The 288,358-nt window shown below is 37.7% G+C and overlaps 1 protein-coding gene and 1 long non-coding RNA gene across 2 annotated transcripts; one reads left to right on the top strand and one right to left on the bottom strand.

The window, feature by feature from the left end:
- Window positions 1-46,160: 46,160 nt before the first annotated feature.
- On the top strand, window positions 46,161-282,712 carry Nyap2 (neuronal tyrosine-phosphorylated phosphoinositide-3-kinase adaptor 2). Its single transcript, XM_042679277.1, is given in 7 exon segments — window positions 46,161-46,381; window positions 145,193-145,465; window positions 145,467-145,492; window positions 183,093-184,310; window positions 217,825-218,034; window positions 241,538-241,641; window positions 282,485-282,712. Coding segments are annotated over 7 exon segments (2,280 nt in total).
- LOC122107510 lies at window positions 179,284-182,619 on the bottom strand. Its single transcript, XR_006147363.1, has 3 exons — window positions 182,446-182,619; window positions 182,020-182,145; window positions 179,284-179,516 (listed from the first exon to the last, which is right to left on the bottom strand). It is a non-coding gene; the product is annotated as an uncharacterized LOC122107510 (long non-coding RNA).
- Window positions 282,713-288,358: the final 5,646 nt, after the last annotated feature.

Raw genomic sequence — 288,358 nt, 5'->3', positions numbered from 1 at the left:
GGAAAGTTGGACATGACTGGCAGAGAGAGAGCAAAGAGAGCCTGAAAGTAAACAGACTTCTGACCATTTACCATTGCAGTGGCAAAAACTGTCTACATCTGAGAGTGGCATAAAAATGAGGCACTCTGGCTTTCCAGGGAGCGCAGAAGCATTTCAAAGGGGTTTCACGGCTCGGGCGTGATTCGCAGTACCCCATTAAATCTCTCGGAGAGTCAGTCTGGTGAGTGAAGGAGAGCTGACCAGGCAGAAGCGGCGTCCCGACTTCCCCCAGAGCCCTCTAGAGAGAAATGGCCAAGCCCCCAAAGCCAAGCGTCCTCGGCTTCAGAGGTGACCGGCCTTTCAGTTAAAGGCCGTAGGAGCTCTCTGGCATGGTGCCACGTCTGGACAGAGACTGAGCAACAGAGAACCATAGAGAGTAGTTTCACTCACCAGAGTAAAGAAGTGGTGTGGACGTGGATGTGAAGGCCAGCAATGGTATCAATGCGCTGTGTCCTCAGCAGACAGACCGGTTTGCAAAAGGCCGTCAGAACTGTGGTATTCCTCAGAGCAAAAAGGGAAGAACAAACAAAAAAAGAAAAAAGAGGAAAAAAACCAGAGAGGAATCCCACCTATCCTGACTTTAAACCCTTTATCCGAGTCACGGCACCATTTATGTTAGGTTTTTAAAAAGAGGTAGCTGAGGAAGAATAGCACCACGCACATGGTATTCAGGTAAGGGCTAGGTTTATACAGTAGACCTGCTGGGACCAGGCCAGGTTGGCCCTCCACGCGGCTGGAAAGGCCTGGGAAAGAGCTGGGAAAGAGAGCTGGGAAATAGAGAGAGCTGGGAAAGAGCTAGAAAAGAGCTAGAAAAAAGGTAGAAAAGAGAGCATCTGGGAAAGGTGGGAAAGAGTTGAGAAAGAGTTAGAAAAGAGCAGAGAGAGAGAGTCTGAGCCTGGGGTAGGCCTTATCTAGGGTATGGGCAGAGAAAGGTGTGGCCACATCAAATTCAGATGTGACCTCAGCGGATGCAGATGTGACCTCTTCCAGGTGTCCCAGTTGCCTAGGTAACTCAGGTACTGGGTGGAGACTTCACTGTGAGGAGGGTGGAGTCTGCTAGCCATCCAGGAGTTTTCTGCTCAGACTGAGATAATAATTTCAAGCTCAGTCTCTTAAGTAGCTATGATTACTGCTGCAATCCACTAGTGATTTATGTTGCCAAAGCTTGAGTGTATTTGCAAAGGAAGCCAACTTCTTTAAACAAACTAACAAAAAAAACAAACCAAAGTTGATGCACATCTAGAATTTAGATTTGCAAGATGTGCTTTTAATCAATTTACACTACAAATGTGAATTTCATTAATCTTCAGAATCTAGTGGAAACTTGATATATAGGCCTATCCTTGAAAAGTTACTGTCAGTAATAGAATTATTATTATAACCCTAGTTAGTTAAGGGTAACAACATAGCTTGCCTTTTTATATTTAATTTCAACCATGTCAAGATAATTTTGTACTGAATGGCAAAGTGCACTAATTTCACAGAGTTGCATGGAATTTTTAGCTTTACGATATTGTCGTAAATCCAAAATAAAGCTAGAATGAAATGATGGGAAATATGTTGCCTGTTTCAGCTAACATTTGAAAGAGTATATTTGCTAATAAACAATGCCTCAGACAGAGAATTACTCATTGTTTTACTTTCTCTCTGTTTCTTCTTATCAGCGTAACCATTACTGTAGTTATTTTTATTATTAGTCTTTAAAATTTACTGCTTTAGTCTAGTAGGAAAATGATAGATAATATAAAAACATATATTTGTGAGTAATTGTAAGTGTGAGTGTAAATACAGTAAGCTTTAATTATGAAGTCTATTGCCCTTAGTGAAAAGCAAATGATTTTGAACTATAAGAGATCGAGGTATTTAGCTAGTGACTCATCATTTGGTTGATCCATTTTTATTATCTAGGAAGATGTGTGTCACATATTGTCATCTCTTTGCTATTCCCAGGGAGAGGTTGTTTCTATCATGAATTTGGAATTTTTCCTATAAATAAGGTTGTCAGATTGCACCTAATCTGATGTCGGTGGCCCCAATCCATGCTAAATCAATGAGAGTTGTGATTGCCTAAGCTTTTTTGGGAAATTGATGGTTTGGATGCCCAGGACAATGTCTGTGGCCCTGAGTTGTTATTTTGGAACTCAGAAAATATGGTTTACTGTCCATTTCACACTGAACACTAAGACTTTGGTGTGAAGGAACCTGGCCCTGTTAACTCTGTAGAAATTGACATAAATCAGGTGGCACTTGCCTGCTGATTCAATAAAACATGGCCTCATATTAAAATTCACACCACTAAAATATTAATGTATATGACATTCTATATTTACCGTATACTGAAACACATTCTTTAACAATTTGGAAGCTTACAATAAAATTATATTTAAAAAAACAATTGGGGGTGTTGGAGATGTGACTCAGGTGATAGAGTACTCGCCAATAAACAAAAGTGTCAGATACTGAGTCCCAGTCCTCATCTCCGAGCTAAAAAACAATTAGAAACATAAAATCTTTTACTTTTAGATAGCAAATAATGTAATAAACAAAAGCAACCAGTTAAGTCTCTAAATGGAGCTTTCCAACATTTCCAAGACTTGTAATTACTTCAAATTAGACCAACCTTTGCCTCATCGTAGTTTACTTCTGTATTTTAAATAGTTCAGTAAAAAAATACAAATTTATTTGTAAGTATATATAAAAAAAATTTTTGATGTTTTTTTCAATCATTTATCCCATTGTTTGGCCCACATAGATATTATTAGCACAACCAAAGATAACAAAATCATACAATATTGCTGATTTTCAAAGAGGTACCAGACTCTGCTAAAGAATTTGAGTGAGGGCTGGGAAGGTGGCTCAGTGGTAGAGTGCTTGCCTTGCATGCTCAAGGCCCTGGGTTTGATTTCTCAGCACCACATAAGCAAAAAGAAAAAAGCCGGAAGTGGCGCTGTGGCTCAAGTGGTAGAGCGCTAGCCTTGAGCTGAAGAGCTGAGGGACAGCACCCAGGCCCAGAGTTCAGGCCCCACGACCGGACCCAAAAAAAAAAAGAATTTGAGTGAACTTGCTCTTGTTAATGTAAAGCAAATATTAAAGAAAATGCTACATTCAAATGGAGATTTTCTGAGTGATGCAATTAGAAAGGAATACAGAACCTATAGTAAGAGAGATTAGCATTTCTTTAGTTTTTATTGTTATTATAAAGGTGATGTACGGAGAGGCTAATGTGACATGAGTCCGGTAAGTACATTTCTTTTTGGACAATGTCGCTCCTTCCGTTCCTCACTTTCTCCCAGTTTTTCCCTCCCATTCCCACCCACAAGTTGTATAGTTCATTTTCAACATAGTGTCCAGTGAGTACCACTGCTGCATTTGCTCACCCTTTGTCTCTCAATTTCTGTGCCTCTCCTTATACTCCCAAAGTTATACTCCCCCAAAAAAGGTCTGTTTAGAACAAAAAGAAAGGAAAAAAACAGATAAAAAGAAAAAACTCATTTCCATTTCCTGGAGTTCATTTTTATAACTATTATTTGGTATAATCATATGCACATAGCTATTGTTCCTTTGCATTCCTTTCCAAAGAGTATCCTTTGGTCTCATTGTGTGTGAGTGCCTAGAGACCTGTGTAATTTATTGTGTCTTGGTGTATTTTAGAACTAGCTTCTTCACAGAAGGAAACACGTGCAATGTTGTCTCTCTGAGCTTGGCTTATTTTACCTAACATGATTTGTTCTAAGTCCATCCATTTTCCTACAAATGACATTAGGGAAGGGGAACAATAAAATGATGATATGAAGGACAAAGGGTGAACCAACGTAACAGTGATACTCACAAGACAATAAGCTGGAAATGAACTTTTCAGCTTGGGGGAACATTGAAATGGAGGAAAAGTGAGAGAAAATGAGGGAGAAGATAGTAATGTTTGACAAGAGAGTACTCAGTACTACCTTACATATCTAACTGTAACCCCTCTGTACATCACCTCGACAATAAAATTAAATTTAAAAAACCAATAAGACTTTTAACCATGTGAATCCATTTCCCTTAAACCTCACCTTAATTTAATGCATTCAGTACCATCTGCAAAAGAGAAAAACCCATTTGGAGAGATTTTGGTGAGTACCATCAGAAAGAAGAGAGGAAAGAAATTTGACAGGTACATTGTTCTATGAGAAAAGGGAAATAATGAGACAACCCTCCTGAATAGGCCGCCCTAATAGGCGAGTAATAGTAGATTAGAGCTGGGAGAACGGTGGTGTCATGATGAGCGTATGTGACAAATGATGCGTGGGAGGTTCATGAACATGTCAATTGGTGGACTGGCACTTGTTTCCTTGCTCTCATTTAGTGACTTGTGATACAGACACAGCAATGGGGAAGCAATTGCATAAAAGAATATACCAAAGGCAGACATTGAACCACAATATCTTCATATTGAAGCTGGAGCATAATAAAAGCAAGTCACACTTGACACATGATTCATTTTGGTATTCCAGTGTATTATCCTCTCTCTTCTACTAGGAAAATCAATCCATTTTTGCAGATTCCTGCAGAGTCTGGACAATAGAATATTGTATACCCCGCACTCCATACCATATAACTGGAAATAGTCTACACTGTCCCAAAGCCTGGCTCACATTGAATTCAGCAGGCCAATAGGGAAAAGGAGACTTTCATCTCACGAGGACTTGTGGATCAGTGACATGTCATCTTGGAGCTGGAAAGTCTTCACACAGATGATGTTTCTAGAACAGATCCTGTGTAGAATATGCAGCTAAGAGCTGGTTGGACTCCTGTCACTCATTTAGATCCACTATACCCATGCTTCTACTCCTAGCTTATCATGCACAAGAGCTAAGATCACCTTCAGACGCTCATTCCACTTTGAGTTAGATTTTTGTTCTTTGTAAACAATGTTATCTGATCAACACAGAGACAGCAAAAAGTAGAAGAGGTTTCTGATATCCATATAGGCATTTCATGTCTTCTACTCAGAATATAATTATTCACTGAGTGAACAATTGATTTGCATAGGTACTCTTTCTCTTTGTCATCCATTTCTTATTCTTTTTTTCTTTTATTCAGTCATTAATTTATTCTTTTTCAAAGTATTATATGTGTGTCATTGTTTGAGGATCTGAAACATAAGATTTAATGAGACCCATACATGCTTCTTGCCTTTCAGAATTTGCAGAGTGGTGTACGAATATTTAGCTGGGAAAAGATAAAGGAAAATGGACCATAAGAATGTAGAAGGGTGGGTGTCTGATTGCCTACAAGAGACTGACAAGTCTATGTAGAAGTACACATTAAGAGTTGTTGAGAAGGGAGTAAGAACTTGTAAGGAATTTTCAGAGTGTTATACAGAGAACAAATGCAAAAGATTAGGAGAGAAATGAGAACGTAAGACTGATGTGCTAAAGAATAAGAAAGAATTCAGATCTGACTGAAGCAGTTTATATATTCTAGAATCTATACCTTCCTCATTCCCAACTCCAGACACACAGCTCTTTTAAACCATCTCAGTTGCCAATAGAATAAAAATGCCATTTGAATAGCTCAGTGCCATAAAAAGGAACATTCTATGATTATTCAATCATATGTTGTGCTTTGATGTTATCTAGGGTTTTAGCCACAAACTACTGAACTTTTGAAATGTGCTAGTATAACCAAGGGACAGAGTTTTAACTATTGGTTAATTTAAAAATTTCTAAAGTGATTGGAAATAGCCTTATCTAGCGAGTGTCTGCTATATTAAAGACAGTTTTATGATGTTGATTATTCTATTAGTGGTGTAATGAGTGATATAAATTCCAAAGTGGCCTACTATGTAACTGACACTCTTTGAATATTCATGTATAGGCACTACATAAAGCTTTCATAGAAGTATATTTTATTAATTATAGTGTACACACATAGACAATATTTATGCACACACACATATGCACATATGTGTTCATGTGTGTTCTTTTTCTTTCTGATAAGGAATTGCTCAGACGATTATAGAGGCTAAAAAGATTCAAGTACTTCACTTGACAGTTGGCTAGCTAGAGACCTGGAGGAGCTTATGTTTAAGTTATGGCTTGAGTCCAAAGTCCCGAAAACCGGGAGAGACCATCGTGTAAGTACCAGTGCAAAAACCAATTGGCTGGAAAACCACAAAGAGCTGATGTTTCAATCTCAATCTGAAGGCTGAGAAAGATCAAAGTCTTCATTCAAATAGCTAGATATGAAGAGATCCCTCTTACCCAACCTTCTGATTCTACTCAAATCTTTAATTGATCAGATGGGACCCACATTATTAAGGGAGATCTGCTTTAATCAGTATAACAATTCAATTTTTACTCTCACATAGAGACAACTTCACTGATACACACAGAATAATGAGTGATCAACCATCTGGACAGAGGACTTAAGTCATGTTGGCAGATAAGCCATTACAAAACACTTGCACTTTAGTTTTACAGAAGCAGATTATTGTGGGAAATTTAGGCTACAGGCAACACAAAAAGACAAAATGTGTCTGCAACTTTTCTGTTCTGTAAATAGGAAGGCAAATGATGTATGTGCTGGTCAAAGTAATGTTTCCAAAGTACAAGAATGAAAAACAGGTTCTGTTTGTAGGTAGCATGTGGGCGGGTGAAATAATAAGGTGAAGAAGGCAAATATGGTTGAAGTACTTTGCACACATATGTGCAATCAGTACAAGAAAACTGGTTGGAACTGTTTTAGGAAGCAGGGGAGGGACATGAGGAGGAGTGATAGAAGATGTAAATTTGGTGAGGGTACATTGTATGCATGTACAGAAATATCACAATGAAACTCCTTTATGCAACTAATATATGCTAATTAAAAATTGCAAGAGAAAAGAAATGAGATGAAATTGTATATATGTCTACTCTGGAAAAGTTGTTCAATAAACGTTATTTCCATTCTAACATAATAATAACCAAAGGACTTTGGTCTTTTTATTTTCTAATTCCTTAACCCCTTCCTATGCACCCCCATTTTGTTGACCTAGACAATTTAGCTAAATCTTCAAATGTACATTTATTCTAGTTGTAAGCAAATTATTTGCCTTGCTATTTTATTAATCACTATGGCATATTTTTGAAACATTTATTTTTCCATGTCTTTACAAATGGGGTGGTGTCACTCTCTCTGATGGAAGCATAGAATTCCATACACACACACACACACACACACACACACACACACACACACACACACACAATATTTTCTTCATCCATTCATCTACTGGGAGTGGGGAAGTAGGAGAAAAATGAGAGAAGGGGTAACAAGTTTAACAAGAAATGTACTTATTACCATATTATATAACTTATTCCTCTGTACATCCCCTTGTGAATTAAAAAAATCACACTCTAAAAAGAAATACTTATTTTTAAACATTTCCTCTGTATTTCAACAAGTGATCAATTACATATCATTTTTAACCTTCCATAAATCTCCCCCTGTGGGATGGGATATAAAAATTCAAAAACCTAATATACCAATATTGAAAACAAGATCAATTCATATTTAGTGTTCAAAGGCACTGCTGTAGAAAAGGGTCATAGACTTAGTCTTAATCCGTCCCATTTTTATCCCAATTAAAGCAAAGGATAGTATTCCTGCTCAGAAGAATCTCTGTCTTCTCCATTCCCAAACTGGCACCACTCAGAAAGTCAACCAGCCAAGTTCACACTTCTTTGTCTCTCTCTCTCTGAGTTTCACATGATTTGTTAGAAAGAGTATGTGGCTTTCTCTAGCACTGTTGCTAGCTAATGAGCTATTTCTCTACTTTTTTTTTAAATGTATGCAGCAGACTTATTTTATTTATTTTTTAAATAATTTTTTATTGTGAAAATACTGTACTGAGGAGTTACAATCACATGAGCAAGGTAAAGAGTACATTTCTTATCAAGTGTTGTTGCCTCCTCCTTTCCCCTACCATCCCTTCCCTCCTATCTCCACAACTACACCCCCTCCCACCACCTATATTGTAAAGTTCATTTTTCAACATAGCATCTTGCACATCTCATCGTTGCAATGGGTCCACTTGTATCCTTAGGGTTTCCTTCTGGCCACATCCCCTCCAGCATCTGTTGTTATTAGAGTTCTTGATTATAGCCATTCTAACTGGGGTGAGGTGGTATCTCAATGTTGTTGTTGTTTTTTGAATAATTTTTTTATTGTGAAAATACCATATAGAGGGGTTACAATTACATGGGCAAGATAATGAGTACATTTCTTATCAAGCATTGTTGCCTCCTCCTTTGTTTCCCCTTCCCATCCCTTCCCATCTCCCACCCCCGCCCCCGTTTTGATTTGCATTTCTTTTATGGCTATAGAGGTTGAGCATTTCTTCGTGTGTCTATTGGCTATTCTTATTTTCTCTACTGTTTTCATTTTTGTTTATGAATGAACCAGAAATGGCCAACTCAGGGATAGTGAAGCAGTTCTCTTCTGGGGTACCTTTTTAGTTCTCACCTTAAAATTATACAGAAATGCATCATCTCTTATTTTGGGTAGGCACTTTGCTTATTTTGTCGATTCTTCTGGAACTTCTATAGCCACCTTACCACCATACTTAGGCTAAAGCCAACACACCACAGCAAGACATAACAAGAATAATCATAGAGAAGTAGTTAGAGGACCTGGAAAATTTGAATCTACTCTAATTTTACTCTTCTTTTATGACAGTCTCAGGACCTGGGATATACCGGAAACTTAACCTGTCTTAAATTGAGATGGGAATGAAATCTCTGAGTAAATAGCAAATGGTTATTTAATTCTTAAGCCCATTACCAGTTGCCAGTTCATTGACATTTGCACCACTTCCCTGAGCCCTTAGTTCCTGAAGGTTGATATGAAGAGGACCATGTGATTCAGGCTCTCACCGTTGTTTGGATTACAGAGCAAGCAATGTCTTAGCTTGAGAAACCCAAATTTTATGAAGGATAGTAATTATTCTTATTCTTTGCTTACAGGGACATGTTTTTATTTTTCTGTGCACTAAATAGCCTGTTCTTTTTTAAAATTGTATTCTCAAGGTGATATACAGAGGGATTACAGTTACATAAGTAAGATAGTGAGTACATTTCTTGTTGAACTTGGAGGAGAACATCCTATCTTCAAACAGGGCCTCATGATAGGGCTTAAGAGTTTACTTTTAGCTCTTGTAACTCCATTTTGCTTTTGTGACTCGATCTTAAAGAATGGAGTGCACCCCCACCCATGAGACTAGTTCCTTATTGTCCGACATTTAAAGACACATGTATCTATTGCCCACTGTTTCATTTCTGATCTCTAGGTAGCAATCATAGAGATAATCATAGAAACAGGTCATGTTGCCCTCGCTCCATGCTTGCTTACAGCCTTGTCTAAGCACTTGCTTCCACCTACATGAAAGAACTGTTAGGGACTTTCCACCCCAAGCAAATGAGGTGGGTTTTCGGCTTTTAAAAGGACCATTAGGTCAGGCTTGGCATTGCACTTTTGGACACACGAGAGCCCAGTGTAGTTCTGGCCAGTACTGAAGACTTTCTACTGGCTATACTCTACGTCTGTGTGGTCCCTTCAGACTACTATGAAAATCATGCTTGAAAGTGCTTGCCTCTGCTCATGGAGGCAGTCAATATAGAAGAACAGGAGAACCAGTGAGGGTACGGTGGTATACCAAGACCAGATGTTGTCAAAACGGATTCAGGTTGATGTTTTCTGTCACTTGCCATTACGATTATCTTGCTGATAGAGAAAAGCTACATAAATCAATTTGGTAGGGACAAGTATATCTTTGAGGGACACCCACATTTGTAGAGTGCTATGCCAACCAGGACTGTGTGACTATACTCTCTCGCCCCATGCAGTTAGGTATAAGCTCATTTTATTCACCCACTTTGAATTTTCTAATGGCTGGAATTTAGTATTTCTTTTTTACAACTCAGGTTTTGGGCTAATATGTGCAAGAAGAATGAAGAAGGAATTTGAAAGGAGTTTTGATTTCCTTCATTCCTCCAGGGGGTCTGTAATCTTTGGAGCTTAAGGGATGGAGATAGAAATGAAAGGCTCAGAGGAGACTTTGATAGACTGTATTTTCAACTTAGTCACTGATATGAATGTTTGTCTCCCAAAATGTCTGAATAGTCTATTTTTTCCTTTTAATGGCCACAAAGTTGCCTTTTCAATCTGCTCTTCCCCACAGACTTTTTATATTTCCATCAGAAATTAAACAATGCTTTCAACCCAAACCAACCTAATTCCTGTGTAAAAATTAAGTCAGTACGTAGATTGTGAAGTGATTGAAGGGACAAATTAATGTCAAATGCTTAGGCTAAGAAAATATTTTAGGAAAATTACAGGTGCATTTTTTATTTTATTTTTTTTTCTTTTGGTTAAGAAAGAGGGACCTTGTAAGTTTGGTTACTGAAAATGGATTATTTGTTTTTCATGAATAAAAACTGTTAAGTATGATGGACATGTTAATTTTTAATGAGACTCACACCCGTGTTTAACAAAAACAATGTGAGGATTTGAATAACAAGGAGATAGAGGCATTTATGTACTGTTTTACATTTCCCTAATAATGTGTAGAGTTTGAATTTGCCTAGGTTAAATTTTGAAATTAAAACAAAAAACACCCACAAAAGTAATGTCCAGGCTTTTATATTTAAGCTGTCTCTGTTTCTTTTATAGCTAAATCAAAATGAAATGGGAAAAAAATCTTTTGACATTCATGTTACTTTACTTGACTAATACTTTAAATTATTTTTTAGTTCATGATACTGTTTCACTATAGTGAGTAAAATGAAGTCCCTGTTCTCACAGAATTTACATTCTGTAGATAATCACTCAGGAGTTCAGACCCAAACTGTCAGTCAAATTTATTCTCTGGTTTGATTCACTTCAAAGGAAAGTTGGAGTTATGCAAAACATGGTAACAATGTCAAATATAGTATGCTAGTTCTTTCCTCTATTTCTCTAACCACCTGCTGTACAAAACAACTGGGAACACTACATTCTGTATTAATTTACTATACATATGTTTTCTACATTCTAAGTTTTACATTCTTGAACCTGACTCCCCAGATTAATTCTTGAAGAGAATGAGACTTGAAATTTTGGTATTATCCCTGAGAATCTCCCAGAAATGGCCCAATCTTGATCTTCCTTGTTGAAATTTCTTGTCTGGACAACGAAGAAGGAAATTATTAGAGTAAATGTGGGAGAATTCCTTGGTGGAAAATTTGAGCTGAGAAATTCATCAGGAGTTCCATTCTTTTTTAATATACATTTTTTATTGTGAAAATACCATACAGAGGAGTTACAATTACATGAGCAAGGTAATGAGTATATTTCTTACCAAGCATTGTTGGCTCCTCCTTTGTTTCCCCTTACCAGTCCTTCTCATCTTTCCCTTCCCCGTCTATTCTTATAGTTAAAAAGAATTATTCATATCTTAGCTATGGTGAATAATGCTGCAATAAACATAGTTGTGCTGGTAACATTAGTATGGCCTTGTTTGTGATCATTTGGGTAAATGCCCAGAAGTGAGATTGCTGGGTCATAGGAGAGCTCTATGCTTAGTCTTTTGAGGAACCTCCATACTGCTTTTCAGAGTGATTGAACAAGTTTACACTCTCACCAACAGTGCAGTAGGGTTCCCCTTTTTGCCCACATCCCCTCCAGCATCTGTTGTTAGATTTCCTGATTGTAGCCATTCTAACTTGGATGAGGTGGCCCTTAGTACATGAACGGACCAAGAAAATGTGACACATGTGTGTGTGTGTGTGTGTGTATGTGTGTGTGAATTCTATGCTTCCATTAGAAAGAAAGAATGCACTGCCCCATTTGTAAAAATGGAAAGACTTAGAAAAAAATCATATTAAGTGAAGTCAGACCCAAAGAAACATAGGTCCCATGGTTTTTCTTATCTGCAATAATTAGTATATGTCTAAGATAATCTCAGCAGATGAGCAGAATAGCTATATATATATGACCATATAAGATGATGGTAAGTGATGTGAACTCCAAGACATGAACACAAAAGATCTTTCTTTGTTATTGTTGTTTTTAATGTACTATGTTATTTCTTTGTGTGTGTGTGTGTGTGTGTGTGTGTGTGTGTGTGTTCTTTTTCCTGTGGTTTGTGCCCTGTTGTCACTATATTTGATTTTGATACCCCGGTATTGCATATACATATATATGAATTAGGGAAGGGAAGGGGAACAACAGAATGGTAAGAGAAAGGAAAGGTGGGAACCAATGCAACAGTGATATTCACAAAACAATATGTTGGAAATGATCTATACAACTTGGTGGGAGGATGGGGAGGAGGGAAAGAGAGAAAAATGAGGGAAGGGGTAACAAGTTTGACAAGAAATATGCTTATTACCTTGCTTATATAACTGTAACCCCTCTGTATAACACCTTGAAAATAAAAATAAAAAATAAGAGAATGAGGAACATGGGATACGAAAAAATAGAGATCTAAAGCAAATTAAACTTCATCTGCATGGTGAGGGAAAAAAGAATTATCTTTAAGTAGTTGTACAAAGGAGGTGACATTTAATAAAGCAGTTTATGAGTATAATGCCTCTGGATCATTGTTACCACAGTCAACATTTTCACCCCCTTTGGGCCACCACTTCCCTTACTTGTCTTAGTTTTGTGGTAAACACAATGAATGCTTAACTGCATTTTTCTTCCTCCCTGGAGTCACTAGTCTACCCTTCTCCTATTGGCCCCATCCCCTTTGCATGTACTAATTTCCTGATGGTTATTTTGTTGGGCTTTGACTTAGCCTTTCTAAAAAATGTATGCTATTTGAGTTCTCAATAGTCTATTATGTTTCAGTTAATTTGTAACCACTTGCATATTACCCAACAAAATTACATTCCAGCTATCTCAAATGAGGGAAACCAAGCACCATTGTTTCTCTGGGTCTGGTTTCTTTCACTTAATATAATTTTTCCTAATCTTTCCATTTCTTTATGAATAGTACAATATCATTCTTTATAATACATGAATAAAATTCCACATACAATTTTTCTTGATCTATTCATCCATTAAGGAGCATCTGAATTGATTCCTTATCTTGGATATGGTGCATAGTGATGCAATGAATGTGGTTGTGCTGGTGGCTTTACTGTGATGTTATTTGTGATCTATGAGAAGATTCAGACTCTGAAGTATTCACATTTTCTTTTCCTCTAGAAGAAAGTGTACAGATATTTTACAGGAATGTTTTATGGCTTTTTAATCCTCCCCAAAAAGTCAGTTAAAGGGAGTTCCTGGAACATTTTATCCAGTAGTTATAGAGCAAACATGCAGACCCCCATATTAGATATATAACAATAACCCAGACCTTCACAGTGCAATGCAGTGTAGATGCTTATTTAGCACCTGGAGACTATCTAATCTATCAACTATAGAAGTAAAGTTACCAAAACCAGAGAGCCAGTAAGAAGATCTGAATATCTAAACCATCTAGCATTCAAGACTAGAGACATGAGGCTTTGAGACAGTAAACTGAGGTAATTGTATGGAATCAAATCTGAACCCTGCCCATGCTGATATGCTGATAATCACATACACAGACTGTCCAGTCTCTCTTTTACCTACTAAGTGAGGAGCTCACACAAGTTATGTTAAATTTGAAGGAAACAGAAACAAGAAGAGAAAGCTTGTCAATAGAAATAAATTTACAAAGTGGAAATTTTGTACAGGCTAGAGACAAAAATAAAAATTTGACATCACAAATGGCTTGATCAAATAGAGTTTGTGATCGTCACCTAGAATAAATTCTCAGAGGTACTGGGAAATAAGATATGGTGTTACTCACATCAATTCCTTTTCACAAACCAAAGCACAATGCAAGAACATGCACCTGCTCAGTCATTAATATAGGAATCATCATGAAAGGGGATACTTTAGAAATCTGTGTAACATCCAGACATGTTTAGATTCATTCTTTCCTGAAAAGAAGCAGTGATTATAGGCATAATCTTTCCTTATGGCCATCCAAGAATTTCATGAAAACAAGCCACACTTCACAGGGACAAAGTCTCTGCTTACAACATATTTGCTGCCTAAAGACCAATTCAAGTTTCCTGGCTAAACCCAAGGTTATTGGAATAGGGTAGTATTCTACCTCAAAATAAGAGTAAAGGATTGAATATTGAATGAACAGTAATTCTACTCTACTCATGATGGGCAGATTCACACAGAACCAATACAAAATACTTAATTCTTAGAGCAATTTTTATTTATTATATTTCATATTTCCTTGAGACAGCTTTATACCTACTTTACATGTCATATGCCTCGATATTTATAAGAATATTCTGATCCATAGCTTATTTCAGTCTTTAGTTTAGGATTTTTCTGTATGATGGAATGTAAGTACCATGTTATTTAATCATAATTATGAAGAACGTTAGCAGCATTTGGAAAACAAGCTAGTGAAAATTCTGGTAGGCCTTTAACACTGCTGATAAGTGTTATAATAAAGTTTTTTTTTTTAATTTTTCTTTTCCTAATTTTAAAGATCACTTAGTATTGCACGTCTTGGCCAAGGCTGTGACAGTTTTAGATTTGTATGGACATACAAACAACATCAAAGATGACTCAAAAATCTGTTGCTTCCTAACATTTTATGTAAATGGTAACCAAAACGTGAAAATGCATATGATACCATTTAGGGCTTGGGTTCTTCTGCATCGATCAAAGAATTAAAAGGCAGGAAAAATAGGAGTAGAGACAAGGTTGAAATTAAGAAAAAGACATCAATGGAAACAGAGAAAAATCCTCCTAACTATGGGCATGTTGATGTAATTCCCCAGCCTAGACCCCTGACCAGAAAGACTACCTTTTCTTTTTTTTTTCCAGATACCAACTTATTATTATTATTATTGTGAAACTACTGTACAGAGAGAGGGGTTACAATTACGTGAGCAAGGTAATGAGTGCATTTCTTATCAAGCATTATTGCCTCCTCCTTTGTTTCCCCTTCTCAACCCTTCCCATCTCTCCCCAACCCCCACTCCAAAGTTGTAAAGTTTGTTTTTCGACATAATGTCTTGTATATCTCATTGTTGCAATGGGTCCACCTGTATCCCTCTTTAAATGATTTGTTTTTTTCCTTCCCCTCCACAAATTATACCAACATCAAATACAGTGAAAACAGGACTTATACTGTGGGGGGAGGGACATACAAAGCAACAAAGAAATCATCTTATAAATATGTTAGAAACAATCGCAAGAAAGAAAAAACATTTGAGTCCTTTTCTTGGGGTTCATTTTGCCTAACATCAACTTGTCTGACCGTTTCTGCTTGTCTCAGACATATACTAGATATTGCAAATAAGGGAAACCATGGGACCTATGTTTCTTTGGGCCTGGCTTACTTCACTTAATAGAATTTTTCCAAGTCTTTCCATTTCCTAACAAATGGGGCAATGTCATTCTTTCTGATGGAAGCATAGAATTCCATTGTGTGTATATACCACATTTTCTTGATCCATTCATCTACTGAGAGGCATCTGGATTGGTTCCATATCTTAGCTATGGTAAATAATGCTGCAATAAACATAGTTGTGCTGGTAGCTTTAGTATGGTCTTGTTTGTGATCATTTGGGTAAATGCCCAAAAGTGGGATTGCTGGGTCATAGGAGAGCTCTATGTGGAGTCTTTTGAGGAACCTCCATACTGCTTTCCAAAGTGGTTGAACAAGTTTACACTCCCACCAACAATGCCACATCCCCTCCAGCATCTGTTGTTATTAGAGTTCTTGATTATAGCCATTCTAACTGGGGTGAGGCGGTATCTCAGTGTTGTTTTGATTTGCATTTCTTTTATGGCTAGGGAGCTTGAGCTTTTCTTCATGTGTCTATTGTTCATCCTTCTTTCCTCTTCAGAGAAGTTTCTCTTTAAGTCTTTAGCTCACTTATTTATTGGGCAGTTGTTTCTTTGACGATTTGTTGTTGGGGGGTTTAATTTTTTGAGTTCCAAGTATATTCTAGATATCAGACCCTTGTTCATTGTATGGCTAGTGAAGATCTTCTCCCAACCTGTGGACTTTCTATTGATCTTGCTAGCTATGTCCTTTGCCATGCAGAAGGTCTGCAATTACATGCAATCCCATTTGTCCAACCTTTCTTTGATTTGTTGTGTTTCTGGGTCTCTATTAAGAAAATTTCGGACCCTATTACACTGCTGGTGGGAATGTACACTTATACAACCACTTTGGAAAGCAGTCTGGAGGGTCCTTAGAAAGCTAAAGATTGACCTCCCTTATGACCCAGTCATACCACTTCTAGGCATCTACCCTGAACAACAGGAACCAATATACAAGGACACGTGCACCTCCATGTTTATTGCAGCACTGTTCGCAATAGCTAGGATATGGAAACAACCTAGATGCCCCACCACAGATGAATGGATCCAAAAATTGTGGTATCTATACACAATGGAATATTATGCAGCCATTAGAAATGACAAAATAATGGCATTTGCAGGGAAATGGATGGAGCTAGAAGGAATCATGTTGAGCGAGGTAAGCCAAGAACGAAGAGACAAACGGTACATGGTCTCCCTGATAAGTGGATGCTAAATCCAAAATGTTAGGTGATACGACAAAACTAACAGGACTTAAGAAACAAAGAACTCCCACTCATCTGGTTGAACCACTACTAAATATCCCCATGCTGCTGATCACAAATATGGTATATAACATGTGAACACTGTTATATATTACAGACTGTGATAGACAATTTGCTCCAGGAAAGTTAGAATGAACTTGTGACTTTGAAATTATGTAATCACTTAATCACAATCAAAAAAAAAAAAAAAAAAAGAACCTCAGGGCAGGGAGGGAGGGAGGGGATGGTAGGGGGAAAACAATGGAGGGGGTAACAATGTTCAAGAGGAAGTGTACTCATTACCTCACTCATGTAACTGTAACCCTCGGTATAGTATCTTTACAATAAAAAAAAAAAAAAAAAAAGAAAGAAAATTTCGGCCTGAGCCAAGGAGACCTAGGGTTTCTCCTATTCTGTCCTGTAATGTTTTCATGGTGTGTGCCTTGACTCAGAGGTCTTTGATCCATTTTGAGTTGATTCTGGCGCAAGGTGTTATAGAAGGATCTAGCTTTAGTTTTCTACAGGTGATTAACCAATTTTGCCAGCACCATTTACTGAAGAGACTGTGTTTCTTCCATTCTAATTTTTTTAGCTTCCTTATCGAAGATTAGATGGCTATAGGTCTGTAGGTTCGTTTCTGGTTTTCAGTTCTATTCCATTGGTCCTGAGGTCTGTTCTTGTGACAGTACCAAGCTGTTTTGATTACTATGGCTTTGTAGTAGAGTCTGAAATTTGGTATTGATATTCCTCCAGAATTGTTCTTTCTGTTCCAGATCGTTTTTGCTATTCAGGGTCTTTTATTGTTTCATATGAATTTTTGGATTGCTTCTTCTATTTCCTTGAAGAATGAGGTTGGAATACTTTTTTCTACATGAGTTCTTATCCACCTGCTTCCAAGGTAGGGAGGACGAGGAGGAGAGTACAGATTTCTCAGGGTAAGAGAGTAAGAATCAGATCCTGGAATTCAGAAGCTCTGTGTAGGTTCATGCAGTCCCCCTTGTACAGTTGTTTTGCTGACTCTTGACCTTCCTGTCATCTGGTTAGCCCATCACCCACCTCACCCCTACCTTCTACAGAACAGCCAAGTCTTTGCTTTCTCAAAGCCATATTTCAACTTTACAAGAGCAGGGACTATAAGCACCAATGAGCACCTTCTGGAAGAGGAGGAGGGACAGGCTCCATGTATTGTCTCCATTTTCCCTGTGTCCCCTGGAAGAGGAGGGATTGTCACCTGCACCCAGTCCTTGTCTCTCCCTAACTCTCCCTCACAGGTAGTTTATTTGTTATTTGCTATCATTCGAATATTGAATCTCCTTTACGGGATCACGTGATGAATAGTTGGTCCTCAGCGGTGGCATTGTGTAGGAAGGTGATGGGAATTGTGGAAGATGCGGGAAGTAGACAACAAGGGGTGTGACATTGGAAGCATGCTAACAACCTCATCTGTCCCAAGCTCCCAAGATTCTTCTGTTCTACCTTACCACAGGCCCAACATCACTGGAGACAAGACTATGAACTGAAACCACGGTAGCCATGAGCTATAAACCATATTTTCCACCTTAAATTGTTGGTTTTCCCCCCAGTTTCTCGGTTCTCATGATGCAAATACAATAGATACAGCTGTTCTATTTCTTTCCTTTTTATGTGAAACTATTGCTGTCCTTACAATCTGAAGGGCTTGACTTGAGGAAATGCAGATTAGAACAGCTTGCTAATTATAATTTCATCACACAGAAGAGGCCAGGAATCCATTCCCATCTAAGTTTAGTGAAGTATTTCAGAGTTCAAGTGTCTAAAACCTCAATGAAGACTGTATTGAAATGAAGAATTCTTAATCACAGCCACTGTTGTGAGATGGATTGTAGAGAACTTCAGGAAAACATAAAGAAGCCAGCTTGCCTTCTCTTTCATCCAATGGTGCTGGCTACTGAGAAAGGCATCCAAACTATTGCTTCAAAAAAGAATCAATGTTTCAAAGATGCTGGGTCTGGTGACACATGCCTGTTATTCAGGTATGTGCGAGGTGGAAGTAGGAAGACTTTGGTTTCAGGAGAGCTTAGGTAGTTAGCATGTACTTCCAGAAAACACCTGGAAGTATGTGTCTAGCAATCACAAAGCTTTGGGTTCAATTCATACTAGTGGGGGGAAGAAAGGAAAAGAAAATCAATGCTCCATTGAGATCTTAGCACCGAAATCTCTTGCTACCATGTTTAAAACGGGAGCACAAAATTTGTGGGAAATTGCCTTATTGTTGATTGTTTAAGCAAGAGAAGTCTTGTCTAAGGTCATGAGCTTTTGTTTAACCACATTTCTTTTTTGCTAGTCCTGAGGCTTGAACTCTAGGCTTGGGTGCTATCCCCTAAACATTTTGCTCAAGGTGAGCACACTATCATTTGAGCCACAGCACCACTTCTGGATTTTTTGAGTTGTTTATTGGAGTAAGAGTCTCACAAACTTTCCTGTCAAGACTGGCTTCGAACCTTGATCCTACCAGATCTCAGCCTCCTGAGTAGCTAGGATTACAGGTGTAAGCCACTGGCGCCCAGCTCATACTTCTTTATTTAGCCAATATATAACAATGTGATGAGCTACAATTCAGATCCTTGTCTGTGAAACTGAGACTGCTAATATCTACTCTTCAGAAATGTTTTAGAGTTGAGCAGATGCATGCAAAATATTTCACACAGGTCTCAGTGCATTATAAATGCTCAATATATTATAAGCATTATCAGTATATGACCATTTCCCCATTAATTTGGTAATAAATCTTCTCCAAACCCAGGTCCATTAGCATTGCAATTGTAAGATCAGGCACGTGGGGATTTTGATGGGCATGGTTGGTGAAAATGCATCATTAAGCATTTTTATGATATGTTTGAATTGTAACAGAGCCAATTCTACCCTTGAGTAGAGACAACCTTGTCTCCCCTTGAAGCAGAGTTTGGCATACATATTTATTTCAGCTCCACCCTGTCTGCTGGGCTCTGCTTATTTTTTTCTTTTGGACAGAATTTGTAACTGAAGTCACATGGGCTTCTGTTCAACACTAAATAGGAGCATCTCAGGTTGCAAACTCATTATTATGCCTATTATTTCTGCAGGTTATTTGAAAGCCTGGTCTATAAATTATCAGCATGGAAACACTGGGATTAAAAGTCCAGTCATCTCTTCTCCACCTTCCAATAAAGGCCAAATAGGCCAAGTTAGATTTTGGGTGTTTTTAAAAACCCAAACGAGGTTAATTTGCAGTGGACTGAGGGAAAGTTATTACTTGAAGCAAGTGAGAAGGTAAAAGAACTCTATGATATACCTTTCGTTTTTAGTGTTATCTTACTAAGGGGCTTCAACATGTCAGCTTTCTCCTGCCTAGATGAGCGTTATTTCTGGGAAATAGAAACTCAGGAGCCAAAGGCTCATTGTTGTCTCTGTGTTATGTAGAAAATATTCACAAAGCATTTATAATGCTAAATTTGTTCTGGAATTTAGGAGAGCTTCTCAAACTGTCACAAGACCCATTTGTTAAGATTCATCTTGCGGCTCATTTAGTAAAATTGGGGCTCTTGCTACCAAAGGAATGGAATGGAACAATATCACTTTCAGATGAATAAGTTAGACATAGAAGTACAAGGGTCAGATGTTCTCTCTCATGCATGGAAACTTAAAAACCCTGACGTTAAAGTTGAATAGTGATTTTAAGGCAAGGGACTGTCAAGGGCAAAAGAAGAGTGGATAGATATAATCAAAGCACACTGTATACATATATGGAAATATCACTGTGGAGATTGTCATGCACAATTAAGATGATTTCAATTTTGTCTGCTGCTGGAGGATGTATTTTATGAAGAGTCCGTGTGGTGATAGCTTGATACTTCTTTATCTCCAGCTTTAGATATTCTATAAAGCTTTTCATGATTGGGAAAAAGGTTGTGGTGCTGTACGTCATGTGATATACATGCTCTAAAAGTCAACAGGAAACATACTTACAAACTTTATTGTCCTTAGTTCTCCCTGAAGCTTTCTGAGCTAATATTCATTCTGGATTTCCAGTTCCAGACTCAGTAGTGAGCACAAAGTTTGTGTTCATGAAAAGAATACAATTAATCAGTCATGTGAGATGAACACATTTTTCCCCTTACTTTAGTCATTGGAGAGAAGTGACCATGAAGGAACTTCTGAATCAGGAGATCCCTGTTCGGTACCTGCCCTCCCCTCTTCTAGCTGACCCCTTAAACAAGTTAGTAAATTTGAAAGCCTAGTTTCCTTTTCTTAAAAGCTGATTAATTAAAGTCCCTATCCTGATAAGATTTTTCTAAAGATAACATAGCGCACCTCTTGGAAATGGCTTAATGTCTTGGCTCCCAAACTATGCTGAAGTATTCCAGAGTATTGTCGAAAATTCCTAAGAGGAACATTTTGAGTGAACGCTAGGTATTGGCACAAATTTTTGTTACTGGGATATCTTAGAATAATAAATAAAAATACTTTGTTCCGATACGTGTGTATCATTTTTCCCCCTAATGGCAACCAAGCTGTTAAAATAGAGTTACTTAGGTGTTGGAGCCCATTATTTGATCAAGAAGACTGTAGCATACTTCTCTTGGCTCTCAGGCACCTGAAAAATTAATGAGGGCTCCAAGAACTAAGGAAGTTTGAGTGCTTTTGCTTAGTGCAGCAAATGTTGTGACAACTTGGTGAATATTACCCACATTTGTGGGGACAATATAATGAGAGGTTAATTTGGGGTTTGTGCTTTCTGTCTTTTTTTTTATTCTACTTCATTCTCTTCCCAAACATTTATCCTGGCACCTTCTGTTTTATTTCTATAGGAAAGATTTTTGCATGGAAGAGCACAAAGTCTTATACAGACAGCTTCTCAGGATAGACAGTATGTCAGCTGTTTCAGTAAAGAGGATTGAGTTGTATGGGGGCAGGGTTATGCACATTACTGGACAAAGTTGATATTCTCTAGCTCCCTTAAATAGTCTACACTGCCCCCTGCATGCTCCAAAAAAAGTAGGTACCATAGGAACATTGTAGAACCTCTTAAAAGCCAACTAGTATGTCTTAGGCTAATGAACTCCCAGAATGAATGGCTCAGAAAGCAGGAATGAATGAAGGTTTCCCTAACAGGATCAAGTTCTCTGAATACCTGAATACTCCATTCACTTCACTGAGACCTCTGCAAACTATAAATACTATATACTGAGCTCATCTTTTATGCAAGGCATTTAAGTTCTGCACCTTCATGGTTCTATGCAACACGAACAATACTGAGTAAGAGTACCATTAATATGCTCACTTTGTCTTTTGGAAGAACTAGATTTGAACTCAGGCTTCATATTTGTGGAGACAAGTGCTTTACCATTCAAGTCATGCCATTATAGATTTTTGGATCTGGCTACTTTTGAGATATTACCCTTCACCTCTCCCCCGAAATGGCCTGTATAGCATTCTTCCTATTTCATATTTTCTGGCACTCCTGGCACAAACCAATCATACCCAGATTTTTACTGATGAGATCAGATTTCACACAAATCTTTTTGCCTGAATGGGACTGAAACTTCAATAATCCCAGTCTCAGCCTCCTGCATGCCTCTACATCTGGCTATTTTCTGAGATCCCTACCAAATGCTCCAGAACATTTTGCCTGCACTAGCCTCAAACTATGATCTTCCCGATCTCTGCCTCCTGAGTAGCTAGCATTGTAGGCATGAATCAACAACACCTGGATATACTGTCTTCCTTCCCCCCTCCCTACCCCCCCCCCACCCTGCGCTGGTCATGGGCTTGAACTCTGGGCCTGAGCATTGTCCCTCAGCTGAAGAGCTGGGACAGCATTTTACCACTTGAGCTACAGGGCCACTTCCAGTTTTCTAGTGATTTATTGGAGATAAGAGTTTCATGGCCTTTCCTGCCTTGGCTGGCTTTGAACTGTGATCCTCCGATCTTAGCCTTCTGAGTAGGTAGGATTACAGGCGTGACCCACCAGTGCCCAGCATGATGCTTATTTTTTAAATCAAAAACTATAGCATCTAGACAGTATGTAACTTGCTCAAAATTACATAGCTATCTACAGTCAGAAAATACGTATACATTCTACAGCCCAAACTCAGCCTACAACTTAGTAGTGAGGTTTCTCATTGCGTACTAAAGAGAAACTTAGTCCACACTAGTTTTAAATCAAAAGACAAAGTCTTTAAGAATGTTTGAAGATGACATTTTTATCCTAGTAGACTCAATGCTCAATAGGAAATGTACTCATTATCTTACTCATGTAACTGTAACCCCTCAATACAGCATCTATACTAACCCCCCCAAAAAGAGTCCAGGTGATGTAGGTGGTAGTCTGTCATCTCCATCTGTCGCTCTGCATTCTAGGACATTCCTCTACTGGTTTCTCTCTGCTGTGTTCAAAGGAGCAAAGGTGACCACCACACTTGTCTGCTCAGCCATCAACAGTGTAAACCAGCCCCACCGAACCAAAGCTCCTTGTTCCACAATGTATCAGATGCCCGGAACCCATGTCATTATACAGCTTTGTCATGTGTTCAACCAGGAACCCATTTCATGTTACCCCGGAAAAGAAGTTCGTTGAGGTGGATTGCTTGCCTTTTTGTGTGGTAGAATGGATTCAGTCTTGCAAACACTTAGATCAGTGGAGGAAAGAGTAGTTCTCCTAGGGTAAGTTGTTATTAATTCTAAATGGTGAGCTGACAGGCTACAATGTAATAATCTTCCCCCCAAATCCACTTATATTTTGTTTCTGTTTGTTAACTAGAGAAACCCTTGAAAGACTGAGTTGATGTTAGGGATTGGTAGATTGCATTTACATTTCTAGAAACATCTGGATTTGGCACAAGCTGTAGCTGTGGATGTTTCTCTGTTGCTGACACTTTACAACATGTGCCTCCCCCCCTCCCTTTTTTTTACACAATGGAAAAATGGCTAGGAATCTGTCGAGCAAAGCATCCTAACTGGTATTCTGATTTGGCAACAAGGAAGCAAAACTGCACCTTCCTTTCAATGCCTTTACCAGAGAAAATGTTCTTGGGCAACAGGTGAGTGTTTACCTGCTTGTGGTCTGGGCACTCTTTCCCTGGCCTGTTTTGAAGGTCTCATAATAACTCCTCTGCTTGGTAACTAACTCCACTAGGATTCAGTTGCCATGCAACTGCATGGTATTCTCCATAAGTACTGCCTTTCCTATGATTGCAGCGTGAGGAGCTTTTACAGTCATAATAATACCTTCCATGCATGCCAGGCCTTTTACATAAGAAAAATCCCAATAGGGTAGATAGAGTTGCTCTTTATGTAAGTCTTTTCACCAAACACTAAAAATACCCAGGCTTCTAATTTCACTGTGTAGCAACCATCCTCTCCCAGTAAAATATACAATAGGAAGTGAAATAGAGGATTAGTCATCAGATTTTACATGTGAAAGGTATTTAGGCAGACAAAATAAAAACATCTCTGTTAGTAAACATTGTGGCCACATGAGGGATGTTCCCATACTGATGAATATTTTTGAGATGCCTTAGATTCAAATTCATATATATGTAGTACAGAGTATCAGCATAAGCAAACACAATCATTGAAGGTAAGGAAAGGTAAAATACTGATTTTAGAAGGATTGAAACAAAGAGGAAAGAAAATAAGTGTTTTCTAAAGTACACTATATATATATATATACACACACATATAATCTTTAAGTAGTTTTATAAAAAAGCTTCAATTCAACATAACTGTCTGACCTTGGGAAGAAGAGCCATCAATCTTCCTAATACGTTGTTAGTGGAAATATAAGTTGTTACAACCAATATGAAAGGCAGTTTGCAGATACCTCAAAAAACTAAACACAGAACTACCCTATGATCCTGCAATATATTCTTGGACATGTCTTCAAAAGATGATACCTGAAGATACAGTAAGAACTCTTACACATCCATGTACATTGCTGCACTATTTGCTACGGTCAAGTTATGAACTCAGATGCCCTTCAGTGGACAAATGGATCAAGAAAATCTGTTATACATGAATATAATGGAATTTTACTTATCCATTAGGAAGAATGATATCCTTTGAAGGGAAATGGATGAACCTGAAAAAAGATGTTAAATTAAATTTTCTTGGTTTTAATTAGTTAAATATGTTATAAAATACTTTGAAAGGAAAGCCTTATTTTCAATATCAAAATGGTTTTTCTTTGAAAAATGTTTTCTAAAATCTGTGGCTTTTGGAAAACACTCATTTTGCTACTTCTTTGTTTCTATCCTTCTAAAAGTAGTGGTTCACCTTTCCTTACCTCCAATGGTTGTGTTTGCTTGTGCTGATATTCTACTAAGGTTGCTATTCTCTCAAATTTTAGGGCAACTGTGATCTTAGCTGAGAAAGTAGCTGATTTGCTTTCATCTTGGGCTTTTCTCTAAAGCTAGTTTATTTCATTTCCTAAGACAAGGCTTTCTCTATATTCTTTGATCCCTTTGACATTCTATTCCATATTAATTCCTCTCTGGCATAAAGGAAAGGAAAAAATAAAACCTTTCAAAAACAGAGATATTTTGGACATGTTTACAGAAATCAAAGTCGGAGTTGTTTACAAGTTAGAGGGTGAGATCATACCTCATTTCCCAGCAAACCGTGATGTCTTAAATAAAGTTGAGGTCTGATACAAGACTCTCCTAGGGTGGAATATGGACTTATCAAAGGCAAGGACATTTGAAGAACTACCTGTAACTGCAGGTAGTGCTTGCAGATTCGTTGAAGATGACCTTCGGACTCCAGTGAAATGAATTGGTGTAGTTCAACCCAGAGAGTCTATAATTCAACTCTTTTAAGGATGACCAGGGATATGAGAAACACTCTTAGCAGGGAAGGAAGAGACTTAGTCAAACATTCCTTTATGTCCTACAAGTTCCAGGATAAAGACATGGGGTGAGTTTGAAGACTGGCAGTGATTTCCAAGCTATTAGGTGGATGGCTGTATTGGAGATAGACTTGGGCTTATTCTAGTGCTACCTTCTCACCTGACATAATGGCCTAATCATCTGTTGCTCCTGCTGTTCATTGTGCCACATTTCCCTTCAATGTTTAGTAGCAGGTAAACTCCCTGTTGTTTGAAATCTAAGAGTCTCCACCAGTAGGTTATTTTCAATGTGTATTTCTTAGTTTCACCCCTATTATATAGCAAGAACAATGCAGTCATGCACAAGCATTCTATATTCTAATCGTTCTTTCATTGTGACCTTTTTTGTTAGAAAAAAAATGATGGCAGGATGGGCTTTGTAAACTTCCATACTTCTATGGATTTTGTCTTACTAAACTGTTATTTTCTGGGAGAGCATTACAAAACTGAGCTCTGGCAGTGAGAGACATGTGTCAAAATGGGTCCCTTAGTTTGTACAGCACATACTTTGCTCTACAAATTATGTAATATGCAATATGTTTAAAGAGAAAAGATGTTTCCCCCAAACAACAACCTTAATGTTAAAAACAAACATATCATTAAAAGATCTATTATAGCTGGGCGCCATTTTCTCACACCTATAATCCTAGACACTCAAGAGGCTGAGTTCTGAGGATCATGGTTCAAAGCCAGTCCAAGCAGGAAAGTCTGTGAGACTCTTATCTCCAATAAACTAAACTACTTAGAAAAAGCCAGAAATGGTTCTGTAGCTCAAGTAATAGAGTGCTAACCTTGTGCCAAAGAAGTTCCAGGACAGTATCCAGACCCAGGTTTCAAACCACAGGACTGGATAAAAAAAATCTATTGTAGTACTTAATGGATACTTTTCTTTAGTTTCAGACATAAACTTTTCTAAAATATAAATTTAATGGGTTTATATTTCAACATATTGCCAGCATACCCACAAAATCATATTCAAGTGACTAATGAACCCAAATTTTTGAACATGATTTTGACCATGCTTTCATTATTCCTTTCTTAGAAAAGGATTATTGTTTTGATTGGTAGTCTAAACATGCTGTGTTTCAATTAGTTACCATTTAAATTTATTTGATTATTACACCAAAGGCTGATTTAAAAGGACCAAATATATCTAGTAAAAAAAATAAAAATCAGAAAAGGAGTCTTTCATATAGATAAAATAATAAATCATTCTCCTTCCATGTCTCATTCCTATCATTTTGTTGGTGTGGCTGTGGAGATACTTACAAAGTACAAAAGTTGGGAGTTATAAACACACTTTTACTTTGGTTGTGAGAGATTGACTTATGGTGCAAAACCCATCCATCTATGAAGTTGCTTGATAAGTTAAAGTCAGAATCCACTTGTATATTAACACAAATAGTTGGCGTGGGCATTTAGTAGTATTCTGATATAGCCAGAAGTTAAGTGAGGAATGAAATAAGGAACAGAACTTCAGAAATGAAGGTAATTCTGAAGGCATAATCCCTTGAGGGAAGACATTTCCAGTTTCACAGGTCACCCATGCAGTGTGCCTGCCTGGCAATAGAAATCTATGGACCCCTCCATGATCCACTGCACTGGGGCCTGGCATTCCTTTTCCAAAAATAAAGCTTAATTCAGTGGTTAGAAATAAGGTTGAGTTTGCAGAAGCCTCACCACCCACCAAAATTTCCCATAAAAAGAAAATAACTATGGTTACTTTTGTATTTCCTGAGGGCCTTCTGTTTGCCGAAGAAACCTTCTGGATACTTGGAATTATAAACTAGACAACAAAAAAAAAATCAAGTTTTCTTCTCTCTCAGAATTTTATTGTAACAGCAAAGGCTAACAATACATTCACAACTAAATGCATTATTAATGTAATAATTCATAATTAAAATACATGAAAGATAATAAAACAGGGCAATAGGAGCTAAGGATTTGCACTTTGCAAATATTAATTCATTCAATTATCACAACATGAAAAGAGAGACACTATTACAATTGTCCCAGAGAGTATTCTGAACCTCAAAGAAGGCAATAATTGTTGAAGTTCACACAACTAATAACTAAAGATGAGATGCTAGTCTAAGTGAATCTCCATCCACTGCCAACTGGGCAGAATGAAAGTGACAGCAGGATGGACACATAGGTGAGAGGTTATAGGAGTACAAGCAATTGAAACTCTACCTAAACATACTTTAAGTTTCAATTCATAATCCATTTAGAATTAGAAGAACCTCAGGAGGAGAGGCAGTGAGAACCATAATCATGAGTTTATTATTATTTTTTTGGGGGGGTCCGGTTGTGGGGCTTGAACTCTGGGCCTGGGTGCTGTCCCTCAGCTCTTCAGCTTAAGGCTAGCACTCTACCATTTGAGCCACAGCACCACTTCCGGCTTTTTTCTTTCTGCTTATGTGGTGCTGAGGAATTGAACCCAGGGCCTCATGCATGCAAGGCAAGAGCTCTACCACTGAGCCACCTTCCCAGCCCCATAGTTTATTATTTTTTCTCATTTGTCTTGTTTAAAAAGTATGTGGAATGAACCCTTAGATGTGTATTTTAATGTTTTTTTCTTTCATGCATGTGTTTCTAACACATTTATAAGATTATCTCTTTGTTGCTTTGTATGTCCCTCCCCCACAGTATAACCCCTGCTTTCACTATATTTGATGTCAGTATAACTTGTGGAGGAGATGGGGAAAAACCAGTTGTTTAAGGATACAGGTGGACCTGTTGCAACAATGAGAAGTACAAGTTGTCATGTCCAAAATGAGCTTTACAACGTTGGTGCGGGGGGGGGGGGGGGGGGGGGGCGGGGAGGAGAAGGATTGGGATTGGGAGGGAGGGGGGAGGCTGGGAAGGGATGTGAAGGGTAAACAAAGGAGGAGGCTGCAATGCTTGGTAAGAAATGTACGCATTATCCTGCCCATGGAACTGTAACTCCTCTGTACAGTATGTTCACAAATAAAATTAAATTAAATTAAAAAAATAAAATAAAATAAAAAGTATGTGGAAATCTCTTGTTTTAAGGGATTAGTTTCCCATTCCTTCCTTCTTTTCTCCATAGCTAAACTTGGATTTCCTAAATTAGGTTAGAAAAATAGTCTGGGAGGAACATATATTGTAGGCTGCAGCCTTTATTTGTTTCTTCCACTATTTTCTCTAATTACTGCTGGTTATTTTCAAATATTTTTAACTCTCTGTGAAAGTAGCTAAGACTATCTTGTCCCATTCAGTTGACACATACTGTAGCATTTGAGCATTTAGAAGTTCAGAGTGGGCAAAACATAGTTCAGTATCCAGTAAATGACACAGAAAATGAAGAATTCCACAAGCAATATGAACAACAAAATAGACAGGCAACAGAATATGAAAAAATGAATATCTAATGATTTTATTTATTATTTATTAGCTGTTTCCTAACACATAGAACCAGCACTCTCTTTTCACTGTAGCAAATCAATAAGAAAAGCTTTGAGGTTTAAAACTTGAGGAAGGTATTATCCATTCGTAGAATGGATCTGGTTGGGTGGAGTGGGGCTGTCTGATTCATTCAATGTGCAGGTCTCTCTTCAGTAGAATTTACAAACTTCTTTTGAGTATTGAGATAGTAATATTTCAGAAATCATCACAAGTCAATATTTCTGGACAAAACAAATGAGGAATGTTTGAGTCTTTTAGTAGGTTTCTTGTCATTCATTGTTCATTTTACCTCTAATACTGCAAAGGTCAATTTGTATGTCTAATTAGTCCATAAATCCATTTCGTGGTCACTGAGAACTCTGGATCTTAAAGCACCTATATCGCCATCTGCTGTTGCACAACCAATAAGTCCTCTGTGTACCTCTGATCACATCTATGTTGTTGTAGACATAACCATGAGGCACATAGGGCTCTCATTGTACCAAGATTTTTATCTCATGCTGTTGCCAGAAGGTTTAGCCATCCTGATTGGATAAGAAACAGATCAGATTTTTCCCTAGTGACATAATTTCATTAAAACAGGAGTTACCTCCATATAAATGTGAATAATAGAAAGATTACAGATCACTACAAATCTTTTTAAAAACCTAGAAAATCTTTGCTTTAAATTATGGAATGACTTTAGAGATTACTTCTTGCTGAATTTGCATAAATGCTTTGAAATTTAGGTAACTAGATGCACCTTGTTAAGTCTTTTCTCATTTATATAAATTTTATACCAAAAGTACCCCCCCCCCATAGATTTATAGTCCAAGAATCACTTCAAGGGCTTTGCATCTCCTCTCTAATTTGATACAATAGACCTGTTTAACCCCTCTCCCTAAGACATCAATTCCTTTCATCGGTAGAGCAGAAAAAGGCACACTTACTTTGACTTAATAGACATATATCAGCCAGGCAGCCTCCCAACGGCTTGTTTCCTATAGAGAAACATTTGTACTTTATGATGACACGCAAGCAATAAGCCAGCATCAGAAGTATGATTTGAATTGTTGCTTTGTTATTATAACTTGACTCTCAATATAAGGATTTCCAAATTTAATTTTGCTCAATGTAGTTTTCTTCAGATACTACTGAAATGAATAGGTATGGGCTCTGCATTTGCTTCTAAGATTATTGAGAAAAGCCTTCTATTTTACTTTGTAGAACCTGAAGAAACATTCCTCAGCCTCAGGCCCCATGGGTGTCATACAATACTACACATTATACCCCCAGAAAAGAAATTAACCAATTAGCAGGCAATGAGGCCCGGGATGAAGACATTATGGTTCCTACACCTTGTACTGTGATATGAAGGAAGATAGGGAGAGGAGCAGGTAGAAGAGGGGAGAAAGAAGGAAATTGGGAAGGCAAGATGAAGAAAGGCAGGAAATAGGAAGGTAAGTCACAGATGGAGAGAGGACAGTGAGGTGCGAGGCAAGGAGTAAAATGACTATATATATATATATATATATATATATATATATACACACAAATACATACATATATATATTCCTTAAAGCAGAGAATAGAGCATTTATATAAATATTACTATATAAATATTCTTTAGGAATAAAAAATATCTTTTAGTTTTGGAGTTTTTGTGGTAAAACTCACCAAGTCTTTTTCACACTTGACAACTCTGTGTCCGCCTCTCCTCACTTTGAGTTATTCTAGTACACAAAGTCAAGGTTACCAACAAGTCATGGTGTGAGCCACATGTGGGACTTGTAGCTCACACAGTGATCTTGGTTCCTAACCCTAATGAGCTACTGTGTGTTAGGCCAGAAACAAGTCATTTTCTTTATCTGCATTTTATTTTCCCTGTTTGCAGAAATAGGTTACTTCCTTATTTATTCAAAGCTTACTATAGCTCAAAATATAATCACTTTAACCCCATGAAAAATCAGTCCTGATGTAATACTTCTACTTCCTAAAATGTCTCTCCTATGGCTCTCTCATAGACAATATTTTCAACCCTTCATCAAAGGACAGAAGATAACAATACTGAGAACCTCACTGATAAAAACCGACAGCTGAATATGGTAGCTCAAGCCTATAATCCAAGCCTCTTAGGAGGTGGACATTTGAGGCTATGGTTAAAGGCATAAGATGTTCATGACTTTTTATCTCACATAATAGTCAGGCTCAGTCAGTAGAGTGTACCTGGAGTTGCAGTCCAATAAGCCTGGGTATAAAGTGACACCCTACCTGGAAAATAACCAAGACCAAAAGAGACTGAGAGTATGGCTCAAGCATTAGAGTATTTCCTTGTGAGCATAAGGCCCTGAGTTCAAGGAAGCCCTGAGTTCAATTCCTACTACTGTAAAAATAAAAATAAAAATGATGCATTAGTGAAGCTCTCAATCACAGTCTAGTGGCTGTTGCTAAATTGTAGGTGTTATCTGAAGAAGAATCTTTTTGCCATGAGGTAAACTTTTTAAGAAAGAAGAAAAAGAAAACAAAGGAGGGGGAGGAGAATAAATGTAAAAGAGACTCTTCCTCAGTTATATTTTCCTTCCTTCTTTGTTTCTACCTAATCTTCCAGACTATTTTATAACATTAAGCAAAACTTCCACTTCAACTGTTGAATATTAGGTACAGGAAGATTAGGGAATAAGCAATGAGCATTAGAAACACACTTCAGAGCCTGTCAAACCTTAGAGTAATGTAATGTGTTGATTTTTGTCTTCCCCAAGAGACTTACAAGTTAAAGAAACAAATTTGACAAAAGTCACAGCACAATCCCAGATGGTATTTAAGAGTTAGGAACATAAACTTAAGGTTCCTATTTTTATGGTCTGTTTATGCACAAAAATGTACTTTATATACAGAACATTTTTTTTCTCAGAAATTAGTTATGCATCTGGAAGTTTAATTCTTAGGAGAATCAGCTTGCCAAGCAAGGGGCATTTAAAATAAGAGTTGCTGGGGGGAAAATGAAGTGAAGAAATCTCTCAGAATTTCCTTCTCAGAATTGATATGTTAGCCCAAATTACGCAGGGAACTATTGTTAATTGCTTCTCCTATGACTGTGCAAATTTGGGATGTTTAAAAATCAATATTTTACTCTTTCTTCTGTGGAAAAACAGGCTTGATTAAAATTTAGAAATTGATAGCTATATATACACACATATGCACACATATATGCACACATTTTAATGCACGCATGAACACGCATGTCCACACACATATCTGTAAATTGTGATAACACATGGGCCAAGGGGATATATTTAGCACAGCTCTAAGGACAGAATGAGGAGAGTCTTTAAGAAAAGCAGAAAATAGAAGGACTTTAAATAATTTCAGCAGTGGGTTTGTAGGAGTTAAGGGCACATATGGCATAATTTTTTTTACATTTATTTTAGTTTAAAAAAACCCCCAACAACCCAGACACTCCGAGTGAGACCTTTGTTCCATATACGCGTACACTGTGCTTGTTCTTTGCAAGTGGACTAGTTTTATTCTCATGCCACAGGAGCAGGTGGCGCGAAGCCGTTTTGACGAGGTTAAAAGGCTCCTCCCCTCCTTCCCCAAGCAGCAGCCTGAAGTACGTCAGCAGTAATTGTGTGCATGGCTGGGCTGTGTGGGGGGGCGGGGGGGGGGGACCAAAACTGATATCAAATAAGGCTCTCCAACTGAGATCCGGATGTTCCATTTAAGTTGTTGCTCATTTTTATTAGCCCCACCAGGGGTTAACAGCCCACAACTTGAACATCCTTGGTGGTAAGAGCAGAGATTTTTGATGGATTTGTATTTTGCTTCTCCACAAAGACAGAATTAGTGCTATTTAGCAGATGTAAGAGAGAGAGAAAAAAAGGTGGGGGTGCGAGGTTCGTCACTCTTTTATCATCTTTATTATTCCCAGTCGGACGTCAGCTCAGTTAGATAAAGGAGAGGTTCTGTTGGCCAGAATGTGAGGCCCTCGTGAGAATGGGAGTCCCCCTTCCCCACCCCCAGCCCAAATTCCAAGTAGGCAGATGCTGTTTTCGGGTTTCTTGTCATTTCTTCAGTCGCTTCTTCTCCCGGTTCCAATGGGCCCAGGGAGCAGGAGCTCTCCAAGGTGCTAGGAAGCTGGCATCTTTGCCATTCAAAAGCAGACGGATGGCAGAAGCAGAGGAGAGGGATTACTGCTTATTTCCGAAGGTAGGTTCTTTGTTTCAGAATCCCTGATTAATCATCAGCGGCATCAACAGACTAAGGCAGCTGGAGAGGAGAGAGAGAAGCAGGAAGGGAGGGAGTCGGGAGCAGGGAGGAGGGAGGAGAGAGAGAGAGAGAGAGAGAGAGAGAGAGAGAGAGAGAGAGAGAGAGAGAGAGAGCTGGTTGTCACGGAGGGACGATGCCACACACAAGCTAGGCTGCTCCAAACCTCCTGTGTATAAGTGGCAACGAGAAAGAGCATCTTTTTTGGCCAAAAAGCGACATTTAGAGGGGATGTTTCTGATTTTTTGTATTCATTCATTTCTGTCTACACAGAATATAATCAAATGAGGCACCCTAGTCAGCCTGGTGATTGCTTCGGGTCTTGTAATCATCTGTATAGCAAAGTAGGTAACATCATTCAATTTCTTCCCCGCTGGACCTGGAAGGAGAGGGGCTGTGTGCGCATCCCCACCCATTAGCGATGCCCTCTTTCCTCCGAATGTCGCTGTAAGGAAGCAAGCACCTGTCTTCTGCTCCTGCATCCTCCTAGCAAACTTTAAAGGCCATTTTATCTGATAGGAAGAACATCAAGAATGCTCTGATCTCTAATGATGAAGAATCTGGGATTCGACACGTTCCCCATCCAGATACAATGCACTTTAACTGAAGAAACCCTGAGCTGAACTACAAGTCTGTTTCTTATGGTGCTGGATTGCTCCTCCGGAGCTGCCCTGCGGTCAGCCGAGAGAGAGGGCTCTGACTGACACAAGTCACCTTCTCATTTATTGCACTTAGCTCTCTCTGGGGACTTACATTTTTGGTATGTATTTCTTTTTTTTCCAGATATTCTAAGCATGCTCATTGAATCCAGCACAAAGTAGATCGAGCAATCTGGCTGTGACATGGAATGAATTTTAGTTAAAGATACTTAATGCTGAAGTTTGCATGTTTTATTAGGTGGAGCAGAATTAAAGCCACACGGATGGCATTCTGGGCTAGAGGAAGCCTCGGGCTATTTTTACTCCCTTACCCATTTAGTTCCATTACCATGGAAATGGTTAAATTAGATTTTTTCATTAGTAAAATAAGCCATGTTGAATTATTAAAAACCCTGGAAATATTTTCCAGGGTATTAATTGGCATTCATGTTGTGCAACCTAGCTATTTATCCACAATTCCATACGATAAATATTTTACAACTATCTCATGGCACATCGGTGTTAACAGCGAGAGCCCAATTTTGCACTAAGAAAAAATAAACCCCAGACATACTACCACAAAAATGCCAAATTACCAGTGATCCCCCAAAGCTGAAACCACTTCTTTCTGACTAATCAGACATAAAACTATTTGAAAAAAATATATTTTAATATCTATCAATTGCAGGAAGCTTTCCTTACTGTCATCCGAATGACTATCTCCTGCAGAACTTTAGGTGAACTTGTTTTACTTGGGACATGTCCTGTCCTGTTGAAGTATCTGCTTTCTATTTTCCCCAGCTACATTGCAATATTTCACATACTAGCAATGTAGATATTTTGCACCCAGATGAGCTGTTACCTTAAACAATATGATGGATTCTTATTTCTCTCATTGAGAACTCCTAAAGTTGTTTGGCACTGTATATTTTCTAAATATACTAAACAATAAAGGCATCCAATTGAAAAAGGTACATGTTTTAGTTTTGCTCATCTTTAAATTGCAAAAAGTTTCTAATTAAGTATTATGGAATAATAAATAGTGAGCAAGTATGAAAATTAACCCCCTCCTAATGTTTCACATTTTAGACAATACTCCAAGTGATGTTATTAATTTTATATATTTCCAATTGCATAAGTGAATGAGAAAACCAAGCTAGCCCCTTATGTAGAAATTAAGTAGTTTTATGGGAATAAAACATATGTTACACAACTCATCAAAGAAGGGAACTCTGTGAAGGACAGGAACAATTCATGCAATTAGTGGAGACAAACCTGAGAAAACACTACAATCTTCATAAGGTGCTAAAGGGAGGCCCAACAATTTGAAATAAGCATGCAGTTTAGAGGGAGAAGAAGAGAAAAGAAAGAAAGAAAGAAAGAAAGAAAGAAAGAAAGAAAGAAAGAAAGAAAGAAAGAAAGAAAGAAAGAAAGAAAGAAAGAAAGAAAGAAAGAAGGAAGGAAGGAAGGAAGCAAGGAAGGAAGGAAGAAAGAAAGAAAGGAAAGAAAGAAAGAAAGAAAGAAGGAAGGAAGGAAGGAAGGAAGGAAGAAAGAAAGAAAAAAAGAAAGAAAGAAAGAAAGAAAGAGAGCGAAGGTCAGTTATTGTTTGGAAAAGCACTCAATTCCATTAGATGTTTTCTATTGTAACTATGGTCAGCAATTTGTTAAACTGAGCATACTTTGAAAATACTGCCTTGCAAGCACCTGAAACCAATTGGTTCAAGGCTCCACTGGCACTTTGCATGAGCTTCTAATGTGAGTTGGAATGTGCAATCTCTTCAGACCACAGGCAAAGAGCACATGACTCGACAAAGTTGAGGAAAATACTTCATTTGCAGTGCTACTACATTTACATGATCTATATCAATTTTAGCCATTTGGGAAAAGAGAGATAGTGCAGAAAAACTAACTGCAAAGTAATCTTTCCAAAGAAAAAGCAATCAGTGTCTTTGTAGTTTTCCAGAAAGCTGTCTTGCTTATAGCTTCAAAATTTCCCATTTTGGGCAGCACATCTGCATTGGGATCACACAGAGAATGAAAGAAGTGAACACAACCATTTGTGAGGTTGGGATAGGATTTTGAACATATTCAAAGTGAAATTATAGGACTAATGTTTAATAGATTGTAAGCTTTTGCTTTATCAGAAACATAATTCAACTTACATGGGATATGGGTTATAACCACATGAATTAATCTGTTGATTTGGTCCTACTACAGGAAATTAGAAAATTTTAAATACCAATTTTTATATATAAGTTATAAGTGCATATGTGTGTGTGTGTGTGTGTGTGTGTGTGTGTGTGTATGAATCCTGCTTGAAGCACATTTTCAGACACAAGGTGTTTTTAAATTGACCTAAATGCATGTAAATAATGTGAAAGGTTTATAACGTTTTTACACATTTAAAAATAGTCAAAATTGTCTTGGAAAAATGTATTGAATCAATACTACTAGGATCTCTATATCAGGCAAGATGTAATGACTAGATTATGAGGGAAATCAAAATTATAGTAACTCAAATTCTCATAATGTCTTTACTATGTTAATACAGGTGTCATGTGTAAACTTCAAAAACATATAAATGGTAGAAACTCAAAAGCTTTACCATTAACAAATGAAGTGCAAGAAAATAACTGTGGAGTAACAGTCAAATATCCAGACATTCTCCAGGAAAGCAATTCCCATTTTTGTAATATGATCTCCCTGATTATCACAAATAGCATTATAAGAAATGACACAAAAATAAATCTTACTTATAGGGTTTTCTTGCAAGGACCACTGTGATCTAAAACTTAGAAAGTTTCCCAGGAAACTTGGAATACTGAGGAGCAATTCTCTCCCCAAACAGAGCTATTTCTGCTATATTATTCAGAATTCTGGTTAATGAAGTGGTCACAACTTTCTATATTGAAAATGCAAAGTAAGTGGAGAATGATTTTATTCCAGAAATTTTCCATAAGGACCTTAGAATTACAAAGCAATGAATACTCCTGAGGTTTGTGGAATACTTTACTCAGATATGAATAGGACTTGTAGAACTTGGTTTTAAGTGAATGAAGATGCAAGGTCATTGTAGGCTCTGCTTGACAGGTCAGTATCAGATTCTTCTCAGCCACTCCTGGGACGCTAGAGTGGTTTAGTAGCATAATATATGAAATTATTCTACAGAAGGAGCTTGTTCTGAATTTTAAGCAAATGAAAATAAAAATACTTACACATATCCTGAAGAGAAGTAGGCATTCTGAATATCCATCTGACTTATTTGTGCCCACCTTAAAAAACCCTCTGTAACCTGATATCTTAACAGACAATAGAAATAATCCACAGAAATATCTGACCTTCATTTTTTTTACATACAACTATTTCTGAAAAATTCTACCTAGCTTTTTTTTTTTTTAACATTAAGGAGTCTCTTAACTGCTTGAGACCCTTGGACAAAGAAGCTACTAAAAGGAAAAACAGAAAAAACAACACTTACTTTATGTGTCTATGGATTCCACTTGGACATACTTAATTTATGTTCCAAATATGTATGGAAACAGTGTTATTTCTGTAGGAGAAATTATAGGAAAAACTAATATTGCTTTCAGCTCTAGTTTCAGCATTGGTAAGGAATGATAAGAGTTTTGCAAAAAGGAAAGAATAAAATGTTAATAAATGCAATATGAAGTTAAGTGTATAGTAATTTCAGCATGATAAATACTTCCCCAGTTTAAATTGTTGCCTCTTTGCTAATAGAAAGAACTTAAAAAATTTGAGACATGGCACTACATTATACCAAGTACTTTTATAAAGGGTGTAGCCAACAGGATATAAGTAACAAAAGAACAGAGCTTAAAAGAAAAAGCTGACTAATTAGTCATCCAGTTATATTTAGCTAACATAGGTGCCTTTCATAGAAATGATCATGATTCTAGACACAGTAATCTAAAATGTAGACAAAAGGAGTCACTGGTGAATACAGGATACCGCAGTGGGAAAAAAGGTATTAAATGGGGAACATACCAATATCTGTTGATTGCCTGGCAATTCTGATTCTGTTGTCTGATACTTTCCCAAAAGAATTCCTCACCTGAATTTTGAGTGTTGTACATAAATTCCAAGAAACTCGCCTACCTATGATATTCCATTGTGTGTCTTAGTACCATGCATTTAATTGAAAATGTATTTATTTGCCTTTCAAATAATGACCATAGATACCAACTTTCAAGCAAAGTTTCTGGATAGTAGGTAATAGATATGTAAGGCTAGAATATCATTCTCATTCTCCCTCTCCCTCCCTTCCTCCCCCCCCCCCTTCCTCAGTGTCCCTTATAAAAATGGCTATAGTTTTATATTAGTTCAGTAAAAGGACTTCCCATAGCAAAGCAGAAGTTCCCCTTCAAATCACCAACTCTGGAGTCACTCTCACATAAACTGATTAGAGGTCACAAAGTAGAATATTATAGAGTTATGTGGAAAGGTGTTACATGAAAGAAATGCCTTTCTTTTCCTCTCAATCTCTAAGGTGCCAACTGAAGAATGAGGTACTGAAGACAAGTTATTCAACATGCAGCTTAGTCGCAGATGTGCATTTCTGAAAGACAAAGAAATTCATGATTTGACTTCACTGTGTATTCTCCTTGCATCAAATGTATGCAGCAGTTGTACTGCAGTAGATAATGAACAAAGTTCTCTTTTCTTCAGTGAGGCCATGGATGTGTTTCCTGTGTGTTTGAACTATGGTCCAGTTGCCTGTGAAATGTTCTTTAGCTTATTGTGAGGGCTTTAAGTCCCAGATGCAGACAATGGGGAAAATAGATAAGGACTCCTCGTAATCATTTTTAGTTAGCGGAAAAAGGTGTGGACACCTAACTTGGCCTGTGTTTACATATCTATTGTTGAAGAAGTTGAACTGTCTCAAAGATTACACTTATCTGTTCCAAAGTAAAGTAATATTTGCCAAGAAGTTATTTTAGCTGGGTATTCTGTGGTGACTCATGCTTGTAATCCCAGCTACTTAGGAGGCCAAGATGTGAGGTTCAAGGCTTGAAGCCAGCCCAGGCAGACAAATCTGAGAGACACTTATCTCCAGCTATCCAGAAAAAAGCTCAAGTCACAGAGTGCTATCCTTGAGTAAAAATATATTCTGGCACACAAAAGGTGTTATAATCTTGTTAAATATTACTTTTTTTACATTGAAAAATTGGAGAATTATTAATAGTTAATATTATGATTAATGGATATATTAATAGTATTAACTACAAATATTTTGGGGGTTTAGTTTTTTTTGGGGGGGGTTGTTGGTCATGAGGCTTGAACTCTGGGCCTGAGTGTTGTCTCTGAGCTCTTCAGCTCAAAGCAAGTGCTCTACAATAAGAGCCACAGCACCACTTCTGGTTTTCTGGTGGTTAATTGGAGATAAGAGTTTCACAGATTTCCTGCTGGGGCTAGCTTTGAACCGCGATCCTCAGATCCCAGCCTCCTGAGTATAAATATAAATTTAAAACATTAATATCTTAATTCTGATAATATTAATGTGTTCAGTAATCATTATCATCTGATTTGTTAACCATGCATATTTTTTTTCTGAGTCCATATGACATGTCTATTCCAAACACTTTTTGAAAACTGTGAAAACTGAGGCTTAAAGATGCTATTTAACTTACACAAGTGATTGAGCCAGAAGCTGCTTAGTTGGGACTTGTTAGCCAAACTGCAATATTTCTTACCTGTGCCCTCACAAGATGGTCTCCGAGCTTCTCCTACATTATAAATGTTCTTCTGTAATGGAGAAGTAAGCAAAATAGTGTGACAGGGCAACATTGACAAGTCCCTATTTCCTGTTCTCTAGTTTTGAAGATTTACATAATTATTAATTTTTTTTAGTCAAACAAGGATGAAAAAGAAGGGTACATGCCAAATGTGATATAATCAGGACTCTAATCATAGACTATGAAATTGTTTTACTTATTAGCTCTTCCAATGTGGGATGGAACCTAGGCCACAATTTAATCTTTATTATTACCTGGCTCCTAACAGGTGTTCAATAACTACTAATAAAGTTAAGCATATTTCTAAAACCAGGGAATGTGCACAAGTACCCTGAGGACATGCACAAGCACCCAGGGGGATGTGCACAAGTACCCAGGGAATGTGCACAAGTACCCAGGGACCTGCACAAGTACCCAGGGAACGTGCACAAGTACCCAGGGACCTGCACAAGTACCCAGGGAACATGCACAAATACCCAAGGGGACGTGCACAAGTACCCAGGGAATGTGCACAAGTACCCAGGGACGTGCACAAGTACCCAGGGAATGTGCACAAGTACCCAGGGACGTGCACAAGTACCCTGGAGGCATGCACAAGCACCCAGGGGGACGTGCACAAGTACCCAGGGAATGTGCAGAAGTACCCAGGGAACATGCACAAGTACCCAGGGAACGTGCATAAGCACCCAGGGGGACGTGCACAAGTACCCAGGGAATGTGAACAAGTACCCTGGGGGCATGCACAAGCACCTAGGTGGACGTGCACAAGTACCCAGGGAACGTGCACAAGTACCCAGGGAATGTGCACAAGTACCCAGGGAACATGCACAAGTACCCAGGGAACGTGCACAAGTACCCAGGGACCTGCACAAGTACTCAGGGAACGTGCACAAGTACCCAAGCATTTGCCCATGCTCATCCCATGAAACTTTCACTACATTTGATGCTTGATTCACCTAAAATATTTCTTCTCAGCTAAAACAAAGTGTGACTCAACAGATAACTAAACAAAACAAACACCAGAACTAAGACTGTAAAGGTAAAGGTTAATGAGAAGGGGTGAATGAATGAAAAAAGGTGCCGTGGACAAATACAAGAATACTGTGTGTGTGTGTGTGTGTGTGTGTGTGTGTGTGTGTGTGTGTGTGTAAATGTGAAAAGAGTTTGTGGGGAAGGAACAGTTGGGATGGGGGAGAACGAAGGAAGAAGTGACTCTGATCCAGACACACTGGACACTTAGATGAACAAAAGCGAAACTTTTCTTTTTCTTTTCTTTTTTTTTTTGGTTGGTTGTGGGGCCTGAACTGTGGGCCCAGGCACTGTCCCCCAGCTCTTCAACTCAAGACTAGTGCTCTACCACTTGAGCCACAATCCGCTTCAGGTTTTCTGGTGGTTTATTGAAGCTAAGAGTCTCACAGACTTTGCTTCCCAGGCTGGCTTTGAACCATGATCCTCAGATCTCAGCCTCCTGAGTTGCTAGGATTACAGGAGTGAGCCACTGGTGCCAGGCGATGAAACTTTTCTTTTCTTTTTATTTTTTTTATTGTGAAAATACTGTACAGAGGTGTTAACAATTACATGGGCAAGATAATGAGTACATTTCTTGTCAAGCATTTTAGCCTCCTCCTTTGTTTCCCCTTCCCATCCTCCCCCCGCCCCCCCACCCAACCCTTCTCTCCCTCCACCCCCCTCCCCGCGGACCCCCGCCCCACACCAAAGTTGTAAAGTTCATTTTCGACATAACGACTTGTACATCTCATTGTTGCAATAGGTCCTTCTGTATCCCTATTTCAATGATTTGTTTTTCCCCTTCCCCTCCACAAACTCCCCCACAGTATAACCCCTGAAACTTTTCTTTAAAAGCAAAACTTTCCACAGCCTAAATACGACACCATAATACTATTGACTGTTTTCTTAGAATAGGAAGATTTTAAAATCTGGGCATTTTGAAAAGTGATTCAAAATTAATTAATATCCAAAGATTAAAAAAAAACTTGTTGACAAATAGCTGTAAAAACTTTATGCTAATCATTAAAGACCATTTGAATTGTATTTCCAAATTAAAACACTTCAAGGAGAATTGGCAAGGCTTTGGATTACAATGCCTTATGTCACTTGGAAATATGGAGTTATGCTAGAGGACAGAGTGAGTGTAATAATTTCCTGCCTGAAGCGTGATCTCTAGCATCCTTGATTATTGACTTGGCTAGTCTACTTTGGGCAACATTAATTGCCATAAAGTTTTTAACCCAATCACATCTAATGCTAAAGTCCTCCATGGAAGGAGGTTTGTGGTAATAATTTAATTATGGTTCTTTCATCCTTTTCCCCCTAAATAGAGATCATTTGTAGCAATAATTTCCTATCCCTCTGCGGATCTACCACTGAAGAATCTAATCAGATGGACCAATATTAAAATACAATTCAATTACATTAGGTAGCTAGAATGAAAAGACCCATTTAATCTCAAACCCACTAGAGCTTAAAATCAAAGCATGATAAAAAATTTAACATACCAAAACTTCCTATCAACAAATAACCCTTTCTAAGCCTCCAGTTTCAAAGATTTGTTGGATTGTAGCGATTCTTCACTGAGTTTCAATCATGGACTGACTGCTGCAATGCCAATAAACTCTACCATGTGGTAAAATTCCCATACCTGTAGCTCAGATCATGATTATTCTTATAAAAGCCAGAATGGTAATGATTTATAATTGAAAAGAATGAAAGGCTAGAACTTTTACGTTCAACAGTTTATTATTTTCATAATATTTATCTGAGCTTTGGAAGAAAGTATAAGGTGGTGCATGATAATTTAGATCTTTTGGTTTTGTTTTGTTTGTATTAAGAGAGATTAGATTTTCCATGATAAACAGGGGTGTGTGAATCTCCAGAGCTAGCTCAGACTGGCTTTGAGCTCCTTGTCAGAGATGTGAGCCACCATGCCCAACAATATATATTTTTATATGAATTTCATTAGTCCTAGCAGGGGGAGTTTTATAACTTTAAATACTATTTTTCCCTAATGTTAATTGCTTTTGCTTTCCCTTTTTCTTTCTGGCTCAATTATTACAATTTTCTTTTTTTCTATTATATATTTTTTATTGTAAAGATACTGTACGGAGGGTTTACAATTACATGAGTAAGGTAATGAAGACATTTCCTATCAAGCATTGTTACCCCTTCCTTTGTTTGTCCCCTACCATTCCTTCCCTCTCAACCTCCCCAACTCCTCCCTCCCCCACCCCGAAGTTGTAAAGTTCATTTTCAACATAGTGTCTTGTACATCTCATTGTTACAATGGGCCAAACAGTATATTTCAACATTTTGTTATTTCCCTTCCCCTCCCAAATTAGAAAAATGTATATACAAGATGCAGGGCACCAGAATCAAATATAGTGAAAGCAAGGATTGTACCATGGGGGAAGAACATACAAAAGAAACAAAACAAATCACATAGTACATTATAAATACATTAAAAACAACAGCAAGAAAGATAAAACCTCCTGTGTCCCTAACTTAGGGTTCATTTCACTTAGCATCATCTTTTGTGATCATATGTACATAACTTTTGAACTTTTCTGCTTATTGTAGACATATACTAGTTATTGAAAATAAGGGAAACTATGGGATCTATGTTTCTTTGGGCCTGGCTTACTTCACTTAATATAATTTTTCCAAGTCTTTCCATTTCCTAACAAATTGGGCGGTGTCTTTCTTTCTGAAGGAGGCATAGAATTCCAGTGTGTGTGTGTGTGTGTGTGTGTGTGTGTGTGTGTGTGTGTGTGTGTGTGTGTGTGTGTGTATTACATTTGCTTGATCCATTCATCTACCGAGGGGCATCTGAGTTGGTTCTTCAAAGAAACAACCACCAGATTAATAAGTGGGCTAAAGACTTAAAGAGAGACTTCTCTGAAGAGGAAATAAGAATGGCCAATAGGCACATGAAGAAATGCTCAACTTCTCTGGCCATAAAAGAAATGTCAATCAAAACAACATTGAGATTCCACCTCCCCCAGTTAGAATGGCTGTAATCAAGAACTTTAATAACAACAGATGCTGAAGGGGATGTGGCCAAAAGAGATCCCTACTGCATTGTTGGTGGGAGTGTAAACTTGTTCACCTACTTTGGAAGAGTATGGAGGTTCCTCAAAAGACTCTACATAGAGCTCTCCTATAACCCAGAAATCCCACTTTGGGGCATTTACTCAAATGATCACAAACAAGGCCATACTAAAGCTAACTAAAGCTACAATTTTCTTTCTGATAGAGAATGTGCAATTGAAAACAGAAAGCTTTTTTAAGTTGGAAGAGAAATATACCTGTCTTTTCTGCAATCAGTTTTACTTTTTTTTAATTTTCATTTTTTTAATTTTTTTAATTATGAAAATATCATACAGAGGGGTTACAATTACATGAACAAGGTAATGAGTACATTTTTTATCAAGCACTGTTGCCTCCTCCTATGTTTTCCCTCCCCATTCCTTTCCATCTCCCATCCCCCTCCCCATCCCACCCTCCCACCCTCCCCCACGACAAAGTTGTAAAGTTTGTTTTTCGACATAACATCTTGTACATCTCATTGTTGCAATGGGTCCACCTGTATCCCTATTTAAACAATTTGTTTTTTCCCTTCCCCTCCACAAATTATACCAACATCAAATACAGTGAAAACAGGACTTATACCGTGGGGGAGGGACATACAAAGCAACAAAGAAATCATCTGAGTCCTTATCTTGGGGTTCATTTCACCTAACATAAACTTGTCTGACCTATTCTGCTTGTCTCAGACATATTATTGAAAATTTATTGCATAGTTATTGCAAATAAGGGAAACCATGGGACCTATGTTTCTTTGGGCCTGGCTTACTTCACTTAATAGAATTTTTTCCAAGCCTTTCCATTTCCTAACAAATGGGGCAATGTCATTCTTTCTGATGGAGGCATAGAATTCCATTGTGTATATATACCATATTTTCTTGATCCATTCATCTACTGAGGGGCATCTGGGTTGATTCCATATCTTAGCTATGGTAAGTAATGCTGCAATAAACATAGTTGTGCTGGTAGCTTTAGTATGGTCTTGTTTGTGATCATTTGGGTAAATGCCCAAAAGTAGGATTGTAAAGCATAATTTCTTTAAGCCCTGTATTAAAAAATTTGGAAACCTGTACTTCAAGGAATAATGAGTTTCATGGCCTATTTGTCCATCCATTCATTCATCCATCCATTCATCCATCCATCCACTCATCCATCCATGTATTCATCCAACCATCCATCCATTCACCCATCCAACCACTTGCATCCACTCACCATTACTACTCTTGCCCATCTTCTTATCTCATTTCTATTGGATATTAGTTACCTCTATGGGTATTCAAGTTTTGAACTGTATTCAAACTCCTGTAGATTGGCACCCTTTTTCAATTGTCCCATCAGTAGGATGGAGGAGTAGGTACTGACTCTAATTTACAGTTGAGAGTAAGATATACTCTCATGTGTATAAATTTTGTTTCATCTTGTTTTAACTTGGTTTTTATTTCTCAATAATTACTTCTCTGGCTTGAATTTTTAAATCTCCCATGTTGCAATGAAATAACAATTTCTCACTGCTGGAACTACCAATCTGCTCAGGATTTATGTTGTCCTGATAATTTATAATATTTGTGTTACTGCAAGGTATAGTATGAAGCCATTACAGAGTACCATTATCGAAAATAATGGGGTTTGCAAAGATTCCGTTTTATGCAAATTTTATTAGAAGTGTCTCTCCTCAATTGGTGTTATATTTTTATGAGTACTTCAGATGAATAAATTTTCATTTAAATTTTTAAGGAGAATACAGACAATACAAATGAGTTTAAAAATAATTTCATCACTCATTTTTAGATGTACAGAAGAATCTTCATGACAATGAAAAATAGATGAGACTTGGATCTGCTCAATCTGGATAAAAGAGCACATTTTTGTGAAACAAACTCATGATTAATTATTTAAGCCTGATAGTTTTCCACATGCACTTCTATTGTACTTTCATATTATTTTTCACAACAGGACTTTTGTCTTTTGTCTTTCTAATATTTTTGCTGTTTTGAGGGAGTTTGATGTTCAGGTAATACCCGTTTAATATTTCCTTAAGTACTGTGGGGGCCTGTAATATCTAATGAGACTTTTCCCCAATTGGAGAATCTAAATTAAAATGTATAAATCTTAGCCCAGTCATGCACAGTTCAGCAGCCACCCAGGAAAAACTCATTTCTAATAAAATCTTGAATAAAACACAATCCCCTTTGATTATTATTTTCCATAATGATCTTCAGTAAATGGCTTTCTTTCTATTGCTTACTAGAACACAAATATCGTAACTCAGCAGGACCAAATACATCCTAACCACACTACTAACTCTCTGGAGATTTCAACCGACACAGTATTAAAGATAACAGCTGTCACCTTGCTGTGATCCTTCACCTTAGGTAAAGGTATACAATGTGTTTTCGCTCTGCAGGACGCGACCCTCTACATGATACCCTCCAAGATGATGAATGCCAACCCTGAGCAAGACCCGTTGGAGGGCTTTCTCCAGTACGTTGAAGACATGGGGATGAAGGCCTATGATGGCCTGGTGATTCAGAATGCATCTGACATTGCTCGTGAGAATGATCGCTTGCGAAATGAAACAAACATGGCCTATCTGAAGGAGAAGAACGAAAAGCGCCGAAGACAAGAGGAAGCAATAAAGCGGTGAGTATAATAAATTAAAACACTGAGCCTTTTGTACTTTCAGAAATCCATGAATGGGACTGAGGCCGTGATGTGATCACCTGGCCAACCAGGGTCTTGTCGGATTCCTTTAGACTTGATAAGGAGAAGGGTATGGGATTACCAATGGGCTGGGGACAGGATTTAATTTCCTGCAAATAAAGGCTCATGCTCAACAAAGTCTTGGTTAAAGCACAGAGGAATATATAGACTTCAATAGGCAAAGTCTGATGACTCACCAATGGCTGTGGCTTCTAGTTCTTACCTTAAATAAAGTTCATCATCTTCCTAGGATCTGACCTAGATTCATCAATAATCACAGGCATGTGAGGCTATAGGCAGGTGGAATTGTGGTGTTTGCTCTCGGTGCAGAGTTGTATGGTTATTAAGTCTTTTGTTTGGCACCAAATGCTCCAGGTTTGTTCAAAGGAAATTACTTTTATGATGCAAAACCTAAACCAGCTGCAAGCTAATCAGCTCTAGATTGCAGCCCTCCAAATGGAGGTTAAATTTATTGGAGCATGAACACCTAAAAAGGGTAAACGTCACATGGTTTTTCAAAAGAAGCGTTGCAGTGTTTTCAGTGTGTGTGTGTGTGCGCACACACACACGTGTTTTCTAGTGATACAGGTGGAAACATGTTGGGTTGGATGAAGTCCTGCTTTTACATTGTAATCTATTTTTAACGGTCTAAAAACATGGGAAATGGTTTCATATCAATTTGCTGGATAACTGGACATTTTGACAGCTCATTATAGATTTTTCATCTGTTTTGTACTGTTGCTTATTATCTGTAAATGTTGTGATATTAAGGAACAGAAAGTATTCTTATGAACTATTCAGGCTTATTAAGAAACCAAGTAATGTCACCCTATGCAACAATTCAAAGGAAAGTAATTTTGTGTGTGAGAAAGATAAACAAAACCAGAAAACAATAGTTGAGAACACTGATTTGAGAGTGCATGCTTTTCTTTGGGACTATTAAAATAGAAATGTATAGTTGGTAAATATTTTCACACTTATATATGTTACTATAATGTTGTAAGATTCCTTTCTATTATATATTAATAATTTTCTGTGGAATTCTTCTGATTGACTTCAGCTTGTGGTGAGCACTTGAACTCTGAGTCTGTGTTTTTTAAATTCAGTAATGCCAGGTAGTCATTCAGATGATAACAATGAAAATTACCAAGTGTATATATTGGTGACAATCATTTGTGGGATCTACTGAACATGGAGAAAAGGTCAATCACACCTTAAACAACATTGTATCCTTGTCTCTTGTGCTGGTACTTTCAACAGTTCCTCTCTTTCCCTCCCCTCCCCCACCATTTTCTAGACAGTTAATTCCCAGCGTGTAGATACCTAGAATAGCAATGGAGCTTCCAATATTGTTGCAACTTCCCTAATACGTTCTTTTCTGAAAATATGACAGTAGAGATGTCTCTAGATATTGTCAAGGGAGGAGGGGGGAAATAGAAAAGTGTAAAACCAAACAAGTGATCACTAGACCAGAGGAAATGAAAGCACTCCCTCGATGCACTGTGGCAGATGACCAGTGGGTACCATCTCAAGAGATCCTGTCTTGGCACCAAATGTCCAAATGCGGAGTTATTATTGGAGGCAGGGGTTAAATGCACATTCATGTGCTGGTACTGGGACTTTAACTCAGTGCCCTGAGTGCTTACTTGGCTTTCTCACTCAAGGCTGATGTTCTACCATGTAAGCCACATCTTTATTTCAGCTTTTTGCTGGTTAATTGGAGGTAAGAGTCTCACTGACTTTTTTTTCTTTGTCAAGTTGACTTCACACTGTGATCCTCAGATTTCATCCTCCTGAGTAGCTAGGATTATAAGCATAAGCCGCTAACATCCAGCCAAATACAGTTTTATTTTTTTCATATGATGTCCAGTGCACAGGGGTTCTGACAATTTATAGATATTAATAGGCTTACACTCTCTCCTCAGAGCACAATTTTGGAGGGAATTGCTTTAACTTTCCTGATAAGAAATATGTTTCTTTAGTATTTTAAGAAAACCCATAACAAAATTCGAATCCTGCGTGTGTTTGGTGGGGAGGGGGTCCCGGGATGGTGACAGAGAATAGCCACATCTAACTTTAACCCACATTCCAATATTTTTTTTTTATCATGCAATGTATGTCTAGTAGAAAAAATTCACAAGGGCATTAATGAACACAGGCTAATTAAAATTACTAAATGTGTGTGATGATTGCCTGTTTAACTATATACTGTGATTTAATATATAGGATATAAATATTGAAGCTCTTAACATAAAGTGTGTTTGACCTTGGAAAGGCATTGATGGTAATTCTCTATGAAATATGCCAGTTGCAATTTCAGAAATGTGCAGGCTGCCAAAGATTGCTTAAAAAATGGAAATAGGATTTCATATGATTGACCTTCTGGATCACATATGTGCTGCTGAAATGCCTTTTGTGCTAAAGCCTGGAAAGCTTAAAACACTGAGCTCTTAGCAAAGGAATAGTCTCCTGACTTTCTCAGTCATTCACGGCACTTAGGCTTTCTGAGCCCAATTCCTTATTTTTAAAGCAACTTGAGGCCTCCTGTCACTGTTCACTCTCATGTTCGTTCACATCCATTTCTCACCTGGGATTTTCCTTTAAAGGTTTGTGGGGTGGAAACATACTAAATAAATGAAAAGGGATGCTGTTAGTGTTTTCCTTAACTGCTTCCAGAACATTCGGTGAGAGGAAAAGAGAGGAAAAAAAAATCTAAATAAGAAAAAGTAATGAAGAAGGAAAGAATTCTTCCAGTGGCTCCTCTCCTCTGCTATTTTAAATTCTAATGGTTTTGTGCAGGTGTCGTTAAATGAGATTTTCTTTTCTTTTATTAAAATGGCTATGGGAAAACAAGCATGCAAAACCTATAGCTTCTGACAAGTGAATTCGGCCTGGATAGGTTGCAAAATCCTAATATGTCATACGAAAAAGGGAAAAGGTAGAGAGTCAGTGTATTAAACCACTGATCCTCCAATAAGAAGGCAGTAAGGGATCACCAGTAATACATTCTGTAAGGCAGAAACTGCTGGTACCTCTGATCTTTAACTTTCCTTAGAGATTCACTATTTATAGGCAATCCCTTTGTTAGGCCATCAAGTATGGAGACTCAGAAAACAGGAGCAATCAAAGTATTTCCCTAAGGGCTGGGAGTGTGGCTTAGTGGTATAGAGTATTTGCCTAGCATGCATGAAGCCTTGAGTTCAATCCCTTAGTACCACATAAGCAAAAAATAATAATAAAATAAATTCAAAGAATACTATCCTATATTCCAATCCCTATCAGGTTACAATTGGGCTCCAGGATTCCCTTTAAGCAAATGTCTCTTTCTTATTTTGCTAAGAGTCATAACATTTTACAAAACAATGTAAGATATATTTTCTAAATTAAAAAGCATCAAGAAAATTTATTCCCAGTTCATGTTTTTCTGAGCATAATTTCTACTATAGGATGGGGCTTTTCTTAATCCTAATGAAACAGATGCAATGTTAGTGAAATTTCCCTAAACATTGTGAGTCTGGAAGACAACTCTGAATTTTAGCAAAGTGGTTCTGACACAAAGGACTACTTAGGCTGATTAGCAATGTCTCTATTCCCTGTGGATGCCCTCAAGGGATCTATATGAGGTTATATTTCCTCTTTTAAAATGACAGTCAGAAATGGAATTAGATTACTTACAGCTCTGTAAAAAAAAAACTTGCAATTGCATATTAGTATGTGCACTTGAAAGCTATTTATACTTCAGGGTTTCAGAATTTCCATAATCCAAATAGAACCAAAAAAAAAAAAACACACCAAAGTTTATGGAAGGGAAATAAAAATATAAATGCAAATTGCTTTTTTTTCTACCATTTTGTTGTCCCCCCAAACAAATGCTTATGCTAGCAAGGTATGAGTTGGTTAATATTCTGAATGATTACCAAAAATACATAATTACACAGGGAGTTATTAATAGAGAATATTAACAGCTGTATGAATTCTCTTTGTGTAACTATGACATCTAGTATCATACACACAGTTTGTGACAGAAGACTTTATCATACTAAGAACATGTATTGATATGATTTCATTTATTATTACTATTTTTTTAGTGGCAGTCCTGGAACTTGAACTCAGGACCTGAGCACTTTCTTAGCTTCTTTGCTCAAGACTAGTTCTCTACCTCTAGAGCCATAGCTCCACTCCCAGAGTTTTCTGGTGCTTAAATGGAGATAAGAGTTTCACAGACTTTCCTGCCTGGGCTGGCTTTGAACGGTGATCCTCAGATCTCAGCCTCTTGAGTAGCTAGGATGATGTGCATTTTAGTAAATGATACACTAACCCAACACAGTGTGAATAACTACTTTGGTCACAAGCAACTCATCTCACTGGATTTGTTTTCACTGGAGGAATGAACAAAAAGGAACAACCCTATTTGTATATCAAAGTGTGCTGAAGCATCATCATACAAGTGAAGCAAGACAGGTAAATGAACAAAGGTTCAGAAAAATGAACAGTTGACAGATAGCCTGGGAGTATAGACAAATGATCTGCAGGTAGCATAGAAATCTCCTTTGTTAGCCATAGCGCCTGTGCTATGGAGAAGCACAGGACAAAGGCCCTCAGCCATAGCCTGTAGAAGCGATCTCAAAGCAGCCGTGTGTGGGAGTCTGACGGCTGGGAATCTGCTGATCTGATCTGCTGTGAGTTTCTGACCTAGTTTTGCTGTAGGAGTTAGTGCTCAGGCAGAGAAAACAAGGTTAATGTGTTGATAAGGGGAGAGATTAAACAGTATCTTAATAACCCTCACGAATTTTGGCTTCCTCTTGTGTTTGTGATTAATTCCAATCACTTTCCAGAGGAAGACAAGCTGCTTTCCTTGTTTCTATATTAAAACTGGCCATTCAGATTGATTTTTTTTAAGCTAAACAAGATATTCAGACATGGCAGTAATTTTGGTTAGAATATCAAACTCATGGGTAGTGGTTTTTTTTTTTTTTTAATTTATAGAAGTGTAAGACTAGGAGAGAAAAATTCAGAAACTTGCCTTGGTCATCCCTCAACTCCTTTTACAGCTTGGCTCTAAGTCAATTAAATTAGTAAAGGTGCTCTATCTATTCTTTTGATGCTTGTGTAGAAAGTTAATGTTGTTCAGTGTATATCTAAGGGCAATTCTTTGTGAGTCAAATGGCATTGGTTCTTCTGGTTCATTGTTTTCAGGAGTCACCTGCTGTCCTAAGATGATTAGTATGAACTTCAGAAAGCATCAGTTTACAATTTGCATTACATTCATATTTGTATCAGCCATGACCGAGGGCTTCTCTGTCACCCGCTAACCCAGATTAGAGACTACAATAAGGGTCCTTCCAAGGGCCACGTTAAAGTTAAGCATCCCCAAGAATCTCCTCATGTAGCTTTCTCAGAGTGACTTATATATTTTAGTTATTTTGCTGTAATTATATACTGGATCTAGCACTGGCTTTATGGGTTAAGAAGCTCAATGGCTGACCTATATCTGAAATAAACAGACAGATGTTAGCAGGAGAAAGGGATTTTTCAGGACAGAGTGGCATATGGGCAGTCAGTCAGCATGCGATCCGAGTTCTCCAGTGCAGGAGAAATCACAGCAAGGAATGGATCTTCCTAAGACCCAGCCCCGAGACAACTGAATAACTCTCAAGAACTCCAGTGGAAAAGTGAAGGTATTGTTTACTTTCAAAAGAGTGTCAGATCTGAAGAGATGTTTATGGATATTTGAGGTATGATGTTTTGTCTAAGGATATTGTTTCATGCTGCTTAGATTGCTGGTGGGTTTTCTCAGTCTTGTAACTAAGGTGGCCATTCTGAAATTTTGAAAACAAAACAAAACATACTAGTGCTGAGACTTAATGTTGTTAATGAATATCTGTGCTGAGACTTAATGTTGTTAATGAATATCTAAATATGCCTTTTTCTAATTGTTATAGAGCAAAGAATATATGATGATATATAGATAGATATGGATATAGATATCAGAGAGATCATGTCCAAATGAAACCACTGGAGTAGAACTTGAGTATGCTAATAAAATTGCTCCAAGGTTTCTAACTCTGAGGTTGCTTAAATAAAACATTTTCATTATAAATGTATGAGTTATTTTCAAATTAATTTTAATCACAAATTGATAGAAGGCAAATCAGTACCCCCTCCCTGAAATGAGTCCCTTCTTGAAACACATGACTCTAGTTAAAAGTTACTCTCAACAAAGCTCATGTGAGGAAATACACACAGAGTACTCTTACATGATAAATAGCACATATGAGTGTTGCTCACTCACCAGGATGCAGAAAAATTAATAAAAGGATACTTCATTTTCTTTGTCTTGAAAGAAAATCACTTTCAGTTGGATGTCCAACTTTTTTTTTAAATGAAACACCAGCATTTAAAATCCATTATTTTAATTAGTAAATTGCACTTAGTCTCTGATTTAGGGCTAAGTACACCACTCAGCATATTTCTGATGTTGGAATAAGAAATGAAGTGGTTCTGCACTGAATGGAGAGCATTACTAAGGAGATTTAATTTTCTGTTAGGCTGAGGTTTATGTGTTGGGCATTGCTATTTTATTCCTATATGAAGTTTCTCCTTAAGCACATATTGAGTCTATATTATGACAGGCATTTTTCCAGGTGCCTAGAATAAAGCAGTGACAAAACAGTAAAATAGTAAATAGTAAAACAGAGGTATGGGAACAGAGGTATGGGAAGACAGACTTAAAGATGTGAGTACAGACTAAGTTAAAATGTACAAAGTTATATGAAGAAAATTGACTAGGGACAATGAATGCTAGGGACATGAAGATGGTGCGATTCAAAGTCCATTGCTTAATTAGTCAGGTCCAGGTGTAGTTATTTGTCTTTTACTATTCATTGAGTTTACTTTGCAGGCTTATAGGCACATTCTAATTATGACAACTGAGGGAAAGCATGCAGCTTATTAAGAACAAAGGAGGGTTTTCTTAGGTGAGGATTGCAAGGGCTCGGTAGCTACGTGTCCATAATCATATAAAATGAGGCTTATCCAAACGAACTCCAAGAAATGGAAGTAAGAGGTTTTTTTTTTTTATTGCACTGTTTGTGGGTATTTTTCTTTTCTTCAGTCTTTTTTTCCCTTTGGTTTATTCCCTCTGCCACTGTTTTTTATTTCTGTACCCTGTGTTTTGCATATAAGTTTGTCTGATTTGAGGAGGGGAAAAGGAAACACAGAAACAGTGGGACAAAGGGTGAAGCAATTCAGCAGCAAAAGCCACTGGATACTATGTTGGAAACGAACTATACCACAGGGGAGGGGAGGGATGTAGGGAGATGAAAAACAGAGCGAATATAGGAGGGGATGACACTGCTCAAAAGGAAATGTACCCATTACCTGATTTGTGTAATGCTTCTGTATATCACCTTTAAAATTAAAAAAAAAAAGTCAATTGTTAAAGGGATCTCAGGAATAATGTCACACTGGAGTTACAACCTGACACAAATTAGGGAGGCAGTCCTGTATTCTGAGATAACAGACTTCCAGGAAATAGGAAAACTAACAAGAGAGCTGTGAATGGCACATGGGAAGAACATCAAGACCCACTGTGTGACTAGAACAGAGCAGGAGTGTGAGGTGTAGATAAGATGACACATTAGAGGAAATGGTGGCCAATCCTGTAGGGCCAGGGAAGTTACCCACAGGGCCTCGATTTTAAAGGTGAAATTGGGATGAGTTAAGAGGCCATTGAAGTGTATGAGGAGAAGAATAGCATAATCTAATTTCTATAATTTGAAGAGTGATCTTTCTGGTTGTTCTGTGAGATAAAAAGTGCATAAATACTCACATGAATCCAGAGGCTGTAGAAACATCGAAGGTGAGGGAAGACTGTGTCTTGGATCCCAATAACAAGGCGACAGGTGTGGGATCTTGTAGAATTAGAGGTCATTTTAACGGTAAAATTGACAGAATTTGGTAATAGATTGAATATGGACTGTGAGAGAAATGTTTAAGAGCAGTATTTCTATTAACTGATATGAGGAAAGCAGCATAATTAGTTTGGGAGAAACATGAAGTCTGAGGTGTCTATTAGAGGTATGAAGATTTCACAATATTTGTTAGAGTTTTGTGGTTCATTTGGAACGATTTTTAAGCATGAAATTGAAAAACTATGGAGAAATTTCAAATACTCTCATAAAACGATATTACATGCAGACACGTATACACATTTGAGGAGAGCTTTCGCTCTCTTAAAAACAATAAACGCACGATCTACCCTCTTAACAACTTGTAAATGAATAACCCAATGTGTTCAGCAGATGTCTAGAACTTCCTCTGTTTGGATCATTGAAACTTCTGAATAGCAAATGGAGGGGAAGCACGTATATTCATCAGAGCCAATGAACAATTGCCTGGAGGATAAAACCTTTGTGCAGCTAGCAGATCTGTGAGAGATCTTGATTCTAATACCTTTATGATCTACACACTAGGGGACTTCCAGTGTAGCTCAGAACTAACAGTCCCAGACCTGAAACTTAAGAAGCAAAATAAAAGAGAGATGTGGATCTACACATGCTTGACATGTGCACTGGTGAAAATCTCTGATCACAGTAGATTCAATTACTGGCAATATTTACTTATGGTAAATATTGGAAATGATGGGGACATACCTAATTAGTGAATTAATACATATAGGATGCTTTTCCTATTTTAAGCTATTTTGATAAACCAGTAGATTGCTATTGCATTGTAAGAACTTTGGAGTGCTTCTATGGCTGTGAGTGGTGAAGAACAGAGACTGGCAGTAGAGAAATCTTATTACTGAATACAAGCTGGAATTGTTTGCTTCTTTTGCTAGTGTTAGTGAAACTTCCTTAACTCTTAAATTCATTTTGTTCAGTTTTGTACAAGCTTAATATTCATTTGTTCAATTGTTAAAAGAAAGAATAACACCACACATGTGACACATTGGCCAATAGCATTGACGACATATGGGTTTGAGTTGGTTAAGTGATAATACTATTAGCATTGCTACTATTTCTGCCTATACTGCCACTGTTGCAATGTTTCTCTTCATTATGAGACATGGTACCATAATGACCGATGGTTCCATGTTCAAAAGGTTCTAATTTAGCTAGGGTAGAAACCTGTATAAGAAAAGAAAAGGAGCTCAGCACTGGTAGCTCATGACTGTTTTACTAGCTACTCAGAAAGTTTAAGAACTGAGGATCAAATTTCAAAACTAGCCCAGGCAGACAAACCTGTGAGAACCTATCTCTAATTAAGCAGCAAAGGGTCCAGCTGGAGAAGTAACTCCAGTGGTAGAATGCCAGCCATGAGCAAAAAGGCTGAGCAAGAGCAACAGGCCCGCAGAACCATCAAACACAAATGCACAGGCACACATGCTAAAGACACACACACACACACACACACATACACACACATACATATACTTACACATTCACAGAGAGGAGGGAGAGAGAGAAAGAGAGAGGGAGAGAGAGAGAGAGAGAGAGAGAGAGAGAGAGAGAGAGAGAGAGAGATTGCTGTGAGTATCTGCAAATGACACACATACCTAGCCTCCATCTGAGGGTATTTCATCACTGTATTTCATTTTCTCAAACACGTATTTCATTCTTTGTGTTGAAATAATTAAAACTATACGATAAAATTTTGAATATAAATAGATTCCAAAAGAGTAGGAGAAAATGAGGGAATGTGAAACAAGTTTGACAGGAAATGTACTTACTACCTTACTTATGGAACTGTAACCCCGCTGGACATAACCTTGACAATAGAAAAGGTAATAAAAATATAATTATTGGTAGTTTGGGCTTTTAACCATTAAACTGGCTTCTAAGTGCAAAGTTACTTTCTCTTCTGAAGAGTAGGTTTTCAAACACTTGTCAAACCAAATTGCAGTTACCTCATTCAGTATCATGAGCATGGTTTTGCCAAAGGAACAGTTTAATAAACTGTTAGAGCAGGTGACATTTATAGTATAATTGACTAACAGACTTGTAGATATTTAAAAGGAAATACCTTGAAAGTGTTCCATTCTGACACATCTAATTTTAAAATTTTCTTTCTATGAAACTTACCCATTAAATTACTGTCACTTTTTTTGGCCAAAGAGAATTAAAAATAATGAAACATGGAGATAAAATGACTCTATCTTCTGTCTACATGAGTTAAAAATCCAACATTTTTTGGATTCTTTGTAGTTTGATTTCTGTGCTAGAGAACGATTCATGTTTAGCATCATGCTGTAAATTCCTTTGTATGGCTTTGGGGGACTCTGGGGAGGCTGGGCGGATGGACTCCAGCTGCCCTTTGCCTGGGAAAGACCTCTTCCTGTCTCAATCACCACGATGCAGTAATTATAACTCAAGCATGTCCAGCTCTTTTACAAAGGGAGCCAGGCTTCCATGGGGAAACTTGAGCTCTTAGCAATTTTCCTGGAGGAAAGCTTAACTTATGGGGATGCTTGTTGTCATTTCACATATGATTAAAAACATGTTTGTCTGTCTGTTTATAATACAAAACTGTAACCCTGTGTTTAAATGAGTGACAAAATGGGGTTGGATATCACTTGCCAATCAAATTGTTTTTGAGGTCATCATTAGGAGAACATTGTTGTTGGTTTTTTCAGCAGCTAGTGCTTTCTGTAGAAGAAGAATAATGTTTTGTGATTTACAATAAATGAACAATACTAGAGAAATTAAAAAGACAAATGGTAGGGAAGTACCGATAGTGAGTACATGGAGAAGGGAAAGTATTTCCTTTTGATTCTCTCTCACACTCAATCTGACATTTTATAGTAGGGGATACTTGTTCAGGATGAAGCTAGTACCTTAAATAACTCTTCTGTATATTTCCTTTCAACTAATTGAGAAGAAGACCGTAATCAATGAATTATGTTTCATCAATGGACCAATGAGCAATGAAACAAAAGACTAAGAGACATATAGTTTATGACTTTTCTCATAAATTTGGTTGTGCCCTGATTGAACTCCATGCAACTCCAATCAAATTAGCGAAAATAGCATATTTAAGTCTGGAAGAAACCTCACATGATGCTTTATAACTTGTTAGTACAAACACATTCTTTCCAGAACTAGTTCTTTCAAATGTCATTTTTTATTGTTGGATTACTTTTTTCCTTCCTGTGTAATTTTTACTTGGTAATCATTTTCAAGGATTTTATTTTCTGGCTTTGCATATTTTGTTGTCCATTTCAATTCTGTTTATGTTTTAATATTGTGTTGATTTATTTCAGTTAGCCCACATTCATTTAAAGTCAAAACAGAAAAGACACACACATGTTCAAAACATGGTACAAAATCTAAGAGATTAAATGGGATAAAGTGATGGGGAAGTGGGGAATGACTGGCCAGTAAAACCTTGTTAGCAAATCATACTGAATCTCATTAATAAAGAATAGGTCCACTAAAGCTGAGCAATCAATCAATCTGCCATGTATATTAGTGATGTCTATTCCAATTCAGGTAGATAAATTGTCCTCTAAGTGTTAGTCGGCTGCCACTCAGATAAAAATACAAGCAATACTTGCTATGCTACATTTCCCCTGACTCACGTAAAGTTTTTCCACAAATTTAGAATGGACTACACAGGTATAGGAGAAGAGTGATTATGTCTGTCTGAATGAACATCTCCGACAACAGCAAAATAATAAAATAGCAGGGTAGATAACTAGAGAGAGAAGCAACAGACAAGGTGCTGTGATCCAGTCTACCAAAAATAAACTGGCAGAGAATAATCCAACTAAACATCATGGCCAAGTGTGTCAGCTAAAAATAAAATCGGAGAAGCGTAGTTGGTAGAGCGCAGGAATGCTCAGCTGTAGTGCATTGTTGCAGGGCAGAGATAATATCCATTACTTGGAAAAGCCAGAGACTAACAAAAGGACAATACAAGGGAAGGGTAAGCACAACAACCAGATACTTCCATGAATATTTTAATTACAGTGTCTTACTCTGTTTTATAACCACAAACAATTCTACTTAATGATAGGTACCATGATGATATCATTCCCAATGACAAGCTGACAGAAGCGTTCCTTATGATAAACAGACTCTTTGTAAAGACTTGAGATAATATGCCTTTGTGAGGCTCTGGTTGAGATTGACACCTCATGATTTTTCTAAAGATTTCCATCAGTTTCACATATGACCTGAAAATAAAAGGACCTGCTTTTGAACCCGTAGTCAAAGGGTGCGTATGTGGTCACTTCTTATAAGATTAGAAGTCTCCAAGGAGATCGTGTACATGTAACAGAGCATTTTGAAATGAGGTGGAAACACTAAGCCTGGGCAGTTATATTATTGCATTAAAGTAGAAGAATGAAAGATTAGTTTGATATTGGGTTTTAAGAAGGAATGCCGCTTGTGGATTTGTCATTAATGCAGGGAGCCTATCACTCCAAGTCTTTCCATTTCAATGCGACTTAGAATCCTACAGAAAAGTCAGCTTAAAGGTATCAACATAGTCCCCTGTGTGCGTTGCCTTTAACAAAGAACCTCTATCTTTAATTCAGCACAATTGGCAATATGGATTTGAAACAGACTGTGGTTTAGTTAACATGAAGACAGCATGACCTCTGTCACCCCGGAGTTGAATGAAAAGTTCACTTCAGGCTGGATGGCATATATGAACTATTGTAGGAGAGATAACCTGGAGGAAAAAAATTAAAATGGTCTCATTGAGCATGAGGAGGAATGAATGAGTCCTTCCTATTGCCTCTTGATGCTCTCCCAAGCAAGTGCATGAATGTATTTATTTTTAATCATGACTTTCAATAATGGATGCATGCTTTGTTACCTCAGTCACACAGATCAAACTCTGATTCACTGAACAGGTGACAGTGAACCTGACAGAACAGGGCTATCCCTATGGACAACCAGCTTCTCCTGTGAGTTTCTGACAAGACTGTATTGAATTTTAATAGATGAGGAATAATATGGAATGGACACATTTACAAGTTGTAACTCCTTGAGCAATTTGGTGAATAAAACATTCATCATTCTGCTACATGAATTCTGAAGGCATTATCGTTATAATCGTCACACATGCTAAGTGAGTGCTCTGCCACTTGAGCCACACCCTTTTTGTACAAAGCTCTCCAAGGAGAAGATGAGGAGATGATCTATTCATCATGGGCATAACCTAGTTCTTGGTAACTTGATGAAACATGATATCTTGCATTTAAGATCAAGTACAAACTTTATTTAAGTTATATGTATACATAACTGAACTTTGGAAAGAAGAGAGTATTACCCTTCATCACTTTCATGTTCATTAAGATGGAGTGAAAAAGAAAAACTGAACCAAGCAAATTTAACATTTAAAATGTTAACAGGGCAATGAACTAATTATAATTAAAGTTTTGTATCAAATTATATTTCTTCTCCTGTATAAGTAATTCAAGTTAATCAAATACCTAATTTACAAACCTTTTAAAATATTCTACAGTCTTGATTTATATTATTCAAACCCTAATTGTCATATTTAGGCAGTCAATTACCACACGAATAGCATGAGACATCGCTTAAATGCATCAAAAAAAAGCCTTCCACTTTTTGCAGCTTAAAAATTAATAGACAATTTTCGAACATTTGCTTTTGAAATACGGAGTGCAAGTTATGTTCTATTATTTTATCAAATCTTTATATTTAATCATCTTCACTATAAATACTATACATAGATGAACAATTTAATCACTTCTTCTCAGTTTTTTAAAGTATAAAAGTAAAAAACAAAGTGGTCAAATTAAGGGTTTAGAAATGCTTCAAATTATAATTTTCTCTTTTGTATTAACCTTTCTGCCATCCTGAGTGCCTCAGGCCTCACAAAACCAAAACATTGAGTGGAAATAAATTAAACTGAAAATTCAGATTAAGATACATAAGGAGGAAGGCTTAGACTATTTTAGTCAGCTTACCATAAAACCACACTGTATCCACTTCTTTAGTCTTTGAATGTGCATGTTTGCAAAACGCTTCTAAGGAGTAAATATGAGAAGAAACCCTTGACATTTTACAAAGTAAAAAATAACACAAAACCTTTTGACTCTATTTCCCTTATAGTAAAAGTTTTCCAAAAAAGTCACCCATTAATCACAATGTGATGTAGCTTTTCTACAAGCCAAATGTTTGGCACTGAGAACCATTAACACTGATATTTTATTTTATTTTTAACAGTCCTGGAGCTTGAACTCAGGGCCTGGGCACTGCCCCTGAGCTTCTCTTTGCTCAAGGCCAGCACTCTACCACTTGAGCCACAGCCCACTCTGGTTTTTTCTGTTGATGTGGTACTGAGGAATCAAACCCAGGGCTTCATGGATGCTAGGCAAGCACTGTACCACTAAGCCACCTTCCCAGGCTAGGCTGTCTCCCAGACATTCAGATTCTTGCATTTGCTGCCTTAGTTCATATACCTGGGACACCTAAACCAGCTAGGCCTCACTCCTCATCAGTGTAGTTGTTGTTGAGAATGCACCACTCTGTTCAAGGCGTGCTTGGCCCAGGGCTCCATCCTGAGGAAGAGGCTGGAGGTGCCCAAGGACCTCATGAATGAGGCCTGCTGGGACATCAGTTCTGGAGGCGTGAATCTCCAGAGCATGGACTTGTTGCTTGTCTCCTTGGTGCAGCTCACCTGTGCTCCAAAAGCTTCCACACGTTTTGCTGTGACTGCAACCTGGTCATAGGCATGAGCATCACCACCATGTCTAAAATATTAAAATATGCTGGCAATTAAGACTGAAGATAATGCAGAAATTGATGTTTTAAAAGACAATGTCTATAAAGGAAGACAGGTACATAGCAGGGTGTCTGGCCATCTCATGGAGCACAGTCCTGTGCGCTCCCTTAACTTCATCACAGTGACACACTTAACACAGCTATGAAGAAGGAAATAGGTGCATTCACACAAAGATACAGTCATCTACTAGACAAGTTTGCTTGAAATTTTTCATCTTGGCATAGCGGAGCTTTTGTTTTTATGTGTGTGTGTGTGTGTGTGTGTAATCTATTAATGTTTTGATGGATTACACACAGAGCATTTCTCACCAGGAATTCATCCAACAAGTAAGGGCACTTTGGTTATTAAATTGAGGTCTCATGTTAGAAGCCATTAAGCAAATTATTTAGTGCATATTGCTTTGGAAGGCAAGGGCACAGGGACAGTATTTTATAACTGGTTAATTTCATGCTACAATTAAATTCTTGGCACAGCCTTGGAATGGCAAATCTGAAGAGGTCTTTCTCTTCACAAGTTTCAGAATGAAAATGGACATCCCTAGGGCTTGTGCATCCTCTCCTTAAGATATTAATGCTCGGTGATAGGATGGAAAGTAGCTGTTCTGTAGAGCATAATCAACAGAAATGGATGTTTTGCTCGAGATTTAGATTTTATACAACCAGCAGGCATCTTAGTGAAGATAATTTCAAAGGCAAACTATTTGTTTTGAACAATGAAATTGTACTATTGGCCTAATTTCCATTTGTTGAACAGATTAGGAGAAAGAAAAAAAGTATGTGGGGTGTGTGTGTGTGTGTGTGTGCGTGTGTGTGTGTGTGTGTGTGTGTGTGCATGTACTTATTGACAGATGCATATAAAAAGAGAGACGATAGCTTAGACTGAGGTATAAAGTATCAAGAGGACTGTAACGAGACTACTCAAGAGGCAGAGGTAAGAGCATCATGGTCCAAGGCCATTCCAAGCAATAGTACAAGATCCTATCCAATAAACAACCTAAAAGTAAAATGACTGAACTGTGGCTGAAATGGTAGAGTGTTTGCCTTACAAGCATAAGTTCCTGCTTTCAATCCCTAGTTCCTCCAAAAAGCAGGAAAAAAAAGTGAAATGGAAAGAGCTGCCATGAACTGAAACCTACTCCCTGTTTCATACATTTTCTCAGATTTGGATTAATATGAAATGTTATCCAGTTAGGAAAAGTGATTCCCTTAGGTCATGTAAAAGATCACTGATAAAATTTAAAAGGTAAGATTGGTTCCCTGGTATTACTGACTTAAATTAGCCTTTAAAAATTTTTGTAGGAGACAGAAATAAGTCAGACAATCATATCTGAAATCTTGTGAGTAAAAGAAAAAAGTGTAAAAGTTTTATAAAAGTCATTGAACAGAAAAACTTTCCTTTCTAAGATTCTTTCTATGCCAACTTCAAAATGGTTAATAACAGCTGGGCCCTGGTGGCACTGTGGCTCAAGTAGTAGAGAGCGAGCCTTGAGCTGAAGAGCTCAGGGATAGTGCCTAGACCCAGAGTTCAAGACCCATGACTACCACCACCAACAACAAAATGGATGATAGCAGTTCCCAAATGGCTAGATTGGCCTGAATGTTCAATGTTACCAAGATAATCACCATTCAGTTGACAACACTTAGGAAATTGTTGACCACAAGGTCAACTTGTGCAAGTGATAATAAGATACAAATAATGGTATTCCATCAAGTTCTTTTAATTGCATTAATTTCTTCAGGGGGTATCTCATGTCTCTTCATCTATAAAAAAAGATATTGGTGCAAAGTGAGTAGAGTGTCCGTGTTGCTAGATGAGATGTCAGCAATCCATTCAAAGGGGATATAGAGTTACCCCCATAGGGTCGTAGATCATTTCTGACTTGTGACCACTCACCACCCATGTCTTGGACAGGTTTTACTGGTTGCTATAAGATTCAGCCAAAGCATAATCTCTCTGAAACCATCTCTGCTTTTCATATCCACCACGATTTGTCTTTTCTTTGTTCCATAGTACTCTCTGCATAACTCAATTCTTTATTATAATGTGCCTCTTGTCATTATTTCTGGTCCTAATTAAAACTGGACCACAGCCTGGCATAGAATCCCATTCAAACAAATCAAAGTCAATGACCTAAAATATTTGTGAAGTGAGTCAGATGTTTGCTGGCATCTGTTGAGGAATTGTCCTTAGGAGCATTTCGCTCTGAAGACCCAGCACAATAACTCAACCACTGACAAAGTGTTGATAATCCACACTTCAGGACACTCTCTCCACAAGCTACCTTCACTCCCCTCTCTCTAGCTAGGCTTTGATTCTGTAAATCAAAGTTACTTTTTTGGACTTAGTGTGTCTGCTGTAGATGCAAGGGATGTTGATTTTCTTTCTTCTTCAGTGTCTGAAGTTCCAAAGCTCTGCGTGGATAACCTAGCAAGAAAACCTTTCTTCTTCCTCTGGAAATGAAGGAGAGACGTACACGATTTTAAAATCTCCATTTTTGGTCCAGTCATTTTGGACTCTTCCTCATTTTTCAATGTTAGATTGTCGTTTGTCTTGATCATCAAGATGAACCCTAGAAAGATTTTAATACTTGGGTTGTGAATGTATTCAGCTGCCCTTCTCTTTTAAGAATGTTCTTTGGGCCTGGCGTACTTCACTTAAGAAACAGGTCCCATGGTTTCCCTTATTTGCAATAACTAGTATATGTCTGAGACAAGCAGAAATAGTCAGATAAGTTGATGTTAGGCGAAATGAACCCAAGATAAGGACTCAAATTGTTTTTCTTTCTTGCTATTCTTTCTAACATATTTATAAGATGATTTCTTTGTTGCTTTGTATGTCCCTCCCCCATAGTATAACCCCTGTTTTCACTGTATTTGATGTTGGTATAATTTGTGGAGAGGAAGGGAAAAAACAAATTGTTTAAATAGGGATACAGGTGGACCCATTGCAACAATGAGATATACAAGACGTTATGTCAAGAAACGAACTTTACAACTTTGGTGGTGGGGGATGAGGGGCGGGGTGGAGATGGAAGGGCAGAGATGGTAAGGAGAAACAAAGGAGGAGGCAACAATGCTCATGTAATTGTAACCCCTCTGTATGGTATTTTCACAACAAAAAAGCTTATTAATTAAAAAAACCTCCAAACTGAAAAAAAAAAAGAATCTTCTTGCTGCATTTTCTTACTCAGGTAACACACAATTTAAGACAAAGTGATTGCTTTAGGATTTGTATTCCATAAGGTTTCTGTTATAGCTACTTATATTCTGTTTTGGAGCCCACATCTAGTGTAGAGTTCAGGTGTACCTGACTCCAAAGAATAGGTATTTTGTTGTTTGTTTGTTTCCAGTCCTGGGGCTTGAATTCAGGGCCTGGGCATTGTCCCTGAGCCTCTTTGTGCTCAAAGCTAATGCTCTAACACTTGAGCCACACTTCACACCATGATCCTTGATTTCAGCTTCCTCTGTAGCTGAGATTATAAGCATGAACCACCATGGCTAGGTCGAGGGATAGTTTTGAGAAAGAAATGCTATTAAGAAATAGAGAGGGGGGCTGGGAAGGTGGCTCAGTGGTAGAGCGCTTGCCTTGCATGCCTGAGGCCCTGGGTTTGATTCCCCAGCACCACATAAGCAAAAAGAAAAAAGCCGGAAGTGGCGCTATGGCTCAAGTGGTAGAGCGCTAGCCTTGAGCTGAAGAGCTGAGGGACATCGCCCAGGCCCAGAGTTCAGGCCCCACGACCAGACCCAAAAAAAAAAAAAAATTAAAAAAAAAAAAAAAGAAATAGAGAGGGATGTGAAGGGAAACAAAGGAGGAGGCTGCAATGCTTGATAAGAAATGTACTCATTATCTTGTCCATGTAATTGTAACCCCTCTGTACAGTATGTTCACAACAAAAAAAAAATAAAAAAAAGAAATAGAACACATTGTTTCAAGGGTGGCTCAAGCCTATAATCCTAGCTATTTGGAAGGTTGACATAATTATGAATAAAATATACTCATGAGATAGTCATCTCAACAGAAAATGCTTAGTATTGTTGCATTGTGCTTGTCCTCACAGCTATGGTGGGAAGAGTAAATAGGTGAATCTAGGCTAGGCTGGATAAAAGGGAGACCCTATCTTCAAAAGAAATTACCAGAGTATAAAGGGATTGGAGTCATGTCTCAGAGGGTAGAGTGCTTATTTAGCAAGCATGAAGCACTGAGTTCAAATTCAGTGCTGAAAAAAAATCTGCTTTTGTAGTATGAAATCACCCCCAAGAACACCTAAATGAATGAATATGTGGATCTATTCCAATAAGACATTACTTTAAAAACAGGTGGCCAGGCCAGCCTATGAGTGACAGTTTTCTGACACCTGGTAGTCACATCATTCGTTTTAGTGACCTAATTATCACTACTCAGGTGAATGCTTCAGAAGGGTTTCACATGTTTTGCTTTTCACATATGTGATATTTGAGAATGCACTAGGAAATTGGGCTGTCGAATTATACTAGATGCTGCAGTCTCTTGTTGGATGGCTGGTACAGATGCACAATAATAAGTCAAGAACACATGAAAGCCTTTCTTTTTCGTATATATTTTTTATTGTAAAAATACTGTATAGAGAGGCTACAGTTACATGAGTAAGATAATGAATGTATTTCCTATCAAACATAGTTACCTCCTCTGTTTTTCCCCTACCATCCCTTCCCTCCCCACCTCCCTATCTCCCCTTCCCTTGCCCCCTTACCACTCCCCCCCGCCAAGTTATAAAGTTTGTTTTCTTTTTTATTATTGTGAAAACACCGTACAGAGGGGTTACAATTACATGGGCAAGGTAATGAGTACATTTCTTATTGAACATTGTTGCCTCCTCCTTTGGGGGTGGAGGGGAGATGGGAAGTAAAGTTTGTTTTCAACATAGTGTCTTATACATCTCATTGTTACAATGGGTCAACCTGTATCCTTATTTCAGCATTTTGTTGTTTCCCTTCCCCTCCCCGAATTTGAAAAACGTGTTTACAAGATGCAGGGCACTGGAATCAAATACAGTTATATCATGGGAGAAAAACATACAAAAGAAACAAAAAATATTTGGTACATCATAAATACATTAAAAACAACAGCAAGAAAAAAACAGTTGTTTCTATCTTGGGGTTCATTTTGCTTACCATTATCTTATATGGTCATATGTATATAGCTTTTGACCTTTTCTGTTTGTTTTAGACATATACTAGCTATTGCAACTAAGGGAAACCATGGGACCTATGTTTCTTTGGGCCTGGCTTACTTTTTGAGGTTATAGTATAGCTAGCTTCTAAGATGTTGCATAAAGAAGAAAAGATAGAACCAACAGGGCATCTGACTTTGATTTGGTGCTTATTATAATCCATAGCATGAAATATGTCACAGATTATAGTTACATAATCCAGACAATATTTTCTTGAGGTAGATATCCTTTGCTTTATGTTGAGCTAAGACTTAGTGAGTACAAGAAATTTGCCAAATCACAGGGTTAGTGAGTGGCAGGGTTTGGGGTATTGCTCCAGTATATCTGAGTCCAAAGAATAGTTTTGAGAAAGAACAGAGATAAAAAATAGTGTGGAAGAATGAATTATTTCAGGGGAAACATTTTGGTATATGCAACAACCTACATATTCAGTTGCTTCTACTTTAGTCAAAGCCAGATTAAAGCAGATCACAAATGAAACTTCAGTGAGATTCTAGGTTTATTATCTAAATAGAATACTTCTCTTTAATTTTGTGACACTGTGGCTAGCCAGTGCATCCAGAGAGCCAAACCAAAGTGAAGTAAGCCACGCTTACTTCTACTTACAAAGAAACATAGGTCCTATGGTTTCCCTTATTTGCAATAACTAGTATATGTCTAAAACAAACAGGAAAGGTCAAAAGCTATGTACATTTGACCATATAAGATGATGTTAAGTGAAATGAACCCCAAGATAGGGACACAACTGTTTTTTTCTTTCTGGCTTGTTATTGTTTTTAACGTATTTAAAATGTACTGTGTGATATTTTTTGTTTCATTTGTATGTTCTTCCCCCATGGTATAGCCCCTGTTGTCACTGTATTTAATTCTGGTGCCCTGCATCTTGTATATACATTTTTTTTAATTTGGGGAGGGGAAGGGAAATTACAAAATGCTGAAATAAGGATACAGGTTGACCCATTGAAACAATGAAATGCAAGACACTATTTTGAAAATGAACTTTACAACTTGGGATGTGAGAGGGAAGAGTTGGGGAAGTGGAGAGAGAAGAGATGGTAGGGGGAAAACAAAGGAAGAGGTAACAATGTTCTATAGGAAATGTACTCACTTACCTTACTCATGTAACTGTAACCACTCTGTAAAATAAAAACATATAAAAAAAGATCTTGCCTATAGGGAAGGTTTTAGGTCAAGTGTATAATGTTGTGTTCAGATTTTCAAAAAAAAAAAAAGAACAAAACTCAGTCCTAGAATGTCTTGAATCTCTGGGAAATTTATTCCTCTTTTGAGGAATAATTAAAAACCTATCTTCTAATACTCAGAGTCCTAAAAAATGATATTGCCGTAAGATTTAATCCAACAAGAGGAAAGAATGAGTCTTTGGTTTATATATGTCTGTTTACAATCCAGTGATTGTTTATGGTAAACTAATATATAGATATAATGTATTTGTTTACAGAATTTTGCTACAATGATTCCATGCATAAGTGCTGAATGTTAAGCAAAGTCTCATAAAGCTTGCTAATGCAGTGGAATCCTTTCAGTATTATTTTGAATTCAGGTGCATTAATGACAGAGGAGTATATCAGAAAAAAAGGAATCAGTTACACACTATCTATTTGCCATGGCAACCTCAGCATCACATGGCACACAAGGTAGTCTGGAGCCAGAGAGACCCATGGGCTCTTAAGAACACACACACACACACACACACACACACACTCTCACTCACTCACTCATATACCTGGTCACATGATCCTGTCTGTAATCAGTAGTCTTTGCCAGGAAAATGTGTCAGTGTAAACTGATATGCTGGGTTAGTATGACTCCTGTGATTTTTTTTTCTGATCTGTTCTTTATTTGGTGGGGGGAGGCTCTTTCATTCCCTCTCCTCTCTCCCTCTTTCTGATTTTTATTCTTTATTTAGAGAGAGATTGCAATAGATGAAAGCTACTTACCATGTTATATTTTTCTCCAAATTATTCTTTTTATTAGATTCTCCACAATGAGAAATTGAGTGTTTTTGCAACATTCAGGACATTTTGTTTTTTGTTTCATCATCACTGTTTGGTACATAAGTCTCATGAAACATTTGCAGAGATGGAGGAAAAAAAGCCAGAAAATTCATAAATCTTTGAGATCTATGCAAGATTTGTAGATATTTCTCTTCAAATTCATAGATATTTTTATTTAATCATTATTTTGACAGCATCGAGCTTATTTGATAAGTGAATAAAAACAATTAATCAAATGTTCATTCTTGCTACTTGCTTCTTTAAGAAGCTTCTGTTATGATGGCTTATTAGCATCACACTGTACAATGTGAGGTGCAACTGTTAGCTCAGACATCAACATAATAGGAAATACTTGTAGTTACTACCACCATCTCTATCCTATCCAGATATACAGAAACCAAAGTATAGGATTTTACTTCATAAACAACACCTCAGGAATGTGAACTTAAAGTTGTTACCTAAAACCAGGATACTAATCCTTTGAAACCAAAACAAATGTAAATAAAGTACAAATTAAGTTAAACAAATGTATTGTAACTCTGTGATGAAAAAAATAATTTCTATCTCTTGGACCTGATGACACATTTTTAAAGGCTATTTAAAAACAATGTGGATTAAAAGTGGTTTAGCTCACCTGAATTAAACATATCACACTTACATGATCTCCATATGCTGCTGAGATAAAGGAATCAGAATCCCCCAACATTCTTTCAGTTGTTCTGTTTACATATTGGTTTAATTAACAAAATTCCACTTTCCACTCCTTGCTGGGATTCAGCTTTTCAAGTTTAGCTTCAAGAACCTAACAGCAGAAGATTTTACAAACAAGCAACTCCCATGATCCTGTGTGGTGTAATTAATGATTCTTGTGATTTCTGGTAAAGCTTTGAACTTCAAGGAGCCCATTTTCAATTTTTGATGTCAATCAATCAGACTCCAGTGATTTTTCCTAGCTAATCACATTTATGTGCAAATGATTTTAGTTACCAGTCATTGAATAATTGTCTGACTCTATATTAACTCCATATCTCTGTCTTCTCTCTGTGTGTGTCTCTGTCTCTCTGTCTCTCTCTCTGTCTCTCTGTCTGTGTCTCTTTATCAGTCTCTGGCTCTCTCTGGCTCTCTCTCTCTCTCTCTCTCTGTCTCTCTCTCTCTCTCAAATGAGCTTGTTTACTTGCAACCATTTTGGAAATGATCCAGAACCAAATGTCATTAGTATGTTCCAGGAACTCATTTGCAAATGCATTTGTGCGTTAAGAAGCCCACATTCAAGGCAAACCATGTTGCATCCACTAAGAAAAGGAAGTCTTGAGGAGTCAGACATCCTAAGTATTCACCACAAAATGTTTCTATCACTTAGCCAACCCAATAGATTTTTTTAAACCCAATGGATTTACACACAATGTGTGATAATAAATAATATCTCCAACATGTATTATGTGTATGTGTGGCTATATCACTTATAATGATAATACCTTTTACAAGTTTTGGCTCTTGGGACTATTCAATGATTTTTATGTGAATTTATACTATGTAATACATACATTTCAGACTTGTTTAAACGGTAATATAAACACCAAAATATAAATCAATGTATGTATATTAAGCACATACATTTGTGTACATACATACAAATACATATATGTATATATTACATATAAGTATATATGATTTTATATTGTATACATATGTGAATATGTGTATATATATTATACACATACATATTAGACATATGCATGTAATATGCATACACATATGTTATTGCATACATATTCACATATGCACATATGTGTAACATGCATTATATTAAACATGCCATATATATGTATGGTGTGTTATGTGTAATATAATACTATATAATAAATATATATGTAATATGTTATAATCATGCATATATAAAGTATGTGAAATATATGATATTTACATAGTATATAATACAAAAGTACATATTGTATTATATACATATAGTATGTATACATATAACATATTAAGATATGTTTATATAACATATTATATTATGTGTTATATTTACATATGTTAAATATAATATACAATTTATATAATACAATTCTGGGTTTTGTTGGGGGTGGGTAGTGTTGGCTGGTCCTGGGGCTTGAGCTGAGAAATGCTGTCCCTGAGCCACTTTGTACTCAAGGCTGGCACTCTACCACTTAAGCTACAACGCCACTTCTGGCTTTTCTGGAGTAGTTATTAGACATAAGAGTCTCCAAGACTTTCCTACCTAGGCTGGTTCCTGAGTCACTAGGATAACAGGCATGACCACTGGCTCCCACAATAATACAACTCTTATAGCTTACAAACTATTACTTGATATACCAGTTTAATTGCAGCAAAGGGAAAAACAACTTTGACTTAAATGGTTATAAGACTCCTTCCTTTATCACAGATGTGATAGTTGAAACATGAACAGTCCAGGATGGCATTTTATCATGTTTGCCTTCAGACTTCCTCATGTTCTTGTACAGCCTTTCCTCAACACATGAGCTTCAAGGAAAGCTGCAAAAAGGAAAGTTGAGCTGGACATGAAAATAGTTACTGATTGAGCATTTAAAGTTGCTTCTACAGCTATTGTTAAGTGTAGGAAAAAATGTCCAGTGCTGAGGGTATCTCTATGCCTAAAAGAATATTTTTTAGCAATATATATCTGTAAAATAAAACTTAATGAAGAGGAGAATATGGGGGAATGTAGTTAATAATTTAATATATATCCTACAAAATTAAGAAGAGTAAGAGAAGGAGAGGATAAGAGAGGGATGGCTGAGAATCTTAAAAAGATGACATTGATTAACTTACCCATGTATTCATAAACTGTTTTATTAAATGCCAACCCTGTAGTACAACCACTTAGAGATAATAAATAAGTAAAACTTTAACAAATATCTAATAGCATCCATGATGAGTAATCATTTATTGTCATAAAAGTGAATCATTTAATCTCATAAAAAGTCATTTCTTCTGAAAACTATGTTAACTTTGGACATTTTACTGTCATCAAATCTATTGAACATGAATATCTACTGAAAACCTATGATCCATGGTAAATTAAACATAAAAAGTCAAATATTTTCAGAGACAATTTTCACATATTTTAAAATTATCTAGAACACTATCGTATTAACAGCAATGTTTATTATAATATTTTAGCTTGCTTGGTGTGAGTAAAATAAGAAAGTTCCATAAGTAAGTGCATAGAGGTCTTTCTGTGTCTTTAAATTGTCTTAAATAAATGATTCAAAAATTGTTACTGTCAGCAGCTGATGTGTTAAGGCATCAGCCATTTTATTAGGCTGGGTTTCCGGGATGTGCTCTTGACCATGTAGAGAATAAATGAGGATCACATATATCATTGTAATTAGCAAACCACAGACAAATGCATGACCTAGGATCATCATAACAGCTTGTGAGTTTCTCCTACTAGTGATCAGGAAAGGATTTTGTGAGTGTTTTTAATGCTGTATAAAAGTAGTTCCTACATTACCGTCAGAGCAGTCAAGGAAGACGATGGGCAAGGTCTGCTAGGGTGTAACTGGTGTTGCTTGAAACCATGAAGGACTAGAAGCAGAGCTGATGTAAGGCTTGGGGTGGGAGCTGCTGACCAGCATCAAGGACAGCTTTGTCTGACAGCCACTCTGACCTCAGCCATAATAGAATCTTAGGGAGCTTGACACCTGCTTAGAATTTTCCATCTGTCAATTTCTATTAGTGTTTATATATAAATTGAAGGAATAAACCTTCTTTGTGGAATTTAGCTTAAATCTGAGCATTTGGAAGCAAAGCATGGCTGTTCTTAGAATTCAAGAAGCAAGGACAATTGCGGGGGGTGGAAACTAATTCTTTGGGTTTTCAGAATGGGAGACATCACTTATTTTTTCTTTTTGCAAATGCACACACATTCCACCAATATCAATTGCTATTTTGTGCCAGAATTACTGGTAGACAGTGGGGTATATAAAATGATAACATGAAATTGGATGTGCTATAATGTACCAGCTAATATTTTGTGATACTTCAAAACTTTGTAAACTTCTCTCCTGTAAACTATACACTATTATTTCATAATAGAGCTATATGTGATGCCATTGTGCGGATGATTCAAGGCTATATGCACACACATGTGCCCTCAATATGGGAAACGGATACAGCAACTTGAGACACTTCAGATATAACACTTCAGATATGACACTTTTCTATCTGCACCAGACTTTAGCAGGACGCTATTGTTCTTGAAAGCTGTTGTATGATTTGCTGGGTATGTACACTGGGACTCTCATGAACTATGTCCTGGGAGAGGCAAAGTTATTTTACATCACCATACTACTCTGTCTGTATCTTGACTCAAAGTTAGTCATAATTTATGATTTGTTCTCTAGCCCAGGTCTTTGATTTCACGACATTTCTTCTAATTTACTACCCAGAGAGTTGTCATTCGCCCTCAAAGATCTCCAATAATCAAATAAGCACTGAAAGTAAACCAAACCAAGGCACTGCTCACTAAGTACCAGTGTTCTTGAACTTTCTTCAGTTCATAAGGAAGAAAAGATTAGCTAACATAAAATGACCCATGTACAGAAGGCATAGATCTCCCCAAATTCATCTGTTTAGAATACAAGTGAGACTGAGTTGAAATGATACTTTTTTGTCAGTCAAATGATGCTTTAAATATCAGTTTGTTTTCAAAACAAGTAGTCAGAATGAATGGATTTAATTTTAAAACTGAGTTACTTAAGTGGATTTCATTTTTTAAGTTTGCACTTGATTGCTCAAAGATCCAAATATTTCCTTATACCTGTAGCTATGGCCTACTTAGTGGATTTCATTTTAGGTAAGGAAAATAAATTGTATATAATTTCTACTTTCTTAAATACTTCTTGGTGTTTCTTTACTCATGAATTTCTCTGTGCAGTATCCACTTCAGTATCATAGAATGATGGCTTCATTTGATAGCAGTAACCCTTCTTGTCCTTATTCCTCACTTACGCATATTCACACAAATGCAGACCCAATCATTCAATTCATTCAGGTAAACAGGTATTAACTATAAGAAAATATTGGATAGTGGTAAATAATATAAAGCCTTTAAAACAGAGGAAACAAGATTTAATTTGTGCCTTCAGTGCTGGCCATTTTGGTTTATCAGCTTGCTTGATTATAGAAAAGAAATATAATTTCCCTTAAGGAGCAGTTGCAAGACATAATCATCCAGATATGAAATGTCCGTAAATGTAAGATGCAATTGTCTATGGATTGGATAGTAGCTACTATGATTTATACTATAAGGTATACAGCTTACTGAACTTCCTTTCTCTAGACCCTTTGTCTTATATTACGTCAATTCAACACTTGACAGCTAAACCTGCTGGTTTGTTAACATCTCTGATGTATTCTCTCTTTTTGCCAAAAAACAAAGGTCAAGCAATACTTAACTCCAACCTCAAATGTAGTTTCAAAGGATGCCATAACATAGTGCCATAATCCATGACTTGATCCCTGGAAATGTATTGGCTCACCATTCTGGAGGATAAAATTAAACAATCGAAGTAGTGATAGTGTTACCTCTTCCTGAGGACTGAGGAACAATCTGTCTTCTTTCTCCTCCCTGGCTAAAAGTGCTTTGCTGGAGACCCCTGGTATCCCATGTTTGTTCAAGTATCACTCTGATATCTTTGCACACTGTGCTTCTTGTGTGTCTGTCTAAATCTCTCATCAGGACATCAGTTATATTGGCTTAGGGGCATAACCTTTTCTATCACCGCATCTTAACCAATTACACCTTCAAAAATCCTATATCTAAATAAAGTCATATTTGGAAGTACCAAGAGTTATGACTTTAACACATGAACTTAGGGGTGGCATAATTCAATTCATAATAACCTATTACTTAACTCACTTCCAACATGAATTCCTTGATTCAGGAAGTTTCATGTGGAATACTCAACACAATTAAAAGTCACAATCTGGTCCCTGTCTCAACAACTCTGTAACCTCATTATAGTTTCCTGCCTCTCCATCTTTTGTAAAGAAAAAAGAAGTTAGAGTGCTCTTCGGTATTTATAGTTCTAATACCAATTCTTTCTGCATTGTATCCTCTTAATTCTCTTTCTTCTGAACTTCTGCTAAATCAGAAAGTCAATCTACCTATTGTCAAATGGAATGAGGTATGCCAAAGAAAAATGAGCTGACCCAAGGAATAGTAGACATTAGAAGTCTTGTTATTATGCATCTAGTTTCCCAGAATAAGGGCAGGAGATTCTGACAAAGCTGGTATGGCAAGACCATCTCAAGATCTTCATGGCAGTATGGGGACAGTCTAGGAGGACTCAGTATGTGAAAGGGTAAAAGAGAGATCGTTTCTGTGTGTTAAAATCTGAAGAGAAGTAATGGGAACCATCAGCATGAACCAGGTGATTGCCAGGCTGTCCGTCTACAAATGAAATCCTTCACAGCTGGCTCTAGCATGGGGGGATTTTGTGGTTACCGTCTCTGCTCTCAGAGAACAGCTTACTGATTATGTTGTTCCTTGTCTGCCTGCTAAACAGAGTAAAAATCATACCAGATGGTAATTTTTGAATTCCTTTAAGAAAGAAAAGGATACTTAGCTCACCACGCCAAATAAATGGAGATCAATGTATCTGCAACACTGAATAAGATCTTTCACTTGCCTTGATGATTGGGATACATGGTTTTTCAGGTTTTGTTTTTAATGCTTCTGTGATTCTTTCAGATGAAGAAGCTGAGGTTTAACGAATAAGTAGGGTGCCCTATGCCAACCAACTAATTTCAGCCATAGAATCAAATCTAATTCTATTGGACTCCAGAGCCCTTTCTAACTCCTGCATTATTTTAGCTCTTCATCTTGAAACAAATCAAGGCTAGAGATTTCAGTTCAAATGCTCATGGACTAGTTGATGGCAAGATGTCTCTATTTACGCTGACTCATAATGATCTCTCTATCTCCTGCTCCCTGAACTGCATAACTTATACTATTGAATTATTGTGGCTTAGAGCTTGAATGTTTACTTGCTATTTTATGCTGTAAGTTTCCATTTTGAAGTATCTCCTAATATCAAGTCACATATCTGATCTTGGTATATGTTTTCTGTATACTTCACCACCATTCCTACCCCAGTACTGTGTATATTGTAGTCAAAACTCTTACTGGTTACATCTGAATGTTTAATTTCATTGTGTGTAGATGAATTTCACCTGAAAAATCACCACATTAAGAACTCATTAATAAACCTAGGTACATTTATAATGCTATTGCAATGGTCTGAAGAGACTGTCACAAACTGAAAATTCTGATAAATGCCTTAGCTTTATCACAGATAGACACATCCTCCCATGCTTCACGCCACATTGCCTCTTCTATAGCACCACAGTGGCAGCTCGTCTTCCATGCTCTTGACTGGGATTGAAAAGCTCTCTTTGGCAAGTAGTATAACAATTATTAACAAATGGCTGGCACTTTTCTATGGGACCTTGTATTGATTTAATTTGTGGAGACACAAAGATCAGAATATTTCTGTAGCTAGTAACTTACATAATATCTCAATTTTTAAATGAAATAATTAAGAAATAAAGATGGAATGTATACTTCAACTAATACCCTCAGAAGTACAAAGATGAGACAAGAATACAATCTAAATGATTTAGTCATCCATCTATTAATAATTCACTCAGCCAATTGTGCCTTCACATCAAACATTATTTTTTGCACCCTGGAATCATGGTGAAATGGACATGTTTTGAAAGGACGTGGCTTGTACATCCAGAACGGAAAGTTTTCTCAGAGAAGCAATATGTAAATCACAACCTATATGATCACTTCAAGTTACACAGCATAAAATTGGGATAAGAATATAGTCTAGATTAAAGGGATAAGCATACTTAGTGGTCCCCAAACATAGTATACTTAAGACTCAAAAAAGTTGAAGAATGTATGAGATTACTGAGGTGTGCTGAAGAAAGCAATGGTCATGTGATGCACACAGTTGTATGTCAATATTAAAAGATATTGGAAGCTGGGTGCTGGTAGCTCTCACCTGTAATCCTAGCTACTTAGAAGGATGAGATCTGAGGATCATGGTTCAAAGCCAGCCTGAAAGGCCATAAGAGTCTTCTCTCTAACTAACCACCAGAAAAGCTGTAAGTGGTCCTGTGGCTCAAAGTGGTAGAAAGCTAGCCTTGAGCAAAAGAGCTCAGGGAACAGTGTCCAGGCTCCCAAGTTCAAGACTGATAACTGATCCCCCCACCCAAAAAGAAGACACTGGAGTGTGGGAAGGTGATATCTGATGTGTTGAGGATGGTGGAGAAAATTTGATTTTGCTGGTATATAGAATGTGAGAATTATTTAACAGTGAAAATGAGCCTTGACATTACTGAGGACTGAGATCAGACTTGGAATCCTGAATACATTATCTTGATAAATTGTCTCTGAATTGATGGGCTTTCTAGCAATGAATAGGATTTCTTGGGTTAGGCTAATAGAAGACTCTTACAAATAAATGTTTGAGTTTGGTTCAAGAACAGTAGATTAGAAGGTAGGTGTACTTGGTGAAAGAAAGATAACCATCCAAAAAAATAGAGTAGCTGAAAACAGAGATTATGGAACTTAAGCCAAAGGAAGAAAGGAATTAACTCAGTAATGATCTCTTTACAAGGGAGACTTTAGAAAGATAGCCTACAATTAGGTTCACTGAGATTAAAGAACAAGGTAGTAGAACACAAGAGAAAGATTAAAAGAACTAACAGGACACAGAATTATGAATAACAGAATAAGGTGCATAAAGTTATCATCTAGGTGCTGGAGATCACTACAGATTAGGGGCTTGGGCTATCGAGGTAGGTCACAGAATATAAAGAAAAGAAGGTATTGCTGGGAAATGAGTACAGTAAGATCAGATGCAAGAATATTGTATGAAACAGGATCCATTAGACACTGACAATACACAGAATGATGGCAAGATTCAGAGTGAAAGGGTCCCACTTACTTTATATTCCATTAATGGTGAAGTATGAAAATAAGGAAAGCTAAGCTAGTATTGTAAAGCTCTAGGGATCAGCATTGCTTTCTGTGAAGCTGGGGTACTAAGTACCTAGCCATAGCGTTATGCAGGCGTAAAAATTGGATTCCACTTCCAGAAGAGAGTACCCGTTGGGTAGATTAAGAAAAGAGGTTCCATTTGAGGCTGAAGGAATACAAATGAAAGGTTGACACAACGAAATATTTGCAGATGATTTCAAACAAGGCTGGCTAAATGATGTGGAATGAAACATGCAGACTCTGGAATATAATGGTTTGAGTTAAAATCTCAGCAGAATGACAAAACAAAATGGCTGCCGCCCAGAAGATCTGTGGCCATTGAAGGTTGAGGAGCATTCATCAGTCTTCAGTAAAGCATTAGAGTATGCAGGAGACGATTATGATTATCACGATTAATGAGTACAGAAGAGAATGAATTCAGAGTCAAAGTGATGATGTAAAGTCGGGGCCAGGTCAAGGAGGAAAGAGAACAAATTTTGAAATGCACGATGCAAGGCAAAGACTTGTAGAATGACAGAACATTTGGACATGAGGACATTATTTTGGAGTGGCAGAGTTATATCTAGGGCAGTAGCTGGGGGAAACAAGCAAGATGGAATTGAGTGATTTGACTTGATAGTAGATGAAACACTCCTTCTATGAGAGATATCAAGTAAGATCTGGCTGACTGAGAGTGGAGACTCCCTGGCCTGAACTTCTGGAAAGTGGTGAGCAGGAACATTGATAGGCAGTGTTGCCTTCTCTGAGTCATGTACATCATACTGCTCTGCCATGAATCAGTCATCACACATATGTGTGCATTCATATAGATGTATATATATATATATATGTATATGCATTCATATATATACAGATCTATGAATGATATCTTCTCACTACATCCCTTTTGTGATACAAATGTGTCACAACCATATCCCATGTGGGTGATCGTCATTCTAAGCCCAAGCATCAGGTTAGTGAGAACGGCTGTAAACCGGGGAGAAGTCTTACGTGTCTACACCGGCAAATATGAAGATCTGCAAATCAGCGACCTTTCCTACAGACTTAGGCCTAGTCAACTGTCTCTATCTCCATAGTGCAACATCTCACAAACAAAACTAAGACAATGATAGAATAAATGCTTATAATACAATAAACAAACTCTAATCCTTAATGAGGAAAAGACACAATGGGAATTTTGGCTTATCTTTTTTAAGACACAATAGAGTTTAACTAGAATAACATGTTGCTTCCACAGTATGATAGTCTTGGTTTAGCAACCAACTGTATAACAGCATAATAAGATAATCATAGACCATTTTGTTAACCTAAATTTCCATTTATTATTAATTGTAAAAGCTATGAATACCATGCCATCTATACCTATGTAACTCACTGGCTAGTATTTAGTAATTTCTTTCTTTTTTGGGGGGGGTCCAGTTGTGGGGCCTGAACTCTGGGCCTGGGTGCTATCCCTCAGCTCTTCAGCTCAAGGCTAGCACTCTACCACTTGAGCCACAGTGCCACTACCGGCTTTTTTCTTTTTGCTTATGTGGTGCTGAGGAATCGAACCCAGGGCCTCAGGCATGCAAGTCAAGCACTCTACCACTGAGCCACCTTCCCAGCCCGTATTTAGTAATTTCTGTAGGCTATTATCACCACCATCATTATCAATAAAGTAACCACCATTTTTATCAATAAAGTAACCAGAAAGCATTTGAAGCCAAGACTATAGGCATAAGAAGATAAAGGTTTTGTCGGACAATGTTTTAAAGTCAACATTCAACTGTTCAGAGCTGAGAAATTCTCATAAAGTATCAAATAGCCTTAAATTGATTGAAATAATTCACATTTGTTCCAAAACAGAGGACTATGGTGATAAGAATAGTTGATTAGCTATTTAAGTAAGGAACACTTAGAGCACAGAGGAAAATGTTGATATCACCCATTGAAATATTATCAAAATCTGAGGTCAGCAAAGAGTGAAAACCAATCTCCAAATTGCTTATATTGCTACTTAGATTTCTATTCTATTCTTTACAGGAAAATAAAGATTATTTCACTTCTGAGTTTCTAAAAATTTTATTGATTGTGGTACATGATTTCACTGTTATGGTAGGTTCAATCAGTGAAAGATGGTTGAATCATGAGAGCTCTGACCAATCAAGAAATTAATCTACAGATGATTTTGTAATTTGATGGCATTAGATAGACATGGTAGAAATTAGTGGAGATGGCACCTAGGCCGCATGTGTAGGGAGGAGGCGGGTATTTGGTGTATCTTCTATTTGGCCCCTTCTCTCTCAACTTCCTGGTCATAATGGGGTGGAAAGCTGTACTCCACCATATCCTTCCTCCACAATGTTCTGTCTTACCACAGTCCAGACACCTTTTAAACAATGGACAAGGGATCCCTATTGTCACTATTTTTTATATTGGTACCCTGTGTCTTGTTTATATGATTTGTGGAAGGGAATGGGAATAACAAAATGGTGAGTCAAAGGTTAAAGGGGGAACCAAACAGCAGCGACAGTCACAAGACACTATGTTGGAAATGAACTTTACAACTTGCAAGGAGGGGGAGGGGAGGGAAGAGGTAAAGGAAAATGGGGGGAAATGAGGGAGGGGATAACAGTGTTCAACAAGAAATGTACTCATTACCTGACTTATGTAACTGTAACCCCTCTGTATATTACCTTTACAATAAAGTACAATATTTTTAAAAAGATGAAGAAAAGTACATCATCTTTTTCTGTTAATTTGACTTTCTCAGTTACTTGGTCAAAGTGATGGAAAACTAACTCTTCATTCCAGTGGCAATTTGTATCCCATCTGGTGATGGCTTAGTGTGGGAGTAGAAAGCAGTTCTCTTCTTTGGCAGTTCTAGTTTTTACTGTAAAGGTGTGTGTAGGATTTTTGTTTTGGTTTGTGGGGAGGATGGGTCATAAAGATGTTTGCTTTATTTTATACATCAGTCTATGGGACAAATTTACTCCTGTGTATGAATATATTAGGATCTGAAAGTTCTATAAGGAGGACAAGATCCTTCACCAGAGGCCTGGAATATACCTGTGTTGAAGGAAGGCTTTGAATCCCAACTACAGCTTTGAGTATCACTTGTAGCCTAAGTTTCCCACTGAAAATATGGGTTTGCTTCTAGGAGAGAAATCATATAAAAGAGATTCTTGCCCTTTACTGGGTTGAATTCACCAAGCCTTCCCAGGCCACCTTATGAGGATGTATCTGGCTAAGCATCAAGCCTGTCTGAGATAGTGACCTTCTGGATTTCTATATGTTCCTTAAGAAATTTCTAGTACAACTCTACAACTTGGATGTGTATGAGCTCTCAATTATGTCCCAGGTTTGTCCTGTGATTTTTTGTTTAGATTATATATGTAAGCAGTTCATGTTTATGTCTTGATCCAGTGTTACGATTCCTTCCCAAATGTCCTTTTGGCTCATGACTCACTTGCATCTCTCTTCAAACTGGCATGTAGGGGCTGGGAAGGTGGCTCAGTGGTAGAGTGCTTGCCTTGTATGCATGAGGCCCTAGGTTTGATTCCCCTGCACCACTTAGGCAGAAAAAGCCAGAAGTGGCACTGTGGCTCAAATGGTAGGGTGTTCATCTTGAGCTGAAGAGCTAAGGGACAGCATTAGGCCCAGAGTTCAGGCCCCACGACCAAAAAAAATAAACAACAAACAAACAAACAACAAACAAACAAAAAATCCTCAACTAATCTCCAGCAACAGGTCCATCCACCATATTTTTGCAAAGAATATTGATTTGATTCTGTTTCCACATTAAAGAACTGCATTAAAAAAACTGGCATGTAAATGAGTTGCTCCTGCCAAGAAAGTTTTTTTTAAAGAGAACATCAGTATATTTGAGTGGACATTAGTATATATTGAGTGGACTTCAGCTAATGTCAGTTCAGAAAAGGTGATGGCATATTTAGTCAGACCCTGGCCCAGCATTTGTAGCTAAAAGACAGTTCCTATACAAGTTTCTCAATTCTTCTTTAGGAGTAGATGTGTATCTCCACAGATGGCACAGATGCTTTCCATAATTCTGTATGGAATTGTGGCATTGAGAAGTAACTGACTTTTCTCAGACAAGGTACTTTATAAAGCAGCTACAGTTTTTAATCATACATACATTCTTTTTAAAAAAAAAAACTAAACAGCCAGTTTAGTGATAAAATATTACTCTCTAATAAAAGTATTTCAATTAGTGAAAAATACCAAAAAACACAGGCATGATATTTGCATTAGAATCCTGTGATACAATGATTTGGAGACACAGGGCAAGAAGATAGGATCACATAGAATCTAAGGCTAGAGGATGAATGAGGGATGGGCAATTAGCAAGACCCTATCAAGAATGCAGTCAGTGTCTGGCTAAAGGTTAGAGAAAGAGAACTCAGCACCTTAAGTCAAAAGATGATGATGGATTAAAGGTAGGGAAGAACCCCAAAGGCATAATTATTGAATGCTACTGAGAAAATGTTTTGAAAAACAACCAGGAACCAGAAATACAACAGGAACAAAGGTCAGCATGAAAAAACAGGACTTGAATGTCATTGCATCAGGTGAAACTATGACTGAGACTTTAATGAGAAAAGATAGATAGCTTCATTACATGTCTACAATAATCCAATGATTATTTGATCAGGGATCAAAGGGTGACATTGATCAAGATGCACTGTATTCATAAACTGCTTTGTTAAATGACAACCCCTTTGCACAAGTACTTGAAGATAATAATAATTTAAAGAAAGACTTGCTAACTCTTGTCTACCCTGACTCCCAACCAAGATAGGGTATGCATGAACTCAGATCCCATAAAGGAAAGGAACAAGCTTGCATCCTTATACAAGCTGGCATCCAGGCAAGAAAAGCAGAGATGAGTAGCAGGTACAGGTAATAATAACCTAGTTTGTACGGTTTCAACAGTTGTATAAGCCTAATCTGATTAGTATAGTTTCTTGCTCATAACAAAATAACCTCAGAGTCCACATAGGTTTAATTGGGGGGATTCATCTGGTTGTTGCTACAAGACAAAAAAAATGGCATTTTTCCCAATGTGTTCTGTGGAGTACTAGTTTTTCAGGAATAGTCCATATTTATAAAGTCTACCTGCTTTTCATGTGTGGAGAATGTACCAAATACTATCTCATCTTTGCTATTCATGATGCATAGGCCACCACCAGGACTTTTGAGAAGCCATGTATGAGATAACCATTTTTATCCTGTATTAAGATAGTCTCTCAACTTAATCATTGTTGATCAACCAGCATTCTAACAATATTGCTGTTTGGAAAATGCTTCCTCCAAGGAGAAAACCTTGGGCTTGTCTGCCACATCTACTAACTGTTTCTGGAGACCACTCTGACAGTTGTAGCAAGGTTTAAATGAGACGATGAAAGGCCAAAGTATAGTGAAATATTTATAAATACAAGTTTTTATCCTTCCTGTATTCTTGAAGTAACATTGGGATCATTTAAAAAAAAAACAAAAACAAACTAATGATACATCCCTAGAAATAAAAGGTTCAAAGGAAAAGGATACTTTGCTGGTGATATAAATGGAGATTTCTTGGTATATCAATAATTATTTTTTCTTTCTTTCTTTTTTTATTGTGAAAATACTGTACAGAGGGGTTACAATTACATGGGCAAGGTAATGAGCACATTTCTTTATCAAGCCTCCTCCTTTGTTTCCCCTTCCGATCCCTTCCCATATCCCCCTCCCCCCGACCTCCTCTAGGCCAAAGTTGGAAAGTTTGTTTTTCGACATAATGATTTGTACTTCTCATTGTTGCAATGGATCTACCTGTATCCCTATTTCTTTTTTTTTATTGTGAAAATACCGTACAGAGGAGTTACAATTACATGGGCAAGATAACGAGTACATTTCCTATCAAGCATTGTTGCCTCCTCTTTGTTTCCCCTTCCCATCCCTTCCCATACTCTCCCCACCCCTCCCCACCCGATCCTCCACGCTCCCCACCACAAAGTTGTTAAGTTCGTTTTTCGACATAACGACTTGTACATCTCATTGTTGCAATGGGTCCACCTGTATCCCTAGTTAAACGATTTGTTTTTTTCCTTTCCCTCCACAAATTATACCAATACCAAATACAGTGGAAACAGGGGTTATATCATGGGGGCGGGACATACAAAGCAACAAAAATATCATCTTATAAATGTGTTAGAGACGATCGCAAGAAAGAAAAAAAATTTGAATATTATCTTGGGGTTCATTTCACTTAACATCAACTTATCTGACCATTTCTGCTTGACTCAGACATATACTAGTTATTGCAAATAAGGGAAACCATGGGACCTATGTTTCTTTGTGCGGTACATCAGTAATTCTTGCTGGAGCAGAACCAAAAGCAATCCACTGGTCTGGACTCTCTCTCTCTCTCTCTCTCTCTCTCTCTCTCTCTCTCTCTCTCTCTCTCTCTCTCTCTCTCTCTTCTGTCTATACCATCTATCACTATTTCTATGTCCATATCTATCTATAGCTATACATTGCTAATTAGATATCTATATCTAGATAGATAGATATCTCCAAAGGATTGAAAGAAATAGACTATGGTCAACCAACTTAAAATACCTGAAAAATAATAAACCTCTGTTAATCACCTAACCAATTATTTTATATCTTGGAATTACAAACTGTGAGGCAGAGAATGTTGAAGTTATTTGTTTTTTTTTCCTTTGTTTTTTTTTGAGAAACAACTTTTGGCATATTGTTCCATATGGTTGTTTCCCTTTGCTTTTGTTCTATTAAAGTTTACAAGATGATTGCTCAGCCTCAAAAAGCAAGGGTGACTGACCACAGGCTCAAATAAATTCTCAAATATTTGCAGAGATGTAATTCATGGCTAACATGAAGCTTTTCATGTTCCTTTGTGTGGTCTTGTGTCAAGCTAATAACCTCTAGTACATTTCTGGACATTTCTATACTGAAGGAATTAACTATGTAGTAATAATTACCCGCAGATGCTGCAGTGTTTTTCAGGTAATCTTGGGATTATTTTTAAAGGTCGAAATGGTATATCTTCATATACCAGCACATAAGAACGAATTGCTATAGAAGCCATTGATTTCCCACAGAGCTTTGTTTCTTCTCCTCATTATGGCACTGGCATTTCCTATAGATGCTCAGCATGTGGGCTAACACTTCCTATACCAACACAGGCAAAAACAATGCAAGTTAAATTATAAGCTGCTCAGTAGAGACTATGTTCATTCTGAGTTTGTGTTTTTTTCTTTTCTTTTCACACATGCCATCTGTATCTGAACTGATTGCAGTGGGAATGCAAAGTTAGATATGACAGGAATATATTAAGATGTAAAATCTTTCCATAGAGACTTGCAGAGAAGCCTATATATTCCTGCGATATGTGATTTATTAAAGTTTTTTTAGTACATCCTGGCAATTTAAAAGCTAAGGATCAAAATTAAAACAACCATGTGTGTTCATTCATTTGCCCGGAGAGAATGTCCTGTGTGATATGGTTCTCTTTTTGGCAATGAAAGTTTTGGAGAATCTATTTATCTGTAAATATAGATAGATATAAATATATTTATACCTATAGATAGATATATAAATATTATTATAAAGGTAATATATAGTTCTCTCTGAACAATGTCACTTCTTCCCTTGTTTTTTCACAGTGTTTTCCTTCTGATTCCCTTCCCCCACAAGTTGTATAGTTTATTTTCAACATAGTGTCTAGTGAGCATCACTGCAACATTGTTATTTATGTTATGGTGAGAAGGGGGAATTGTATTTCTGAGCTCATTCAGGGGTAACTGGGGCAATCTAACCTCCCAAACTACTTGTTCGCTATTTTATATAATTGTTAAAACAACAAAGTACCTGAGAAACTCAAATATTTCTCTATTCCACTTTGGAAATGTTAAAAATGTTAATAATAATGTCAGTAGATGCCACTTGTTTTTGTTATGGATCAGTGTCTCACCTAAAGTTAAAGGAAGACACGCTGAAAACCTGGGACCATTTCATTTGCTCTTTCCCTATCAGCATAAATGATGTTGAATGAAAACATCTATATTCTCATTACTAACCTAGCTAGGAATAGGTTACTGATTAATTACTCTCATCTAACTTACCCACAAAAATGAATCTGAATTGCTTAAATAAACAATCCACTCTGGTGTCAATTATTTCATTGGGTATAAGGCAACAATGCTTGATATGAAATGCACTCATTACCTTGCCCATGTAATTGTAACCATATAATTGTACGGTGTTTTCACAATAAAAAAAGGATGCAAGAAACTATCACTATTTCCATTCAGTTAAAAAGGTGATTTAAAAAAGATACATTGTTCAAGGTAATGTCATACAGAGACACGTAGGATGTACACCCACCAAAGAAAGTCAAAACAGGAAGCCCCTCTACTGTAGTACCTACAAATGGTAATCTGTTTTGGTTAACTTAAAATTCATTGTAAAATCCAATTATGCACTACTAATTTATTAAAAACATTATATATTTCAAGGCAGTTGAAATTTCCCTGGTAAGTGGCAAAACCATCTGAACATGGCAGTTAGGTGATTAACAGGGCCATGAGGATTAATTTTGCAGCTGTTCAATTTCCTATTGAGGAGAGAAATGAGCCTCACTGGGTTCAGACAGTTTGCTATTCACAATGACAACAAAAGCAAGATTGCAGTGGTGTTAGCTCTCTGGGTCCTCCCAGTGCATCTCCAAAGAGCTCAAGTGAGCGAGCGCGCAGTATCTTCTCCATTGAGAAGCCAGCACTTAAATCAAGCCATTTTATAGACTCACAAGAATCCTGTATCTATAGCTTCAGGGAGTGGGAGAATCCAGGTTGATTATATTCTACCTTATGATGCCGTATCAAGAGATGGCTGAACTCTCTCTGATCTAGCAGAAATTTCAGGGTGTCAAGACTCCAAAGAATTGTGATCCACTTCTGTTTTTATAGCTTATGTGAAATCAGTCATTCAGCCTCCTCCCCTGTACCCCATTATTCTTTGGTTCCTGGAACAGTCATTTCTCCTCTCAAGTTTCTTTACTGTCCCTTTACTGTAATGTAATATCTATCAATCATTAGAATTATGTAATAGGTTATTATAAACATTGAAATATACTTGATACTAACCCAAAGTATAGAACAGCTCTGTCACATATATCTAGTGAGTTATATATTAAAGCATTAGGCATTGTGTATGAACCAAATAATTTGAATTATAAACCCTAACTGTAATACAGGGCAGTAGCAATGATAAGGACATATAAATAAAGAAAATGTAATCAATTATAATGTCAAGTACATGTGAAACTTAGTGGTTAGAACTTCAAATCTATGGTCAAATGCTTTAAATTAGTATAGGATGGATGAAAGTATCAGATGATTAGATAAAAAGGCAGAAAGATCAACTGTTGTAAATCTATGGTACTCAAAGCACTAACGTGCAAGAACTTGGAAATGGCTGGGGAATGGTAAAATCAATGTCCTCAACATTTCACTGGCTCATTTATGCTTAATTTAATAATGCAAGCAATTTGAACTTATAACTCTCTGACCAAATATCATAGTAGATGATCCTGAACAGAGCTATAGCATTTCCAAAGAGCTCTTCAAACAAATACATTTTTTTTGTGAATGTTCCTCATGTTCTTGGGTCTGATCTTTAGTTTAAAAAGAACTCAGGTGGGGATTCTATTTGGAGTGGAATTTAAGAAGATTGTACTTGTGATCGAAAAGCAAATGAACCTAGAAGCTCTCTCAGTGTGTTGCCACCTGAGATTGGCCTTCCTAGCTCTGCTGGCAAAAACACAAGCCCAGGGCTAAGGCTGGTAAGAGAGTCAGCTTAAGGGAATCAGAGTCAAGAAAGCCTGTGTGCAGGAAGACAAAGAGAAAGGCAGAAGAGCAAGTGGAGGACGCGGAACCTTGTCTTCCAATTGTCACATCACCTTCTTCTTTTGAAGTCAAGAGCTAAAATTCAATGATAGATATCAATAACCATTACAGATTGAGAGAAAGGGACATGGTTATGATTGGGGAATTTGGGGCTTAAAGAAGACTAGAGGAAGACTAGATAACAGAGAGATTTACTTAAATAGAAATAATAAGTGGGTATATACAATATTTTCTTGACTATTTGTCTATTGAGGGACATATGATTCCATATCGTGGCTATAATAATTAATACCACAGTAAATATGTAAGGTATACAGAAGACAACATGTTGGAAGTAAACTTTACAACTTGGGGGGGGGGGTGCATTGTGGGAAGGAAAAGTGGGAGATGAATGAGGGAAAGGGTAACAATGCTTGACAAGAAATGTACTCACTCCCTTATATATGTAACTATAACCCCTCTGTACACCACCTTCACAATAAAATTAAAATTTAAAAATGAGAGTTATACACACACACACACACACACACACACACACACACACACACACACACAATGGAATTTTACTCATCCATCAGAAATAATGGTATTGTACCATTATTAAGGAATGGAAAGAATTGGAAAAATTATATTCAGAGAAGTAAGCTAGACCCACAGAAACATAGCTTGCATGGTTTCCCTCATTTGTGAGAGCTAGAATGTGCCTACAGATCTATAAGTAAACACACTGGGTGGTGCCCAAGTGGTTATAAATTAACTGAACTATAATAGTCTCTATTCAGAGAGAAAACGATATAATTCTTGAGAAAGACTAGGTCAAAGCCCAACAAAACAAGTACCAGGAAATGGGTATTTGCAAAGGTGGGCAGCAATGGGCAAAGGGTAGAAGGGTGGATAGAGGAAATAAGTAAAATGCAATCAAGAATGCATCGTGTGTGCCACAGAACTGAGAAAAATAAGGAAAGGGGTGGGTCAAAGAGGGAGTGAAGATATTGAAGAGATGACCCAGATCAAGATGTACTATATACATTCATCTCTTTTTGAAATGGCAAAAAATTCAATACATAATTTAAAAATAAAGAAAAGTGAGGGAGAGGGTAGGGTAGGAGGGATGGGTGAGAATGTTAAAAGGGGTGAGACATCAATCCAGAGGCAATGTATTCATAAACTGCTCCATTTGATGGAAACTACTTTATACAACTATGTAAAGAAAATGAAAAAATATATTAAGAAATAGTAAGTGAGTGGATGGAGAAAGACTTCACGGTATTTAATGAAATATATGATATACTTATTCTTTACATGTTGATTGAAAAAGAACTATGGAGATCAATGAGTCTTCAATCAATGATACTAAGGTATGAATGATTGATTTTTGGAACCACACTAGTGTGGCGTTTACCCCTCCTGTAGATGGGCACACAACACATCCAGGTTTAAGTATCACCATTAACACTCTGTCAGAGCGTGAACAGTTTAAGCAGCAGCTTTCAAAAGTTTCAAATTATCATTGCTATTTAGAAGCACTGAATGGTGGCACACTATCGTTTTTGCTATGCTCCACAATCAGTATGAGCCAGCGGGGATTCAGTGAGTGAGTTCTAAGTTTAGGTTGTTAATTTTCAAATCAGTTTGCAAACTGTGGGCTGCGTTTCTGTCCATTACCCTCGTGGTTGGTGTACATGGAGAACTGCACCCACTCTGGTGGGTGAAAAGTGTCCCGTGAACTCCTAGGGGCCACAAAACCATCTCTTCATCTTAACATCCCCATGGCACTTTGAGTTATTCTACACAAATGAATGCTCATGTTGTTAACGAGTAGGAAATGCAAGAGTCAAAGAAATATGTGTTTCTGAGTACCTACTCACTGGCATTCCCAGGACCATGAAATAAAACCATAGAAACATGTGACGCTCATGTATCCATATGGAAACACTGCATTGAAATGTTTAGATGGTCACTCAGTAACAGTTACTTATCTTTGATGCTAACTTTCCTTCACCATGTACTATGCAAATATGAAGACTTCATAAGCATTAGTGATATGAGATCCTGTCTCCCAGGAAAGCTTTACTAAGTACTTTGAGATCTTGATATAGCAAAAACAATTATGTAATGTGAACAATATTATGAGATCGGTAATATCTAAACATAAAGCAAAACAAAATCTAGACAAGTCTTTTACAAGTGCATTTTCATTGTAAAATATGATTCCTCTTCTGCCTTGCATCCAAGGAAAGGAAATCTTTTTCATTCACAGCACTTAAGCTATATACATGATTTTTCCCCCCTAAGGATTATGAAGTAATTTTGGTTATCTGACACCTAGAAAATACTTATCAGGCATCGTTTCATAGTTGGGAGAATCTGCAGAATAAAAAAAAAAGATAATCCATGGCCTTAATCCCTCTATTAAGGGCATATATTTAATGTAGGTAAAAGATGACAAATAGACAGAATTCTACATTGTCAAGCAAGAATGTTACTTGACCTAGCTTGGAAGAGTGTAGGTCAGGGGGCACTCGTAGCTGGAATGGATAAGAATGCCCTCAGGCTTAAAATGTGGCTTTGGGAGAAAATTCTCAACTGCAAAACATAACTTATTAGAAGATTTGTAAAGGCAGTAAATATGAAGAGAGACACATAAAATACACTTTGGGTGGTGGTGTTATGGTGGTTTTTTTTTTGTTTTTTGTCCATCCTGGTGTTTGAATTCAGGGCTGGGCACTGTCCCCGAGGTCTTTGCTCAAGGTGAGCACTCTACCACTTTGAGCTGCAGCTCCACCACTTCTGGTTTTCTGGTGATTAGTTGGAGATAAGAGACTCACAGACTTTCCTGCCTGGGTTGGCTTCAAACTGCAATCCTCAGAGCTCAACCTCTTGAGTAGCTAGGATTACAGACATGAGCCATGGGTGCCTGGCTTATCTTTTTCTTTTCTTTTCTTTTCTTTCTTTCTTTCTTTCTTTTCTTTTCTTTTCTTTCTTTCTCTCTCTCTCTCTCTCTCTCTCTCTCTCTCTCTCTCTCTCCTTCCTTCCTTCCTTCTTTCTTTCTTTTCTTTCTTTTTCTTCCTTTCTTTTTCTTTTTGGTACCTGGCTTGAATTCTGAGTCCCCGCCACTGCTGCTTTCTTGCTCACAGCCTGGCACTCTACCATGTGAGTCTTGCTCAGCTGGTATTTTTCTGGTTATTTGGGAGATGGAATTTTGCAGATTTTTTTTCCACTGAGACTGGCTTTGAACTACAATCCTCTGGACCTCAGTCTCCTGAGTACTAGGCTCCTCAGATCTCAGCTTCCTTAGTAGTAAGGATTATAGGCATGAGTCATCAGCACCTATCCAGCAGAACTGGTTTCATCCTTAGAACTTAATTTTTTTTCAGCTCAAATGAAAGTCACAGCATAAGAACTGGCTTCAGACTCAAATGATTGCTCCTGAAGAGGCAACAGGAAAGATCACTGATAATACATTTCTGGGAGTTACACCTCAGGTTCACACCACAACTCTGCTACTTTGTGACTGTTGTAACTGCGTGTCCTTGATCATTCCTTAACATTGTAGGCCTCCATTTCCTTAGTTTTTTTAAATGGAAGTAGGAGCGTGAAGACTAACAGATCAGTATTTACATGCATATAGTGCATACAAAACTGCCAGCCCATGGCACTTCACAGTGTTCTCTCTGATTCCCAGGACTCTGTTTTTCTCTAGATCTGGTACTTCTTCCCACCTCTCAGGGACCAATGAGTGTCTAAAGCCTCCTAGTTTGAGGGCTAAGAGGAAAGGATGTCTTGCTTTGGGTCACACCTCTGTCTGGCCTTCCTTAAATTAACTGCTATGACTAGAATATGCCCTAATCAAAATAAGCACAGATGCTCTTATGAGAATACTCATGACTGGGTGCTGATGGCTCATGTCTGTAAGTCTAACTACTCAAGAGGCAGAGATCTGAGGACTTTGGATCAAAACCAGCCAAGGCAGGAAAGTCCATGAGACTCCTCTAATAAACCTGCAAAAAAGCCATAAATAGAGCTGTGGCTCAAGTGATAAAGCCCTATACTTGAGCACAAATAAACTCTCAGGGATAGTGCCCAGGCCCTGAATTCAAGCCCCAGAATTCTCTCCCCTCTCCCCCCTCCACCAAAGAGCATAGATGAGAAAACATCTTTTAGGTTCAAGGAGGGGAGATTTGCAAAAGAAAAAAAAAATGTAGCAAACCCAAAAACAAAAAAAAAAAAAAAAAGAAATTTTGTTACTTCAGGCTGTAACAAGAATGAGAGAAATGAGCAGGTAAAAGTGAAAGGGAAGAGGGAGAAAGGGTCTGGGAGAGATCCCATCCACAGCAACACAGGAGACAAGTGAACAAAATATAGAAAGCTTTCGGCACAAGACCCAGTGTAGCTGCCAGGTGCCACAAGGATAAGAAACTGCTCCCCAGTTTATACCTGTGATATCTGACAAAAACTTCTATTTCCTTCTCCAGGTGCTTGACGTTTCAAAATTTATATGTTCCTTGTCTTAGAAAATATATATGGAGGAGCAGAAACACACCTTTTTATAGGGAAAATTATTATTATTATTATTATTATTATTATTGTAGCTAGAGGAGCAGTAGGATTTTCTTTCTTTTTTATGACACTGTGATGATTTAGATCTGGCACAATGCAAACACCATCATTACCTGTAAGAATAATTTAGATGGGGAAATTATTGCTCTGCTTTCTTGAAAACCATATGCATATAATACAGGATGAATGCGTTTTCCAGACCCAGCAGATGATCTATATTCCTTACAGAAACCATTACTGAAATTGTAATTTAAAGTAACAGGTGGACCACTTTATAACTGCTAAAAGTTGCTGGCTAATTCTACTTCAAACTACATAACACCTCCCTTTGTTACTCATTTTACTCTGTGGCATTGGATATATCAAAAGAAAAGTTAGCTAACATTATGGAACACCTTTACAAAAAAATTAAATTAAATTTAAAAAATGGACAAGAAAATGCCTTTCTTAGTTTCCAAACTCTGTTACCAAGTGATAGTAAAAAAAAAAAAAAAAAAAAAAAGCCATTCTATTGAGAGTGCTAACTCCTTACATTCTCCTCTAACTGTCAACAAATATATTCCCAACCTGTGATCACTAAATATTAAATGACTTGGAAGGCTCATAAAGAATGATCCTTTCTTTAAAATGAAAGTAATATTAGGTTACTTAGCACTAATTACCAGGAAGCATTGAGCAGTTGAGAAGGAGATGAGAGTGAAAATCTGATCATAACTCTAGGATCATTTTTGGATACAAATTCCACTTTTGTCACACATCACTTGCATAAAACATGCTGTGTTTTAAATGGAGAAAAGAGGAACCCCTATCTTAATGGGTTAGGAAATAAGGAGAGGTATTAAAGATTGAAGTAGTACTGTGCAGACACACAGGAGGTACTAGATCAAGGTTGTCTTGCTGAAGGAATGTTCTTTGCATTGCTCATTTCAAATGCTTACTCTGTCTAGAGCTAAACACCAAATAAAGACAGATGATGTTTCTTTGGTTCCCAAAGCAGCCCTTTTTATCTTTATGTAGTTTTTTAATGGCCAGAAGATTAGTTCTTGGGAAAAAATAAAATTATTTCTCCATAGCTATTTTACATAGGTATCAGTTTGTCTCCCGAGGGCTTCATTGTATACCCATCATTCTGCTTGCCTTTGACAATGCTTCAAATAGTTAAATATAACCAGCAACTTTTGTTTGTTCTAAGCTAAGCAACCAAAGAGAGCCTAGAATGCAATGTTAATTGTTTATTTGGATTTGTTTTCTTTCCAACTTAATGTTAAAAGGCAGTAACATCACTCTTACACACATACTCACACTCACTTGAATGTCTAAAATCTACTTGTTAGCTTTGGCTTTCTTTATTCTTGGCCTTGACAGGTAGAGTAGCAAAATTCCTATTTAGGGACTCCTAAATTTATACATAATCAACCTTACAAAATTTTTAGACTTTCATATTCAATAAGCATGCTTAGTTCAGTAATTAAACAAGACAAACCTTATGGCTACATCTGAATATTCATTTTCAAATGCAAACAAATTCTAGATGTAACTCAGGATATAAAGCTTCTTCTGGCTTCAGAGATTAAAATTCTACCAGTGATTTGATATATAAATGTTTATTCATCATTGCACAAATAAAACTTTGATTATGAAAGCTGTTAATTTCATGCACCACAACATTAGTGAAGGCCTTTCAAATAGTTAAACAAACAGGGTAACATATTGACAGCTAATACAAATCTTTATTTTAAGTAAGGGACTGATTTGTTTGTTTTGTTCTTTGTATCATTGCTTCTCTGAATGTACTCTGCTAAGATATTGGCTAGGGATATTGTAAATATCCCGATTTAGTGGGATTGACCTCCAAATTCTGTTGTCTTTTGTTAGCTGCCAAGTGATGCCTTCTTGAACAATATGAAATCCTTCCCACATAGAAAGGCAGAACTATAGTTCAAATCTGTTAAGTCTCTATCAAGTTTTAGAGACCGATTGTTGTCCTTGTGTTATGATGTAAAACTTTAAAGATGTGATTATTATATTTTATCAATAAATCTCCATGAGAAGCTTTTTTTGGGCAAAAATGATAAATGTTTTCTAATGTTAGAGGAAATGTTAGAGGAATTCAATTTTGATGGTGATAATAACTCGGTAGACTGACGAATGACTCACCAAATATGTTCACATCATAATCTTCACACTTGTGACTGTGCTGTGGTACAGAATATGGGGAAGCTGAGATTGCAGAGGGAATTAAGCTTTCTAATTAGCTGACTGCAAAATGTGGCGATTATCCTGGGTTGGTGGGTATTCTTGAAGTCACTTAATGGAGAAGAGGAGAGCAGATTGCTGATTTTGAAGATGAAGGAAGGGGCCAGGAACCAGAGTGTAGGCAGCCTTACTGGAGAAGGTGAGTAAACAGATTTTCCTGAGCCTCCAGGAAAAAAAATCTGCTAATTGCCTTAGCTTTAGAGATGTCCAGTTTTAGACCATACTCCAGAACTGTAAGACGCTATATTTCTGTTTAAGCTGTTAAGCTGGTGGCCATTTGTCACAGCAGCAACAGGAAACTAGTACACTTGTCCCTTGCTGAATAACTATTTGAACTCTGTCTATCTGTCACACGTTCCGAATTGTTCAACTCTAATGTATATTCATCTTAATACTCATGTCCTCACCCTAGACATTGCCCTCTATGTTTAAGATAACTCAATATTAAACAACGTGAGAAACAGTGAATGGAAAACCTTGTCTGTGCATTATCTATGAAGATTGCCTCATAATTAATCATATAACTGTTGGCATTTGGCCAGATGATTTGTTCAGAAACTGAAGAATCTGAAGAATCTTTATGACCTTATACTCAAGAAGTCAAGAGTACATAAAGTGAGCATTTACCTATTTTATTTCCTATGTTGCTGCTGCTACTGCTGATTCAGTTTTTGTGGGGGTCCTGGGACTTGAACTCAGGGCCTGGTGTGCTGTCCCTAAGCTTTTTGTGCTCAAAGCTAGCATTCTACCCCTCAAAACAGGCCTTCACTTCTGGTTAATTGCTAGTTAATCAAGATAAGAATCTAGAGGACTTTCCTGATCAAAGTTTGAATTACTATCCTCAGATTTCAGCCAATGAATAGGTAGGATGACAAGTGGGAGCCAGTGGCACCTGGCTTATTTTTATATATTTTATATATTTACTTTTATATACTTACTTTTATATATTTAAGGAGAGTTTATATAAAGAAGATGCAACAGGAATGAGAATTTTAAGAAGAAACAGAAAACATTGATGAGTTGGAAGCTTTTCTCATGCTACTATTTCCTTTTTGAAAAACATACTGACCCCTTTCTGTAGTTCTAATGCTATGGGGTAGAAATATTGGAGATTCTAATTGCTAATTACTTTGACAGAAGTTTGAACAGTCACTCAGCTTTTAAAAAATATTGAAAAGCCCTTCAAATCTTAGTGCTGGTTAACATAACCCTATCATTAGGAAATTAGTTTTAGAGTATTGTGATGGGCCGTTTTTGTCATCAGAAACCACATGAATAGTTCAGGATTGCTAGAACACTGTAATGCAATATCCATTCACTATCCTGGTTGGTCTTCAAATATAACCAGATAAGAATTATTCACAAGAGTTTTTGTTTGTAAAAAGTCCTCAGATCAACGAAAGTTGTCACAAATATATTTGCATATGAGTCCACCAAGCAATTAAAATTGTTTTATCATATTCTTTTAAAAATGCTTGTAACCAATGAGAAATGACCCAATGAATGAATCTTAGTCATTCAATCATTCTTGCTCAGATTTTTCTACATGTGATGAGGCATGTCTCACTAGTACTTTTTCAGATTGTCTCCATGCTAATTTGATATTTGTCCTGACTAGTGACCAGGTTCTACTCTGAGACCCACAATATGAATTTGTCTTTGATTCCTGTGTCACCTTTTGCCTTTCATTATTTAGTTGCTCCCCTTATTGACTCAATATGAATTTACAAATCTCTATTATATGCTAGGAACTAGTCAAATGTTATTCTAGAATAAATGAATATATACCCTTTGCTTTCCTACACTATCCTTGAAACTATCACAGGAAAATACTTTAACAAAGGTCAATATTTTTTGAAAGAGCCACCAAGTTTATTACTTGAAGGTTTAGAAATGTTTATTGGCAAAACATACACAATTTTACCAGAATATTTTGTGGAAATGAAATGTTCTCTTGCTTGTAAAAGAAAAACAAAAATCACTTTGGAATCATCCCATAATTTCAAATGTGATTATTTTTGAGAATCAAATGCTAGAACTATAGAAGCCACTAATATACATGTCATTACTTAAAAAAGGGAAATCTGAATGTAATTAAACCTAAAACATGAAACAGTGAAACATCTTAACCCTGAGTCCAGAAAACAAGAAACATGTGTCAATTTTCACCAGGCTGGATGTGTTTAGCTAATAATAATTACGATTGAACAGATGACCCAATTATGCCATATGCCATTTTATTGGCCTCAAGAGGTTAGTTGTGAATATGTGGAGATAAATGCAATTCATTATTATGTTAATCAAAACCAAAGGTCATATAGTAGAGAGGTAGGAAAAGATAGTGCTTTAATGAAACATTTGCTTTACTAAATTAAACATCACAAGGGGAAAACAACAACCTTCCTTCCCCCTCAAAGGCAGACAGTGGGAAAAATGCTCATAAGTAAGGTAATGTTTTCTACCACAAAAATGTTTGATCAGGCAAAAATAATTTGGACTCATTCCTAAGATAATATTTGTGGAAGCTAATTTGTTGGTCTTTAGTTCTCTCTATTTTTTCTTTAGTTACTTAGTTATGTGTAAGCAGTCTTGTTTTCATTCACACTTAAGGAAAAAATATAATAGCCAAGGTAACAAGGTGATCCAGCTAAAGGATCATCTAAGAATATATATAGAGATATATAATTGGGCGCTGATGGGTCGTCACTCTCAAACTACTCAGGAGGCTGACATCCAGAGGTTCTAAGCCTACTGTGGGAAGAAATGTCTAAAAAACTCCACATCCAAAAATAATTAGATAGAAGCTGAGCTGGAGCCATGACTCAAATGGGACAGTGCCAGCTGAATAATCAAGCAAAGAGTGTGTGAGACCCAGAGTCATCATATAGTACCACCAAGTAAATGTAGTTTAAGAAATTCTTCTTAGCTTTGTTTAATATTTATAAATAAATGCCGATCAGACTCTATATACACGATTTATTAGATTACCTTTTAAACAAATCAATGTTAGTTTAACTTTAATCCTTTAGAAGTAAAGACAATTGTCTTTTCATGCAAATGTAATGGTGAAAATAGGGTTGGAGTTATGCTGATAGTCAACGTGCTTAAGTTTGTTCCTCCAACTATCTAACATAGTAACTTTTCCACCTGACATGGTCTCAGTATGTTTTTCTTTAAAAACACTAAGTATCTGATAAGTAACAAAATAATAGCTTCCTCTACCAGTCTTCAGGTTAGCATAAACTTCCATCTAATTATTTCTGGCTTTGTAATTTAAATTAAATGACCATGCACACCTACATTAAGATGTTACGAACACCTACTTTACTTAGGAGAGACGGGTAAATTCTCCTTTCATATTTCTGCTTTGGTAAGGCTGTTGTAGTAGATGGTTGCAATTGGGAAGTAATAACAATTTAAATGGGTGAAAAGATTCAGGATGACAATGTCTACTCTTCAACATTTTTCAGGTATAAAGTTGACTCTAACCAATCAGTTAGCTAACCAAAGAGCTGACAATATTTTTGTATATGAATATTTATCATCTATATATAAGCCCTTAAGATATTAAAAAAGGGAAACAATTATCCTTACAGAAAATCAATAATCAATAATACAGACATATTTCTTGATTAATTAATATATTTTAGGTGATTGTCTATAGCATTGGTAAATTGAAGATTACTTTAATGGACTTACTTCAATAAAAATATTCATGTACCATTGTACTTACAATCTATCAATTTTCTTCACACACTCATATATACATATACATCTATATATATATATACATACATATATTTCATTTCATTGAAAGACACATGCAGTAAAGTCACATTTCATATATGTTTATAGTGTTTTACTGAGAAGTTGAGTTAATTCTTTTTTAATCTCAGTATCTGTAGGCTCTCTAATTTTTTTCCAACTGGGAAGGATGATCTAAGTTTATTTATTTCAGTTCTGTCTGATTTTCTTTCTGAAGTAAGATTGCCAGAGGTGAAAGATGTTTTTCTACAGTAGACCACCTCTTTGGAACTGAAAATTGACAATTACAAAGAAGATGAAAATGTAGCTTTGGTGTCATGGATTCACTGTGTTTAGTGCTAAGAGACACAAATCTATTCAGGTAACTCATAAAGAGATTAGTTCATTTGCAAAAAGAGTAAGATTGTTTATAAAAGAAACCATCAATGACCATTTGCACACCAGCATGGTAGAAGTTGTTCCATTGTCTGCCTCATACAAATGGTCTGCTTAAAGTTAAAGGGTAGTGTCCGCTGTATAAATACCTGATATACTCTGCCCATCCATGTATTCTGCAGGTAGAATTCCCTACCTGAGCAATCTTAGGTTCTGGTCCACATACACCTGTGTTGAACACTCTCAGGGAATGGGGAACATATTTTTCCTTAAGTGTACAGCACCAACAATTTTATTCAGACTACAATGCACAGTCCTGGACATACATCTTGTCTCCTTATGCAATCACTTCCCATAAAGTGGCATTCTAACACTGGACAAAATATGAGAAGTACATTTTAGAGACGAGAATTAACTGCCAAATACAGAATCTGTACAGAGAAGTCCGTATTAAAATAAGCTTAGAGGAATGGAGGACTGAGTGGATTTGGAAGATAAATTAGTCTCGTTCCATGCCACCTTCATTTGTCCTCTTTTGGTCCAGATGTCTCTGCTTTGCATCTTGCTTTTTAGTTTCAATAGTATTTTTATTTGAGGGACAATGATAGGGCAAAAAAAAAAAAAAAAGAGAATCCAATGATTCTTTAGCTTACCACGTTACTCCCACAATTGCACTATTCTATATAGATTGAAGATTGGAAAAGGCTCATGGATAAAGGCAAAACTTCATGGTTTTAGTAAATAATTAATACCAAGTAGACATATTAGACAAAGATTTCCTAGGCTATGGAATATTGATAATAGCAGCAATTTTTATAGGTTAAAAGTTATTAACATAAAAGTTACACAATGAGACAATATATGCTTTGGTTTTAGTATTTATTTGTATGAAACCACAGGGTTTCTTCTGCCACAGATTGAAGTATAATTAAATATGGGTATTTCAACATCAACACTAATTAATTAGAAATGCAAATTTCAGAAATGCTTGAGTCTAATTATACAGATTCCTCCCTGAAATTTGTATGCATCATGTTAACTATATATCTACTTAAGTAAACTTGAACTTATAAAGGAATATTGTGTGTATATTTCTATGTATATTTTCATGAGGTATATTTACTAAGTTTAATTCTTTAGATTCTCTAGTCTATGTATATTTCTAAGTAAATAACATGTCATGTTTATGGCTACAAAACACAGGAAGAAAAAGTTCAATGTTCAAGCTGTACAAATAATGAAATTTGTATTTAAGGAATGGAATGGAAGGAGATAATTGTCTCTTCCCTTCTCATTCTTAACACATTTTTCCTATGCATTTTCTTTAGGCCTCTCCCTTCTTCCCATCATCCCAAGACCTGAGCTCGTCCTTCTTCTGTGTCTTGATAATTTTTACCTGTTTCCTGACTAAGCACATCCACCCAGACTAAGTGACTCTGATTTCCAATTCTTCCATTCCAGTGAGTGGCTTTGTAGCATGGATGATGTTATGTATGGGTCAGAGAAGAAGCAGGTCCACTATTCATCTTCTTGATCTTATTAGATCATACATTTCCAGGCCAGTGCCAAAGAAATGTGATCCCCATAACCACACTAAAACCCCTGACTCTACAAATGAGAATGGACTGAACAAAGTATAATAAGCATGTCAGACACAGCGGTATTTTCAGTAATTCTGAGTTCTGGTTAGATCAGACTATCATTAAAACCCCCATTAAGAGCATCATTGGTACATTTTACAAAAATGACCCATCGTCTTCCGGTAACATGAGAGTATACCATAAGAATATTGGAAACTACTGATTTGGATTGCTTCATCCAGCCCGTCTTACTAATTTATATATTTTGATGTGGTTATCATTATCAGACTCCTATTTGCTCATGATTGGCAACAGGACAGTCAAAGTCAGGCAACCCATGAGAACTTGCGTGAACAACCAGGCAAGAGGGAAGTAAGCAGGATATGTAGAGGGAGGTGGTTACAGGAGAATGACCTCCTTCAATCTTTCAGTTGACTCTCCACTATTATAATATATGTGTTAGTCAGTTTTCTGTCCTTGTGACAAAATACCCAAGAAATCACCTCAAAGAAGAAAATACTTGCTGTGGCTCATGTTTTCAGATGTGTCAGTCAAGATGGACAGGCTCCAGGGCTCTGGGGTGAGCTAAGGCAGGACATCATGGCTGACAGTGACAGTGTATGACAGAGGAAGCTAGACCCCTCATCAAGCAAAAAGAGAGCAAGTGGAAGGGTCAGGAGCAATGCATATACTTCAGGGACATATCCTCAGTTACTACTTGCCCCAATAGGATACACCTCCTCAAAGCCCTTAAACTATGAACTCTTCAATGGAGGAAGCACCCTAATGATACAATCATCTCCCAATAGTGTCATAAGCTTGACATCAAACGTTCAAGATCTGAGTCTTTGCAGTCATCTTAGACATCTTTTTTTTCTTTTTTTTGGTCTGGTCGTGGGGCCTGAACTCTGGGCCTGGGTGCTGTCCCTCAGCTCTTCAGCTCAAGGCAAGCACTCTACCACGAGCCACAGTGCCACTTCCGGCTTTTTTTTCTTATGTGGTGCTGAGGAATCGAACCCAGGGCCTTAAGCATGCAAGGCAAGTGCTCTACCACTGAGCCACCTTCCCAGCCCAACATCTTAGACATCTTATACATGTTATCTGTATAATATTTCTTGACATGTGAACTACAAACGAGCATTGCTAAGGGGAAGATATGAACCAATCAGCACACCTGGGACTTGAGTTTAGACATCATCTTAAGGTAAAAGCCGTATGTTAGGGTTGAGATTCAATCAAGCCCATTCCTGTGTCAGGCAGTTGGAATTCTTTGCAGCAGATTATTTCATGGTACACAAATGCACAGAAATAATTTTATCAAATCGAATAACTCACCCATCCTTCAATCATATACTTTTATCTGTTTCTAACATTGATGGGTTCTGGGTGACTGCTTTGTAAGTCATCTGATCTGTTATTCAAGTGATCCTTAAACACATACACACACACACACACACACACACACACACACACACACACACATCATCTTATTCCGCTTATGTTTATAGCAGTAAACACTTTATGACCTGGGAACCAGCTCCCAATGTTCTCTAAAGTTACCAACCACAAATGCTGGGCTTATTTTCTTGTTAATCCTATGTTAACCAATGTTGGACTTGTATTGTTTGGACAAATTGTTCTGTATGGACAAAATGTTTTCAGTGCAGTCATTTGTAGTCATTTTCTTCCACACCATCCCATTTGTTCCCCTGTCCAGGTTTATTTCAGGACAAGTAGAATGCATTCAGAGGATGTAGAGAACAGCAGGAACGCAGGGCAACTTATTTGCTTTGTATCATGATCAGGGTGCCTCATTGGGACTCCTGGGGGTGGGGCTGCTTGTAGGTACTGACAGCTGGAACCCTCCCAGTGACTCTGTACCTGCAGAAGTCTGAGGTCCTTAAAACACGCGCACCAAAACCAGCTAGTGAGCTGCAAAGAACAGCCTTGCCAAAGATCTTATCAGATGAGAAGATTTCAGGAAAAAAGGCAAAGCAAAGTGGTTTTAAAAAGTGGCGCTCACAGAGATTTTCTGCCTAAAGCTCCTTTAGAAAAAAAATGTCTTTTCTTCTCAATAGTTGGGCTTATTGATTACTATGGACATTCCAACATGTAGGGATTGATTGAGGCCAAGATCTCTAGATCAAAGAATTTCCTTGAAGGGCCAGGAAGAAAGAAGGAATGATATAAGAGTCTACAAATGCCAATAGTGAAAGGTACCAACTTCATGGATCTGGATAACTTGTGGTCCCAGTCACAGGCCACAAAGCTCCAGTCTTACTGTGGCAGAAGTTTCAGCATCCATTGCTGCCCAAAAATTTTGATTACAAGCTAAACAACTATTCATAGATGTTTCTTATTCTTCTTTAAAAATAATTGTATTGTAAAGATGATGTACAAAGGGGTTGCAGTTACATAAACCAGGTAATAAGTACATTTCCTTTTGAACAGTGTCACCTCTTCCCTTGTGTTCTCCCAGTTTTCCTTCCTGACCTTCCTCCCCAACCCCCACAAGTTGCTAGAGTTCATTTTCAACATATGGTCTAGTATCAATCACGGCTGCATTTGTTCACCATTGCTGTGCTTCCTCTCACCCTCCCCAAATCAGATAAGCTTACATACAAGACAAAACATACACAAATTAAAAACCAGTGTCCTAAAAGGGGAAAAAACACAGAAAGTAAAATAAAAAAGCTCTTGTTTCCATTTCCTTGAGTTCATTTCTATAAGCATCATTTTATGTGATCATATACACATAGCTACTGAGCACTTGTGGTCCTCTCCTAAGAATATCCTCCTTTGTTCTCATGTTGTGAATGTTTAGTCCTGTTTAATTTATCATGTCCAACCAGGCCACTTCAAAAGCTACCAGCACAACTGTGTTCATTGCAGCCTTTTTAACCATGGCCAAGATATGGAATCAACTCAGATGGATCAAGAAAATGTGGTATATATACACAATGAAATTCTATACTTCAATTAGAAAGAATGATATTGACCCATTAATAAATAAATGGACATTTGTAATTCTTATAAAATATATAGAAGGAGAGAGGTTAACATTAGTTATCTGTTTTAGATTTAAAAATGTTTCCTTAGCCAGGCGCTGGTGGCTCACACTTGTAATCCTAGCTATTCAGGAGGCTGAGATCTGAGGATCTCGCTTCAAAGCCAGCCTGGGCAGGAATGTCTGTGAAACTTTTATTTCAATAAACCACCAGGAAACCTGAAGTGGCACTCTAGCTCAAGTGGTAGAGTGCTAGCCTTGAGCTGAAGAGCTGAGGGACAGTGCCCAGGCCCAGAGTTCAAGCCCCATGACTGACCAAAAAAAAAAAAAGTTTCCTGGTTTACAAAGGAAAGTAACTATGGGCCATGTGACATATATATCCCTCATTTTATAAAGGAAAGAGTCCATAGGGAATCAGGCAACTTGATCCTTAGCTTTCAGTATTGTTATTCTCTCTCTTTACTGCTTGCTTGGAATGGAATTGGTGCAGCAATCTCAGTAGAAGTTGAGGTTTTTTGTTTTGTTGGTTTGGTTTTACTTTTGCTTATGTTTGTGGGGCAGGGCCTTGCTAAAGTAGCCCAGGCTGGCCCAGAAGTCATGCTCTTTCTGCTTTAGTCTCCCAAATGCTGGGAGTACAGGCATGTGCAGCCATGTCTAGCTCAAGAGGTGTCATTTAATTTATCAAAAATTAGGAGTATTTCCATCTCATTTTGGAATAATAGAATGGAAAGATGTAATTTTGATGACGTCAAAGTGGAAAACAACTATTTCCAATAGCAAGTGGGTAGGAAGCAGAGGGAGTAAAGTTACCCCTTGGATCTAATTTTCTTCAATGGCTGACTCCATGGGATTACTATTTAAAATCCTGTTTTAGTTTTAGCTTTGAGGGCAAACTCATGAATGAATTTCTGTCCCTACCCAGTGATAGTGTTATGCACATTCCAAAACAATTCTGTGTAGTTGCAGGTATTGCTGAAAACTGTGTCTGATGTTCCATGAATGCATTTCAGAAGACAAAAAGCTAAATTCGTTTTTCAACAATCATCAGTGTATTTTCTCTTCCATACTCAATACGTTCTGTCTTCTGTGTAGCTCTTCCCAATGTTGTCTTTTCTCTAGGATTCATCCATTTCTTATGCATAGAATAACCTCACTCTGAAGAAGTAATCAGCAGGCTTATTAAAGCTTACCTACAATTGATGGCACCATGTGGTTTCCTTAATTTGCAATGCAAAAGTTGTCCTGGTGGTCCTAACTAGCCACTTTAAGGGCTTGAGTGCTTTATAACCTTTGGGAGGAGCTAGCTCTCTTTGTGTGATATCAAAGTACAACAAATTGAACAAAGTGGCCTACATATAATGATTGCCATCTCTGCAAAATATACCACTTCCCCAAAAATGTATTTCCTCAAGTACTTGAAGAAGATTTATACCTTTTTGTCAGAGCCTGCTTTGCTTTGCAGGATATCTATATATCTATATATAATATAGATATATATAATATAGATATATATCTATATATAATATAGATATATATAATATAGATATATATCTATATATAATATAGATATATAATATATAGATATACACACATATACATACATATACACATGCATACATATGTATATGTACACTTATATATAATATATATCACATTTTCTCGATCCATTCATCCATTGAAGGGCATCTGAGCTGTTTCCATATTTTGGCTATGGTAAAAAATGTTGCAATAAACATGGTTGTGGCGGTAGCTTTAGTGTATCCTTGTTTGTGATCAAGTGTCTAACATATTTACAAGATATTTCTTTTTTGGTTTGTATGTTCCTCCCCCATGGTATAATCCCTGTTTTCACTGTATTTGATGTTGGTTTAATTTGTGGAAGGGAAGGGAAAAAACAAATTGTTTAAATAGGGATACAGGTGGACTCATTGCAACAATGAGATGTGCAAGATATTATGTTGAAAATGAACTTTATAACTTTGCAATGGGGGGAGGAGAGGGTGGGATGGAGATGGGAAGGGATGGGAAGGGGAAACAAAGGAGGAGGCAACAATGCTTGATAAGAAATGCACTCAACCTTGCCCATGTAATTTTAACCCCTCTGTATGGTATTTTCAGATTTTTTTTAAAAAAAGAGGCACTGTTAAAGAAATAAAAATAAATATACTTGAAAAAGAGAAACAAAAAGTTGTTTCTCATACTCAGATATACTTATTTTAGCTGGTATTCATCTTTTTTATGTCATCTATTTACAGTCTTTCTTTATTGAAAGTAATAATTTGGTAAATGTATAACCACAAATACCCTTGAGATTTTTACAGTAAAGGTTATTATTTATATTTCTTAAAAAAGAAAATGAGCATTTGTGGACTACTTGGAGGATAAAGGACTAAATAGCTGTACATATTAATAGAAAGAAATGCTTTAATTCTTCCATTTCAAACGTTTGTGTCATATTTAAAACCCCAGGTGTGAGCCTTGTTCTGCTCCCCATGGTGAAACTGATTAGGAGTTATGCCAAGTGAGGACGGAGGCTGCCGCCTTGTTCTGAGCATCTTCCTGTTTCAAATGTGCCTTCGCAGTTCATATACACTTAAATGTAGAACTGGAAGGAGCTGCCTACTTTCAAAAAATACCAAAACTTGAAGTTTAAAGATATTTCTAGATAGTAATGTAAACAATTCTGGTCAGCCAGCTATCTGGAGTCTTTTATAATATTTAGAGATATTGTGTTTGATGTAAGCACAACATTAATCACCCAATCTACTTGCCATTACTTTAATCTCCAAAGACCCATTCCTTGCCTGAAATAGCCATTCAGCTTTCTTGGTTTGTTTTACAATATTTCTGATAAACTATCAACGGAGACTACTGCCTTTCAATCTCACTTTTCTAGGCCAATGAATTAGCACATAATTTTTTCAGATAACCATTTATGTAAAACTTCCACACTTGTCTATGAGTCTGTCATGAAACAGGTAAACTAGGGTCCTTCACAACTGTTTTAGAGAAGTAATTCACCTTTGAAAAGAAATTAGCATATTACCATTGTGTATAAAAATCAAATTATATAGTATAAATTCAATCACTTGAGTACAATTGCTTATTTAACACGTTCTTATTAAGTTCCTCCAACATGTTAACCACTATACCATGTCACTATAGATATTCAAAATCAACTGAGATGGAAAACTGAGAATATGTTTCCTGGTAGAGTTTGGACAGAATACTGAGCCCACAGAGATGAGTATATTAATCATTTTAAAAGGGACAATCTTGTCCTACGAAAAGATATGTTAAAGTAACCTTAGTGCCTATAATATATTATTAGAAAAAGAGTGTTTACAGATATGATCAAGTTGATATAAGATCACCATAAATTAGGTGAGCCATAATCTGACTAATTTCCTTATAATAGGAAATGAGACATGGAGGACACACAGCCATATAGACTCAGAGACCAGACTGATGTGTCTACAAGAATTGCCAGTACACAGGAAGTAAAGTATGCAATCAAGTATGTATGTAATATAGGGCTTCAGGGAGAGTATTTTACTGTTGACCCCATAATGACAAATTTCTAGCCTCTAGAACTGTCAGAGAACAAAGCCCAGTCATTTTAAGCTACCCATTGGTGATATTTTCTATACCAGCCATAGGAAACTAATATGGAATCAAAGTCAGCCCAGTAAGAAAGGAGAAACCGGAAACAACAGAAACAGCAAGAAGAGAGAGCAAAAGATCGTTCAAATTGCTGGTACCCTTGAAATAGGCCATATATTCTAGAAGGAATTGGCATTCAGATTAAGGTTACAAATGGATGATAGATGATGAGGTGGAGATCTAGACAACAGAAAATCATTGAGGAAAAGAGATTGGATAAAAGAGGCCTGTATGAGATTAAACTAGCAGTGACACACCAATCCAATTATTCTCACAGACTGGAGAACAAATACCTGAGTGATGGGAGAGAAATGGGACAAAATGGAAGTTGAGAGAGAAAGAGAGAGAGAAAGAGAAATGACTGAAGAACAAAGGACAAATAGAGTTCTTTCCTTCTTGCTGTAATACTATTTCTGTGTGATCTGTGAACTTCAGAGTTCAGACTGTGTATTTGAATTCTTGCCTTTCTGCTATGGATTTCTCCATCAGTTGAAGAAGTGGTAGCATCAAAATGGATTCTAGTAGGCTAGCACAAAGAAAACAGTGTTAAGTAGCAGCTAATTTCTAGCAATGCTGTTCTGACAGTTCATAATAAAATAGATTGAGGTTGTCGTATCTGTTAGGCCCCATATAAAAAGGTAAATAATTGCCTTCTGCATTTTCCAATTAGAATGTACACAAAGTTTGGAAAACTGGATGCTTTCTTAAGCTTGTAACCTATTTAGGTATGGTGTGTGTGTGTGTGTGTGTGTGTGTGTGTGTGTGTGTGTGTGTATACCTGAAGTAATAGATGTGGTACTAAACTGGCCTTGAAAGATTACTATATAAAAATTGCCTTTTCCTATTTTCTTCCCTCCTGCTCATTCTTATAGTATATGCAATCCTATATGCACACACTCTCCTAGTTACTAAAAATAATAGTAAATTCAAATGAGATATCACATTGACCTATTCATTGGAACAATTTGGAGACCCAAATTTCAGGAGAGAATAAATTCTGTGTGTATGAAACAGGCTTTTTTGAATTTCTGTTGGTCTTTCTAAAATTGTGTCACGCTTGAGAAATAGTTTGCTCAGTATTTCTGGTGAGTGGAAAGCAAATGGAGGCAACACATCCCAGGAGGGCTCAGCATATGTCTACTGAGAAATTCCCCTTGCCCACAAAACACATTCAGCCTGATTTGCTTTATAAAATATTAGTAACCAACTCTCAGGGCTGTGGTTATAAAAAATAAAAGCCAAAGTGGAAAATATAAAATAGCTGTGGCCTGAAATTCAGGACTATAAAAATTATTATGTAAGATGTTACATATGCATAACCTTGCATGAATTTTTCATGAAATATTTCTTTTTAGATGATAATGCTAAAAATGACACTGAGTTGCTATTAACATGTGCCTCAAGTTTTGAAAATTTGCTCACAATTTAAGTGAAAGCAACACTTAGGCTTGACCTTCAGTGTAAGGAAGAGAGATTTAAACAAACTTCTATTGTTGTGAAAATCAAATAGACATCAACCAATGGTGCCTATTTAAAATGTCTAACAGAATCATGTCTGCCTCACTGGGTGTCCTATACACCCAATTGGCCCTCAACAATGAAACTGTCAGTTTTAAAATTAAGTCTGAGCAGCTTTACATATCTATGTGTATGTGTATAAACACATATACAAGTAAATATGTGTAATATATATATATATATATATATATATATATATATATATATAAATGCACAAGAACCAGGGCAGTTTAGATAATTTTTTAATTTTCTGGCTGCTTAGTAATCCCATGTATTTTGTGAATTTGATTGACCTTAATCCTTGCTTATATTATTCTGATCATGGACTAAGCATATACATTTATCTAATTTGGGGAGGAGAAGGGGAATAACAAAATGCTGAAACAAGGACACAGGATGACCCATTGCAACAATGATACTCACAAGACACTATGTTGTATTCTTGGGTAGCCAGACTTAATATAATGAAAATGGCCATATTGCCAAAATTGATACACAAGTTCAACACAATTCCCATTAAAATCCTAATGATGTTCATTACTGAAATACAGAAAACAGTCCAAAAATTCATATGGAACAACAAAAGACCAAGAATAGCCAAAACAATTCTAGGCCAAATGGACAACACAGGAGGGATCTCAATGCCGGACTTCAAACTCTATATAGATCCATAATAACAAAGACAGCTTGGTACAGGCACAAAAACAGACCCGAAGACCAATGGAATAGATTAGAAGATACAGAACTAAAACCACACACTTATAGTCAGCTGACATTTGACAAAGGAGCGAAAGACATACAGTGGAAGAAGCACAGCCTCTTTAACTACTGGTGCTAGGAAAACTGGGCGGCCACATGCAAAAGACTAAAAGTGGACGCCAGCCTGTCACCATGCACTAACATCAATTCAAAATGGATTAAAGACCTTAACATCAAATCTGAAACTCTGAAACTATTGCAGGACAGAGTAGGAGAGACACTCGAACTTATAGGCACAGGCAGGAACTTCCTGAACAGAGTTCCAGGGTCACAACAAATTGGAGAGAGACTCGACAAATGGGACTACTTTAAAATAAAAAGTTTCTGCACAGCTAAAGACATAGCAACCAAACTAGAAAGACAACCAACTAACTGGGAAAATAATATTTACCAGCAATATATCAGACAAGGGACTAATATCCAATATATACAGGGACCTCAAGAAACTAATCCCTCCCAAACCTAACAAACCAATTACTAAATGGGCAAGGGAACTAAAGAGAGTTGTCTCAAAAGAAGAGATAAAAATGGCAAATAAACACATGAGGAAATGTTCACCATCCTTGGTTGTAAAGGAAATGCAAATAAAAACAACCCTGAGATACCACCCTACCCCAGTCAGAATGGTCCACATCCTAAATTCAGCCAAAGTCAAATGCTGGAGGGGATGCAGAGAAAGAGAAACCCTACTGCATTGCTGGTAGGAATGGACACTAATACAACCACTTTGGAAGGTGGAGGAAAGCTAAATATAGACCTCCCCTATGACCCAGCCATAGCTAGTCATCTACCCTGAGCAACAAAAACCAGGATACAAGGATACATGCACCTCCATGTTCATTGCAGCACTGTTCACAATAGCTAAGATATGGAAACAACCCAGATGCCCCACTGCAGATGAATGGATCCAAAAATTGTGGCACCTATATACAATGGAATATTATGCAGCCATTAGAAAGGACAAAATAATAGCATTCACAGGGAAATGGATGAAACTAAAAAAAAGAAATCATTTTGAGTGAGGTAAGCCAGGAGCAAAGCGACAAACGGCACATGGTCTCACTGATATGCAGATGTTAAATCCAAAACATAAAGAGATATGACAAAATACATAAGACTCGAGAAACAAAGGACCTCCACTCATCCGGTCATATCATTACTAAACGATCCCATGCTGTTCACCACATATATGGTATATATGTGCGCATCAGAGGGAAACTAAGAGGAGGACACAGAAACAGATGGAAACAGAAAAAGATAAAATAGTAGGACCCATCAGCTGCACTGGACATCGATCAAAACGAACTAAGCAACTCAATGGCAGTGATGGGAGGGAGGGAATGAGTGGGAAAGAGGGAACAGCTGACACTAAGCAAAAGGAAAGAGATGTACATATCACCCAATGTGGAAGAAATAACTGTATTGTCAAAGCTCATAGAATTCACAAACTTTGTAGACCACGATAAAGACAATTTGCCCCATGAAGGTTAGAATGTGTTTGTGACATTAAGTATCACTATCTCACAGTACTGTGATATTTGTGAAATTTATGCACAATTAAAAAACGCTATAAAAAAGACACTTTGTTGGAAATGATCTTTACAACTTCAGGAGGGGGTGGTGGGGAGGTAGGAAGGGAAGGGATAGTAGGAAAAAAACAAAGAAGAGGGTAACAACGCTTGACAAAGAATGTACTCATTACCTTACTCATGTAACCCCTCTGTACAGCATCTTTACAATAAAACACAAAAATAAAGAAATACAGTAATCTTCACAATAAAGAAGATCAACACTTTGAAAAAGAGTTTCTATTTAATACTTTTTTATCTTCTGCAAAGAGGAAAGAAATGGAGATATGGTTTTGGAGTAATTTAGCTTAATCTAGTATGGGGGAAAGGCCACAAAACTGAATGTGTATTACGGTATTAATTGAATTCGCTTGGGTGGAAACTCCATACATACATCGCAGGGCGATGTTGGTGTAGGCACATATTTGAAGTGCATTTTTTTGCAGGGTTTCTGTCTTGGGTGAAATGTTTCCTATAGGCATTATCATATATAACATTCATAGGACCCATTAGAAAGTTGCTTTACTTTATTTTACACAGAGAATGCATGCTGAAAAAGGATACGTTTCTCACAAGTAGAAACATGAATTGACAAGGCCGCAAGTGGCCCTGGTTCTGTTTACCTAAAAGCCACCTTCAACTTCCTCTCTGCAACAGCTAGATTGCCCCATGAAGCCCACTCTACTACTGTGCCACAGCACTGCATCTGCCCCAGCATTGCCTAGTGTTCATTTTAGCATACAAAATTTAAATACAGGTCAAAATGAATGCCAACGCCTTTCCCTGGACCAGTGTGTTCCATTCTCTGCAGAGGGTGTGTGGGGTCACCTCACTAGTCCCCCTCACACTCTCACAAGTGATATTAGTGTTCTTTTTAACATTTTTTCTTATCCTTACATAGTTTTACAAGGGAGTTGCCATTTAACAGAGCAGATTGTGAATACATTATGTTTTGATCAATGTCACCCCTTTCAACATTCTTACCCTCTTTTTTGGGGGGGGGGTCCGGTCGTGGGGCCTGAACTCTGGGCCTGGGCGCTGTCCCTCAGCTCTTCAGCTCAAGGCTAGCGCTCTACCACTTGAGCCACAGCGCCACTTCTGGCTTTTTTCTTTTTGCTTATGTGGTGCTGGGGAATCGAACCCAGGGCCTCATGCATGCAAAGCAAGCGCTCTACCACTGAGCCACCTTCCCAGTCCTCCCAACTCTCTTCTTCACTAGTCCACCCTTTTCCCCCTGACCCCACCACACTCCTTCTGAGTACCTGCCTCCTGGTATTTTATTTTGCTGAACTTTAACTTGGCCTTTGTAAGGAATTACAGTATCTGAGATCTTCCTTGAGTCTATTGTATTTCAGTTAATACCTTTGTGTTTACTTGCATACCACTCAACATATTTACATATGAATTTATAAGCTAAACCTAGCTTGCACATATAAGGGGAACTATGTATCCCTCTATCAATGCATGAAGGATTAAGGACAGGAAATGACTGATCTGCCACTTGTCTATGGAATTTAAACCTATTGTAGCCAGCAACAAAGATCCCTGCTCTCTCCTCAATAGAAGAAATTATTTTTTTTTTAAAATAGCCAAATTTGATGTCTGCACTTTGAGAATTATGCATGCCTCTCAAGCTTTCACTTGGCGGATTCCTCACTTCTCTGTGGAAACAATATCACCTTTTCCTTGGCTTGTTTAAATGGAAGCAAATATGATTCTAACAATTACAGGGTGAGAGATGGGGCAAGGGAGTAGAGGCCCTATGGTCTCTAGAAGAAAGTAATTGGAATTGGCTGGCGGCTGAGAATACAGTGGTACCCTGTGACCAGATGTGTAGAGGCAAGAAGCATTCAACATTAAATAATCCCAAAAGACATCAGTGTATTTTCAAACATGATACAATGTCTGTGCTCTTAATTACAGCCCTGAATAACCAAAGGAGGAACCTGTGATTGGACTATGTTCACTAAGGGCTATTAAAAAACAACAACAAAAACTACCCAAGTAAGTTTGTCAGTTTGAGATGCATTTATATTTGAATAGAAATTATATTTTTAAATTTTGGCTCACATGGAAACACTCATGGAAAGAAATAAAATGGACTATCTCTTTAAAAATACACCATTACTCATTTGTTTTTCAAAACATCACCTGTTTCAGAAGTTTCTTATTTTCTGAATATATGTATGAGTGTGGGAGTCTGTACAACTGTTGAATTCCCCCTCACATCAGCTGTAATCTCTGGCATGCTACTCCATTTTCGGATAGCTCAGTACCCCATTGTTTAGGAGAAACCTTTATTGACATTTTTTTCTAAATACTCAATATATACATGCTTATGAACAAAACATTTTTTGTTTTGTTTGGGGCCGTATTGTGCGGAGTTAACACAAACTCCTATGCTTGCTAGGCAAGCACTCTGTCACTGAATTCATGCCCCTACTCCTTGTGCTGCTTCATTTTTCAGGGAAGGTATCACATTTTCGCCAGTGTTAGAGCCTCAGACTCTGATCCTCCTTCTTGTAGCTTCCCCCACTGCTGGAATCATAATGTGTATCACAACCCCTAGCTTGAGTGAGAAAGAGAAGATGTCTTTAACTTTGGGCCAGCCTGCCCTCAAACCATGATCCTCCTACTCTTTGCTTCTAGAGTAGAGGAGATGGCATATGCGAGCCACCTTACCTAGCTTCTGTGGCAGGAACCTTTGAAAAGTATAGCTAGAGCATAAGGAGAACGAATTAGAAATGAGTAGAAGAAGTAAATACGTTCACTATTTGGAGGTATCTCATTATGATAAATGTACTTATCCAAGCTGGCAGTATTTCACCTTTTTGTTTTGTTACGGACCAAATTCAAAGCCAAACTGAGTTCAATGGCCCACAGTGCACTGGTGAGCTGCATTCTGTCTCTAAGGACACCTCCATTGCTTCACCCTGTGATGACACTTAGTTCTTCCTATAATGTTAACATCAGCACAAAAGCCAGGAACATAAGTGGAACTGACTTGCCTTTGTTTTAACCATGATGAGTAAAAATTCACAGTCACATTGGGAAAAAACAAAACACAATTCTGCCTACGTCTGAAAATTAATAATAATATTTTGGCATGTTTCTGTGTGTCTACCCTTGTCACAAACCAAGACTGAAAATTTAGTCATTTAGATGTGAGACTTACTACTTGAATAAATGAATTACCTGGGAGATCAATGAAGCTTTTTAGATATATTTAGCTATCCTGCCATTGACTACATACAAGTAGAGGGTAAACCAGCACTTTTTTTTCAAAATGAAGTTCCCTCCTCCAGCTTTGGGGTGTATGCTTGTGAATCTGAAGAGCTTTCCCAATGGCAACCTGAAGGACAGCTGTTTCTGTCTCAAGAATCTACATTCTCCTCAGATAATAGTTCCGAAGAGCATCAAACATTCCAGGATATAAATTCTTCATTTTATAGCAAAACACTAGAATCCTGGAGAGCTTCCAGGTTCAGAGAAATTAGGTAATTTCCAATAAATGCAGAAGGTCTCAACCCATTAATGGAATAACATAATTTGTTGGTGCTAGAAAAGATGAACTGAAATGCCAAGAAAACTCTGAGTACAGGGTAAAGGATTTTAAGTAAAGTTTTTAAAGAAGATAAGTTTCATTACTTGTCTGGGCATTTTTCAACATGAAGATTACACTAGGTCTCTCTGCTCATTGTGTGGATATTCCATGTTTTTGTTTTTGTTTTTCCTTTCCTAGCAGCATACTGGTAAATGTTTTTAACAGGCCTTAAAACAGACTTATATTCAAGTATATACTTTGTGACCTACTTTAAGTTTAATCTGTGTTATTATTTTCACCATAATCTTCCTAAATCAAACCTCAATGTATAGACTTTATGGATTTCCTTGGTGTGAATATGATTTTGATGATTCTATTGCAATAAAGAGTGTTCCCAAACATGTCATGGAAAAAATAGATCTATGTAGCATTGTATAGCATTACACACACTAAGAGCTAACAAAATGCAAGCAACAGAAAAATGAGTATTAAAATCATGTGATTAAGTTCACGTTTGTTATCATTTTTCTGATACCATTTATTGAATCCTCAATTTATATAGTTTAATGTTTAAGAATGGTTACGGTTGGATTTTTTTTTGTCCATTGTGGGGCCTGAACTCTGGGTCTAGGCGCTGTCCCTCAGCTCTTCAGCTCAAGGGTAGTGCTCTACTACTTGTGCCACAGCACCATTTCTGGCTTTTTCTGCTTATGTAGTGTTGAGGAATCGGACCCAAGGCCTCATGCATGCGAGGAAAGCACTCTACCACTGAGCCACCTTCCCAACCCCATGGTTGGAATTTTAGTAAGTGGTGTTTACTAACCTGTTTGAATCAGCTTTGGTACACTTCTGCGTATATGTTTGAAGAACCATATTTTTAAACACATCATCTATCATATAGTTCACATCCTGTTCAGCACTTTGATTTGTATGCAATATATGTATAAAATGATTCTGAAACTATAAGAATTTGAATCATTTAGGCATCCACCTTTTACACTTATGGCTGGGACTCTACCACATGAGCCATGCCTTCAGTCCAGGTCTTTTGCTGGTTAATTAGGGATAGAGTTTCACGGACTTTTCTACATAAGCTTGTTTTGAAGTTAGATCCTCAAATCTCAGCTTCCTGAGAAAACAGGATTATAGGCATGAGCCACCAGAGCTTAGTATCAGCCTGGAACACTTTAATTCTATAGGCAATTACAGGACATAAGCCATTAGTACAAATGTATACTTACACTTATGTATTTAAGTTATATATAAATATATACTAATTCAACTATATATGAAATATTTTACACATGTATTATGAGCTGATAGATAGGTATCTAAGAAATTCAATCTTGTGCTATCAGATTGAATTTGGATAATACCAGATTGAATTTAATGGTTGTTTGTCCTAAACTAGGGACAAGTGGTAAAAGCTTATCTAGAACAAAAAGTTAAAAGAGGAACATGAATACCCTGATCCACAAGAGATGATGAATTACATATAAAAATGATATTTAAAGGCATTTTAAAATATTGATAAACATCCTCCAAAGTTTCCGCCCCATTGAACTTGAATTATTCTAAAATTTCAAAGGAGTAGCATGAAATTACTTAATGGAAAAATGGAAGAAAGGACATAAAATTCCGTACAAGCTATTATAAAAATGCACGATGGTTGTTTACTCAAAATTTAAGCATTAATATGGAAACTTGACGTCTGGCAAATGTCAGTAAGCTAAGAACAGCAACTCTTTGTAAAACAACTTGTTTAAACTTGAAAACTTAACTGCATAGAAAAAACAAATTATTCTCTTGTTTTAATCATAGGAAACAATTTTTCAATCATCTTCACAAACATTGATCTCTCTATACTTCTCTTGGTTAAATATTCTCAATGTTGCATTTTGCCATTTTTTAAAGTGTCACCATCTTCCTTGGTTTACACTCAGGCTCATGACACACCTTCTGTGCCAGTCATACAAAGTCCCTTGTCCTTTCACATCTGAATCCTTATTCCTCAACATTCCTTCACAGTGTTTCCCTTCTTCTGAAGAGACTTTACCTATCCTATTAAGAATACACATTCTTTCCATGCCCTTTCATCTACAAAATATTCTCTAAGGTCCCTTTGGTCTCCATCTCTGATCCTTCTGTGTGCACCGTGTGCTTCCACTTATGGGAAGAACATTTACTTTATCTATCTGTTAAAAAGTTAGTACATTTATTTTACTCCAGAGTTTCCATACCTCACTCCCTATTGCACATTTATTCTCGTCTGATGATCTTCTCTTGATTTATAGAGTTTCTCTATATACATTCATCATTAAAATATTTGTATTTTCTGCTGAAATCTTTAGAAAACAGTTTAATTAATAATTTAGAATGTCTTAGACTGTTAGAAATCATTTTCCAGGCTAAGATTATAAATCTTTGAAAGAGTTCCTTATAAAGTAATTTATACTTTGAGTGCTTTATTTTTTACCAAAGTTACATAGGCTGGTGAAATCCAAAGCTTGTCAGTAGGCAAGCTAAAGAACTAACATTTCTTAATTTATATTCTTTTTCCTTTGAGATTGACTAGAAATGGAAGAGAGGAAAAATGGAAGTGGAATCATATTTTTGCATTCTGAAACATACTTTGTAGCAAACAGGATAGGGAAAGAAATTACATTGGGGAAAATTTGATGAAATTACATATTCTAAAAAAAAAATGAGATGCTTTCCATATGCTAACTACCTAGCTAAATTTAACCTCTGAATCTTCTGAAACTTACCCTTAAGGAAATCCTTATGATACTAAAATACATACAAGGTGACTGTGAAAGAAAACTATCTTTGGTAATTTCTGTTGAATTTTGAAAAAAAGGAAAAATTTGTACTTTGGAATTCTAAGCATTCTTTTATTGCATTGGAATAGATTCAGAAAAGCTATTATAGGTTATTACTTTGGCTGGATTTTGAGTACCCACAGAAATGTGTTGTTGGTGTTTGGTTGTTTGTTTGTTTTTGGCATGATACACTGTTTTATTAAGGGACTTCCGATACGCATAAAGAGCAAAGTCTTTTAACTATCCCAGTGGGTCATTTAGTGTGGTTCCAATTGTCTGAATTTTTTCATTAAGTCTTCTCTCTAAGGTCATTTACTAAGCATATCATGTTGGCATACTTGAATAAACTGAGCCATACTAGTTGAGGACAATTCATATTTTCAAGGAAGTATAACCTGTTTTAGTAAAATAAAAATTTTCATTCCCATGCAAATTATATCAGATTCACAATGATGGTAAATTTAGCTGGGTTTTGTTTCCTCTATACTTATAATTGTAACTTGTTAAGTTTGGTTTGAGCTATTTGTCTTGTGGTCAGAAGCTAAAGGAAAAGCATGGACAGATTTTGCTAGCTTGCAAAGCTTTATTTATGACTGTGAGTCTTCCTAATGATTGCATTTTAAAGTCAGCCACGTGTTGTGCCTTTAAATCAGTTTGACTTTGAAAAAAATAGATTAATAAATATATTAACCTGTATGAATATGCCTGAGAGAGACAAAGGGAGACTAAAATCACTTACTTGTACACTGAAAGCATGATGAGAATATTCTTCCTATTATGTTCTTTCCCTTAACAATAAAATTCTATCAGTGATTTTTCTAAGTTAAGTCCTTTAAAGCTTCTCCAACCAGAAATTTTAGGGGAAAATATTCCATAAACAGTCAAACATCTATCTGCTTCTGATTACAAAACTTTAGACTGTTTTTGTTGGTCTATCCTTAAGCGCTATGATGATAAATGTCTGTGAAAACTGATCCTAAACTACTAAGAACTGAAAATAGAGTTCTGATGTTAGTATGATATATGTATATTGTCTTATCTCAATTTCTTTCTTGTTCTTTTGCAGTTTCTCTTATTCTCACCTTGGTTTGTCAACATTATATATCATACAATTTAACCTATATCATCTGCTTTATTATTTGAACAAACTTTAATCACTATAAAAAAGCATAGCTATTAATGATGGACACACGAGTAATTTTAGTGGAAAGAAAGCATGGAGAATTCTCAATAGTTCTGTAATACACTTGGGTAGCCTTTTTTTTTTATTCCCCCTTTTTTTCCCTGAAGCAGAACAGGAGAATTTCCAGAATGTTCCATTATGTTCTTGCTGCTTCACTGCCTGTTCTTACCATTGCCACCTCCTTCCTCATCTGGCTCTTCAGATTCTCTCCTCCAGGTCCCTTAGCAGGATTCCCTAGGTGGCTCTTCTCCCCAGACAGCCTTGTCCTAGCAAATGACTTAGGTAAACAAGTGTACAGTCTTCCTCCAAATGGGCAAAACAACAGAAGGGAAGAAATGGAGAAAATACGAACTAGAGGAAGGGTGAAACCTGTGGATCCATTGTCTCAGGGATTGTTCAGGACTTCTTCAGACAGCTGGTAAATATCTTATTCCCTTCTGAGAGCCTGTGCCTTGTGCCTTTCTAACAAACAGGTTGCTATAGTGCACCTGTGTGGATTTTCTGCACTGGTAATTTAAATGTCGATGATGAATGTGGTGAAAGCTGTCTTATATTAAACTATTTAAAGAATTAAGTAACAGCATAATATCTACAACTAACAATGCTCGATCAACACTGAAAAACTTGCTAAGAGGGTAGATCTTAGGTCAGTATTCTTATCAAAACAATTGTAATGATAATAAATAAGAGCTGTGGAGGGGTACTACTTAATGTCTTTACATCCTGTGGCATACATGTTCAGCATTTTGAATGTCAAAAGATAATTTTTTATTGACTTTTTTATTTTATTATATATATTTTTTAATTTTTATTTTTTATTGTGAAAATACTGTACAGAGGGGTTACAATTACATGGGAAAGCATTGTAGCCTCCTCCTTTGTTTCCCCTTCCCATCCCTTCCATCCTCTCCCCACCCCCCACCTAATCCTCCCCGCCCCCTCCCCCCACCAAAGTTGTGGACTTCTCATTGTTGCAATGGGTCCTCCTGTATCCTTATTTAAATGACTTTTTTCTCCCCTTCCCCTCCACAAATTATACTGACATCAAATACAGTGAAAGCAGGGGTTATACTGTGGGGGAGGGACATACAAAGCAACAAAGAAATAATCTTATAAATGCGTTAGAAACAATCGCATGAAAGAAAAAAACATTTGAATACATATCTTAGGGTTCATTTCCCTAACATCACCTTATCTGACCTTTTCTGCTTGACTCAGACATATACTAGATATTGCAAATAAGGGAAACCATGGGACCTATGTCAAAAGATAAATTTTAAGCCAGGTATCAGTGGCTTATACTTGTAATCCTAGCTAATCAGGAGGCTGAGATCTGAGGATTACAGTACAAAGCTAGCTCAGACAGGAAAGTATGGGAGACTCTTCTCCAATTAAGCACTCAAAAAGCCCAAATGGAGCTATATGGCTCAAGTGGCACAGTGCTAGCCTTGAGAATAAAAGCACTGAGAGACAGCACCAGAACTCAAGTTTAAGCCTGGCACAAAAAATAAATAAATAAAATATATAAAAAATTAAAAAGTTGGACAATATAAGTTTTCCATTATCTAAAATGTTCATCCTGGTTTGTGCAGAAACCTTAGAAAGGACAAATATTGACTTTTAACTCAGTTTGAGAGCTTTTGATAGAAATGGCAAACACTGTAAAACATGGAGCAAAATATCTTCATTTATAATTACTTGTAATTTTGATGAGTCACTTTTACAAAGAAAATGAATCATATACATACACACACCATGTGCACTAATTACAACAATAATGTGAATAGTAGAATATGAAGACATCGATTCTAATATTTAACTTCATGTTCAAAATACAAATACATTCTTAATCTTATAAAGGATAACTGAAAAAGAAATTTGCTTATAATTGAGTCTCCCCCCAAAAGGATTTTAAGGAATTAATTTGGAGACATAATTACTAAATGCATGGAACTCTTACAGCTTTCCTTGTATTTTAGGCAAAGAAAATTTCCTTTATTATACCTTAAATTATTTTAAATGTTCATAGGGTCCAAGTCTCTCTTTCATTTACACAGAAAGAAAAATGATGAAGATATACAGATAATTTACTTCTGAATACATACAAAACTATATATGAATGCAACTTCTGTAAATTGAAGAACTCACACTTGCCAGAAGTGTTTTGGGGTTGTGGTTTTCAAGAAATTTTGAAGGTTTGAAGAGTCTAGGGTCAGTTTGGAGTATTATTTTCCTCTACTACCATAGTCAATAATTACAAAACATGTATTAAAATCAGGTTTTTAGCTCAGTGCTATATGAGGAATTCCACCATGCTGCTATTAGAAGACTTGGGTAAGTTTTTTAAGAAGCCAACCATAATTGCATGTCTTTGTCCATTTTGTTCCGCTTCCTTCTCTCTCAGTCAGAATGTAAGTAAGGCGGTGTTCCAGCAATGTTTTCCCAGTTAATAAAGCTCAAGTGAATTGTACTAGTTAGCTAAGGGCCATATTAGTGGCTTGGTCCCTTATACCTGTGGCTTCAGGCAAAAGACTGAATAATAGGCATCGTTACATTAATTGGCCTCTATTTCTAAGATATCATTTATCACTTTATAAAATCTCATTTAATAATCTCCATAATACCGTGAAATTGGCAAGGCAAGCATTTTCTCCATTATGAGTGAAGGTGTGAGGATCAGAACTTAAATGACTTACCAAAACTACTTGGTTCAACTAACCCATGAAATAAGGAACTGCCCTGTCTTCATTTCCCATTTTCTGATGAGATATCTTTGTTCTTTCTCTACCACAGTCCTCTTGCTTAAGACTGCTTGGCTTTCATTTTGGATTTCCTCACCAGGGGAACGAGGGGTAGAGTTCTCTGAGGTCCCTACTCTAAAATCCTGTTCATTTTCCTGCTTCAATATTTAGAATTAAACTTGATCGGCTGCCTCCATTAGATTTCAAGAGTGTGGTCTCTAACTAGCCACATCAGCATCTTCAAGGAGCCAGCTAGGAATGGAAGCCGTAAGCCTCCTCAAAGTCAGAGGGTGATTTTGAGGTTCTCAGGACTACTCACACTTGTATGGAGGTGTGCAGAAGAGTTGACCATTGACTTTCCAAACACTGCAGTAACTTGTTTCCTGAGTCAACCTTGTACTCTTTTTGACCCAACAGAAAGATTTGGAAGGATTATTTGGAAAGCATGGCTCAATGTCTCTAAAATTATTTTTTCCTCTTCAGTCCCTGGCATTTTGGTATTTGCAGAAGGTTATGTAGAAGGCAGGCAAAGTCCAGAAGCAGTCAGTGAGTATTTGGTTGGAATGGTAATTTTGCTGGTTCAGTTCAAAGAATGTACTTGGCTTCCGCTCCATGTATTGAATCCCAAAGCCACATTTTTCAGGACAACACGAGGAAGGAGAGGGGGGTGGATATTTTCCCACTTGCTCAAATAAATGAAAAATTCCAGTAACACAGGAAAGGATGTGTCTTTACCTTGCAAACTTTCAAAAACCTAAATTTAGGTCAAGGTCTCTCAGCAGAAGAGTGGGTGATACTTTGGACTGGGTAAATCTTAGTGGTATATTTTGGAATGTTGTTTAGAAGCATCCTTGACCTGTTCTCCCTGGGTGCTAGTGGCTGAGATGTGATCATCAGAAACATTGCCAGACCAGGCACTGTGGCTCAGGCCTGTAGTCCCGAATGCACTGGAGATAGAGATCAGGAGGTACAAGATTTAAGTCTAACCCAAGCAAGAAAGTACAAGACCTTATTTGGAAAATAATTAAGCTGAGTGGATTAGAGGCATGACTCAAATGGTAGAGTACATGTGTAGCAACTGTGAGGCCCTGATTTTAATCTCCAGTACCTCGACATAAACAAATAGATAAAAATGTAAGATTATTTAATATAAAGAACCAACCATCATTGTCAAATGTCCAGGTGAGGGGAGAGAAACTTGACCGCCTTTGGTTTGGTTGAGAATGTGTGAGTCTCCTAGAACATGGTTTATATCCTTTCTCACAAGCCTACTTTGGGGCAAAGATAACAGAGTAGCCAATACCTCTGGTAACTTATTTTTCCTGGATGTTACTTTAGGACTGTACTAAGGAGAGACCCCGAATCTTGAGGTAGTTGATTGTTCTTCTTGGAATATAAACTAGAAATGAGATAGTTGGCAAAGCCAAGAGTATGTTCAGCCCTCCTGTGCTCCTGAAAATAGTCCACTTTGAAAGAATAGCCAAGGGTGGGAACTGTGAAAGTAGATGAGCTGCAAAGAAAACTGCCAGCGATTAGTGTTTCTGTGGGAGGTAAATGTTCCCAGCTCTGGTGCTGCCGAGAATTCTCTGAAGGCCTGTGCAGACACAAGCAAGCAGGCACAGGCACTCAGCCTGGCTGCTACTGAGCTGGGCTTATGGTATTAGAGAGAAGTGATCTCTGCTGCCAAAAGCCACTGACTTTCTCTTGGGACCCATTTGCCTCTCATAAATAACCTTTGAAATAACCTCTGGGTTTCTATTGTGCAAGGCTCATCTAAATTCATTGCCCTATAGTCAAAGCAATCATGATTATTTTAAAATATAGAAGAAACTCACTAGGGTCCGCTTTGGAGGTGAGTGGCTCCAGGGCAGGTTCTGTTAGGTTACTCTCTTGTTCCTATTTCAATGCTTCCTTTGTTCGTAGCTTAACCTCCCTTGGTCCTCCACTTTGGAGGACTATCTGATTGCAGCCATTAAGTCCCTAGCCATAGCTGAGCTGTGATGGTTCCCTAAAATTCCCTGTCAAAAATGTGTAACTATTTTAATGGAAGGGGCCCTTCCATTAAAATCCATTGCTAGGATAGGAGACAACACGACCAACACCTCTAAGATCTTAGATAGACCAATTCCTGCCTGTTGTCTGGTCTCAAGTGCCAGCCTCCTGATGCTCTTGAATTGGTTTCTTTTGGCTCAACTTACTTCTTACCTTGGAAAGAGTATCTGCCCAGTATCTACTTTACCCTAGAAGACAATAATGTCTGCCCTGCCTCTGGCCACAATTCCTAATTGGGCAAGAAGAGAACAGACTATGTATGTACCTGGTATGATTCTAGATGCTGGTACCTAAGGTAACAGCAGTACTTGATCATTGCTTTAGCTTTCAACCGTTTTTCTGCTTTCTTTTTTTAAAAATATATTTTTATTGTAAAAATACTGTACAGAGGGGTTACAGTTACATGAGCAAGGTCATGAGTCCATTTCCTATTAAGCATTGTTACCTCCTCCTTTGTTTTTCCCTTCCCCTCCCTTCCCTCCCAACTCCATAACTACACTCCCCAGCTGTTTGTCAGCCCCTTTCTCCTTGACCTCCCCCAATTCTTTCAAGCTCTTGCTTCCTAGTGTTTTATTTGGATGAACTTTGATTTACTGTTCTAAGGAATTGCACTATTTGAGGGAGGAATAGTATTGTTGGGTCATTTGATCCTAAGATATTTTTTAGACATTATTGTCTAGATTTTCCATATACCTACATATACCAGTTGCACAGATGACATTTAAACATTTTTGAGGTAACACACAACTATTTGTGTGTACACGCTACATCTGTTCATCACAGCTGCTGAAATGTTGTACAAGAGGAAAGGAAAGGTTCCACTGGTTTTAGAATAATGTTCAGACTCAACATTGACAAGGCTCCTTTAGTCCTCCCAAGTTTCTTTTGACCATATCCCACCACCACCCTAGTAGTTCAGTCAGATTTATGTATTTTCAGTTAATAATCCTGATGCTGCTTAGAGAAAGGATTGACAGGGGAAAAATCTTAATTGTAGAACACACACTATTGACAACATATTCCAAATGAGGTCACAAGTGCTAAGAAAGAGTGATAGTCCTTGGCCTTTTAGAAATATAAAGAAGTTGAGCTGCTCATTGTATAAGCCAGTCATGTCAACTTAATGATTTTAGCTTTATTTCTTTAATATGACTTTTATTTCCCCCCCAATTTTTGAGTATGCAGCTGCCTCTTTGTTCCTCTCCAATACATACTGATTTTAATTTCTGCAAAAATAATCTACAGAACTCTGAGAGAAAAGTGTCATGAGATGAATTTCACTAAATTGGTCAACATGTCTATGATCAGTTATACTGAAACAAAGACTTCACTCAAAGAACAAGCCAGCTCAGAACCATACAATAAACAGGAACTATGCCACCCAGGTAAGGAAATGAATGGTTCTAGCACAGCTTTGTTGAGGCTCCAAGGGGAAGAACTGCTTTGATTTCATTCATAAAATGATTCAATGCCTGATGATGTCACCTTGCAGTGGGAATAATGCCTTACTCACTCACAGACCATTTATTCCACACTCTAAGCACCACACTTATATTTGTGAAGATGTTTTCCTCATATGTTTCAAGCTCCTTTTTTCTAAGACTTATCATTAATTGGAAGATTATGCATAAAATAAGCGTAATACTTTCTAGTTTTCCTTTCTTTATAAACAAAAGCACAATATATAAATAATTTCCCTTTGATGAAGTCTCCAACTTTTCCCAGTAACAGGGGTTCATGCAACCAGGATCTGGTTGTTAGCAAGCAGAGCAGGAAGGCCTCATGTTGTAAATATGGACGTAGATCTCACAACCTCTAAGGACTCTCCACTCTGCCTGTCCTATACAAGGCCCTGCAGAATTATCTAAACATCATTGTCTGAGAACTCTAACTTAGACCAAATAATAGATCCTTCTGGTGATGGGTCCCAGGACTAGAATTTTAAAAAATAATCTCTCAAAGTAAATCCAGCGTGAAGCTATGGGTGAGAGGCACCGATGCCCAAGCCTGTTTCCCAAATCACATCAATAGCTCTGTGAGACCTGATTGCTTGAGGAACACTGACAAATGTAACAGGTTCTTACACGTTCAAAATACTTATTAGTATTTTATTCCTCGATAAGACCCTCAGTAGAAACCTGCTGGGTTATTTTATCTCAGCTTTTTTCAAATAACTTGGTGAGATTCCTTGAACTCATATGCAGCCCATGAAAAGCGTTTCTTTTTGTGCACTCCAAACCAAATACCCTAGAGACTTTCGGAAGCTTCTTGTTCAGAGACTCAATTTCCATCCCATCCCATCCTATACCCTTCTATTCTTTACTTTTCAGCATGCAATAGTGTCCCAAAGGTAGCTCTTTAATTACTTACAACATAAAGACTTTCGTTTGACTTCTTTTGCAATGATACGAGACCCATAATCAGTATCCCTTTAAGAAAAATTTCAATTCATTTCCACAGATGCTGTTTTGGATCATTCAGCTAAAATGCATGCTACTAATGAAAGGAAAAACCATCTTGGAGGAAAATTGGAGATTTTTCCTTATTGCTATATATACATCTCTGTGGTTCTCTTTGTAATTTGTGTGTGTGCATGTGTGTGTGTTTGTGTGTGTGTGTGTGTGTGTGTGTGTGTGTGTGTGTGTGTGTGTGAAGTTTTCTTAGTGAAAGAAATGTTGAGGAGTCTAGAAATGGGATGAAATTTATGAAGATTAAACAATCCAAATACAAGATGACTAATCCAGAGAGTAAAGGGTTCCCATATGGGGCTGAGGCTAAACAGAACTCTAGATGCATAAGATAGAGATCAGTGATTGTATAAATTAAAATGTGGCTATGCCTTGGTCTTTTTTCAAATGTAGGATTGCCCAATTTTGTCTTCAGTGTTGCCATTATGAAGGAGGATAGGTGCTTGCATAATCAATTTCACCAATAGTCACTGTTATAAACCTTTTCTTAGCCTTAAGCTCTGCATTTTTTTTGCTACAAGTGTTTGTCTTTGGATAGAATGTAGCTTTCCCCTCCCCCAGCACTAGTATTGTGGAATGTTTCAGGTGACATCTGTCCTGCACATTGGGCTGGAGACCTTTGCTTTGTAGTGACAGCCATTTCAAATCATTACTGTTGCTTACATCCTTGACTTTTGGCATGAGACATTTCCAAGCCAGCTATGATCTCAGAAATTCTCATCCTCTCTCTAAAACCGTTGGTTACATAACACTTCCTCTAAAGCAATATGAGATATTCAGGCTGTAAATACTCCCACTCTAATCATTTACTTACTTCCCTTATTTCATTATTCTTCAGCTAAACATTAGTCAGAAGTAGAGATTTTGAAATCAACTATGGAAATAGAAGATGATGACTAGAAGTAAAGAAAAGGAGTGGTATGGGTCAAATAAGTGTGGGTCAGGTGGAGAACTGGAGTGGAGGAGGCCAGGGGAAGGGAGTTGTCCCTGAGTGGCTAAGTTTCATGTTTGCTGATATATAGAAGGAAGAACCAAGTCATCACAGACCCACATGTGACTATAGTGACTATTCCTTTGCTGTTTATTATTTATAACCTCTAAGTCAGGATCATCAGAGCTATTATTGTTCTTTATTTTAAAAAATCATTCTTGTTTATCTGAGAAACATTCAATACTATATTTATATTCCAAGACTCTATAGATTTTTTTCTTTTAAAGTAAACCTCATATACCCCATCATAACACAGTGGAGATAAACTAAACTGTTTTAGAACAAACTCCGTTTTAAGTCATGAGAACATAATAGGACAAGTTAGGTCCTTTATAATCATGTTCCCTTTTGCAAAACAGAGACAGTAATAATTTCTTATTCATAAGAACGGTTAGAGATCATTCATTTTTTGATGAAGCCTTAAACATTGATGACTGTAATTGTGGTATCACTGTCACTATTATTATGAGTAATTTAATATTTGCACTGTGCTGAACCCTTACATCAAGTATCTAGGATATCTTGTCCCAAGTTCTGTGTAACCAATTGGGATACTACATAGTAGTTGATGGTTTTAGAAGTGGAATATCCCAGATCTGGTTCTGTGTTCTAAAGATCCAATTGCATTTATTCCTTCATATTACATATTCCTTCATATATTCTTAATCTTCATAAGGACCTTGTGACAGACATGCTACAAGAAGAGTGAAAGTATTTTTTTAAATGAAATATAAGAGGTCCTGATAGGTTAGGTGCATTTCTGTGGTATTTTATTTTGTCTTCATTTACTTAGTGTAAAGTAGGTTCTGCTGAAATGAAACATTTTAAAGGAATGTTTTAGATTTTCAAAAGTATATTTAAAAGGCATTCTTTAAATGCAGATCAGTCACTAGAGATGCCATTGTTTACTATCTCAACAAGAATCCTGAACTGGCATAGTGGGCATCGGCTGGAGTTGGGGAGGGAAGTATGCTCAAAACTCTATTTATCTTGTGTACACAGTGACCAATACAGGCTAAAGTGAGAGACTTTATCTAAGTATGTGAACTTCTGTACTCTCCCAAAAGACGGATGAAGTCGCTTCTGGCATGGGATTTCAAAGGAAATTCTTTATAACCTCAGACTTGGAGAGAAGTCTAAGCCACGGGTGGGGGTGGGGAGGGAACTACCATTTGCATCAGTGACTGAGCCTGCTCCCATTGAGCTCCCTAGCTATGCTGTTACTCTCCGTTGTCATTATTACCTTGGTACTTGGTTTACACTGCCCTTGTTCCAATCTAGCAAACAAATGATAAGGGCAAAGGAAAATTTATAAAGGAAATTTATAAATCTATATAGGAAAACAAACACACCTACACAGAGAGCACTTTCAAGAGCTGGAAAGATACAGATGAGCAGCGTTGTCAAATTAGAATTTCCTACCTCTAGACTCTAAATAAAAATATCTCCAAAGTCTTCCTGAGCCATTCAAAGCCATAATCCTTGAAATGGCCCTGAATGAAGTTTATGTTTCTTGTTACATTCTATACATTCCTTGCTAGTTTGATATTCTTCACGTATTCTATTTTTTAATTTGTGAAATGAGAATTTGTCTTTTGCAACATATCATATACTTTATGAAAGCACTCTGCACTCTGAAGGCACATTTTATAAATCTAAGTTGGTGAGAATACTGGCAGTTCCCTTAATGTGAGAGAATGTGACACATAGATCATTGTCTTTCCTTGAGCTAGACAAATTACTCAATGGCTCTGTCTCTCCACAAAACTGGATGTGAACCAAAGTTTCTGTCACCTGACTTACTATGAATAGCCTTATATCTCTGCAGGGAAAGGGGAAGTATTGCTTTGTTTGACTTTGAAGATGACTTACAATGGAATGAATCCGTTGCCTTTCTGCAGTTAGTCATATCAAGTCCTCTCCATAGTGCAAGATCACTCACTCGCACTTTACTCTGAGGTGACCACCAGTTCAGCTGGACTCACCATCATCTCCCAATTAACCACTGGTTTCTGCTCCAGACTCTATCCTGGCTTTTGAGTGAAGAGACCAGATACCAGGTATGTCATTCTACTACCCTCAGAAAATTAGGTGCTAGAATGCAAGAGAGGTTTGAAAGGAAATGATTTGCAAATAGGTCTTCCATATGCCTTGAAAATCTGGAGATGTGGTTTGGTGTTTTTGACTTTTCTAAACTTGATGGAATTATATAGGGCAATGTTGTATACCCTTACTAGTAATGATGTTTTAGAGATTGAGATGGGGCAGGGAGAGGGATAGATTGATGACTGCTTACAGAGCTTGTGAACCCATTGCAGTTGGATTTTTACCTCCATCCATGTGGGAAGATCTTTGCAACATAGATTCCATAGACCTGATAAGTGTAAGACTTGAGAAATGCATATAGCTCCTTATATCTGTTCTTCCTGTGTAATGTAGCAAAAGCTAGTAATACTAACCAAAAACTATATCACTAACTTTATGTAAACTCTTTGAAGTTTGAAAAAATACAAATAATATCTTATCTGTGTATCATGCTGAATTTATTTGTCATGCTGTGTAACTCCATTGTTTTGTAAAAGTCACAATTTACATATTTTAATAATTTATAACAGGATATTAATAGGCCAATTGTCTTGTTGAAACAACATTTTCAATACTCAGGGTTACTGTGAAGGCTGCTGGGGTTAACACGAATTGTAAGAAAAAAAGACTTGCCTCAATAATGTTTACTTTATTTGGGTACAGAATGTTTCAGGGGTTCCAGCACTCAGCTGAGACAGAAGAATCATGTGATCCTAGCAGGCCAGTTGCGAGAAGCCTGGACAAAATGGGAATATTCCATCTTAGAAAGAAAAAAAAAGTTGAGTTAGGATACATGAGGGGAGATTGATGGAAGGGGTGACACTAATCGAGATATATTGCTGAATGTTGAATTGAAACCACTTTGTGCAACTATTAAGTATAAAGAAATAAGCCAAGCACCAGTGGCTCATGCCTGTAATACTAACGACCTAGGAGACTGAGATCTGAGGATCACTATTCAAAGCCAGCCAAGGCAGGAACATCCATGAGACTCTTATCTCCAATAAACCACCAGAAAAGCAGAAGTGGTGCTATGGTTCAAGTGGTAGAGTGCTAGCTTTGAGCTGAAGAGCTGAGGGACAGCGCCTAGGCCCAGAATTCATGTCCCACAACAGACAAAAATAAATAAATATATATGTGTATATGTATATATGAAAAAAGTATTCAGGAACAAATACTTTAAATCATGAAATGACATGTCCTAAAATCGTGACATGAAATGAAAATATGTCCAATTTGCACTTTTGGAGATTTAATAGTAGAAAGGTTTAGAGAACAATTATCATCAATAGGAACAGGGTGGAATCTACTAGAGGATAAATTTACTTTGTATCTTAAGGAGAAGAAGGAAAGAAGTGGAAATTATATTTTCTGTCAGAAGAATGTGATATTCACTTACTCATCCCCTCCCCACATCTATCCTAAATACTTGGTTTTCTCTTACCCATTACTCACTTTTCTTTGCCACATCAGGGTTAATCATCTACTCTCCAAGCTTTGAGGAGAGAAGGTCTTGTTTTCTGGTAGAATGAATAGGACTCAGCACACTAGCAGTACAGCTAACCAGGAGTTACATTAATGAGGAATTTGGTAAGCAATCACGTGTTTGTGACTTTGATCAGCAGGGACTGGAAATGACCATGTAGTATTGCCACATGATGAAATGGTTTGCAGGCAACTGAGTGACTGAGCAAGGGAAGGTTCTCTTTCAATGGATTCTCAGTAGCTGACTTGGCAAGGCTTTGGAAGATTGATGAGTGGAGGTGGCTCGAAACCAAATCTGGTTGGTGGCTGAGGTCATCTGTGCATGTGACAGTGACAATCTCATCTGCAGGAACTTCAAGTTGGCTGATCATGACCTCTGCATTTGACACAGCTGCACCCATCCCATTAACACTTAGTACAAGGACAAGGGTGTCAAGGGTAGATGCCAAGAAATGATAGTAATGCTTGACCATAAAGATGTCACCCGCTGATGGAAAGACAAGATTTATAGCAACTGAGGAGTGCAGAAGAGATTGTAGAGGCCGTGGAGAGGAGGTTCCAAATAATTGCAAAGGCAAGGGAAAGTTGAACAGAGGAAATGAGCTGGGGAAACAAGGCTGGGAGTCAATAATACAGATATTTCAGATGGATAAAGTTTAAGTAAAAGATTCCCATGATGATGAAAAGAACAGTGGTTATGAGAGGAAATAGAAGCATTACCTCCAAGAAGTGTTTTAAGAAATTGGTTTCCCAAGAAATACAGACATATTTAACAGAGTGCTTTCACATATTCCTAAATTCATCTACTTTAAAACTTTAATCTCTCTTTTCTAAGTGCAATGGCTCACAAAGACGAAAACTTTTGATGCTCTTCTTCATAGATTCAATTCTGTATTTTCCAAAATTTGTAAACTCTCTAAAGAGAAAACTGCAACTGACACCTTCAAATGACCATTTAGATGTAAAAAGCAAAAGCAAAAACAAAAACAAAACAACTATAACAACGCTGGGTGCCGGTGGCTCACATCTATAATCCTAGCTACTCAGGAGGCTGAGATCTGAGGATCACAGTTCAAAGCCAGCTCAGGCAGGAAAGTCCGTGAGACTTATCTCAAATAAAGCACTAAAAATCCAGAAGGGGCACTGTGGCTTAAGCGGTAAAGTGCTCGCCTTGAGCTGAAGAGCGCAGGGACAGCACCCAAGCCCAAAGTTCAAGCCCCACAACCGACAAAACAACAACAACAAAAATGACAACATCTTCACACACAAACTTGGTAAAAGAACCAGGAGGCTCACTGTCCTTTTGAAGGGAAACTGCTGTAGTATGTAAGGAAACCCTTCTGGGACAAGGTAACCGTGAAGTCATATTTCCCTAGATCCTTTAGAGAAATATTTCTCTGTTGTACAGCACTGGTTCTTGGTGCTGTTGTGTGTAACAACTTGTTATTTGTGTGTAACAAATAATAACTGATAAACATTATAATACGTAAGACACTGCATCTATTAGACTGGAGAAATTGTTCCATTTTATGCACTGTAAGCATGAAAACTGTGGCTAATCTGTTGCAATAAAAAGCTTTTAATTTGTAATGAATAAAGATGTGTAGGAGAAGATGAGGTCTGATCAAAGGCAAATTTTGACATCAGACCCTGGATCCTCTCAGGACTACAGAATAAAGCCAATAATCCAAGCGCTTACATTGACAGAGAGTGAGATTCAATTGTGGTGTCTGAAGGAAACCAATCAGGCAAAATGTTCTGGGAAAGACAGGCTGGAAAACAGGGAGGAGGCAGGCCTCTCTAACCTCCAAGTAGGGCCTGGCAATCTACAACATCTATAATTCAATCTATCACATCATTACAGTTGAATGCATTAAGCAGATATGCAACCTGTTGTGCATAAAGACAGCACATTGGATGCTGCACTTAGAGTAACTAATGTATCCATGAATGGATATTTGGCTTGGAAGCAGTCTTTCCCATCATTCATATTTACATGTCACTCTGATGGTAAGGATAAAGGCCTAGATTTTAGAATTATAAGCATGAGGTTTTATTTTTTTAATGGACTCCACAAATGTAAGACAGTATGGTTCTCAGCAACAGTAGGATTTGTGAAATGTTTTTGTTGTTAAGCATGAAAAGCACTGCAGGTTTTACATTCTTATTTTAATCTCACAAATACCCTAAGGGATTATTGGATAAGTTACTGCTACCCCATTTGATAGATGAATGAATGAATCTATCTGGAAAATGAATTTACTAAGTGGTTACACAGTTAGAAGAAGGGCTTTCTATATGGAATGGAACTATGGGAACAAATGTTTGTGCTGGGCTTGGTTGTGTGCATGTGTGAGAGAAAGACAGACAGAGACAGAGAATGAGATCAATTGTGTCTTTTCCCACAGACATACATTATTATTCATCTTTGAAGGCAATTCCTGGAAAAAGAGTAGCTTGGCTGTTTAGTTTTCTTAGAAATTGGGAATTTCTGGGTGATGTATTATTTCTTGTATCACTTCAGTGCCAAACCAGATTTCTAGTATAACCTGTTTTGCCTTTCTAGAATTATTCTTTTGAGGCCAAATTTCAAGAGGTTTTTGATCCTTTAATAGTTTATTATCTATGTATACATTTACATATATGCATATGTAAATATATGTATAAACACACACATATCAGAAGAGGTCACTTTTAAGACAACTATTTTAGGAGGTTCTTTGGTGGTAGAATCTTGATAAGATATACGGAGAGTGATTGGTGGAACAATTACTTAGAAGTGAGATCATCATTTTGGGACTTGTTCAAAGGGTTATCCGTAGTAGTTAAGACTGTAATGGAAAAGAAAGACATGGTCAGTAAATGTTTATGCAAGTTCTCTAAATCTCCAAATACTGTTTGTGTAGTTGAAGGTGATTTTTATCCAATAATTGAGAGTACCCATTGTATCTTAGGACACCATGATCAGAATAAGCATGTACTCTAAGTGTTTGGGAAGGAGGAATGCTTTATGTTTAAGACAGAGCTGACATTAACATGTTTTTTATTCCAAACGTGTGATTTTTGTTTGGCAAGGCAAATCATACCATCTCTCAACTAGAAGGTCAGTGGACGTCTGGCGGTGTAATTGGGAACTTTATAAATTCCAAGAAAACTTTTCTTTCTGGCTGTGAAAAATGAAGACAGAACTATGTTTGGGTTATACCTATTCTTGTCTGCCAAAACTATATAGAATCTCAGTTCTTCAAAATAGTATTCATATTTGTCTAGTTTTGCACACAAAGCAATAACAATAAAGGAAACACTCAATGGTGGTCTCAGTTTCAAATCCTACCTCACTGATTGTCTTCTAGAAATCCTAAGGTGCATTATTAGAGGCATAAAACATTTCAGATGAGAAAACATACTGAAACTGTTCCAAAGAGCATCGTCATCTGTTACTTTTCTGAATTGTTTCTCTGTTTTTTTTTTAATCCAAAGTTTGTGAGCATTCAGTCTCCAAGGCCAATTTCTAACCTGCCTTAATGTTTAAGACCAAACATAATTCTACTAAGTATATAATTCTTTCTCTAGAATATAAGTGTGGCAGCAGACCAGAGAATGGCCTCCTGCCTGTGATAGTCAGAATTCATGGCTTTTAATCAAAAGCTCAGGGCTGGGAAAGTGGCTTAGTGGTAGAGTGCTTGCCTTGCATGCATGAGGCCCTGGGTTTGATTCCTCAGCACCACGTAAGTAGAAAAAAGCTGGAAGTGGCTCTGTGGCTCAAGTGGTAGAGTGTTAACATTGAGCTGAATTGCTCAGGGAAAGTGCCCAGGCCCAGAATTCAGGCCCACGACTGACCAAAACATAAAAATAAAAATGTTTGACAAAGATAACACAGAATGCAGTCCAATCTAGGGATTTTTTTCATTGAAGATTTGCTGAGTCTCCATTGTATCATGTTAAGCATTTGAACTGTCCACAAAATAATATGACAGATAGATATTGACAGTCCCCATTTTGAGTTGAAGAAAATAAAACTAAAGGAATCAATGCACTCAGTGTCAAAGAACTGACCAAGGAAGCCAATACGCTGTTTTCAAATTGGCCATTGGGACAGGGTAAAATAACACATCATTATGTAATGTAAGAAGGTAATTATTATGTAATTTAAGACAGGCCAAAGTGAGACTTTGAGCTCAGCTTGGAGAAAGCCTACTGATGTGAAAAGTTTCCTCAAAGAAAATCAAATCCGATGACATGTAATGACACCATTTAGTCAGAGTGACTCCGTGAGGCTCTGACTTAACCTGCTTTTCTGTCCTTAAGACTCATCATTTCTGACACATGGTCGCTCTTAAATTCTGTCTTTCAGTCAACAACCTGGACCACTATTTAGGTAATCCATCTTTTTATGGGATTTTAAGGTTAAGAAAGGGAAAAATTGTGCAGATGAGTTCTGGCATGTAGATAGTAAAAATACCTCAGCTATCACATGAAAATTTGAATTATTGGTCAAAAGAACCAGAAAAGCTCTCAAAGGGTTTTAATTCAGACAGTGACATGAACAACTCTGCGTTTAGAAGGATAAGTCTGGCAGGACTGGGTAGAAAGATGAGCTATCATTCAGCCAAGTGACGATGAGCTCCTAAAAGCCAAAGCAGGGCAAGAGAGATGAAGATGGAAGGATTAAGCTGATCCCTGAATTCAAATGACTGACTTTTAAAAGAGAGAGATAATTAACTGCCTAAGTATTCACAGAGTTTCCTTTTGTCCTTCATCATAACCCCAGCAAATGATAACGGACAGAAAGGAAGAAACCGAGCATGGTATCATTAAATCACACGACCATCTGCCCAGGCTTTTGAGAAACCCACACATCATTCTTGAAGGTATATATTCATTTATGTAATGGTTACATATTAGTTGCTTATTTGGGGCCAAGCTCTGTTTCAGCCATTGGAAACAGAAGAAAACAAGATCTGTTTGAGTTCCCCTTGAATATTCCTATCTCATTTCTCAATTCCTTCCATCTCTGCCAGTATCCTGATCCTCTTCCATCCATGTTTCTCTCTCCTCTGATGAAGTCTTACTCATGTTATACATCAGCTGAAGAAGCACTTCCTCTCTGGGATTTCCCAGCCCTTGTCAGTGGTTAAAATGTCTTCCATTGTAGTCTCCTCGTTCTTCCTCTAAGAGAAACATCTCTAAGAGAAAATCTGATCACAGGGTGTTGTATTCATACTAGTCTTAGTCTGTCATTCTTTCCTGACACTGAACACTTCTTTGCCTTTCCTCTCTGTCCAACAAAAAGTCAGAGACCAGTGTCAGCAACTAGTGAATCACTGAATTAAATTCTTCAACAGCTATTTCGTCCTACTTAAAAATGATACTCTTAGAAACTTTAGACTATTATTCTAGGGTTTTCAGTTAGCCCCTTCTGCTGAGGAAGTCAAGGCCATTGTACGTTAACACTCTGTATTTCTAGCATCTACTTCTAGATTAGAAAAAAAAAAAAGAGAATCACATATGGTTAGCTAAACTTGGCAGGTTCTCAAATCATATTCAAAGCTTATGTCAGTTTTGAAGACACAAATAAAATACATTTTCCAGAACTTCCCCTTCTTGGCTGAATTTTTGGAAGCTATCTCCCACAGTGTGAACTTCTATAAACTAGGTTCTAAACTGAACCTGAATATTATGATTTGAGTTATTTTCCATATACTTTTCTATTCTTCAAGCCATAGCACTTCAAAGGGTCAGGAAATGCTATTTACATATATAAATAAGAAATCTTTTAATTTTAGGTTACAAAGTCCCCAAACTAATAACATATGTTAATCTCAAAATGACTTGTCATATTTTAAGTAAAATTAAGTCTCTTATAGATGCTCCACAGAATTTCTTCTGACTTTAATAAGCATTACATTTCAGTCCTGAATCTTTAGACATTCAGAAATGAATAAAAAGAATGTTGATAGAGACTTAAAAATATATCTCTACCTCCTGATCTAGCCTTCTCACTTTTTTTAAATTGCCTTCTAACTTTTTTTTTATAAAGACTAGTCCTCAGAGTAATATGCTGCACTAATACCTCAAACACTTGGTGCTAAGCACTTTGGGGTTAAAAAGAGATGTGTTTGTTTTTCAAGCATTTCTCCTTATTCAAGATTCTCCTGGGCTCTAATTTTCATCTGTTAATAAAAATAAGCAAAATATGTCTATTGGCTGGAATATATTTTCTTTCATGGTATTTTGGGGTGAACAGTAATTATTGAATTTACTACTTTATAGCTGAAACAGAAAGGTAGCAATTGCTACAGTGTTGCATGGCAAGCCAGGAAGAGAGATCAAGAAGATAATGCTTATATTGGTTTTTGTCTTAGTCTACTCATGTGATGAACACAATACATTGTAGATTTAGTGGCTTAAAAGCTCCAGACACTTGTTTTACATTATTCTAGAGGATGAGAAATCCACAATCATGGCTCCAGAAGATACAGTGCTTGCTGATAGACTGCTTCCAGCGCAATGGATGACCATCTTCTTTCCTAAAGGTGCTAATTCCACTTCCAAAAGACCTGTTCTGATTTAATTATCATCCAAAGGATCACCTGGAAGTATCATCTACTTGTAGGTGGGGATTTGAACTATGAATGTGGGGGAAAACAAACATTCCCTCTGTAGCATCTCTGTTTGATCCGCCACCTTGCTAGGTGACTTTAAAATGTCTTACATCATGTAAATGCATTACAACAATCAAAGGCAAAAAGAGAACTTTGCCTCAGATAAAGAGGAGTAAATGAAAATCGGAAAATATATGATTTCCCCTACCCCAACTAGACAGCTACTGAGTAAATGATTGGTTATATTTTTCTCATTCTTTTTAAGATACTGAATTTTAGGCATACTTAAAATATCCTGTTAAGGACATTTGATACTTAATAATATGGCATATGATATCAGGAACAAAATTGAAGCTGAGTTTCTGCTCTTTAGAATAAGGTTTTACTTTCTTTTCACCTGTTGTTTTATTATGTTTTAAAAGTTATTCACTGTAACAGTTAATAAAAAAGGAATAAAAAGCATGTTTTAATACTTGACCTTAACATTCAAGAAGCATCAGTAAAAGACCAGACACAGGAAATTGATGTCTGAAAAAAATCTAACATTGTTCAGACATTAGCAACATAAAAGTAGAAAACAGATATTATAAAAGATATGAAATGGTGAAAACAAATGATCCTAAGGCAAGAAATCTGGAGATTCCTGCTTGCATGAGCAAGTGGGGCTGAGGGAAGACATTAAAGCTAATAGCGAGCAAACCATTTGGAAGAAAATATGAACATAGTTTAATTTTTCTGGAGCCAACTTTCTGCAGGCAAGTGTTATGCACGATTAGAAAAAAAAATCATGAGGCAAGTGTATAAGGTAGATAATTATTTCCATTCAGAATGCTAAAACAAAAAATATTCCCAAATGAGAAATGAATACAAGAACATTTCTTGTTCTTCCCCATCACCAGATCTTTCCTGACAAGTCAGCCACCAGCTTTTATTCCAAGATGGCTGTCTGGAGAGTATTTGATTGGCTTGTTTGGGGCTTTTCCCATTGCAAAAATCGGAAAACCCATTCACAATGGTCTCCTACAAACTAGAATTTGGTGATGTACTTGAAGAGTCCTGGGATTATTCTATTTGCAGGTAGAACTTCCTCCTGGTCTTGTACAATGGTGTAAGACCTGATCCTACGAATTTCTTCTTAGAATGTCAAGCACAGGCTGGGCTTCAAACCAACGCAACTTACACACAGCGCTTGGGGTTCACTCTGATTCATCTGACTAGAAACATTTGCCAGCCTTTAAAACAGTCATGGTGCCCAGGAGGATCTAGCATTTGACAGGGAGAAAACTGATTATCTGATAGACATTCCATGCTAGGAGAAGGGAAGGAAAACCAGCCTGTGTCCACAGCATTATCTAACTAGGCTCATTATTTAGCTGTCTACAAAGTGGACTTGCTTTCTTTTTTTTTTTTTCTTTTGCACTTTATACAACCAGTGACAATAATCATGGAGCGGGATATGGAGGAGAAGAGTTTCTCATGCAAGTGAATGAATGGGAATAACCTCTGGGCAGGACGCCTGGTGTGTGATGATGATGACATTCCATAACACTTCCGTTGTAATGAACTATACATTTATCCTAAAGCTAGCACATTTAGTTGAAAAATATTACCTGTTTAGGAGAAAAATATGTAAACTTCTGGTTTCTTGGCTCTATGCTCAACTACCTTAAGTGTACATGGGCTTAAGTGGATATTTATCCACAAGAGAGGGCGTTTTGAAGCAAGAATCTCCAAGGTTGGTGGGCCGCAGAGGTTTCTCAGTTGGTAGTAGGGATCCCTATTTAGCTTTATGAATGTAAGAAAGAGAAAGTGAGAGCTCGTATCACAGGCCTGAGCCACCAGTGCCAGGAGCAAAATTTCTGAGACAGTGAGACCATCCTTGTTGACTAGCATCTGTAGAATTTCATAGTTGCTATTTTTTCCCTTTCTTTATCAATCTGATCAGTGAATGTCTTGAAAGAATAGAGTAAGTATTTAAGAAAGTTTAGAAGACAAAGGCTATATGTGTCTGGCTTATCTTGTCTCTTGGAGTTAAATATAACACTTGTTTTGATTTTTCTTTGTGTGAATTCTTTTTTGAGGCTCTGTTCACTGGTACCATATGCCTTGCTTTACAGGTGTGGACTTATGCATGATGATTTTCTTAACAAAATTAAAAGCTTTAACATAAACAGCCTTTGAAAACTAGAATTATTGACATTGACTGCATGTTACATATCAAAGTTTGAACTAACCAGGATGCCAGTGGCTCACACCTGTAATCTTAGCTACTTGGGAGGCTGAAATGTGAGGATTGCAGTCAAAGCCAGCCAGAGAAGGAAAGCCCATGAGACTCTTATCTCCAATAAACCACTCAGAAGAAACTGGACGTGGTGCTGAAGTTCAAGTGGTAGAGTGCTAGCCTCAAGTACAAAGAGACTCGGGGACAGCATCCAGGCCCTGAGTTCAAGGCCCAGGACTTGAAAAAGGCAAAAACAAAAACTCTGAACCAAGTGTTTCATATGTGCTATGAAGGAATATTGACAATTTTACAAGGTTTATACAGCAAATTAACAAGTAAGAAATTGTCCTGAGGGATTCAGTAGCTCTAAATTATAGATCCTATAATGAATGAGTATAAGGCACAACATGTGCATTAGCCAATAACTTGATGTGGGGAGAAGTTTACAAATACATTATCAATTACATCTCAAAAAATATGCCTAACCTTGGTTTCAGCAATACTTTTCTTCTTTATGTTCTATAATGGAAAAATCCCACCAATAGACAGCTTGATATTCCACTGTTACTTTCATTGGGTGAGAGAAAGCATGCTTGTTTAAATTCAGGATTATGAAACTTGTTTTTATTTTTATAACATGAGATGTGTCAGGCTTAATCTATCTTGAGTGGTAAAGTGTAATTGCAAAAAGACTCTGCTTTCTTCTGCCCACGTAACTTTCAACTTGCGCCAAGTATTCCCACAGTAGAGTTGGTTCCTGACTCCCCAACTGCCTCGTAAATGTTCAGTCTGAGGATGGACAGTGACCTATTTCCACAGGCATTTCTTCTGTCTGGGGTCTCCCGCTTATTTCTAGACTTCCCCTTTCCTGCTTTTTTGGAGTTCTTAATTCATACATTGTATAATTTCTCCCTTTCATATTAAACCAAGTCTACAGGAATCAGACAAGAAGATAGAGTTCAAAAGGTGAAAGGTTTATTGGTGATGCCAGGTGGGGAAAGTATGAAGGAACGTTGCGGGGATGGTAGACAAACCTTAAGTTACAGCCTAGGTCTGGAATCTCTAAGAGGACAGGAGAAAGGACCAGAAAGAGCTTCTGACTGTGAGGTAACAATCAGGATTGCTGTTTGGCCAGGTGTGATATTTCCTTGCACCTATCTTCTAGCTAAGAGTTGGCTATGGATAGCGGTAGGTTTTGAAGAGTACAGCTGGCAGCCGACTGCTCTTCTCAGAGATGATTCTCTCTTGAGGGCAATCTGAGCCATATACCTCCGTGGCTGATCTCTCAGGGTGCAGCTGATGTGTTCCTGTTTGGAGACTAGCTGTTTATTTGGTTCCCATCCAACTCCAACTGAGGGGAAACTGAGAAGAGTGCAGTTAATGTGCTAAAATGTAGTCCTCACTCCAGTTAATTTGCGTGGATACTGTGGCTGATACTCCATATCCCCTGCCTCCATCAGCCCAAAGTTACCTCCCCTGCATTAATACCGCGGGTGGGCCTAATCTCTCTTTCATAAGAAGTTAGGACTCTTGGTAACCACACCCTTCTTGGGCCCGTGCTGTTCTGTGACCTTGAGAAGTCACACCTGGGTAGGAGGTATCAAAGGCACTGAGGAACCTCACTCCAGTCCACTCCGTGTTTCTTTCACCGTGAAAGAAGCTGTACCTTCTCACCCGGAGTTCCTTATAAAAAAAGAGTGTAATCTCCTGATTCTCCCCTCAGTGCATGCAATTGCTCTGTTTTTCAAGAATAAGTATGTCATATGTGGGATTAGGACTTTTAATGAGGCAGAGCCCAGGATGATAGGACAGTATGGCAGGCAAGTTTTTCTGACTGTGAAAGAAGAGCGTAATCCCAGTTATTTACAAACCAGAGACTTTGATTTGGCTCAACAGATTTTGGAGATTGAGAAGTTCAAGATCAAAGGACTGCGTCCAATCTTCTTACTCTCTGAGAATACAGTGTAAGGTATCACATGACAAGAGTGACCAAAAGACTAAAATGGAAGACTTAAGCTCCTTTCTAATCAGGATTAATCCACTTACAAAGGTGAGCTCCTCAGGTCCTGTCTCCCAAACACACTTGTGAGGGAAACAGGCTTCCAACACATGCTGTTTTTTGTGGGGACATATTCAAATCACAGCAGATTGGAGGCACAAAGCCCCTGAATAGGTTATTGGTTGTCATGTCAGCCTTCATAAGTTCTTACTTTTAGACTGGTTGTAGTCAGTAGAATGTGAATAACAGATTATATGCCACGGCTGAACAGCAGTTTTAAGAGACATTGTGCATTTCTGTCATGATTTTCTTTCTTTGTCAGGGAAATAATATACTCCCATTTAGACAAGACCCTAGAATAAAAACAACATGTGGAACAGAACTACAGCTGTGGGACAGGCCACACAATACATACAAGCAGGAAATACTTCCATGTTGTAATAAAACACTGGGGCCTAGAGATTGTTTCGTTACTATGTGGTGACCTAGAGAAGCTCTGACTGAAGCATTGCAGATATGCTTATTTGTGACACCTCGCCTGATAACTATATCTTCTGACTGTTCCTATTGCTTGAACATTTCGGGAGGGGGGGGCTCTCGATTAATAGTATCAGAAACAAATGGATACTGTTTTGAAAACAAACTCATTGGCCACACTTAAGTGTTTCTGATTCAACAGACATAAATAAATTATCCTCACTACTGGATCCCGTAATCTCTACATTTTGAAAACTCCACAAGTCTTTTTACAAATTTAGAAACTGATTGTAGACTTCATTCCACAGAGTACAGTTTGCTTTGGACTCTCATCTTTCCTGTTCCCTTGGATCTACATAAGCCACCATTTTTAATGCTTACTTTTGGCCTTGACTTGAACAGTGGCTTTTCTGTATCAAACTCTTTTGAATGTCCTTGTCTTGTATTGCTAGACAGGTCAAACTGAACTTGTACTTAAGCTTGCTATTGTTTGAAGCACACATTAATTTTCTCTTAAAAGAAGTGTGTGTGTGTATGTGTGTATGTGTGTGTGTGTGTGTGAAAGTACATTTATGAACAAAAAGCAGATAGAGTCAAATGAGATTGTTTTGTACTGATAAAAAGCTAATTCTGAAATGGAGCTGCAGAGCTAATTATCTGTCCGAGAAGAGGTACAGGACCTATTTAGGTCAAAAGTAACAGAAAAATTGCTGCTACAATTATTTCTAGTAGTTCTCCGATAAATGCTTGTGTGCATTAATGCATGCATGGATCTCCCCAGGTGGCATGAGCTAGCTGTCTAAATCTTTCAGGTACCCATTGTTCAGTGATCTAATAGAAATGAGGAAAAGACAGGTGGATGAAAAATAATTGAAAGCAGAGTCAGATAAAATCAGTTCTCTCATTGTCTAGGAGAGAAACATTAAGGCCAGAGTCATCACAACTAGAAGAGAAAGCTCCCCACATCATCAAGACTGTCCATCCCCTCCTTAAATCCCGAATCATTTTCTGCTCGTTTGGGTAAACTTCTCCTTATGTAAATGTAATGATTGATTGCATAGAAACATTGCACAGACACATTGCTTCCTGCTCAGAGTCAAAGCCATTGCTTTGCCTTAATTCATGCTCCTGGCATCCTGGCTATCCACCTCTTTGCTGCATGCATTGAACTTCCAGCCCCACTTATATCCCCTGTGGTCACTGTATTTGATTTTGGTACCTTGGTAATGTATATATGTTTATTTGAATTAGGGAAGGGAAGAGGAATGACAGAATGGTGGACAAAGGACTAGGGGAAACCAATGCAACAGTGATATACACAAGATACTATGTTGGTAATGGTCTGTCCAACTTGAGAGTATGGGAGTTAAGGAGAGGGAAAGTAGGAGACAAATGAAGGAAGGGCTAACAAGTTTGAAAAGAAATATACTTATTACCTGAGTTCTGTAACTGTAACCCCTCAGTCCGTCACCTTAACAATAAAAAAGGAGAAAGATGATATGCTTAGTGTCTGAACCTCAACTCAAACATTCAGAAAAAATGGACAGATTTAAAAGAAAGTTTGATTCACTGGAAAGTGATCGTGGGAATTAAATGCCAGAATCATAGTCTAATGGTCATGTTGACTCTTTTCTGCTTTTATCCACGATGGACCTATAATTGTGATAAGTCTCCAGTTGAGGAGGGAAAATAGCTCATTTTCTCATTATTGTTCCAACTGGAATTTTAAGCTTGTGGCAAACATTGTAATAATATACAAGACACAATGAAAAGAATTTTTAAAAAATCTTTCTTGAATACCATGTTATGAAGGCAGTGGAAGCCAAAAATTAAGATTAAAAAGAGTAGAATAAAATCTATCTTCAAAGGCAGAATCAACAAGCTTCCATAACCCATATGTCCATGTTTTTTCCCATTCATACATGTCTAAGAAATCCAGTCAGATACTTCATAAGGATGTTTGTTATTGTTTGCTACTGACAAATGAAATTGAGAGATGGAGCAAAGTCTAGAAAAAAAATCTCCCTTTTTGCAGTTCAAACCCACTCCTAGTCCTTTCCGTCATAATCACCACTAGTAAACAGCATAGAAAGCACCTAAGAACCATCTCCTAAATTCTACCTTAGAGACATTTCTATTTTAAAATAGTTTTTCAAACTTTACTAGGTGAATCAACAGTTAAGAAAATTAAGTAGGAAATTTTGTCTATAATGAATATTAAGGAAATAGAAATATCTCAGAAGTAGATACTTACACTTTACTAGATGTTATAGTTTTATTCTCTAAGACTTTCTAATGCAGTACAACTGAGCTTCTAAGGTATCTGAAGGTCTTTGGAAAACAGAGAGGTCAAGAATTCCTTCACCTATTTAAGAATGTATTCATCCTTTCCTTTCTTCTCTTGAATTTTACCTTCCCTCCCTTCCCTTCCTTCCCTTCCCTTCCCTTCCCTTTCCTTCCCACCCTTTCTACCCCTGCCCTTCTCTTCCCGCCCTTCTCCTCCTGTCTAATGATTGGCAATAGCTGCTTTGCTGTGGTTTTATTTCATTCCGAAAAATATTATTGAGCAAATAAATTAAGGAGGAGTTTCATGAAGTCAGGAAAGACGATACTTGAACTCAGTGGTCCATTTCCAAGCCACTATGAGCTGTTGTCACCATTCCTGGTTTATTTTTAAGCCCCTAATAAGTGTTATCTCAATGTAAAGCAACTGAAGATAAAGTGTGTTGATCAGTATTTTCCCCTTTGGGGACACTAAGCATAACTGGATAATCAAGCTACCTAGAATTATGTGCTAAGACTTCCGACAATAATCAAATTATTTTGCTTCTCTTTTCTATTTTCATGCAAAAGCACAGAATGCTTGCAGACTACTTGGAGGATTTTTTTTAAAAAACTGCATTTAAGAGAAAGAACATCAATTTTATTTCTCAGCTTCCTATACCTTGAGATAAACAAAGACTGTTCCAATGCAATTCATGAAATAGAACAGGCATAGGAGCACAACATTAGTCCACTTACAAAAAGTTACTGGGTCTTCATCATGTCCATGAGAGCAGTCCTGTTGAGAGTCACAGCATGGTTCTTGGATAATGCTGGGACCACTGGCACAAGAGAATTCATCCACAAAGCAACTGTGTCTGGAGCTGCTGTGTGCACAAGCATAGACCCAAAGCTGATCAGGCCCAATAAAACTGCCCTGGCTCAAAATGACACCTTCAAAAACAATCTTCAGAAAAGATCAACTCAGGAACTTTATCTCTTGAAAAAAAAAACTAGAGAAGGATAAATAGATTAAATAGTTATTGTAAAAAACACCTGTTTAAAGCAGCCAAATGCAATTGATAGTTTCTATTTGATAAATTCAACTTATATGCTTAATAATTATGAACTCACTTGCTTCACTAAGAACTCCTGACCAGACAAAATTTGGCATTCCATTAAACTGTCCAAACCACCTTGACCACAAACTATAGTTAGTGCATTATCTGAAGAGCTCTTTTTTTGTGTGGGTTGTGGGGATTGAACTCTGGGCCTGGGCACCGTCCCTCAGCTCTTCAGCTCAAGGCTAGCGCTCTACCACTTGAGCCACAGCGCCACTTCTGGTTTTCTAGTGGTTTATTGGAGATAAGAGTCTCACAGACTTTCCTGCCTGGGCTGGCTTTGAACCACCATCCTCAGATCTCAACTTCCTGAGTAGCTAGGATTACATGAATGAGCCACCAGCTCCCAGCTTCATTCTTTTTTTTTTTTTTTAATTCTCAAGAAAAAAGGAAAAGATTGTCATAGAATAGGAGTTATAACCATGAAGGGAAATATCAGGTAATGGAAGGGTATAATAGAAAATAAAAATTAAGAATATATTTCAAAGCCAAACTTGTCTCGAACAACAATAAGTCCCATTAAAAAAAAAAAAACAAAAAACTCCGCGTGTTGTAAAATGACACGTTTCTCAGAGGTCTACAGGTAACATTTGAAGGTCACCCCCATTCCAAAGAGACCCTCTGCGCGCAGGTGTGTATCCTGGATCGCTGGCCTCTTCACAAAACTGTCTACTTCCTCCTACAGCATAGGTGGAGACGTGGGGCGAGGCCACGACGCGGGCTACCCGGGCAAACACTTCCGCATGGGATTCATGACCATGCCTGCTCCTCAGGACCGACTCCCTCACCCCTGCTCCAGCGGCTTCACCGTGAGATCCCAGTCCCTCCACTCCGTCGGGGGCACCGAGGACGACAGCAGCTGTGGCTCCAGGAGGCAACCGCCACCCAAGCCCAAGCGGGACCCCAGCACCAAGCTGAGCACCTCTTCAGAGACAGTCAACACTGCAGCAGCCAGTAAGTGGGAAAGGCCCGGGGAGGGTGGAAGGTTAAGTCTCTCGATCTTGCATGGAGCCTGCTTTCTCTGGCCAGCCCTGTCCTCCAATCCCAAAGTCCCAGAAAAGATAACTCGGGGGGAGAGGTTTCATTGTTAGTGTGATGATGAATTACACCCAGAAGACTGTACTTCATTTGTGCATCAGAAATAGAGAAGGCACTATGTAAGCTGTATTACCCACTTCGGGCTTGAATCATTTAAACATTTTGCATAGAAATAGAATTTGTATTTTCTAGGTATTTTTATACTATTTCTATAATTGAAAGAAGCATGTTTTGATGTAGGGAAATATTGAGGAATTGCACTTCAAGTTTTTTGAAATAATCATTTTCAACAGTGGTTCCTCCCAGTAAATGAGAATGGATGCATGTGTGTGTCTATAGTCGATATGCCCATTCCCAATTCATATTTCATATTTCTTTCTTAACCTGTATTTTCTCTTAGCTATGAAATACACAAGTCAAATATATAGCAGCCTCCTCACTGGCCTATGAATATAAATAAGTTAGGTCATATTAACCCAGAATCTCACCAGTTTAGCCCTTATTCCAATAAATGAGGTGTCAGCCTTCCTGAGCTCCTCCGAGAGCTACATGGAAAAGTAGTCTTCCATGAGGGTTCTTACGAGTGGTCTGTTATTGTCTGCTAGTGTGGCTTATTAAGAAACACAATTCATGTCTACAAGGCTGTCTTCCTTTTATCCTTAAATGATGGGTGGAGAGGGTTGGAACAAAGTTATGGGGTATAAATTGCCTTTAGGAGGGTTCCACTTTCAAGTATTTAGTAACTCTCAAAGGCTACACCTCCAATTACCATCACATTGGGACCACAGTTCCAAGATTTTAACTTTAGGGACATGGACATGCAGTCCCAAAATGGACTTGTGCAGGCCACTATGCAAGGCCTATCAGCTTTTTATATTTCAGGTATAAAAAACACTTCAATCTTCCAGATGTTACCAGTAGCGGATGTGAGAGCAAAGTTCCACCTGCCCTCATAGTCCTTCTCTCTATCTCTGCTCCTTACTGACCCATCCACAGAAGAATGCATGGCCCATGGAGTACTAGGAATGGAAGCCAAAGGGTCCTTTGCTCAGCTTAGCATAATTCTTTGCCACCTGGGCACCCATGTCCTCATTAAATCTGTCTTGCTTTCTGGCCTGAATCTTTTCACAGAAGCTCAAATGTAGTCCAGGAATTAAGGTGCCAAGAGGTATTTGCTATTTCTGCCTTCACTCCCCTTTCTCCTTTCTTGCTTACTAGTACGTAAGTAGCTTTACTTTAGCCTAAAGACAATAGGTTCTATGTATTATGTAATAATACAAATAAATGCCTGGAGATAGAGCTATCCACTGATTCTACAAAGACAACTCTCCTCCTACTCATTATGTGTGTGTATGTGTGTGTGTGTATATATATATATATACATAATATACTATGTGCACATATGTACATACATATGTATGTATTTATGTGTAAAAACACATCCTGTGTATATGTCAGGTAGAGAACTTGGAAGTGACTTGTATGCATGTGTACATTTGCAAAATTAAATCATAGAGTATGAAGTTTTTTCTATTCTATAGTTTCATTTTGACACCATTTCCATGGCTTTCAATTTGTCAAGGACAACCCATTTTATGGAAAATAGTATATATTATAGGAATATATTACCGTATGTTCAATACTTACATTGATTCCAATTTGTTGAGGTAGAAGGAATAGTATCACAGTTGGTGTGTGTGGTATGTGTATGTCTTTGTGTACTTTAGAGTGACTATTGTTTCTGTACATTTTTAGAGTATATTATAAGATTCTTTTTCTCATGGTCAGGGTTACAGGTATGTGCCTGACTTTGTAACACAATAGCACAGCAATGGTTTTAAAAGCAACATAGATGTTCAGTTTATTTATTAAGATATCAAAATACTTTAGAGACATGGCTTTCCTAAATTTTAAACCCATATCCTCAGGTTTGCTTTTTCTCATATTGTTATACTCATTCCATTCTCTTCGCTCTCTGTGATTCTATCTCCAGACATCACCTGGTCTGCTACCAGAAACTACACCATCATTTACACTCATTTGTTTGTAAAAGAAAGATTAACAATTATATAACAATGATCCCTGCATGATTAGGGACTGAATGAAGTCTGGAAAGATTCAAAAGCAGAAGTGAAAACAGAATCTCCTGAAAGGAGATGTAAGATAAGACATGAGGACCACTCAGAAGTTTTCTTCAAGAGGAGCTCGAAGGGCCCACTGGCAAGCTCAAAACCCTGATGACTTCTATGAGAGTCTCAAGTGGACTAGATGTGCATTCAGACTGATGCATAAGTGGTAGACTATAGAAAAGTGATCTTACATTCTCTTTGGAACAGTGGAGGAAAGGGGAATTATAAAACTAGACACATTCAAATGACTTCTAATAAGTTCTTATCTGAATAATAATAGGATGGAATTAGGACTCCAATATGAGATAGGGAAACAGAATCTTGAGTCCAAATGTGTATGCATATATTCAAAGCCAAAATTATGTAAATATAGAGATGATTCCTTTATGAATTTTTAGTTCTTGATAATCCTAACTGGAGTTTAGCATAGGACATATGTTTTCCTTACAATTTTGTAGCTATCAACATTATAATAGGGATAAAAAGTGACTTTTATAAATCTTAGCCCGTCTTTTCTTTTTACATTAAATGCCAGCAAAATCAAAATATTGATTCAGTGGTATTAGAATGATTTCCATGGTAACTGGCTCCTATTTAAGTAGAGGATTAAGCATTCCCTGTGGATAAAAGTAAAAAGAACTGGACTTACAGCAAGATGGCTTTTCAGAAGTAAAAAAAAAAAAAAGTAGAAAAGGAAAAATAAACACAAAAAAGATCACATGCCAAGAAAAAGTACAATTCAGTGCTTAAAAAGTGCAATTCTATCATACTAAAAATATGTTTACTTCTTTGATAAGTGAAGGTCTTCTGCAATAGTCACACCTTGAACATTTATCAGTTGAGAGCAGAAACATAATCACTAACCTATAAATATTTTAATTACTCTTTACCAATGCTCAGTGTGCTACCTACTTATTTTGCAGAACTATTACATGAAATAAGATAAGAGCAGGCAGCCCCATAGGCTCTGCCTTTTGTGGAAGATCCAGCTGATGAAGTGGCTGTGAAATCTCACCTTAGTTGGCCCCTCAGCCCCTGTGCTTCCTCATGGAAAAACAGAACCCACTCACCAGTACTCTCATTGGTGGGCACTTTGTGGAGCAGGCTTAGGGGACTCTCCTTAGAGTCAGGCAAAGGTGAATGCCCTTAAAGTCAAGAAGTATATATTGACTTTAGGAGAGCCTTCCACTGAGACTGTTTCTCTATATCTCAGATGATTATAAAGTCCTGAGAAATGAAATATGCCTTCCCCGTTTCACAGCATATGGAAAACGAATGAACTGTTATCAATAATGAGGGCAAAGAAGTGAAAATAGCTAGACAAGTTGAAGTGGTTGATACCTGGAATCCCAGTTACTCTCACGGTGGAGATCAGGTGGTTGAGGTGGGAGGACAGCCATGGTAAACCCTCCAAACCCTTGTGATAAACATCTAAAGTAAAAAGGGGACTTGGGGGATGGTTCAAGAAGAAGAGCATTTGCCCAGCATGCATGAGGCTCAGATTTCTGAAAAAACCTAATGCTAATAACAATAATAAACCAAAGCAAAACAAATTGCTAAAGAAAAAGATATTAATGTATTTAAAATACACAATTTCCATCTGTTAATCAACTTGAAAAACATGTATTTTGGTTTGGTGCTGCATATTTTTTTTTCAATACACAAGATAGATAACAAGAAGATAGAAGCTTATCTTCTCAAAACTTGTACATACAGATACTATCAAGAAGACAAAAAGATAGAAGTCCTGGTGAGGATGTAGAAAAAAAAAATGAATCTGCACACTCTTGGTGGAATGTAAATTGTAAATTGATATAGCTATTAGGAAAGCAGCATGGTGGTTTCTCAAAGAATTAAAAATAAAATTTTGATATGATTGAGCAATCCCACTATTGGTTGTTTATCCCAAGGAAACAACATGAGCATGTTAAAGAGATATATGCCTCCCCTCCATATTACACAGATAAACTGTCTAACTTGGTGTCCATCAACCGATGGTAAATATAGACAAAGTATATATCTACAGAGTGGAATAGTTTTGATGCTATGAAATAATTTTCAATAACAGAGATGGATCTGGAGTATGTTTTATTAAGAGAAATGAAACAAGCACCGAAAGACAAATACCACATGACCTTAAATGGAATATAAAGTAGAATTAGAATCTAGAAGGATGGTTTCCAGGAACTAGGAGCTGGTGAGAAGCTGCTCAAAAGATAAAAAAAAAAAAATTAAATTAGGATGAATAAGCTTAAGGGTATTATTGTGTATTATAGTGACTAAAATTACTCATGATACATTGTCTCTTGTGTGTGTGCATGTATGTGTGCATGCATGTGCGCACGCACATACACATGCATGCACACACACACACACACACACACATGAATTGGTTTTGGGACTCGAACTCAGAACCTTGCATTTTTGCCTCGTTTTTTGGCTTAAGGCTGTCACTCTACCACTTGAGCCATCTTTCCACTTCTGTCTTTTTGCTGATTAAATTTGGAGCTAAGAGTTAGATTTGTCTGCTTGGGCTGGCTTAGAACCATGATTCTCAGATCTCAGCCTTCTGAGTAGGTGTGAGACATCAGCACCCCAAAATACTGTGTTCTTGAAAATGAGTGAGAACAGATTTTAAGCGTTCTCATCAAGAAATGAAGAAATATGTGAAATAGTTCTGGAACATATTTATTTCATTTTAGCCATTCCAAAATACATAGCAGTAGTGTTCATTTTGTTCATGTTGTTCATTTTGACCACTTAAATAAGTAAATGAAAAGAAGAAAAAGAAGGAGCAGGAGGAGGAGGAGGAGGAAAAGGAGGAGGAGGAGGAGGAGGAGGAGGAAAAGGAGGAAAAGGAGGAGGAGGAGGAGGAGGAGGAGGAGGAAAGGAGAGGGAAGGGCAGGGGAGGGGAAGGAGAGGAGGTAAAAATCCTCCAACAGGTCTACCTCAGTCCACCATATATAGTCCAGATATACAGGGGAAAATCTTTCAAATATGATTTCTTTTACCACTCAGAGAGGCATGGTAGAAAAACAGGATGCCAGAGGCATTTGGCAAGTACTATTGGCCCTCACAGCCTTATGGAATCCACAGCATTTCCCTAACTGAAAGTCAGCAACAGTACAGGAACCTAGTCTAATGAGAAAAATGACTTCCAAAGTGAGTCCTTCCCCACAGATTCCACACAGGAATCCAGGCTGGTTGTCGCTTTGACTCTAGCTCATCAATCACTAGACAGACAACCCAAGTTCTGGGATCTGAATGTTACAGACTTCTAATCTACGGAAGTGTGATCTAAGAAAGGGAGTTAATATTTAAGCTCCTAGAGTTGTGAAATGAGTTAAGCATCAATTTAAAGTGATTCTATCTAACCAAGAAGTAGGTGATGTCCATTTTTACAGCTTGTACATCTGCTTGGTAATGTAGCAAGTACCAGGTATTCTGTGATCGCCTATTCTTTCTCACTTAGAGTTGGGCTTTTTTTTTTTCAGATACTAAGAGGCTGTTGAAGATAGTCATTTCTTAGAACTCCTTGGCTACGCTTTGAAAATAAATGGAAAGTTGGAGCCTCAAGAAATGTTAAAACAGCCAGATGTCCATGGCTCACAACTGAAATTCCAGCTATTTAGGAGGTTGAGAAGATCTGAGGATTGTAGTAAATGAGAGAAAAAAGGGAAAAATCCTCCAATGGGCCCACCTCAATCCAGATAAAGCCCCGATAAACAGGGAAAATTCTTAAAACATGATTTCTTTTACCACTTAGAGACACATAGTAGAAAAACAGGCTCTCAGAGGCATGTGACAAGTAAAATGGACTCTCAAAGCCTTATGGAGTCAGCTTGCCACAGGGAAGTTTGTGAGACTCTGATCTCCAATTAACCAGAAGGCTGGGAATGAGGCTGTGGCTAGCCTTGAGCAAAAAAGCTCAGAGATAGAGCTTAGGCTCCAAGTTCAAGTTGTAGGACTTTTGGGGATCTGTTTAGCTTTTTCTGAATTCACTTGTTCTTTTTTTTCCCCTCAGAGGTGAACACAGTTCAACAAGAATGTACTCATTACCTTATTTATTTACAGTAAAATAAAATTTTAAAAATGGAATCTTCCTTTCTCAACCAACAGTCTTCAAACCTTCAAAAGAGGCAGCAGGGCTTTTCCAGTAGCTGATTGATTGATTCCCCTAGCTAAGTGCAACTTGCCTACTTAGTGCTTTTTGTTCACATAACAAGTGGCACTTGTCCTTTCCAGCAGGTTCCCCAGAAGTGCTCAAAGCCACGTTTAGCACTACAGAAATAAAGCACAAGAAAGTCTTAAGCAGGCTCAGGAAGCCTCTCCCTCTCCCCTCTTGCGTGTATTTGTGAAGAGTGGATGCAGAGGAAGCCCGAATTCCTCGATTTCTCTTTCCAGATTGGCAGAATCAGAAGCTGGTTGGCTTCCTACTATAAAATCCATCTGTTAACCAGGCACTGCTCAGATGGAAATGGGGTTGAACATCTACCATGTGTGATTTTCCCCCCTAAATATGCCCCAAGGCTAATGAGTTTAAACAGTTTACAAATCAAATCCTTATGTAGTACATTTTTTAAAAAGAAAGTCTCAGTGGTTGTCATGATTGTGGTCTTACCACAGAGCTACCTTTCTCTTTAATGGTCTAATCCAGCATCTTCCGGTGAGACTGTCATGGGCCTAATCTGTCTCTGCTTTTATAACCCTAAGCAGTGTCATGATCCATGTTGTTGGCTTCTTCCATGAGAGTTCGACAACTCCAAAGAGTGTCTACTGTAATTGAGGCATTCAGTTTGAGGTTGTTCCATTTCTCAGTGATAGGTTAATTATCAAGAATTTGTTTGCTTGAAACATGTCTTCCTTATTTCCTTTAGCCAGAAGTCTGCTGGATGGCAGCAGGGGCTGGAAACTCTGGGTTCTCTGCCCAGCTCATGTGGGTTGTAATTATTTTCTTGCCGTTGTAGAACACATAGTAGCTTGCTTCTTCAAGGAGGATAGGAGAATCCTCTGCACAGCTCTGTCTTCAGGGAGACCTGACCTTGTATCAAAGAGCTCATCTGAGTAACACAGGCTAAACACATGGATGATCTCCGTGTTGGTAAACAAAGGGTTAACTAGCTTAGTTAGGAATATTAGCTATAGCTGTAAAACTTTATTTTTAAGTATCCTTTATTGTAAAGGTGATATACAGAGGGGTTATAATTACATAAGTCAGATAGAGTATATTTCTTTCTGAACAATGCCACCCCTACCTTCACTCTCTCTCAGTTTTTCCCTCCCAATTCCACCCACAAGTTGTATTGTTCATTTTCAACATAGTATCTACTCAGTATCACTGGTTCATTTGTTCATTCCGTGCCCCCTATACCTACATAAGACAAAAGGAAATGAAAACAAAGGCAGCAATAAAAGAAAAATAGTCTTGTTTCCATTAACTGAAGTTCGTTTGAAAAATAATATTTTATATAATCAGATACACATAGCTAAGCTATAGTACTTAGGTAATCCTCTCCTAAGATCCTTCTTTGGTCTCATTGTGTGAATGCGTATAGATAGATAGATAGATAGATAGATAGATATAGTATAAATATATAATTGATCATGCCCCAGTATATTTTTTTCTTTTACCATCCATTGTCTTTACTTGTAAATTTATAGCCATATTCTACTTACCACAAATGAAGGAAAACATGCAGCCTATGTTTCTTTGGATCTGGGTTACTTTGCCTAATATAATTTTTTCCACATCTTTCCATTTCCTTATGAATGTTACAATATCATTCTTTCTGGTGGAAGAGTAGAATTCCGTTGTGTATATATGCACCGCATTTTCTTGATCCGTTACTCAGGAGCATCTGGATTGTTTCCATACATTGGCTATGATAAACAGTGCTACAATGAAGATGGTTGTGCTGGTAACATTAGTGGGGTCTTGTATGTTATACATACAAAGCTTAGAAGAATAAATGTTAAAAGAGCCCAGGTTTCCTTGCACTCAAGCTTGTGAATTTTAGTTTTTTTAGTTGTTTGCTTTCATTATTTTTACCTGGCTAAAATTATTTTCAAGCCTCTAACCCCATAGTGTATTATAGACAACTAATAAGCATGAGATCAAGAACAAAAAAAAAAGCTGCTACCTAATACTAAATTTGAGGAAATTATACACACCTAGTTGGAAGAACAAGAGCACCACCCATTTGAAAGATCAAGGTTATGACCTCCTGTATTGTTTGTAGTGTTCATAATAGTGCTCATGAGTATGCTGTTAGTATTTACTGAGCATCACAATGTGGAGAAACAACACCTTTCCTTCAAAATCCTTACAGCACATCCAGGACACTGATCATTAAATCTACTGCAATGAGGAGGGATTAGTGCTTTTCAAAAAGCTGTACAAAGTATGTTGTTAACAAGAGCCAAGGGCATTTCTTCCAAAGTAGCTATTAGACATGGCTTGTCAAGGGAATTCTCTTAAACTGCTGAAAGCAAGGATGCAAGGCATTTTAGGAATATTTCTTATAGAAAGTCTTAAAATGAAAAGGTACGTGCTTCTGAATGGGAACTCTTTTGTCTCTAGAAAATGCGCCTAGCAAGACTGAAGGACACTATTCTCTTTCTAAGTAACCAGAGTTGTACTCACTGTGGATAATCATTATCCACAGAGTTCGGATTTTTTTTTACATATATTTTCCTTTTTTCTTTTCTTTGAGTTGTTATACAAAGGAGGTGCCATTTAACAAGGTAGTTTATTAGCACAATGCATCCGTATCAATGTCACCCCTTTTAACATTCTCACACAACCCTCACCCCTCTCCTCACACTTCTTGAGTTCTTGGCTCATCTCCCCCTTTTCCTCTTCATTCATCTACCTCTCTCCCCTTGTCCCACCCTTTCAAATATCCACTTCTTGGTGTTTATGTTGTTGAACTTTGACTTTGCTTTTCTAAGGAATTACACTATTTGAGTTTTCCTTTGAATCTACCACATTTCAGTTAATACATTTGCACACACGTGCATATCATCCAAAATGTTTACTTATATATTTAAAAGTTAACTTTAGCTGACACATATAAGGGAGGGCAAGCATCCCTTGTCTCTGAGCCTGACTTACTTTATTTAACATACATTTTTCCTAGATCTTTTCATTTCTCTTTCTACTTTCTTTCTTTCCTCCTTCCCTCCTTCCCTCCTTCCTTCCTTCCTTCCTTCCTTCTCTCCTTTTTCTTTCCTTTCTTTTTTCTTTCTTTCCTTCCCTCCCTCCTTCCTTCTTCCTCCCCTCCTTCCTTCTTCCTCCCTCCCTTCTTTCTCTCTCCTTTCTTTCTTTCTTTCTTTCTTTCTTTCTTTCTTTCTTTCTTTCTTTCTTTCTTTCTTTCTTTCTTTCTTTCTTTCTTTCTTTCTTTCTTTCTTTCTTTCTTCCTTCCTTCCTTCCTTCTTTCTTCCTTTCTTAAATTCTTTCTTCTTTTCTTTCTTTCCCTTTTGCTTTTTGCCAGTTCCTGGGCTAGAACTCTGGACCTGGGATCTATGCTATTGTTGCATTGACCGAGCAAGTCACATGACCAAAGCCAATTTCAATGTGGAAGAGAGGACAAGAATATACAAATGAAGAAGCAATGTTCACTGGTTCTACAGAGGTTACTATCACATGTTGCTTTTTTGCTTAAGCAAATCAGAGTTTTCTGCTAAATGTTAGTTCTGAAAAAATACAAAATGTTAGACTCTCATGGAAATTGGAAGACATTATAATATTTTGGGGCCAGTGCTATGTGCCTGCAATTGTATTCATGTTTATAACAGATGATAGCACCAATCGTCTAATATTGTAACTCTGTGTAATATCTTTCAGCCACTCTGTACTGCACACAGGAAGCCGACAGTTTGGAGAAATCATTTGTAATTGCCTTGTTCTTCTTAGGAGAAAAAAGCAGACAATGGGAAAGGGACATTGCATGAATATCTACCCATTTTTATTTTGTAGAGCTTATTTTTCTCTTTAAGAAGGGTTTGTCTCATCAGAATAAATTTAAATAGATGTTATGTAAGAGCCTATTGTGTCCTTAGGCTTTCATTTAAAAATAAAATAAAAGGTAGTAGTAGTAGAAGGCAGGTTCTAGTCACATGTGCATATCTTCTTAGCTTTATAGGAGTCTGAGATCAGTAGGATGGTGGTTCTTAGTCAGCCCCTAGCAGAAAAGTCTGTTTGTCAGACTCCAAGTCAGTTGAAGAAGTTGATGACTCCAACTCAGATGAAACAGTTCCAGATGCAATGGAAGTCTAAAATAAGCAGATCACAGTCCAGGTGCACTCTTGAGGAGGAACAAGCCCTGTCTCATTAAAAAAAAATAACCAGCACATAAGTGCATTAAAGATGTCTTTCAGCAATAGAGCATCTGCACAACAAGAATGAGGCCCTGCATTCAAACCCAATAGTGTCAAAGTAACAAGCACTAAACACTATCATTGGCTCACAGAAATGTATTTTATTTTATTTTTGCCAGTCTTGGGCTTGAACCTAAAGCCTGGACATTGTCCTGAGCTTTTTTTGCTCAAAGCTAGATCTCTACCACTTGAGCTGCAACTCCTCTTTGGCTTTTTGGAGGTTAATTGGAGATAAAAGTCTCATGGGCTTTCCTTCCCAGGCTGGCATTGAAAGATAAATTTCAGATCTCAGCATCCTGAGTGGCTAGGATTTAGTCATGAGCTACTAGTACCCAGCTAAAGTTTATTTTTAATAGTTACAAAATTTTAAAAGTAATTGAAAATCAATTCCATAAATATTTTTTAAAATTCTCACTCCATTTCTCATACAATTTTGTCTCATTTGCAGAATTTAATAATTTGGCCATCATTCCTTCACATTTTTTAAACTTTTATATTTATAGAATATATATATAAATCTATACATTGAACTTTGACTACTGGAACTTTCCTGTATGGACTCTTTCCTATATGGAAGAATTCAATAGATCTAGAAGGACTGGTAAGAAAAAGTGAGGACCCAGGTTAACCAAAAAATACTAAGCGCAGGAAGTAACTGCTGTCTTATTCTACCCTAAGGGTCTGTGTTCCCCCTACTATCCATACCTTAAAATTCTAGTCTCCTTAGTGATAATGTTCTGAGAGGGTGGCCTTTTAGTGGTGATTAGGTCTTGAGCTTGCTAAGTGGATTAATACCCTTACAATAAGAGGGGATACATCCTCTTTCTCTCTGTTCTTCACCATGTGCAAATACAAGAATAGACATTTGCAATCTAAATGAGGGTCATTACCACAACTGGCTTTGATCTCACACCTTCACCATCCAGAACTGAGAGAAATAAACTTCTGTTATTCATAAGCAACCTGGTCCAGAGTACTTTTTACATCAGACATTCTTTGAACGCAAATGAAACAGATTACACCTCGATTCTTAGAGGGAGAGTCTCTGAAGCTGTCTTATTGTTGATTTATTGCTACGACTGCTTCTGAGGTGTGATACTGCTAGAGCATTTCTAGAAAAAATGTGGAAAGGGGGACAAATGAGACCCTTGTGAAAAACAAGAAACAGGCCAGGAAGCAACAATATCTGTCTCTCCCCTTTTCTATTGCCTGCAACTACAACCATCTAAGAACATCACCCAATGACCGGAAGCATAATTTGCAAAGCTCCAACTCCAGAATCATCATCCTAAGCACAGAAAGGTGTTCCACTACAGTTCATAATCAAGTTTGCCTACGGCATGTACCTCCATCAACTAGGTCTGTTAGTAAGGTTTTGCTATAATAATGATGTAGGTTGATGAGCACCGATGACTCATGCTTGTAATGCTAGCTACTCTGATGACTGAGATTTGAGGAACATGGTTCCAAGCTAGCCTAGGCAAGAAAGTCCATAAAACTTTGTTTTAAAATTTATTTATTGTTATTGTAAAGGTGACATGCAGAGGGCGATACTTACATAAGTCAGGTAAGGAGTGCATTTCTTTTTTGATAATATAACCCCTTCCCTCATTCTCAACCAGCTTTTCTGTCTCGTTCCCTCCCACAAATTATATAGTTCATTTTAACCATAGTATCCAATGAGTATCACTGCTGCATTTGTTCCCCTTTGTCCCACCATGTCTTTGTATCCCAAAGACACATAAATGAACAAACAAGACAATAGGAAATGAAAACAAAATCATCAACAAAGAAGAAAAAAATCCCTCTTGTTTCCATTATCTGGGGGGAGGGAGGAGTTGGGGAAGTGGGGAGGGAAGGGATGGTAGGGGAAAAACAGAGGAGAGGGTAACAATGCTCGATAGGAAATGTACTCATTACCTCAGTTACTCATTACTCACTCATTACTCAAATGTACTCATTACTCAATTACTACTCATACAACTCCTCTGTACAGTATTTTTACAATAAAAACATAAAAATTAAATAAAATATATCTTATATGATCATATGCACATAGCTATAGTATTTATGTGATCCTCTCCTAAGAAGATCCTCCTTTGGTCTCACTGTGTGAATGCCTAGAGACCTGTATAATTGATCGTGTCCCAGTGTATGTTCTTTCTTTTACCATCCATTGTGTTTACTTGTAGACTTACGGACACATTCTAGTTACCACAAATGAGGGAAACCATGTAATCTATGTTTCTTCGAGTCTGGCTTACTTAATATAATTTACCCCAAAGACTTTCCATTTCCTTACAAATGGTATAAAGTCATTCTTTCTGAGAATTTTGTCCTGCTGTGGTTTAGGTTGTAAATCCATAAGATTTATCTCCAATTAACCACCAAAATTCTGGAAGTGGAGCTATGGTTCAAATTGGTAGAGCCCTAGCCTTGAGTCCAAAAGCTCAGAAACAACAACCAGGCCCTGAGTTCAAGCCACATGTACACAGACACACACAAACATAGACACAGACACAGAACACACACACAATAATGATGCAGGTGATTACAATGGCTTTGCTTGACATAGACTATTAATCAGGTTCATACTCTAAATATCTCACCTGTGCTTACAGTGCTTGGGCCATGGTTTCTTCATGAAGATGATTGCAGGAGGCCAATTCAACCATATTTGCTTAATGTCTTTATTACATACAGAATTGAATAGATCTATACTAATTTTATTGGCTAATGCACACTGAGTGACCAAGTTAAAAAAAAGGAAGAATCAAGTAGCTTATTTGTTTATGGTAGGCATAGTGTAAAAGAGAATGAATATCTCATAAAAAATTACACACTCTCCAGGCTTAAAACAGCCAAATATGGAATTTCAGTGCAATATAGAATGTTAAGTGGTTTCCTCTTAGAATAGAGGATTCATTAAGGTAGAGAATCCCAGATCACAGGTAAGGCCCTTGAAACGAATTTTTAATCTTATTTATTTTTAATTCAGTACCACTTCCTAGAAAAAAAGATGGTTGAGCCACAATCTGCAACCATCTCAACTTTCCCTTTTTGCTCCACTATTTAGAGGGTAGTACCAGAGCTACAAAAAGCAATCTTTTTTCTGGCTTTTTATTAATGCTATTATCTTCATGGAGAAAAGTGCTTGGAAGTCTTGCTTCTCTCCAGCTAAGTAACAGCTGAAGATTCTGGACTGTCACTTTCTTTAAAAAATTCTTTATGTCCTAGATATCAAATACCTTATTTTTCCATTGCCTCTTGCACCATCCATTCATCCATTCATTTATTCTTTCAATAGATTCTTAGCATCTGCCTACTATGTGTCAAAGATCACTTACAAAATGTGGCTGAATGCCATATAAACTAGGTAAAAGAGATCCCTAATTTCCTAGAGCTTATTATTTTTGCAGAGAGTAGAGACATATGAGCTGAAACACAGATACAGTTCCAGATTGTGAAATGAGAAAGTAAAAGGGGTGAGACATTAACCAGGTGGTCATGGAGGGCTTTCTCAAAAGTCAAGCTGAGAACAAAGCAGCCATGTATCTATAAGCAAATAGGTATTTCTCATTGGGGTCACCATACCAAAAATCCTGTTGGCTGTCTGCCTTTGTTTTGCACTGGCATTTATTTGTTATATTTAAGTTATCAGGTATATTCAAAAGGAACTAAGTAGCATAATGGGCTGATTGCCCAGTTTTTTTTTTTGTTGTTGTTGTTGTTGTTTGTCAGTCGTGGGGCTTGAACTTTGGGCCTGGGCACTGTCCCTCAACTCTTCAGCTCAAGGCTAGTGCTCTACCACTTGCTACTTCCAACTTTTTCTGCTTATGTGGTGATGAGGAATCGAACACAGGGCCTCATGCATGTGAGGCAAGCACTCTACCACTCAGCCACCTTCCCAGCCCTTGCCCATTTATTTATTTATTTATTTATTTATTTATTTATTTATTGTGAGAATACCGTACAGAGGAGTTACAATTACTTGGGCAAGGTAAGGAGTACATTTCTTATCAAGCATTGTTGCCTCCTCGTTGTTTACCCTTCCCATTCCTTCCCATACTCCACCCCTCCCCCAACCTTATCCTCCCCTCACCCCCCTACCAAAGTTGTCAAGTTCGTTTTTCCACATAACGACTTGTACATCTCATTGTTACAATGGGTCCACCTGTATCCCTAGTTAAACGATTTGTTTTTTTCCCTTCCCCTCCACAAATTATACCAACATCAAATACAGTGAAAGTATGGGTTATACTGTGGGGGAGGGACGTACAAAGCAACATAGAAATAATCTTATAAATATGGTAGAAACAATTGCATGAAAGGAAAAAAAAAACTTTTTAAAAAGACATTTGAATACTTATCTTGGGGTTCATTCCACTAACATCAACTTATCTGACCTTTTCTGCTTGACTCAGACATATACTAGTTGTTGCAAACAAGGGAAACCATGGGATCTATGTTTCTTTGGGCCTGGCTTACTTCACTTAATATAATTTTTTCCAAGTCCAGTTATTTAAAGATTAGGTGGAATTGCATTGTTTGAAGGTCTCTTATTTTTCCAGCAAAGACGTAGTTGAATAAATAAAGTAAAATGGTGTCGATTATTGCATTTTAGTACTAATTTAAGTGATCTGTGGAAAACATCTCAGGAATATTTCATTCGTACTCTAGTTTGACTGTTTGTCGTCTGTACTGCTTTTACTGCTGTGGTTTGGATATAATTTATCCCCAAGGGCTCCTGTTTCAGAGGTTTGCTCCTCAGTGAGAATGTGGAATGGTGAGGCCTAGCAAGGAGAGGTGTTTAAGTCAGTGGAGATGCTTCCCTCCCAAGAGACTGGGGCAAGGAGTGTCTCTGTGACTTCCTGTTTTGAGATGTGACTTCTTTTACACATACACACTCCTACTGCTGTGATTCTATCAGCCTGTTGGCCCCCATCAGAGACTGAGCCAATGGGACTGCCCAATCTAGGACTTCAACTTCCAAGCTGTGGACTAAGTAAGCCACTTTTCTTCAAAAGTAGCCTATGAATTTCATCATAACAATACAAAAGTAATTAATACAAGTTCTAACTAGTTGACACCATAATATGACCCTCCAACAGGGTGTTTTGATTGTCCCAGAAGGACTGATGTCATGAACCAACATTTAAGGTGCTTGGACGCCATTTCTTGTAAAGGTAGTACCTGCCACTCAGGCATCCATGCACAATGGAGTAGGCAAGATTTCCTCTTAGAAGATTAGAAAGGCTCGTTACCATGATGAGAGAATCACAGTCCCTCAAAGCCCAAGTCAGTCCCCACTGTGCTGGCTACAATAAAGTGAGTAGCTTTGAAATCCTTTCTCTTTACTGAAGGAACTACCACAAATTAAACAGATTAAAACAACACAAATTTATTGTCTAGTAATTCTGTCTGACATGAGTCTTACCAAATTACAATCAAGGTGTCAGCATGACTGTATTATTTTCTGGGGACCGCAGAAGAGGCCCTCTTTTCCAGCTTCTGAGGACCAAATATGGACTTGATGGACAACTTTCTTTCTTGATCTTCAAAGATCAGCAGTGGAATATAGAGTTCTCTTCTCATCAGATCTGAGGTTTGGTCCTCAGAGTTCCATTGCTGAACAGCCATTTTCTCTTTCTCTGATTACTGCTAAAACAACAGATTCTCAGTTTTAAAGATTTCTGTGACTAGAGTGGACTCGGCTGAATAAATCACACTCAGATGATCACCTTGAGCTTCATAAACATCACACGTGTGCAGTGTCTCCTTTGCTACGTAGAAGTTCCTGAGTTCCAGGTTGTATGATACAAATAAATACCTTGGAGGTTGTCATATTCTGCCTACCACAGCTTCTATTTAAATGTATGACTATAGCTTTCACTATATGAGACTAATCTGATTCCTGGAAATGAGCAAGGAAAACAAAAATGTTTTCTCAGCATGATCATGTAACTCAGCTTCTTACCAACAACTCAACACAACTGGGGGCTGAGTACTCTCTGATATGTTAATGGAAAGCTCCCGCCTGTTTGAATTTTGTAGCTAGAATTTGAGTCATACTTGAGGAGGTTTTATGACAAGCTGGAGAAATAGTTGTTTTTTTTTTAATTATATTGAGAAGTGGAGGCTGTCCTTTCTTCCCTTCTCCTTCCTTCCCTTCCCCCCTCTCTTCTCTCTCTCTCTCTCTCTCTCTCTCTCTCTCTCTCTCTCTCTCTCGCTCTGTTTATGTTTTAGTATCATCCCCTTCTGTCCTTTTGATGGATTCCAAATTGTACCTGGGAGGAAACAATGGTGATAATTCTAATTTCTGCTGCTCTTGCTCTGGGGACTGATTTGAGGCTTGTCTTTGATATTGTGCTTCTCTAATCATAATCCTGACTTTCTGAAATATGAGTGTCAGTAAAGAAAAGGCTTGCCAGCCCTGTCGTTTGCTCATTTATCACTGAACGGATGCTTTTAAGGAAGATCTTAAATGAAGGCATTGTATAAATGCCAGTTTTTTTTTAAAGTGCTATGTCTGGGGATTTGAAAAAGCTTCCATTGTCTGACCTCAATTAGAAAAGCAGTCATATTTCTAAGGATTGTCTTTGAGATGCTTGAAATGGCTTACAGAATGTTGATGTTAACTCTCCCCTAAAGCTGAATGAAGCTGTCTGCCATTTGTGATCCAGTGACCTCCTTCTGTTATTTATTACCAGAAATTCCTCATGAATTTATGGAAAGGCTCTCTCCTCGGAGTTTATGGTTCAATTTGGTCTTGCACTTATTGGAAATGAGGAGGAGCTAAATGCAATACAGGTGAAAGAACTTAAATTTTTCAATATAATATTTTTAAATTTCATTTCATTGTAAAGCTGCTTTACAGTTACATGAGTAAAGTAATGAGTACATTTCTTGTCAAATATTGTTGCCCCTTCCTTTTTCTCCTACTATCACTTTCCTCCCCCACCGCTCCCACTGCCCCACCCCTGAAGTTGTCAAGTTCATTTCCAACATACTGTCTAATGAATATAATTGTTGCAATGGATCATCTTGTGTCCTTGTTTGAGCATTTTGTTATTCCTATTCCCCTCCCCAAATTGGATAAATGTATATACAAGATATAGGGTATAAAAATCAAATACAGTTATAACAGGGGGGTATATCAGAGGGAAGAACATACAAAAGAAACAAAAAATCACATAGTTAAAATCACAACAAGAAGAAAAATCTCTTATGTCCATATTTTGGGGTTCATTTTGCTTATTAGCACCTTCTTGTATGGTCACATGTGCGTAGCTTTTGACGTTTTCTACTTGTCTGGTAAGATTATTCTAGACATTATACTAGTTATTGCAAATAAGGGAAACCATGGGACCTATGTTTCTTTGCGTCTGGCTTAATACACTTAATATAATGTTTCCAAGTCTTTCCATTTCCTAACAAATGGGTTGATGTCCATTTTTTTCTGATGGAAGCATAGAGTTCCATTGTATACCACATTTTCTTGATTCATTCAACTACTGAGGAGCATCTGGGTTAGTTCCATATCTTAGCTATGGTGAATAATGCTGCAGTAAACATAGATATACTAGTAGCTTTAGTATAGCCTTGTTTGTGATCATTCGGGCAAATGCCCAGAAGTTGGATTGCTGGGTCATAGGAGAGCTCTATGTGGAGTCATTTAAGGAACATCTACACAACTTACCAAAGTGGTTGAACAAGTGTACACTCCCAGCAGAAATGCAGTAGGGTACCCTTTGGCCACATCCTTTCCAGCATCTGTTATTCTCAGATTTCTTGATTATAGCCATTCTAACTGGGGTGGGATAATAATCTCAGTGTTTTGATTTGCATTTCTTTTATGGCCAGAGAAGTTGAGCATTTCTTCATGTATCTATTGCTATTCTTATTTCTCTTCAGAGACATCTCTCTTTAAGACTTTAGCCCACTTCTTAATCTGGCAATTGTTTCTCTGAGGATTTGTTTTGGGGGGATTTAGGTTTTTGAGTTCTAAGTATATTTTAGATCCAATATAATTTTAAATGAATAAACATTTAGATATTTGGATTGGAATAGAAGAGCGTTTCGGGTTCTTTTTCATTATTATTCCTGGAAGGAGATAAAATATCCCTCATGAAATTAAAAAACAAAATTGATATACTAAATATCTATTTATATGCCATAAGTTTATAATTTAAATTTGAAAAAAGGACATTTTGTTTCTATCCCAAGAACTGATATTCACCTCCTTGAGCAAGATATTAACCTCATTAGAAATGCATGATGTAAAATGAAGGGGTATGCTTTATCTCGTCTCCAATTTTATCACCAAATAATTGTAAATTTTAAAAATGAAACCTCATTGTGACATGAATATTCCAATAAAACATATACAAATATGCAAAATTTATAATATGATATATATACAAAAATGATCAATACTTGAAAATATAAAAAAATGATAAAGAATAGTAATTCTCTACCTGGTTAATTATACAAAACAATTTTCAACTTAAATCTGTGTATTTACACACACACAAATACACACACACCGCACACACATAATAGCCCCAACCCTTACTGAAGCAATCAGTTTTATAATCTCTGTTACCAAATACTTGATAGAAACAACTTAATGGTAGAAAGATTTCTATAAACTCATGGTCTCAAAACACTTAGTTCCTGGATTCTTGGCCTATGCACTTAGAGAATCATTGTAGAAGAAGTATGTGTCAGAGGAGATTCTTCATCTCATGGTAGACAGGAAGTAGAGAGCTATAATGGACAGGACAACATTTGTATCCTTCAAAGGAAGGCATACCTCCAGTCACCTACTTTCACCCAAGTGGGCCTTACCTCCTACGGTTCCAGAACCTCCCAAACAGCACTACCAGCTAGGAACTAAGCATTCAACTCAAGTGCCTATGGAGGACATCTCATATACAAACAATGTGCACAGTGTACACATATACTATAAAAATGTAATTTTGTAAATCATGACCAGTTTGTGTTAATTGGCTTGTTATCACATAATAATCATAGAATGCTGCAGTATAGAGTTAGAAATGTTGTATAATTGAAATATATAATGCTTTTGTTATATATTTATGTTGTTTTTAAGTTACTTTGAAAGAAGCGTCTGTGATGTAGAGCAAGTATTGAGACATCACTGAAGGTCTCCTTCCATTCCATGCTTGTAAGTGCAGTCTTCCAAAGTCAAGGCACTTTACAAGAAATTTGTTACAGGATACTAAGTTATACACCAAGAAAAAAACCCAACAACCTGGAAACACACCAAAAAATATGGTTTCTTTGAGAAAGTCATAATGGTAGGAAAATCTAGCTATAGTGTTGGTAATTGAGTGCTAACATTCCTACCAATAAAATATTGAATTTGCATTCAGATGATTGGGCATATTTTTAGAGGTTATAATTGTTCAATTGGATCAGAAACTCTCTTGGGCAAGCAAGAACTGGAAGGAGATTGATGATGTGTTCAGAATTTTTATATCCATAGCTTGGCTCACCAAACGTATAGGATTTGGGGTGTGTGTGTGTGTGTGTGTGTGTGTGTGTGTGTGTGTGTGTGTGTTTGGACAATGGGAAGAGAAAATGGTTTCAATTCTAGCTGTTTCTGTTTGACCTCTTCTCATTTAATTTGTTTCGATTATCTTTAACTGTAAACCTATCTCATTACAGCTTCTATGAATAAATTTACTATAGAAGACACAGATGTTGGCCAAAAAATACCTTCACAATATTGTGTGTAGCTTTTCATGAATTCATAAATGTAACAAATATTCACTGAGCAACTAGTAAGCAACAGGCACTGCTGCCAGCCTGGAAGTGTGATTATGCCTGAGGGGCCTACTGCCATGCGCTTGATGTTCCATAAAGGGAGGCAGATGACAAGCCAGGAAACATCAGTAAATAAGATGACAATTCATGATGAATGCTAAGAAAATAAATGAGTGAATAGTGGGGAGGAGCAAGATAGAATCATGGCTATTTTGGATGGGATGATCAGGAGAAGCCCTGAATGATTAGGTCAGAATTGAAAGAAATAATAGAATTCACGCAGATCTATGTCTGGGGACAGAGTACACTCAACAGAATGGGCAGGTGCAAAGGCTCTGAGGTCAGTGCAAGAATAGAGAGGTAGGCTGCAGGGGCTGTCTCTTGTGGCTTTGCAGTGTGAACCTGGGAGAGACGGAGGGAAGATGAAATTAGGAAGATTAAATAGGAGTTAAGTTAGGAAGATTAAATAGGAGTTAGTGAATACACAGAACTTCAGAACAAAATACCTTGTAATTTTGAGTCACTATATTTATTCATCCATTCATCATATTAATAAAAGTTCCTTCTATATTCCAGGACTCTGATTAGATTTTGGGCAAAGAAAAAGAGAGGAAGACAGGTTGGGCTGTTATAGTACAAGCATCCCAGCAGAGAGAGAGAGAAAAACAAAACAAAACAAAACAGACTAACAGAAAACATTAGAGTTTCCTGAGTCCTGTTACTATGAGTGAAGTAAGAATGTTTTTTGAAACATCTATATTGTTCCAATATGAAAATTAATACAAACTAAGTGCTGGGGGTTTATGCCTATAATTCAACCTGGTCAGGAGGTTGAGATGTAAGGATTACTGTTCAAAACCAGTGGAGGCAGGAAAATCTGTAAGACTCTTACCTCCAATTTACAACCAACAAGCTGGAAGTGGGGCCGTGGATAAAGTGGTAGAGTGTTATCCTTCAGAAAAAAAAAAGCTTAGGGGTAGCTTCCAGCCCCTAAATTCAAGAACACACACACACACACACACACACGCACACACGCACACACACATATACACACACAAACATCACAAATACATTATAGTATAATATTTAGTTATTTGCTTGTGATAGTCCGCAAAATCATTGTTTGCCTGTGTAGTATATCTTGACATTAAATGTTAAGTCATTTGTTCACTCCCAGGAAACTGTTTTCTGGAATAGAAGTCATAACTTTTCAGTTGCTTCCTTCATTTTATAGCAATGAGCCTATTATGATGAGAAAGAAATTCTTCACAAAAGGCCTCTCTTCTGGTCTTTTGAAAGTTATGATCCTAAGTACAATTTAGAAGACTAGAATGTTGGGACACGCTCATGAGCAATCTGAAGACAGTAGGGCGGAAGGAGTGGGAGATACAATTTGAATTCACTAGTGCTTTTCCTTCTTGTTTTGTCAGTTGCGGGTCTCACTTGCTGGTAAATAGTTAGAAATTATGTGTTCTGTTTCCCCTTTAAGTGGTAAATTCACTGGGGGGAAAGAACAGTTTCTACTCTTGCCTTGCGTGGGCATATGACAAATGATACGTAAATGAGGAAAACAATTCTTCCCAATAGAATCTGTTCACAGAAATACAGAAGGAAATTCTAGAAACTCAGGGCACGTGTGCTCCTACTTACTCTAAACTGGCGTTCACAGTAAACATCCAACGTGTCATTTATTCCCTGATTTCCAGGTTTTCGGTTCTTGTTCTCAAGCCATTTTCTGGGCTTTACTTTAGTCAAGCTTTTATTCACTGCTCTGAAGCTCTGTATACTCTCGGGTGATTGTGGAAGAATTTGAGGCCATGAGTTTGATAGTAGAGGATTCGTATCTCCAAGGTAACTAAAATTCCTGTTGGCTGAGAACAATTTGTCTCTGCCCTGTTTGTGTCTTTGTGCTATTTGGAAAGCATTGTGGTGATACATTTGCTTGAGGACATTCAGAAAGCAAATGGAAGAAGCAGCATTGTTGCCAACCAGCTCGAGTGCTTGTTCTGTGGAGTTTGTATCTGCAGAGCCACCTGAACTACACCTCAGATCTTGCTCCCATTGGGGTTAATATCTTCTCAGGAACCATCTTTCTTCTGGTACATTTCCAGTGCCACACATTTCCTTTATGTTCTTTGTCTGCCCCTAAATTGCCAGCTTAACGTAGGTATTCTTCGAGCCTTTTATTTAACTTGTGACAGTTCTATGTACCTTCTTAAACTGCAGTATTCTTTTCCTGTTTGGATAAGATATTTGATAAGACATGGTGTCTCCATTTACCTCTTTGCAAAGTATCTCTGAAATGTGAGTAATAAAAAAGTGTTTAGGATGAAAGGGCAGTATGAAAGTTTACACCTTATTATTTATATCTTGCCAAATTTTTAATTTTATTCTTAGGCACCCAGTTAAGAGTTGGGGCTCCATGTTCAGCCACTTTGGAAAGCAGTCTGGAGGTTCCTCAAAAGACTCCACATAGAGCTCCCCTATGACCCAGTAAATCCCACTTTAGGGCATTTACCCAAATGATCACAAACAAGGCCATACTCAAGCTACCAGCACAACTATGTTTATTGCAGAATTATTTACCATTGCTAAGATATGGAACAACCCAGAGGCCCCTCAGTAGTTGAATGGATCAAGGAAATGTGGTATATTTATACAATGGAATTCTATGCCTCCATCAGAAAGAACCACACCACCCCATTTGTTAGGAAATGGAAAGACTTGGAAAAAATTATATTAAGTAAAGTAAGCCAGGCCCCAAGAATCATAGGTCCCATGGTTTCCCTTATTTTCAATAACTAGTATATGTCTAGGACAAGCAGAAAAGGTCAAAAGCTATGTACATATGACCATATAAGATGATGCTAAGCAGAATGAACCCCAAGATAGAGACACAAGTGGTTTTATCTTTCTTGCTGTTGTTTTGAATGTACTTATATGTACCATGTGATTTTTTTTGTTTCTTTTGTATGTTCTTCCCCCTATGGTATAACCACCGTTGTCACTGTATTTGATTCCAGTGCCCTGAATCTTGTATATACATTTTTATAATTTGGGAAAGGAAGGGAAATAACAAAATGCTGAAATAAGAATATAGTTTGACCCATTGTAACAATGAGATGTACAAGACACTATGTTGAAAATGAACTTTTCAACTTTTGGGGGAGAGGAAGGAGTTAGGAAGGGGAGAGGGAGTGATGGTAGGGGCAAAACAAAGGAGGAGGTAATAACACTCGATAGGAAATGTGCTCATTACCTTACTCATGTAACTGTAACCCCTTTGTACAGTATTTTTACAATAAAAATATATACAAAAATACAATATGCATCCATACAGACACAAAGTAAATAAATAATAAATAACCTGGGTGGGGGTTGCAGCACAGATAATTTTCAAAATGAATTTCTAAGGAAGTTATCACTAAGTGAAAATTAAGCCAAGTCCTGAAAGTTAAATAAGAAAAGGGCAGAGAAATGAAGGATGCTTGGAAGAAAACCTTTGGTAGGGAAATCTTGATTGGAGAATACTGTTTCATTTGAATTACTTAGAAATGAAGAGTAAAAACAGCACAACAAAAGAGAGAAAAGCAAGAAACAGGAAAAGGCTGTCTCTGAGCTATCTGGCTGAAGAGAATGATGAGAGAACAGAACTTGCCAGGATTTATCTTGATGACTCTGAGAATATGTGCTAGTCAGTTTGCCAGCAGGAGGACAAAGTATCTGAGGCAAGCGACTTAAAGGAAGACAGGTGTAGTTTGCCTTATACTTTCACAAGGTCCAGTCCTTAGTAATGTGGTCCTTTCACTCTGGTTGTCTGCTGGTAGACAACATCATGCTAAGAGCATGTACCAGAAAAAGAAAGATAGGAGGGTTAGAGTCCTGATAACCTGCTTCATGGACTAGCCCACTGACCTATCCTCCTTTCTCTACACTTGGCTTCCAAAGGATTCCAGAATCTTAAAATACAGCCATGAGCTGGTGGCCAAGCCTTCAATTCATCAGTCTTTGTAGGAAACTTCCTAAGCATAGCAGAAGACTTTGCCAAGCTTTGATGAGGAAATGAAGTGTGTTTATGACATGGTCAGAATTAATTGTATTTAATCATTACAACTTTATAAGGGATATTTACACCAATGACCAAAAGCCAGATACTTTGGGACATAAAAGAGACATGTACATAGAGGTTTACATTTATGCACATATGAATTACATATATTTGTATATTGATGCAACATTTAAATACTCAAATATATATCAATGTATACTCAAATTTAAGTTAGAAAGTATACTTGAAATTAGGTATCAGACCATTGCTCTAAATTATCATTAATCACAGTGTCTATAAATGGAAGTCTGACTTTTTAGTTAAAATTCCAGTCTGATACTGAGTGAGATATTTAAGAGGTGACGTGGGAGGTGGAAAGACTTACAAGGAGTAATCTGAGGACAAGAATCTGAGAATGACGCAGCCTGGGTAAATCATAATGTCCCTCTCATTTAATTTAAATATAAATTTAAAAGCCAAGTGCTGGTGGCTCATACCTGTAATTCTAGCTGCTCAGGAGACTGAGATCTGAGGATTGTGATACAAAGCCAGCCTGGGCAGGACAGTCCTTGTGACTCTTATCTCCAATTAACCACCAGAAAGCCAGAAGGGGCGCTGTGGCTCAAGTGGTAAAGTGCTAGCTTCAAGCTGAAAAGCTGAGAGACAGTGCCCAGGAACAGAGTTCAAGACCCACGCCGACAAAATAGGTACATAAATACAAATTTGAAACTACAAGCAGATAACAGTCTCTACCATTGTCAAAACTATTCTAATTAAGAAAGTCCAAGATTCATCAGTCCCAAAATTTCACCTAAGGCAAGGCTGGCTTCAGTCCCAGAGAGGAGATGCGGCTTCAAGTCTGCCCTTCAGGACATACGCCAGGCCCTGATCTCAACAATTTATTTTTCTCTTGAAATTACTTTGGTAATTCATGGCTTCTAATTAATAGAAGCAAAAGCAGATTAAAATCGGTATGAGGCATTGGGCTTAAAATCAAGGTTTATACTCTTCCATTGACAAATGGGGCCTTTGTTTTTCCTGTGATTTGGGACTGCTAAGATCTTAGCTTCAAAATGTGCCAACATGAGCCCTTCTTAGTTACAGAGATTTTGATGTGGATCAAGCCACTGTGGTCTGGATGAAACTATTTTCCTCCTCTGAATAAATAGAGTGGAAATGAGTTTAGATGTTAAACAACAACAACAAAACTAGTAGAATAAGTCAGTCATAAGTGGGCTACTGGGACCAAATTAAAATTATGCAAGATAACAACAACAGAAAAATCCTTTCCCTTACCCAAGCCAACTATTCAGGAATGTGGAGTACATTACACAAGGATGACAGACTATATAACATCAAAAATTGAATTATAAACAAAAAAGTCGGCATGTCTGTCACATGCTCATGGAAGAAAACTTCAGAACACTCTAGATGAGCCACTCATTTTTGAAAAGAAATATTTTCTGTATGTATTTGCAATCTACTTATACTTTTCCTTAGTTTGAGGAATGTTATTTCTCAAGATAAGGGGATTGTCTTTGATTAGCAAAAATAAGAGGTTCCTATATGATTGAATTTTCTACACTGACACACATAAATAAATCCTTCATTCCTTTTTATTTAAATTGAATTTTACAATTAAAACTAATGTAATGAAAACATGTTTTATTTTTATTTATTTATTTAAAATAAGTTTTTTATAGTGAAAATACTGAACAGAGGGCGTAAAATTACATGAGCAAGGTAATGAGTACATTTCTTATCAAGCATTGTTACCTCCTTTGCTTTTCCCCTACCATCCCTTCCCTCCCATCTCCACAACTACGCCCCCTGCCCCTGCCTAAATTGTAAAGTTTATTTTTCAATATAGTGTCTTCTACATCTCATTATTGCAATGGGTCAACCTGTATCCCTATTTAAACAGTTTTTTTTTCCTTCTCCTCACCAAATTATACCAACATCAAATACAGTGAAAACAGGGGTTATACCATGGGGGAGGAACATAAAAAGTAACAAAGCAATCATCTTATAAATATGTTAGAAACAATAGCAAGAAAGAAAAAACATTGAGTCTTTATCTTAGGGTTCATTTTGCCTAACATCAACTTATCTGAACGTTTCTGCTTGTCTCAGACATATACTAGTTATTGCAAATAAGGGAAACCATGGGAACTATGTTTCTTTGCGCATGTCTTACTTCACTTAATATAATTTTTCCAAGTCTTTCCATTTCCTAATGAATGGGGCAATGCCATTCTTTCTGATGGAGGCATAGAATTCCATTGTGTATATATACCACATTTTCTTGATCCATTCATCTACTGAGGGGCATCTGGGTTGGTTCCATATCTTAGCTATAGTAAATAAGGCTGCAATAAACATAGTTGTGCCAGTAGCTTTAGTGTGGTCTTGTTTGTGATCATTTGGGTAAATGCCCAAAAGTGGGATTGCTGGGTCATAGGAGAGCTCTATGTGGAGTCTTTTGAGGAACCTCCCTACTGCTTTCCAAAGTGGTTGAACAAGGTTACACTCCCACCAACAATGCAGTAAGATTCCCTTCTGTCCACATCCCCTCCAGCATCTGTTGTTGTTAGAGTTCTTGATTGTAGCCATTCTAACTGGGATGAGGTGGAATCTCAGTGTTGTTTTGATTTGCATTTCTTTTATGGCTATAGAAGTTGAGCATTTCTTCATGTGTCTATTGGCCAGTTTCTCTTTAAGTGAAAAGTCTTTTTTTTGTTTTTGTTTTTGTTCAGTCGTGGGTCTTGAACTCTGGACTTAGGCGCTGTCCCTGTGTTCTTCAGCTCAAGGCGAGCGCTCTACCGCTTGAGCCACAGTGCTACTTCTGGTTTTCTAGTGGTTTATTGAAGATAAGAGTCTCATGGACTTTCCTGCCTGGGCTGGCTTTGAACTGCGATCCTCAGATCTCAGCCTCCTGAGTAGCTAGGATTACAGGCGTGAGCCACTGTCGCCCGGCGAAAAGCATGTTTTAAAAATAAATTTATACTACAAATCTAAACTCCAACACTGAATAGCCAGAAAATTCCAACACCTAAAAGATTTTTTTTATAAGTTATATTTTTCAAAGTTAAGTCATTCAGTTATATGGGTACACATGGTATATAAACCTAATATAGAAAGAAAGTAAAATATTGATCTCACAGTTCAATGAACATAAAATCTATATTTATTTGGGCAATCATTCATTTTACAATTTCCTAGAGTTAGTGGGTTTTTTTTGTATTGGCACCATTAATTTTTATAGCTCTGTGCTAAATACTGTGAAATGCATATAAAATCATATGTCCTCATTATGGTTTTTAATGTAGCCAAAGAAATTTTTATAGTGGCAATAATTGATAATACTATTACCTCTATGTGTTAAGCTCCTCAGATATCACAGACCATATGCTCGTCTTATTGTATTCTTTAAAATTTTCACAATATTCTGTGAATATACATCAGTATATTCTGAATTTTGAATTCAGAGAGGTTTAACGAAGTTAGGGTTGACTTTCTTAATACTACACAAATAGTAATATGAGTATTGAACTAAGACTAAAGTAATTCATGGAAGACTATTCATAATATTTTGTTAAAAATAATTTAAAACACTCAAGTATATATTTATAAAACAAATACTGTAGAAAAATATATGATACAAACGAATTATTATTTTTTACAGTATGGCAACTTGAATTAGAGAACCTGTGTTCACAACAACATTCTGGATTTGGAAAAATAGTTCAAATTCTATAGAATTAATTGGTGTCATCTGAATAATAGAGTCTATAATTGTGTCATGTATAGCAATGCATGAAACTTTCATAAACAGTCCCCTAGAACCTATTGTCTGATATATAATAAAATAATTAGTGTTTTCTAACTATAATAGAATAAATTGTAATAAGAATAATAATCAATTATATCCTTATTATTGAAGTTATAGCTCTTTTAAAGAAGTTAGCACATATCGATACAACTTTATTGTGGGGGGAAAAAAGGTGCATGGCTTTGGAATTTTGTCCGGCTTCCTCTGTGATCTCAGATTCTTCCAAAGATCACAAACAGTTCTGTCTTTACAGCCAGGACACTGACAAAAGATCATTGCCAGTGGCCTGTTACCCAGGGAACTGCAGGAATTCAGTTTCTACAGGGTTGACTGCCCATGGGGAAGGAGAAATGCTTTAATGGTTAATCGGATTTTTCTTCCAACTTCTTTTCCTTAATATAATGTCCTCTTGGGTAGTAGCTAAATTACCTAAGCTTCTTTAGGGTGCTCAGCCCCATTTGTATTCTGTTGGCACTTGCATCTTACTACATTTTTTCTCTCAAGACAGGAAATCAAATTACTTGATAACTTCCTTCTTCAATAGGCAGAGATGCTATAAACAACAACTATTAGGAACTTAGATAACTATCTGAGGGCTTTGAAATATTTGGTCAGAGTGAGAAAGAGTTGTAAGCAGTGATGTAATAACTCAGCTCTTCCTAAGTGTTCAATATGTCTAGGATGATTAGAGGTCTGGATGTTATTACAGAAGTAAACCTTAAACTAGCTATGGCATTCATTGTATTAGTTCCTTACACTGAAGCAAGAGCCTAGTGCAGCAGCATCCTACCTAAACAGGCAGGATGAGAGTTTAAATGGCATTTTAGAATCTCCTGGTTTCTTAAGTCCTGTGTAGGTGACATTGTTTTGAATGTCATTGTTACATTAAACTTTATGTCAACAAAGAGAGATTTCTCCTGGGAATCATGTCTAAGACTCTGACTTAAGGACTGAGACAATGCTTACAATCATTAGACCTTGAGCGTTTGATTCATTGTACAAGCTAATGTGATTTTCCCCTTTCCCATTGCTTCATGATCTTCTTCATTTTTTTTCAGAGTCAAAGGGAGCTTAAAGGTGAAGATTTTTATTGTTTCTGATCTTCCTTTTGGCAGGCACAATATTTAATCCACTTTGATTTCTCTATCTGAATAGTTTTATTATTTTTTCATTGGCCGCTTGCCTTACCCGAACTTTGGTTTTTTTTTACATTTTTTTTTGCTACTTTTCACAAGTCTCATTCATGTTATCTTTCCTTATTTGCCTAAGGAAATGACACATTATGGAATCATTCATGGCTCTTTAAATCAGTGGCAAATAACTGAAAATCTTAACACCTATTCTAAGAACATCACAGATCTCCCATTCATTCATCAGGGAATAAATATCTACCATGACTGTCATTTTCCAGTCAGATTATCTCAATGATTTGGCAAAGACTGCGTCTGACAAGGAACTACTGGCTGCTGCCATGAAGATTATAGTTAAATTTGGAAAAGCAAAATAATGACACAGTCCCCTAGAAGCTCACATAAACAAAATGAGAAGAAAGCAAGAAACTTATCCAAGATTGATAAGCTCATGAACTCTTCCATGACTTGTATGGAGGATTTCTATGAAGAGGGGGCATACATATTGAGATCTGAGTAACACAAAGGAGTCAGAGAGCTGGAGATGGTCTCCAGCTCTCTGGTTGGTTGGCTTATGATTGTTTCACTCCATAAAAGTGTGACTTTGATGAACATTCAGTAGAAAACATACCTTGAACTGTCAACTTATCCCTAGCTAGTGATATGTAAAACTGTCTTGTGATGCTTAGCAATGTAAGGGACCAATGATTCACAATCAGCCATTCAGTCAGGAGGGAAATGGTGAATATATAATACGATACTGTCTGGCTAAGTTTCGTTGTTTGTAGGTTAGGTGTAATAAACACACTTTGATCTTATGATATTTTCAATTTTTTATGTTTTTATTGTGAAAATACTGTACAGTGAGGTTACAGTTACATGAACAAGGTAATGAGTACATTTCTTATCAAGCATTGTTGCCTCCTCCTTTGTTTTTCTCCTACCATCCCCTCCCTCCCAAAGGGGTTATTTATGTTATGTGTTAGGAGTGTAAGGAGGTTAGGAGTGTTATAGAGGGGACATGATCATTCTTGGTAGCAGGAACAAACTTGCGATACACAGAACAGAGAAATAATAAAAGAAACCTGTTTTGAGACCATTCCAAATAGTAGCCATTTTGCTAAGAGTTGTAAATGAACATATTCATTTTCACATTTAGTTCTTATAATCAACCTATAAACATTTCCTTCTTGTAAAAGAAACAATGGTTTGAGCATATTAGATAGGACTAGAATTTCCATCTCTCTGATTGCAGAATTTAATCTCTCTCAACTGCACTTTGGTATTTTTCTCCCACTTATTCTCTAATTTTTACTTCTTTTCAGTGATTGAAACTAATGTTTTAACACACCCTCCAACTGGTATTGCCCCCTGTAAAATGGCTTCTCTCCAGGATGGACGCATTATCTCCAGTTCTTTTCTCTGCTACTTCTGTATCTCAGCAAGGGATGCAAGGGCAGGTTTACCCTGAAAGCCTGCACTAGTATAGCCAAGCCAGTGGCTGCACGCTACCATCACTTCTGTCCCATACAAGAGTAGGTCACACCTATGGGGCTGGGAAGGTGGCTCAGTGGTAGAGCGCTTGCCTTGCATGCATGAAGCCCTAGGTTCGATTCCCCAGCACCACATAAGCAAAAAAAAAAAAAAAAAAAAGAGTAGGTCACACCTAATAGGTTTCCTGTGTCTAAAGCAGGAAAATGATTTGGAAATGAGGTACTTTGCTGTCATGGAAATACCAAAATTAGAAAGTTGGAATAAACACTGTGAATAGAGGATTGTATTTTCTTGAGAAAGGTAACTGCCTACTTGGACAGATTTCTGATTTGCCCTGGGAGAGCACTGGCCTCAATCTACAAACCCAGAAACTTCATCTTATCAGGTGTCACTGCAACCAAGCTCCAAAGAGCTGGTGCATGAAGCCACAATTCGACCTTGCTAGATCCTAATGAGACACTTGTTCATGTGTCTTGGTAATCAAATTTATTAAAATATCTCTTGGTGAATTTGATGTCAGAAAAGCTGCAAATGATTCATAAAAAATACAGAGGTGCTGGATTCAGGCTCTTTCAGCCTCCTATGTTCAGCTCATTTCCACATTATAGTGGTAACAGATGACCAGAGATCCTGGGGTCAGAAGTCAGGGCCACCACATCGAACTCTGTGATTCTACTAGTGTTGCATTTTTTTTTCTGGAGCAAGCAAGCTCTACTCAGTATATCTCTTCCTTTATATGTGTTGATTATCTCGATTCTGATTTTAAGCCAGTTCTTTGGACTAGTCCTTTGTCAATCTTTTTTATATCTGTTTGCTGAATCATCCTGTGGTGATCTTATAATACTCAGGAATAATCTTGCTCCTTTAATTTTGAGAGTCTGCAAGAATACTTTTTGTATCATCAGGGTACAATGTATATCCTAGTTCCATAAATATGATCATTACAAGATCGCCACATGCACCAGAAATTAATTTTGAAAAATTTTGTCAGTTATTTTTTATTTTAAAAAAAGTCTACCCAAAAGGCCACAGCTTAAAACCACAACAGGGTATTTTTTCTCATTACCCTATGAGGATATTTTGCTTCTATAGGCCGTTCCTTTGCCCTATTCAACATTGGTTAGAATTATACTCCACTGGCAGTTGAAACATTGATAAACGTTTAATGCCAATGTCTGGAGCATCATTCTTTCCCCTATGGCAACTTTGGAGGACTAGATTGGGTTTCTTCATAGTATATGGATGTAAGGGGTCTTATATATAAATTGGCTTTCAAGATAGAAAAATTGAAATCGAGTATTTTACTTTTGGCACATTCTGTTGATCAAGGCAAGTTAGAAGGCCTTTTTTTTTCTCTGATTCTGGGTGAGACAGTAGAAAGCATATAGAAACCAGGCACTGGTGGCTCACACCTGTAATCCTAGCTACTCAGGAGGCTGAGATATGAGGATCGTGATGCAAAGCCAGCTCGGGCAGGAAAGTCCATGAAACTCTTCTCTTCAATAAACCACCAGAAAACTGGAAGTGGTACTGTGGCTTAAGTGGTAGAGCACTCGCCTTGAGCTGAAGAGCTCAGGGACAGCGCCCAGGTCCAGAGTTCAAGCCCCACGACTGACAAAAAAAATACAGAACAGGAAGGAAGAAATGGGTGTTTTACCTACAATATTTCCAGTAGGTAAAAATTTGACATTCAGTTCCCTAGAACTTTCACTGCATACTACATTAGCTTGAGATCTGAGATTTCATTATTTCTACGGTGCCCACATGTAATGAGGTTCCCTGGGTTCAGAGTCTTAGGCAGAAATTTTTTTTTGTAGTTTCTCAAATGCAAAAGCTCTGAATAACAAACCAACTTATCCGCACTGCACAAAACTAACATATACTTCATATCATGAGCAAGAAATCTACAATGTATAGTCTTGCTCAAAGAAATAAAGAGTTATGGCCCAAAGGAGGAAAAGAACACAGAATTCACTGACCAATAACAACACAGAAGTCCATTTTGACACATGTGGTCCATTCTCCCCAAAGTGAGGGCTGAAAATGAATTGATGAAGAGTCAGTCCAGTTCTGATCTTGGGTTGTAGATGTCTGCAGTTCTTGACTTTTGTGCCTGGACTCTGGAATCTGCTTTCCAAATCACTCTTTTTGGTCCATAAGGAATGGTACCACATGCTTTCTGTAGGTGAGTAATTTTCTGGTACCCAATTTTTATTTTTGTTTGCTCAGTTTAAATTTTGGACTCTCTCTGGCACATTCAAGTTTGATGCCACCTTTATAAGTCTGTGGGCTTTCAATGAATCAATTTGTATTCAATTTCATCATATAGAAGATAGAACCAGGAATTTATTTGAGACAGTTTCCTTTGTACTTAGGAATATGGTTAGGGTATTATAAAATATCTATAAGATTCTTAAAAACACCAGGTTCATGACCTGAAATCTTTCAGAGTTTTCAATAATGATTTTATAGCTATAAACTTAATTTGATTTTTTTTACCCCAAGGCCACATTTTACTGGTAAGAATCTGGATTTGACTTTTCCCCAAGGCTTTTTTTAAGAAATCATTTACTGTCCAGAGAAAGCATCTAGGGAAATACTGCCTTGGCTCTTTGCCTTCATTTCTGTTTGAGCACTGAGTACTTCTTCTCCAGTCTCTCTTTCAATTGCATTCTTTATGGCATGTAGCTAAAACAAGCAGGGTTATACTTTCACTATACGCAACCATCTTCTCCCATTTTGCCAAAGTGACAGCACAGTTTTCACTTTATCTCCAAAGATTACATTTACAAAACAAAATTATACTGTCATACTTGTGGTACCTGTTTGAAGTATGTGTAAGTGAGTAGTGGATTATCTCAAAAAATAGAGATATGAAAAGCCATGGTTATATTTTTCCTAATTCTGTGAAACAAATTCAAGAGCAGACAGTAGGAATGGTCTTTCATTTATTCAAAATGTCATCTGGTATGACTCAAACCACTGGGGTCACCGTGACTGGGGCAGCTTCACTGAGCACATATGGCTGGAATTTTATTTTCCCTTATTGATTTTGGTTATAACTTGTTTCACCAGAGCTAGCCTGGGCTCCATCAAAATGTGGTGATCTCTGAGAGGTTTAACTTCTTGTTCCATGGTAGCTGGCTGCATTTCAAAAACAGAGAAAACTGCAAGATTTAAGGGGAGAAGAAAGAGGTTGGTTGTTTAGTATTCACCAAACACTTAAGGGCAGAGGACACCTGAAAGGCAGCTTCTATGCCTGACTTTGTATTCTTCTTTTCAAATTTATTTTGAATCTTCTTCTTTAACTTTTACCAAATCTACAGCAGCTTGAAACCTGGTCCTTTTTGTACATTATAGCACTTTCTTGTTCATACTTTAAACAAACTCAGGGTATTTGCATTCCTTCACAAACATCTTAATTTTAAGAAAATGTGGATAGTATTGTGGGGCTTGTGACTGTGAAAATAAAAATATCCCTCAAAGCCTTGAATTGTGAGTTGTGAAAAGAGTTATTGTGAGCACAATTCTGCTAAAAGTGGCAAATGTGTCTGTCACCTTCAAAACCAGCCTGTTTGGAATCACACAATGTGGACATTATTTACCTACATCAGGCACACATTTCCCAGTTTACCACATATCATAAACATCTAATTTGATACACAGACCTATGGGACTGCCTCAATAGCAAGGGCTCAGAATAGAACCTGGAATGTTACTTGACACTGTGTACAAAATAATGGATAACATATAATCGCCCATTGCGTTCTTTGTTCAAAAGGGTATAAAGATTAATTGAAATGATCAGGTTTACTTCAAAAGTTCATTTGTTTCTTGATAATTTAGGCAATTGTGGTGGAGAATCTTTAACTGGGACTGTGTAGCTACTGAGTGTTTTCATGATAGGAAATGCTGGCCTGCGCTATGCTTCCTTTTCACCCCTTAGGTTAAGAACATTGACAGATATTACTTTTTTTTTAATAAGAAAAATGTATTTCTGAAGGATAGGTTGACAAAGGACATGGTGAATTTCCAAAATTAACTGTGAAAGACAGATCAGCTAGGCATGACTGAAAGCTATGCCTAACCTTTGTGCTCACATATCTCCTTTCAAAAATGTCACTTGCTGCTTATTCGATGCTTCTGTCATTTTACTATTTTAAGGATCAAAATTTGTGTTCTGGAGCTGAACAGGAATTATTGCTTCTATCTTTGGACTTATTAGAAATAATGTGAAATTCTTTTAACAGCGATAAAAAAATCACCATTTTTATTATGGTTGAATATGGTTCAATGTGGAAATTTGAATTGCAATTCTTTGTCTTTTATTAGCAATGTTTCAGCTTCTATACTAAGCTCGAGACTATTTTGAGTGCCTTGAAAAGAAATTACATTTTTCAAATTATTTTTTCTATATTTTTAAATTCTCAATAATGGAGATTAACATGGAATTATGGAATAGGGTTACCTAAAATTTTAAAATTTCCCTTATATAGGTAAGCTTGACCATATATGATATTTGAACACATTTGCATTGGGTTACCAAATGTTATATGGTAAGCAAAGAAAAACTATTGGTTTCTGCTCTGATTTCCACTCATAGAGTCTCTAACTATTCTGGATTCTACTTAGTTCCTTGAACTCAGCAATCAGTGGTTAGCATTTTCTCAGAGTGTGAGTTAGTGAAGTGGCTAAGGATGACTAAAAACAAATTCTGAAGTATTGGCTAAGTGAGGTTTTGCTCTTTTAAATCCTAAGGAAACTTTGTTCATTAGTGTATAGTTATACATAATTCCAACTCATACTTTGAGGCATAATCTGTTGTTTTATTTCAAAATCAGTAAAATTGATACCTACTTGGGCGGTACAGGGAAGGGCAAATGGCTGCTTGAGACACTCCTAAAGAAGAATTATCGAGATAATTTTTGCCCCATTATGTTCTCAGGCTTTTTACTTTGAACACTATAGGACTCCATTGCTGTAGCCCTTAGGAGAAAATGGCATCCAGTTTTTTTTGTAGTAGGGGTTAAAAGAATCATCGAGATGCATTTTTTACTCTCTCTTCAAAAAGCTATTTGATGAGTACAATTACCATCATGCATACAATGGAACAGAGTATTTAAAATCACCAATCACCTGGCAAAAATGAAATATATAGCAAAATGAATTATATGCTACTAGAGTACATAATTGTTTTCCCCTTGTTGAAGGTGTGATTAATGAATAGTGCAGCCACCTTCCTTCTCCTGCAGGGTATTAAAAGCTTGTATGTCATTAAGTTATGCTATATGGTAAAAAAAAAAAAATAGATGCTTCCTAATTTGTGCTTGAGATTCCTCTCTTTAGGCTGAAAATCATAAAGAAGTCTGATTACTTCCTCAAGATTTGTACCAATAAGCTGCCCTGTCAAATCACATTGTATGCTACCAACTAGCCTAAGTAACTACATTATGTCACGTTGCATAATGGTGATGATTGTTATAATCATATATCAACACAATGAGAAAATGGGATAATAACAAGACTCCTGAACTTTCCCTGCATTTTAAATGATGAATTTCACATGAAGACATTTGTCTGTCTGTTCCACCCTACCGAATAGTGTCAGGTGTTATATTCTGTCAAATGGGGCCTTCCAGTCAGGGCAGTGGGATGCATTGAAACACTTACCTGCTATGAGTTTCCAGCAGATATTCTCAAAACGTCTGTATCATTCTTTAGTGTGTTCTCCTTTAAAACTCTAAGGAGTTCTGATGTGTCAGTGGAACACAGCTAGTAAATTTATCCCAAGGTATCCTGTAAACAGAAACAGAAACATCAAAATCAACAATCCTGTGGATTGAGAGATTAACATCAATATCCCACAAACTATCAGATGTATTATCATAGAAGGTGTTTATTTGAATCATGACAGATTAAGTATGCCTAGCAGGCTAAGGGATTTGTATCCTAAATGAAAGCAAGATTTGGTCATGTCTGACAGCCACATTAGTAAGAGAGCTCAGTCTCCGCCGTGGCACTTGGGGAACATCTGGACTAATAGATGCTTCCCCCCACCCTCTGAATGTGTTACTTAATTCCTACAAGCTAATTTACCTGAAGTTTGCGGAAGTTTCCATTGAGAAATTTTTAGGCAGCCAGGCAATGGTGGGTGATGCTTGTCATCTTCGCAGCTCAGGAGGCTGAGATTTGAGAGCTCTTCAAATCCAGCCCAGGCAGAAAGTCAGAAGTCAAAGGAAGAAGTCAGAAGTCATGGAAGTGGCTCAAGTGGTAGAGTGCCAGCTTTGAGCAAAGAAAGCAAGGGAGAGGGTGAGGTCCTGAGCTCAGACCCACGGCTTTCACACAGTCACAGGAAACTCTCAGGCAGGAGAGAAGGGTAGGTAGTTCTGACTTAAAATAGGAGTCTATGAGCACGAGATCGGTTAGTGCAACTAGCAATGATAATGCCCCTGGTCTGGTCACCAGAATTTCCTAGAGGAAATGTGTGATGCCCAGGCTGATATAGATAGATAGATGATATGTCATATATCATATATATCATATATCACATGATATCATATATGATGATACATCATCATATATGATATATATGATATATATACTATACATTATATCTAACATAATATATATCATATATATACATGTAATCTAAGCCTCAGGTCTAGGTGGCAGGAGCCCCAGACAAAGCCTACGTGGCCGCCTTTCCTACCCTATTCATCCATTTCCCCCCCCCTTTCTTTCAGTGTCCGCCAAACCCAGACCGCACAGTGATGAGTACTCCAAGAAGATCCCTCCTCCCAAGCCCAAGCGGAACCCCAACACGCAGCTGAGCACCTCCTTCGACGAAACCTACATCCGGAGGCCGGGCCCGCGGAGGACCTCGCTGCCGCGGGAGTGCTCGCTGTCGCAGGTGGGCAGCCCCCCGCCGGCGGCGGGCGGGGAGGGCCCGGACCAGGAGGAGGAGCCCGTGTACATCGAGATGGTGGGCAACATCCTGCGAGACTTCCGGCGGGACGACGACGAGCCGAGCGAGGCCGTCTACGAGGAGATGAAGTACCCGCTGTTCGACGACGCGGGCCACGACCCGCGCTGGGACCCGCGCTGGGACCCGGAGCGCCACAGCTGCTCTTCCCAGTGCGCCACGCCCACCGTGCCCGACGTGGACGCGGCCCGGGCCGCCGCCGCCGCCGCGGGGCCCCCGCCGGGCGCCGCCCCCAAGGCGCCGCTCTGCGACATCCCCCCGCCCTTCCCCAACCTGCTGTCGCACCGGCCCCCGCTGCTGGTGTTCCCCCCGGCCCCCGCGCACTGCTCCCCCAACTCCGACGAGTCCCCGCTCACCCCGCTGGAGGTCACCAAGCTCCCCGTGTTGGAGAACGTGTCCTACCTGAAGCAGGCCGCGGGCTCGTCGCCCTCCTCCGCGCTGCCCGCGCCCCACGCCCACAAGCCCGAGAAGGACCCGCCGGGGGCCGCGCCGGGCCCGGCGGCCTCCGCCTCCGCCTCGGCCATGGCCCCGTCGTCGGTGGTGCTGTCGTCGTCGTCGTCCTCCTCCTCCTCCCCGCCGCCGCCGCCCCCCTGCACGCTGTACCGCGCCCAGTCTCCCCACGGGTACCCCAAGAGCCACTCCCCGTCCCCGTCCCCCGTGAGCATGGGCCGGTCGCTGACGCCCCTGAGCCTCAAGCGGCTCCCGGCCTACGACGCCGCCGTGCACTCGGCGGCCGGCCTGGCCCGCGGCCCGCCGCCCGGGACGCACGCCGCGGCCGCCGGCCCCAGGCCCCTGTCCCAAGACGGGGCCAGGATGGTCAACGCCGCGGTCAACACCTACGGGGCGGCGGCGGCGCAGAGTGGCTCCCGGGCCAGGACGCCCACCAGCCCCCTGGAAGAACTCACCAGCCTCTTCACCTCGGGACGCAGCCTCCTGAGGAAGTCCTCCAGCGGCCGGAGGTCCAAAGAGCCAGCTGAGAGTGAGTGTGCCAGGCCTGGCCTGGGCCCTGACGGGGTGGGGGGTAGGGGGGAGGATGGTGGGGCTCAAAAATCTGAAGTAAGGACAGGGACCACCGCCCAGGTAAGGCCTGGAGGGGCCTTGATCTTCAGCCCTGCGCCCTCAAAAGGCAAAGGCCCAATGCATTCCTAAGGAAAGGATGGATTGGGGATGTCACTGGCAGTAATTACAGATAGCAAGCTGCACCCCACTCAAAGTATCTCCTTTTATTGGGGGAGGAGACAGCACATGTAAAATAAGAATTCTTAACAATGGTCCTGGAAAAATCTAGCAGAAAAGAAACTAATAAACAGAACGCTCTAGGGGAAGGAGGGGGTGAACCTAAATATTGACCTGCAAAATTGTTAAATAGTAAAAAAAAAAAAAAAAAATAAGAATTATCTTTAGCTTATATGAAGAGAAACCAGCTCACCTAAGTCTCTATGAAAAAAATATTTAAAAAGCTCTGCAGGAAAGAAAGCAATTTGGTTAGCTGAGGATCTTTACAACATGCATACTTGGAATAATACGGAATAATTTTCTCCACATAGTTCATGCTGCAATATTCTTTCCTTCACAGAGAACTAAAGTAGACTTACTATTTCACACTATAATTCGTATCTTATTTTATGGTACTCTTTTTAGATCTATTGATTGATACATAAGTTATGAGAAATCATTAGCTCGGTGAGCACTTTTTTTCCACCATTGAGTTTAAAAGATGAAGAGATCTCTCTGTATCTGCCATGAACCGTTGTATGCCCTAAGTATATTACTTCACAGTTGTACGTACATGCTGAAGTCAAAATAGATCCAGGTCTGTTTTCTCTGTATATAGTCCATTAAATAACATCAGTTTCTTTCATTTAAAAATGTCTTAACCAGGCACTGATGGCGCACACCTACAATCCTAGCTCCTCAGGAGGCTGAAATCTGAGGATTGCTGCTTAAAATCAGTGGGGGCAGAAAAGACTTGTAAGACTCTTATCTCCAATTAACCACCAGAAAAATGAGAAATAGTGCTGTGGCTTGAAGTGTTAGAGCACTAGCCTTGAGCAAAAGAGCTCATGGATAGCACCTAGGCCCTGAGTTCAAACTCCATGACCAAAAAATAAATAAATGAAAATTAAATTAGAAATAAAAATGTCTTAATTAGCTGGATACTAGTGACTCACATCTGTAATCTTAGCTACTCAGAAGGCTGAGATCTGAGGATTGAAGTTTGAAGCCAGCCTGGGCTGGAAAGTTTGTGAAATTCTTGACCTTCAATTCAGTGGCAAAAAAGCTGACAGTAGAGATGTGGCTCAAATGGTAGAGATCTATCCTTAAACAAAAAAGCTCAGAGACAGTGTCCCAGGCCCTGAGTTCAAGTCCCAGAACTAGCACAAAAAACAGCATGTCTTAGGTAGCCAGATTCTGGATTGCTCACATCTGGAATCCTAGGTATTTATGAGGCTGAGTTCTGAGGATGGGGACTGAGAGCCAGCAAGGACCTGAGATCCGTGAGAGTTGTGTCTCCAGTTTACCAGCAAAAAGCTAGACGTGGAAGTGTGGCTCAAATGGTAGCGTAATTCCATGAGCTTGATCCTCTGAGTTGAAACCCCAACACTGGCACAAAGAAAAACTTTAAAAAGCCTTAGGTACTTCAACTAGCAATCGTCCATGTATCAGATCATTTTCCCTTCTACTTCCGTCATACTGTACGAAGAAAGCTCCTGAAATGAAAATGAAGGCAAGGTATAAAATCAGCTCAAATGCTCCTCAATGGAAAGACCTGGCCAACATCATGTTAAGTGAAGCAGTTTAGGGCCCAAGAGACAAAGGATGCATATTTTCCCTTATATGTGAAAGCTAGATTTATCTTAGGAACTCAAATAACATTGGGGGGTATACAACTGTAGAAAAATGTATTAACTGAAATATGGCAGATTCCAAAGAGAACTCAGCAATGTAATTCCTTAGACAGGCAAAGTCACAGTTCAACAAAAAAATCCCCAGGAAGTGGGTACTTGAAAGGAGTCCGGTGTGGTCAAGAGGAAAGGGGTAGATGAATGATGAGAAGAGGAAAATAGTCAAGACTTTAACGTATGTCCTACAAAATTAAGAAGACTAAGGGAAGGAGTGGCTAGCAAGGGATGGGTGAGAATATTGAAAGGAGTGACATTGATCAAGAGGCATTGCACCCATACACTGCTTTGTTAAATGACTACTCTGTTACACCACTAAGCATAATTGAAAAAAATTAAAATTCCTCAGTATTTGCAATGATGAGGATGACAGTGACATTTTTAGATAATAATCATTTTCCCAGTATTCCCTCCCTTTTTCTAGAGAGATTTGTGAAAGCATTAGTCTGAAATAATGCCGAACATTTTTTTACTTAACAAAAAGGCAGTGGTTTTTTAGTAATTTAGGCATACATCAGAAAGTGTATTCTATAGCTTTAAGAATTAGGAAGAACCTCTTCATAGAACACTTGTTTTCAGCTAGGACAATTTTTCCCCCATGGATGTTTGACAAAGTCCAGAAACATTACTAGTTGTTACCCTGGGGTACCTCTTAACATTTATTGCATAGAGACCAGTATGCAGCTTAATAGCTTACTATGATGCACCTAATTACTTGGCCCATATAAAGCAAGGTTTTGACAAAAAAAGAAAAACTATGTACCACATATTTTCTTTGAAAATATATAGCTGTTTCATCTTAAGAGTCGGTGAAACTTCCAGATTTCCTCCCTACCTATCAACTTCTTTAGAGGGTTCTTAACAGCTCCATCTGGCAGATCTGCCAATTAGCTATAAAAACTGTATGTAAAAGAAAGGATTAATGAAGTTATTTCAGGAGAAATGCATCTGTTATAATCGGTCTATGTGCTGTATATCACAGACTCCTCTCCTGACTTCAAAATGAGCTATGGGTGCTTCTAAAACAGTTCTTCTATGGGAAAGTGATACAGGCTCTTTATAGATTTTAGGAAGCCAAAGATCGGATTCCTTTCCCTGTGTTATTAAGGTTGCATCAACCCTTCGGAGGACGAGCCCTGGGTTGCATTAGCCCTGGCACTTGACTTTACATAAATGGGAGGGGAGAAAAATGGAAATGGTACAAATGAATAATTAAATTGCTACTTTCTTTTGACTCTAGAGGGAAATAAAAATGTACTATCAGATGCTAAAAAGAAAAAAAATCCACAGGTCTTAGATACCTTTTTGTATTTTGTAAGCAAGATACCAAAAATATTGATAAAATTCACAGTCACCTGATTGTTGGTGCTGTCATAACATAATGCTGTAACTCTCCTTTTAATCTTATGCTTATCTTTGAAACAGAGTAAGAGACATGAAGTAGTATTGCATCCAGGACTTAGGAAATTCATTACTTTTATAAGAATTGTTTCACATTTCAAAGATAGAGGAAAACCAGTCTCTCTTTTTCCCTGTTCCTTTTAGTTCACCACTAGAGTCCATTGTTTATTTCAATATTTTGGTGGTAGTGATGATTGAACTCAGCTTATGTTTCTTTGGTTCTGGCTTACTTCATTTAAGACAATTTTCCAAGTCCTTCCATTTTCTTATGAATGAGGCAATGCCATTCTTTCTGATGGAAGCATAGAATCCCATTGTGTATGTATGCCATATTTTCTTGACCCACCAAGGGTCATCTGGGTTGATTCCATATCTTAGCTATGGTAAATAATGCTGCAATAAACATCGTTGTGCCAGTAGCTTTAGTATGGTCTTGTTTGTAATCATTCAGGTAACTGCCCAAAAGTGGAATTGCTGGGTCATAGGGGAGCTCTGTGTGGAGTCTTGAGGAACCTCCATACTACTTTCCAAAGTGGTTGAACAAGTTTACACTCCCACCATCAGTGCATTAAGGTTCTTAATAGATACCCAGAAACACAACAAATCAAAGAATTTCATGAAGTTGCAGAGCTTCTGCATGGCAAAGGACATAGCTAGCAAGATCAATAGAAAGCCCACAGGTTGGGAGATCTTCACTAACCATACAACGGACAAGGGTCTCATATCTAAAATATACCTGAAACTCAAAAAATTAAATTCCCCAAAAACAAATCCTCAAAGAAACAACTGCCCAATAAATAAGTGGGCTAAAGACTTAAAGAGGAACTTCTCTAAAGAGGAAAGAAGGATGGCCAATAGACACATGAAGAAATGCTCGACCTCCCTAGCCAAAAAAGAAATGCAAATCAAAACAACATTGAGATACCATCTCACCCTAGTTAGAATGGCTATAATCAAGACTCTAATAACAACAGATGCTGGAGGGGATGTGGACAGAAGGGAACCAAGCTGTTCTTATGACTACGGCTTTGAAGTTTGGTTTTGGTATTCCTCCAGGACTGTTCTTTCTGCTAAGGATTGTTTTTGCTATTCAGGGACTCTTCTATTATTACATATGATTTTTTGGAATACTTTTTCTATATCATTGAAGAATGTTGGGATTTGACAAGTATTGCATTGGATTTGTAGATAGCTTTTGGAAGTATTCCCATTTTCATGATGTTAATACTCCCAATCCAAAAACATGTTCTTATTTTAGCTATTCTTTATGCTTTTGAATTGATAGAACACCTAAGTCATGAAGTAACTATTTTATTATAAATCACTAGCCATGAATCATAGAAATTAGACCAAATGAAAAAGGGAAAAGAAATACTTTCCTCCATGTTAGTTCACTTTGTGCTGCTAAAATAGAATTCCTGAGACTGGGAAATTAATTACATATTTAGATCATGCTATTGGAAGCTAGGAAATCTTAGAATATGCCACTGACATCTGGCAAGGGGTTCATGTTACATCATCATCCTGAGGCAGGAGGTGGATAAGCAAGGCAAGACGAAATCAAAATAGCAACAGAGGGCCAAACTCATTTTTACAGGCCCACAATGAGTAACCTCTACTCCCAATGACATTAACTGACTCTTAAAGGTGGAGCTCCATGAGCGAATCGCCTCTCTCTGGCTCTGCCTCTCAAGAGTTTTTCAATGGAAATTAATCTGCCAAAACTCAATATTTGGCATTTTTAGTAAAGCTATTACTCCAAAAAAGAACTTTCAAATAAATAAAAGGAACTTTTAAACTTAAAAAATAATGATTTGGAGCCAGGCACTTACAGGTCACATCTAAAAACCTAACTTCTCAGGAGGCTGGGATCTGAATATTGTGGTTTAGAGCCAGCACAGGCAGGAAAGTCCATGAGACTTGTATCAGCAACCACTAAAGAGCTGGAAATGGAACTGTGGCTCAAGTGGTAAAACATTAGCCTCGAACAAAGAAAGAGATCAGGGACAGCGTTCAGGCCTCGAATTTGAGTCCCAGGACTGGCACCCCCCCAAAGTAATTATTTTGAAGAAATACTTTTTAAACATACTTTAAATATATGTTGTTCTTGTTCTTAATATATATATGTACATACTGTACATATATGTATGTACACACAGTATATACATATATATATTTATTTATTTCCCAAATTTTAGGAAAAAGTGAGGAGTCTCCCATTATGTCCTGGCTATCTAAGGAATTCAGAACCATTGGTGGGATTCTCATTGATGTCTATGTGCAAAGGTGATGAGTCACGTGGTGGTCCAGACAGGAAAGGCCTTCCCGCCAGAGCCATCAGGGTTCCAAGCCATTTATAATGACAGTGATGCAGCATTAATTTCTTATTAACCTTGCAAGGTTAGTCTCCAGGGTAGCTTGAGGAAATAGAGCTAAGTAGTCTACTTCTGCTATTTAAATTCACTTATGTCTGTTTCTTCTTGTCTTCTTGCTCTTAGAGGTAGTTTTGACAAGTAGGTCTAGCTTCCTGAAACTCTCCTTTCCTCTTTTAACTCTTTTGTTCTTTGTAATATTACATGAGCTATCAGCTGTGGGCCAACAAACCAAATACCAAAACATGTCATCTAAATCAAGAGAATGACCTTCCATATAAGGACTTCCTATACTTAGCTTCCAAAAGCCACTTTAACTTACTTTTTAATGGCATGGATAGAGTTCTTGGATTTGAACCTAAGAGGTCTGAAATGCCGACTTCTTGAAACATAAACTGCCTAGAGAAGTATGTAATGATATTTGTTTATTTTTAGAAGAATCTACATATTGTGTTTAGCCTACTTAAAATCTCTTATTTTTCCCCTTGTGTAAACAGCTGCTGACAAAGATTGGGTAGGCTAAAAACAAAAGGAAAAACAGAGAGAGTGGACAATTGTCAATTTCTTATTTAAAGAGACTACATGACTCCACAGCCTGTAACTGTCCACTGAGAAGCATGTTGACTTGGGGCAGGATTTCTGGGTGCATGGTGATTATGATTTTTGCCTTTTTAAGGAATTACATTGGGAAATGGGTGCGGGGAAAGTGGTGGGATGGGATCAGGCAGAGAGAGGTAAAGGAATGAAGAGAAGAAGTGGGGGAAATGCAGTCAAAATCCAATGTATATAATAGAAAATTAAGAAAAGTGAGGGAAGGCTGGGTTGAGAGGAATCGGTGAGACTATTGAAAGGTGGCATCAATCAGAGTGCATTATATCTATAAATTGCTTTGTTGAATGGCAACTCCTTTGTACAACGTCTTAAAGATAATACAAATATTAACAAAAGTTTTAGGAGTTGACATATATGTAAATGTATTATATATATGTATACATATATTTATTGTGTGTGCGCATATCACATATCATATACATATATCTCATAGGCTGTACATTGATTTAAAATTTATTATCTGTTGCCAAAATTCTAAGAGGCCATGCTATCACTCCCAAGGATATCTGTTTTATAAGAAGAGGCCGTGACATGGACCAGTTAATGGTGGTCATCATTTGGTAAAGGAGGTATCAGATCTTTGCAATACTCCCCTATACTGCCTTTGGAATGTTTCAGTGTCACAGTGGGTTCTGATTCCTGGGACTGAGCTGTGTCTAAAGGTATGGGTCTGCCTCTGCCCATTGGGTCTCCACAGTATGAAATGATGTAGACAAACAGATGTGAGTGCAGACCACCAGGTCTTGAGGAAAAACTTAAGGATATTTGTACAGGTGTCTTTTGTCTATCTGACTCTCAGAACTGACATGCCCCCTCCTGAAACTCTACCTCATAAACTGACTTTTTAAAAAAAAATTCAGCTGCTTGCATCTTGGTCATAACTATATATAAAGGAGCTTCATGGCCCTGGCTACCAAAGACTAAATAAAATCCCCTAAACCAGTGCTGAATGGAAGTGAGAATCACTGCAGCACTGATCTGGAAACTGACTCAGAAAAGAAAAATTATAAAGTGCTCCCGCTGTGTGTCTAAGTACCACTTTGTTTCATTTTAGACCATAATGAAATTTTATATATATATATATATACATATATATTTCTAGCCCTTTTAATTATTCTTTTTTCTTAAAGCTAAAGAAATACCCAGTCAAAATGATGAGGTTACACCCAGTATAAGTAAAATTCTCTTGATTTTTGAAAATCCGTGAGACACCTTAGTTAGTTGGTCCCATGACACCCCCTGTTTCTCATTCAGGTGCTCCTAGAACAGTAATATAAAATCATTGAAAGAGACATAATTTCATAAATAATTGCTCACCTTTCTGGGGGCAGACCACAGCTGTCTTTGATTGATGCAGGCAGACATGTTTATCCCCTGTGTTTATATTGTCTGGTTTCTGAATCTTTAAGTGCAGTTTCTTGTCAGCAATTTAATCAGTTCCATTAAGAACTCCCTCGCTTTAGGCTTATAAAATGCAGAGACATTTTTAATTCAGAGAGAGAACTACACTGGGCTGTTGGAGAAAAAAATAACAAACAAAACAAGCTTCTCTCAATCGTATTTACTTTTACACACGTGAAATACACTAGAAATGATTTATTTGCCTCCTTTTGCTTTAGTTGAAATAGATTTCATTTGTGACTTCTATTTGCTATAATAGATTCTCAACACTTTGCCAATTGTGATTAATTAAATACTAGGTTTAAGCAAGGAGATTCCTATCGGCCACCTCATGATCGTTTTTTGTGTGGCTTATGTTCTATCCATATAACATCTAGAAGTTTAGCACAAGTCTGGATGGCACAAAAGTGATCTGTATCTTTGCTTCACAATAAACAAGCCTTGAAACTTAGGAGAAGTCAGTTCATTAAATAACTAATGGGATAACATTATTAATATTATTATTATTGTTATTATTGTTAGTACAGGGGATTAAACTCAGTGGCCTCATTGTGTTTGCTAGGCAAACACTCTAAACACTTGATCCCTTACCACCAGCCTTGTGCTTTTAGTTTGGTTTTTGATATTGTTTGAAGGGTCTTATCTGTCATCTTCCTATCTTTATCTCCAATCTCTGGAACAGCTGGGACCACAAGTGTTTACCACCACACACAGTTTCTGATCACCTTTTAATGCCTTAGCTTTCTCACTTTTCTAAATAAAATATTAGGTATCCAAACACAACTTCTCCTGCTTCCTGGTTTGATGTCCCTGTAAATAACTGGATGTGTAAATCCAACAACGTACAGCTTTTGAGTTTTTCTCTCTGATGCTAAAAGGGCTTCCCTTCCCCCCCCCAAAAAAATTCTGTAAAACAATGGCAGTCTATTAGTGAAGACCTAATTCAGTTGTCCAGCTGATGCTTCTTTGAATTCTTCCTTTGTTCTTCTGCAATGACAGGAAGCTTTGCTTTCTCATCAAAACAAAGGAACAAGAAAGACAAGGGCAGGAGGTTCTCATCATCTTAGTTCCTGAAACCATCTTTCTCAAAGTGGAAACCTGATAAATAGGTATTGGACTTGTTGACTTAATTCACATAGTGATTGAGAAGTGTGCCCAAGATTGAGAGGAAGAAAGTCATATGAGAAAGGTCTGACCATTAAATGAAGACCTGTCAGTTTCTATGCGCCAGAAAGTTTCCCGTTACAATCAATATTGCCATTTTAGCACACAGCAGCTATGTGGCACCCAGAATTCGCCGCTTCTGCACTGATGGGGCGTGTTTCAAATAACGGCCATTCTGTTTCAGTTAGGTTTATTAGAGAAAAAGGTAAAAAAAGAATATAGCCATCAAGCATCTCAATGTAGAGCATTTCATACATGTCAAATCACCATTAGCGTTTGTATAAATGAATGGGCTCTCAAAATCAATCCCTTTTTGTTCTCTGGGAATAAGAAGGTACAATATTTTAAAAAGAAAGCAAGAAACTAACTCTTTGTAACAGTAGTTATAATCTGTTTACCATTATGCATCATTGGAGTCAAATAGTAACTAGAATGAAAACCTATTCCAGGAAGTCATTTAACCTTTCTGAACAAAAAGCATTGAAATAATTCAGGAAGCTATTATGATGTCATTGGTGATGTTGAATCTAGGTGTTGCCAGGTAAAGATGAGTTTTACTTATGAAATATTTGAAAAACCTTTCTTAATTTTCAAAAAAATGGTTTATCAGAATATTATAAAGAATCAGCAATCCTAAGTTGAATAAGGTATCTGTAGTGACTCATGCTCTTTCTTGATTGAAACAGATATTATTGTTGCTGACTGGAGCCTAGGTGAATTAAATATTCTGTTCCTAGAAGATTAGCCAACCAACTGGACAATCAAAGTGAGAAGTAAAAATATTAAAAAGAACCAAAGAAAGTAAGGAGTGATATTAATATTGATGTTAGAAGCAGCATACACAGTCTAACCAGAAATAAGCAGAACAGTTGAATATAAGGAAAGCATTCCAATACATAGGATTATTGATGACTGAAAAACTCTCTCCTGCATTTTCTACTGATCATTTCTTAGTTGTGTATAATAACATTTTTCTCTCTCCTTTATTATACCTTATTACAGATAGATAGTATGTATATCTGACAAGAAAAAACAAAGACAGGAAAACCGTATCTAGAAAGAATCATCAAATAGGGACTGGGGATACTTGTTTGATCTGACCTTAGATCTGCCCACAGTTCTGAGTAGATACTTTACTTGTCTTTTAGTTTCCATGATACCTCTAAAATAATTGCAAGAGGTATAATGCTGGGATAGGATTTAGCTCCCAAAAGAACCATCAGTGCTGAAGTGAAGCATTGCTCTATTTAAATTATTGTACACCGGACATCAAAATTGCTTCTATATCTGCATACTAACTTTATTCTTTTGACTGACTAGTTAGTAACTGCTTATTAATGATTGCCAATAAGCGAGAGCTATCAAAATAATTTAAGCTTGTCATCAGTGTCAAAATAGCCTAAAAGAAGTTTCAAGCCTAATAACTGAAAAGAAAAAAAAAGCACCAACTATATCATAGCAGTCCTTCCTTGGTTGATTGATAATATTGAAGCCTGAAAGATTCATTTAGCTTCTGAAACAGGCTATGACTTTTAATATAAATTGGAACAAAATAATGAAGCCAAAGCTTCATTCCACATGGGTCTATGTGGAATGCTTGCATGGACAAATGACTTAAGTATATTTCTGCACTACATGCCCCTTCCATTTCATATTTGATTTCCTACAATCTCAGTTCTTTTCTTGCAAAGTTGACAAGGTTTCTGAACTGGTCTGTGACTGGGGACTCTTTATACTCTTGACTCCTTTAAATATTTGTGGGATATCTTCCCTTGCTAATTACTCCATAGAAAGACTTTTAAGTCCATGCAGTGTGATATGTTCATTAGTAATCCTTTATGTATTCTTGTCTTTGTCATTATCCTCGACAACCTCCTCCTCCTCCTCCTCCTCCTCCTCCTCCTCCTCCTCCTCCTCCTCCTCCTCCTCCTCCTCCTCCTCCTCCTCCTCCTCCTCCTCCTCCTCCTCCTCCTCCTCCTCCTCCTCCTCCTCCTCCTCCTCCTCCTCCTCCTCCTCCTCCTCCTCCTCCTCCTCCTCCTCCTCCTCCCCCCCCCCTCCCCCCCCCCCTTTGGTCCTCATCTTTCTATTTTGGACCTCTACCATTTTACTTACATACATCAAAACAAAAGTTAGTTTTTCTTAATCCTTTAATTTATGCATCTCTAACTTGCTTCTCATTGTCACTCAAATGGTTGGGCAATGTCTCCAGCCTGGCTTTTGCTTGTTATTTTGGCAAGGGAGTTTTGTGTATTTTTCCCAGGCTGCCTTCAAAGTATGATTTTTTTCTTACCCTTTTGAGTAACTAGAATTACAGGTATGTGCCCCCAGAAGACCAACCTAGGGACTCTTTTAAATTGCATCAACTAAAATATTTTCTATTGTAAACTGCACATTTAGTAGATATCTGTTGCAAAGTCAAATGACTAAGCTAATGATGGTGTATCCAAACTAAAGTTCATGACACATTTTTGAGGCTAAAGACTGTATGTTTTGTCCTGAGTGCTCATAATGCTCATGAGTATATTTTGTGTAAATTTATATTTGTGGATTTAAATTTTCCACAGCTAATATTTTAAAAAATTACTATGCATTAATAGATAAGGAAATTTCATTGTGATATTCTATGCATATGGACAGGGTATTCTGAGCAAGTTCATTCTGTTTATTAAATCCCATATGCTCCCTCAACTTCTCTTCTCAAACACTGTTTTTGCTCATTTTCAAAGTTATCTTTAATCGATTTTAAAAGGGGTTTTAATTCAATATGTCAGTTTATGAGTTCAATGACTCTTCATCATTGTCAACCTTTGTTCCAGCTTTCTCCATCTCTCCCAATCCCACTCCTTAAACTAAGTTACCCGGTTTCATTTTCACATTTGTACAGTGAATACTATGAGTTTCCATACTTCTCTTCTTTAATCTGCACCCTTCTCACTGACACCCTCCCTCCTAGGATGCATGTTCCACGTTCCTGGTATTCATCTTGTTGAATTACAGTTTAGTTGTTCAGAGGAGGTACACCTGTGTACACCACATACTAGTCAATTTGTGTGTGGGCTTGTTATTGTCTTTGTGTGTGTGCATACATATGAGTGTAACCTACTTAAATCCTCTTTATCCCACAGTATACCTTCCTTTTCCCCTTACACCCTCCTACTGATCACTCCCCACCAGAAAGCCCCTCTTTTACATGTCCTATCATTATCATCACATTATCATAATCTTCATATTTGTGGTATTTGGCTTTTTGACCTTAGTTCATCTTGTTAAGCATCATGATTACCAATTCAATCCTTTCTCCTACAGATGACATTTTTCCCTTTATGGCTAAGTAATAATCTATGGTACATATGGACCCTATTTTCTTTCATCATTCAACACTTGGTTGTTGTTGTTTGTTTGTGCTAATCCTGGGGTTTGAATTCAGGGTTTGGATGCTGGACCTACGCTTTTTTGCTCAAGAGTAGCACTCTCCCACTTGAGGCACAGCTCCACTTTCAGCTTTTTGGTGGTTAATTGGAGAAGAGAATCTCACAGACTTTCCTGCCTGCTCATGTTTTGAACTATGATCCTCAGTTCTCAGCCTCCTGAGTAGCTAGGATTATGGGCATGAGCCAGTTGTGCCTGGCTTTTTCAAGAAAGTTTTTAAATAGCAAACTCTAACATAATCAATATGATTACCAAGTAGCAGTAATAACTTGAGTGTTATACAGCATGTCAAGTTCAGCTGTGCTCAAAATTGCTAAGAAACAACTAAAGTATCAACAGGTTTCAACCATTTTCACAGGCTACAACATTATAAACAAGAAAACAAGAGCAATAAGTATCAATCTTAATTTCCATTACTGTGTTTGTTTTCAAAATTCTCTTGGTTTAGATAGCTTAAAACCAGTCACATTATAAATAATGGAGGATAAATCTAGAGAGCCATGGAATAGACAGTTGGATAGATATATAGACTGATAGATAAAGATAGATAGATAGATAGATAGATAGATAGATAGATAGATATAAATAAAATTTAAAAATGAAGTCTAAAGCCCTAATGCAGAAAATATTGGTTATCTACCAACTATTCTTTTAGGGACAGCCAAATTTTCTGAGACTTAACTTTTAAAATATTTACCTTACAATGTGTTTTAAAGCACAAAGCAATCATATGCAGGAGAATATCTTGTTAAATATTAAGTGCGATAGAACTCTAATGGTGGTTGTTAGACCCCAAGGTACATGTGGAAAGAATAAATATTTAACTTAGAAGGCAAAAATAAAAAATGAATTACTTTTTCTTAGAGTCCATGTTGGTTTTTTTGCACAACTTTCTCTTCAGTTGAGGTTGGAGGAAGGCTCTGACATGTTAAGTGAATCTTCCAGGTGCCAGATATCAGCAGCATAAAGAACTGGAGAGGATGTAGGCCTCTCTGTCTCTGTCTCTGACTCTCTTTCTCTCTCTCTCTGTGTCTCTGTGTCTCTCTGTCTCTGTCTCTCTGTCTCTGTCTCTCTCTGTCTCTCTGTCTCTCTGTCTCTCTCTCTCTCTTGTCCCCTGGGAGGAAGCTGCTCTGAGGTTGCTGAACAGAATCTAAGACTTGAAAGCAGAGGGTGGCTACATTGATGAAGCCCCCTTTCTGTGCAAAGAACAGCTTTGCGGATGGAGAAGCATTATATACACGCTCAGCATCCTGACAATCTGATTGTGAAATGTGATGTACTCACAAAGGAGAGAAAATGATTACAACTCAATGGCTGATGCTTTTCTCACATTCACTGAATGTTTTGATTCTCTGGTTACAGGTGATTTAGCCTTTAAAATAAAACATTTGCTTTTGAGAAGATATTACATATTATCCAAATTATTAGGTAGAAACCAAAATGCCTTGTGAACACTGAATGTATAAAAGTACTTAGTATGTAGAGGGAAGACTTTTAAAAGCAAATTTTGTGAAGTGTTTCATGAACATTCAAATAGGGTCTTGTTTACCATTAATGTGATTACTTAAGCTGTAAGAAAACAAAAGTTAAGGTTAGCATTAGAAAAAATAGAGCATCAGAAAAAAGTTATAATCTATTAAAATTTTATTTAAAAGTATATATGCAACCACAAAGACAGAAGGAAGGAATGCTAAACTTCTAAATATAGATTAGCTGCCACACACAGACGACCTGCATGAAAAGTGACCATCTAGAATATTCTTCATGAGGAAAAGCAGTGTAGAAATACTTGTGCATTTTCTCAGCTTTGTATTAACTTCCCTAGCTTTCTAGTAAAGTCTTTATCCCAGTGCTAATTAAGCAGAGGTTTGCTTTGCACATCCATTTTTAATGTGCACTCCTCACAGTTAAATGAAACATGTGGCATGAGGCTTTTCCAGTTAAAAGCAGTTCTGACCTACTTCCCCATGAAATCAATGGAGGGCTTCAAAAGACTCTTGAGTAGCTGACATTTAAGGAAGTCAGTTCATAATCTATGTTGGTGTGAAATGTGCTTCTCTCCCTGTCTGTCTGTCTTTCTCCTATCCCTCCCTCCCTCCCTCCCTCCCTCTCTCCCTCTCTCCCTCTCTCCCTCTCTCCCTCCCTCCTTCCCTCCCTCCCTTCCTTCCTTTCCTCCTTCTTTCCTCTTTATCATTCTACAAACAGAGATGGCTATGAAAACTGCTGAAGCAGATAAGTGCAGCCATAGCAGTTCTGTGCCCCTGAGGGATTGTAAGTGGATGTAGCAGCTATGTCTGGAATGGCTTCAAATGAATAGGAATATCTACGTCTGATACTGAAAAAAGTCATAAATCCCCCCTTCCATTCAAGTGCACTCCATGAATAAAGCAAAATTGAATCCTTTGGTATATGATCTTCTAATATTTAACATTCTAAGACTTTGGTATCAGAAACAGGTTATAATGCAAACTTGTATTGAAGACCGGTTTATTGTTAGATTCATGCATTGTAGGACATGAGTAAGGAGCAACACAGACAAGCAGTAGTCACCAGGACATGCAAGAGCATGCAGTGTCCAAACCTGGCCCAGGGCTTGCTCCTATGGATGAGCAAGATGCTCCTTTCAGCGTCATTGCACAGCCATATGAAGTGTTAGTGAGGACTCAACTCCTGTCCCTAGAGAGCCTTCTTCATGCCAACTTCCACAATACTAAGCCACAGTAGGGATGAGCCTGGAAATCTGATGGAAGAAGGTAAGATATACTCGGCTACACAGCCATCTTTTATAAGAACAGTGCAGTCTAGCTTATGTTCAAATGGGTGATCCAAGCTAGAGATTGGTATTCCTGCTTTCCTGTTGTTCATGGAAGCCCGAGAATTTAACAAAAGCAATATAGAAGTATTTTACTGTAATAGAATGTACATACTTCACCGTAAGTAAATGATTTCATACCATATACAACTGTCTGCACCTTCCACCTCAAGAATGAAAACAACACATTCCCATTCTCCTTGATGCCATTCCTGTTTCTGTCCTGGGTCTTTGGGTTGTATTAGGCAGCTCTTAAAAGTATTTGGCTTATTTTGCTTTATTATATCTTTTCTTAGATCCATTTGTGTTACCCATTTATGGATGGGTCATGTTACCCCATTCATGTTATCACATACTTTAGGGTTTCTTCCTTTTTAGGGCTAAATATAATGATAGAGAGAATATACACATATATGCATATATAATAATTTAAATATATGTCAATATATGCACAATAAATTTTAATTCTCCATCAATGTATATTTGGATTGTTTTCACTTTCTGGCTACTTTGAGTAATGCAGTGATTAGCATTTTCATGGATGTACAAATACATTTGACATCTTACTCTCAATTCTTTAGAATATAAACACAGAAATAAAAGTGTTATGTTAATATGCTAATCCTGTATTTATTTTCTCAACCATACGGTTTTCCTTAATGGCTAGTATTTTTATTCCTACCAGCTATGTACAGTAGTGCTCATTTCTCTACATTTTGACAATACATATTCTTTCAAATAGCAATTCTAATGGGCATGAAGTTTTATCATGATATAGCTTTGCTTGGTATTTCCATGATTATTAATGTTTCTCAACTGTTCATATGATAAATTTCTATTTGCATAAATCTTGAAGTGAAACATCTGCCCAAGTCATTTGCTCATTTTTAAATTGTATTGTTTGGGGATTTTTGTCATTGAGCTAGAGAAGTTTTAGTATTAGTATATAGTATATACTAATATAGTATATAGTATTAGTATATAATATTAGTCCCTTATGAGATATATGAAAAAATTATCTTCTACAGCATAGGTTGTGTTTACATTCCATTGATAATATCCATTGACCCATACATTTTTAAATATTAATTTATTCTGATTTGTCTTTATTTTACATTTTTGGCCTGTGCTTTGTTGTCATAGTTGGAAATGATTTTAAAATACCAGGACAACTTCCCACTTCACTTTCCAAGAATTTTATGGTTCTCATTCTTATATTTAGCATTCTGATTTCTTGTTTGTGTAGGAATGCAAGGTAACTTTCTCCTATTGTTTCACAGGGAGACTTGCAGTTCTTCTTCAAGTGGGTGAGCTTGGCACTCTTGATAAAAATCATTTGAACTCATTTTTGAGATTTTATTTCTGAGACTTTAGTTTCATTCATCTATTTGTTTGAACACTGCAGCAGGTTAGTAGTAAGTTTTGAGATAAGTATGTTTGAAACATCCAATTTTATTCTTTTTTTTTGTCGATTGTGGGGCCTGAACTCTGGGCCTGGGCGCTGTCCCTCAGCTCTTCAGCTCAAGGCTAGTGCTCTATTACTTGAGCCACAGTGCCATACCTGGCTTTTTCTGCTCATGTGGTGCTAAGGAATCGAACTCAGGGCCTCATGTATGCAAGGCAAGCACTCTAGCACTTAGTCACCTTCCCAGCCCCAATTTTATTCTTTTTTAAGATCATTTTTGCTATTCTTATCAATATCGCATGATATTCCATATCAATTATGTAAACCGTTTTGTTACTTTTCCAAAAATAAAAAAATCAAATTTTGACAGGGATTACATTAATCAGTAGATTGTTTTGGATAGTGTGTAGACCTTTCCCATGTCAATACTTTTAAATCTTAAACTTTATTTTTAGGAAAGTTTATGTTTACTGGAATTTTTTTCCAGTGGTGCTTTGAAGTCTTCAGTATGTAATTTTCCTTTCTAGATTAAGTTTATCCATAAGTATTTTACTCTTCTTGGTATTATTAAGTACATAAGCACTTCTGGGATATGTACCACTTCAGATCTTCAGGTAATGAACATTTGTAGAACATATAATGCTTCATGCCCTATCCCAGGTGCTGGAATTTTTATTTTGAAGTTTCTGACATTAAAAGCTAAAAATTGGAGATCGATAATAGTTGATAATGTCAAAAATTCTTTCTGAAGAAAGACATGACATCCAGGAGCATTGTTTTAAAGATATCAGTATTAAAGGAAACAGGCAAACTTAGAATGGACTACTTTAGAAAGAGGTCCAGCAGTGAACCTTTCTGGTTCAACAGTCATTTAGACTGACACACACTAAGTCCTAGATGTCTGCACATTCATTCCAGCAGGCTGCATCTAGTGGCTCTCAGGAAATGGATGCTTTTTATTTAGGGCTTTATCATAGCCTCATTTGAAAAATTTGGCATCGAAACCACTGCTCTTTTCTTATTCTCTTTCTACTCCTTCACTTCTATTGTTGATTTTCTTCCATTTTTTTCTGCTAGCTTTTGTTGGCCTGTGAGCCTAACATAAAAGAACAGATGCTGGAACTTTCTACAGTCTTATTTATCAGTCAGATTGATTTTGCCACAAGCAAGTCTGATACCAGGTAATTTATGAAACAATACACAACATGAATTAAAAAATAACAGTATCAGAAATATGAAGTAACATTTTACTCAGGTTCTGGGTTTTTATTTTAAAAATGTAATTCATAAACGGTAAACAAAAACACAAATAACAAGTAAACAATGACTGTTCCTGGTGTCTGTGGTCACAGGTTTTCCATGTATGTTGTTTGTATGTGAAGGTTATAATTTTAAAGAAAAGATGATGACCGTCATTTAGACTATAAATGATATTCATTCATTTGAAAAATAAATTAAAAAACGAGAAAAAAAAGAAAAAGTAGAAGAGGTATTGCTAAAATAAAAACAGAGCTCTGATACTTCTATTGGCTTCCATGAAGACAAGTAAGAAATAAGATCAGAGCCTCCCCACTATCTATTCTTAAACTAAGAAGTATAGCCAAAGACCACTAGATGTTTGACTTGGCCTTAGAAATAATCATAGACTAATAATGATAACTTCTTTGAATTGCATACAAACATTAATCCAAGATTCCTAATTGCTTGAGACTGTGTTACATTAAAAACAGAAAAAAAAACATTACAATCAGAAATAGAACCCTCATTCCAAACATACTCTAAATATTAACAGCCTTTCAACATTGAAGTATATTCCTACTGATATTTTTTTGCCTACCTTGATTTTCTTTTCTTAAATAACTCCATTCAAAATGTCATTTTGGAGACAAAAGTCAAATCTAGTGTACCTCCCTTCAAATTATTTATGTTTATTCCCCCACCTGGAATACCATGACAAATTCCATATTGGCCTCAATTGTTCATGAATATTATTACTCACCCTAGCTGTATTTTCTGGAGTCAGTAAAGTGCAATCAGCAAGAAATACACTATTGTGTGCATTTATGACTGTAGTCATCAGCTATTTTCTACTGAAAAGGTTAATACCCTTGCCTTGCTTCTCATATGAAATTTTAATATGTATGACATCTTCATCTTGCTCAAATCCGGCTATTAGTAACTATGATTCCAATAATGCGACATTTTACATTTGCTTTGATAGAAACTAAAATATTCTTATTACCTTGAATAATGAAGGACTTATTCTTCCTAGCACTTAGTGTTTGGTTCAAAAACATTTATGAATGTATTTTCAGAATAACATCTTTCAGAAGGATGGAAGCGATATTTTTTTCTGCTTATGCATTAATATTTTTAGTGCCTGAATGTCTCTGATTCTTTCAGATTGAAGCATATTTTCATCTGTCTGCTAAAATGATTTGAGTCTTAATTAAAATTGATTGCACCTGTGCATACATCCACCTACCCACACACTTCCCACTTAGAAGCTTGTCTTTTGTTCAACAATTAAAAGAGGGAACTCTGACCCTTAAAACTATCATACATATACAAGACAGATAACATTGAAAAATGTTAGATGTGATATTTCTTTGGTATCTTAGGTCAATGAGCTTTTCTTTTCTAATGACTGCCATTGACATAACAGAAAATATTATCTTTCTGAAAGTACTGATAATTTTTTCATTTGTAAGACAGCTTAACTGAAGAATGTAACTGGAAGGAATCAAAATTCAGCACTGGTTGCTGCTTAGATTTAGCAGCCTAATCCTTCCTTAGTTACAAAGGTGGAGGCGGGGTTATGACTAAAATAATAAACAATGAGATCATCTGCAAACATGCAAGGGTTAATCATTTTTTCCACCCATGTCATAGTTCAATGCTTTCTAATAAATATAAATAAGCCTTTATATTAATTTTTATTTCTTAATTGTCTTTAGGAAAAGAAGCTAATTAAGATATTTTCGTCTAAAAATGGGGAAATCCACAATAAGAAGAGGTTGGGGCAAACTACAAAATTAATAATCCAAAGCATATTGAATATTGCAAAATTTTTCATAACATTAATAATGTTTCTGATTCTTTATTTTAGAAACAACAGAAGCTTTTAGAAGTTATTGATACAAAAGCCCAGTTCTGAGCAATTCTAATTTAATTTGTGATTTGGGCATGAGCATTTTTTTGATGGTTCTCCATGTGAAGAATATGCAATCAGGAATAGGAATATTTTATATAGCATTGATTATTGTACTTGTTAGAATCCTAGACTGGAAGATTTTAGAGTCTTAACTGATTCATTTACAGATAAACAAAATGCATGCTTCAAAGGGAAAGGATTTCCTCAAGGCCTCAAAGTTAATTAGGGGCTAACTTTCTGCTAGTAGCCAGGGGCTGATGACTCCAAAGACAACTGTACACAATAATTTTACTGTATTATGCCACAGCCTGTATTCTCCATATCACAGTCTTTAGCTGTATGAACTATCTCTTCTTGTTTCCAAGCTGATAATATAAAACATGCATTGTATTATTAGTACCAATTTCACATCTTCAAATATCTAGGTCATTTCTAATCAAATGAACATATGCAATGAGAAATTTCATCTACAAATACCTCCTAGCAGTTTCTTACATGTAGTAACTCAATCTTGAGGAGACACAAAAGTGTTCTACATGAAAAAAGTCTTCTTAGTCTATAAAAGGTCTTTTTAATAGACGACTTCCCCGACTTTTCTCCTCCTTCTATTTCTCTTCTGTTATTCAAAGGATTATTCTGGCATTGCCACTTAAAACTAGATGAAAAGAGAAATGATAAAAAAAACTTGATAAAGTTCTCCCTTTTTTCTTATAGAAGGAAAAGGTAAATTTGGAGTCCTGGCATTCAGTAAATAATTGGTCTCCATTTTCCCCATGGCTTTAGTAAGCACAGATTCCTCTCATGGAGCCATATCCCTTTGAATTTCTCATAAATGGGTAATTCAAATTATAACCATAGCAACTTTAGTGCATTCACACCATTGTTACTGCTCTTAAGACCTGGCATCATTTCTTCTGTGCTTTGGGTGTGCCTTTGTTTCTGATGTTAGCAGTACCTAAAGATATTCTGTATGGAAAAATATCCTTCTTCTGTTCTATAGCAAAATATCGTTAACTGCTTTGAAAAATCTCAAAGAGGAGTTAAAGAGGAAGAAACTCTGATGAGACATCACTTCCACAATATACATAGGATGACAGAAATTTCATTTTAGAAGGAGGAAATGAAGTATATGATCTTTAAATCTTGATCTGTTTGTGTTTTTTTCCCCATCAATTTCCTATCCAGGAAACATCTGGGAGATGGTATAGTCTAAATCCTTTACTTGAAAAATTGAATACAGAAAGACAGAGAAAGAACACAGCTAGTCAATGTCACAGATAAGGGCAGAACCATTGACACAGCTGAGGTTCCTGAATAGGTAAAACAAGATCTTAGGCTACATATCAGCGGCCCATTCCTATAATCCTAGCTACTCAGCAGGCTGAGATCTGAGGATCTGGGTTCCTGGCCAGCCTGGGCAGGAACCTTCATGAGGTTCCAATGTTGAATTTACTGGCTCAAGTGGTAAAGTGCTAGCCTTGAGCAAGAGAATCACAAGGACAGTGCTCAGGCCCTGAGTTGAAGTCCTAAGACTAGCGCGCACACACACACACACACACACACACACACACACACACACACACACACACACACACACACACACACACACACACACACACACACACACACACACACACACACACACTGGTAAAGTGCTAGCCTTGAGCAAGAGAATCACAAGGACAGTGCTCAGGCCCTGAGTTGAAGTCCTAGGACTAGCACACACACACACACACACACACACACAAATGAATGAAAAGGAAGTCTTTGTACCTTGCTAGATTCTAGTCAGCATTACTATGCGACAGTGGAGAGGAGAATAAATCTAAGATCACTTAGGTGTGTGTCCCTGTAGCCTTTCTTTGTCAAGAGAAGAGGCTGTTACCTTTTCCCTGCCTTGAGTCTCACTTCAGGATGATTTTAGTGGCATATCTTCTACAGATTTTGGTCTATAATTGTGAAATTTGTCCAAAGATCAACAAAAAAGCACATGCAGTGAACATTTGGGTCTGATCAAGTTATTAAGATTTTGCCACCCTACAATCCTGTTTGTAGAGTGAAATAAATTACATTTTCCCCCATCAGAGATTTTTATCCATTGTTTTTCTATCAAGGGGAAGAGCTTCTGTGAGGAGGATGTGACTGAACTTGAGTCCTGTCAGGTCTTCAATGGAAAAGGACTAAAAGAGCCCACCATTTCCATCACAGGGGCCTCTGAGAACTGTGGGCATAAATATTTAATGTGGCAAATTATAGGCTGGCATTTGCATTTTATGCACTATTTTCAAGTATAAAGGATTGTTGAACAATAAGGACACTTTCCATAATTATGTTCCATTTTTAATATGCAGGGAATTGACTCTATGTTCAGAGTAGTTTGTTAATGAATTTTCAATACAACCTTGCTTGGTATTTCTCTCATTGAATCTTGGCATCAGATTAATACCACACAATGAAATTGCTTAACAAAAAATGATTATCCTGTCATAGAACAGTTGATTGATTTTAAAAATTTTTTATAAAAAAGAGGTCTTCACTTGTTAGAAAATTTCATGTTTGCATACATTGGATGCAAACTCTAAAAAGTATTGAGAAAGATGATATACTAATAAATATTTCATTCTTCCACATTTTAGTATCCAAGTCTATATGGCCTTTTCAAATGATGATTTTAGACCTAAAAGGCCTAAAGTTGAGGTGGTAGTACCTGGAGTTCTGTGGGTTTGATGAGACTAGAAATAGGGGTGTTTGGAAAAATGAGCCTTACCTCAGTCTCTCTTCTATGTAAATTCAGATTTCATTCTTTCTCTTACCGAGCTTTCCTTTCAGCAAGAGAGTAACCTTAGTGTGGAGCCTAGAAGTTTGCTTCTCTTTATCTCTCTATTGAAATATTGGCTGTGCTGTTTGATCATGCTAGATATTGCTGCATTTGGATTCATATATTTTCTGTGTGCACATGCTTTGGCTAGTGCTTTTATGGCAAGGAGAATCTGTTTTATTTGCGCTGTTCGTAGTTCTAGGCACAGTGTTATACACTTAAAGAAATGTGACTAGAGAACTTAGAGTGAAATCCACAATTGGGTCCCTGTTCTTGATATAAAATAATCCTTGACCTTTCTTTCCTTTTATGTTCCAACCCTATTCCTACAGGAACTAGTAAGAAAAGTAAGAACTATTATAATTAAATTAATATAAACAAAATATATAAACTGTTTGACTGATCATCATAAAAGTTCATCAATTATATATTCCTGAAATAATCACATTTAAAATATTTATTGAATACTCAGAACAGATGCCAGTTTATCTACTTTAGATGCCAGTTTATCTATCTACTTTTACTTTTTAAGTTCTTTATTATATTTCAGTTGTAGTACAAAGGAGTTTCCAGTTAATTTATATATTAATTTGCAAGTACAGTGGTAATATCAGTTTTATAAAGGAATTTTCCTAAAATAGAGCTAAGAGAAAGGCATCTGTGTTACAATTTTGAGCTATACTTGGGAGCCTAATTGATTCCTTCACCTTGAAGTTATGTCAATAATCCAATGAAAATATTGTCATTGTGTTATCACAAAATGTTATCATTGTGCTACATCACAGCCAGAGTATCAGATCCTTGAGTTTGTTAGAAACCATTTATCTTTGGGTCATGTCATAGTTGAAATTTTTGTTACAGACAAAGTGAGAATCAGTTTGAAAGTTCAGGAAAGATGAGCTCTCCTCCCGTTGTTAATGGGAAGTTTCCATCCAGAGCCTCTTCCAGCTCCCAGTAGCTCCACAAATTCCAACCTCAGAAAGCAAAAAGATAAGGATACAGATCTGGAAGTCATATGTTCCAATCTTTATCTCTTCTCATAGTAGTATCTAGGCCCTCTATGTGCCTCTCTGTTAGCACCGGATTGCTGCAAAGATGGTTGGATATGACATCTTGGTGAGAAAGCCAGAAGGGATTTGGTCCATTTGCATCTCTGCATACCAATCTTGTTGGTTTTTATAACAGAAGGACAAGTGAAAATGAAAATGTAGTTTGTGTTCTTCAAATAAATCATTTCTGTCTTCCTGCCATGTTAGAATTTCTTGATAGAATTTCTAAAAATCTTCCAATAGATAAGCATTTTTGGATGACTTAAGGAAATGAATTTTAGGTAGAAATTATTTGGTGGCAATATCTCTACAACTGTCACATACTTTGGTAACAAGTGAATAGTTAAATGGTATGCATATTTGGTTGAAAAATTTTAAAGGACCAAAGTGGAATGAGAAATAGAATTTATTAGGATAATAAGCAGAACTATTAAAGTGTTTTTACTCACAACCAGGAAGAAAGACAGTATGAGAGAGCCAATGAGTGAGAAGTGACCACCGAAAAGTGGCCAGGAAATTATTGCCTTCTGCCATTTTTGTGATCTTAAGCAAATTGTATGAAGGCTCTGAACTGGTGTTTTTCTGTGAAGGATTTGAATTTATGACATATTCTGTTTCATTTGGACTGCCTCAGTTTTTGTTTCAAGGTTTTACCCTATGTGCCAACTTACACAAACCTAGACTTCTTTTCTGATTTATGTAAATCATGGTACTCTGAAGAAAAGGTGTCCTTCGAAACTGTCATAGCCAGCTGAGTACCGGTGGCTCACAACTGTAATCCTAGCTACTCAGGAGGCCAATATCTGAGGATCACAGTTTGAAGCCAGCTAGAGCAGGATAAGAGTCTTGAGAGACTCTTATCTCCAATTAGTAACAGTAAAAAGCTGGAAGTAGCACTATGGGTAAAGTGGTAGAGTGCTAGCGTTGAGCAAAAGGAGTTCAGGGATAGTTCTCAGGCACAAGACCCAGGACTGGCAAAAAAATAAAAATAAAAAAATAAATAAAAATAAACACAAAGTAACACAAAACACCTGCCATAACTGATTCCAAATGGCAAAGCTCACATGAGAGAGAAGGAATAATTGATCATGCAAAATTGTCCCTGCCTGCCCCAGTGCCCTTTCATGAAAGAGACACCAGAGATTGTGTCCTCCTTCCTTTAGACTCTGGAGGGATCCAGTTGCTTGCCTACCCAGTCTCTGTAGAAAACTCTCTGTGTGTGACTGGCTCTGCTCAGCTCCCCAGAGCACAGTTTTAAAAGATGATATGACATTCAGTCCAAGTCAGGGTGGCTGGAACAGTGGCAGTTCTAGATTTTTATTCTGAAAATATAGCCAAGGAGAGAAAGCCTACTTCACTCCGGTGCATATTGAAAAGCAGACTGGTTCAGAGGTATCCAGAATCAGGAATACTGCTGTGAATGAAAAGTGTACCTCAGAGCTCATGTGTTGGAAACTTAATTCCCAATTTGCAGCATTACGGAGGGAAGGGCCTCATGCAACTTACTGGGCCATCAGAGCTCTTTACTACTTTCTTTTATTTTTCTCTTGGTCATGGGTCTTGAACTCTGGGCCTGGGTGCTGTCCCTGAGCGCTTCAGCTCAAGACTAGCATTCTGCCACTTGAGCCACAGCACCACTTCTGGTTTTCTGGTGGTTAATTGGATATAAGAATCTCACAAATATCCTTGCCTGGGCTGGCTTTGAACCACAATCCTCAGATCTCAGCCTCCTGAGTAGTTAGGATTACAGGCGTGAGCTACCAGTGCCCGGCGCTCTTTACTTGTTAATGGATTCATGCTACTATCACAGAAATGGATTGGTTACCTCTGGAGTGAGTTTCTGTCTGTCTGTCTGTCTGTCTGTCTGTCTCTTTTAATTTCTGGGTTTTTTATTTTTGCCTGTCCTGGGACTTAAACTCTATGCCTGGACTCTGTCTCTGAGATTGTTTTGCTCAAGGCTGCTAGGCTAGCATTCTACTATTTGAGCAACCATGCCATTTCTGGCTTTTTCTGAGTAGCATATAGGAGACAGGAGTATCATGGACTTTCCTGCCAAGATGGCTTCTATATGGGATCCTCAGATCTCAACCTCCTGAGTAGCTAGGATTACAGATGTGCAACACTAGTGCCTGGTTTCTCTCTCTCATGTGATCTCTTCCCCTTCCACCTTATATATCATGTGAAGATGTGGTACACTTACCCATTCAAGAGGTAGACATTAGAACGATCACATTTCAAGGCCAGCCCAATATAAAACCAACATGTTTGGAGGTGATGGTACATGTCTGAGGCTCCTGCTCTGTGAAGGGAAACATAGGAGGATCTACATCCTATGATGGAAGAGGATATGGAACAAGAATGGGACCCTACATGAAAGATAATCGAAAGCTGGAAGTGCTGGAAATAGATTAAATATGTAGCAGCAACTAATAAATGCTTGTTAGAAGGAAGCTGATTAAGTGCTTTATAGTGATTAGAGAAGTTCAACATTGAACTAAGTTTCCAGATGAGGTGAGAACTTCTGCATCCTGGAGTTACTTGCATGGCAAAGAAGACCACAGTATTCACATGGACGTGACCTTGGATTTGGGGCAGCTGGTTGTGGTTAGTGATATCCAAAGTTCCCTTGGGGCCTAAACTGTGATGTTGGAATCTAATACTCATCAGGTGGTATAATTTGGTCCAGCACCTCTTTTAGTATTTCAAATACATTATCTTTTCTGCTTAAGTAATCTATGTGGACCACTTTGATTATTGCCGTTGTTCAATAGTTAGAGCAGAATACAGTGACTTTGATCCTATTGACTATGCCAATACGAAGGCACAGTCCTGGAAACCTCTTTATGTTTCCAGATGGCTTCCATGCTCATCAGTGGCATCAATAGATTTCTTTTAAGGAGTATGAATTTCTAAGTTGTCTACCAGCCCAGAGAAATAACTAAATGGAATATAGCTAATTAATCCTTTAAAAAGAGGAGAATGCAATCTATAATCCCTCAGGAAAATGTTGTGAATTGTCATGTGTTTAGATACTGCTTATTTTTCCCCAGTAAAATTGTTAGTTTTTTGATGCATCATTAGCACATAAATTAGAAGTGTTTATAATTTAACACAAAAATAATTTTTCTCCACATTCTGTAACTCACATTCATGAGTTATTGGTTTATGCCTGTCGTGGGAGGAGAGATTGGAGAGGAAGGTATGAGACTGTGGTGTAGTTAGAGACCATGTGAAAGCTAATAAGCTAACTGTCCTGCATACAATTATTCATCTTATAGGTTTGCATTTAGGACTCTCTTTCGTAGGGATTATCAGTCAGAAAGAGCTATAGTCAGGTGTAGGGGATAGGCAGCATAATAAAGCAGTAATTATAAGTGACAGGTGATGCCAGAGATAAATTATACATGAACACAAGGCACACACTTTATGTGCTGCATTTTAGGGAGCCTAGGGTGGAGCAACAAGTAGAGAGGATTTTAGTATACTACTTAGCCTATAGAAATGTAGTTTACTCTGTACCTTACAGGTGTGACCTGCATTTCCATATGTATAATTGTCACATAAAGGGTTCACAAGTGCTGTAATGAGAACCAAACAGCAATGTGGAAATGTGTGTGTGTGTGTGTGTGTGTGTGTGATGTGTCTTGAACTCAGGCCCTTGCTCTCTTGATCATATTTTTTTATTCATGGCTAGAATTCTACTCCTTGAATAATACCTCGAGCTTCTTTTGTTGGTTAATTGGAGATAGATGTACCTGCCTACCAGGATTGACTTTGAACCTTGAGCCTTAGATATCAGTCTCCTGTGTAGCTAGAAGTATAGCCATACACCACTGGTGTCCATCACCCATCTCCAATATGGAATCATGACTTTGGCTCCTACAGATTTTTTCGTTATTATTTTTGTTACATTGACCCACACTTGACCTAGTGGTTGGTCCATCTATCCAAGTACAAACAAAAATAAAAAACCAGGAGTTATGTTTAACATGACAGGGACAACGTAATACTTGTATTTGATTATAATTATTAAAACTAAGATACTGCAAGATGACAAGCTTCAAGCTCATTCACTTCTGGAGAGAGGATTAGAGTAGCCCAAGTTTGATATTAACCTTGTATTCATAACCTTGAATTCAAAAGGAATTAGGAGAAGACTTCCTGAAATAATTGTGCCTTGGCTAAGTATTTCCAAAGAAGACATGGTTGATTGGGTAATCATTTTGTCAAGGAGAATAGGTATATCAAGTCAAAGGAACAGCAATAACAAAGAAAATAATTCATCAGCCCCACAATTAAGAATTCTGTTGGGGAGAAACGTAGAGCTATGCTAGAAACTTTAAGAAAATGAAGGGACTATATGAAAAGGTACACTCAGAAAAATTAAAATCATTACTTCCAATCCAATGTAAGTATTTTAAATGTGTTGTTTACTGTTTTAAAATTACCGTCTTTACATAGTTGTACAAAAGAGTTGTCATTTAACATAATAGTTTGTGAATATATTGATCACTGTCACCCCTTTCAACACTCTTACCCATCCCTCCCCCCATCCTTCCCTTACACTTCCTAATTTTGAAGGATGTACATTAGATTCTTGTCTGCATTTTCCCCCACCTCGATAAGAATAATTGATGATGTCTTATACTTGTGAAAATGCAGGTTACAGAATTTTGACTACAGTTAAGTAGCAAATACTTAGTGTGGCATATATATAAAATCAAGTTTGTTTTACTGAAGATTATAACTATTTTAGCTAGGGATAAAACAAGTTTAGAGAGAGGGTATTATTGGCAGTTCTAATATGTTTCACCCATCCCCAGCCCAGAAACCATATGTAAAAATCCACAAGTACTGTATTTTATTTGTCTGTAGAACTGAAGATGGATCTTTAGGTTTTGTAGATTTGATGGGTAAGTATATTTGGGAAACAGTGAATAAGAGATGTCTGACAGTGTCTGACAGGGTAGATCTGATTATAAACACCATCCAAACCAAGAGAGCTGGGCTACGTTTCACTGCTGGGCCAGGGTTGGGAGGAGGGAAGGTTAGGGAAGAAGACAGAGGGCCAACCTCCCTAGAATGCTACCATGGAGGAACAAATGGATACACATTGAGATGAAACTTTCAAGTTAGCTGCATGAGTTTTGATATTCTGGCTCCTGGGAGAGAAGGTTTGATTCTGGAAGGACATCTCATATCTCTTGTCCTTTCGTTCTTTCTCAGGTTAAAAACATAAATATTAAAGCAATGCGATGTAAAAATGTGATCTGGAAAAGACATATCATGTATATTATATGTATATATAAAGTATGCAGATAATATACATTATATAAATATATGTGCATATGTATATACATATATATGTTTATATTATATACATACAATGGATATTATATGTGTATGTATATACTTATATGTATTCATAAGACCTCCGAGATCAAATTTTAATGGAAGTATCTGATTATAGAGCAATAGTCAACATTCACTCATCAATTTGATGAACAGATCATGAGAAGCATAGTCTATGCATGTAGCACTGTGAGAAACAAGTGGGTGCTGTAAGTAGGAACACAGAGAAATTGGGCTTCCACGGGAAACTGCTATGTAATGCTACCAGAAATCAACAACACAGTCCCCTTAGTCCTGCATCCAAGGAGAGAAGAATGCAGGCAAGATCAAAATGTAGTGGAGGTTTAAGAAAGACTGTTGGGATGAAAATGCTTTTATCCTGACTTTAGTTTATACTGGGGCATAAGGGAATCAGAACATTAAGTCCTGCCCCAGGACTATCCCATAGGGAAAAGTCACTGTCCAAACAATGAAGGAGGTTTATTGAGTTATGTTTAACCTCTTAGCCACGGTGCATTCATCTGGGCAGGTAAGTTAGAATGTATTGTTCTGAGATCTATCAGTTGGCCCACCTTAGGTTTTTTCATTCTTAGATGGGTGAGACAAGTTGAATTATAAAGTTTATTCTAATTTAGGTTCCCTTTACATTTCTCAGTGGCTCATGGCTAACTACTAGCTATCATGTAAGATTAATCTTCTTGTAAACACCTATTGTGAGTGTTACTAAAATCAATTTTCTTTTCAGCCCACGTTAAAACAACATTGAGAAATACAGAAATGAGTAACTATGAATATATTTCTTTGAGTTTTCAATTGGTTTGTGTGTGTGTGTATGTGTGTGTGTGCACGTGTGTGCTAGAGCACTAAGAAACTTGGCTTTCTGACCCTCTGTTGGCACTATATTACCTGAGCAATGTCTCTAGTCCAGCACTTTGCTGTCTATTTGGAGATAGAATCTCCAGGGTTTTTCTGCTTGAGCTGGCTTTGAACCACAATCCTCGAAGTCTTGGCCTCCAGAATAGTTAGGATCTCAGATATAAGCTGCTGACACCCAACTTCAATATGTCTTAATGATGTTTCTTATCCTGATGGTCCTTTTGACAACTATTTCGTTAATTTTTGTATTTATTTGAGATAGAATAAATATTTGATTAGAATGCAGTTCTTGAGCATCTATGTGAGAAAACAAGATTGATTTATGAATAAATGTCCAGTCATGCATTTATGATACTCTCACCAGTTTTTCAATTATGCATTCTATTAAGGAACTAGACATCAAGGTACAAAGCACGAGTCTGAACACTACAATTTGCTCAATTCTTTTGTTCAAGTTTCTCTAAATGTACCTGACAAACGGGGTGAAGACAAAGACTTTGGCATTTGAAAACAAAGAAACAAGAAAAAAGGCAACAGTGCTTCTTTTTATTTTCAAAGCTGTATTGGGCTTTTATATAGTTGAATCTTGAGGTCTAAATGACACTCCACTGATTTCTGACTTGTAAATCCTTGTAATTTGAATGAGAATAAAAACACTGACTTTGGCTGAGATGCTTTGACATATATCCCTGCCTTTCAGATGTGAAAAAAAAACAATCTATATAAAACAATTTTCAGACCCAGTTTAAGTTTGAGAGCTTCGTTTTGGCTAGTTACAATTTCAATAGAAGAGAATTTTCTGTGTGTGACAAATGAACAAAGAAAATAGAAGGAAAGTCTTGATTTATACCATGAAAGAAAAATATAAATACAGGTACTAAAGCAAACTCTCTCACAGTTTTGGTTAAAATATGCAATATAAAGTGAGGTGAAGCAGGTGAACCCTTAGGTTATGAGACTGTGACTTTGAAGAACTAGCTCAGCATTTTCTTTGAAATTTTGAATATTCTGCTATGGTGTTCTTTTCTGATACTGGTTTCATTTCATTTGGCTCAGGGCACTGAAAAGCAAGTTGGCTAAATTCTCCCACTCTTATGATTATGCTGGAATGTCTTGCTACCTTCAAGATGTTTTTAGTTCTTATATTTGATTTCAGGATAATTGGGATTTCAGTGTCTGAACAGGTTCACTTAGAAAGTTGAGACATCTCAGAGAATGTCAAAAGTCTGTCTTTCCTGGCCTCAGATCACCTCATAATATGCTATAATTCATGGCACATATTTTTGCAATTGAATGGTATCCAAGAACTGTGATGGACTCTACCTATGAGAAAGTAAAAGAAGAAGAGTAAGCAAGCAAGGATATGATTGCTTTGTATTTCCTGTACATTCCAGGTAGATGCTGGAGGAATAGAGAAAGCTACTGAGTAAATAAATAAAGTGAAATACCTACATAACAATATGCTAGATGCTAGGAAATCAAATTGTTAAAATGGGAGAGGTGCCCAGTTTGGTTAATCTTGAACTTCCCAGCATGGGGGAGAGAAAGAAAGGGAAAATGTCAATTCATATATTTAGTAAGTAAGAATAGTCAACTGCTACAATTGGATGGTTTTTAGGGATGCTCAGTTCTATAATCAGGGTTGGGTGGAGTTAGTTCTATGTGCAAAGAAGTCTTAAGGTGAACATCAGAGGAAGGAGTATTTGAGACAGAATTGTTTTCCTTGGATGAGATAAGATGCAAAAGGTTTAGCTACTGGTGCTGCCCCTTGAGTACAGTGGTCATCAGAGAGGAATGAAGCTAAAGAAGAAAGGAAAAATAAGATGGGAACAATACTTAATGTCTGTGGTGGGGAGCTTGTATGTTACTCTGTGTATAAGCAAGAGGCTTATGGAAGTACTTTGTTCAAGCATAAACTATGATCACATTTACTTTCTGAATAGATGATATTGGTATATAAAGATCTTGTACTTTGGGGGAGTCAAAGACAAAATCTCCATGACACATTGCAAAAATTCAAAGTATAAGATTTGATTGAACCAGAGGGACTGCAGGAAGCATGGTCCAAAGTAGAAGAGAAAGGAGAATTAAGATTTTCAGAAATAATGTCTCCTGATTGATGGATTTAGGAAGTCTTAAGGGAGGAATGAGGTTCTAGTGATTGGTTGAATGGGTGATTGGTAGATGAAACCACCAGTTCAGTATTTGAAATGTTAAAATGATGCTATTCATGGGACAGCCACTGGGTAAATGAATTTAAGGCTGAAGAGAATGGTCCGCACTTCAGATAAAATGTTTAGAAATCACTAACAACACAATAACTTTTTTTTTTGGTCGGTTGTGAGGCCTGAACTCTGGGCCTGGGCATTGTCCCTCAGCTCTTCACCTCAAAGCTAGCGCTCTACAACTTGAACAACAGCAACACTTCTAGCTTTTTCTGCTTATGTGGTGCAGAGGAATCAAACCCAGGGCCTCCTGTATTCAAGACAAGCACTCTACCACTCAGCCACCTTCCAAGTCCCCCACAATAACTTTTAGCTGAATCCTCTGGATTAAGTGGAAAGCAAACAAGAAAGGACACAAACAATGTGCAAGGCATGCACAAAGAGCAGAAGGCATAAATGACACAGATATGAGCTTAGAGCTAGAATAAAACACAAGAAGGTTAATGATCAGGTCAAACAAAAGAACTAAACATATAGAAAAATGAGTAATGGATGAGTTTTCAAATGCTGAAATATGTCATTAACTTAGTCAGCTAAAATGTACCAGGTGATTTTAGCACATGCAGTATAATTTATTTGGCATAAGGACTAAAATAAATGAAAGATGTGCCAAGAGGATAAAGGTGAATTATGTCTTCAAAAACTCCTTTAAAGACAAAATAATGGCATTTGTAGGGAAATGTATGGAGCTAGAAGAAATCATGTTGAGCGAGGTAAGCCAAGTGCAAAGAGACAAATGGCACATGGTCTCCCTGATAAGTGGATGTTAAATCCAAAATGTTAGGTGATATCACAAAATTAACAGGACTTAAGAAACAAAGGATTTCCGCATGCTGCTGATCACATATATGGTATATATGTTCACACCAGAGGGAAACTAGGAGGAGGACACAGAACTAGAGGGAATCAGGGAAAAACATAAAACAGCAGGACCCATCAGCTGCACTGGACATTGACTAAAATGAACTAAGCAACTCAATGGCAGTGATGGGAGGGAGGGAACAAGTGGGAAAGAGGGAACAGCTGATGCTATGCAAAACAAAAGAAATGTACATATCACCCAATGTGGAAGAAATAACCGTATCGCAACTCATAAATGTTATAGACCATGATAGGCAATTTGCTCCATGAAAGTTAGAATGTGTTTGTGATTTTAACTAATATACCACAATACTGTGAAATTTGGGAAATTATGTAACCACTTAATCACAATAAAAATTTTGAAAAAATTAAAAAATTCCTTTTAAAGATAAACTCAGAAAAGATAAAAGACTCAGAACTCATTGAGGTATTCTTTTTTCCAAAGAGAAAACAGTATTTCCATTGACTTGGACATAGCAGGGGTCAGAAACAAAATGTTCCAGTGGGATTTGTGTCCCTAGGTTACCTTCTCTAACACAAGTCTAAATGTTTAACTCTCTATTAAAAATATGTTAGAAAAAAATTACTCTAATTTCTTAAAAGGAATTGGGGGAAGAATTGACTCTTGTTTAACAGAAAGTAATTTGTTGCATATGCAGAATCCACAGAGGAACTGAAAATCCGCAGCCACAGCACGGAGCCTTTACCAAAGTTGGACAGCAAAGACAGAATGCACCATGGGACATCTTCCTCCAGAGAGCCTGTCAAAGCTCAGGAATGGGACGGAACCCCGGGGCCACCTGTGGTCACCAGCAGAATGGGAAGATGTTCGGTGAGCCCCACCTTGTTGGCAGGAAACCATGGTTCAGGTAAGTAGGATTACAGTCTTCCAGATGGAAATCTAGAAATTACTTCATGCAATGAACCCTTAAGACAGCATACCTCTCGGATGAATCTTTCTCCACTCAGAGAAAACACATAACTAGTTCTTCACATAAAAGAGTACAACAGTGCTTTGGAGTGCACTCTGGTGTGACTGTGCATAAAGATGATAGGTAAGAAATTGACACTTCTTAGAGCTCTGCAGTGAAATAGCTGGATAATTTTAAAGATTTTTGCACTGAAGCCTTTCAGAAATATCAGTAACTTCAGATAAGGGAATATTCATTTATGAAGTTTGGCTAACTTTGTGTATGTGCTTGTGTTATTTTACATAATATTTCAGGCAGTTGGTAAAATTTGATTAAAAGGGAAATGGAGAACAGAAATATATCAAAGGTGAGCTGAAGGTAGTAGAAAGAACAGATAATTTGAATAATTTGAGTCATCTGAAGTAGTGAGCTGAGCTATCAGTTACTGATCATCAGGCACCATGCTAAGTTTCTAGAACTAGTCAAAGGAGAAAAACATTATCTATGTACATCTAAATTTCATATCTTGAAATTAAAATATGCCATGCAGTTTTGTAAGGGGAATAGATAAATATTATTAAACATCAATTTTTAAAAGCAGCACATGCTTGCTTTGAGCTGATTAATTTACACGCCGGACTAAATTGAAATACACAAATAATTGGGGAGCTTCCTGTTGTTTTCAGATTTTGATTCTGCAATACTCTGAGGGCTCTGAGAAAAGACCTGTCCTGCAGTGTTCTTCCCAACATTGGTACTCATATGAGAAAGCAATTTGCATCATTTCAGCCAGTGCTCTCGTTCCTGACAGAAACATGTCGGGGGGGGGGGGGCATGGTAATTTTAACAAAATGAGTGACTTCCCTTGGAGACAGGAAGCTTGGAGGACACTTCTCTGGGAAAGGATCCACAAGAGTTTCCACAGACTCCAAATGCAACGTATGGCTCTGATGATGGAGTTGTATCATGTAGCCTAGGCAGACCCAACCTTACAGCATACATTTAAAGCCGGTAGAAGAAACATTAAGTGCATTTAGAATAAATTTTAGAAGACATTTTATGCTCTAGTATAAATTACTGAAGACATATATAAAGGGACTCTTTATTCATTCTGTCAGATAGTAGTTAACACACACACATACTTATTGCTTGGTTATCACTTGTGACTTGTGATTAGTTTGGGGCTTGTTAGTGTTTTTTAAAGAATTAGTGAATTTGTACCAGTTCTATATAAAATGTGTGGGTAATATAATAAATTGTGATCACAGATATATTAATAAAATTGGAGGAAATAGTTAAATGCCTGTGTTGTAACAGACGTTGTTGTGGTGTGTGAATATAATGAATAAAATACGTTTGTACTTGGAATAAAATCTAGCATAGGAGAGATAGATAATGCAATATATTGTGTGTTTTAGTCAAGGTATCACCAAAAAATAAAAACAATGTCATGGAATATAAATAGGTAGGTAGGTATGTAGGTAGACAGACAGACAGACAGATAGATAAATAGATAGATCTACATATATAGAGAGAGAGATATACAGACACACAAAGAGATTCTTTGTAAGTATTTGGCTTAAAACTTAGGAATTTCATGATCTGCTTTCTACAAGACCAGAGAAGCCAGTGGTGGAATTTAGTTCAAGTTCATGGCCAATGCACAAGTCACAATCTGAGTTCAGAAGTTCAACCATCAGTACCAAGAGCAGGAGAAGACGGATGCCCAAGCTCAAAAAAGAGAGAGTGAATTCATTCTCCGTCTTCCTCTTGGTTCTGGTGTGGCCTCACTGTTCCAGATGTGGCTCACCCACACGGGTGAAAGTCCTTTTCTTTCTGTAATCTATCAATTCAAATATTGGTCTCTTTCAGAAATACCTTCATAGACACACCTAAAGTAAGTTGTCCCATAAAATTATCCATGTTATACAAAAAGCATAGCATGCAGAGAGGAGAAATCAGTGAACTCTTCTGGAGAGATTATATTCTTTTGCAATAACTAATCAGGGAAAAATAATCATCACTAAAAGAGGTAAGTTTTGAGCTACAACTTGGAGCATAGGAATTTTCTCACTAGGATAAATGAGAAGAAAAATGTCTGCTTCCTGGATGAATGCTAAAGATCTGTGGGAGACAACTCAACATATTTTGTGTGAAGGATATGGGGAGATTGATGAGAGAGCCTATAAATGTAAGCAGTGATCAAGAAGATCTGTGTATTAACTAGAAATAACTGCAGCTATGGAGCTGTGATTGACATTGTCTTACACAATGATGACCTTTATTAGCTCTCTCCATCGAGTCTGGAAGCAGGCAGCTTTAGGTGTTTTGCAGATGCTCATAGATGTCATTGAAGCTTCTAATTCTTCTGCACTAGAATTGAAGCTTATATCCATGACCAGCAGCTAACCACAGTTAGGCACACAATGCTCTAGTATTTTCTCTCCCTTTCAGCTAATTGGAAACATGTCTCTGTAGCAAACCACTGAACAAAGAGGGATGGGCTTTCTGTGAGTTTATCAAAGGTTTTCCCCACCCTATAAGTCAAAAAGACTATCTCTTTGAAGAAATGAGAGGGCAATGATATACAGAAGCAATGAGCATTAGCTGCCACATCTTGGTTAAATTCTGAACATGATGAGATGAACATTTGATAGTCATTTCTTTAAAGATAGGAAACAATTTAATTTGGTTTACATCCTGGATGACCTAATGATGACTTTGTCAAAGGGTCTAAGCTTGAGGGCCAGGGAGGCCAATGCAGATATATGATGTGAAGTAAGGTTTACAAGGGAAAGTTGAGATTTAAATTTTGTCTGTGCTTAGTTGGAAGTTCTCTAACACATCTAATTGAGAAGCCAGTAGACATCTGGAATTTTAGGTCTTGAGTTAATGAGATTTTGTGGAGCTGGAGATTGAGAGTGGAGACCTTTGGATTGGTAACAACTATAGATTAAATGGGCCTAAAAATTAGAAAAGCTAATAAGAGACGAAAATTGAGATGGGACTTTGGTGAATAGTGATATTCTATAATGTGGGTCCAAAAAGAAGATTCTGGAAGATGAATGGAAGTGACACAATTATATGGTCCCACCACTGAATTCTTATTGAGCACAGTAAATTTTATAAAAACTATGTTGCTAACACTTTGACATGAATTATTGTTGACATTCTGAAGGTAAGCAGAAAGTACACTGTATTTTCACTTTCTTTTGCCTCAAATACCAGAAGCATCTGTTTTGGACTACAGCACCTCGAGCCTGCTCTCCTGAGTCTTCAGCTGTTTACAGAGTAGAAAATTGTCTACTGACTAGAAGGAATGGCGTAAATACTTTCACTTGCTTAGAGTCTCCAGTTTAGGGTTTGAAAGAGTTCATTATATTAAAGTGGAAGTAGAGAGGATTTTGGTTAACAATTTGATCATGAAATTTGTATAGCAGTATTAAAAGAAAAGCCAATTGTAGAGGCAAAGAGAGGGTCACATGAGTCAGGATTTCTTAGCTGGCAATGCAATTCACATGAGCATTGCTATTACTTGGACCTTTAGTTTGCCATTTTATCATGTTTTCAGGAAAAGAAAAAAAGAAGAAAAGGCCAAACTGTGTGATATCAGTGCTTATTTTCCTGAAGAAAAATACCTTAAAGGTATACTGTACTACGACTGCCCCAGTTCCCCTTAGGGTAAATATGTATAAAATTGAGGATCCGAATGCACTCAAGGTGAATGATCTCACTTTTAAATATTTTTGTTTTAAAAAATATGTTATACTGTTTATAGCTTTTTAAAAATTAGCATCTTTGCATAGTTATACAAATTGAGCTTCCATTTAACAAAGCAGTTTATGAATAGAATGTACCTTTTTCATTTTTTTGTCAGTCGTGGGGCTTGAACTCTGGGCCTGGGCGCTGCCCCTCAGTTCTTCAGCTCAAGGCTAGTGTTCTACCACTTGAACCACAGCGCCACTTCTAGTTTTTATGGTGGTTTATTGGAGATAAGAGTCTCACGGACTTTTCTGCCTAGGGTGGCTTTGAACCATGATCCTCATATCTCAGCCTCCTGAGTAGCTAGGATTACAGGTAGAATGTATGTTTTAAACCAGTTATGTACAGTATTTTCACCCATAAGAGAGAAAATGGTCCACAATGAATGAGAGCTCCATAAAGAGAACATTCTGGATTTGCTGTTTTGCAGAAGTGAAAGAGCCAATATTGACAGTTTCTCCTTCATCTTCAGGCTTCTCCATTGTTATGTCTTTGCTCCTGGACCTTGGAACTAGCAACTCCCTTCCAGATCAGTAATCTATAGCCTTACTCCTTCACTACAACTAACGCAGAGATGAAAGTTATGCACAGATATGCCTCTTTACTTCTATCACCTTCCCTACTCAAGGGATCTCTCTCTCTCTCTCTCTCTCTCTCTCTCTGTCTGTCTCTCTCAGTCTGTCTCTCTCAGTCTGTCTTTCTCTCTCTCTCTGTCTGTCTCTCTCAGTCTGTCTCTCTTTCTCTGGCTGTCTCTCTCTGGCTGGCTGTCGTTCTCTCTTGTTTTCCCCCTTCCTCTTTCCTTTACAACAGACTCACACACATTCACACAAAATCTTTTACCAGTCACAGACGATTGCTTTACCAAAAGTAGTTTAGTCACTTGCAATGGTTGCTCCGTAATGGCTCTTCTGAGGCATGGAGGAGTTGCTGGAGTAGAGCACACATGTCAGGAGATTTCAGTTCTAATTAACATTGCCATTGGTTACTGCCATGGTTTATTAAAGTTACGGTTGTTTAGTAAATCAGAGATTCTCCAGAGGGTGATTCCTGGAGACAGTGGAGAACTGGGACCTAAATACTTGTGGAAATAACAGGAGAAGCTAGGGAAATTATGTAAGTACACGTGACAATAACAAAACACTCAGATTTCAATCATGAAATCGATTTATTCACAACTCTTACCAAACTCTGGTATATTTCTTAGGTGAGGATGCACACACACATACACACACATATGCACAATAGAATCTCAACCTCTCAGAGATCTTCCTCTGACTCATTATGCAGTAGCTCTATTGAAAATACATCATGTAGGTTGTAATTAAATATTTTATTATGATGCATTGTTTGCATTTAAAACCATCTTAACAACAAAAAATAGGTGCTGACATAAAATGATGGAGTGGTTCATAGGACACATTTAATCTTAAACCAGGATTATGTCATTTGTGTTTAAAAATCATTGCTGTTATCATCATCATCAATTGAACAGATAATAGACCAGGACAGGCTACAACTTTCCAAAAAAAGTTGCCCTGTGATGATTGGCCTTAATGATAAAGCATTTATGGAAATAAACTCTGATGTTTGATTATAAGCCCAGTGATAGGGAGAGAAAGACAAAGGGAAAGAGGGAGGTAAGGGAATATGGCAGAGATGGGGAGAGAGAGAGAAAGGGAGAGAGAACATCAAACATCGATCAAAATTAAAACTGCACAAATAAGGGAGGATCTTAAAAATGTCGTCAGCTTCTCTATGGTCAGCCTTTTTTGCTTCCTGATTTCTTTCTTTTTTTTATTGTGGAAATACCAGACAGAAGGGTTACAGTCACATGGGTAAGAAATGAGTACATTGCTTATCAAGCGTTGTTGCATCCTCCTTTGTTTCCCCTTCCCATCCCTTCCCATCCCCCACTCCCTGCCGTCATTCCTCCACTCCCCGCCGTCATTCCCCACCTCCCGCCAAAGTTGTAAAGTTTGTTTTTCGACGTAATGTTTTGTACATCTCATTGTTGCAATGGGTCCACCTGTATCCCTATTTAAACTATTTTTTCCCTTCCCCTCCACAAATTATACCAACATCAAATACAGTGAAAACAGGGCTTATACCGTGGTGGAGGGACATACAAAGCAACACAGAAATACCTTATAAATACATTAGGAACAATAGCAAGAAAGAAAAATCCACTTGTGTCCTTATCTTGGGGTTCATTTCGCCTAACATCATCTTATCTGACCTTTTCTGCTTGTCTCAGACATATAACTAGTTATTGCAAAACATTGAGATACCACCTCATCCCAGGTAGAATGGCTATAATCAAGAACTCTAATAACAACAGATGCTGGAGGGAATGTGGACAGAAGGGAACCTTACTGCATTGTTGGTAGGAGTATAAACTTGTTCAACCACTTTGGAAAGTAGTATGGAGGTTCCTCAAGACTCTATATAGAGCTCCCCTATGACTCTGATTTCAAATTCAGTCATGACTTTTAGGTACAGACACGGATTTGATTCTGCAGTAGAGGAAGGCTGAGTTACAAAGGAAGCACCGGATGTGAGTGGAGACTTCTCACACCTAACTTTTGCTTTCTAGAAGCTCCAGTCGTCTGAGAAAGCTCTATTAGAAGAGCAGTGAATAGGAAGGAGAAGTAACTGGTCTTAAATAGCCATGCAGGGAGAGAGAGTTTTGATTCTAAGAGAGGAAGAGAGGAACAGCCACAGTTGAGTCCCTCATAAAACCTTGGCAAAATATTAAGATCTCTGGATGGAGAGAAGACAGATGGGGAAAAGTTCGCTTGTGACTTTGAATGAGGCTGCACTTGAGGTATTATGGTTCCATACTGGAAAATATGAAATCCTGTGATTCAAGAGGATCTTTGTGCTTGGACAAATAAAACAATGCTAGGCAGAAGAGTTCTGGACCTTTTTGTGCCCCATTGTCAGGGAGCATTTTCTGCCACTACTTATGATTTTGTCACTCATATCCAAAGGAAATTCTGTGCTTACAAGTGCAGACAAGTAAAAACACTGGATGTAGGTTTAATTTTATTTTAAGGAAAAAAGATTGATATTTCCTGTATATTACATTTGTAGAATAAATTTTATAAAGGCATGCGTGGCTAACAGGGCAAGCAGAAAATTTGGGGAGAAATAGCGATTCCGTGTTTCTAGTGATAATATTGAGCCTGTCCTTTCATGCCTCCAAGCCGTGTTTATAAAATATATCAACAGTAATATCTAATACTACCTCTGAATGGTGAGAATGTTTATAAAACATTGGTAATAATATCTAACTCATAAATCTATTTGAAAGATTAAATGTTATTTTGGAAAAAAAAGAATTTTTAATAAGTACTACTTATTCCTATGATTCTTGGGATATTTCCAGACATCTTTACATCAGAGCAGAGTTTAGTAGAGCAGGGTTTAGAATGGCAAGGATTCCCATAAACACTGCCCTTTGAACTTAGCTTTGAAATAAGCAGAATTAAGGCCCCCAAAGTAACAGCAATAGAAACAACAATAACCTCTACAACCAACAACCCAAAAAAGTCCTCAAGATATGCAAACCACTAGTGGCCATTGCCTATTTTTCCCAGTTGGGTGGAAGGCAGCATTTGGGAAGATTATGGTTCTAGGATTGCTTAGGCAAAAAGAGTTTGTGAGAATCCCCATCTCAACAGTTATAGCTGGGCATGGTGATATTTGCCTGTCATCTAGGCTATGGAAGAAAGCATAACTAGAACAATTGTAGAATAGGCTGATCTGGGCAAATAAGCCAGGTTTCATAAATAACTAGATAAATAAATGTCAGAGGCATGGCTCAAGTGGTATAGTGCCTGGTTAGAAAGCATGAAAACTTGAGTTCAAACCTCAGTATCTCCAAACAAAGTAAAGCAAAGTGAAGCAAAGCAAAGTAAAACAAACAAGCAAACCAAAAGAACTCAGCAAGTTGACCCATTGCAACAATGAGATGTACAAGATGCTATGTCAAAAAATAAACTTTAAAATTTACGTGGGAGGGGGTGGTGTGTGTGGGAGGTGTAGATATGGAGATGGGAGGGAAGGGATGGTAGGGGGAAACAAAGGAGAGACAACAAAGCTTGATAAGAAATGTACTCACTACCTTGCTCATGTAACTGGAACTCCTCTTCTGTACAGTATTTTCACAATTGAAAAAAAACTTATTAAAAAAAAAAGAGCTCAGCAGGCTAGATAGCTTGAGGACCCATGGATTGTTTTGAGGGAAACAAAATTCTGATCTGCAGTTTAACACATACTTCACAGACTCCCATCAACTATGGTTTAAAATGCATTTGTGCTCGTGAGTCTTGTTCTACTCATTGTACTGGACACTAGAGAAATCACCAGGATGTTACCATGTCATTCTATAGCTAAGACCAGGGAGTTGAGAAGAAGAACTGTTAGGACGGAGTACGTTTAATACAAGTAACAAAATGGAAATTTAGGGATATAACGGTAATGAATCTGAGTATGTTTGGAACATCACATTTTTTAAATCTTAAAAATACTGTAACATATTGTCCTGGCTAAGGCTAGCATGACTGGCTGACCACTGATAAACTTCCCGAAGTCCTCCTCATTCTTGTAATCCATGCTTGACAACAATAGGAATGAGTGAATACCTGGATAGTAACAAATTAGGCAACACAACTGTTAACCTAAATTCTCTAAGTTTAAAGGCATAGGTCATTATGAGAAAATACGTTTAAAATGTATGTTATTTCTCATATGCCCAGTGTCTAAAATGGCTGGTAGAGTGAAAATGCAGAGCCATACCCTTTCCCTCCCTATCTTATTTTTCAGAGATTTGTGTTGAATGATCATTGATCATTGATACATTGATAGGGACCGAGAGCTCTCCATGATATTCATTTTTGTTGTACAACAGGAACACCAGACCCGTCTGGTAGAGTTGAAGTGCTTGCTGTAATTTGCGTTCCCCTGTAGCGTGTTGACTAAGTTCCTGTCTGGTTTCTCTCGAGCCCCAGACATCTGGGAGCACTGGTGTCTACGGCCCTCCAGGCTGCTATTCTGCACTGTGGGCTCAGGCACCGAGGATGATTCCTCTTATCTGCTTTGCTTCCCAGTTCTGATTGGGTGCCTAGGTACTTCCTTGGGGAACATTTGTCAGATCCTGCTGCTTGGTTCTGCTCTCTGTTTTCCCACTGTAGAGTTTAACTCTCCCTTTTCGAAATCGAGTAGCAAACACAGAACAGAATTCTCATTTGGAGAGCTTCTCATTTGGAGACTAATGGAAGTGATATTCCCAACGGATTCACTTATTTCTCAGTGGAAATCTCTGGCTTCTGCTGCCTAGAATGTGTACTCACCAAAAAAAAGGCACTCTGTATTTCTCTTGATGCTGGCGGTACAGCTTTGAGAATGAACCATAAGAGGAAAACTGGGAGTGAGCAGTACATTTTCAATAGCCAAAGTGTGCCTTAATAGAGTTCGAATGTAAATAAACAGAGTATAAAATGCAAAAGGCTAATTACAAAATGCTCAGAGATAATTGCTCTCACATCCCAAGCCCGAAAGCCAGGCCAAAGAAGCACAACTTGCAAAGGAGGTGAACAGAATGAATACTGGTGTCCTTAACTGAACTCTCATCTCTAGCCTAGGAATGTGGTTTGAGAGAAAGAGATACGAAATAGATACTATAAAGGATTTTAGACATATGTGAGTGTGTGTGTGTGTGCATGTGCATGCTTTCTCATTCTATATATGTGCAGTAATTTTTCATGGAGTGAGTTTCCCATTTCCCAGGGGGCATTCAAGGAAAGACCCAGTGCATAGCGAAGACACGGATTCTCAGATGAGAGACAGCCACGCATAGGAGGCCTTCTAAGGTCCTGGAAAACGTCCCAAGAAGTGAGAGTTTCATTGACAAATGTGGGGCAGACAGAGAGGGAGAGATGTCATCTCATCCTAGGTCTGTCATCTCTTTTTCTCCTTTCTCCCACTGCCCTGGTGTAAGCTGCCATCCTGCGGGCTGATTGGGAGCAGAGCAGGAAGAGCAAAGACAGGAGATGAGAGAGAAACCCATCTCTCTAGGCCAGGTGTGTGCTCAAACTGGGCCAGGGAGAAGCATTTTCTTCAAATAATGCTCAAAAGTTGGATTAGTGTAAGTCACTGGGCATTTAAGTGGCAAATTCAATAATACTTTCACTAAATTGTGAAATATTATTTTAATAATTTCACTAAATTGTAGAAACTGATTTTTTCATTTAAAATTGAAAAATAATTTCCTAAGATTTATTTATTTTTTATTGTGAACATACTGTACAGAGGGGTTACAATTACATGGGCAAGATAATGAGTACATTTCTTATCAAGCATTGCAGCCTCCTTTGTTTACCCTTCACATCCCTTCCCAGCCTCCCTCCGTCCCCCCACTCAATCCTCCCCCTCCCCCCACCAAAGTTGTAAAGTTCTTTTTCGACATGACAACTTGTACTTCTCATTGTTGCAACAGGTCCACCGGTATCCTTAAAGGACTTGTTTTTCCCCATCTCCTCCACAAGTTATACCAACATCAAATATAGTGAACATCAAATATAGTGAACATCAAATATAGTGAACAGGGGTTATACTGTGGGGGAGGGACATACAAAGCAACAAAGAGATAATCTTATAAATGCGTTAGAAACAAATGCATGAAAGAAAAAAAAAAACATTTAAATACATATCTAAGGGTTGCCTTCCTAAGATTTATGTTAAGCAAAAAAAAAATCTAGTTACCAAGAGAAGGTGAGACCTTGTTTCTGGGGAGAAAAGAATGACATGGTTTTCTGATTGCATACAAGATCGATCATACGTAGTCAAGTGAAAATGTAAATACTCCAAAGAAAACAGAACCTGGGGTAGTGGCAAAATTCGCTCTAAGATTATTGAAAATATACACTCTGACTTATACATTTTTAAGTTTAATTTGGATATTACAGATGACCCACTGAAAATAATGCTTTTTATGTAAACACTATATATTAGCTATTAAAGAGGGTTACATTTGTATTTCACAAAGTCAGCATTGATGGACAGCTATGACTTGGTGAAATTTTCCAGTGATAACCCAAAGCTCAAGACAAGAAGTAAATTGCCCAGACTTTGTTAAGTAGTAGCTTCAAACCAAGGAATAGACACTTCAAGCATCTGCCACCCTTCCGCAGAGCTCTTGTCCTATGATTTTATTACATTGGTTTTCCCTATTGTTTCTAACTCCATGACCCTGAAATTACTCAGTGTTCACCATCCATTCACATATTCACTGTTTCCTTTAGATCAGTGCAAGGAAAGCTGTAATCTGTGACAATCTGTGACCAAAGCCACTGAGTAGAGGACATAAAACTCCTATTTCAAATGTGGTACCTGACAATCTGCTGACCTGGAAATGGAGATCTCAAGATATAGCAAAGGAAGCAGTATCAAGGTCATGACCTTGGGAGATGAGGACGCACACTAGCAAGGCAGCCAGAAAGCTGAAGCGTCTTGTGGCTTGAGTGTTACCTAAAAATGACAGGAAGCCTTTTATGGATTTAAACCCAGAGCTTATGCAATCATGTATTATACAGAAACAGCTAATTTATTATCCTCTTAAACCAGAGGAAACAGAATTATGGAGATCAGCACACCGCCCTAAATAACAGGCTGCATAAATCCAAAGAAATGTGTTCTTTGCTCTTTTGCCTATAAAATGTCTGTGTTCCTCTAACTAATAGGAAGATATTTATAATGGATGGTGTTAGTGTATCAAAAATGTATTCTTGGATACCTGGGAAACTATGTTTCACATGTGTTTGGGTTTTTATTTTTATTTTTTCCAGAAAGCAGTGACATTATGTAGACTTTCTTAATTGTATAATTTACTCCTGGAGCCCAACTGTGGGCCCAGCAGGATGTGTGGTGAAGAAGAGATACACTTTGTCCTCCAGGACAGGGGACATTAGTGGACATTAGTGCTGCAAGGGACATTGCTGTAGCTGATTCAGTAAAGCAAACACTGGTCTTTGTTTTCCAGGTGCTTTGTAGAATTTCCCCCAAACCATTTCAATTCCTATTCCCATTATTTTTGTAGAAAACTACAGTTATGGAAGCAGACTGAAGTCAAGTAAGTGGGGGATGTGTGTGTGTGTGTGTGTGTTTATGGGTTTTAAAATAGAGTCTTATCAGATCTGTAGTCAATTAACTACCTATGACCAATCTCTTTCTCCCTCTTATGTGTGTCTGCATGTATATAGTGGAACTTGATTTCTGTTAAACACATACATAAGACATGATATTGTACCCTAAATGAATATTTTGAACATTGCTATAAAGCTACAAGTTGTCAGTATTTATATTCTTATTAAGAAATTTCTGAATTTCCATCTACTTCTTACTTGATTCTATAGAATCAAGAATAATTAGCCAAGCAGGCATAAGCAGAAGTGGTTCATCTTGCTTGTCTCTCTATAAGAGATCAATCCTGCTTGAGGTCCATGGTGTCAGTATGCAGGCTGACGTTGGAGTAAGAGAGCAGCAACCTGCAGGGCTCCAGGCTCCTCCTGGTCTCCCTCTGGGGGCTCAGCTTTTGACACAGCTCTTGTTGGTAGCATTTGGCTTTCTTTGGAAGTCCCTGTGGATTCACTGCACTCATGGAGAATGCCCTTTACTGTTTCTGTGAAAAGCCACAGAAGACATTACAAAACAGAAGGCCTTGCCTGACATGCTAGGCATTTACAAAGACTTAGTTCTGGAAGCTTTGTAATCCTTCTGGAATACTATCACCTAATATTCGTACTGCCATCTACTGTCCAAGATAAGAACTGCAGTCCCAACTCTGGTCTGTCTCTCCACTCCCCTCTTCCTTCTCTCTCCCCCTGAACTGAAGCCTTTCTGCCCGGCCCCGGCCGCCGTGTTACACATGGAGAAGAGCAAGAAATGTTTATTTTTAAAACTACTTTTTAAAAAAGATTTTAAAAATCATTTCTTTATAAATGTGAGCTACAAAATAATTCATCTTTCAGACTGACTTCGTTCTTTAAAATATGTTTCAAAAGAATTCATTCAGCAGATACTTAATGAGTCTTTATTAGAAGTCAGTAATTATCGTGTTACTTCGGAAATCAAAAGGGGAAGCCGTGGGCACAGCCTCTGCTCTACAAGAACCTAGAGTTTAATAAGGGAGGAAAAGGCAGATGGAGGGAAGGAGCAGGCTGACTGTGGGGTGGGACGATTAAGCCCCACAGGGAGAGAAGGTGTGGAGCGTTGCAGATCCCAGGCCGGGCTGCGAAGGCCGAGAGCCGTGAGAGTAGCTGTGAAGATGACCCACGTGTGCCCTGCAAGGGAGAAGTTTGGATTAACAAGCAAAATAACTGAGAGGTCAAATTTCCTTTTTAATACTAAAGAGAGCAAATATGACTTAAGGTCTTTTTTCATGTTGGTTGCCACGGGAAAGTCATAGCATTTATTGTTCGATTTAATGCCTGCAGAAATCTTATGAAACAGCCACCTCTGTTCCTTCCACTTCACCTGTGAGCACACTGAAGGTTAAAGAGGTCAAGCAAATTGTCCCTCATTATCCAGCTAAAGCTTAGCAGACATCCTGGAAACAGTCCTGGAGGGATATGCTTCTTTATTTTGTATTTTTTTTTTTTTTAGCAAAAACACGAAGGCAACTCTGATTTGTTGACTTAGGTAGGTCACATGTCTACCCATGAACCAATGAATGAAACAGAGAGGGTACATCTGCATCACATGATAACAGGTGGAGCAAGAGCTGAGGTCAATCCATACTTTGGGAAAACAAAAGCTTCAATGGATGGTGATTCTGTTCTCCAGAGAATAGCTCACTTACTGTTCAAGAAGTATTTTAAAAAATGGATTCTAAATAGCAAGTATGACAGATGACCATTACTACTCGTGAAGTTTATTTCTACATAAATTCTGTGTTTTTTTAAAATTGCCTACTACCAACACATATCTTAATAGTTTCAGAAACATTTAGCAGATACCAGACTTGTGTTATGCTTTATTTTGACCATAATGCTTACAAAAACAAAACACAAAACACTGACTAGCAATGAAGAATAACACAGTGCCCTTAATAAACTAGCTTGTGATCAATAAAGAGTATCTTTTAGCTAGGTGTCAGTGGCTCATACCTCTAATCCTGGCTACACAGGAGGCTGAGATCTGAGGATTGTGGTTCAAAGCCAGCTTTGAGACTCAATCTCCAGTTAACCACTAGAAGTGGTGCTGTGGCTCAAGTGGTGGAGTGCTAGTGTTGAGCTGAAGAGCTCTGGGACAGCACCCAGACCCAGAGGTCAAGACTCACACAAAAAAAGTATCGTTTCAAGAGTTTGTTCAATTAGTTCAACACATTTCATTTATTAGTATTAAAGTATCAGCAATAAACTTAGAGCTGGCTTCTTACAGGTGATTAAAGATGCCTTGAAAATTTGGATCATTTCCTTTAGTCTCACTCCAAATATTAACTTCTCTCGTACTTTCTTTACACAATTTTCCATGCTATTCTTAAGCATGATATTTTCTTCTGTTTTGATTGTTAGTAAAATAATCAACAACTGTACAAAAATTATTACTTTAAGAGAACTTTATAAACTTAAAATGGAATTAGAGTCTTCATAAAGCGGTATTCCCAGTTCTAGACTCAGGACTATTATTCTTAAAATGATTGAAAATTCCAAAGACTTTGTCCAAAGTCAGTCTAAAACTATTCATGCTATCTGAAATTAAAATTATAAATATTAAAATGTACCTGTCAATTCAAAAGTATAAATCCATTATATGTTAATACAAATAACTATACTTTTTCAAAGCTGTAACAAATACTGAGCAAACTGAACTTGTTTTATATTTGGAAACTTTACAGAATAACTAGTTCCATAGAACAAAGATAGATTCTCACATCTGCTTCAAATGCAATTAATTGCTATGTGATGCTTTGGATATATATATAGAAAGAGACATATATACCTATAAATATGAAATCTGAACATATACAGAGAAGTATTGAATGAGCCTTTTTATATAATGGTGTCTCTTCTTTAATATCCTTCAGAAATTCAGTAAATGGTAGTCTATAAAGATTAATTTCAACCTTAGTTGCCTATCAATAATTTCATCATCCTTTGTCATACTAAATCCATTGATTTATCTTGAAAAATCAAATGTAATTTACACCAGCATGGTTTATGATATCATGCATTTAGGAAAAAAAAATCCATCAGTTCACTGAGTCATGAAGATCTTCCATATCTTGACATGTTTCATTGTAAAAGCCAATAAATTGCATTCACTGATACTATCCACCCGTGAGCACTCATAAGAAAAGCCTTAAGTGTTAGAATGCTCACAGGCTCATAGTGATAGAGGCGAGTTTTTCAAAATTTTAACTTCGTGTTAAGGCCTTCTATATTTTTTAAATTGATGACACATAGTGTCAGTTACCGTCCTTGAGAGAACAGACCATTTCATTCATCCTGAGGAAAGCACCTGTCAAGCTCCCTGTGCACAGGAGAGTGGAAGGCTCATGGTTCATGTTCTCGTTTGGTGCCACTGCCTGATGTGTGGTGGTTACAGCGGAGGCAGCCATTGCTTGGAGACTTGCAGTTCGTTGGTCAACACAGCGAGAAAAGGCCAACTGTTTCTTACGTACCATTTTTAATATTTTATAGTACACGTTTGGTCCCAAAGAGTGTTAGAAACCCCAGAATTTCAATTATAAAATGTGTATCAAGCAGCAGTAGGTAGAATGTGGCCATAAAAATGGGACATGCTCGCCGGGCGCTGGTGGCTCACGCCTGTAATCCTAGCTACTCAGGAGGCTGAGATCTGAGGATCGAGGTTCAAAGCCAGCCCGGGCAGGAAAGACCGTGAGACTCCTATCTCCAATACACCACCAGAAAACCGGAAGTGGCGCTGTAGCTCAAGTGGTAGAGCACTCGCCTTGAGCTGAAGAGCTGAGGGACAGCACCCAGGCCCAGAGTTCAAGCCCCACGACCGACCAAAAAAAAGAAAAAAAAAGGGACATGCTCATGAGGACTGCAAACTTTATAACTGCTCGTCTTTCCATTCCAGATGTTTTCACATTAGCAGGCTATAGAAACCAATGATATGAGCGGAAATGGTGCCCATTATTATGACTGCCTTTGATTGGAATTTATTAGAAGGGAAGAGTTTTCACATGAGCAAGCTGAATGCTATATGTAATTTGTCTGCTACTTCCTTCTTATTTTGCAACTTAGTAACAAAACATCATAATTTTATATAGTTCAAATGATCATTGCTTTGTGTTTACTTCTAATATCAAGATCTGTCTTGTTAGTTTCATTATTGCATTTCTGGTATCACACAAAGAACAATTCCTGCTGGGTTAATATTCATTTAATCTAAATACAAATCTTCATATCTCTTTCTTGAGTTTTATATGTTGGCTTTTTATTTTGGAGACAATCAAGTATCATATTTTACTTGTTAAACAGATGAAATATTTTGTTTGTCATTAATATACTTCAATTTACTTTTAATGAGGAATAAAATGTTTGTTTTTAAAATTGGAGCACATTTTTAGACTCAGTTAAAGGGATAGAGACCCTCAGGGCACTTTAGAAATTGTATATTACAATAAAAACACTTTCATTTTTTTAAAAAAGGTAAAGTGAATGGTACACTACATGTTAGAAGCCAGGCATGCATTGAAGAGTGTCCTCCACAAGTCATAGTTTGATGTACATTCTCCCCCAGAAGAATGGGGCCCTCAAGAGACATCCTCTCCCTCCAGAGCACAGGAAGGATAAGAGTGGAAGCTCCTAACCCAGCACGTGTATGATGTTTCTTCATCTATTCAAGGGCTTCTGTCATTTTCTATGCATGTCATTGGATCACAGACTACCCTTCACCTTGCTCTGGCTTTTAAGTCTTCATCAGGATTCCAAGAAGAAGTTTTATTTATTTCATTTTTGTGTGCCAGTCCTAAGGCTTGAACTCAGGGCCTGGCCCTTGTCCCTGAGCTGCTTTTGGTCAAAGCTAATGCTTTACTATGTGAGCCACACCTGGGCTTCTGGCTTTTTGCTAGTTCATTGGAGATAAAAGTCTTACGAGCTTTCCTTCTGGGGCTGGCTTTGAACCATGATCCCCAGATCTCGGCCTCTGGAGTAGTTAGGATTACAGGGGTGAGCCACCAGCTCCTGGAGAAGAATTACCCTTTACTCCAGCGAAATTGATTTTGTTATCTGACCTTTCAGAAATGCTAGTATCAAAAATCAGCTGTAGGTGTCCCACCGGCACTATCCAGACAGTAATTGTGGCTAGCCCAGGAGAAGCTCTCCAAGTTACTCTGGGCCTTTGGCGTTAGTTTGTTTTGCTTTGTAACCCTGAGTGAACCATGGCAGGTGACAGGTGACCCACTGTCTTGACAATGACAAGTACCGTTGCTCCCCTCTCCCAGAGGACAAGACTCCAACAGGAAGTAGAGTTCTCTCCTGTGTTGGGGTTGGGACCTATGGCAGCAAGTCTCTCATCACCTCTGACCTCATCTGCAGGTATCACGTGGTTCTCTCTAGCTGCCGCTGTTGCCATCCATCCCTGCCGTTTCTCTTAGTTCCTTTCTGTTACCAAGTTAGCTCCTCCACTAATATTAGGAATAATAACAATAATAGAAAGAACACTTGAGGGAAGACTGTTGAAACACCAGAGGGCAATCCTAGAGGACATCTGCCACCTGCTCATGGCTGGACAATCTGCTTATCAAACCAGGATGCCTTCTGCAAATCAAAGCAGGTATTAAAGTGACGGATTGTGTGTGCACCAGTCACAGGCTTGCTGCTGGCCCACCGGACACGTGCTCCTCTCTCTGGCTGGGTGAACAATGGCTGCCAAGTCAACTAGAGTTGACAAAGGATCTGGTGCAAACCTGTTTGCTGAGACAGTGCCTTCAGGAACCGTAGTTGTGCTTCCGTAGCAAGCTGTGGTTTGCACCCAGCTTCCTTCAGGGTACCCGTGCAGCGTTCAGAGCAGCTGAACCGATGCTGGTGTGGCGGTTAAGTTAGTAGGCTGGCTGGCTGGCTCATTGTCCTTCACTCAAGGTGAACAGGAATCCAAGAAAGACTGACATTTGTCCACCAGGGAAATAAATCTCCCAGCCTCCAACATCTCAGTACATTTAAAGAAAAAAACAAAGTAAGCATAAAAAGAGGTGTCCGCTGGGTGTTGGGTAGCTTATGTCTATAATCCTAGCTACTCAGATGGCTGAGATCTGAGGATCTCAGTTCAAAGCCAGCCTGGGCAGGAAAGTCTCTAAGACTCTTATCTCCAATTAGCTACCAAAAGAAGCCAGAAGTGGAGTGGTGGCTCAAAGGGTAGAGCATTAACACAAAAGCTCAGAGACAGAACCCAGACCTGAGTTCAAGGTCCAGGACCAACATACTAACAGTTGATTAGTGGGGGATGATGGGAAAAAGGCAGGTATAAGATGTAATAAAAGCTTATTTTTAGTGTTGCTATAACAGTACCTAAACTGTTGTCCCAGAGTCCCTGGAAGAGGCGGGCCCCAGCATCTGCTTCATTAGGACTTCCGTTCATAGCTGCAGGAGAGGGAAGTCATTCAAAGCTTCAGGAGTCTCTGCTGCTTCCTCAAAGCAAAACTCGGTGGGAAGGGGTGGGAACAGCTTCTTCCAGACGTTTCTGCTCCATATTTTCTCAGTAGTCACAAGATGATCCATGTTTATCAGATTTGATTGATCACTTTTGAACTATACTCACCGTATCGAATCCTGTCACCTACTCTAAATTCTATAAAAATATTTAATAGTAAAAGAGTAGTAAAAATATCTAAAAGAAATGACGAGACTGACACTAATGAAAATTTAAAAATGAGTACAGATTGTATGGATGAGGTGAACTTAATTGTCTAGTTTATGATCTGAATAATGCCACTGCAGTTGAGAACACTTTCTAGACTAGATTGTCAGTACTTTAAGAATTCCTGAATGCAGGATCAGGTATGGTGGTTTATGTCTGTAATCCTAGGTATTAGGGAGCTGAAGCTGAAGGCTTGTGAATTTAAGCTCATCCTGGGCTACATAGAGAGATCCTGTACCAATAAAACTGAGAAGAAAAATTAAAAGAATGTCTCAGTATGTATGATTACAATCCAGCAATCATAGCCGATAATGAAGTAATGGGATGACTCATACTTCAATGATTTCCAAGCAAAATGATAAAAATACAAAAGCCCCAAAATTCATTTAGTATATATATGATAAAAAGTTTTCTTTCCTTTCTTTGTTTCTTACAGGGCATTTGTCTCAAACTGTGGTTACAATATTTTATGATATGCCTACATGATTACCCAGGAGTCACAATCCATATGATAGATAGAACCTGGGCGTGGGTAGTGATAAGATGTTTGGGATGGTTGTTTTCTCCTTTGTCCACTGTCAAGGAATGGGTCCTAGCTTGAAGTTTGGACTTAAATTCATTTTGTTGTTGTTGTTGTTAAATTTTAGAGGTTTCTCAAGATTTGTTCAGAAAAGGTATTTAAGGGGAAGGTACAGGCTAAGAAACACCTCAAAAACCTCCACAGATATGTCTGATAAAGTTAGGTTCTCATGGTCTAACTTCTTTCTTGACCTAGGTGCTAGCTCAGCAACTGCAGAAAAAATTTGTTGTCAGAAATTTGTGGTCACCAGGTTTTTGAAACAAAATTTTAACTACCTGACTATAGTTGGACTATAGTTAAGTTATGCAAAACTAAGCTTCTGCTTTTTAATCAGGTACCAGTTCATCTTAACTAATGTAAGTCATATTTTGAAAAACGCCTGCCTGCAAATTAAAGTTCAGAATATGTGTATGTTGATACACTGGAAGAATGGCCTACTCCTATCCCTGTGTAGCCCTGTGTAAAACTGTTGGCAGGATGACTTATCTAGGGAACATTCTCTACCTCTTGAAAAAAGAAATGGATGCAGAAAAGCTAGCTCTACCCCCATTTTGACCAATTTGTTTCTGTGAGGTTAGATGAAAGTGGGTTGCTTTGTTTTTGGTGAAAATGCACTGATTTCTTATGACTGTGCAGATGCACTAAGGAAAAATAGTCATCTGTGTGCTTTCCAAAAGTGAAGAGAACCCAGCAGAATAGCAGGAAACTTGGAGACCATCCTGTAACAATAGGAGGAGCATAAACCTGAACAGACATTCACTAAAAATCCACTGAAGGGAAGATGAGAAATGATTATCTTTTTTTTTTGTCTGGGGCTTGAACTCTGGGCCTGGGCACAGACATGATTATCTTAAAAAATAGACATTATAAACAAACCACTGAACGATTGCATCCATTAAAAAGAAAAATTAACTCAAAAGTGAACACAGTTCAGAGAATACACAATTAATAAAAAGAATAATAATTAGTTATGAATCCAGAAACATCTCATAATAATGACTTGATAATAGTTAATCCTAGGAATCAAAAGGAGTGTCTTTCCCTCTCTCTTCCTCCTCCTTCTTCTTTCTCTCCCTTCCTCCTTCCTCAATTCTGATTTTGTCTTCCTTCCTCCCTATCTCCATTTCTGTCTCTGTTTCCATATTTACTACGTTGCTCTTGCTTCTTTTTATTAATGTTTACACACCCGAGGTCTTCACTGTAGCATCTTCTGTGTCTAGAATGTTATTGATAGTTTTCAAAAGAAAGCCTTTTCTTGGATATAGGAAGAGCAGGTATGTTACAGCTTCATAATCGTCTCTTGATGAAATGGATTTTCTTAGGGGAGGAAAGCTCTATCTTGTATATCTTTTGAGACAGTTTCAGGAATGGGTAAATACTTGACTCACTATTTATTTTGGCCCTCCGCATTCTTAGGCAAATTTTACATTAAAATACAAGGCACCAATTTGTGTGTCCAATGTCATGGTTCTAAATTTCACTGTTCAAATCTGAGAGAGACTGCATTTCCTGAGGTTGGTGAACTGAGAAGTTAAACTTTGATGTTACCAGTCTAGAGAATCTTCAAAGAGCTTAATCATTATTAGGATCTTTTCTTGAGATTTATTGGCTTTTTTTCACCCCTAGGGTCCTTTTGGCCAAAGAAACTTTAGTGGATACAACTACGTAATGATTTGTATCATCATCAACCTGGCCACACAAACGCCACAATAAATTCCAGATGCATTTGTGTTATAATTCGTATGACATTGCAAGAGTCAAAAAGGAAGAGAAAAATCCCACAATTAAAAAAAGAATGCCCCTAATGTATGATACTGCTAAACGTAAATGTTACTCTGTGTGTGTGTGTGTGTGTGTGTGTGTGTGTGTGTGTGTGTGTGTGTGTGTGTGTGTGTGTGTGTGTGTGTGTGTGTGTGTGTGTGTGTGTGTGTGTGTGTGTGTGCATGGACAGATATCTCCCTGTATGTGCGTATGTACTTAATATATTTATGGGGATAATCTAGGTCTATAGAGTCAGACCTTACCTATATGAGCATGCTAGGATGGAACTTCTAGGCTCTCAGTGATCAGATGCTAGAACTAGTCCATGGGGGTATTTATCTAGTGGTTTATATGACAATGCCAAGAGAGCATCACAAGCCTAGACTTTATCTGGACTGATATCCAGGCGAGCAACCAAAGCTTTCCAAGTCATGATGACATTTTGAGTTTGTTTGGCTTTCACTGAGGCTCAAACTGCACATTAGAGATATCCTTGTCTATATTTGAAAGATGATGATTAAGCCAGGGTCTCACTGGAAAACTCAGCAGTGGAAAATAATCCTTAGGCACATTAGGCCCCATAAAAGGCCTGCAAATCTATCTGGTAACCTCTTTTCATCAGATAAAAACTTCAGCATAAATTTGAAAAAAAACAAAAACCCTTACAGTAAATGAACATGCTGTGGCATCTTTTGATAAGCAAATGTACTTAACTGGCATCCTCAGTGTGACTAAAGGTGCTGATCCAATGATAGAACCTATGGAAATAATGGCTCTTCTTGAAGACTTATCCACCAAGATTCCAGTGGACACTGTGCTTGCTGAGAGATAGCTCCTTTAGGCCTGTGTGTATTTCTTTCTACTGGTTAATTGCCAAAAGCAATATTTAAGCTATGTCATTATATCATACATAAACAGCCTCAGTGAGAATCCAGTGGTATTTTGAAGAATGGGTAAGCAGATTGTTGCTTCACTTATACAAAAGTAAGCGGGGGTTTTCTAAAGTGTGAGTCTACATAAGAAGTACCCCTTCAAGAAGAAGAAAAGTCAGAACTTGAATCCAGGTCTAATAAAATGAGGGTGTTACTTGATTGCCTTGGTTTGTAGCAGTTGTGTTGGCCTGTACTAGATTACTGTGAATATCTTTAGTGAAGGAAAAGTACAGCATAATTCACTCACCATGTGGACTCTATGAGGAAAGAAATGGTCAAAACCACAGGAAGTTGTGTAAGCACCACTTACGTGCCAAGGCGGTGTGGGAGAGAGAAAGAGGACATCAAGATCAGAGGCTGCTTCATAATAGAAGTGTACCGTGAATCACATCTTAGACTACAGGGGAGTTTCAGTGTGTTAAACGTCGAGCAGAACAACTTGGGGTGATGAAAAGACACAGACCAGAGAGGATTCTGAGAGCAGAGATTTGCTTATTTACCTTGTGGATTATCAAACCATGGGAAATGGGATTGACTGAACCCAAGGGTACATGATCTCAGAATCTAAACTTCTTATGACATTAGATATGACACAAACGGGAAGTTTTTTGGTTGGTTTTAAGCAAAGAGATTGTGAAAGAACATCAAAGAGGTTTCTGAAACATGGGGCTGGTGTGAATATAAGAGCCATCACAAAGAAAAAGCAGACTGGAAGTAGGTCTAACTTTATAGAGGAAGGAAAAGGAAATGTACAAGATCTCTCCAGAAAAATGGGGCAGATATTCCTTCTATCTCTTGGGTAAACGGGGATCCAAGACACTGGAAAGAAGCTGCATTTGGATTTTCATTGTAAGGAAGCAAGCAGAGCTGGATGTGCAGACAGCTTATTGTACCCATTATCAGTGAATCATTTTTGTTTGGGATGTGTGTTTCTTATAGACTGTGTTCTCTCTTAAGGCAAGTCCTTATGTACAACATCAATATTTGAAACACTACAAAGGTCTTAAAAAGCATTTATCACATTTATATAAATTAGACATAAGCTGTAACCTGTTACATTTAAAGCATGGTGGGTGTAGTCATGGAAGGAAGAAACTAGGAAGGGAAGGAAGGAAGGAGAGAAGGAGGAAGGAAGGAACGAAGGAAGGAAGGAAGGAAGGAAAGAAAGAACAAACTTGGAGAAGCTCAGATAAGAGTTTAGGATGTAGGAATCTATAGATCAGAGATGAAAATAAAGTATCAAACTAATCTGGTTACTTGCTTTCTGTCCTAATGGGGTATGATTGTTCCAGTAATCATAGCATAGAAATGAACCCCAAATTGGATAAAATGAAAAGGGTATTCCTCTGTTTTCCCCAGAAGCTACTTTGTGAATAAAGACCCTTTAAAGCCAATTGTGATGAACAATGTTTAATTCCTACTAAATTATTAGCAAGCATCAGAAACATTTTGCAGGTTCCCGGAGTGTGTCACAAAACAAAAGCTTTCCTCACTGTCGATGTTGCTCAGCAAATACCTTGTCTTCCTGCCTTGTCCACAGAACCTAAAATCAGCTGCAAACTAGGCCGATCTGCTTCTACATCAGGCGTGCCTCCTCCATCGGTGACTCCTCTCAGGCAAACCAGTGACCTGCAACAGAGCCAGGTACCATCAGCGTTAGCCAATCGTGATTGACTTCCTGTGATGCAACATGCCAAATGCTTCTCACCTCTGTCTGTCATGTGTTGCTGTAGACAACGTTTGCATTTGCTTTTATTTTTCTCCGTGTGTATGGGTTGGGGGAATGAGGCCTGGTAGTCTGTGTTTCCATCCCAAAAGGAATGTCTTTCCTTCCTGTGACTGGCAAAACTTCCTTTGCTGTTTGTGTCTGGTTCCATCGTTCTGTAATATGAACGTAACAATGTATTCTCTGTATCGGCATAGTGGTTATTTTAAAAAATATTCTTTCTCTCTTCCATGTTTTGTGTACTTTTATACTGTCTCTAAAAATTTATCAACATTTGATAAATTTATTTACTGTGTTTTATGTAAATTTCTTTTTAAATGTTTTGTCCATAATACTTGCAAAGATGTTGTCAATGAATTTGTACATATCTTTTAGCTCTTCTCCTATGATACTGTAATATTTCTGGCAGTTTACTTTTATTTTTATTTAGCTTGGAGCATGATTGTAAGATACTGTGAATAATGATGTCTTTATAAATATTCATATACCAACTCATTTGGATTGAATAAGGCAGCTAGTATTTCTTTTTTTCTTAGGCCATAGAAACAAATAGCCTGACCAGATAATCTAGATATTTACCAAAAGCTGTAGGTTAATAAGGCAATCTTTAAATAAATGGCTTTTCTCTCTACACCAACAAATCCGAAATGTTCTCAGAAAGAGTGTTGATGCATGGTAAATGGGATCTCTATTAACACTTGGAGAAAAGTGACAAGAAATAAAGGCAAAAGCTAACATATAATTTAATTCTTTACAGTATAGTATTTTATGCCGATGTTCATTTGAGTACATGGCTGTGAATGTGGAATTTAGTATGGAGAAAATTACAACATGTAAACATCCTATCTGTAACTCATCCAATGGCTTGTCGATACATTGACTTCATTTTGGAGGTTTAATTGTTGTTGCTGTTAAGTATTATGGGTATTTAATAGGATAATGTCATTCTAGAGTGATTTCTCTCTGCTTCCTGGCTTTAATCTTTGCATTCAAGAAACTCCTCCGAAACAGTAAATTATGAAATTAATGGTGATAACTCCCTGGGAACTACCCATTACTGATTAGCAAATTACATATTCATCAATTATTTTAAATGTCAGCTATTTTTAAAACATAACTAAGCAGAATAATTGCATTTTTTAAATAATGAGGGACATTGTTCCTGGTAGTTTTACCTGGCTTAAATATTCAGTGTTTGATTTGTGAATAAATGAGGCATGTACAAACACAATAGTTTCTTTCAAGGGCATTACAAGTATCATTTAGGATTTCTCATGTCTTAAACAGGAAAGGCCTTTATAACTAACAAAGGCCATGTTAAACACATTGGCACATAAAATTATAGAAATAGTAGGGCACTGATAAATAGTAAGACACTCTTGCTGAAAGAAGCTACCATCCTAGCTAAGACGCCACCATCCTAGCTAATTAAAGCAATTCCAAAATATTGTATGAAAAATATTTAGATTGAGGGGCTGGGAAGGTGACTCAGTGGTAGCATGCTTGCCTCGCATGCCTGAGGCCCTGGGTTCGATTTCTCAGCACAGCATAAGCAGAAAAAAGCTGGAAGTAGCTATGTGGCTCAAGTGGTAGGACACTACCTTTGAGCGTAAGAGCAGAGGTACAGCTTCCAGGCCAAAAGTTCAGCCCCCAGAACTGAACAAAAACAAAAAAAGATTGAAAACATAGGGTAGAACTAAGTCCTAATTGCTCACACCTGGCTTAGAACTGCTGCTATCCTGAGGTGAAAAGTCCTGGAGACTCCATTTCCAAAATAACCAGAACAATCTTGACTAAAGCAGTGATTGAAATGTCAGAGCACCCGCCAAACAAATGCAAGACCCTGAATTCAAACCTTGGTGCTGACAAAATCAGGTGATTCAGAAAAGAGAGAGATTGGGGGGGGGGTGTGAATTGTCAGAGAATTACATTAACACCATCCATTTTTCATGCACATTACATTCCTCTTAGTATCTCAGAAATGGCTTGGTTATCATGTCCTCCTTTGAGATTTTTCCTAATTAACTTTATGCCTGTTTCTCCTGGGTTTCTTCAACTCTCCTTGAAAGCAGAGTTCTAGTATAGTCTTCCAGATTAGAGACCATATAATACACCTTCCTCCTTTGTATCAACGCTTTGTTAGCCCAAAGGGATGGTCTTCTCTAAAAGATCGAAATATGCAAAAACAAACAAACAAAACTCCTTCACTCAGTTTGTATTTGGTTAACGCCTTACCTATGGACAGAAATTTCAGCTCATTGCCAGACCATACATGGGTTGTGTGTGGTGGAAACCGTTGATTACGTTGTGACTTCTAGACTTTCTCTTTGGTTTATGATGAGCTGTAAAGCATGCTTTATCCCTGTGCCCTGAGAGAAAGGGGTGAGCATGGCCTTACTCTAAGTGCTGCTGACTTAGTACACAAGCAAAACGAACAGAGCTTCATGAAGACTCCTGGTATCCGTGCCTCTTGATCAAGCTGGCTCTTTAATTTACAACCAGTATGGCACCATCTTGTGTTTGGGAGTGTAAGCCGATGAAGACATTAATCATTGCATAGAAGAGTAAAGACTCTACTGCCAGCTAGGATAAGGAAGGTATAGCCTTATCAAACATTGGTATCACCAGCTACCCTGCTGACTTGTAAAGCAATTTGTCCAATGCTCAGATTCCAAAGCGTTTTGAAAACACAGCGTTTTCATGAGAAGATAAATAGATACTAGAATGCCTTTGGAAATGCATGGGATCTGTTTCAAACAAACAAACCAATCACTAATCTCTAGGACAATTTCCAGAGTATTTATCCATTGAGGAATCTGGCCTTCTTTTATTTTATTTATTTATTTTTTTATTGTGAGAATACCGTAAGAGTTACAATTACATGGGCAAGATAATGAGTACATTTCTTATCAAGCATTTTTGCCTCCTCGTTGATTCCCCTTCCCATCCCTTCCCATACTCCTCCCCTCCTCCCACCCAATCCTTCCCCTACCCCCCCCACCAAAATTGTTGTTTGTTTTTCGACATAACAACTTGTACATCTCATTGTTGCAATGGGTCCACCTGTATCCCTAGTTAAATGATTTGTTTTTTCCCTTCCCCTCCACAAACTATACCAACATCAAATACAGTGAAAGTATGGGTTATACTGTGGGGGAGGGACATACAAAGCAACATAGAAATCATCTTATAAATATGATAGAAACAATTGTATGAAAGGAAAAAAAAAACAAAAAATATTTGAATACTTATCTTGGGGTTCATTCCCCTAACATCAACTTATCTGACCTTTCCTGCTCAACTCAGACATATACTAGTTGAATCTGGCCTTCTTTAAGAAAGCTTTGTCCTCCCCTCCCACCCATTGTGGGGACATTCCGCTGCCTACAGGAGGGCCCACGTTTCCCAACAGTGTCATCCACATTCTCTGTCTCTGTTTTCTCAGCTCCTTCTCAGTCACTCACCCATATCATGTCATAGGCTGAGCTTTCTTAGCAGTGATACAGGTGGATGCAGCTAGAAAGGCTAGACACATAGCTTCAGTAGAGAGGGGGCTAATACTGACTGCTCCTGCCCTGGGAGCCAAGAACCAATAATCATTAACCACCCTCAGCCATGCTGAGGCCAATATTGACAGCCTGCCAGCACCATTTGTGTCAGAGAAAAGGTAAAGGTAATGTTTGATTGAATTTGAAAAAATGTTACTTTCCTTTGGCTTCAGATAACTAACACAGGGCTAAGATGTGTACAGATCTATCCTCTTCTTGGACTAGACCTTCACACTGGGAAACCATGGCGAGAGTCCTGAGTTTTATTCCACAACTCCTATTATTCCATAATACACCAAGATAAAGGTTAGATTGAACCATTTCTTAATTTATGCTTAAGTAAAGTAGATGACACATGAAGAACTTTTTTCTGGAAATTCATAGCTGAGCAATCAATGCTTCAACATTTGTCATAATGCACATGTTTGGAAATCAGACAGGATTTCTGTGCCTGCTAGAAAGTTAATTTCTTAGTCATAGAACTGAGTCTCCATCTAAGGCATATGCTACTTGCCCTTTGCTCTGTCGGGGATAGAGAAGGGAGAAGAGAGTAGATGCAAGACAGAGCTGTGGGCACTTTGGGCATGACAGATGGGGATTATGTGCTTCCCATTTCTGCCTGATCCTTGGAGTGCTCCTCAGTGGATGGGACCAGGTAGAGTCCTGCTAGGGCCAGTGACAGAGTAGCAACTGATGCCCTGGCAAATAAACCCAAACTGCTTCCTCCAAGAGGAGAGCAGTTAGGAAGTAGGGATGTGGCTCAAGTGGTAGAGCACCAGGCTTGACCAAAATAGCAAAGCAAGAACATGCAGCCCTGGGTTCAAACCCCAGGACAGGCACCAAAAAACAATTTAAAAAGGAGCGCTGCACCTAGGATGTTTCTACAGATAGAAAAGCTCTCCTTGGAAACGTATTCCCAGGAAAAACTTATTTGAGCTAGTTTTCCTTGGAAAGAAGGCAAACAACATGCCCTACTATACATGTACACACACACGCACACACACACACACAAAACCTTCACTCACTCATGAATACACCCATTTCATATATTGCTCAAGTATTTCATCAAACCTTCCTTTATTATTCTTCCATTAATCTTGGATCACTTCTGATCATATCTGATTGGAGATGGGGTCAGCGAAGGCCATGTGTCATTTCTCTGGACAGACATTTCAAACCCTCACAGTCTTCTGTCCCCTCAGAAATACACAAGCAGTGCCTGGACTTTCGGAGTCACCCTTTCGTGGTCCTCTGCCCTCTGGTGCCATGATACCCGTGTCTTCCCCCCACAGGACGGAACTTGTAGTCAGTGCCTTCTGAATCCTTCAGATCTGTTATTCAGGGTAAGCCCGGGGCTTCTCCACATGTCCTCTCGAGATTCCCTATCCAGTGCTGTTTGTGACAGCAGCCCTCTGGCCTCTCCCTCAAGGTCTGTGCAGCTTTTGGATGATGACCATGCATAATAAACATGCCTCCCCGCCCCCACACACCCCATGCTAAGCTGCTCTGGGGCAGAATGGTTCAGCTTCCCTGGGGGCTCCTGAGCTCACGGTGCACAGGCATTCAGCCAGAAGTTGTGGATACAGAAAAAAGAAAAAGAAACACTCTTTTTACTTTCACCATAGCTTGATGTGCATCTAGTGTGTATTTCTACATGTGTCAAAATGGTTTTCTAAATCATGGTGCTTTGTTTTAAAGAAAGATAAGCACTCTGAATAGGGATTGAAGGTCAATATAGAAGAAGACCAAAGTCAAAGACTTAGGTCTGAGTTCCTTGACAGGGAGGTGGTCTAGTTCAAAGACATTCTTTCAGTGTCTGGCACTGTGTGATGCTTTCATTAACCCTTAATTCCCTCTATACATGCCTTTCTCCTGTAGCCTTGATCTGACTTTGCTCTTGCTCTTCTGCCCCGAATGCCTTCAGATCATAAGGCTTTGTCCACTTGACCCAAAGCTCAAGTCTTGTAGCATTTTCCTTTAATGCTTTGAGAAGATCCTCCAGTTATTTCTCAGTATCTCTGTGACTTGGGGGCTTCATTGAACTTCCCTGATTGTCTAGATATTGGCACATAAAACATATGCAGAGCCTGGAAGGAGGAGGGAAGCTAAACACAAGGAAAAATCAAATTGATGGATATTTTGGGCTATAAAATGAGGAAAGTCGGAAGTGGAGCTGTGGCTCAAGTGGTAGAGCACTAGCTCAAAAGCTCAGGGACAACACCCAAGCCATAAATTCAATCCACAGAATGGGTACAACACAAAACAATTAGTACATGGAAGAAAAATCTAATTCATCCACCCATGCTTCTACGAACCCCAGGGGATATGAACTCATTCAGTTTAACCCTCAATCCAATTGGTAGAAAGATTAAAAACAAAATCAAGGGGAATATTGACCCAATCTCTCTTTGTTCCTCTCAACTTTGTTAGGAGGTTAAAACTGCTCTGAGAAAAATCAAATCAAACACAGCATGAAAGCTAAAGGCAGAGAAGGATTTAACCACATTTCCTCTTTAGAATTCTTAGGGTACCAGAGATGGCCTAGATGTGACTTGTTTGGCTAAAGTTGTTCATCTTTTATTTCAGTCCCATGTCTCATAGACCTAAGGCATGATCAGGCAGTCCATTTCTAGATGCTTCCAATCTAGAAAACAAACTAACTTTCATGTTGGGAAGGGGCAGACCATTGAATACATGGTTGGGGAACAGGGGTCACCTTGACTGTATTTGACGAGGGGACCCGAATCTTACTATTCTGTCCTCCAATGTTGAATAAACATCATTTAAGACTGCGATGCTCCAATTTGTCCTATCAGACCTGAGTTGAAAAAATATTGATTCTCTCATTGTCCCTCTTCAAAGCTGATCTGAATACATGTTCCCAGTTACATTATTCTGAAAAAATCGAGGAACAGCAGAATTAGAGCTGTGGTCCACCAACCAAAGCTGAGCCCACATCATTAATAATATACAGTTCTCTACCACCATAGCGATCCTCCAGGGAGTGCAGTAGATTTTACAAGTGAATTCTGTTACTTGGTTCCAGATAGGAAAAAGCCCAAGAAGGGGACATGGAAAACCCTCTAAGTTCACAAAGTCACCATATAATTAAAGCAATATTTATTTACATTAACTTTAAATGATAAGATAAATGGGTACATTAACTGAGATGAGTACATAAACATTTATTATAATATTATTGTGGAGGTTTGGGGGCCTTTCCTGGGGCTTGAACTCAGGCTCTGAGCACTATTTCTAAGTTTTTTGGAAAAAAGATTTTTGCTCAAAGCTAGCACTCTACCACTTGGGCCATACCGCTGGTCCTAGGTTTTGGTGTTTTTAATTGGAGATAATGGTCTTATAGATCTTCTTATCCAGGATGGCTTTGAATACTGATTCTCAGATCTCAGCTTCCTGAGTAACTAGGATTATAGGCGTGAGCCACTGGTGTCAGCTTATTACACTATTATTGAATATTAGGTCTAACTTTCATATGAAATAAAGAATACCTATTATAAATAAGAACTCTAGTGCTCTACTTTGATTACATTTAAAGCCATGCAAGTAGGAAAACGCCTTATTAGGTGTTAACTCACAATCCTGCCAAGTTGGTTCATAAAAATGTGAGGCTTTAAATTTTTGGTGTGGCTCTTTGACTAATGTCCTATTTAAAGAAAGCCAGCCAGGTGCTGGTTGTTCACGCTTGTAATCCTAGCTACTCAGGAGGCTGAGATCTGAGGATCATAGTTCAAAGCCAGCCTGGGGAAGGAAAGTACGTGAGATTCTTATCTCCAATTAACCACCAGAAAACCGGAAGTAGCACTGTGGCTCAAGTGGTAGAGCACTTATCTTAAACTGAAGAATTCAGGGACAGCACCAAAGCACAGAGTTCAAGCCCCCAATGATCAACAAAAAGAAAAAGAAAGAAAGAAAGAAAGAAAGAAAAGCCAAAGAATTGACATTGCCTGTAAGCAACAGCTGAATCTAAATGAAATTTTGGGGTTGTTTGATTTCTCCATTTCTACAAGTATTCAGATAATGCTTGCAAACAACTGTCCTATGATCTGAGGACAGTTGATGTATTGTCTATCCACTGTATGTTCATACATTTGTGGGCCAGTGCTGGGACACGAATTCAGATCCAGAGAGCCTTCCCGGAACTTTTTCACACCAAGTTGGTTTTTCACCACTTGAGCCAGTCTTCACTTCTGGCTTTTTGCAGGTTAGTTGGAGATAAGAGTCTGCTGGGTCTGACTTCAACCATTGGTTCTCCTTGAAGGAAAAAAAAATGTAACCTAGGCAGAAAGTAACCCCGAAGAAAGTAATCCAGAAGACCACTTGGAAAGAAGTCAAGTAGAAGGAAAGATGTATTGCCAGCAGAGCTGACAAGGCCAAGTTCTCATGAGGAAAGGGAAAAAAATGGCACGGGCTGGCTCCTTGGAGGTCCCTTTTAGATGGTCAGGGGCCAGATGAGGCGACTGTGCAGGCACTGACATCAAGGGTGGAGATTAGGTCTGCGAGGTGGGCATTTCCTTGCATTCTGAGTAGTTAGAATTACAGGAGTAAGCCACTGGTGTGTGACTGAAATTCTGTATATTGGAAGCCATAGAAGGTTTGAGCATCAACTAAAGGCTACTGGTCTCAGAACCATTCTCTTGGGAATTTATCTCAGCCTTCCGTAATCTGAATGTCTATTGTCTTGGAGTACAAAAGAATAAAGGAGAGTGTTCCCTAGGAATTCTTAAACCAATTGACAAGTAGGGGTAGAGATTAGGTTCAAGGGTTCTTTAGATGTCTGCTCCCCTCCATTCTTATTTGTCTTCTTCATGTCATTAGCCAAAGAGGTCAAGGTTCTCAGGGAAACCCACCATAAGTCACTAGGGCTATGTAAAGAAGTGCCAAATGTATAAGCTGAGCTATGCACTCCAGCATTCTGTAATGCATGACAAGGCAGAAAGTTGTTCAAGATTCTTAGGTGCGGTTTGGGCAGTAATAATCAGAAGCCACTAATTGTCTTCTCTGATGTGTTATTTTGTATGCAGGGTTCACACAGGTATGCTGGCATTGGTCCAGCTCCATCATAAATATGGTCCAATTATTCCTGCCTCCTACACTGACACCTGAGGAGCTAAAGAGGAGTTGTGGTCTTTGTCCACTTTAAGTGTCAGTGTCTGTAATCTAAACTGTCAGCTGGATAAGAATCTGACTTTTAGAGAAGGGCTTCAATTTATTGTAAAACCTAGTTCCAAAAATTAATGGCCTTAAATCTTTTCTTATCTGTAAAATTTCAGGGAGCGAGTAGGAATTATTTTTCTGCTATTACATTTCTCAGGGATTAATGAGACACTATGTGTGTGTATGTAAAGATCTTGTCACACACGACTTGCTGAAAAATATTAATTCCCTCCCCTTTCCTTTATAGATTTCTCTCCTTAAAAAAATCCAAGTTTTTAGCATGTTAGAAAATTCTAAGGAGACAAATTCTAGTCTGTGATGTTTTGATAAAGATAGGTCCAGAAGGCATAATTGGGTCTGCTGCGTTATATTAAAAAAAAATCCTTGGATAGAATTGGTAGTTTACAATGGAAGGAAAGAGGACAGAGTTATGATTAGTTTTATTACTGATTTTAAATTTTCTACCAGACAATCCATTTCTGTTTTACCTAATCCTAGAGGAGCTGGGCTTTACCCACTCCAAACATGGGGCATCACCAGATCTGATTTTATTCATTATTTCCTCTCTGTAAGATGAGAAAGCAGATACTCAGCATTTTTTACCATGCGAAAAGGATTGCATGTCTAACTGCTTTTCTTTCTTCTTCCTCTCACCTTGTAAGTCTCACATGTGATGTTCATTCAAAGTAAGGAAAAGCTGACTCCATGTATCACCTTAGAAATTCCAACTGATCTGTCCCAATACCATCTCTATCCTATTTGAATTGAAGTAGGAATTCATGCAACGAAATATTGTCTATTTAGGAGAGGGAGCTTTCATCTGTGGGTGTCAGAACAAAAGATGCAGAGATGCAGGACAGATTTATTTTTCCACCAACATCAGCGTTTACTTAACAATTCCCCAGGTGGCAGCTTTAACTGTCTTGTTTTCTTACCCATAAGCATGTACATTATAAATATGTGTCGATATAACTGTCAAAATGAATGTTAGACTCCCGATGGGGCGGGTCAGTTGAGCTTGGAAAGAGTAATATAGTAAATGAGTACATGGCACCCCCTAGCATCTGAAGTGCAGATTGCAATCTGTAATCTGCAGTTTGTTGGATGACACAGAAAATGTACTGTGTATCGCCTCTTTAAATATATCCTTTTAATGTTTCTGGGAAATAGTGAATACCATCAGTAAGCTCTGAGTTTTATGTGTATTTATGAATATATATGTTTGTGCTCATTAGGATTTAGGATTTATGACGTCTTCTATGTGTTCAAAAAAATCTTCTTTAACCCCAGACCTCAGGAAAGACCATTACTCTTCTTTTGCAAAGTAAAAATATGAAAAGAAGAAACAGATTAATTGGCTAAAGGAAAATCCCTTCTTGATTTTTTTTTTTGTTGTGCTTTCCCTTAACATCTTTAAAACATACAGATTATGATTCCTTCTGGCAGCAAGCCATCTTTCTAACTCATGGGTAGTTACAGTAGACTGAATGGAAGTGTAAGCATTATGCCCACCTTTGTTCCTCAGCAACACCCAGACCTGAGCTCCTCCCAGCCCTGGAGTTCCCGCCATACAGCTGGCCCCTCCCTCTCTCTGCCCAGACCCACCTGAGCTCCCATCTACTTCACTTCCTACCCCCAGACCCTGCTGCTACCTAGATAGTGGAAGCTGCCATGTGCTCTCTCTCTGGGGGAAATATGGCTCCTCTAATAAACCTTGTAATAATCTTTCTCCTCTGCCTTTCTGCCTCTGTGTGATCCCCTGGGATGGATGTGATGGATCCTTTCAGCAAGAGCATACAGTGGGTGAATATCAACTCACAGTTGCATGACATGTTTACTCAGAATGGCAAATTCTTCCAAATGATGTGTGCCTTACTGAGGAAACATTAGAGATCTTAGTTTTTCTTCCTCGTCTGTGTGCTAAGCATCTTGCCACGTGTGTGTGTGTGTGCTGACAGCAAACATCATGCTTCAGTTTTAAAGCATCTCCCACATACAATAAACTTCCATAATGCTTGCCACAGTGTCAGTATGTTGAGTTATCATATCCACACCATACAGCATAGTATTTCTATTCATGGGGAAACTGAGGTTAAAGGGTTTCTATTACTTGATGAAGGGTTGTTAGCTGGTAAGTGGCCTGTGAATGTGGTACAAATGTAGGCAACGATCCATTAAACATCTGTCTCAGACATGGCTGTCTTCTGCAGACCTTCCTCTCTGAATTTGCTTTCTTCCCTTGCATTCATTCCTCCACTTACTTAGTTATTGTCATTGCCCAGATTTTGCCTTTTGCCTTTTCTTTTTTTTTTTTTTAGAATTGATTTTAAATTTTTTTTATTGTGAAAATACTGTACAGAAGGGTTACAATTACATGGGCGAGATAATGAGTACATTTCTTATCGAGCATTGTAGCCTCCTCCTTTGTTTCCCCTTTCCATCCCTTCCCAGCATCCCCTTCCCCCCCCCCCCAATCCTCCCCTCCCCCCCCCCACCCCCCACACCAAAGTTGTAAAGTTCCTTTTCGACATGACAACTTGTACTTCTCATTGTTGCAACAGGTCCACCTGTATCCTTATTTAAATGACTTGTTTTTCCCCTTCCCCTCCACAAATTATACCGACATCAAATACAGGGAAAGCAGGGGTTATACTGTGGGGCAGGGACATACAAAGCAACAAAGAAATTATCTTATAAATGCGTTAGAAACAATCGCATGAAAGAAAAAAAACATTTGAATACATATCTTAGGGTGCCTTTTGACTTTTCTAGACTAACAATTTCTTAGGAAACAGTGACTTTAACTAGGACTTCAACTAACCAGAATACCACTTCAGAATGAAATATCTTAGAATGAGTGAAAAGAATATGAAATGTAGCTCCGTTCTCTTGTGGAATGTGGACTGACTCATTTTGAGAAGCCTTGTGTGCTTGTGAGAGTGTCACAAGCATGTGTGCACATGTATGTGAGTGTTTGTGCTTTTGAAAACAAATCATACTGACCCTTTCCACAGTTTGAGAAGAAAATACTGCCTAGTGCTGGTGGCTCACGCTTGTAGTCCTAGCTACTCAGGAGGCTGACCTTCAAGGATCAAGGTTCAAAGCCAGCCTGGGCAGGAAAGTCAATGAAACTCTTATCTCCAATTAATCATACACACACACACAAAAGAAGTAGAGCTGTGGCTCAAAGTGGTAGAGCAATAGCCCTGAGCACAAAAGCTCAAGGACAGTGTCCAGGCCCTGAGTTCAAGCCCCACAATCAATGACAGAAATAAAGAAGAGAAAAAATGAAAAGAGAAAGAAAATACTATCACATACCTGGAAATGCCTACTGCTAGTGTATATAGATTTAGCCAATATAAACTGAGGCTTATGTGACTTTCAGATTTCCCCAGAAATCCTATAAATGGACACTTAATGGGATCATTGTGCTGTATGGTCAGTTCAAAACATTTCTTTTCAAAAACAATCAGTGCCTTACAAAGAATGCCTGCTTCTCAGGTATTCTGACAAGGAAAGTACTTAGTATTTAGCCTGCTATACTCAATGACTTGGTTCTTAGAAAATGAGGACTTTATTGGACAGACTAAAAAAAATAGAGAGAGGAACCCTACCACTCCCAATCAGTTTAGTTTATGAAAGACACTTTTCTGAAGAAGTCCGGGTGGCTTAAGCACCTGTCAATGAGGGAATACTGTAGAAAGAGCTTAGTAGAGCTGTGACTTGTCTAACATAAAAGGCAAAGGACACACGGAAAGCTCAGGTCCTCACCCTAGCTAGGGTACATCTCCCACTCTGTGGGAATTCCAGGTACTTTGATTTCTACATCCCTCTGAAATAATATAGGGCTGAATAGTTCAAATGCAAATGCTTATTTTCAGCTATTTATTCCACCTTGTTTGCACATGGTAGGGCACTGTCTCTCATCTTGAAGGGCCTCTGAGAATGGGAGCAAAACAGGAGGGTTTGGGATCACATAAAAGCTTAATCATTTGGCTTTCTTTCCCTTTAATCCCAGTCTGTTCTTCAGGGGAGACCACCACAATGAGACAGGCTCGCTGCCCCTTGTCATTTCTCCCACGCCAGTCTTCCATGTCACTCTTTTACATCCAAACTGTTCTTCACACCAACAAGAATATCATGGTGTATGGACCTGCCTTGTAGAAAATTCTAGAAGGATTCTGCCTGGCCTGCAGAATGGAAAGAACTGAGAACGATGTGACTTTTAAGGCCCTGTGCAAGCTGGTCTTCGGGCTTCGCTTTCATTATCCATCACCTACTTCTTGTACCCAACACTCACACCTACTTCTTGTACCTAACACACACACCTGCTCACTGTGGAGTTTTCCAGAAATGCCTCCAGGACTCCCCCATCTCTTCCTTCTTGGCATCTCTGCCTTGGTGCTGCACTATTGGCAAATTCTGACTCATCCTTTCAAGTCCAGAATCACGTGTGGTCTCCACAACACACATCCTCCTTCTTCCCCCTGGGCTTGCTGGTCGGAATCATAAATAATCTTTTTTCTCTATCGAGGAGGGACATTAAGAGATGCTGTCCTCTGTTTTCTTACCCGGAATATAAACCTGGGGAAAGTCAGGTGTAATAACTTCCTTTGCTATCAGAGATTTTTGATTGTGGATGTACACTGAAAATGGCAGAGAAGGAGAGAAAATGTAAGAGAGATTTCCACATTTCACCAATATATTTTACTGTGGCTCTAATGTTTTCATTTTTTCAAGGAGCATCTTTGCAACCTGGAAATCTCTTTCTATTTTAATGCGTGGTGAAGGACTAAATAGTGGTGGTGGTGGTGGGAACAGATAAACATGCTACAGGCGGTCGTAATAATGGATAGAGACATGGCTCTGGATGGGGAATGCCACTCATAGCCATCACGTATGGCCCCTCCGTGTAGTTAGTTAATTATTAAATGTATTTCTTGTTATGAATAAGAAGAAAACTTAACAGAACAAAATGCAAGCAGCCCTCAGGGTTCACACAGCATTAGACTCCTTTTTTTTTTTTTTTTCTGATCCTGGGACTTGAAAACAGAGCCTGGGTGCTGATTCTAAGCTTCTTCCACTCAAGGCTAGTGCTCTATCACTTGAGCCACAGCCTCACTTCTGGCTTTTTCTGAATAGTTTATTGGAGATGAGTCTCATGGACTTTCCTGCCTAAGCTGGCTTCGAACTATGGTGCTAAGATCTCAGCCTCCTGACTATCTAGGATTATATGTGGGAGACCCTGGTATGGGATTAACACTAGAATTCTTACTGAAAGTAAAATACTTATTAAGCCTATTCCTAAAAACTGAGTCATTTTTAAAATACAGCTTTGTTTTTTTGTTAAAAAAGAGAAACTAAAGATCATAGGAACCATTCTAGAAGAATATATTTAAATAATATAATTATGGGTTGGGATTAGGGCATTAATTCTGAGTTGAAGCCAATCAAGACCTTCAGAGTCACTGAGAACTGAAATGACTATGAAGCTTTTTCCTCTGGAAAAAACAATCAATTTTGGATTTTGCCCTTTAAAAAAATTCTCACAAATGTACACATTGTATAAACTCTACTTAGCTTTATTTAGATTTCCTGTTTAGAGATTTTTTCACACAGTTTTCATGCAGTTTTACTAAAACTGCATTCTTTTCTCTCATTTTTTCGACTCTCTCCTGCATTTGCTGGGAAGTTGCCTTAAATGAATGCAACTTAAACGAATGACAGCCTATTGGCTGGCTTAGCACCTACTGCATGACTTAGCAATTATTGCATGGGTTAGCAGTTATTACATGACTTAGCACTACATGGCTTAGCACTTAGCACTCCTTACATGGCTTAGCATTTATTACATGACTTAGCACTACATGGCTTAGCACTTAGCACTCCTTACATGGCTTAGCATTTATTACATGACTTGGCCCTTATTACATGGCTTGGAACTTATTGCGTGGCTTAGCACTTATTACATGGCTTAGCACTGATTACATGACTTAGCACTTATTATATGGCTTAGCACTTATTATATGACTACTTAGCACTCATTACGTGGCTTAGCATTTATAACATGACTTGGCACTTACTGAAGGACTTAGCACTTATTACAGGACAGCATTTATTACAGTCCTTTCCATTTATTACATGTCTTTAGAATTTCTAAAAATACTTCTATACACAGTTGCCAGTAGGCATTTTGCCATAGGCAAAAGCTGAACTCACAGTGGCCTGCAGGTGTTAGCTGTGAGACTAGTAAACTACAATGTGCTGTGTCACTCTGCAGTACTGTCAGCTTTCTCTTACCAGATGGTTGAGAGCTGTGCTAAGAATTGCAGAAACTGCCAGGAGAGGGCAGCACTTCCCCTTGCCTTACATCGTTTCTTTAATTTCAGATGGCCGTGTAGGGTTTCCCGTTTGCAGGAACTTTCTGATCAGAGCCAAGACCCCAGTGGTTTTACTTTACATTTATTTTTATTTTTTTCCAATATGATCTTTCACCTGCAATGGCTTCAGACTGCGATTCTCCTATGCAAACAAAGAGTAGCTGTGATTGAAGATGTGTACCATAAAGCCTGACCCTTCTTTTCTAAGCAGGGATGAGAATACTAGACAGGATCAAGCAGGAGTGACAAATTTCAGAGGTAGGACATAATGCAGTGAGGGTCTGGGCACAGGGACTAGCCCATAGTTGGGGAACTCATGAACCTAGTTCCTCCTCAGCCTGCCCCTCCCCTGGCAGCTAAGTCCTGGGGGGAGTGGCTAGATGGGAGGCAGCAGAAGTCCCTTCAGGATGCTGCTAGAGGTGAATGCTCTCCTAGCATACCTTTTTGAAGCAAGTATGTGGGAGTATGGGACAAATGACTAGTTGATATTTACCATCTTTTTTCTCTTCAAAGTTTCACTTTTTTTAAAATCACATCTCTTACACAGCTACTCACCTCCTGATTTCCATGCCCTCATTTAGATAGGTTAGCTTATCTTGCACACCAAATGATAACTCTCACTTATCACTACCTTTAACAATGACCAGTCATTCTCATTAGCACTTCAGACTTTCCAAATTGCTTTCATATGGTTGGTCAACAAAAGTTCATTTCCCTTCTGCTAGATGCTTGTGTTTGCTAGATGGTCGATTCAAACTGCTTGTATCCAAAGGAACTTTAGCCGAGTCGAGAGGCCACATCTTATCTGTGCTGTGTTCTCTGTGTGTGTGTGTGTGTGGTATATACTTGCAACTGAGTGAAATTCAGAAGTGTGTAGACAGAAGGGAGAGGGTTAATCACCCTTTGTGGTGGGGATAACACTGGCGGTGGTCAAGCAGTACTTTACAAATGTCTGATGGACATTTTTAACAAGAGAGACTAGATGACCATTAGGGGCAGAAGTTGGCAAGGAGACAGGAGTCTGAAACAATATGATTTATTGGTGAGATGCAAGAAATTCAGCATTGTAGAAGAAACAAAATTAATGTGGGAAGTATTGGAGGGGAAAAAAAGTCATAAGAATATTGTTAAACAGATTGCCAATTTCACCACTAGAGGGGGAGAAAGAGCATCTCTAAAGCTGACATGGCTGGAAATCACAGCCTAGAAATTTGATCATATGAATATGATAAATATGAACAGTAACCAATTACAGAATGGGTGCCCAGTGCAGTTCTGATTCACTGTCAGGTTTTAGAGAGACGATCATCATATCATCTTCCTGCTATAATGAAGCATGTGGCGATATACTTAGGAAGTGGCTACAGTTATTACTGCCCATGAGTCTGTCTCTTCCTATTTAGAGAAGAGGTGAGAAGTCATTAGGAAATGCAGATTGCAAATGAAGCTTACACAACACACTGTTGCTTTATAATTAAAAATCCTAAAATAGATGGCTTCACGCAGTATCATTTTCTTACCACAAATGAAACTTCTTAAGTTTAAATTCATCTTTTTGAAAACAGGGCACAAGTAACTTTTATAACTTTCTACTGATTATATATTCTAAAAAAATCCGATTTGGAAATAAAAGTACAAGTCCATAGTTTAATTGTTCACACTAAAAGTCATAACAAGAATCATTTAGTGAGTGTGGGTAGAGAAAAGATACACAGCCCTATAAAAACAGAATGTACTGGAAAGAGCTCCATTTGTTTTGTATTTGGGGAATACAAAACCATTGGGAAGTGGTAAAGTGAATAACAAAAGCAACAAATATTTAATGTGTCAAAATAGAGAAATGCTATGTAGTTTTCAAATCAGAAACTTAAAATAAGGCATAATGATGCTAAACTAACACTAGTAAAGAATAAAGAAAATTTTTTTATTTCATATCTGTATAATAGTCACATGGCATGTACAGGGTGAAAGGATTAAATTAACTGATTATATTATTCAAAAAACTTCATTTGCTTGAAAGATTTTCTTAAAAACAAAAAAATCAAAACAACAACAACAAGAAAAAAAAGAACAGGATTCAAGCCAGATGCTGGTGGTTCATGCTTGCAATTCCAGTTATTCAGAAGGCCAAGATCTGAGACTTGCAGTTCAAAGTCAGGCCTGGCAAAAAAGTCTGTCAGACTCTTAAATCTTAAGTAACCACCAACAAGCCAGAAATAGAACTGTGGCTCAAAGGGCAGAATACTAACTTTGAGCAACAAAGCAAAAGGCTAGAAGTGGAGCTGTGGCTCAGGTGGTTGGTAGAAGATAGGCTTGAGAAAATAATGCTCAGGGACAGTGTCCAAATGCTTACTTCAATCCCCAGGACACACACACACACACACACTCAGGTGGTTGGTAGAAGAATAGGCTTGAGAAAATAATGCTCAGGGACAGTGTCCAAATGCTTACTTCAATCCCCAGGACACACACACACACACACACACACACACACACACACACACACACACACACACACACACACACTCAGGTGGTTGGTAGAAGAATAGGCTTGAGAAAATAATGCTCAGGGACAGTGTCCAAATGCTTACTTCAATCCCCAGGACACACACACACACACACACACACACACACACACACACACACACACACACACACACACACATACACACACACACACACACACCATGAATGATACATGAACGCTCTTAGGAAACCTGTTAAAGACCAAAACTATGGATGATAAGCATAGAAGAATAGGTCTATGCTAGATGTATAGAAAACTTTTTTTTTTGGTCAGTTGTGGGGCCTGAACTCTGGGCTTTTAGTCACTATCCCTCAGCTCTTCAGCTCAAGGCTAGCACCCTACCACGTGAGCCACAGAGCCACTTCCAGCTTTTTCTGCTTATGTGGTACTGAGAATTCGAACCCAGGGCCACATGCACGCAAAGCAGTCATTCCACCGCTGAGCCACCTTCCCAGCCCTATAAAACTTTTTTAAAATAAGTTTTTTATTGTGAAAACACTGTACAGAGGGGTTACAGTTACATACAGTTACAGGCAACATTGTTGCTGCCTCCTTTGCTTTTCCCCTCCCATCCCTTCCCGCCCACCTCTACAACCATACCCTCCACCCGCCTTAATTATAAAGTTCTTTTTTCAACATAGTGTCTTGTACATCTCATTGTTACAGTGGGTCAACCAGGAGGGGAAAGGAAAAAACAAAATGTTTAAATAGAAACTTTTTTGAAAATTGTTTTCAAAATATATTTCATTGTTATTGGAGAGGTGCTATACAAAAAGGTTACAGTTACATGAGTCAGGGTATTGAGTACACTTCTTTTTAAGCCTTATCTCCCTTTCTCTTGTTCCCTCCCAGTTTTTCTCTCCAATCCCCACCTACAAGATGTATAGTTTGTTTTTTACAGTGTCTAGTGAGTAGCATTATTGTATTTGTTCACTATTTGTTCCAACTTTTAGGTGCCCTTTTCCCTCTTAAAGATAAATAAACTAACAAACATAACAAAAAGAAAATTCAACAGAGGGTCTGGAAAGGTGGCTCAGTGGTAGAGCACTTGCCTTGCATGCCTGAGGCCCTAGGTTCGATTCCTCAGCACCACATAAGCAAAAAGCAAAAGCCAAAAGTGGCGCTGTGGCTCAAGTGGTAGAGCTAGCCTTGAGCTGAAGAGGTGAGGGAAAGCGCCCAGGCCCAGAGTTCAGGCCCCACCACCGGACTCCCTCCCAAAAAAAAAAAAAGAAAGAAAGAGAATTCAACAGAAACACAAACAACAAAAACACAAATCTCATTTCCTTTACTTGGAGTTCATTTTGGAAAATATTATTTTATATGATCACATGCACATAGCCATTGAGCCTTTGTGGTCTACTCCTATGCTCCTTTGGTCTTAATGTGTAAATATCTAGAGACCTGTATAATTTATCATTTTCCAGTGTATTTTTAAACATTCAGTGTGTTTATTTGTAGATTTATAGGCACATTATTGTTACCACAATTGACGAAAACCATGCAATATATGATTCTTTGGATCTAGCTTGCTTCACTTAATATAGTTTTTTTATAAGTCTTCCCATGTCCTAATGAATGGGACAACATCATTCTTTCTGATGGAAGTATAGAATTCCGTAGTATTTATACTACGTTCTCTTAATCCATGTATCCACTGAAGGGCATCTGGATTGATTTCTGTCTTGTCTGTGGTAAACAATGCCGCAATGGACCTTGCTGTACTAGTCATATTAGTGTGGCATTTTTTGTGTTCTATTGGGGTGGAATTGCTAGGTCTTAAGTAAGCTGTATGTTTAGTCTTTTAAGGAACCTCCATACTACTTTCCAGAGTGGTTGAACAAGTTTATATTTCCACCAGCAGTGTAATAGAATTCCCTTTTGGCCATATCCCTGCCAGCATCTATTATTTTTAGTTTTCTTGATAATGGACATTCCAACTAGGGCGAGGTAGAATCTAAATGTTGGTTTGATTTGCATTTATTTTATGACCAGTGATGTTTAACATTTCTTCATATGTCTGTTGTCTTCAGAGAAGGCTTTCTTTAAGACTTTATACCACCTATTAATAAGGTTGTTGCTTCTTTGAGCATTTGATTGGGTGGAGTTAATTTTTTGAGCTCTTAAGTATATTTTAGATATGAGGTCCTTGTTCTAGGATATAAAAAAAGCCTTAATTATCAGTTGTAATACATGAATGAAACCACTAAGTGGTACTGTTGTATCACTTTATTTCCTTCCTGGGACAAATGCTTTCAGTATGTTTCCTAAAAAACAAAATCTACAATAGATTTTCAGTACTCATTTTGGAAGCAATAGCCATAATTCATCCTTTTTATCTTCCTTTGGGAATGATAGAGATTTGGATTAAAATGTCTCTTCAAATTTCTTAAGACTATTTTTTCTCTTCTTCAGAACAAACAGATGCACCCCATGCATTATTCTGTGCATAGATGATAAACCAGCCTTTTGTTGCAGGCAGTGATAGTTGATGGAGTCCTTACTTTGGCAACTGGTGAATCAAATTAATGGTCGTGGAACCTATGGAGCACTAGGATTCTAGTACTAATGAGCCATTGAGACCCACAGGACATTCGAAAGGCTGAGTCTCCTTTGAGAAATGAAAGGAGAAGAGTGACTCTAGCACTGCCTCCTCCTACCCACTGTTCTCTCTAGCAGGAGGATGAAAAGGGTCTTCAGGCCTCTCTGTAGTCACTCCCAGCACTTCTGTTTCCCTTTTGTGTTGTGCACAATGACAAGTAAGCTCTCTCTCCTGGCCCAGCTGAGCTGCAGGACTAAAGCTCAAAAACAAAATTGTGTCATGTGGTGAGCAGAGTTCCCATTCAGAGCTGAGGAAGTCAGGTGACTCGCCCAGCATAGTCTTGGTTCTCCTGAGTTGTGTCTATAAGAGAGTTGCTGTCATTAGCTTTCTGCTATGAGAGCTGTGGGCAGAGAAAAGAAGCTAGGAAAAAAAAACCTAAATGAAAACCTTTTCCTTCTAGCAAGACTTTGATGAAGAGACATGGGCTTTTCATGACTCTAACCCCCAATAGAGTTTGCTGCGATGGAGATGTTGTTCTTTTGGGGTGGGTTGAAAATGTGTTCTAGTATGCCATGTTAGAAAGAGATATGTTTCCTGGTATTTGCAAATGAAATGCTTGGTGAAGCTAACGTAAAATTAGTACGTGTTTGTTAGTTGCCCTATGATGAGTTTTTATACTTTGACCTAGAAGCCCTTTTTTTTTCTCTTCTAGAAGCTCTTTTGAGCAGTGGAAAGGGCCAGTGTACCTGGATGGAAAATTGACAGGAAACAGCTATGTTTGTATTTGCTGCTTTGTGGGGGCGGGGGGACTAGTTTGTATTTAGAGGCGTCTATATGCACTGTGGTGCATCATACCCACCAGAAATGCAGAAAAGAAGTGAATCAAGACCAAGTGCCTTTAAACCAAAGCATGGTACTATTACTGTGAACTCTACTGAGTTTTATCCTTAGGCAATTTGAGATCAGAAAGCCTTTCAGTATTTATCATTTGGCAGTGGAAAAATAGGACATATATATATATATGTATATACATATATATATATATATACATATATATATATATATATATGACCTATTGACAGATTAGGTGTTGAGACAGAAGAGAAGGTCACTTAGAGAGTGAGGAAGATTGGCTGAAGTTTGCCAAGTGTACAAAAGGTCACCAGAATTCCAGGAACTCACAAAGGGGGCATCATTTGGAAATCATATTCCCAATAACGTGCTAGAGTAGATTAAGGGTCAGAAAGGTGAAAAGCAGACATCCAGTTCTATGTGTTCACATGAAAGAAATGATGGGATTCTATAACTTTTGTAGCAAAATAAATGACAGTCCCTACTACCTTCTCTCATCATCGAAAATTGATTTTTCATAATCCATCTTATGTTAGCGATTTTTGTTACTCGTTGTTTATTAATATTGAAAGAGTTCCTATTACTCTCCTCAGAATTTAGAACAAATTCATGCTCACATCTTTGGAAGTCACTTTCCTGATCTTTTCCTAACATTTCCCAAGAAGGAGAGAATTTTCAGCCTTCGATATGCATTATTTTATTCAAGGCAGTAAAAGTGAAAATGAACAGTTTGTCTTTTTTTTCTCCCCTGCATGCAGTATTTGTTAGAATTGCATGAGAAGGTGTGAGCTGGAAGCTTGAGGAGGCCCAGAGGGACGCTGGATAGACTGTTTTAATTTATGAAATACATTGCTCACCAAGTAGTGAGATTAAATGGAAATGTGCAGATGTGTGGAGGCTGCAGGCTTAATCCTGACTCAATTATCGCCTTGCTGAGTTCCATGGACAAATTATTTAACCTCTCTGACTCAGGTGCCTTATCTGAAAAATGGTAGCAATTAAGAGGAGCTGTAATTATAGTCCTACAGAGTAGAGGATAATGGTAACTTGAGATAAAATGCATTGACAACGTCATTGGTTTTCGTATCATTGCTCAATCCTCAAAGGGTAATGAATAAATTATTTTATGCCTATTCTAGCAAAGAGAAAGTTATTAGATATACTGTTCGAGAAACTTGGCAAGTTGTTGCTCAGGATAAAAAAAGAGGGTAGCTTAGCAAGTATGGACACAATTACAATTGGAAGCATGTTCTCACTCTTGAAGAATGCTTTAAGAAAGCAAGGACTTGGTTTCAGAGGAAAGAGGTAGAACAGAAAATATTAATACCAGCATATAATAATAAATCAGGATCCTAGAAGAAATTGGTACCAACAAGTGAACTATTTTGCATTAGTTATATACATAGTATCTACAATATAGACTAATTATATATACATATGTATATATTACAGATAGTACTTTGATACTTCAAAAAATTGTCTATGGGGCTGGGAAGGTAGCTCAGTGGTAGAGCGCTTGCCTTGCATGCATGAGGCCCTGGGTTCGATTCCTCAGCACCATATAAGCAAAAAGAAAAAAGCCGGAAGTGGCGCTGTGGTTCAAGTGGTAGAGCGCTAGCCTTGAGCTGAAGAGCTGAGGGACAGCACCCAGGCCCAGAGTTCAAGCCCCACAGCCAGACCCCCCCAAAAAATTGTCTAAGATGTTCAGTAAAATGTTTATCCATCATGTTACCTTAAAATAATTTCACTTACCATCCAATGTGGTTTCAAACAGCATTTAAATATTCCCTGAATCAACTGCACTGGTATTATACTTTCACTAATGGTTGAAATTTCTGTTTAAAATCTACCTTATTGTCGACTTTTGTCTTTATTTTCTGCTCTGAAAGGATGTGTTGGCATATAAAAAATGGCAGCTTTTAGAAGCAATCTGGTCTGGCCTGACACTTCCTGCTTCTTCCCATCCAGCTCCGAGATTTCAGTTTCATACCTTCTAATAGGGAGATATTCCTAACTACTTTATCAAGGATGATTACATAAATACATAGGACTACATGAAGTAATTTGCCAGGCAGCTAACATGGTATTTAACATAACTGATGACTCCATTTACCTGTTGGCGTTTCTCCTTTTGCATGCCTCTCCTAAGTCAACACAGCCCTGCTCCAAGGTTTCCAGTTGTATTGCCAATAGAAGCTTTAAGAGTTGTTACTATCCAGCTTAACAAAACAAGACTCTGTTGTTGAGCAAAGACATCCTGGCTAGAGTTAAACTATTAGTCAATTTAGAAACATGGGTGAAGCTCCGTGCTTGTTAAAGGCCCTGCCTTGAAAGACAATACTGGTGGAACATTATTGTATGCAGTGGATGAAGGGGTTTCTGACACCTAGCAAAGGTCTGTAGCTTAAGAAAAAATGTAGATTCTGTTCTGATTGCAATGGCAAATAATGTCCTGTTAGCTACCTTATTCTACTGACACTCTTTCTTTTATTTTCTTATGTTATACTAGGTAAGAAATCTAACTTTGGATTATACCTTTCAGCCAATAAGTTTTCATTTTCCCTGAAGTTCTAGGACTGAACTTCAGTTTTTTTTCTTTTTCTTATTATCTTTAAGCAGTTGTGCAAAGGAGATGCCGTTTAACAAAGCCGTGTATGAATGCAGTATCTCTTGATCAATGTCACCCCTTCTCCTCTCCCTCCCTCCCTCCCTCCCTCATCTTACTTTGATAGGATAGGCATTGGATTCTTGGCTTCCCCTCTTCTCCTCTTCCTTTTCTACCCCTTTGCACTTGACCCTACCCCACCCTACTCCTTTCCAGTACTCATTTCCTGATGTGTTATTTTGGTGAACTTTGATTTTGGCTTTCTAAGAATTACACTATTTGAATTTGCCTGTGAATCTATCATTGATTCAGTAGTCAAGAAGAGGTGAGACTGTTGGAAAAAGAAAATGTATTCATTACCTGACGTATGTAACTGCAACCCCTCTGTAAACTATAACAATTAAAATCAAAATAAAGAAATGTGACAGACATGTCATCTGATATTTCCATAACGTGATTATAAAGCTGTGATATACTTAGAGAACTCATACAGCCAAATTGTGATCAACACAAATATGTCTGTATAATAAAGTGGAAAGATGAAGCAGTCTACAACTTCTCACTATCTTCTCGACTATAATTGTATTTCCTTTTTTTTTGTCTGTCCTGGGGCTTGAACTCTGAGCCTGGACGCTGTCCCTGCGCTCTTCAGCTCAAGGTGAGCGCTCTACCACTTGAGCTACAGTGCCACTTCTGGTTTTCTAGTGGTTTATTAGAAATAAAAGTCTCATGGACTTTCCTGCCCAGGCTGGCTTTGAACCTCAGATCTCAGCCTCCTGAGTAGCTAGGATTACAGGTTTGAGCCACCAGCACCCGGCTAGAACTGTGTTTCTTGAAAACTAGAAATTAACTGTTTTTTTGTCACAAAGAGTGGGCTATTTTTGAATTCTGAAACCACTATTCATATATAAATACAAGTTATATGTTATATAATACAATATGTCTTATATGATATCGTATGACATGTAATAGGTTTGTTGTACATTTTCATTAGGTTTGTTTTATATTTAATGTATTATATAATGTTATGTACTATAAAATATATATTATGTATAGAGTTCCTCAATTATATTGTGTGATATTCCATCTATACATTTTTGAAATAGGGTATAGATCATTGGAAAATATCATTCTAAGTGGGTCTACTTTAAATCTGAACATAACCATATAAAACAATCAGATCAGGCTGACAGAAGGATGCTAGGGATAAAGAAAGAAAATGACACATGGATGATTTTTTATCTATGTGTCCCAGGACAGACACACAGTCAGAATTTTCATGAGGCCACATACATCTTCAAAAAGTAAGTCATTATTCTATTATTGTTATAGCTATAAACTAATGGCTGGGAAAGTGGCTCAGTGGTAGAGCGCTTGCCTTGAATGCATGAGGCCATGGGTTCGATTCCTCAGTACCACATAAGCAGAAAAAAAAAGCCAGAAGTGGCGCTGTGGCTCAAGTGGTGGTAGAGTGCTAGCCTTGAGCTGAAATGATGAGGGACAGCGCCCAGGCCCAGAGTTCAGGCCCCACGACTGGACCCCCCCCCCAAAAAAGATATAAACTCATAATAAAGATTTCAGCCGTGATGCAAAGAGAGAAATGGTTCCTGAAGGATCTAGAATCTTTTGCTTTGCCCGTGGGCTCTAGCCTTCAGAGGGTCGTGGAGCGTGATGGACTCTCTAGTGGAATTGTTATTGTTGTATTATTTAGTTCCAATGATGTCACTTCCTTCTCGGTTTCTTAACTTGTGAGGTGGTAAGAAAGAAACAAAACAGCAAGAATCAAAAAGAAACAACCTGCCCAACAATAGCAAGAAGCAAAGCAAAGCTCCACTCGTGTGGCCGGCACTGTTTTCCTGGGAAGGGCTGGAGACACGGGCACCGTGCAGAGCCGAGGACTGTGAGGACCTCACAGTCCTCATAAGGCTGCCAGAGCCCCGGATGGCACACTTCAAGCCAGAGGGGGCACAGTGACTGCCACGGAGCCCAGATTTCCATCCCCCCTCAAACTTGGGGGGTTCTTGCTTGCAGCTCATTCTTTATCTGTCTTGTGAGCATCCTAACTGATGTTATAAAAGTAATTTGAAGAGGAATCTATGAGCACCAGAGACATGGTAGGTGCCCAGGTTATGCGCAAATCAATCACTATTACTGTAGCACTCCTGTGATTATTACCATTGCAAAGACATACCCTGCCCTATTCCCTGTGTGTTGGCCCTTGTTGAAAGAGGCCAGCCCTTCAACTATGACAGGGTATGGGGCTTGAGTTTATATATTGTTCTTACTTGGAAAACCTACAAAGTCACATTTATATCATTAAAGCAATCTCACTATATATTGATGTTAAAGAAGGCAGTCCATGGAAATAATATTAAAAAATTAAGGCTCTTTCTTGCTTTCCTGTGTGATCCCAAGTCTAGCCATGAGAAAATAGAAGGCTTTTTAACTTAAACAATCTATGAATTTTCTTACCAGAATGCAGTGACTTCCTTTGGGATCATCTTTATTCTGGTAGTATTCACTGAATTGGAGAGACAAGTTAAATGTAGGAGAGCACAAAGATTTTATTTGCCTTTAATTGAACCTCTCTGTAATTTACAAAGTTTTATGACCCATCCACGAGCTCTGCCCTTTCCCTTGTCCTGCTTTTCACTTCTCCATGCTTGTATTTTCTTTTCATCTAGCTTATGAGCGTGAATCTTGGTTAAGCACTGAAGGGACAGGTGCCTCACTATAAGGTTTATGAAAGCATGACTTTGCCAAGGTCTATTGGCCACCTCTTCAACTGCTTAGAAAATGGTCCGGAGTCAAGAAAGGCTCATCATGGAAGGAGTTGTACCAGTCTTGCTCAAAAGCAATGATCATTCAGCCTGGGATAGAACTGATGTGGGCTTCCAGGAGCTAGAGAGAGCCCACATTCCTCCTAAGAGAGACACTGCTTTCCTTTAGGGAATCAGATCACAAAGGCAGGCTCAATTAAAACGCTGATAGGTTTGAATAGCAACCTGGGATATGTGACATAATGCCTTGACTATGAGGGTCACTGACATAGCTAGGTGTCTGTCTGTCTGTCTGTCTGTCTATCTATCTATCTATCTATTGAGGTATAGTTATAGATATAAATATAGATACCTATGAGATGATGAAACCAATGCTCTTCTTGTTGCTTTCAACATTATTTTTGTGTTGATTCTCCTCTTTCTGAAGCATTCGGCAGAGGGTGCCATGATGGGAAAACAGAGGCTGTTTTGGGGCTAGAATAGCAGCACTGTATAAAAGGATAGTCTAAACTCACCATTGCATTCCAGCTTTGAATTGTCTTCTGTGCCTTATGTATAGATACAATATCACTGCAGTCAGTCCTTTGTGAATCGATACTGAGAAGGCCTGGAATCGCAAAGGCGTTTTCTAGGTAAAACTTGAAGTGATTTTTCAGGCTGAACGAGTTTCTGTCACAACTTTAGCAGCTGTTTGTAAATATTAATTTAGGAACTATTTAGGCTTAGTACCGAAAACCTTAATCACCATTTAATAAAGTATGTTCATGTTATTTGTACTTGAGCAAACAAATTGCCCTCCCGGGAACCAGGTGAATAAGCAATAAAAACCTTCAATTAATGAAATTGGACATGAAGATTTTCAAATGAGACTTGAATGGCAGTGCCTGTCTTGATGTCTTTCTCATATTGAGCGAATCTCATATTTAGCTGCTCGGAGGAATGTCTACTAGATAGTGGTATGTCTTCTAGATAGATAGTAAATGGAACACAGAGCAGAAGAGATACAGGAAAAGAAAGGAATGGAAAATACTAAGGCTGCATGGACACAAGCTAGGTTATTAACTCGTGCTGGTAGATCATTGGTGTAGAGTGAGCTGCTGTTGATCTTTAGTTGACTTTGGATTTTTCATGAATCCATGCTCTTTTCTTGCCTTTCTATGTTAACCCCCATACAGAGGCGGGAAGAATTTGATTAGGAGGAAACAAACCATCAGTATATTTTGAGGAAGTCCAATTAATGAAGGAGCAAAATTACAAGTGCTACTTGCATTCCTTGAGGAACAGGGCTGGTTTTGAGTTAGATCTAAAGCCTCCAGCTTTAGGCTGATATGGCTCAGGCTTGGAATTACAGACTCGAACGTGTATTTAGATGCCATAGCCAGGGGACAGACTTAGTGCTCACAGCTGCCTGCGAGGCGCTGCAGATGAGTACTATCTTACGATGACACAGTCAAGAGTAGGAAACATATTTTCCAATGCTATGAAAGTTTCATTCAGAGTGGAATGAGAAATGGTGAATTTGAACCAGCATTGAGATTACAATGATGCTGAGGCTGAGGCTCACCAGGATAGATCAGCATGTTTAAAGAGAGCAAACTTGCCAGGCACCAGTGGCTCACGCCTATAATCCTAGCTACTCAGGAGGCTGAGATCTCAGATTCAAAGCCAGGAAAGTCCGTGAGACTCTTATCTCCAATAAGCCACCAGAAAACCGGAAGTGGTGCTGAAGCTCAAGTGATAGAGTGCTAGCCTTGATTTGAAGAGCTGAGGGACAGCACCCAGGCCCAGAGTTCAAGCCCTACCACTGACAGAAAAATAATTAAAAAAAAAAAGAGAGAGCAAACTTACCTCCAATTAATGGATGTCATGTTTCTCTAATTTTCCAGGCAATCCATAATCCAGGCATTCTTGTCTGGGCTTTTTCTGCCTGCACCTTGGGAGAATATCTCTTTAAGGCTTTCTGCTGCTACACTTCTTGCTCCTTTAAAAACATATAAAGGAACTCTGAAACCTCAGAGGTGTTGCTGTCTGTATTATAAGTCATTAGCTTTACCAACTAACAGCTGACATGGTCTGCGTAGTCATGATCAAGTTCAATGGCTGAGAAACATTTTGTGTCTTCTTGGTTGTGAAAAAAATACCCCACAGTTTGTCTATAGCCACTTTTACTTTCTGAGACCAAACATTTACAAACATAACATTGTAAAAATCATATATTGTTTCTTTTATAAGTTTATCACATGGCTCTATCTGTTGACATGGGCAAAAAAACCCTTCATCTCATATTGTACCATGTGAATCTATTTTCTCCTAAGCCGTCGATGTTTATATTAGATGTCCTTCACGACTTTATACACTTTCAGCACATCAACACTTTAAAACCATTTCCAGACATTTAGTAATTAAATCACAATTAACCTTCTTCTCATGTGCTGTCGTTACTGAAAGACCTGACCTTTCCCATATATAGGGATTCTTGATTGATATAAAGTTATGTGCTCTAAATGTTCTTCAAAGAACAACATACTATGTCTCATCTCATTGGCATGTTTGCTCTGTGGACATGTATGAGATGCTCACGCTGTGTCACTGATCTTTGGAAGTTGCATAGCTAAGTCTGATGTGTGTCTGAGCCTCATCTTTCACGGGAGACACTGGCCAACCATGCAGATACATTTGTTCTGAAGTATACGGAGTTAGCAACCTCTTCGGCACACTGACTTTGCATTCTCTTGCCATCTTGTTAGATGAAATGTGATACATTTCATTCACTTGGAATTTTTTTTTGTTATTTCCTAAAGGTTTTTTTTTTAAATTTATTTTTAAAATGGTAGCTAATGAAACGAAAGGTGCACATACTAATAACGGGTTGCTATGCTATCTCTATCTATGCGTGCAATTTCTAACACTGAATTTCAATTGAACTTACCGATATCTTTAGTCATGGTGTTTTTCACGACATTTGAAGCATTCACTAGTCTTCCTTCTCACTTTTTGATACATATAGTATATAATTTTCATCTCTATTTCATGTTACTGTCCAATAGCACCCCAGAACTTCTTACTTCTATTCAACCACAATTTGGTTAGATCATATAACTTGCCCAAATGACTTCCTTCCTTCTTCCTACTCCCAAGTTTGTAAATGATGGCTTGATGCAGTCAGTATTTTCCTTCAACCTGGCATGAAATCCATCCCTGGCCTTCTGTCCTATGACGTCATTCATAGAGCTTTCTAGTATTTCAGCTCACACTTTCGGGTAACTTGCTCAAAAGACACTAATATCTCACCATAATTGTGAGTACAGCTGGATACACAAAAATGTGCATGAAAATATCACTACCATCAGACGGGGGAGGAAAGATCATTGAAATGAACAAAGCAGCTAATGAGAAAACCACTTTCCGAGAGTCTTCCTTTTCAGTACCCAATTACCCAGAGCAACTGCCAGTGAGTGAGTGGTTTGAGAATGAATTGAAAAGGAGCTATTCTTAGGTAACAGAAAGTAAGTATTTTTATAGCAAAATATATATTATTAGTCAGGCTCCAGTGGCTCACACCTGTAATCCTAGTTAGGATCCTCAGCCTAGGAGGCTGAGATGTGAGGTTTGCATTTCAAAGCCAGCAAGGGCAGGAAAGTCTTTGAGACTATCTCTGATAAACTTGGAAAAGCCAGAAGTGGCCTTGTGGTTCAAGTGGTAGAGTGCTAGCCTTGAGCACAAAGAAGCTCAGAGACAGTGCCCAGGCCTAGAGTACAATCCTCAGGACTGGGAAAGTGAGCGAGCGAGGGGGGGGGGGAGAAAGGAGGGAAGGAAGAGAAACAAAGAAAGAAAGAAAGAAAGAAAGAAAAGAGAGGAAGAAAGGAAGGGAAGGGAGGGAAATTATCATTCACTCCTTGAACATGTCCTCGATCATGATAGGGTATCTATTATTGTTTTAGTAATAACACCTTTATAAAGAAAACCAGAAAGGAGGGATAACAAAGAGCAAAGACAAGCTACCTTTGCAATTTGATTTGGGCATAGGTACTTGAAATAATCAATGCCAAATATGCTGGGCCTTATGAGTGTATTCTTGTTCAGGAAATGAGCAGTAGGCGGTGAGTGTAATTGGAAGGAGAGAGGTTACTGTGTTTTGCACTGCTGACCATGGTTTTTCACAGCCTGGGTGGAGTCTGTCTCCTGAGACTGATAAGAGAGATTTACTGTCTTGCACGGAACAACACAGTACTTTGCCCCAGTGAAGTGCAGTAGTTCACGTGAGCAGTTCCTTGCTAAGCAGAAGAAAGAATGAGAGTGGTGACAATTAAGGAACATAAAAAAAAAACCCACCAACTTTGGTCTCGCCTTCAAAGTCCTGATAAGTTTTAAATCCTGTAGATTTTTACTGATCTTTACCTAACAACATAACAACGGTCTCTGTATGTGTGAGAGAGTGTGTGGCCAGTTTTGACAACTTGAATAACTACTAGGCTTCAAAAGGTAGTAGCCAATTTAGTCTGATAAAATTTTAGCATTTGTAAACAGTACTGTGAGTTCTAATTCCAACTCTGCCTTCTGCTGGACATGTTATATTACATCTGTTACAACCTATTAAACAACACCTGTTTCAACCCTTTAGCATCTAAAAATAGCAATAAAGCATTTTAGAGAGTTATGAAGCTTAAAGAAATGGATACATTGTGTGACCAAAGAGTGCCTGAAACATGGTTATATGAAGCAGATCATGAGTACCAGGATTGCTTTATCATTCATGCTGTCATAACTATCATGTAGATTGTAACAGTCTTCCACTCCAAAGTCACACACCCAAGTTGTGAAATTAATTTTCCAACTTGTTTTTGAAGTATTACAAAATTCTTGAGGAACATTGGGAGTCCATGACTACCTCAATCAAGAATCCCAATACATGGAACATGTTAACTTTTTCACTATATTTTCTTAAGTGATGCTATAAACACATGTATTCTTCTGTAATATTTTTTGTCATTTTAGTTTCTAAAAAACATAGTAGCTAATTGACCCAAAGAAAGTTTCCATAATAAATTACAAGTGTATGATATTCATGCATATGTGTAAATATAAATACATGTACATGCATACTGCATGGGTGAAATATATTTGTAATATAGCAAACAAAAATAATTTGTCTAATTCTTTCTTCCCAAATCTCTATCCATTACTTATGTATTAGTCCTGTTATATATGGACGGAGTGTAGAAATGGCCAGAATTTGCTTTTCTTTCATTTTGACGTGGGCAAAACTTTTATGATCTTTTATCCCATAATCCATCTGACTCTCCCTCCATAATAATGCCCAGGGAAACCAGACAAAACTGTGGCTGTCTTTGCCTGACATCATTCAAATCTAGAGCCAGGCAAAGGCTTAGGGAGCATTGGGTTGTCATTTAACATAAGCCAAAGCGCCCAGAATGATGTCTGGAACCTGTTGTTCTTGGCTGTAGAGCAACAGGTTAATGAGTGACACATACATAGTTGAGAGGGAGTTTCAGGCTAGGTGCCTTCAGTGATCTATAAATCCTAGGAAATATATTTTTAAATCTTGTATATTTTGAGATATGGTTGAATTCAAGTGAGCCAAAGTGACATGAGGTAATTCATTAAATCTAAGACTTCAAAACTGATGTTCCTAAAAATGCTCAGTCAATGTTACCTGTATAGTCAGGAATGTATTTACTTTTCTGTTCCTTTTGAAGCACTTAGTCTGTAACAACAGACTAAGATGAGATGGAGATGGCAGACACGATGAATTACAAGACCATTCTTGCCCTCAAGGATTATACATAATTTTTTAAACTGTCTACAGTGTGTGTGTGTGTGTGTGTGTGTGTGTGTGTGTGTGTGTGTGTGTGTGTGTGTGTGTGTGTGTGTGTGTGTCTGTGTGTGTGTGTGTGTGTGTGTGCGTGCATGTGCGCGCTAGTGCCCGTGCACATGTGTGCTTGATCGCTGCTCTCCAGGCTTAAATTTAGGGCTTGGTATTGCTCTTGAGCCTTTGTGTTCAAGGCTACTGCTTTATTACTTAAACAAGCCACAACTCCACTTTTTGGTGGTTAATTGTAGATAAGAGTCCCACAGGTTTTTCTGCCCTGGCTAGCTTTGGAACACAGTCCTCAGCTCTCAGACTACTGAGAGGCTGAGATTATAGATGTGAGCCACCTGTACTGAGAAGGCTGACTGTCCACTTTTGAAGAAATGCCAAATAGGAATACTCAATTCTTTCAAGTCTCAAATTTTTTATGTTTTACAGCTGAACAAGTTCTAACAGAAATTAAATAACTAGTCATAGATTTCAGACATAATGAATACTAAAACCTTTTTCCTCACCCATTGATTGATACATGTTATACTGCCCCTAAGAAAATAGAAAATCAAACACGCAGACATCCCCACAATAGGACAGTTATTAAAGAACATATTAGAACATGGAATAGCTTGAATTCTGTTTAAATGGAAGTTGGAACCTCTTCTTTTCTCAAAAAGCAACATGTGGTAATATTTTTCATCAAAGAACATTACTACAGAATTGAAGGGAGACTTTGTTTTCCCTCATTTTACAAGCAAGGAAAATGGCCAGTGACTGTTAACTTGAAACGCTTGTTTGGTTACATCAACTGGTTGGATGTACATTGGGCAAATATAGATTGATTCATATCTTCATAATATTTTGATACATACATTCCATATACTTGATTAGATATAGGCATGCACAGATATATAAAAGCAAACATCACATGTGATTTATAATACAACATGTGATGTTTTCTATTAAGTGACAGATATTAAATATCATGTGTGATGTTCAGATCTAGTAAAAGAAAGCCAGGAGGCAATTAATACCTTTGATTTTGCACTGGAAAGCAACTCTCATTTTGTCAGTGTATCCATATATCCAAAGTAAACTTAGACATGGGAAAAACTGCCAGAATTCCAGTACATCTCTCAGGCGAAAGCTTGCTTAATTCTCTCATAAAACACATATTCTGAGTCAACATGATGAAAAATGAAGGAAAATTATAGGAGAAAAATTAATGAAACATGGTACATAGATTAGAATTAAAATTGAAATAAAAAATCTCAGGTGAACAGCCATGGAAAACTTAAGTTATATTCATTTTTCTGTAAAATATTTAATTCTCATTCTTTTTTTTCATGAGTGGCATTGCCTTTATAAATAACATATGAACTGTGATGTAGTATAACAGTTCTGGTGGGATACATGAATTTGACATAATTTTTTGTGAAACATAAAAAGGAAATTTTAATAAAGATATTCAATTTTCATTATTAAACAAAAAAGAAAACTATTATAGCTTTCTCAACATCATCAAAGCAATATTGGAAGACCAGGATCAAATTCAAGCCAATGGAATTGAAAATTCTATTTGCTGTAGTATAAAGTTGTATAAAAAGTGCTTATTATAAGTAAAACCACTTGAATTATTTGGTTTTGCTTTTTACTTTTTAGATTTTTTGTTTTACTTATTTTTTTGTTGATAATGTTTCTTGAACTCAGGGCCTGTGAACTTTTTTTGTTTGTTTGTTTGTTTTGAGCCACAGCTCCATTTCTGGCATTTTGATGCTTAGTTGGAGCTAAGAGTTACCCAAAGTTTTTTAGCTGGACTGATTTCAAACCTCAAACATCAGATTTCAGCCTCCTGAGAGCTTGAATTACAGGCACTAGTACCCAGCCTTGACTGCGTCTTTTAATGACTGTAAAAATACCGTGATGCTGGGCCACCTTTATTTGTTGTGGTTGTTGGTTATGGGGCTTCAACTCTAGGCTTGGGCTCTGTCCCTGCACTCTTCAGCTCAAGGCTAGCACTCTACCACTTGAGCCACAGTACCACTTCCTGTTTTCTGGTGGTTTATTAGGGATAAGAGTCTCACGGACTTTCCTGCCCAGGCTGGCTTTGAACCGTGATCCTCAGATCTCAGCTTTCTGATTACAGGCGGGGGCCACTGGTGCCTGGCTGGGCCACCTTTTAATACTTCCAAAATGCAAATTATTTTATGAGGAAAACAGAGCTAGCTATAGGTATTCAAACTTTTTGTGAATGCTAAGCACTCTGAGGAGACAATCACTAAGTTATATTTACATGTTTTGAGAGCTGAGAGATTTATAGATGAATATTTGAATAAGTGTTGATAATCAGACAATTATAACTCTTCTTTCTCTATATCAATTCCAATAGCTATTTTGGAGTTACACTTTTGCCTAAGCTTTATGAAGTTGATTGCTTTGTTCTAAATTATAGCAGGGAAAAAGACACAAGAAATATAATTCACTAGACTTTGGAGGAAATGTTTCCAAAATAAAGTTTTGTTTTCAGGTGGAATCATTAGAGTGACAGATACATCACAAGCAACTAGATGGTTTAAAAAGGATTGGACTAATATGAAATCTCTTGTCTGGAGAGTATAAATCATGTTACGTACCTTTTGACTCCAGTATTCTACTTTTTCTTATAAGGATGGAGTTTCAAAATGTAGTGTCATCATGCCCAACTAATTTTTCTGAAGTAATGCTAGAATCTGGTTCTCATCATTTTCACTCTACATAATGAGTCAAACGATATAAAATATATAGAAAAATATTACAAATTCATGTGAATTTTGTTTTATATTCATTTTATAGTGCCACTGTTGACATATTTTGCTTGAGGGTTCTAATATACACTTATTAAAAGGGCCAAATGACCAATTGCTTAGTTGAATGAGTATTTGAGAAAGAGTATGAGGACAAAACAGCAGGACTTTGATCAAATGACCATATGTGATAGTAACAAATAAGTATAGATTTAACAAATTTTCTTTTTTAATTCATCCATTGAAAACAGTGTTGTTAAAACATTAGCTGGTGACTCATAGCTGTAGTCCTAGCTACTCAGGAGGCTGTGGATTGTAGTTCAAAGGCAACCAGCCTTGGGAAGAAAAGTTCATATAGTTCCTCAGTTAACCATGCAGTAATAGAAGCATTAGCTTTGAGCTAGAAAGCTCAGGAACAGAATCCATGCTCTGACTTCAAGCCTCAAGACTAACACATACAACAACAACAACAATAATAATAATAAAATGATGATGATGATGATGATGATGATGATGATAATGGTGACAGATGTCAGTGGCTTATATATATATATATATATATATATATATATATATATATGTAATCCTAGTGACTCTGGAGGCTGCAATATAAGGATTGTGATTTGAAATCAGTCCAGGTAGATAAAACTGTATGACTTTTATCCTAAATTAATCATTAAAAAGCTAAAAGTAGAAGCCTGGCCCAAGTGATAGAGCACAGCATAGTGAGGAAATAGGGTCCTGCATTCAAGTCCCAATGCCAGCACTCATACATAAAAATAATAATTTTGTAAAGATCAACATGGAACTCCTTCATACAATTAACTTGTGCTAATAAAAACACAAACATATTAATAGGCTTTGCATGCAATATACTTGACCTTTTTAGTTATTATATACATCATAATGCAGTGATTAGCTATTATTGTAATAGTTATTTGTAATGTTTATCTGTACTGGGCCTCATGTTTTCAAGGCTACTCAGCAACTCAACCCTTGTCTCCAGTGGTTCTGCTTTCAAATGGTTTTCAGATGAAGTCTCTGTGTACTTTTGCCTGGGTTGATCTTGTTCCTCTTTCTCCTCTTTACCTCTGAGTAACTAGGATTCTAAGTGTACATCTCCATGACCAGCTCATTTATTTTTCATGGTATCTCAGGGGCTTCCCATTATTATTTTTTATGTAAAGCACCAGATTATAAAGATTTTAGGCTTTGTGACTGCCAAGATTTCTGTCTCAACTCCTGAACTCTAGATCACAGACAATATGCCAACAAATAAGCATGTTTGTATGCCAACAAATCTTTATTTATATACACTGTCATTTAAATTTCATGTAATTTTTGTGTGTCAGTGACCAAGTATTCTCCCTTTAATTTTTGCTTTCAACTGTTCAAAAAGTCACAAACAATCTTGTTTATGAGCTGTACAAGAACAGGTAGTTGGTTCTATTTGAGTGGTGAGTTATAGCTAGCTCACCATCTTGAAATTATGTGTTAAAATTCACATTTTATTATTTCCAGTATGCTTCATGGATAAAAATCAGCCTCTATCCACTCAGTTGGGAGAGGAAAGATTTGTTCAGTAAGAAAATATATAGCTGACCTCAGGGTCTCTAAGGCTAGGTAGAACATGGGTGTCAGTGTCTTGCTGCCTTCTATAATTCTTTAAGAAGGCACCTTGAACGACAGCCTCTGGCCTTCCCACAGACTGTCTAATTTCTTCATGGGCACCAGCCTTGTCCTACAAGAGAATCTTGCTGTGAATTATAAAGGAAGTCCGAGATCTTTGACAACTCCAACTTCTTTTATTCCGGGTAAATCTATACAGGAAAATGATAATTTCTTGTGAAACAGGCTAATCAGAAGACAGAAGGTCTCATTTCTTACTGCTGTCACCTTGGGAGTTAGGGGCTCCATTGGCGAGTTTTAAAAGAGCACACATAATCAGGTCCCAGAACAGGGATTCCCTTCCATAAACCTGTTCTATCGCTTCTGTGTATGTACTGACTGGAAATGACTGTGGAGCACACAGAGGTGGAGATTTTTGATTCATCTCCTTCATTTGATTTTATTTCCATGAGGCTATTACTCAATAAATAATCTCTGATGAATCATGCTACTATAAAAATCTTATCCAAGAAATATGTGTTCATGATAACTGAATAAATGCTTTATAACTATTTCTCAATGTGTAGTTAGCAGCTTCTATATTTATTTTTCCTATTTATGTATATGTATATATTTATGTATAATATCTGGATTACTTAATAACAGATCACTTAATAACAGAACTAGGAGAATGTATTTTCTGGTTTGTTTAAAATTAGTTGTAATTTTATCCTCAAATTTATTTCAACTACTAGGAGAGATGGAATGGACTTTTTACTTGAATAAGCTATAGAGAATTTTGTGATAAAACAGAAATCAGAAAAAGTGAAGAACTCTTTATAGATAGTGTCTTAACACACTCCATATAATTGCCAAAATATTGAATGAACACATTGAATGAACACATTATGTCTCACTATCAGCCTGAAAATAATATTAAGTCATATTTTGGGGAGATTGGAGCACATACATTACCACAGTAGTAACACTGAATTCCAATTTGAGCACTAAAAAAAGATCTGCACCCAAACATATGCTATTTAAAGTATATATGCAAGCAGATTTATCTTCTCATGAATGAGCCACATTCTGTATTCATTCATTCACTTCATCTTCACATAGAAATAATTTACTTGGATATTTTCAGTAAGAAAAAAAATCTGTATTACAGCAGACATAATATGAGAATAGTCTATATTGTGCATTCCACATTTTTGTGAATGTATTCCATTCTTTCTAAATTTTGAATTGGCTACCTTCCAACAATCTGTACTTCAGTAGTCTCCCACTCCCTAGTCCTCATTTGTGTATTGTGAAATGCTTTCCCATGGGATTCCATGTATTGGGAAATGCATTCTCACTGATGATACATTTGGACACTGAAAGTAGAGACTCAGCCTCAAACTAGTCCATAAAAGAGGTGGTGATTTTCTTCTACTAAGATTACAAAGTATTCTATCAATCAAGTGGACATAAAACTGTTTTAAAGGAAAAATATGAGAAACATGAATAGCCATGCTTTCTAATCCTTTGTTCTTATACCTCTATTTTTTTTAATTTAAAGATAAATTTGTTAATTTTTAATCACTGAATACACAGACTCAGGACACACATTTTTTACTTTATATAAACCACAAATTCATCATGGATAATACAAGGAAGTGTTACTGCCACTACAAAATGTCTGGCTGATAATGCTGTCAAACAGTCCTGAATAACTTTTGTAGTTGGACATGCTGATTCACATCATAAATATATCAAAGAAAATTAGGTAATAAATGATTTAATGTTTATGTAGACAAGTAAATCAAAAGCAAATGTGCAAGTAAATCTATAAGAAATGTTTATGCCCTCAAGAATTTGGAGATTTCCCAACTAAAATGGTTCATATAAAGAAGTAAAAATCTTATGAAGTAAATGATCTGGAGAGCTTTTTGAATAGCAACTAAACCTGCTCAATTCAGAAAATTCATACAGCATTTGCTAAGAGCCTGCTCTCTGTTCTACATGTTAGTGCTCCTAAGATAAATGAGAATAAGGATTTCCTCATGGGGATTCTGTGTTATAAATTGCGTTATGAGAGTTTCAATGAATTTTGCTTATATTTCTACCATAGTAGGGTTAATGTATTTTTTGCATAGATTATCATGTTATAAAATATCCTAAACCTTTTGTAATGTGGCTGAGCAGCTGGTGAGCTCCTTTGTGACCCAAATATGTTCATTACATACCTCAATAAATAGCTGGAAATTTATTGAAATTGTGAACCTCCTGGGCCAAGGTCCTAAGAGAGGGTCTAAACCACATCAAAAGGCATCTATACGCTGTTCATTTTTCAAGGTATTTTGTACAAGGTAAGCACATACAAGTTACATGTCTAAGTTATATGGTTTGGTTCCATATTCAAATCCAAATTAGATATGATAGAGTAAGAATCACATATATATTTGAATTTGTATAGCATATAGAAATAGTAATGCATATGGAAAATAAATAGCATTGTAATTTCAGAGTGAAATTCACAAAATGGAGTGGGTTATAGGCGACAGTATCTGATCTGAGCGTCAGAGAGGTCCAGCTTCACTTATTTGTTGTGACCTGCACGTAATTTTTTCTTGAAACATGTTTTTCTACTTGTAGTGGGTAGGCAAATCCTAATTCTCAGTGCATCTGGGAGTGTTATCCACCACTGGGCATAGGTCTTTGCACACTTCTGGTAGAGTATAGGTGTTTTCTGTACTAGAATAATAAGAGTTAGACAGTATTGTACTGATTTTGAAATGAGCTGACTTTCACTATCTCATTTAAGTCTCATATCAACTTAAAAATGTATGATGTTATCAATTAAGGTATTCATAAAAAAGAGACAAAGAAGCTCAGCGCTGGTGGCTTATGCCTGTAATCCTAGCAATTCAAAAAGCTGAGAGCTGAGGATCATGGTTCAAAGCCATCCCAGGCAGGAACATCCATGAGACTCTTATCTACAGTTAACCACCAGGAAATAGGAAGTGGCACTGTGGCTCAAGTGGTAGAGCACTTGCCTTGAGCTGAAATGCTGAGGGAGAGTGCTCAGGCCCAGAGTTCAAGCCTCACAACCGACTCCCCCCCCCCCCCCCAAAAAAAAAAAAAACGAGAGAAAGAGAGACAGACAGACAGAGAGAGATATAAAGAACTTGAGTGACATGGAAATTGAACACATCTAGGATTTTAATTTATGTTTTTTAGCTTTAGATTTTGGTGGTTACTTAAATGGCTCAGAATCAAAATAATTCTACTTATCAACACCTACCTGACTGCTTTGAAGCAAGATAGATAACCTGTTGAAGTCTTAGTTTCCTCATCTATCTGTTAAGGACAATTGGACTCATCTGTCTTTCCATCAAGTTATACACATCGAGAGACAGTGTAACACAGTCACAAAAGACAAAGGTATTGGAAATCAGCTCATGTTTAAATATTGTCTCTGTTGTTTTTTGGCTGTGTGTATTTGCAGAAATTATCAACTTTCTTTAAATCTTTCATTTAGCACAATGGGCAATGCTATATAATTTCTTTTTGAGCACCATTGTTGTAACAAATCTTACAATAAGATTCATTATAGAGGGAGAATTTAATAAATGTTTTCTTTGATTGTCATCTTAAAATTTGTCATATCTGATTTTTTGACTTCACATGAAATATAGTAAACTTTCAACTCATAGAGTAGATTTCTCAAACAATTAAATATAAACTTCCACATTGATGTGATTTCGCACTAGAAAGTAATTCCAGAAACTGAATGGAGACATATTGAGATCAATTGGTGGACTAACATAAAAATAAAAGGGTAACTATTGGGTAAGTTATTTAAAAATACAAAAAACTTTTTTCATATTGTAGATGCTATAATCACATCAGATGCATTTACGCTCCAAGTCTTATTAAAAAGTATCATGATGTTCATTTTTTTAATACAAAGTTTATTTCTAGTTTCCATGCTCTCATTTTTCCTTTGTAAGAATTATTGTATTTCTCTAGACATTTTAGGAAAGTTCAAAGGAAATGAAGAAGTAGCTGACTTCTAAATGACTACTAGCAGTGCAAACATATGCTTTTATTCCATTTTTCCCCCTTCTGCATTCACTCTTTCTTTTCTGCTAGGTGGCATGCATGCCGTGGTTTCATGGAGACCATACAATGCTTGAGATGATTGAGAAAAAGCGGTGCTTGTGCAAGGAAATAAAGGCTAGACAGAAAACGGAAAAGGGCCTTTGCAAACAGGATAGCATGCCTATCCTGCCCAGCTGGAAGAAGAACGCAGGTGCAAAGAAGTACAGCCCTCCGCCCTATTCTAAACAGCACACGGTATTCTGGGATACGGCCATATGAATGACCTTAAAGAATGACCTCCACCTCCATGTTGCTTAATAGAAGAGGGAGGCCAAGCTGGTCCTATGGTAATTCATTGTGACATACTTTCTCTGCCAGAGTGAAACACCACAGGAAGCTGCCCTTACTGTGGCAGTTCAAGGAAAAAATAAAAGTATATGTTCTTGCCATGAAGGCGTACTAATTGATCTCGGATTATTTTGAATCCAGAAGATATTAAATTTGTACATATGAGTTCTGAGCGGAGATCTGACATAATACATACTCTTACCTATTTAAATTTCGGAAATATCAAGTGTTTACGATACGATGTCATTTCGTTTTTAACCAATTTGTTATCTCTTTTATATGTAATCCTTGGATGCCTTTTATTATTGATTTTTGCATTTAAAATGTTTATTTTTGGTTGTTGTTTTCTTTGTTTCTCTCTTACCACAGTTGGCTTCTGCACAAGAGTTCAGAGCTACAAATCATATTCAGCCACAAACGATACGATCTGGTGCTAGCATTGTAAAAGTTAAACATTATTTAAAAGATTCTGCTGTTTTTTCCTTAAGTTTTTAAGGATTTGACAGGAAGTGAATGCAAGTGTGATGTTCCTTTGGATGTTCTTCTTACATCCACCAATATTTTTGCTACAGAGGCTTTGTAAGAATTTGTCTTCTATAACGTCATGTTTATACTTAATCATGGTTAGTCAGAGATCAGAGAGAGAATCAGTAGGGTACATTTGGAGATCCCAGCCTAGCCCATTTCCTTCAGAAATGACTTTGGGATGTGTGTCCTTGTATCATGGACCGGATTGGAGGAGACCAGGGTTCACTGTGACAATGGGAAGAACAAGGAATCAGAAGCTCCAAGAGCAGGACAGCTTCACAGAGGTGAGACCAATAGCATCGCAGCCACCATCATCATGTTCTTGTTTTTTAATTTTAAGAAAATTTTCATGTGTCTGATTTTTCCCTTAAAAATGAGAAGTCAACCTTCAACTAGACCAGCTTGCATATTTCAGTACACTACATGCCAACCTTTCTCAAAATGTACAGTCCATGGAATTGAATCTTATTGATCCTTCATGTTCATCAAGCTAGGCATGATATTTTGGGGTCATAATCTTGTATGACCATCCCACGCATTCTTACTAATTATGGCACCATGACCAAAGAGTTATGACCACTTCTTTATCTTACTTTGTTTCAAGGAAGAAACAGGAAATGCAGGGGACAGAGGGGTCGGGTGGAATCAACTTTATGTGGTGGTGAAATTTAAGTTTTCAAAGAATCCTATATATCTTTTAAAAAGTAACTTGGTAGTTGAATATAAATATTGCCACGGATAAATAAAAAGGAAACTATCACATATATTTTGTATATTTAAATGACTATTTATGCTTCCTAAAACTGACAGTATGTGGTTCTTCATTAATAACTGATTTAGTATTATATTTCTGAGAGACAACGTGTGTGATTGAAGTTCTTGTCATAGTAGTTGTCTTTGTGAGGGTATTGACAGCAATATTGTTCTGCTGCTCAATAAAACCAAATATTACAGGAGTTAGGGAATTTTTGTAATCTATATTAATAAAAAATAACTTAGTAATGCTTTATCAATAATAGTTCCTTTCAAGAGCCTTTAAAATGTTATAATGTAATTTTTTTAATGTTTTATAATTAATGTATATTTTGATGTCCAGTTATAATTCTGAAAAAATAAGGAAAAAGATAAGTGGGAGCATGTGTACGTATGTTGTGTGTGTGTGTGTGTGTGAGTGAATACACAGTGGAAGAATTTACACAAAATTGCTTACTGACATTTTAGATCTTGCTTATAGAACGAGCTGGTGAAACAGCAGAAGTATAAAACACAGGAAACCACAAGGGTATCTGAAATGAATTAAGTGACTTCTGTTGCCATATTTCACCAGCTAATGGTAACATTTCAAATATAACAATCAATGGAGCACAATGGAGAGATGAAAACGTTTTAAGATCAAATCCTATTTAAAATAAATGGTGCTTATGGCCCAAGTTGTTATCCTCATTTAAGTTATCGAGATGAGAGATAAACTCAAGCCAGTCAATCAAACACAAGACATCAATTCTCAGCATCTTTATAATCTTGGTACCAATGTATCTGCAGGCACAGTAGAGTAATGGTAGCCCTCTCTTGAAATTCATATTTAGGTCACAAACCAATGTGTCACCTAAGTAACAAGAATGCTTCTCAGATGCTACCTTTCTTATCTGTCTTTGAAGTAGACAGAAATTAATGTTTCATCCTGGTCACTTTTCTAGAAGGAAACAGAGGTACTGAAATGACAGGTCAAATTCTTACTTCTCTGTTTTACTTATGTGACTGCCACATTTCATGCACTGTTTTTCTTTACAAAAGTGTACTATTTTTAGAAAGTAACAGATCAGAAATTTTGACCATTGACAATGATTTTCACTTATTTCTTCAAATATCTTCCTACATGGGAAGTATTTATAATACCTGAAAATGTGGCTTCTCTTAGATATGGTTTGGGAACTGTATTTCCGTGCCTGCACAATATAAAATCATCCACTTTGGTGATGGTTATTCTATAGTCCATATCCTCTTTTTGTAGTATTTCTCTATATGGAGAATAAGAAATCTTAAGAGAGAAAAACAAGCTGTCTCTCAGTGATAAATCAGGACACTTCGATGTGTGAATTTAGTCAGAAGGTAAAGCTCATATTTCTAGCCGCTCCAAAGAACAAATCACACTGTGGCATGATTAGCTGGTCGAGAAAGCTCATACCTATGAAAAATGGTCTTTTCCAAGTAAAGTTTCTAGACACAGAGCTTAATTGGCTGTCAGCAAAACTTTTTTATAGGTGAAATACTTCTTAGCAGAGAAGAAGCAAATTTCTTTAGAAATGATAGAGGAATGGCATACCACATTTTCCCCAATCTCTCAAAAGCCAGCATCTTCTGAGACCTTATAGTTGGACTTCACATAGACACAGCATTTCCACCTTGTTGAGTAAAAGAAGTGATCCAATCAAAAGAACTGGAAGAGTACAACCAAACATTCCATAATTAGAATTGTACTTTTAATGAATGGACACATTCTAATACAGGCCGATTTTCTGGCTACAACTGGATATCACTTCACTTTTCACAATAGTGATAGTTTTCTTTGAATGTCTCTAGGACAAAAAAAAGTGAAACTTTTCTCTTGCCATGTTTTAGGAAAGGATTGATTCCTGCCTACACACAGATTTCAGCTTGACTGCTTTGAACAAGTTGTTGACAAAATTAAATAAAACCAAGCTACTCTATTGGGTTACTGTTCTAATTACCGAAGCAAGAAGCCAGAAGAGTGCACATATAAATATAGTCTGTACATCATTCACAATTTACAGTAACTGAGTTTCCGAAAGCAGTGCTTGTAAATTAACTAGGATTATGTGTGAAACTAGAAAAAGATTCCTATTAAGCAGTAAATATTCTGAGATGAGGGACTTCACTATTGTCAAGGAATATAGATAGAATAGACTAGTAGCTTACTATTGATTTTGTCCTAAATTTAAATGGAAATAAAATTAAAATGGTACATGGAATATGTATGATTTTCTCACTGTGTCTTTCCTTTCAGGGGAGACTAGGTTACTGACTGTAGAATGTGGACAAGTAGCTATCAACACATCCTTCCTTTAACAGTTTATCATTGAACTACTTGTGTATCAGCCATTTAAAAAAGTTTCTGAAGTACTCGGAAAATGTGTAGTCCTTGTCTTCAAGGAGCTAAATTATGCAATCACTAATATTTTCAAAATATATCCACTTGTTTCTAAGAAGATAAACAATTTCATAAGCCCGACAGCTCTTACATGATTAAATATAGCATTTTCTTTGTTTTCACATTAAGTTTTCAGTTACTATAAAATTTTGAAAGACATCAACTTTAATATCTAAGTATAAAATATGTTTGTGTATAAATCTCTGTATGTACACACACACACAAATACAGCTGTCTACAGAAATCATGATAACACTTGAACATTATGGCTTGGGACTTGAATGATATAAAGCCCTTCAATATTTGAATCAATTACCAATGTGTGTAATTAGCAAATTGCACAAATGTGTGGATCTATTAGGAAAATATGTGCAATCTTGAAAAAAAAGTGTCAAACTCCATTTCCCTTTAAATACTACGATGTTGCAAATTGAAGGGGAAGTAGTTTTAAAGAGCTATTGTTTGATTTATGTCAACCAAGCATATGTGAAAATCCTCATGTTTGATTGTTCCTAAAGATTACTGGGTTCGCTCACCCCGAAAGCTTCTTCTTAGACACATGATGTAAACACCCTCACACAAAACACAGACTGTATATAATATGTATGAAAGTGTTTGGTATGCACTTCTTTTGTTTGGAACTCCTTCACATCCATAGTGTAGCAATTTGTGTAAAGTGCCCTGTGATTATTAAAAGACAAAGCACAGTAAAGTCACAGGTCTTGTTATCTTGCACTAAAAATGTGTTTACGTATTTAGCAATTGTATGTTTACTTTCTTGCTCTTTCAAATGATTGAAACAAATAGCTATGAAAAAAATGTTATAAAATAATATGTTTTCTAGTGAATAATGGCACTAATTTTTCAAAGACAGGGTTTTTAAAGAAAATCCATTCAACATCCATTCCAACATAACATGTTTACTGTATCTGAAAATTTGAATGTCATACTGAATTTTCATTACTCATTAGAAATGTCAGGTATGTGCCTGAAAAGTTGTGAAAATAAGCATTAGGTAACAGATTTCTCTCTTCATGTGTTATTAGCCATTTCTATATACATAATAATATAAACATTGATGTTTTAATGTCTCTTAATTTTTGTACTTGATTTTTTTAGGTAACATGTAATTATATATGTACTTTGATACTACTGAAGTAACCAGATGTTGTTTGAAAACAGATTGATTTCTTTAGTGCATTGACAATATTTTATGATACTTTTGTGCTTATTTATTTGTGCTCCCGTGTACTTATAATAAAAGCAATAGTTTAAATTCATTGACTGCTGTTCCATGTATGTATTCATCAAGAAACAATTTTAAAGAAATTCTTTTATCAAGAAATATCTGAATCTTTTTCAACATCTACAGTTCTACAAGTGTACTTGTATGACAGAAAGTAAGTTCTAGTTCATTCATACAAGACTCATTCTAGACTTACAATTATATTTTACAAATATATCCAGGATAAGCATTATTTTTAGCATTTACCTTGATTAAATTAAATTAGGAGTGGTCAGTATGTTTAATGTTACTGGGATAGCAATAAATAATGTGCTATTTACCATCTGAAATATATGAGAAGATTTAGGAAGTCAATGATCTTAAAAAATATGTAACTCTAAGAATAGAATATGCCTTAATGACTCTTTTCAACCACTTATATCTTCATCCAAATATTCAATTTCAATATAATTAGAAATTTATAATTTTTTCCCTAATTCTTTTTTTTTTGGGGGGGGGGTACGGTCGTGGGGCCTGAACTCTGGGCCTGGCGCTGTCCCTCAGCTCTTCAGCTCAAGGCTAGCGCTCTACCACTTGAGCCACAATGCCACTTCCGGCTTTTTTTTTCTGCTTATGTGGTGCTGAGGAATCGAAC

This window comes from Dipodomys spectabilis, unplaced genomic scaffold (genome assembly GCF_019054845.1).
Source record: "Dipodomys spectabilis isolate Male_0828 unplaced genomic scaffold, ASM1905484v1 ptg000051l, whole genome shotgun sequence".
NCBI classification, from domain to species: domain Eukaryota; kingdom Metazoa; phylum Chordata; class Mammalia; order Rodentia; family Heteromyidae; genus Dipodomys; species Dipodomys spectabilis.
The sequence above is the reverse complement of the archived record's forward strand: the minus strand, read 5'-3'. Positions and strand labels throughout refer to the sequence as shown.